General features: G+C 34.2%; 15 protein-coding genes across 17 annotated transcripts; 7 read left to right on the forward strand and 8 right to left on the reverse strand.

The window, feature by feature from the left end:
- The first annotated feature begins 2,917 nt into the window (after positions 1-2,917).
- Positions 2,918-3,518, forward strand: LOC132796703 (salivary glue protein Sgs-3-like). The gene is made up of 2 exons (XM_060807960.1): positions 2,918-2,992; positions 3,049-3,518. The coding sequence occupies exons 1-2, from the start codon at positions 2,965-2,967 to the stop codon at positions 3,387-3,389; spliced, it is 369 nt and encodes a 122-aa protein (XP_060663943.1). The 5' UTR covers positions 2,918-2,964; the 3' UTR covers positions 3,390-3,518.
- Positions 3,519-5,946: 2,428 nt separating this feature from the next.
- LOC132796487 (salivary glue protein Sgs-3-like) lies at positions 5,947-6,694 on the forward strand. 2 transcript variants are annotated; one of them, XM_060807670.1, is made up of 3 exons: positions 5,947-6,031; positions 6,112-6,320; positions 6,369-6,694. In XM_060807670.1, the coding sequence occupies exons 1-3, from the start codon at positions 6,004-6,006 to the stop codon at positions 6,606-6,608; spliced, it is 477 nt and encodes a 158-aa protein (XP_060663653.1). In that variant the 5' UTR covers positions 5,947-6,003; the 3' UTR covers positions 6,609-6,694. The 2 variants fall into 2 exon arrangements, with proteins under 2 accessions (XP_060663653.1, XP_060663652.1); XM_060807669.1 differs by having other exon boundaries at positions 6,112-6,693.
- A 9,350-nt stretch (positions 6,695-16,044) lies between these two features.
- LOC132796636 (salivary glue protein Sgs-3-like) lies at positions 16,045-16,775 on the forward strand. Its single transcript, XM_060807879.1, has 2 exons — positions 16,045-16,130; positions 16,200-16,775. Exons 1-2 carry the CDS (start codon positions 16,103-16,105, stop codon positions 16,697-16,699), a joined length of 528 nt encoding a protein of 175 aa, XP_060663862.1. The 5' UTR covers positions 16,045-16,102; the 3' UTR covers positions 16,700-16,775.
- Positions 16,776-17,714: 939 nt separating this feature from the next.
- LOC132795653 (uncharacterized protein DDB_G0271670-like) lies at positions 17,715-51,575 on the reverse strand. The gene is made up of 3 exons (XM_060806510.1): positions 51,498-51,575; positions 18,474-19,984; positions 17,715-17,805 (listed from the first exon to the last, which is right to left on the reverse strand). Exons 1-3 carry the CDS (start codon positions 51,573-51,575, stop codon positions 17,715-17,717), a joined length of 1,680 nt encoding a protein of 559 aa, XP_060662493.1.
- A 265-nt stretch (positions 51,576-51,840) lies between these two features.
- Positions 51,841-55,326, forward strand: LOC132795758 (poly(ADP-ribose) glycohydrolase). The gene is made up of 3 exons (XM_060806637.1): positions 51,841-52,143; positions 52,215-52,893; positions 52,953-55,326. The coding sequence occupies exons 1-3, from the start codon at positions 51,900-51,902 to the stop codon at positions 54,352-54,354; spliced, it is 2,325 nt and encodes a 774-aa protein (XP_060662620.1). The 5' UTR covers positions 51,841-51,899; the 3' UTR covers positions 54,355-55,326.
- Positions 55,327-56,837: 1,511 nt separating this feature from the next.
- LOC132796369 (probable insulin-like peptide 7) lies at positions 56,838-60,283 on the reverse strand. The gene is made up of 3 exons (XM_060807523.1): positions 59,989-60,283; positions 57,274-57,440; positions 56,838-57,204 (listed from the first exon to the last, which is right to left on the reverse strand). Exons 1-3 carry the CDS (start codon positions 60,141-60,143, stop codon positions 57,038-57,040), a joined length of 489 nt encoding a protein of 162 aa, XP_060663506.1. The 5' UTR covers positions 60,144-60,283; the 3' UTR covers positions 56,838-57,037.
- A 2,022-nt stretch (positions 60,284-62,305) lies between these two features.
- Positions 62,306-63,597, reverse strand: LOC132795881 (uncharacterized). Its single transcript, XM_060806822.1, has 3 exons — positions 63,447-63,597; positions 63,053-63,379; positions 62,306-62,992 (listed from the first exon to the last, which is right to left on the reverse strand). Exons 1-3 carry the CDS (start codon positions 63,459-63,461, stop codon positions 62,681-62,683), a joined length of 654 nt encoding a protein of 217 aa, XP_060662805.1. The 5' UTR covers positions 63,462-63,597; the 3' UTR covers positions 62,306-62,680.
- Positions 63,598-66,521: 2,924 nt separating this feature from the next.
- Positions 66,522-225,245, reverse strand: LOC132796528 (allatostatin-A receptor). Of its 2 annotated transcripts, XM_060807728.1 has the most exons (12): positions 224,802-225,245; positions 181,586-181,716; positions 152,025-152,062; positions 111,890-112,578; positions 91,734-91,923; positions 90,157-90,252; positions 88,289-88,439; positions 75,356-75,474; positions 72,826-72,901; positions 69,823-69,978; positions 69,662-69,767; positions 66,522-69,607 (listed from the first exon to the last, which is right to left on the reverse strand). In XM_060807728.1, the coding sequence occupies exons 4-11, from the start codon at positions 112,284-112,286 to the stop codon at positions 69,666-69,668; spliced, it is 1,287 nt and encodes a 428-aa protein (XP_060663711.1). In that variant the 5' UTR covers positions 112,287-112,578; positions 152,025-152,062; positions 181,586-181,716; positions 224,802-225,245; the 3' UTR covers positions 66,522-69,607; positions 69,662-69,665. The 2 variants fall into 2 exon arrangements, with proteins under 2 accessions (XP_060663711.1, XP_060663712.1); XM_060807729.1 differs by lacking the exons at positions 181,586-181,716; positions 224,802-225,245 and adding an exon at positions 165,698-165,735.
- Positions 101,602-103,189, forward strand: LOC132795335 (uncharacterized). The gene is made up of 2 exons (XM_060805997.1): positions 101,602-102,816; positions 102,872-103,189. The coding sequence occupies exons 1-2, from the start codon at positions 101,671-101,673 to the stop codon at positions 103,187-103,189; spliced, it is 1,464 nt and encodes a 487-aa protein (XP_060661980.1). The 5' UTR covers positions 101,602-101,670.
- LOC132796417 (salivary glue protein Sgs-3-like) lies at positions 117,750-118,652 on the reverse strand. The gene is made up of 2 exons (XM_060807581.1): positions 118,589-118,652; positions 117,750-118,527 (listed from the first exon to the last, which is right to left on the reverse strand). Exons 1-2 carry the CDS (start codon positions 118,614-118,616, stop codon positions 117,806-117,808), a joined length of 750 nt encoding a protein of 249 aa, XP_060663564.1. The 5' UTR covers positions 118,617-118,652; the 3' UTR covers positions 117,750-117,805.
- Positions 121,713-122,638, reverse strand: LOC132796599 (salivary glue protein Sgs-3-like). The gene is made up of 2 exons (XM_060807831.1): positions 122,575-122,638; positions 121,713-122,513 (listed from the first exon to the last, which is right to left on the reverse strand). Exons 1-2 carry the CDS (start codon positions 122,600-122,602, stop codon positions 121,828-121,830), a joined length of 714 nt encoding a protein of 237 aa, XP_060663814.1. The 5' UTR covers positions 122,603-122,638; the 3' UTR covers positions 121,713-121,827.
- On the reverse strand, positions 125,643-126,580 carry LOC132796556 (salivary glue protein Sgs-3-like). Its single transcript, XM_060807762.1, has 2 exons — positions 126,517-126,580; positions 125,643-126,455 (listed from the first exon to the last, which is right to left on the reverse strand). The coding sequence occupies exons 1-2, from the start codon at positions 126,542-126,544 to the stop codon at positions 125,758-125,760; spliced, it is 726 nt and encodes a 241-aa protein (XP_060663745.1). The 5' UTR covers positions 126,545-126,580; the 3' UTR covers positions 125,643-125,757.
- Positions 181,887-182,894, forward strand: LOC132796513 (farnesol dehydrogenase-like). The gene is made up of 2 exons (XM_060807706.1): positions 181,887-182,518; positions 182,579-182,894. The coding sequence occupies exons 1-2, from the start codon at positions 181,946-181,948 to the stop codon at positions 182,759-182,761; spliced, it is 756 nt and encodes a 251-aa protein (XP_060663689.1). The 5' UTR covers positions 181,887-181,945; the 3' UTR covers positions 182,762-182,894.
- A 3,470-nt stretch (positions 225,246-228,715) lies between the features above and the next one.
- Positions 228,716-243,799, forward strand: LOC132795185 (DENN domain-containing protein Crag). Its single transcript, XM_060805744.1, is given in 17 exon segments — positions 228,716-229,140; positions 230,208-230,537; positions 230,599-230,870; positions 230,872-230,955; positions 230,957-231,147; positions 232,113-232,263; positions 232,342-232,613; positions 232,676-232,889; positions 232,954-233,109; positions 233,176-233,340; positions 235,025-236,580; positions 237,470-237,790; positions 238,095-238,175; positions 239,931-240,408; positions 241,086-241,583; positions 241,647-241,831; positions 242,950-243,799. Coding segments are annotated over 16 exon segments (5,244 nt in total). The 5' UTR covers positions 228,716-229,140; positions 230,208-230,236; the 3' UTR covers positions 243,269-243,799.
- Positions 243,800-245,300: 1,501 nt separating this feature from the next.
- On the reverse strand, positions 245,301-250,869 carry LOC132795837 (chromatin assembly factor 1 subunit A). The gene is made up of 3 exons (XM_060806745.1): positions 248,913-250,869; positions 246,874-247,043; positions 245,301-246,815 (listed from the first exon to the last, which is right to left on the reverse strand). The coding sequence occupies exons 1-3, from the start codon at positions 250,750-250,752 to the stop codon at positions 245,616-245,618; spliced, it is 3,210 nt and encodes a 1,069-aa protein (XP_060662728.1). The 5' UTR covers positions 250,753-250,869; the 3' UTR covers positions 245,301-245,615.
- Positions 250,870-284,853: the final 33,984 nt, after the last annotated feature.

Consider the following 284,853-nt stretch of genomic DNA (forward strand, 5'->3'; position numbering starts at 1 on the left):
TTTTAGTTACATTAGTTAAAAATATAAAATTTAATTTGTAAAACTAATAACTAGGCTGTGAGTCATTATGATAAACATATTTATTTAAACGAATAGCTCAAAACTTGTGCAAATGCAAGTAATTTAATTGGATCTTTTTGAAATGTGCGCTCACAGCAGCTGCATTTATGGATACTTAAAATTTAAAGTTGAATAAATACGAACCCGATTATCCAAATATTGATTAATAAATATTGACACAAAGAATAAATTTTTCGGCAGTCCGATGATTTAATACCCTTTATAACCTATCGAAAACAAAAGAAAATAAATGGAAACTTGTTACTCTATATAAATACTCTCGGTGATCATTACTAGCTTGTAAGTTTATGAAAATCTTACAAAGAGATACTGCAAACAAAATTACAGGTCGATAGTTTGAAGACTGAAACTCAAAGGTTGCATGAAAACATAAAGAAGAATGGACGGAGAAACATCGCATAATCGATTAGCCTTTAATAATTCTTGCATTGCCCTAGTTTAAATTATTTTTAAAACTTATTTGCACAATTGTTGGATATGTAAATATTATAACAGATAGAGTACTGGGAGGATTACTATAAATTGGCAAAATTAAGCCCCAAAATGCATCAGATTCTTTCCTCCCTTTGAGAAGTACTGTGATCCATCATGAAATTCACCATTGCCTGTCTTATTGGTAATACGATTGTTCTCTTCGCTTGGAAAACTGTAAGAATCTCACATTGAATACATCGAATAATCTATTTTCAGCGAGCTTCTTGCTCATCAACTGCATCGGCGTCTCTGAGGGAGGTTGTGGTTGCACTAAATCAACAACCACTCGTTGTACGAAGGCACCCACCAAATGCCCCACTCGCCCACCAACTCGCCCACCCACTCAGCCACCAACTCGCCCACCCACTCAGCCACCAACTCGCCCACCCACTCAGCCACCAACTCGCCCACCCACTCAGCCACCAACTCGCCCACCCACTCAGCCACCAACTCGCCCACCCACTCAGCCACCAACTCGCCCACCCACTCAGCCACCAACTCAGCCACCAACTCAGCCACCAACTCAGCCACCAACTCGCCCACCCACTCCCACGCCAACCAAGCCATGGAATCGTTGCCAGCCATGTGGTCCCGGAGGTAGAGCCTGCCCTGGTTGCCCAGGGCAAGGACCACTCTGCAAGGACCTCTTGGCTCAGTTGGAAGCCATTGAGAAGAAGATCAGAGTTTGCGTCTGTGGCGAGAGCCGTTGGTTGGTCTAAGATCGACAAGAAGATACCGCACCGCACCGCACTTGATTGTTGACCATGAACTTCTATTTGAATTTACTGATAGAAATGAGTTATTTGTTATCTAATTAAAAACTATATATTATTGTTTTGCAGAGAAATTAAGCATATTTTGTTTCTATCTAGAGGGGGGAACCTTTCAACAATGAGTTTTTTATTCCATTGACCAAAAGCTTTTACCTGATTCCGGATTTTGAAATTATATCTAGCAAAATTTTAAAATTTATAAGTGGGAAATCTGCAAGTGTTTTACTGATCGTTAAGCAATTAAAAAAAAACTTTTTAGTGTGAAAGCGACTTTATCCCTGAAGTTACATACATATATACTGAAAGTCGACTAAAATTATACGAAAAATAAAATTTTCCATGCATTTACAGTATATAGGGTATAAAATATAGTATATGTGGTCACACTGTCTAATGTTATACCAAAATTTTTGCTTGAATAACTTTGAGGTTTCTTATCCGTTTTGGTATTATTAAGACAATAGATATAATATTATCCAAAAATATATACAAAATAAAATACCACAAAAATACTGAAATATACCAAGGGCAATATTTAATATATCATTAAAGTGCTACAGTAGAGGTCAAAATATATCAGATTATCAACCAAAGCAGCTCAGACCTTACAGACAGTAGGCGTAATTTGCCATACAAAAGTTGTTCTTATATAAATTCTATAATTTTCATCTGATCACAATAAAATTCTCAGGATACTATACTATCATTGTTTATACAAAAATGTACAAATATACAAAAATATGTTGCTGAAAAAGAATGTTAATTCTATCTCTTATAGTCTCTGAGACAAAGTCTAGAATTTCGTCTATGCGTATTCCTAAATCGCTGTCTAGGTTTAAGGAGAAGAACAGTATAAACTTTCAAATTAAGATTCGTATTTTACGGAAAATATTACTAAAGTTGTCTTATGGTATTTGAATTTCAAAATATATTGTTTTCTATACTCCAACAAGAAAAAAAAACTAGATTTTGTAGAATGTTATACTCATATTTGGAAAGTAACCTAGAAAGAGAAAATAAATCTACTTTTTTTTTCTTAAATGTTTTTTTTTCTTTCTTTATTTTATTTCTTTTCGTTATTCGATAAATTTAATCAGATTTGTCCTATCTTACAAAGTCCCTTCTAGCGTCAATCTCACACAAGTGACACCCAATTTTTTTTGCAATTCGTACATTTTTTAAGTGTTGTAAAGCACGTAATGTTTAAGTGCTCAGTGTTGCGTACAATAACTTAGTTCAAGTGTTGTGTAGTGTAAAACGATTAACAGATAATGAATGAAGCAATTCTACGTTATTCTATTTTGGTTATGAATGTTTTCAACATTACGAATTGACAAAAAAAATGGTTTGGTATTTTAAATCGGCATATGTTGTACAATTATAAGCATAAGTATAATGCTCCCGTCCGTATTCGAAATTATTTTTGCCTGCTTGTATGCAATCAAAAATACGCATCAAAACAAATGTTTCATTTCTCAAAGAAAGTTGGAAACATATTTAAAATGTATTTGCGCAATTGTGCAAATCAAGTATTCCAATTTTATTATGGCACGTGGTCACTGAGCAGTCCTATATAACGGCCAAATGAAGACATCGAAATCATCAGTTCGGTATCCAGATATCCAGCAAAAACATCATGAAACTAACCATTGCCTGTCTTATTGGTAAGTATTGGAATAACTCACAAATTGAATTTGCAATACAACTTCTCTACTTTCAGCGAGCTTCCTGCTCTTCAACTGTGTCGATCTCTCGGTAGGAACCGAAGACTGTGGCTGCGAGACAAGCACTCGAGAACCTCTTACGACTCGGATGACAACAACCTGCGAACCAACAACACCTGAGACAACCACACCTGAGCCAACCAGGCCACCAAGGCCGACCAGACCATGGAGACCAACCAGACCATGGAGGCCATGTCCTCCATGTGGTCCAGCTGGCCCGCGTTGTCCTGGCTGCCCCGAGCAGGGAGACCTATGCAGGGAGCTCTTGGCTAAAATTAAAGCCCTTAGGGACAACATCAGGGCCTGCGTTTGTGGACAGAGTCGCTGGCTGTTGTAAGCCATAAACAAAGCAGAAAACATTTCTCACTTTTTTTCCATTAATGAGTAGAGTATATGAATTTGTTAACTAAATTCTTGTCACATTAATAATTACTAATAAATACAAAATTTCATACTTTTAACAATAGTTCAATGATGTTTTTTTTTTTAATGTAAGCAAGCTATCAAAGCTTCACCCCAATGTTAAGGAATACAAATGCCAAATGAAATATATGGATTAAGTGAGACCTTACTTATTTTAGAGTTTGTTCCAATTGAAACTCTTCATCTCTATGCCTGAGTAAAAAATAACAACTAAGAAAGCTACAGTCGACTGTGAGATACCCGATACCCATTTTGAACAAAAGAAATATATTTCCCGGTATTTTTCTCAAAATATACCGATTAAACTGCAAAAATACTAAAAATATACCGAATGTGTTATTTGGTATATCGATATAGTACCGCATTCAAAATATACCATAGACGGCACAATATACCAGCCAAAGCAACTAAGACGCCTAGTAAGTAGGCGTTTTTGCCCATACAAAAGTATTTCTTTAATAACTTCGACAATTTCTATCTGATCGCAACCAAACCAACCAATCATAACTACTATAGTAATTATTGTATATGTCAAAATTCGCAACTTTAGCTTTAAAGTTACGCTTGTTATTCGATTTTTTTGATTTGCGGGGGCGGAAGTGGGCGTGGCAAACATTTGAAATAAACTTGATCTGCGTGCAAACATAACAAATGCTGTCGAAAAAAAATTATAGCTCTATCTCTTATAGTCTCTGAGTTCCAGTGTTTCATACGGACGGACGGACAGACGGACATGGCTAGATCGTCTCGGCTGTTGACGCTGATCAAGAATATATATACTTTATAGAGTCGGAGATGCCTCCTTCTATCTGTTACATACATTTCCTGTCGGCACAAAGTTATACTACCCTTCTACCCTATGGGTAGCGGGTATAAAGATAGTGACTTTGACTGAGAATTTGTATACCCGCTTTTTGGTATATACAATAATTACTACAGTAGTTATTATTCCTCAAAATTTGGTTGCGATCAGGTAAAAATTGTTGAAGTTATTAAAGAAATACTTTCGTATGGGCAAAAACGCCTACGTACTAGGGGTCTTAGTTGCATTGGCTGACAATCTGGTATATTGTTCCGTCTATGGTATATTTTGAATGCGGTACTATATCGATATACCACATATACCATTTGGTATATTTTTTTTTATAGTATTTTTGGTATATTTTGAGAAATATACCGCAAAATATATTGCTTTCATTCAAAATGGGTAGCGGGTATCTCACAGTCGAGTACACTCGACTGTAGCTTTCTTACTTGTTTTTATAAGTGTCTGCTCTAAGCAAATCGAAGATTATATTGATTCTTGACCGGCAGTAGCAGGAGAGACAATATAGTAATATTTTAACACTCAGAACTCTGTGACTTTGAGCAATGGAACTAACATTATTTTCCAATAAGAAAAAAAACTACAGTCGAGTGTGCTCGACTGGGGGATACTCGCTACCCATTTTGAATAAAATTTAAAGTATTTATTTTAAAATGTACCGAATTAATACACTTAAAAAATACTAACATTAAACGGTTTTTTTATATATACAGTACTGTATTTAAACCAATAGTAAGTAGGCACTTTTGCCCATATAAAACAATTTATTTCATAAACTAACAGGAAAATCAATCATGTTTTCCATTTTGACAACATGGTAAAATAATTGGAAAACAAGTAAAAAAGCTTCAATCGGATGTTCTAAACCAAATTAAAGTACTGCAAGAATAGTAAAATACATAGAGGCTATATTTACAGTACTACTTGTAAAATATACCAAACGGAAATCTCAAGATATTTGAATTGTGATTGGAAGAAATAATTTAATAAGCCAAAAATGAAGTGCATAAGATAATCAATGGTAAAGCGAGTTTAAAATAAAACTACATTTACCAAATATATAAAATAAACGGCAATAATAATATAATTATCCATTTATTTAAATATATTACCTGAAGAGATATCTTTTTTTTTATAAAATAAGTTTCTGACATATTTATTGATATAACAAATAGTTAAAAAATGGTTCAAAATATATGTGGTTCGAATATATGATATAGTATATTTTAATACCAAGCCATATATATTCGGTATATTATTTACATATTTTAGTAATCAAGTCTCCCTCATACAATATAAGTTAGATAAGTTGGAGTGCAAAACACTCATTTGTATCTTTGGGACTTAAAAAAATATCGAGTCAGAAAATCCTAAATGGCTTTTCATAGTAAACCATAGCATACTTCGTAGCATATTCAAAATATGACATAAATAAATGATCGGTTAAATGCACCGCAACATCATATTTATTTACACTAGAAAAAGCTTTCTTGAAAACAATGCACAATGCACGTCTAGAAATAAAAGACTACATGTATAAAATGCAGTATTGGTTTATTTAAACAATTGATTAGCACAATTGTTCGATTTATAAATATTTATAATGCTATTTGTACGATAGCCATATTACTATAAATTGGCCAAGCTGAGCCCTAGAAAGTATCAGATTCTTCCTTTGTTTCGAATTGCATTGTGATCCATCATGAAAATTGCCATTGCCTGTCTTATTGGTAAGACTTATACGACTGTTCTTCATCTTTTTGGATGAAGAACCTGGTATTAATCTGGAAAATAAATCTTTTTCTTTCAGCGAGCTTCTTGCTCTTGAGTTTCGTCGACTTCTCAGAGGGAACATCTCCGGAGGAGGACTGTGGTTGTACAAAGTCAACCACCAGAGCCCCACCAACCACATGCAGGACAACCAGACCCCCACCAACCACTTGCAGGACAACCAGACCTCCGACAACCAGACCCCCTCCAACCACTCGTAGAACTACCCGCAGAACCACCCGCAGAACTACTCGCAGGACGACTCGCAGGACCACTCGCAGAACTACTCGCAGGACGACTCGCAGGACGACTCGCAGGACCACTCGCAGGACCACAACTCGTAGACCAAGACCAACAACCCGCAGACCAAGACCAACCAGACCATGGAGGCCATGTGAGCCATGTGGTCCTGCTGGCAAGGCCTGTCCTGGTTGTCCTGAGCAAGGAGAACTCTGCAAGGATCTCTTGGCTCAACTGCAAGCCATTGAGAACAAGATCAGAGTTTGCGTCTGTGGCCAGAGCCGCTGGTTGGTATAAGATGAACATGGAAGCAGTATTTTCACCTATAGCTTTTTTACTAATGTATATTGATTGATCCATTTAAATGTTTTTTTTTTCTAATTGAAATAAATCAGAATATTATTGCATAAAAATTAATACTGTTTTGACTATTAAGGAATTGTACAGCTTTATTTCTCATTCCTGATATATCAGATTTACTTGTTTTCTATATAGTTTTTAGAGTTTATTACCATAGTTTTATTTATATTCCTTTTCACTTTCATTCCTCATCAATATATTTTGCAAAATCAGTCGATTTTTTTAAATTCTTCCCTTTATATTGTGCTCTGTTAATCAAACATAATTTGTTGAATACTCATGAAATTACGAATTACACTAGCACTTGCAAATTGTTGGGCTTCTCTATTTATCTTAATGGTAACAAGATGTTTTTACATAACGAAACTATTAAAGAAACAGCGTGTTTTTACATTTCACGCTTCTATTTCAAAATGGCTTGAATGTCGTTGAAATTTTCGAAGATTGCACTTTGAAATACTGAGCAGACGTGGTTTTATTGTTGTGTACAACATTGTTAATACATTGTTTGATGAAACTTAAGTTAAATTTCAAATAAAAACAAGTAAGAAAACTACCCGCTACCCATTTTGAATAAAAGCAATATATTTTGTGGTATTATTCTCAAAATATACCAAATATACTGCAAAAATGCTAAAAAAAAAATATACCAAATGGTATATGTGGTATATCGATATACCATAGACGGCACAATATACCAGATTGTCAGCCAAAGCAATAAGAACCCCCAGTAAGTAGGCGTTTTTGCCTATACAAAAGTATTTCTTTAATAACTTCGACAATTTTTATCTGATTGCAACCAAATTTTCAGGAATCATAACTACTATAGTTATTACTGTATATACCAAATTCGTAACTCTAGCTTTACGCTTGTTATTCAATTTTTTTTTTGCAAACATAACAAATGCTGTCGAAAAAAATGATGGCTATATCTCTTATAGTCTCTGAGATCTAGGTGTTCATACAGACAGACGGACATGGCTAGATCGTCTCGGCTGTTGACGCTGATCAAGAATATATATTTTAGAGATGCCAGAGATGCCTCCTTCTAGCTGTTACATACATTTCCTGTCGGCACAAAGTTATAATACCCTTCTACCCTATGGGTAGCGGGTATAATTAAATTATGTTTCTAAATGAACAATTTACCCAAAAACCAATTTGCTTCGATACGCAGAAGCCTAACAAATGCATATAAGTTTTTATACCCGCTACCCATAGGGTAGAAGGGTATTATAACTTTGTGCCGACAGGAAATGTATGTAACAGGTAGAAGGAGGCATCTCCGACCCTATAAAGTATATATATTCTTGATCAGCGTCAACAGCCGAGACGATATAGCCATGTCCGTCTGTCCGTCCGTCCGTATGAACACCTAGATCTCAGAGACTATAAGAGATAGAGCTATAATTTTTTTCGACAGCATTTGTTATGTTTGCAAGCAGATCAAGTTTATTTCAAATTTTTGCCACGCCCACTTGCGCCCCCGCAAATCAAAAAAATCGAATAACAAGTGTAATTTTTAAGCTAGAGTTACGAATTTATACAATAATTACTGTAGTAGTTATGATTCCTGAAAATTTGGTTGCGATCAGATAAAAATTGTGGAAGGTTTTAAAGAAATACTTTTGTATGGGCAAAAACGCCTACTTACTAGGGGTCTGAGCGGCTTTGGTCGACAATCTGGTACATTATGCCGTCTATGGTATATTTTGAATGGTGTACTATATCGATATACCATTTGATATATTTTTAGTATTTTTTAGTATTTTCGGTATATTTTGAAAATGATACCGCAATATTTTGCCTTTATTAAAAATGGGTAGCGGGTATCTCACAGTCGAGCACACTCGACTGTAACTTTCTTACTTGTTCATATATGAATTTCTTCATCGATTTTCAAGCTGACTCGAATCGAAAGTTAATAAATCACAAATACATAAAAAAATATAATATAAAAACGTTAATTTCAATGGAATTATTTTGAAATTGAAAATATATATATATGTAATATAGTGACACTTTGAGCTCTAATTAGGACATAATAGAATTAATTTTAAAGGGAAATCAGCAAATAAAGATAGTATAGTCTTCCCATCAATATAATTTCTTGTGTAACGTTTCCTGTATATTCAATATATTTGTTACAAGTTCCTATACTTTAATATATCAGTTTAGGTACATAGTCAGTTGTAGTATCCAAACATAATAATATTATACAAACTGCACTCGCGTGGCAGAACTCTATTCTCGTCATCATCTTTGCTAATTTTAACATGAGCAGGAACAATTGAAAACCTGGCTAAACAATCGATAATAATAAAACATAAGTTTCACTTATTTATATAATTTATTTGTGCAATTGTTCGACTCTAAAAATATGTTAGCACGTGCCTCAGCCGAATATTAAAGCGAGTCCTATTTAAACCCTAACTGCAACTGTATAAAGCATCAGTTCCAATCATCAGTTCTTATCATGAAACTAGCCATTGCCTGTGTTATTGGTAATACATCCAATCCTAAAGCAACCAAAAAAACTTATTAACCTGACCACCCAATTCTCCTTATTTTCAGCGAGCTTCTTGCTCTTGAGCTTCGTCGACTTCTCCGAGGGAACTTCACCGAAGGAAGACTGTGGTTGCACAAAGTCAACCACCAGAGCCCCAACCACATGCAGGACAACCAGACCCCCTCCAACCACTTGCAGGACAACCAGACCCCCTCCAACCACATGCAAGACTACTCCCAGGACCACTCATAAGACAACACACAAGACAACTCGCAGGACAACACGCAGGACAACTCGCAGGACAACACGCAGGACAACTCGCAGAACCACTCGCAGAACCACCCGCAGGACTACACGTAGGACTACAACTCGTAGACCAAGGACAACTCGCAAGCCAAGACCAACCAAGCCATGGAAGCCATGCCGTCCATGTGGTCCTGGTGGCAAGGCCTGCCCTGGCTGCCCAGAGCAAGGAGAACTCTGCAAGGAGCTCTTGGCCCAACTGGAGAAACTTGAGAAGAGGATCAGGGCCTGCGTCTGTGGTCAAAGTGCCTGGCTGTTGTAAAGTGAAAAAGTCAGCTACGACTTTGAATGATGAATCTGGACCCCTATTTGACTGAGTTGATTTAATTATTATTGTATTTTAAATTCACTAAAAAAATAAATATTTATTGTATTGCATAATCTGAAACTTGTAAAATTTTTTTAGATAATTTAAATTTACATATAGTACATAACATTTATGGAAGTTAGACTCCAATCTTCTATTAGATTAAGTCTTCAGATTTAGTAATAAGATTTTAACTGCCACCGAATTATACTGCATGAGCTGAGAATCTAATATTAAAATTGAAGCCTAATTTAATTGTATATTTTTACATTGTATATGAAGGAATAATAGTTCCATATTGAATCTTATAAATACTGATCTAGTATTGACTACATATGTAAATACATAGTCTTTTAAATGTGGATCCGATAATGAACTCGACAAGTAAGAAAGCTACAGTTGAGTGTGCTCGACTGTGAGATACCTGCTACCCATTGTGAATAAAAGCAAAACAGTGCAGTATTAATTTTGAAAAATACCAAATTAATATACTGCAAAAAAATTTAAATTATACCAAATGCTATATTTGGTATATTGATATAGTACTGCATTTCAAAGAGTGCGTTTTTCGCACAATTAATGAATAGAGTAAATGACTAATAAGGAAAACCGAAACCGAAATATTGTTTAATCTGATGATATGTGGGATCATGGTATGCTAATAAATATTCAATCGAAATTAAAAAATCTGCTTTGGAAAATTATAACAATTTCAACTTTTATAGACTCGAATTTATATTTACTAAATACACGTGAAGATTGCCCTAAAAAATTTATGAAAATACCGAGATTCAGTTAAAACAGAATTTCGCATAAAAATATTTGAGTAAATAAATATTTCACCAGCTTATTCCAGTATTAATATATGTTATTAAGACATTTCTCATTTTAGCATTCAATACTTGCTGTAAGAGTTTACAGAGAAAGATCAATTTATTTGAACAAGCTATTTGCACAATTGTTCTATTTATAAAAATTTATAATGCTCCTTCTAAAACTCTTACTATAAATTGGCCAAGCTGAGCCCTAGAAAGCATCAGATTCTTCCTTTGCTTCGAATTGCATTGTGATCCATCATGAAAATTGCTATTGCCTGTCTTATTGGTAAGACTTTTACGACAGTTATTTAAGCAAAAACATCTTTTTGTGGATGAAGGACCTGGTCTAATCTGGTAAATAAATAATTTTCTTTCAGCGAGCTTCTTGCTTTTGAGCTTCGTCGACTTCTCCGAGGGAACTTCACCGGAGGAAGACTGTGGTTGCACAAAGTCAACCACCAGAGCCCCACCAACCACTTGCAGGACAACCAGACCCCCTCCAACCACATGCAAGACTACTCCCAGGACCACTCATAGGACAACACACAAGACAACTCGCAGGACCACCCGCAGAACTACTCGCAGGACGACTCGCAGGACCACTCGCAGGACCACTCGCAGGACGACTCGCAGGACCACTCGCAGGACCACAACTCGTAGACCAAGACCAACCAGACCATGGAGGCCATGTGAGCCATGTGGTCCTGCTGGCAAGGCCTGTCCTGGTTGTCCTGAGCAAGGAGAACTCTGCAAGGACCTCTTGGCTCAACTGCAAGCCATTGAGAACAAGATCAGAGTTTGCGTCTGTGGCCAGAGCCGTTGGTTGGTCTAAACTGAAAAAGGAATCAGTTTTGGTGTCCCAATATTTTGACTAATTGATTAGCTTGATATTAATTTAAAACTTTTTTTTATTGAAATAAATCTGAATCTTATAGCAATTAAATTTTCTTTTTTGTGTCGAAACTTATAACGAATTTAGGTCTCTGGGTTTATTTCTCCGAATTTTTAATAATGTTCTATTATTTCTGCTTGGAGAAGTAATATTAAACTTGCCCATTTTTTAAATATTAAGGCAATTTCATTGTTTTTCTGAAACTCCCAGCATGTTAGATCAGCAGCTACAGCCCCAGTGTGAAAAGAGCTTAATATGCATTGACAAATTAAGCTATTAGTAATCATCTGATAATTCGTTCTTGTAATAGTCGTTCTCAAAAATGTGCATGTACCTATACGTGATATATTGTAAGGAAACGTTTCGCTAAACTTCCGACATACTTAATTGCGAAGACTCTCTTGGCAAAGTCTCTTATAGAGAATCGCCCAAAAATCGCGGAAGAATTTCGCAAGCATTACGGGACTCGTATGACAATCGCGGAAAGCAAGTAACGCGACAATTGAGGGACAATCGCAGAATGATCGCGGGATAATCGTCCGACAATCGTGGTAGGCAAGAATCAGGGGCAATTGAGAGTCAATCGCGGTAGGCAAGAATATCGGGACAATCACGGAATTATCGCTAGATAATCCCCCGACAATCGCGGTAGGCAGGAATCGCGGGACAATCGCGCAAGAGTTGCGTATCGCCTTCTGCGATGCAAAACCTAGTGATCCTTTCATTTGTTCGTCACGTTTACTTCCAAACCAATTATATTCAAAATTAATTAAATGAAATATGGTTACTGAGCACAAATAGCAATATTTTAGCAGTATACAAATTTATAATAAAAGTATAAGTTCAGCATAACTGAATATTATACAAACTGCACTCGCGTGTCAAAACTCTATTCTCGTCATCATCTTTGCTAATTTTAACATGAGCAGGAACAATTGAAAACCTGGCTAAACAATCGATAATAATAAAACATAAGTTTCACTTATTTATATAATTTATTTGTGCAATTGTTCGACTCTAAAAATATGTTAGCACGTGCCTCAGCCGAATATTAAAGCGAGTCCTATTTAAACCCTAACTGCAACTGTATAAAGCATCAGTTCCAATCATCAGTTCTTATCATGAAACTAGCCATTGCCTGTGTTATTGGTAATACATCCAATCCTAAAGCAACCAAAAAACTTATTAACCTGACCACCCAATTCTCCTTATTTTCAGCGAGCTTGCTTGCTCTTGAGCTTCGTCGACTTCTCCGAGGGAACTTCACCGAAGGAAGACTGTGGTTGCACAAAGTCAACCACCAGAGCCCCAACCACATGCAGGACAACCAGACCCCCTCCAACCACTTGCAGGACAACCAGACCCCCTCCAACCACATGCAAGACTACTCCCAGGACCACTCATAAGACAACACACAAGACAACTCGCAGGACAACACGCAGAACAACTCGCAGGACAACACGCAGGACAACTCGCAGAACCACTCGCAGAACCACCCGCAGGACTACACGTAGGACTACAACTCGTAGACCAAGGACAACTCGCAAGCCAAGACCAACCAAGCCATGGAAGCCATGCCGTCCATGTGGTCCTGGTGGCAAGGCCTGCCCTGGCTGCCCAGAGCAAGGAGAACTCTGCAAGGAGCTCTTGGCCCAACTGGAGAAACTTGAGAAGAGGATCAGGGCCTGCGTCTGTGGTCAAAGTGCCTGGCTGTTGTAAAGTGAAAAAGTCAGCTAAGACTTTGAATGATGAATCTGGACCCCTATTTGACTGAGTTGATTTAATTATTATTGTATTTTAAATTCACTAAAAAATAAATATTTATTGTATTGCATAATCTGAAACTTGTAAAATTTTTTTAGATAATTTAAATTTACATATAGTACATAACATTTATGGAAGTTAGACTCCAATCTTCTATTAGATTAAGTCTTCAGATTTAGTAATAAGATTTTAACTGCCACCGAATTATACTGCATGAGCTGAGAATCTAATATTAAAATTGAAGCCTAATTTAATTGTATATTTTTACATTGTATATGAAGGAATAATAGTTCCATATTGAATCTTATAAATACTGATCTAGTATTGACTACATATGTAAATACATAGTCTTTTAAATGTGGATCCGATAATGAACTTGACAAGTAAGAAAGCTACAGTTGAGTGTACTCGACTTGCTACCCATTGTGAATAAAAGCAAAACAGTGCAGTATTAATTTTGAAATATACCAAATTAATATACTGCAAAAAATTTAAATTATACCAAATGCTATATTTGGTATATTGATATAGTACTGCATTTCAAAGAGTGCGTTTTTCGCACAATTAATGAATAGAGTAAATGACTAATAAGGAAAACCGAAACCGAAATATTGTTTAATCTGATTATATGTGGGATCATGCTATGCTAATAAATATTCAATCGAAATTAAAAAATCTGCTTTGGAAAATTATAACAATTTCAACTTTTATAGACTCGAATTAAATGTCCACTTGTAGGTATGTACATATATATTTATATTTACTAAATACACGTGAAGATTGCCCTAAAAAATTTATGGAAATACCGAGATTCAGTTAAAACAGAATTTCGCATAAAAATATTTGAGTAAATAAATATTTCACCAGCTTAATCCAGTATTAATATATGTTATTAAGACATTTATCATTTTATCATTCAATACTTGCTGTAAGAGTTTACAAAGAAAGATCAATTTATTTGAACAAGCTATTTGCACAATTGTTCTATTTATAAAAATTTATAATGCTCCTTCTAAAACTCTTACTATAAATTGGCCAAGCTGAGCCCTAGAAAGCATCAGATTCTTCCTTTGCTTTGAATTGCATTGTGATCCATCATGAAAATTGCTATTGCCTGTCTTATTGGTAAGACTTTTACGACAGTTATTTAAGCAAAAACATCTTTTTGTGGATGAAGGACCTGGTCTAATCTGGTAAATAAATAATTTTCTTTCAGCGAGCTTCTTGCTTTTGAGCTTCGTCGACTTCTCCGAGGGAACTTCACCGGAGGAAGACTGTGGTTGCACAAAGTCAACCACCAGAGCCCCACCAACCACTTGCAGGACAACCAGACCCCCTCCAACCACATGCAAGACTACTCCCAGGACCACTCATAGGACAACACACAAGACAACTCGCAGGACCACCCGCAGAACTACTCGCAGGACGACTCGCAGGACGACTCGCAGGACCACTCGCAGGACCACAACTCGTAGACCAAGACCAACAACCCGCAGACCAAGACCAACCAGACCATGGAGGCCATGTGAGCCATGTGGTCCTGCTGGCAAGGCCTGTCCTGGTTGTCCTGAGCAAGGAGAACTCTGCAAGGATCTCTTGGCTCAACTGCAAGCCATTGAGAACAAGATTAGAGTTTGCGTCTGTGGCCAGAGCCGTTGGTTGGTCTAAACTGAAAAAGGAATCAGTTTTGGTGTCACAATATTTTGACTAATTGATTAGCTTGATATTGATTTGAAACTTTTTTTTATTGAAATAAATCGGAATATTATAGCAATTAAATTTTCTTTTTTGTGTCGAAAATTATAATGAATTTAGGTCTCTGGGTTTATTTCTCCGAATTTTTAATAATGTTCTATTATTTCTGCTTGGAGAAGTAATATTAAATTTGCCAATTTTTTAAATATTAAGGCAATTTCATTGTTTTTCTGAAACTCCCAGCATGTTAGATCAGCAGCTACAGCCCTAGTGTGAAAAGAGCTTAATATGCATTGACAAATTAAGCTATTAGTAATCATCTGATAATTCGTTCTTGTAATAGTCGTTCTCAAAAATGTGCATGTGTCTATACGTGTTATATTGTAAGGGGACGTAAAGACTTGGTAAAGTCTTGGAAGTCTCTTATGGAGAATCGCCCAAAAATCGCGGAAGAATTTCGCAAGCATTACGGGACTCGTATGACAATCGCGGTAAGTAAGTAACGCAGGACAATCATTCGACAATTGAGGAACAATCGCAGAATGATCGCGGGATAATCGTCCGACAATCGCGGTAGGCAAGAATCAGGGGCAATTGGGAGTCAATCGCGGTAGGCAAGAATATCGGGACAATCACGGAATGATCGCTAGATAATCCCCCGACAATCGCGGTAGGCAGGAATCGCGGAAGGATGGCGCAAAAGTTGCGTATCGCCTTCCGCGATGCAAAACCTAGTGATCCTTTCATTTGTTCGTCACGTTTACTTCCAAACCAATTATATTCAAAATTAATTAAATGAAATATGGTTACTGAGCACAAATAGCAATATTTTAGCAGTATACAAATTTATAATAAAAGTATAAGTTCAGCATAACTGAATATTATACAAACTGCACTCGCGTGTCAAAACTCTATTCTCGTCATCATCTTTGCTAATTTTAACATGAGCAGGAACAATTGAAAACCTGGCTAAACAATCGATAATAATAAAACATAAGTTTCACTTATTTATATAATTTATTTGTGCAATTGTTCGACTCTAAAAATATGTTAGCACGTGCCTCAGCCGAATATTAAAGCGAGTCCTATTTAAACCCTAACTGCAACTGTAGAAAGCATCAGTTCCAATCATCAGTTCTTATCATGAAACTAGCCATTGCCTGTGTTATTGGTAATACATCCAATCCTAAAGCAACCAAATGACTTATTAACCTGAGCACCCAATTCTCCTTATTTTCAGCGAGCTTCTTGCTCTTGAGCTTCGTCGACTTCTCCGAGGGAACTTCACCGAAGGAAGACTGTGGTTGCACAAAGTCAACCACCAGAGCCCCAACCACATGCAGGACAACCAGACCCCCTCCAACCACTTGCAGGACAACCAGACCCCCTCCAACCACATGCAAGACTACTCCCAGGACCACTCATAAGACAACACACAAGACAACTCGCAGGACAACACGCAGGACAACTCGCAGGACAACACGCAGGACAACTCGCAGAACCACTCGCAGAACCACTCGCAGAACCACCCGCAGGACTACAACTCGTAGACCAAGGACAACTCGCAAGCCAAGACCAACCAAGCCATGGAAGCCATGCCGTCCATGTGGTCCTGGTGGCAAGGCCTGCCCTGGCTGCCCAGAGCAAGGAGAACTCTGCAAGGAGCTCTTGGCCCAGCTAGAGAAACTTGAGAAGAGGATCAGGGCCTGCGTCTGTGGTCAAAGTGCCTGGCTGTTGTAAAACAAAAGAATTGCTTTCGACTGATGAATCTTCTTGATCTTATGATAAACTTACTGATTAATTAAAATTTTTTTTGCTAAGATAAATAAAAATAATATATTTGCATATAAATTTTTAAGCTGTGTTATATTTTTTAGCAGCCAGTAAAGAGTTTATTTTTATAATTACATTTTAAGAGGTTGAGTTTCACATTTATGCCAACTCAAAATTGAAAAATGGTTAGGAAAAAAACAATTTCCATTACTTTCAAAAATAGAAAAATTAAATTTGGAATAAAATATTAAAAAATATGTGCTCTCATTTATATACATATATATTCCAATTTAATAGTCCTGAGACTAACAATTGTTTTAAATTTTATATGTTTTAATTTATATGCTGTGTTTATTGTGGATCTCTTTAAACAGCTGTCATATTTTGATTGCTCGGAATATATTCTTCAGGTGAAATATGACTACAACAAATATAGATACATTGCCTTGCTACAGTAAACTCAAATCCAATATGAGATGAACAGAGTATCGCAGGTTTAGTTTTATTATAAACACTTTCAATTCGTAAATTCACTTACATTTTGGATATGTTCATTCTTTGGTGATCATGTAACGAAAGCGTGTTAAGTGAACTTTGTGTCAGTTTTTACGACGCGTGCGTTAAACAAATAGCCTTGAACTTTTTGAAATGGAAATTTTTTATAATATATTTTTAAAGAAGTTATATGGGTGTGTTTGTTCAATTGCTTGTATCTGTAATGAAGAGCCCTATATAATGGGAGCGTAGATTCGGCCAAAGCATCAGTTTCTACCTATACGTCATAAAGGGATTCAGCAGAGAGCCCTCCCGGACCTATCGTCATGAAACTGACGATCGTCTTTCTTATTGGTATGTTCGCTACTTCATCACATTTCATATAAAATACTAACCTTTTATCAATTACATCAAGTGAGCATTGTGCTCGTAAGCATTGTCGATCACAGTGCAGCAAAGGAACGCCGAAGGCACAAGGGGCACCCAGCTAGGGGCAATCAAGGATCGTGTCCCTGCGAAACGAAGAAACCACCTCACAGGGAACCGTGTAAAACGAGAAAACCACACCATAAAGAACCCTGTAAGACAAAAAGACCACATACAAAGAAACCCCGTAAAACAAAAAAACCACATCACAAGCAACCCTGTGGTTGTGGTTGCGAAACCACGCGAAAGGCGACGAGAAGACCAACACGTAGAAGGACAACGCATAAACCACCTCGTAGAACTACTCGAAGGCCACCTTGTGAAACAACACGTAAACCACCGTGCGACACCACTCGAAGGCCACCTTGGGACACTACTCGAAGGCCACCTTGTGAAACAACACGTAAACCACCGTGCGACACCACTCGAAGGCCACCTTGGGACACTACTCGAAGGCCACCTTGTGAAACAACGCATAAACCACCCTGTGAAACCACTCGAAGGCCACCTTGTGAAACAACACGTAAACCTCCGTGCGACACCACTCGAAGGCCACCTTGGGACACTACACGAAGGCCACCTTGTGAAACAACGCAAAAACCACCCTGTGAAACCACTCGAAGGCCACCCTGTGAAACCACTCGAAGGCCACCTTGTGAAACAACACGTAAACCTCCGTGCGACACCACTCGAAGGCCACCTTGGGACACTACACGAAGGCCACCTTGTGAAACAACGCATAAACCACCCTGTGAAACCACTCGAAAGCCACCTTGGGACACTACTCGAAGGCCACCTTGTGAAACAACGCAAAAACCACCCTGTGAAACCACTCGAAGGCCACCTTGTGAAACAACACGTAAACCTCCGTGCGACACCACTCGAAGGCCACCTTGGGAAACTACTCGAAGGCCACCTTGTGAAACAACGCATAAACCTCCGTGCGATACCACTAGAAGGCCACCTTGGGAAACTACGACGAAGTGTAGCACCACTCGACAAACTACTCGAAGAACTACGAGAAGGACGACTCACAGAACCACTAGAAGGACTACACACAGAACTTCTCGAAGAACCACTCGACGAACCACTAGGCGAACCACTCGAAGAACTACTCGAAGAACCACTGGCAGAACCACACGAAGAACTACTCGAAGAACAACGGGAAGAACTACTAGAAGGACTACTCGTAGAACCACTGGAAGAACCACTCGAAGAACTACTCGAAGAACCACTAGAAGGACTACTCGTAGAACCACTCGAAGAACTACTCGAAGAACCACTAGAAGAACTACTCGTAGAACCACTGGAAGAACCACTCGAAGGACAACGCAACCTTGTGAAACAACTCACAGAACCACTAGAAGTACTACTCGTAGAACCACTGGAAGAACCACTCGAAGGACAACGCAACCTTGTGAAACAACTCACAGAACCACTAGAAGTACTACTCGTAGAACCACTGGAAGAACCACTCAAAGGACAACGCAACCTTGTGAAACAACTCACAGAACCACTAGAAGCACTACCCGTAGAACCACTGGAAGAACCACTCAAAGGACAACGCAACCTTGTGAAACAACTCACAGAACCACTCGAAGTACTACACGTGAGACTACTCGAAGAACCACTAGAAGCACTACTCGTAGAACCACTCGAAGAACTACTCGAAGAACCACTAGAAGAACTACTCGTAGAACCACTGGAAGAACCACTCAAAGGACAACGCAACCTTGTGAAACAACTCACAGAACCACTAGAAGTACTACACGTGAGACTACTCGAAGAACCACTAGAAGCACTACTCGTAGAACCACTCGAAGAACTACTCGAAGAACCACTAGAAGAACTACTCGTAGAACCACTGGAAGAACCACTCAAAGGACAACGCAACCTTGTGAAACAACTCACAGAACCACTAGAAGTACTACACGTGAGACTACTCGAAGAACCACTAGAAGGACTACTCGTAGAACCACACGTCGAACCACTCGAAGAACTACACGTCGAACCACTTGGAGGACAACACGTAGAACCACTCGTCGAACCACTCGAAGAACTACACGTCGAACCACTCGAAGGACAACTCGCAGGACAACACCTCGAACCACGCGTCGAACCACTCGACGAACTACACGTCGAACCACTTGGAGGACAACACGCAGAACCACTCGTCGAACCACACCACGAACCACTCCTAGAACGACCTGTAGCCCAACAAGAACGACTCCATGGCCCACTTGGCGACCATGTGCGCCATGTGGACCTGGTGGTCAGCGTTGCTCCGGATGTCCTTTGCAACCGGAACTGTGCAAGGACCTCATAGCCAAGCTGAAATCAATCGAGAAATCGATTAGGGTCTGTGTCTGTGGTGAGCGTTCTTGGCAACTATAGAGCTTCATATGTATATGACCCTTGAATTTATTTCGTTTCTGATTTTGCCTAATTTGAAATATTGCTTTATCCACATACAATTCCAAATGAAAAATGCAATTATTAAAATTTCAAAATTCCATAATTCTATAATAATACGAAATTCAAATATTAAAAGATTCCAAAACTCCATAAATGTTAAAAAAAAAAACCATACAAATTTTTAATACGAAATCTTAATATTTGACAGCTAAATGATATAGTTATACGATCCAGTTAATATTTGGTTTCCATAGTAAAAAATGGAATCTGCTCGAAATTTTAGCAAGATCGATTTTAAATTAATAGAACAGTTTGCTGGTGAATAAGCGAATAGACAGAGGGACGGATTTGGTATTTTTTTTATACATATATACTATATGCTTCTTTGAGATGCCATCACAAATCACTGACTAAGTGGATACCCTGTATTTGCTAAGAGCGGCAATCCTTTATGGCTGACAGAAACACGTGGTGCACAGACTATTAATCACGTCTGCTTTGAGCCTTTTATGCGAGTTGCAGTGTGGAAATGAAGCCATAGCTGGGCAAGAGTTATTTTTATTCAACTTGTATTTTCTTTTGTGTTTCTTTTTTGGCAGTGGCAATTGCCAATGGCAAAAGTTCAAAGTGCAGCCTGAGGCGGAAACGAAAGCGCAGTGGGGGCAAGTGCAAGCTTTCGTTTTGCGGCCGGCGAAGTTTGAAAAAAGGAAGCCAACGAGCCTGAGAACGAAAAGTCCAGAAGCAATTGGAAGCACGCATGTGTGTGTGTGTGTGTTTGTGTGCTCTAATTGGAGTTTATTACGTCGCAGGCAGCAAGCAGTCATAGCAAGCAGCAGAGGAGACGGCGGTTTGTTGTTGTTATGTTTTGACTGTGCCAAAGACGAGCAGAGATGGAGAAGAAGCAAATAGAAAGAGAGTGAAAACCGGGTGAGTATGGCACATGGTGCGATAACAACAACAAAATGCTACCAAAGAGAGTGAGCTGTGTAGAAGGGGAGCTAACAGGATGACGAAAGACGATGTGAAGCAGCAGTTAGGAAAATGCGTCGCAAAAACACAGCGCAGGTGCAAAGAGTGCAAGTCATGACGACGGCCGGCAGGACGAGACAGCAACAGAGAGAGAGAGAGAGAGAGAGAGCGAGAGAGCAGCAACACAGAGAGAGCGCATCGAAAGAGAGCGTAAAGCACATCAATATAGTTGCAGAGCACAGTGCATGTCAAACTGCGCTGCGCTGCTGTCGAGGATGTGTGAGTGGAAAAAACCGGAAGACAAAAGTAGTGGTAAGGCCAAGAAACTGAGCCACAAAACAGAGAAGCGACAACCAACAACAATGTGCAAGTTGTGCGTAATACAAAGAGTGAGCCAACGAGAGCGAGAGAGGAAGAGAGAGAGAGGAAGAGAGAGAGAGAGAGAGAGAGAGCTAACAAGAGAGCGTCAAAGCCACGTCGTAAGATGTGAATGAAAACAGTGAAACGTCAACGCCGGCGCTGACTGTGCAACAATTTGTTGCCGCAAAAACAAGCTTGCAGAGCTAGACAGAGCGAGAGAGAGAGAGAGAGAGTTGAAGCAGCAGCAGAGCAACAACTGTTAAATTGTGCAATGAAGGCAGCAAGCAAATTGTCAACGTAACGTCCAGCAGCATGACGCAAGCTTCGTGCCACAAATGCAACAACAACAAGAAAAGCAACAACAACAAGGAGAGCGCTGTCATCGCCCACGCGACACCAGCTGCCTTAATTAACTGTGCTGTATCCGGGGAATTGCAGTCAAATAGAGCAAAGCAAGCTAGCTACCGAACTTGCAACACACGACCTCGCACTCCCTCAACTCGCACCTGCCTCAACTGCAGCCCAATTGCCATGCGGTGGCATGTGGCATCATTAGAAGCAGTAGAGCGCAATTTGTTGCTTGCATTAGAGCCATCGATAGGCCAAAAGCTTCAACTTCCACATCCACTTCCACCTGCACCTGAGTGTGGCAGCAACGATTGATGTGGCATATTCATAATGCTCGCTGCAGCCTGTGGCAAGTCGCTTTTGGGAATACTTGCCTCACTTAATTGAGTTTGCGAGTTGGCTGAGGACACTTTGTCGAATTAGATATATTCGTTTTTTAATTGCAGCAACTTTTTATCGCATCTCATTTAATTGGGCATTATTTTTTCCATCAAACTTATTGCGTTTTAATGCCATCGATCGGCAAAGGAAATTATTTAAAACTTTGTGGGCTTTTTTTGTATTCAATTCTAAATTCAACACTAGAAAGTCGCCAGCTTTTCCTTATTTTCTGGATAACCTAATGTAATTAGTATTATTATTAATATTGCCTTATAATGTTGCCTATTATTATCAGCATTATCATTAGCATTTGTATTAATTTAATTTGCATGTGTCCTTTACAGAAAATATCATTGACAATAATAATTCTTTGTGCTGATTAGCTTTAACATTGAAATTGCAATGAAATTGATTTAGTTTAAGCATTATGATTGTCATTAGCTTCAGCATTATTACTAATATAATTAATTTTTTGTATTAATTGATAAATGCAACACTAGAAAACACTTTATTACATTTGCTTGATATTTTCAGTATTAGAATTATCATTAGTATTATTATTATCATCAGTATTAACATTATCATTAGTATTGTTATTAATGGTGCATTGCAAGTGACTTGTAAGCATTTGAGCATTATTATTATCATTAACATTATTATTATTTGCTTGAAATTTTCAGTGTTAGCATTATCATTGGTATTATTATTATCATTAGTATTAGCATTATCATTAGTATTATTATTAATGGTGCATTGCATGTCATTTGTAAGCATTTGAGTATTATTATTATTATTAATATTACTATTATTGACCACATAAATATCACATTATCTTTAGAATAATTTTAATATTAATTTACATGTATTCACTTAGGCAATGTTATCATAAACTGATAATTATTCAATTTTGCATTATCATTAGTTTTTAAAATATATTTCCTTGCATTTGCTTTCACATTAACTTTGACACTTTCATTTTGGCACTTAGATTAGATTAATGAAAGAAATAAGAATTAATATTGACAGTCATTAAACATATATCGTTCACATTGCAACTGAAATAATCTATACAACATTTACATATAAGTATTCTAATAATTGAATGAATATCGGACTTTAATAATAGCAAGTTCGTGGTTCGGGTTTGTAAAATACAACTTGCATTATAGTTATATCATCGAGGCAAAAATAAAGCAAACGATTATCGAACGGTTCAAAGTAGCAAGAGTTCAGTGCAAAATAAAGATTAATTGTGTGGAATCAATGCAATTAGCGTAGCGTATTTAAATGCTTTGCAGTTAACTGAGATGATGCAATGCTGAAGAGAGAGAGAGAGAGAGAGAGAGAGAGAGAGAGAGAGAGACGATTAGCTGTTTCAGCTGCTCTCAGCTGATTGAAGGATAATGTGATTGATTACTACAATATATGAAGTAACTTATTGGAATAGTGTAGAAATCCAGTTGACAGCTGCCGAATACTTCATTCAGGGTGTCATAACTAAGTATTTTTGCGTGTACTTTCCACTCTCTCCAGTCTTTTGCTTTGAGCTGTTAAAGTTTTTAATTAAAATTCCATGGAATTCCAGCAGATTAAGCACTTGACGTAACTTTGCACTTGTTAGATGTTGTTGTTGCTGTTGCAATTTACACTGCATTTGTCAGGTTTTGTTGTGCAGAGCCCAGCTCTGTTACTCATACGCCACGTTGGCACGCATTTCGTTGCAGTCTGGCATTGAAGCACTACTCCTCTCCTTCTCTCCTTCCCTTCACCTTTCGCTCTTTCTTTATTGCTATTGTTGGCTCAACGTGACAGGTGAACACAACAAAATGACTTGAAATGTCAGGCAGGCAGCTAAAAGGGTTCGACCTTAGCTTCAACTCGTTGTTTCGAGGCGCAGGAGTGCGAGAAAAACTTCAACATGTAAGCATGTAAGCACATTCCCCTCTAGCACACTTCTTCCTCCCTCTCTCTACTCTCTACTCTCTCCTCACTTATTCTTGAGCTGATTATGTGAATGGTTCTTAAACTGCAGCTGGGCTAAGTTCATTTTGCTTTACAAATCTCTCATAAAAATTGCATTTTCATATGCATTACTAAATATTTATACTTTTCAGATTTATGTTTTGCTATTCTATGATTGTTCAGTCTCCATATTTATCTGTTTCGAATTATCATAATTGAGGAAAATACTTTCAATCAATATTTAATAGTTGTCAATCAATTAAGTTATTGTTATCAAAAAATAGAATATAAATGAATTTATGATCTGAGCTGACTGTTTTGGCCTTTGGTTAAAATATATTCAACATATATTTCAAAACTGAAAGTAAGGAGTAATTTTTCTAATGCAAACAAAAAAATATCATACATATAGTATAATATATTTTTGGAGTAATAATAATTAAACTGAAACACATAGTATAATATGTTTTTGGAGTAATAATTAAACTTCCACCATATAAAAGTTTTGAGTTACAAAATTGAAACTCATAAAAACAGAAAAAGTCGTCTAGTTTCTTAAATCAAGAACATTCGTCTTAAAAATTGTGTTCTTAAAATAAGATCACTTTCAGAAGAAATTCTTACAAATAAGAAAAAAAATGACTGAAAAATGCCAATTTCCCAAAATAAGATCAATGATAAAAATTTTGTAAATGATCAACAACTGAATAACTAAATGCGCTAATCAAATAATAAATAAGTATGTAGTACAAAAAAATAAACAATAAAATATTATACAATATTTTTTGATGTTATATGATGTTATTTTTGATGTTATTTCTAGTCTTAACACTAAACGATTTTTTCTTCTTATTAACAACAACTTGAGTCTTATATTAAATGTTCTTGACATCAAGTTAAGTTTGCTAACATTCAGATTTTTATGTTGTTGATGCAAAGTCTTCATTTTAGAACTTTTTTTTCTGTATAGAGTACAAACCAATTTAAAATTTTCTACCAAACAGCATAATAAAACCAAAACAATATCAGAATTAGAATTAGAATTCATGACATTTCAATGTTTAAACTGCAAAACTACAAACTATAATAGAACTACAAAATTCTTGACATTACAATGTTTAAACTAAGAAACTATAAGCTATAATAAAGGCATCGTAAATATGAGTTTTGAGTTTAAAAAAAATTGAAACTTGGAAAAGCGGAAAATATATCTACTTATTATTTGTATCGCAAATTAGAAAACTGCAAAATAAAATCTTCCTTTTTAAAGTCTAATTATAAAAATACATTCATTGAAATTCAAAGTACATTCAAAATATATAAAATATTTTCGAATTATTCCTTTAAAATTCTTGACTTGTTGTAACAACATTAAAATATATGGTATGTTATATTACTACAATATGAATAAGCTTCAGTTCATGGCTTCCTAATCTAATGAATACTACAATATATAAGTCGGTATTATAATGCAACTTTGCATGTGATACATAAATCAATTGTGCTACTGAATGTTGTGGCAACAGTTGCTGTTGTTGTTGATGTTGTTGTTGCTGTTGCGTTTCCCTTGCGCATATTGCATTGAACTTGAGAGGTCAACGCCTCAGCCTCCTCGCATATTGTGCTGTTCTCCCTTCCCCTCTTCCCCCCTTTCCCAGCCTTTTGCCAGCACATCATCGCCACACACATCACACATCATAATCATACTTGGAAGTCGGAGGTAATCGGTAATCATATGGCTTGGCACGCTCATGCATTTATATGTATATATACCACATATCAGGCTATATATAGCGAGAGGAGAGAGAGTAAGAGAGATGGAGAAGGAGATATGCTATATGCAGGCCTGCAAAGCATAGACAAAGTGACGAAATGACTAATTGACTGACTGACTGATTGACCGACAGACCAACAACAACAACAACATCTCTGATTGCCATTGAGTCTGCACTTTGATTATGCTCCCTGATGCCTTATTGTTGCAGTCGCTGTCGTTGTCGCTGGGAGTTATGCGGGGCGTAAAGAGCGTGATATGCATGCAGATAGAGCCAAAGAGGGAGATGGAAAGAGAGAGAGAGAGAGTGAGAGCGAGCGAGTGAGGAAACATTTCCATTGTTGCGTTTTCCATTTTCGACTGCATTTTGCATTTGCTCTCTGTATCTCTCTCTCTTCTCTATATGCATTTGTATATATCGACATGTGTGTGTGTGTGTGTTTGGGCATGTTTGCTGCACACACTCACACACACTTGCATTCGCATTCACAGACTTATTCATCGCTTTATATGTACATACAACAAGTAGTCGGACTTTTGTGCCTCTTTTTCATGCATAATTCTCTGGCTGCCTTGCGTTTTGTTTCGCTTTTCGCATTTCCCTCGGACCATGCCCTACTCCACCCCCACCCCCACTCCCCTTTCCTCCACCCTCTAGCTAGGCAACACTTAACATTGAAAACGAACGTTGACATAAATGCAATCAGCACGCGCCATACACTGAGCATAGAGGGGAACTTCTCCTCCTCCTCCCCCTCCTCCTCCGTTATAGTGTGGGAGGAGAACGATTTCAACTTGACAGCCAAGCAATTAGATAGTAGGGAGGAGGAGGAGAAGGGTGGGCAATAAATGCAATTTCATAAAACATTAACGATGAAACGAGTAGTTGAAATAATGCTTCAAATGCTTCAATTGCGATTTCATTTGCTAAATTACTCGCAGCGAAAATCAACTCGATAACTGTCCATCACTTGCAGTCATCAAAATCATCAGTTTTGTAGAGCAACATTTTATTTGAAAAGTTTATTTTTCATACACAGCTGCGAATTTGAATATAACACGACTTTGAAGTGCGTAAATTTTCGAAAAAAACAAAACACATCGAGTTTTTGAGAAGATATGATGGTGTAAAATAATGCAATCCAATATAATAAGGAATTATAATAACATTCTTAAATATGTGATTATTAAAAATAACAAAAAAAAAATATAGTTACCATAATAAAATAATACCCAAATAAACTGTTTTTATTATTATACTTAAAATATACCAAAGTGATATACCGAAAAATTACGGAAATACACCAAAAGTCTATATTTGGTATATTAATATACTAAAACATTTACAATATGCCATAGAGTACAAAATATGGCCAACAACTTCATACGAAAAATAATGAATAAGAAATTACAATTGCATATTAAACATTAAATTATTCAAAAATAATTAAGATAATTATATTATAATATATTACGATTATATAAAAACTTATACATATTTGGTATATCAGTATACTAGTATACTATTTTAAATATACTATTACATTATATTAAGATTATAATAATTCTTAAAATTGAATCATACCAAAAAATTTAATATATCGGAAAATATTAAAATACATATATCAAAACCCTATATTTGGTATATCAATATACTATTACCGTTAAAATATACCAACCAATCCAAAAATATGGCAAACATACCAAAAACTTATACTTATTTGGTATATCAGTATACTAGTATACTATTTTAAATATACTATTACATTATATTAAGATTATAATAATACTTAAAATTTAATCATACCAAAAAATGTAATATATCGGAAAATATTAAAATACATATATCAAAACCCTATATTTGGTATATCAATATACTATTACCGTTAAAATATAACAACGAATCCATAGATATGGCAAACATACCAAAAACTTATACTTATTTGGTATATCAGTATAATAGTATACTATTTTAAGTATACTATAAAGTACAAATTATGTCAAAACCAAAAGTCTATATTTGATATATCAATATACTATTACCGTTAAAATATACCAAAGAGTAGAAAATATATCATATAACTTAATATGCAAATTAATATGTTTTTTAGGCAACTACAATATTACATTTTAAATTATAAAAGAAAAAAAAATTATGATACTTATATTATGCCTTAATGGTTGATTTCTTGATTCCAATATGTAAGTAATTTACTATTGAAATATGTAAAGTATTCTATAATGAAATTTTTGTAATGCATAAGATTTCAGGAGCTTTCGATTAATTGAAATGATCGCTAGAAATTTGTCTATTGATCTAGATTTGAATTTCAAATTATGAATTTCTATAAAGTATCGAAATCGCCTGCACTATTAAGATACATTGCATTGACATTCCGAGAAGTTAGTTCTTGATTTCTGCATTCTTCGGAGAGCAGAAGAAGACTCGCCTTTGTGGCTTATGCCGCATAAAGATGCGCACAATGGAGGCAAACACTTGAGACACTTCTTAATTAGAGGCTGGTAAATTTCCTTCACTTGTTCCCATTCAACTCGGGTAGCATCATCATCAAGAGGATCTCAGTAGCTCTCTCGTTCTATGGTTATCTCTCTCCTTCTGGCTTTTAGCCCCTCTATAGCTATCTCTCTCGCTGGGTGTTGACTATACATAAATTCAAATTAACGCAATGCACGGCCAGCGGCAAATGTAATGGCCCATTTGTGTCCCGGATTGTCCCGAGCTCAGGTCTCCGAAAGGATTTGCCATCAAACGCAGGCAAACTTGATGAGACAGCGAGTGAGTGTGTGTGTGTGGAGTAGAGACAACTAAGTAGCCAATTAGAGGCATGCAGCAGACTTCGAATCAACTAATTAGCGAAACATTAGCGACAGATGCGCATGCTGAGGATGTGGATGTGGATGTGGATGACGATGCACTGCGGACACACAGGTGAGTGAGCCAGCAAAAGCACTTCCAATTCCACTTCCAATTCCAATTCAAGTCATCACAATCAACTCTGTTTAATGCAACTTCACGAATTGTCATTAGCTCTTCGCTGTAGTTTCTTTGAAAATTCCCAAAAACTAACTAAAATTATCAGCTTTAAAGTTTATATAATCTAGTTGTTGGTTACTGATGAACGAAATGTAACAGAATACCAGAAGAATGACTTGAGTTTAATAATGAATTTGAATGGATTACGATAACATTCAATTGGCAAAAAGGAAAGAAAAAAATACTATAATAATTTATAAAATATATTCAAAATTGTTTCTTGAATGCTTTCTAGGAAAAGCTATAAAGCTACAGTCAAATGTACTCAGCATAAAGGTAGCTAAGTCGTTGAAATATTATACCGAAAATATACTAAAATATACTTAAGAATATATTTGATATATTGACAATATTTCATTGAGTAGACGGCTTTAAAATACGGCGAAATCTACCTAAAACTATATTTGGTATATTGACTTTTGGGTAGATGCAAAATATGACAAAGAGTGCTCAGTATTAAAATATACTGAAATATACTTGAAAGTCTATTTGATTGAAATATACTACATTTGTTTATCGAAAAATATACTGAAATATTCCTGAAAGTATATTTGGTATATTGGCCACGTTTCATTTTTTCAGTATTAAAACATACTAAAATATACTTCAATGTATATTTGGTATATTGGTTTTTGAGTACGCTTAAAATATAAACTGTGCAATATTAAAATATACTAAACTATAGTTGAAAGTCTATTTGGTATATTGATTTTTGAGTACGTTCAATATTTGGTTGAAATATACTACATTAGTTTATCGAAAAATATACTGAAATATTCCTGACCATGTTTCATTATTCAGCATTAAAGCATACTAAAATATACTTCAATGTATATTTGGTATATTGACTTTTGAATACGCACAAAATATAGACTGCAAAGTATTAAAATATATTGAAATATACTATAAACTATATTCTTAAACATACTTGAAAGTATAATATTTGGTATATTGAAACTTGCGTACGTTCAAAATATTGTGTAAAGTGTACACGATAAAATTTATTGAAATAAATTAAGAAGGATTTATTTCGAATAAGGTTTCTCACAGCTATTGAAGAGTTTTAATTGCAACTGATTATCAATTTTGAACTGTTCATTCAAATATCATAATATACTATATTTCAAATTGAGTTGTACAACAGTGAAAATACTTTCTCTCAACTATTATTTGCAGCTCTAGAAGCTGAAAGCTACAAATAAAAACAGCTGTCATACTGGCAAGTTGAGTTCTATGCTAGGTTTGAAGTCTCTATAGCGAATGTGTGGAAAATACTCTCTGGGGATACACGACACGTAGTCCAATTCAATTCACACACATGCTGTGAGTGCAACAGAAGCAGAATGAGAGAGAGGGAGACATACAAAGAGAGAGAGAGAGAGCGAGAGAGAGAACACTCGAGTGGGCAGCCCATAAACGAACTGAATTCATAGAAGCAACACATTTTCGCTTTGGTGTTTTTTTTGTTGTGTTGTGTTGTTTTTTGCCACAGGGCTTGGGGTATGTTGTACATGTGTGTGTGTGTGCGTGCGTGTAAGAGTGTGCGTGTGTGCGCCACTGTTTGCATGCATAAATCAATCAAGCAGAGTGTTTGCGCATATAAAAAGCGAGCGAAAGTATAGCAAGATCAGCCATAGGGGTAGGCATAACAACAACAACAACAACAACATCGACACGAAATACACAACATAATAAGTACATATGTATAGTGATGTACATACATACTTGTAGTCTGCATCAAATACTCACACCTTGACACTCTACTAAAATACTGCTCGACCTGTGAAATACCAAAGGACAAGGTCAAGGCAAAGCTTAAAAGTCTCCTGACTTCATTTAGTACTATTACTATATAGTAATTTATATATGTATAGTATAGTATATATTATTTCAATTATGTATATACATAAATCTGGTTAAAGAAATATTTATCTACATAAATAAAGTCATAGTTTCTAGCATTATAAATCTTCGTTGCCTGATTCGATATATGCATATCTATAGAGTTTAAAACATGGAATGTGAAATACGCATCCGATGTAAATCGTGTATTTTATTGGCCATATATCGAAAGTATTGTTTTTTTATTAAATTCGAACACTTAACGTTTGGTAATATAAGATTAAAGTCAGTTCCTTCTCACTTGAAATTAAAAATTGCAATATTTTAAAAAATTCATTTCAACATAAATTCACAAAAAAATAATTCGACAAGAAAAAAAAAAAAATCGCTTAACATAACATCTCAATGTAATTAATTTTATTACTTTATGAAAAAATGATATTTTGGAATATTTATTACACGAACAATTAGTTGTATGTTCTACAATTATATAAAATTTGCACTATTTTAAATTTCGCAGGTGTATATACAATATATTATCGTATTCAAAGAAATGCATTTACGAAAATATCATACTATAAAGGAAAAATGTAGAAATATATCGAATTTGATAACGTAATCTTTATTATAATATTACACGTTAGTATTATATATAAGAATAAAGACCTTTTTGCTTGTACTTTGATATATTTAAATATAAACAAATAAATGCTTTTAATCAAAAATCAAATGTAAATAATATTAAAGTTTTCTAATGATAACATTTCGATATGATTTTTTTTTAATTTCCTTAAAAATCTGTAAAGAAAAAAAGTTGCTCAATATGTTGTTTTTCTTTTGTTTTCTTAATAATCCAAAAAGTAAAAGTCTCTTATTTTGTTGTTTTTTCTATTTTCTTAATAATCTATAAATATGTTTTGTTCTATATATTCAGTAAAAGTCTCTATTTATGTTGTTTAGTTTATGTTTCTTTAGATTCTTTAATAATTTATTAACAAAAAAGTTACTCAATGTTATTTTTCATTAGATTCCTTAATAACCTTTCAAGTAAAGAGACTATTTTATTATTTTGTATAATAAAATCTGAAAAATTGTTCGAAAAAATAATATAACTTTTAAGCGACATAGAAAATCTGCCAAGATCAAAAGCAATTCCCATATAAATAATAAATCTTAGACAACATGATTTACAGTCGTTAAAAGAATGGTTTTGTTTATGTGTCTATAAAAAAAATCAAATCACATTTTATTGATTTGAATAGTAAAACAACGCACGCCGCTCCTTTTGCTATTTTCGGTTTAGAATGTCTATTAATAAGTGTTAAATATGAAGACTATTCGTGACCCTTAAAGTGTAACAAAGTCGCAACTAAATCAAGTCTGAATGTAATTTCTATATCATTACAATTTCAATAATATTAAGTGATTGTGAATATCAAGTATAAGCCATGTATACCCCATCAAAGCATCAGACTGTCTAAAGGGCATGAAAGCGTTCAAGTGTTAAATGCATCGCCCACTTTGGGCCCGACACCGACAACAACAACAACAACAGCAACAACAGCTTGAACAACTACAACAACAACAAAAACAAGGAGAACGACAACGATAGCAAACAAAATGCTGTCGAGTTTTGATGACGCTGTTAAACAAGAGAGAGACAGATACAAACAACAAAAAAAAAAACAATGCTTCGGATTTAATCGACTTGCAACGAAATTTAAATACACTGCACTTCTAATCTTTAAGAGCATTCCGAAGAAAAATCGAATATATTCGAAGTGCAATTTGAAACGAAAATTAAATAAAAAAAAGGTTAAATTCTCTTTGTTATTGGTTCGATTGAAGAAATTTATGGGCACAATTAAATTAAGCACTTTGATAACAACAAGCAATTTGTCATAAATTTTAGCACTTAAAAAAACTCTTTGAATTCTTAATATCATTTACAATTTTCTTTATTTATATATTCATTTCTTTAATTTGATTCATTATAATTTATTTAATTTGATTGGTTTTCTTTTCTAATGCCTTTGGTTTTGATAGATACAATAATTTATGTATTACCAATTGCCACCAAATATACTTGATTGCAACATAGCTTTTATGAATCAGGCTCTCAATAAATGGCCAACTGATGAAATTGCTGTGACTCAGTTTCATTTTTAGCATGTAATGTGCGTCTTTTAGATTATTTAAACGTGCTTTATTAATGCGAAATATGTAGATCAAAAATTGAGTGTTCTAACTTTAACAATTCGATTCTTAAAATTTGTAGTAAAATTATCATTTAAAGTGAATTCAAATGAAACTTACCTATAATTTCAGTGGGTATAAAATATTATTATTATTCTGAAAATAAACCACAAAAAACTCACATTAATAATAAATATATCAAAGATTGAAGATAGATTTTATTATAGAATAATGGATATTAAACAAAAATATTATTGTCATAATAAAAATAAAGATTCTGAAAATAATGATTAGTTAAGAATATATCAAAAATGAAATATAGATTTTATAATAGAATATTGAATATTAAACAAAAATATTATTATTATGATTACATTCCCAAAAAAACATATTTTACATTAGTAATAAATATTTTAAGTGTAGATTAGTAATTGCACGTTATATAGATAAGAGATTTAATACTAATACTAATACTAATACTAATACTAATACTAATACTAATACAAATACAAATACAAATACAAATACAAATACAAATACAAATACAAATACTAATACTAATACTAATACTAATACTAATACTAATACTAATACTAATACTAATACTAATACTAATACTAATACTAATACTAATACTAATACTAATACTAATACTAATACTAATACTAATACTAATACTAATACTAATACTAATACTAATACTAATACTAATACTAATACTAATACTAATACTAATACTAATACTAATACTAATACTAATACTAATACTAATACTAATACTAATACTAATACTAATACTAATACTAATACTAATACTAATACTAATACTAATACTAATACTAATACTAATACTAATACTAATACTAATACTAATACTAATACTAATACTAATACTAATACTAATACTAATACTAATACTAATACTAATACTAATACTAATACTAATACTAATACTAATACTAATACTAATACTAATACTAATACTAATACTAATACTAATACTAATACTAATACTAATACTAATACTAATACTAATACTAATAATCATAAATATTGAATATTGCATTTGTTTAAATGATTATATAAGGAGAAATTTCGAAAACTTCTAAAGACCTTAAGATTTGATCTAAATTAAAAAAACATAGTTGTATTTTTAATTGATTTGTGGTAAAGAAATCAATTGAAACATAAAACTGATAAATATATATTTTGTGCTAATCTTATCGCTGCCACTTGAAAAAGTAAAAACCGGCAACTAAAGAGAGAGAGAAAGAGAGAGGTAGAGTTACTCTCAGGTAGTAGGGGGAATTCTGAATGTGGCATGACTCATGACACAGTTAAAGTGCTCGCTGGCAGGCAAAGTGTGTGTGTGCGTGTGTGTGTGTTAACATTATTATCAATGCGATGGTGTCGCCTATACGGCTGCCTGTCGAACTCGCACACACACACACCTACACATATGTGAGCTGTTTGTGTGTGTGTGTGTATCTGTAATCAAAGTATGGCACTCTAATTAGCAGGCAGAAAACACTGAAACATTGCACAAAGACTGAGGCCGGAGACAAGAAGAAGCGAGCAGGAGGAGAAGGAGGAGAAGCCTCCTCCGACTGCAACGGAGACGAAGACTTTTTCACTTTCGGTGGATTTGTGTGTGGGTGGCAACCCTGTAAAGTGCCAAATGCCATTCAACGTGCATTCGTTGGGCATATCAGCTACAAGCTCAAGCTGAACTCAATCTATTGCTAACTTTATATAGCTACTTTATATATTCTTTATTTATTTATATACTTTATTTCTTTATATACTTCATATATTTTATTTATGTATAACTTTAATTTATTCATATAACTTAAATATTTTCACTTTCACTTTCTCTTTCTTTATAAACTTGATGCATATTTAATATTTATTTTATATTTCATTCAATTTCTTACAGTTGATTCAAAATTAATTCTAAAATGAATTATGTATAATATGTAACTTTAATATTGACATAAAATTTCATTTTAACTTTAACTTTATTGAACTACATTATTTCTATGTTCAATTCAATACTTATACAGAGATATATAAAGTACAATTTGTATAATCTGTGAAGTTTATATGTTGATAAACAAGTGACAAAATAAGGATTATAATCGTTAATATAACGATAAGTTAATTCTTTTGTATTAGAAAAAAATTTTATATGTAAATATTACAAATAAAATTAAAAGAAAATAATAACTAGAAATTCTATAAAACTAGTGATATTATTAAAAAGTTTCAACTTGCTGCACAAAGGAGAATATAAATAATAAAAATTAAAATAATAAAATAAAATAATTATAATAAAATAATAATAAAATAAAAATAATATATAATAATAAATAATAATAAAATAAATAAATAATAATAAATATAAATATAAAAATACTTATATAAAAATAAAAAAATATTATATAATTTTAAATTTATAATACGGAATTCTATGAAATTTGGTTCACTGCTGTGGGCAATAAAATAAGCAAAAAGTTTTACTAGAATTTAATATAAAAAACTAAAATAGTACTATTAAGTTAAAGATATAATAAAAATACTTATATAAAAATAAAAAAAATATTATATAATTTTATATTTATAATACGGAATTCTATGAAATTTGGTTCTCTGCTGTGGACAATAAAATAAGCAATCGAGGGCGTTATTAATAAGTTTAGTTTAGTTTAAAAACTACTCAAAAAAAAATAAATGAATATAATTCGAATTATTTTTATAGTGTATCCGCTGTTCGTTATAATTGATTTTTGTTTCACTTTCAGTGCATTTGCAATTCGTGTTTGTCTTTCATAATTGCAGTCTTGTATCTTATTTACTTTTTGGTACTATGCAACACTTACACACACACACACACACACATAGAGGAGCACACTCATGTTGTATGTGTGTGTGTGTGTTTATCTGAGTCTGGTCGCAACGTTCTTTTTGCTTCTCTTTCCCTTTGCTTTGCTGTATTCAAGTAACAACAAAAAAAGGAAGACAAGAAAAAAAAATGCCAACACTTATCAGTCTCTAGAGACAGCGCGAGAAAGAGACGGAGATATGCGCCAGAGCGGGTGGAGAATTATAATCAGCAATGCAGCTGCTGCTTTTGCTTTTGCTTTTTCTGCTGCACTGATAAGACAAGGCAACTCTCGGGCAGCACTTTGCAAAGTGCAAATGAAACTGGAAGCGAGACCGAGAAAGAGAGTGAGAGAGAGAGAGAGAGAGAGAGAGAGAGCAAGACTTGAGGGATTGCAACATGACAAAGCTTCATTTTGCTGCCAGTTTCACGGCCAGTTGTTGTTGTTGCTCTGTTGCAATCAGTTTGCTCTGCATATTGCTGGACAAACAACAAACAACTCGGCCCGAGTGGCAAAGTGGCAAGCAGCAAGTGGCAAGTGGCAAGCCGGCAAAACTAATTGGAATTTGGCACGTTCTACCAGTTTGACAATGGATCTTCTTCCTCTCTCTCTCTATCTCTCTCTCTATCACTCTGCATAGTTTCCTCATCGTTTTAAATTATGTAACAAACAGTTTCCCAATAGCAAATTTGTTATCACAATGTTTGCAGAATGTTTCACAGCATTTAATATTCGAAATTTCATTGTAAAAGCCTTTGTTTGTCCGTCTTTATTTACTTCTCAATCGAATAGAGATTATCAAAGTAATTATTATCTTTTAGAAGCTATGCAGTTCTTGTTTGCTTGGCAATTAGTTAGAACAACTTTTCATCTGCCAAATTAATAACATAATAAATTCAAAGCGTATCATCAAAGTCAAGTTGTGAATGAATTTCATATGAGAGAATTTCATAACAATCGAAATATCATTTATAAGAATTTCAGGAAAATAACCTTTTGTAATGTATTTTAGAGTCTAAAATTCTATTGCTCATCATTATAGTTATATAGTTATGAATGATTTCTGAGAACTTCATAACAAACGAAATATCATTTATAAGAATTTCAGGAATAAACTCCCTAAATTAATAAAATAACCAATGCCAATGTTGAATTTTGGTTGTTCAACATTATTGTAAAGTTATAATGAAAATTTTTGAAGAATTTCATAGCCATCGAAATGATATTTATAAGAATTTCTTTTCGAACGTTTTGTAATGTATTTTAGAGCCTTGAATTTTATTGCTCATCATTATAGTTAAGTTGAGAATGAATTCTGAGAACTTCATAACAAACGAAATATCATTTATAAGAATTTTAGAAGAACCAACTAAGTTAATAAAATAAGAAGCTTTAAAATGGTTGCACATCAATTTAGTTAAGTTTTGAATCATTTCAATAATAATAAAATTTCAGAACTAACGAAAATGAATTTAAAAGAATTTCAGTGTAAATATCTTCGCACATTTTCATGCTAATAATAAAAAAAAATAGTGCAATTGAATTTTGTTGCTTATATTTTAGTTAAGTTAGAAATTATTTCTGTGAATTTCATTATAATCGAAATGCAATTTATAAGAATTTCGGAAAAAATCTACCAAAATTAATAACATAAGAAATGTTGAGCCAATTTTAAAGGTATTTCATTCCCATTAAAACGTAGTAAATAAATAATGAAATTGTGTCTTTAATCTTCTAATAATGAGTATCAGGTATATCAAAGTCGAGTATACTCACTTGGGTATTTATTTGTTATCATTGAGCTTATCTGCAGCTACACCAAATCAAAATGTATTTGAATATATACATTTTGGCATATTTACTGATTCCACTATTCAGATATTTTACGATAAATATTTAAAATTGTATTGTATATTCATTTTAAAATTGGAATATTTTATAATAATTATATATTAATTATGTTTTTATGTAATCAGAAATGAATTAAAATTTAGTCTCGATTACAACTAAAAGCTAGTCTTAATAATCTTTGAATTTTATTTTTATGACACATTAAATGAAATGTTTATATCTTTATGTTATATTTGCATATATAAATTTTAGCCTACTTATTCATTCTACAATTGTAATAATTTATGATATACATACATACATATATGTTATATTTGTATATACCATTTAAAGATACTTTATGATATATACGTTATATTTTTATGTAATACGATATACATTAAAATTAAGCTAAAATTAAAACTCAAAGTGAGTCTTTATAATCTTGAAATTTAATATACATATGTATATCTTTATGACTCTTTAAATTAATCTATTAATATAAACTATATGATAAATATGTTATATTTGTATGTAATATGAAATATGTATATTAAAAATTAATCAAGATTAAAAATAAAAGTGAGCTTTAATAATCCTAAAATTTAGTTTATATTATATATCTTCATGACTCTTTAAATGAATCTATTCATTTTGAACTGTATGATAAATATGATATTTTTGTATAATATATACTTTTTGTCCCATTTATTCATTATAGAAGCGAGATACTTTATAAAAAATATGTTGAATTTTTAGATCTATATGTTTTTTGTCCACTTATTTATATGTGCAATTAAGATACTTTATGTTTAATTTGTTATATTTTAATGTTATACGATATATATTAAAATTCAGCCAATATCACAACTGAAAGCGGGTCTTAATAATCTTAACATTAAGTATACATATATCTATAAATTTGTACATACTTTATAATACATATGTTATATTTGATATATAACTTGTTACTCATTCATCATTCTACAATTGAAATACTTGATAAATATTATATATTTTTATGTAATTTGAAATACATTAAAGTTTAGTTAAGATTACAACTTAAAGTGAGACTTAATAATCCTTAAATTAAGTATATATATTTTTTTTTATGACGCTTTCAATGAATCTATTCATTGTGAACTTGTGCATATTAGACATCTATATACATTCAAATACAAAAATTGTAATACACAAGTGCATAGTATTTTCTTTTTTTAGTTTATTATCAGTTGTGTGTTGGCCAAGTGGACAGGAAATGGATTTTGTAGTAAATGCAGTTTTGTTCGCATTGTTTCTTTGTGTGTTTTTCTCTTTTTTTTCGGGACAATGAGAGGGAACTTAGATACGATCGCAAAATACATTATAGCACAATCAGAGACAAGTCAGACATACATATACATATATGCAGATATATTTATGTGACACATTTTATGTGCCGAGAATCAATTTCCGTCAATTTTGAAAATGAGGCAACGATGCAGGCGAAAGAATGTGAAGAGAGAGAGAGAGAGAGAGAGAGACGTGAAGCAAGCAAATGGGGCAAAATGGACAATAATTGCACTCTACAGTGGAACAGTTAATCGTATCAGAGACAGACATTCAGGCAGCAAATACACACACACATACACATTAAATGTGTGTGTGTAGTTGTGCACAATGCCATTGGCAATGATCGAGCGGAAAACTGCAAAGCAAAATTAATTAACTCAAGCGCAGCAACAATAACGAATTCTTCTTATAACACTTATGCGCATACATACATACATACATCACACACACACACACACACACATCACTTATGTATATCTATATGCCTTGCTCGCTCGCACATTCAACAATTAAACGCAACTCATCTCTCAAGAAGAAGATTGTGCAAGCAATTTCAAATTGAATTTGCAACTGATAACAACTGATAGCAGATTTATCGTTCGATCGTTTATCGATAACAATTGCAATATGCAAGTTTATTTCAAACATTTTAAATTTTCAAACTTCAACTTTATTTGCTGAGAGAGTATTGAACAGTCATCGAAACCTTCATTCGTTTGTTCGCTTTACCGCCAACTCTCGTGGCTGAAATGCGTGCCGCCATCTAACGCAATATTGCGTATACGTCACGTTGCAACGTGGTGTGTTTTTCGAATAGTCACTTTTTTGTATAATGGCAACTGTTACATGCATTCTAGAAATACGTTTTCAGTTAGAATGCACAAAGCATATATTAAAAAAAAACAACAAATATCATGAGAATAATAAAACAATGGGAAATACTTTCTCGACTGATTTAATAACATTTCTAACAAGCACAATCAAAACAATCTTTGTGTAATCCTTTCGCGTTTTCAGGCTGCAAACAAAGCAGCGAGCGAAAAGATGGGAAAAGCGACAAAAAGAGAGGGAGAGTGCGAGAGAGCGGCACACACACAGACACGTGTGCACAGAGCAATAACAAACAAGCAAAGTCAACGCAAAACAAAGGAAAACAAAGCAAAAGCATCAAAACGAAAAGCAAATTCAAAAGAACGGGGCAAAACACAAATGCGAATGCAAAATTCGCTCTCTCTCTCTCTCTCTCTCTTTGAAACACGCGCTCTCGCTGCTCTCACACACACGCACACACATATACGGAGTATCTATGTGTGTGTTAATTGCAATGCGTCAGCTTTGCTTTGATTATTATGACCACGAGACAGCGACTATCAACAACAACAAGAGCAACGGGAGAAGAGTCTCAAAACAATTCTAGGCTTTTCCACACAAAAAAAATAACTATTGGACTTTTGGGAATATTTGGTAGGTGTGTTAATTTGAGAAAAGCTCTGTTGCGCCAGTTGTTGTTGTTTGCCACAAGACAGAAAAAAAACAACAACAACGTACACGAATTGTACACGTAGCGTGTAAATCGTTGCTCTCTCTCTTCCTCTCGCTCTTTCGGTCACAATTACTCTCGCATATGTACAAGTGAGAGGCGCTCGCTTTAACACAAACAAATGCAGTCATGTGAATGCATTTATGACCTACAATAATAAAGAGGCGAGCAAGGCGTGCAAGCGAGACGGCCATAGACAAGGCGAGACACCCACACACACACACACACACGCATGCATACGTAGATAAATTTTAAAAACAAAGAGAGAGAGCACACACACACACTTTTCGTATGCTCGCGAGCAACGCCTTATTTTTATGTTGTGTGCTGTGCTTCTTTTGAAAATCACGCGACTCTAATTGTACGGGTTCAAACTTGTTTACAACGCACACGCACACACACACACACACACGGACAGTGGGGGAGTATGTATGTATGCAGATGTCTGTACATTGTGAGTATTAATGTTGATGTTGACTGTGCTTAAATGCAAGTGGTAAACGTAAGCGGGAGTCGCGAGTCTCTTATTGCTCTCTTTTGGACTGCCAAAACAAAAAAAGATAAAAAGCTGCGACCCAGAGCAGAGCAGAACAGCATCTCGACTGCTGAAATAATCGATTACGATTGCGGAGACAGTAATGATTGCAATTGCATGAGTGCAATCGAAATTTTGTTGTGTCGAAAGAAAATGAATAAAAACAATAAAATAGGCATACAAAAATATTTTTTTGATTTTATTTTATTTGCAATATATTCAATATTGTTAGATTATAGGAAGCCGAAAGATATTTCAGTTCCGCATTAGAAATTGCTATACAATGTAATCAAAGAGTTGATGGACTGTTCACAATATAATTTCAAATTCAACTTGCTGACGAAATCATCAATCGGTAAACAAAGTTTGCATGATACTTTGCCCCAATGGGTGCTGCTGCTTACTTTCATTGGTAGTGGTATGTACATATGTAAAACTTGTTTTTGTCTACGCACGTTCTCTTTTGTTATTGCTCTTGCTCTCCCCAGCACTCGCTCACTCGTTTGTTCTCTCTCGCTCTTTCTCTCTCACAGTCAGTGTCTCCCCCTAGGCAGAGTGTGTGACAGTCACAACAAAGCTCACGTGTCAGTTTCTCAGCAATTGGAAAACTACCAGCCGGTTTTTTCTGACTAGTAGTTTGCTCTCTCTCTCTCTCTCTCTCTCGATGGCTCCGTCTGTCTCTGCATGTGTGTGTGTGTGTGTGTGTGCGTGCGGCTGACGTGTTTACGAGTTTTTGGTTTTAGCTTTGCGCTTTGTGCTTTTGTTTTTGCGCGACGCGCACGTTGCTTTGTTATTGTTGTCGCTGATGTCAGACACACAGACAAACACACACGCACACACACATATACAATGACACTATCATCGCCATGTGCGCTGTACACACTTCTACATATAGGCGTATGAGTGTATTTATGTATGTATGTACATATGCATATACGATGATGGAATACTAGGCAAATGGGCAAAAATGTGCAATGTGTGAAATGAAATGAAATTGAAAAAGTGAGCGATAAAAAGCGTTCGCCAAATTGTATAATAAACATACATACAAAAACAAACAACAAAATAAATGACCATCAACAACTGCAAGCAACAAATTGTAGTACTTTATATACCGTTATTTTTGTTTTTCACCATTTACTAAAATTAGCTACTTGCCACGCCCAGCGCTGCCCAAACGCCCAATTATACAGTTAACGATAATTCGGTCAACAAAATTGCCTTCTTCTTCTTCTTCTACTTAAGTTGACTTCTTTTGTCGCTGTGACGCAAATGCAAAAATGCAACAAAAAACAACTTACAACGTCATGTGTATACGACTACCATATACCCTGTACTGATATAATTTTCATTCCATTACAAACTCAATTCTTTTGAAAAAAAAACAATTTAGAAATTTTTGAGGTATGTGTACTCGACTAACACATACCCTGTACCAATCTTAAATATTTGAATTGTAAATTATGTTTTTTTTCTTACTAGTCTTTATTGTCATAATGTTATGTTAGTCAGCCAGTCGAATACACCCTAAACATCACTGAAGTGCAGGGTATAGAAAAGCCAACAGCTGAAAATGATTATAATGCTCGTGTATTGTGTGTGTTTGGTTCTTGTCAGAAATTGCGAATACTAAATACTAAATATAAATAAAATTGTCATTAAAATGTTAATATGAAAATGTCGCGTTGTCGCATTTTGTTTTTTCGACGGTAATTTTCGGTGCTTCGTGCCCTGCATTTTCATTTTCGCATGAAATATGCGAAAATTATGAAAATGTTGACATTGAAAATACACATTTTGACATTTATAAATGCTTAAATTCGTTTGTTTTTTCTTTCATCTACTATTTAACAGATGGGCAACAAAATTGTTTTCACTTTCGCATCTAACTCAACTTGTGTTGTCTTTATTAATTAAACATTTCATTGAAGAAAAGCTATTAAGTTTTATCTCATAAATCTTGAACGTTTTTCAAACAACTAGTTGATGATATTTCACAAGTATTATTCAAGTACCAACTAAACTTTTGGTGTCATTAAAGTGCAAATTTCTTTACCTGAGATGAGAAGAGACTTGCCAATTTAGCTTCAATAAAAGTTTTGCATGTATTTATCATAATATTCACATGAAGTGACTAATACATTTGAACAACTCATTTCCGACCACATAATTAACACACACACACACAGCTATGATTTGACCAAATAAATATATAATAGATTTATAAAATTATTCTTAGTGATTCAAAACATTTTCCAGTTTTAACAGTTTTCAAGCCATTTACAGCTATGCGTAATGTGATGTGATGATGTAATCCGACATCGCCCAAGGTCAACATTTGGATGCAACACACATTTAACACCCCCTTTTTTTATTCACTTAACACATAAAGTGCATTTATCAGTTCAGTAAACCGCTGCGAATCGAGCGATTTAATAAACCTCATAAAAACCAACCAATAAAAAATGTATTCTCATAAAGAAATATAAAATGCTTAGCTCATAAAATACAATTGAAAAGATTTTAGACGAGTAGATTTCTATAAAGATATTTATAATATTTTTTATATATAATTTAAATTGTTGTCGGCAATCTCAAAGTTTGATGAAATAAAGTGAATTTCTTAAAAAAAAATAAAATAAAAAATAAAACACTTAGTTAAAAAAATACATTTAAAAAGATTTAAAAAAGCAAATTTCTTTAAAAATATATACATATTTTTCATGTGTAATTTACCTTTTTTTTTAAATTGTTGCCGGCAAGCTCAATGATTAATTAAATTAAAGTTCATTTATCAGTTTAGTGAAACGCTGCGAATCCAGCGATTTAATAAACCTCATAAAAAAGAAATATAAAATGCTTAGCTCATAAAATACATTTGAAAAGATTTAAGAAGAGCAGATTTTTATAAAGATATATATTTTACATATATAATTTAAATTGTCGGCAATCTCAAAGTTTGATGAAATAAAGTGTATTTCTTAAAAAAAAAAAATAAAATAGAAAAAAAAAATTAAAAATAAAAATAAAACACTTAGCTCAAAAAATACATTTTAAAAGATTTAAGAAGAGCACAATTCTTAAAAAAAATATATATATTTTTTTTTAAATTGTTGCCGGCAAGCTCAAAGATTAATTAAATTAAAGTTGATTTATCAGTTTAGTGAACCGAATCGAGCGATTTAATAAACCCCATAAAAACCTCAATTAGAAAAAAAAATATATTTTCATAAAGAAATATTAAATGCTTGGATAAAAGAATACATTTAAAAACAAAAAAAATCTATAAAAATATTTATTTTTAAAATTTAATGTTTGGTTTAAGCAATGAAAAATAGTTTTTTTTTTATCTGAAAGTTTTTTAAATATATTTTTTGTATAGTTATAAAAATTTATTCTGGTTTTTTAAACCAAACATTATATATTAAAAATAAATATATTTATAGAAATTTGTTCTTCCAAATTTTTTTTTGGAAATATAATTTGTCAAATGTTTTTTCTATAAATTCAAAATACAATGTTTTCCCTGACAATCTCAAGCGAAAACCTTTTGTATGAGTTTTGCAATTAAAACGATTTTTGTAGCCTTTTCATTTTGTTGTCACGCCCCTTGTTTTTGCCCCTCAGTTGCACCTGCTTTACATTTACTTTTCGCTTTTCGCTTATCGCTTTTTGACATGATTCGAGTTTCGAGGCATTGATAACTATTTGTTGCGGTTTCCCTTTTGGATTGCATTTGTCGTTTTGCCTTTGAATTTCATCACATGCCTGAGACTGCGACGTCGACGTCGACCCTGACAGAGAGCAGCGAAGAAAAGGGAGCGAAAGAAAAAGAGTGAACCAGCGAGAGAGAGAGGGAGAGAGAGAGAGAGAGAGAGAGAGAGAGAGGATTAGTCAGTTACAGTTACAGCAACAGTCACAGACTAAATGGCATTTGTTTGTTGTTTGTGTCTTGCGTGTTGTTGATAAGCTCAACACTAACGATAAAGATGACTAATATTAAGCATACGAAGGCCGCTGACAGACACTGGCGCCCAACGACCGAAACCCGGCGCCCGGCCAAAATATAAAGACAGCGAGAGAGAGAGAGAGAGAGAAATAAACATCCACTTGCAAAATTGCATTGAGCCGATTGCAACGGCAACAGCAACAGCTTTTAAAGGTCGTACAATGACTTTATGCAGCACCAACAACAACAGCAACAACAACAACAACATTACAAGGCAACACCTGAAATGTTCGCTCACTGTTTATGCGCTTAAAAGTCGCTCTCTGCACATTAAAGAGAACTTCATCGACTGCGCTCTGTTCTGCTTTGCACTGCACAAAATTTAGCAGTTGCATTTGAGTCACGTTTTATACACGCAACACTTATTGTGAAATATTTATTATTATAATATGTGATAAGCAATTACAAATAAACAATACAAAGACTATTTTGTTATGCAACGATAATCACAAAGAACAAAAACCAAAAAAATTTAATTTGAGATTCAAAAAAAAGTTAAACTATCTCATTTTTTAAACCAATTTTTTTATGTCATTAATAGCGTTATAATTTCAATGTATAAATTATATTTTTCGCAGCTGTCAAGATTAATCATTTAAGCTCTGATTTCGAAAGCCGTAATCGACTGAACTTTGCACTGCACAAAATTTAGCAGTTGGTCTTCAACTCTTTTGAAGGGGTAACAATTATTATGCAAAACAATTATTATTATGATGAGCAAAACCTAAAATCAGCTCTTAAATATGAGTTTCAGTTTCAAATAAAATATAATCGTTCAACATTTTTTTTTTAAATCATAAATATGATATGACGTTTTAAATATATAAATATAAATAATATATAAACAATAATTTCTCAATTGTCAACGTAAATCATTAAAGCTCTAGTTTCAAAAGCTTTAAGCTGATTTTATTCCTATAACACAAGAAATTGTAGAAGTAAGAAAGTTTTCTAACTTGGTTTGTTAAATTTACTTTTACGAAATTAATATAATGCAAAATATTAAAAAAATAGCGTACCAACCGCTATATTTGGTATATTTGATATTGCACAACGTTGAAAATATTCCATGGACTGTAAAATATACCAACCAAGACTAAGTAACTAAACAACTGAGATCCGCAGTGAATAGACGTCCCCTAACAAAAGTATTTCTACAATTTTTATCTGATATTAGGAATCTCAAATACTATAGTTATTATTGTACGTGCCAAAAATCGCCGCTCTAGATTTCAAATTATGGTTACGAATTAAAAATGTCTGTAGCTTTATCAAAATCATTTTATTGTTAGACGCTAACTGCACTTTTGTATAAAATATGGAATATCGTTTTTATGATAGCAAAACAAGTGATGTTAATAATTTAAAAACTTCATAAATTTTTCTTAAATTTATGAAATAAACATGCAAAAGTAAATAATTATTAAATTCCATTCTGCAGTTGTTCTGTGATAAACTTAAAATCAGTAAATAGCTCAAGAAAATATTTAAGTCGCACTTACCCCAAAGATTCGTAGCGAAGATTTTCCAAAGATAATCCTTTAGTTGTTCATTTATCTAATTGAAATTGGTTTGCACTGGTTTTAACCGGTTTTCACACTGAAGATTGCGAAATTTCATTAAATTTTTGTTATTACGATCGTATTATATCACGCGATAATAAAATGTACAGTTAATTTTTGTGAGTGAGTGACGTGGCGCCATCTGTTGTCCATTTTGATGTGATTATTGATCACTTTCGCTTTAAGCTGTCACGCCCCAAACACACAAAAAAAAAAGTTAAACGCCCTCACAACGTTAATGACAACAGCAACAATTCGCAATGAACAACAACAACAACAACAATAATATGGTTTTTAGTATTTATTTAATTTGCTGGCTGTTTTTTTTTAATGTTGTTGTATTTTTAGATTGCCCCGCATGTATTTTGTTAATTGTTTTTACAAATTTATTGGGGTTAAGGCCTTCTTAACTTGTCGATCGATGGTTGTTGTTTTTGCATATTTATTTTTATTTACTCAAAGCGCCGATATTATTCATATACATATGTACACACACACACACACACGCACACGCACACATTTTATTTTTATTTATTTGGCGCTTTATTTTGAAAACGTGCGAATTGCGAAGCGATTTCTCTTTTTTCCAATTTTTTTTTTTTTTTGTTCCAACATTTTTGTTTTCGTTTGCAATTTTTTTCAGTATTTTTTTGTATTATGTATTGTGATTGTTAGTGTTGTTGTCACTTTCGCACCAAGTGACATTTTCGCGGGGGCGTTCAACAATTTTTCGCATAAGAGACGAAAGTAAAATGATTTTCGATAAGCCGACGATTCAATACTTTTACAGATCATGCTGATTGATTAACATAATATCTATCATTATGCCGCAAATCAAAAAAAGTAAGAAAGCTACAGTCGAGATAAGAGCAAATGCAGTATTAAATTCAAAAATATACCAAAATAATATACCGCAAAAAATACTAAACATATACCAAATGTTATTTTAATGTATATTAATAATTAATCAATACCGAAACAATATAACAAAAAAATACTAAACATATACCAAATTTTCTTTTAATTTATATTAATATACCACTACATTAAAATAAACGATAGAGTACAAAATATACTAAATATACTAGTAAATACGCTTTTTTTTAGCATTCAAAAGTATGTCTTTAATAACTTTTACTATAAACTATTTTAAATCATAAACATTAAGCATGATTAATGATTATATAATCGCAAGATTCATCCTTGAGCTATCGATAACAGATCTTGAAATATGAATTACAAAAATGTTCGAAAATGTTTTATACCCTCCGGAAGCGTAATGCAATTTTCTGTACGGATTTGTTCAGCCTAAGTGAGGACTAATTAAGTATCTGAACGTTTTCATAAAATCAAAAATAATTAAATATGATTTTCACAAAACACTTGACATATGCTTTTAAGCACATATTATGCATATACCAAGTTCTACAAAAGTTCTACAAGTGCAATCTAGGTGCAAAGTATTAGAGGAAATATAATAAGAACTGAGCAATATCTATTGATAAAGCTGTTTCAACACAATCTATCAGCAAAACCGTGGGAAATTTTGCAGCTCTAGACAAAAACAAAGTTTCAAATAATAATAATAATAATCAATCTAAAGAAACTTAGATTAATAAATGAAAAAATACATAATTTTAAAAGTGTTGTTTTGAAATAAAATTTTATTTGCCTCTAAGATTGTTCGTTATCAATGCAATATGCAATCGAATGGATTCGATAAGAAATTATGATAAAGCTTCAAGATATTAATGTGGAATAAGTTTTTCTTTTTGCTTTTAGCAGACATTTGTCTGTGAGTATTCATAAATTAGATATGCCAATGTATGTATGTATGTACTATATGTACTATATATAAAGAGATGTCATCGACGATTTGTGATTTTGTTTTTCGGGTAGCAAACAAAATAGAAGAACGACAAAAATGCTTTTTGCTCGCGTCTTTAACGCGGTTTGTTGACTTGTCATCGCCGACGCTGCCTCTGCTGCAGTCGACGTCAACGTCGCAGTCATCTTTAGCTTTAGCTATAGCATTTTCAAGGTCACGCGAGCATGCGAAATTTTTGAGGAAAGAGAAGGCGCAAACAAAACGCGCTCATAGATATCAGCCTACAATATGCATACAACAATGTGTGCAAGTGCATGTGTGAGTGTGTGCACTCGTCTTCATACATATGTGTGTGTGTGTGGGAATAGAAGTTAAGTAACAACAACAATTGGAATTAAAGCACAGTTGGGTTGAGCGACCCGCCTAGCAACACGTGGTCAGCCACGCCTCTGGCAAATCGCTCAATGCCCCCTTTTATGCCTTCACACACACACACACACAGAGACACGCACACCCAGTGCTATTTATAGACGCAGCAAATACGCATGTGTGCTTGTGTGTGTGTGTTCACTGCATTGCATTGCTTCATGCTCCACGCCCACACGACGGCGACACGACGGGACACGAAGCTACGTTTTGCTCACCGAATTCGGATTCGGATTCGATGTCGACAAAGTGCAAATTGCAAACAATGCAAATGGCAAAAACAATTTTCGCAAACTTCGTTAATGCAATCATCCCTTCCCAACCCAACGTTTCTTTGTTGTTTTTTGTTGTCGTTTTCTTTTGAGTCTCAATTTGTGTTATTCTTTTATTTGCTGTTTGTTATTGCAAATTGGCAACGTGCGCCAAGTCGCATTTCATTTATCGTTTCGTTTTTGCATGCACACACACACACACACACACGCAGACTCAGACAATTGAAAGTCAAAAGCAAAAACAAAAGCAAAGACACAACACAACGGGAAAAGAAAGAAGACAGCAAATCAAAATCAGTTTGTCAAACAAATGCAAAGATCGGAAACTTCTGGTTTTTGTTTGTTTGTCAAGCAAAACCAGGAAAGTGAGAAAGAGAGAGAGAGAGAAATCAATTTAAATGATAATATTCTAATTAATTAAAAAAGCTTAATATCAAGCTGTATCAATAAATTGCAATTAATTATTAGACGAATAAATTTTAGTTGCTACAAATTCAAGAAGAATTTTGCAATATACAATCTAAAATTCGAAAAGAATTATTACAATAAATAATTTTAATGCATTAAATTGCAATATGAAAGTGCGTTAAATGAATTTAATTTGTTTTGCAAATTTCTCTATGTTTTGTCTTGATCATGTGATCGCTTTGTTGGAGAATTTCAGCTAAAATCAACAACAATAATAATTCTAGTGCACAAATGAAATATGTAAGAAGCAGCAACGAAATTGTATTTAAAGCTAGTCAAACAAAACAAAAACAAAAACAAAACCAAAAAAAAATGATGCTTGCTGCAGCGGATGGCGTGACGTTGGCGTCGCTGCTTGCAGCACAGCTGCGTTTTGTAGTTCATACTTGAGGTGACCTTGAAAAAGTTTAGTAACATTTCGCATTCTATATATACACACACGTAGTATGTGCATACATATGTACATACATACATATATATTTTGTGGCGCAGCGCAGCGACGTCGCTTTCATTGTCTGTGTGTCTCCTTATGCTGCTGCTGTGCTTTGCTTAATGCATTGTTGTTGTTCTTATTGTTGCTGTTGTTGTTGCTTTCACTCTGTTGTCGTTTGTTTTTGGCACCTGATTGGACGCCTCTGCCGCTGTCGCCGCTGCGGTCGCAGTCTCAGTTACTGCCTGCGTACCTGTTTGCAGCAGCGCAGCTGACGCAAATTCACACTCACATGCTCACATACACATACACACAGGCTATCTCACTGAGAGCGGCGCTACGCGTATGTATATTTCTAGGTTATGGTCAAGGCGACTGCGACGTAGATTTGAAGGCTACACACACATACACACATTCGCTTCACACGTAAACATAAGTGTACGCCTGTGTGTGTGTTTGTTCTCAGCAAAAACCCAATTTTTAAGTGTTTGTGAGGCTCGAAAAAGTTCAGTGATAAATTTTGCTGCTTTCTTTTGGTGTTTTCATTTGTTTACGTCGCCGACGACAGCGACGGCAACGCGACGCTCCGCACGAAGTCAACAACGCGAAAGAGTTTCACATAAAAAAACAAACAAAAAATTAATAGAAACTGCGCAGCTTGCCTAATGCGGCTGATTAGACAGCGATAAAGGTGTGTTGAACTCTGCAAAAATATACTTAACACATGCACACACACGCCTACATATGCACATACATATGCACATACATATGTACATACATATGCTCGTATGCTCAAGCACACACACACATTCATAAAGAGGGGAGCAGCTAAAAATCAAAACATTCGGAATAAAATCGACACTATTTTAATTAAATAAAGGTTGCGCTAAGAGAGCGGCGTTGTCCACTCTCTCAATTTAGTATAGCACACTACGTCAGTGACTTTACCTACATATGTATGTATGTATGTATGAATTTACACAATTATTTTTCGTTGACTGCAGCACACGAAATTTACCGATATTTGCATTTATTTAACTTGCGTTTAACACTGATTGCACTAGTGTGTACTTTGTCACCGGAAACTCGCGGCGATTTTCTAAACACTCAATACTTAATATTTTGCACAAATATATTATTTGACAATTTAATGCGAGTTTTCACAAAGCTAACTTGCAAACTAAAGCGCGCGTAGTTTTGAATCAACGTGAAGTTGGCTGCGCTCACGTGAAGTTTGTCACAAACGCTCATCGTGATATATCGATAGACGTGTGCTTACCAAACAAACTGAAATGAAGTTGAAAAACAAAAAACCATATAAAATACTGATTTCCATGATTGTTAGAAAATTTATTGTTTATTGATCGCTTTATTGATTGTAAAGAATATTGTGGCTGAGCAATTTCCGTTTGCCAACACTTTGTTTACATTGGTCAGGGCATCGCAACGTAAAATATCGTACAGGGTGAAGAGGGCGCGCAATTTGAAATAGTCATGAAGTTGCATTATTCTAGTATTAAATGTAAACAAGTTTACCAGTTTCTATATAGATTTAAATATATGTAATTTCTTATGTATTGACAGTTGCAATAGTTGTCAATATCTGCCAATAAGTTTACGCATTTTCCAGCTCGGCTATCTTCGTGCGCTGTTTGTCAACGTAATTTATTTGTAGTGCTTCACCTAAGGTACACATTTTTATACATATTTATTTATTATAAATTATTACAATTTTTTTTTAAATCCTTGCATGAATTTTAAGTTTTTTTCATAAAATTAGAAAACAAAATCGATGTCAGGCCAAGAAAACCAATCGATATTTGCAGTTCGATGTATCGCTTGAGTGTTATCGATGTTGTGCCGGCTCTATTGCAATCTGCTAAAATAATTTGTGCGCTTCAAATACCGCACAAGCTAAGCAGGTGCAACCGCAACAACAACAAAAACAACAAAGAAATGGACAGTGAAAGTGGCGGCAGCATGGATATCGATGGGACAACAAGCGGCACGTACAACAACACTGCAACCGCAACAACAGCAGCAACAACAACAACAACAGCACACCGGACACATGGTGAGTGAGAGAGTCGGCAAATGTGGAAGAAGTGCATTAAAAAGCTTTTTGTTGTTTATGTGTGTGAATAGATGGCAATAATAGTGATTGTGAGTCGGATGAAGAGTGGCATTGGCGCTGCCAGCCCATCGAAGCGGTGCAACGTGGCCTGCAGCCCTACGAATTGGATCATGTGCCACCCGTTTCGCCCAGTGCGGGGCACAAAGTGTTGCATCGGCATCCGATACGCGAGTCGCCAACGAAGCCGCCACGCCCCTTTCGTGGGACACACAAATGGGATGCGAAGCATGTGCGTCTGCCGTGTGCGCCCGAAAGTAAATATCCCGTGGAAACGGACGACGGCAGCTCCGACATCGAGTCACGTTGGGCGATGATTGGACGTGCCTTGTTGCGTCCGATAAACAACAGCAAACAGTTGCAGGCGGCGATACTCTCGTACAACAGCACCTACAAAGGCCAATGGGGCTTTGGGGCGTTGCACAAGCTCTTCGACGACGAGCTGGACGAGAGCGAGACGCGTGTCTTCTTCGAGGATCTGTTGCCGCGCATCATACGCCTGGCATTGCGACTGCCGGAGCTGTTGCAGGCCTCGATTCCGCTGCTGAAGCAACAACACAGCTGTGCATTGACGCTGACGCAGGAGCAGATCTCGTGCCTGCTGGCCAATGCCATGCTATGCACATTTCCACGTCGCAACACGCTCAAACGCAAATCCGAGTACAGCACATTTCCCGACATCAACTTCAACAGGTTTGCTCTGGTTTTAATGTGTATCAAATTGTAACTGAATTTCAATTCTCACTCTGCAGACTTTATCAGTCGAGTGGCGCCTCGGTGCTGGAGAAGCTCAAGTGCATCTTTCACTACTTTCGACGCGTGAGTCCAACGGAACGCGATGCCAGCAATGTGCCGCCCGGCTGTGTTACCTTCGTGCGTCTCTGCGGCAAGCCCGAGCAGCAAGTGCAATGGCATCAGAGCAGCGCCAGCTTGGCGAGCATTCCGCTGCACGTGAACGCGGGAGGAACCATTGAGGATCAGGGCATTGGCCTGCTGCAGGTGGACTTTGCGAACATGTATCTGGGTGGCGGTGTGCTCGGTCAGGGCTGTGTCCAGGAGGAGATACGGTTTGTCATCTGCCCGGAGTTGTTGGTCTCCAAACTCTTCACCGAATGCTTGCTGCCCAACGAGGCGCTGTTGATGGTGGGCTGTGAACGCTATAGCAACTACACGGGCTATGCCGGCAGCTTTGTGTGGGAGGGCAACCATGAGGATCGGACTCCATACGATAGCTCGCGACGTCGTCGGACTGCAATTGTGGCCATCGATGCTCTGAGTTTTGGCAAAACTTCAAAGGCGCAACAATATCGCGAGGATCTAATGTTGCGTGAACTGAACAAAGCTTCCATTGGCTTCAAGTATCTGCTGAGTGGAACGACGACGACGCCGCCGCCTGGTGTTGCCACCGGCAATTGGGGCTGCGGTGCCTTTGGCGGTGATCCGCATCTCAAGGCCTTGATACAGCTGATGGTTTGTGCGCATCACAATCGACCCTTGGCTTACTTCACTTTCGGCAATTGCCAACTTCGCGATGATCTGCAACAGTTGTGGCAACTCTTTCGCACTCAGAACACAAGCGTGCAACAGTTGTGGTCGGTGTTGCGACGGTTTAAAAAGGAGTCTGGCAGTCGGACGTTGCAGCAATTTGTACGCGACGAGTTGCAGCGATTGCAGCCGCAACTTAACGATGATGACGATGAACTGGAGCAGGCGATGTTGCAATGTGAAGCGGCTGCTGCGGCTGCGGCTGCGGCTGATGAACAGCATTCAAAGGCAAAGACAACAACAGAAGTGACAGCACTAAAGAGTCCCGATTTATTTGCAGATGATTCGTCTGACAATGACATTGAGCTGGACGATGGAGAACAGCTTGACAAAGACGAAGCAGAGCAGGAGCAAGCGAATGCCATGATGTCCGCCGCCAGTCTCGAGAGCAACACAAATGCAGCTGCAATTGCTGCGGCGATTACGGCTGCTGCCAGCACCAGGCAATTGACACTGCTCGAGATGCTCGATCGACACTACGATCAAGGTCAAGGGCAGCCCAATGGTGGCTCAAAGCGACAGCATCAATCATCGATTAGCTCGGACAAGTGCCTGAAAACGCGCAAGGATTGCAACGATGGCGATGCCAGCAGCAGTAACTTTCGATAAGAGACGAGGCATTTATCATATTTTTGTGATTGCATGCCGCTAAGCGAGTTGCTCTTAACTGAAAGCGTGTCGATTTCAACAATGACGATACCAGCAGCAGTAATTTTCGATCAAAAGATGACAACATTATATTATTTTGTTTAAGCGCGAATTGTATGCCGCTAAGCGAGTTGCTGTTAAGTGAAATCGTGTCGTTGCAAACTTCATTTATCAAAAAATGCAACGATGGCAATGCCAGGAGCAGTAACTTTCGATAAGAGACGAGGCATTTATTATATTTTTGATTATATGCCGCTAAGTGAGTTGCTGTTAAGTCAAATTGTGGATGCACATCTCGATTACCAAGGATTGCAACGATCAGTAGCAGTAATTGTCGATAAAAAAACGTGACATAATATTATTATGTTTAAGTGCGAATTGTATGCCGCTAAACGAGTTGCTGTTAAGTGAAATCTCGATTACCAAGGATTGCATTGATCAGTAGCAGTAATTGTCGAGAAAAAAACGTGACATAATATTATTATGTTTAAGCGCGAATTGTATGCCGCTAAGCGAGTTGCTGTTAAGTGAAAGCGATGCACAACTTAGTTCCCAAATCTGTTAGATGTGTTGCCATCTCTTTCGCTTCTGTGTTACATTTAATATTTATAAAAACAAATTGTATTCTAATTAGTTTTGCTAGCAATTGTGAATTTAAATCGTAGATTTAAACAAATTGTTATTCAGTAATAAGCTCAACTCAGCTCTTTACTTTACTTTTTTTTTTTTGCTATGAGATTACAGCATTTGTTAAATCACTTGCGACATTCAATATTTAGTCAACCACAACCAACAACAACAACTTAGCCTAAATATATCCAAAATATTTTAAATTATGTTTAGCAAATAAATTGACATCATTTTGTTGATTATTCATAACTAAAAGAGTTACAAACAAAAATCATAGATATACATACATATATAACATATAAATACTACTAGATATAAAAACAAATATGTAATTTTTAACAAACTATTGGCAAGAGTATAGAATATTATTTAGTTTAAATTAGTTTAAAAACAATTATAAATAAAATATTAAATGTAATAGTGACCATAGTGATAATAGTTAATGGATGTCCTTGCGATCCAGGATATATACCAAGCTTATTTATTTTTGAAAAAAAGAAAATTATGATTTCATAGGCTTATCTTGACAAAAGGATCTGACAAGGACATATCACAGTTACTAGTACTATCTATTTGCATTCAATGATTTTTAGTATCCTTCCACAAATCTAGATTAAAAAATTACAAGTGTTGATGCCGATCAACTGAAGAGGGCCTTGGGATCCTGGCAATACAATTCCTTTGAAAATCTAGCAGGATATGGCCGCGATAGAGCTTAATTTCGAAAAAGGACCTTTCAGCTCACCCTCAAAGTATGCTATAAAAAATTGTTTTTTTTTGTGGATGCCAAGTTCAAATTTGAATATATTTATTTTGCCATTTCTCTGTCAAATCCTTAAAAATATCGAAAGGACATATCTTTTTGTGGTCAGAGTAACTAGTACTATCGATTCGCATTCAAGGATTTTTAATATCCTTCCAAAAATGGCACCGAACAATTTTTCAAGGGAAAGGTATAAAAAAATGCCGAAAATATGCAAAATTTTCAAAGTTCCGCTGTATCTCGGCCATTTGAATGACGATTAGGATTTCCTTTGGCACAAATATAACTCCAATATATACAACTCGATTGACAGTTTTGAAAGGACGAAAATCCTTACAGGACTCGAGATATAAGGACTTTGTTGTATACAGAAAATTGCGTATATCTCGGCCATATCCTGTCTGATCCTTGCAGGACATGTGTCAAACGAACTTATCTTGCACGAGCTATCATCGTGCCAAAGGACATTCAAATCGTCCTTGAGGTTCTTGAGTTATCCTGCAACTCATGATTTTTGCATGATTTTCTTGGTGCGGAGAGCAAAAAATTTCAAGTTTTGGATTCTAAGATGACACCATGTTTTTTGATATCAATCGATAGATTTCGTTGCAACGAATCGAATGCAACATGTCCCGCCAAAATGCGTAAGGATATGACTGAATAAGGATAATTTTTCGAATTTACCATAAAACAAGCAATGTGCAGAAAATAATATTTTTTGTAGCATACTTTCAGGCTGCTCCAATTTAAAGCGTGGATATCGCCATTGAGCGAGTTGTAAATTATCGTAGCATACTTTCGGGATGTGGTTATTAAAATCGAGATGTCGCCACCGAGTAAGTCATCATTCGAACTACAGAACATAGATGGCGCTATAAAATATTTGTTTGTTCAAGTGTTTTCAAAGATGGAAATAATAGAATTTACGCAGGTTAATGATAATTCGAAATTGTGTATTAAACTCAACGATTCACTTGATAATTCCGTAAGTAAATAACTTTCAAAGTTAAATAAATAGTCAGTTATTTTGTGGCATAAAACTTTATTCAGCTACACACGTGATGCAACAAACAAACACACACACAAAAATAATTCATATGTATATATAAAAAAAAAAAAATTTTGATAGTTTGTGTGCTATATTTAGGCATTATTATTATTATTATAAGTTATAACAACAACAGGATTAGGAGAACTGGAACTGGAAAGGAATTGAAACTGCAAATTTTGGTGGAAATGGGGAGAATTAGCTCAATAATGATTGCGACGCTTGTTGGATGGACAATATTCAGCGTATTCCTCCCAGGTGCAGCCAGTTCGAGTGCAGCACTCGTTGGTAATCGATGGAGTATCCGAGCGTCTGCTACGCAACAGCATGTTGGCATAGTTCACATGCAGCCAGGTCGAGGCAGCAGCAGCTGATTAGAAAAAATAAATAATTGAGATGCAAACTTTACTCTTTTCTATATACATTTTTGATCACTTACGATTGTAGCTGCCCTTCACGACTAACTCATTGCCACTTCGCTTGCGATTGCGTCGTGTCAGCCTGTAGATGTCCTTCTCACAGGCCCAAAACAGTTGACGAACCAATTTGTCGCGGCATCGCGAATGTGTTTCCCGATGCCAGACATCCTCCCAGTCCGATTGTGACCTGAATGGGTGTGTGAGTGTGTGTGTGTGTGTGTGTTCGCATTTCGAATTGCATTTAATTAGTATCTCTGCTTATGCATTTAATTGCGCGCTGCGCACTTGACAAATATTTGAGCACGAAATGATATTGAAATAAACGAATAATTATGCCACCACATTCGACTTTTTATACCCGCTACACATAGGAGTAGAAGGGTATTATAACTACGTGACTCCGTGAAATGTATGTATGTATGTATGTATATGTATGCATGTACATATATGTTTGATCAGCATCAACAGCCGAGACTGTCTGTCTGTTCAATTGTCTGTCTGTCTGTCTGTCCGTCTGTCCGTATGAACACCTAGATCTCAGAGACTATAAAAGAAAGAGCTATAAATTTTTTTGACATCACTTGTTATATTTGTAGGCAGATCAAGTTTGTTTCTAATTTTTGTCACGCCTACTTACGTTCCCACATATTGACAAAACTCGAATAAGTGTAATTTTAAAGCTAGCTAAAAATTTTGTTGCGATCAGATGAAAATTTTCGAAAAAATAAAATAACAAAAATACAAAAATTAAGACCAATTCTTTTAACAACTAAACTAAATTGGATTGAGGACGTAAGCTGAGCGAGTCACCGTTCCTTAAAAATGTAATTAAAATATAATAATATATAAAATAAATATAAAATAAGAAACAACTTTAACTTAACTGATTTGGATTGAGTACAAAAAGTGGAGCTCGTTACCGTTCGCGAAAGAAACACAAAAAAAAAATAAATATATAAAAAAAATTTAAATATATTTGAAAAAAACTGTAATAAATAAAACAACTTTAAATAAATAAATTAAATAAAATAAAAAAATAAGAAGGAATGAAAGCTGAGCTCCTCACATAAAAATAATAAAATTATGAAAATAAATAAGTTAAGTAAAATAAAAAATTAAAAAAACATTAATATCTGAATTGACTTTGATTAGGATTGAAAACTCACCGAGTCACCGTTTGCGAAAGTGAAGTAGAATTAAATATATAAAATAAAACAAATATATGCATAAGAACCAAATTTCATATAATAATTAAGTATAATATAATTTTATAAATAAAACAACTAAAAGAAAAAATAAGAAATAATCTTTAACTAAACTGATTTGGATTGAGAACGCAAGCTGAGCTGCTCACCGTTCGCAAAAGAGAAGTTGAATGATTAAAATCATACCATATCATATCAAATAATAATAATAAAATAAAAAATAAGAAAAAACTTTAATAAATAGAATAGCTAAAAAAAAAATAAAATAAAATAAAGAGTGAAGCTGCTCACCGTTCGCTAAAGAGAAGAAGAATGACTAAAATATATCAAATATATAAAATAATAATAAGAAAATAAAAATATAAGAAAAAACTTTAATAAATACAATTTCAATACATAGAATAACTTAAAATAAATACATAACATAAAAAAAGTCTTTAACAACTAAAATGGATTAGATTGAGAATTCAAGTTGTGCTCCTCACCGCAAAAGAGACGTTGAATGACTAAAATCATATGTATATCTTATCAAATAATGATAATAAAATAAAAAATAAGAAAAAACATTAATAAACAAAATACTAATAAATAGAAGAGCTAAAAAAAATAAATAAAATACATAAAATAAAATGAAGCCTTAACAACTAAACTGGATTGAGAACAAAAGTTCACGAAAGAAAAGTTGAATGAATAATATATATAAAAACAAAATTCAAAATATATATAAACAAAATTCAAAAATAAAAAAAATTGAAAAGACTTGAATAATGAAAACAGCTTAAAATAAAAAAATCAAGTAAAATAAAAAAATAGGAAAAATCTTGGACAACTGAACTGAATTAGATTCCTCACCATTCGTAAAAGAGAAGTTGAATGACTAAAATATATCAAATATATAAAATAAGAATAATAAAATAAACAAAATAAGAAAAAACTTTAATAAATAAAATACTAATAAATAGAATAACTGGAAAAATATAAAATTCCTAAAATAAAATAAACCTTTAACAACTAAACTGGATTGAGAACAAAAGTGACTAAAATATATCAAATATATAAAATAAGAATAATAAAATAACAAATAAGAAAAAACGTTTATAAATAAAAAAAAACTAATAAATAGAATAACTGGAAAAATATAAATATAATAAAGCTTTAACAACTAAACTGGACTAGGAACAAAAGTGAAGCTGCTCACCGTTCGCGAAAGAGAAGAAGAATGACTAAAATATATCAAATATATAAAATAATAATAGAAAAATAAAAATATAAGAAAAAACTCCAATAAATACAATTTCAATAAATGGAATAACTAAAAATAAATACCTGAAATAAGAAAAATCTTGGACAACTGAACTGAATTAGATTCCTCACCGTTCGCAAAAGAGAAGTTGAATGACTAAAATCATATATCATATCAAAGAATAATAATAAAATAAAAAATAAGAATATACTTTAATAAATAAAATACTAATACATAGAAGAGCTAAAAAAAATAAATAAAATAAACTAAAAAGTGAAGCTGCTCACCGTTCGCGAAAGAGAAGTTCGAGTCCCTCCTCGGTGTGCTGGAGTGCATTCGGAGTATGGATGAGCTGGAGGGCGAGCAGGAGAACAGCTCCACGCAGCGTCCAATTGCGTGGTCCGACTCCAGTTCCAGCTCCAGCTGCTCCAGTTAGGCTCATGGCTGTGGCTGTGGCTGTGGCTCTGAGTCCCGCTTCGGCTCTAGCTTTAGATCTGCCTGTGGCTCTGTGCTGAGAGCTAGAGAAGACTTGGACTTGGACACGATTTGAACGGTTCGATGGTCAACGGGCAACTGAACGCTTTGCAGGCTGCGCTCGCCGGTTTTGAAATATAACCGAGACGGCCAACTGGCGGGCATCTCTCTCTCTCTCTATCTCTCTCTCTTTCTCTCTATATGCATAATTAAATGAAATGCTCGCCACTCGCTTTATTTGAACTAATGAGGTGAACAGCAAAGAAGTGGGTGGGAAGGGGAAGAGAAGAGCATATCGCCCACTCACATATACTCACATAGACTCGTATGGAACGCACTCACTTTTGGCCAGCTAATGAAGAGCAACGGCAACAATTGTCCTCTTGTCGTCCTGACGCTTATTGCCTTGTTTATTTGTGGTCGCCGGCACAAGCAAATTGGGCACTGCATCGAATCCTTCGATGCTCCTGCTGCTGTTGCTGCTGCTTGTCCACTCTCTACTCAACTCAGGACTCACCTGTTGTTGTTGATAAACAAACAACATAAAATTAAGCATGTTACGATTATTTTCTGTTTGCATCGTAAAATTGCCCAGTTCTCAGTATCATCCACATCCACATCCACATCCACATCTATATCTATATCCACGCCTTTCACCCACGCGATCTAGGACCCATGTCCACTTGTGGTCCTTGCGTTGTCAACTTAACAAATTCGCATAAATTTCACAGTTACAGTGCAACGAAACTACTAGATATTGCCACGAAATTCATGCTCATTGCCTCGTTAAGATAAAGATTAAGAGAAGGAGCTAAAAAGTAAAGAGTACAAAATACGACAATATTAAAGTTTTTTTAACCTTTATATTTATTTTCTATTATTTATTTTATTTTTATTATTTATATGTATTATGTATGTTTCTTTATTTTATAGATAAAACTCCAAACTATAAACACATCGTCGACTTGTTTAAACATATTTTAAATAAACTTAAATTATCAACAGATCGCAAACTTCTTTGAAACTTCTGTTTTTATAATTTCCAAAATGGTTAATTTCATTTTAAAATGTTAAATGCAGAATACCAGAATTATTTAATTTGGAAATTTAACTTTATCGACAGATCGATTAAGTATTAAGCGTCACTCTAAAAATAAAAGTTTTTAAAGTTCTCTCTTGCTCTCGCTCATATAACATATGCATAGTTAAATAAAAGACAATTCATGAAATTATTATAAAAATAATAGAGGAGTTTGTGTTGTAGGCTCTAAAAAATCGCTTAGCTTTCTTACAGTTTTAAATTATTTTATAGAAATAATACTTAAAACATAAACACATTGCAAACTTCTTTTAAACTTATTTTATGTAAATAATTTGTTACAATATTAAATCAAAGCAAATTGAAAAATTTCCTTTATTTTTAAGCCTATATACGAATTACGAAAATAAGATTAAACTTACAACTTTTCAACTTAATTATATAATATTGTAATTTAATATAGTAAGATTTCTTATTTAGCATAGGGCGAAAACCTATAAAAATAATAAAAAATGAAAACATTATTATTTTCTATATAGAACTTATATTGTAGATCAAAACAATGAGTGTAATATAGATTCAAATTAAATTGTTATTAATTTTAATTCAATATTTAATTTATTCGCAACTTTACTTCAATATTTTAGTTACTATTTTATATATTATTAAATTATTATTATTCACTATTTTATTCAATATTTTATATATTCTTTTACTCACTATTTGATTAACTATTTTATTTACTATTTTGTTGACTATTTAATTTACTTATTTATTTGATATTTTATTCATTATTTTGGTTACTATTTAATTATTATTTTATTCACTATTTTATTCACTATTTTATTTACTCTTTTATTCACATTTTATTGACTATTTATTTATTATTTTATTCACTGTTTTATTCACTATTTTATTTACTCTTTTATTCACATTTTATTCACTATTTTATTTACTATTTATTTATTATTTTATTCACTATTTTATTTACTATTTTATATATTCTTTTATTCACTATTTGATTAACTATTTTATTCACCACTTTGTTCACTATTTAATTTACTAATTTATTTATTTACTATTTATTTATTATTTTATTCACTATTTTATTCACTATTTTATTTACTATTTTCTCTTACATTTCAGAGTTTTATTTGAAATTTACAAATGCGTGGGAGTATAGAAAAAGTTAACCACTAGATGGAACTCTATGCGAGTATAAAGTATAAAATAAAAGGGGGAAATTTTGACGAAACAGTAAAGTGAAAGTCTCCTAGAATATAAGGCTAAAGACAAAGCTAACTATGCAAAGGGCAACCAAATAAATTAGAACTTTAATGAATTGCTTTTTGGTGCGCAACCAAGTCTGCAGATGAGATCGAAGCTTCTTGGGTTTCGTCATAGCGATATTCACAAATTGCCAGCTAGAATTTTGAACATTATCAACTTCGCTGAGAGAGAATTTATCAGAGTTCTCTATTGCAGGCGTGAAATGGATTCCTTTTTTGATTGCTTTGGAGTCTGGCATTGAAAGTGAAGAGATTCATGGATCCTCCAAAGATCTGTTCGAATGCAACGAGATCAATTTCAATGCGATTTCCACGTCGAGGTGGCGGACGCACAATCGCACACTGTGGCAAAGGCAATTTGAATTTGCTGGCAATGAATAAATGCTGAATACGTTCATTTAAATTTGCAGTCTGCAGTTGCCCGATTTTTAACCAAATCGGATTAAACTTTCGAAAATCTTTGACAGCATTCGTGGAGTCAGAGCAACGCTATTTAGAAATAAGAATCAATTATTTCTGATTGATTTTAATCTCTTTTTCAATACTCACCAGAGTTGAGTTGGTATCTGAGTATTCGCTTCGCATATCACCGATCGCAGTTGTCTCCTTGATCGTGCTGCTTTCGCTAAGCATCGTCAGACTTGACTTCGATCTGTGGATAGTTGGTTTTTGCCAAAGGTTCATCATCGGATCTTTCTTCTCCATTTGATTGAGCAACAATGCTCCGCCTTGGTACATTTCTTGATTTTGATCCTCGCGATCTTCACAAAAATATTCAGCACATCGTTCATTGATATATGGCTTTAGCTTCTGCAGAATTGCAATAACCGAACTCTTGCAACACAATTTATAGTTGTTCACATGGCTCTTTGGATGCTAATCAAGAAATTCACAATTGTTTTTTTAAAATGTTCTTCTTCATTTCTCATTTCTCACAACTTACGCGAATTTGAGCCATTGTTAAATCACTAATACTTCCTTAAGAATTGTACAAAAAGTAAACTAAATTGTAAAAAGTTTCAAAACTTTTCGGTCTATCTACTATTTATTTAAAGTCTCGTGTTCTAACTGTATAAAGGGAGAAAGTCTTGAATAGTTTCAAAAAGTTTGCCACGATATCAAATGGAAGTAATGACATTATAGCCACAGCACTCTACTATGATATCAATAACAACAAATTACATATATAAAAAAAATTAAAATATATAAGCAAAATGTTGAATTTTTTGAATGTTGTTCAAGTTTCTTTACATAATTTGATCAAGTAAAAAAATATGCATACAAAAATGATTATTGAAAATTAAAAATTGAAAAATAAAAAAATTGTTTAATTTATTTTCATCACGTGAAAAAATAATTCAATTGAATTATGACTTTAATTTAAATAAATAAATTAACTGTATAAGAGTGCAAATAGAAAAAAAAAAAAAACAAAATAAATCATAATAATACAAAAAGTGAAAATTTAACAATTTGAAAAATGTTCAACATCGTTAGCAAGTTTAAAATTAAGTAAGTTATATAATTTTAATTATGACTAAAATCTAAATAAGTGATTGTATATAACACAGTTGAGTGAATAAAATCTGTATAATAGAATTTCGTAAAATAATTTGAGCAAGTTAAAAAAAATATACATAAAACAAGTAAGAAAGTTATAGGCGAGTGTGCTCGACTGTGCGATACTCGCTAACATCTTTGAATAAAAGCAAAACTGTGCCTAATTAATGTTAAAATATACCAAAGGATATATTTGGTACTTTAGTACTTCATTAAAAATATACCACAGAGTGCAAAATATACCAGATTGTCAGACAAAGCTGCTAAGAAGGCGTTTTTTTTCTCCGTACAAAACTATCTGTCTTAAATAACTTCTTCCAAATCATAAATACTGTAGTTATTATCATCTTTAGGTTTCAACTACACAATTTTAATTCCAACTCAATTGTACATAAATAATTAAAATATATTTCACAACTATTGTAAATAAATTTCCATATTTTTGCTCATATACTCATCGACATTGCACCACTGTGCACAGTGATGTGGTCAATTCGGGTCGCTAGCGCAAAACGCAATTTCTAAGCTAAATAATAACACTGTTTACACACGTTGCCAATTTACGTAGAGCTAAATCTGCGCAGGTCGATTGTCAGGTGGATTGTGGTGGCCACTTTCAACTAGCAACTGGCAACCAGACTGCTCAGCATCGAATGCTCCTCAGTGCAGCTCTGGACTCCATTCAAGATACTCGCTGAAGCAACCAACAACTTTCTTTTCTTTCTTTTTTTATAATGAAACTCAGGTTTTGAGTTGATGCAAGTGAAAGTGTATGTTGAAAGATCTCACTATGTTTATACGAATTATTTGTGATATATTTAAAGAGTTAAGAAGTTGAAAATAATTGCAGTGTGGTAAGCATGAAAGGTGACTCATAAAACTATTTGAAATATTAGTTGAGTGGGAAACAAACGGAAATAGAATTAGGGAGGCAGGAAAGAAAATCGCGAAATACTTAGCACTGTTTATAAAAATTGAAAATAGATTTTAATAAACGAGAAGAAAAGCCTAGATATGGTATATACAAATAATATAAAAAAAATTAAATGAAAAGAAATAAAATGAAACAAAATAAAATAAAATGAAACGAAATTAAATGAGATGAAATTAAATAAAATGAAATGAAATGGAATAAATGGAATGAAATGAAATGAAATGAAATGAAATGAAATGATATGAAATGAAATGATATGAAATGAAATGAAATGAAAATAAAATGAAATGGAATAAATGGAATGGAATGAAATGAAATGAAATGAAATGAAATGAAATGAAATGAAATGAAATGAAATGAAATGAAATGAAATAAAATGATATGAAATGAAATGAAATGAAATGAAATGAAATGAAATGAAATAAAATAAAATGAAATGAAAATAAAATGAAATGAAATGAAATGAAAATAAAATGGAATAAATGGAATAGAATGGAATGGAATGAAATAATATGAAATGAAATGAAATGAAATAAAAAAGGAAATCAAATACAATAAAATAAAATCTAATAAAATGAAATAAAAAGACAAGAAATTTAAGAAAAATAAATAAAATGAAAGGAAATGGAATGCAATGCAATGGAATGAAACAAAATGAATTAATATGAAACAAAATGAAATAAAATGAAATGAAATAAAAAGAAATGAAATAAAAAGAAATGAAATGAAATGAAATGAAATGAAATAAAATGTATTAAATTGAAAAGAAATTAAATGAATTAAAATAAAATGAAATGCAATGAAATTAAATAAATGAAATGAAAGAAAAAAAAGTTAATTAAATAAAACGAAATAAAAGAAAATAAAAAGAAATAAATTAATTAAATAATTGTGTCATGATTAAGGTTTCTATATTAGTTTATTATTTTTATTAGTGATGAAATAAACAGATATTTGCTGAACTAGAGATTTATACGCAAATATATACTAACTTACTGTTGGACCACTTTCTAGTTACTTTTGCATAGCAAGCTAATAAATCATAAATAACTCTTTTACTAAGTCAAACTCTATCAATCTGAATCAGAATAGTGACAACAATTTAACTCTAGCAGCAAATCAATCAATCAACTTCAGCAGTTGACAGTCAGATCATTCAGTTCAGTTCAATTAGTTATAACACAATTTTGTACATTTAGTATAAGTTTTATTAACACAATAATCAAATTTATTGTACAAACATTCATATTCAAATACAATAATTCAGTTTGGTTTTTATGTTTTCCATTTTGTTTTTTTTTGCCACTTTGTTTTCTTACCGAATGCACATTAAAAATTGCATGACAAATAGTATTTGTATTGTTGTTTTCATTTTCATTTTTCTCTTGGTTTTTTTTTTATATTTCGCAATGTTGCGCGACTGGTGAATACCCTATAAATACACATTTCCATGTACATAAGTAAATACTAAGTAGTTAGTACATACAGCTAAATGACTTTCACTGACTTCACACACACAAGAAAAAAAAAAAAAAAAAACAAAAAACGTATTTAAAATTTTTACAATATGTTTTGTTTTGGTTTTGTCTTAGCTCTACAATATTTCAATTTGTATTTGTTTATTGTTGGTTTGCAAATCGTTTAATTCAAATATTGTTCAATTCCACAACTGTGCTAGGAATGCAGTAGGTTACAAGTTACAAATTACATTTACAATTACACACACACAATAAATCCACAAGTTGTTCCAACATTTGTTTCATCTATTTTCCAATTTTTGTAGTATTCGTCTCCTAATCTCTCTCTCTCTCTTTCTCTGTCGCTCGCTCTGTACTCTTCTACCATATATTGTTACCATTTTTTGTTTAATAGTTATCTTAAGCTATATATTTTAATTCGGCAATGCCGAAGCAACAAAAAAATAAACCAAAAATTAAATAATAGTAATAATAATAATAAAAAGAAAATATGTAAATACTTATGCAATAGTCAAATATAAATATTTCATTTACTTAACTTAGCTTTCGTTATAATTGATAATAATTTCATTATGACTAATACATATATTTAATGGTCTTGTTATCAATGAAATGCCAATAATAATTGTTCAATTTAATATTACACTAAATTCCGAGTTCATTTCATTTAATCTTGTCAACGAAACAATTCAAGATAACATTGAAAAGGAAACTATCAAATTTTCGTAAAATCGATATTTTCTATAACTACGTTTAAACGATGAAATTCGTCAAAAAGTTGCCTATTTTTAATTAACCAATTTGGAATGAAAAGGAAAGGTTTTCACACTTTTATAACGTAATTCAATTTGAGAACATAAATTGGTAATAAAAAAAAGAATATTTAAATGTATCTATAACTAGAAATTAATAAGTATTTTCTAATACTATTTTCGTTTAATATTCATCATCTTAAAAATACACTTTTAACTAGTTTGTAATTTAATCATTAATATTTAATTTAGTTTTCTTTGCAGCATTGTTTTTGTATCTGACGACGGTTCTGCGATAGGAAAGAATCCGAAAAAAGCGATTTAAGGATTCTTTTTTTATTTTTGTTTTTTGTCTCTGTATAAATCACATTACGTATTTTACCTCAAATATTTGAATGTTAGAATATGTGTGCCATGCATGTGTTTGTCTAGTGTATTGTATAAGTATTGATATCTATACTCACACTCACACACACATGCACACACACAATGTTAGCCTATAAACCTACAAGAATTTTCGTTAATTAACATTTGTTCGCTTAATCCAATTTTAATGGCATTTCAATTAATTTTTAATGCTGTCACACAGAGTTAAAGGGATTCTGTTGATTCAATTTGATTATTATAAATTTCGCATTTCGCATTTCGCATTTTGTTTTCTTTTGCTTTGTTTGCATAGTAATTAGCATAAAAGTCTGCTTGGTAGCCCTTTATGCAATTGTAATTGTAATTGGAACAACGCGCTTTTATTACATTAATTTATGCACACTCGCATTCTCTATTCCTTGGTATTATTTTTGTGGATATAGTATATAGTATATATTATATATGTATGCATATAGTTGTATATTGTGTTTGTGTGGGGGCAATTTCTTAATACGGCTTAATTTATTAAATTACTTAAATAGAGTTGTAGTTTTTATTTTTTAAATATATTTTTGTAACATATTCATGTTTGTCTTAATTGTTGCGCTTCAGCGTGCCAGCAAAAGGATTTGGTACGGTGTTTCATTAATCAGATCAGATCTCGTGAATACATTTAACAAACGTATTTTCAATAAACGTTTTCTTCAATATGTACAGCAATGAATTGAGTTGATCAACTTATAAAGTAATGTGTAACAAACTAAATTATCGATGCGAAAACGAAGCTTCAAATACTGTCGATATCGATAATAATAGTAACATGAATAATTGGAAAAGAAATATTTTAGCCACTTGTCATATTGATCTATCAGCATTATATTCTTTTCATCTTTCTATATCATATTTATTTAAAAACCGTTTTCTTCAATATGTACAACAATGAAATGAAATATCTTTAGTATATGCGATCAAACTATAAAGTGAGTAACGTTTAACGAACTAAATTATAGATGCGAAACCGAAGCGTTAAATACTTTTGATATCTATAACGATAGTGAAATGTATAAAAGATTATTCTAACTTTTCCAATAAAGCTTCAAATACTATCCATATAGATATCGATATCGATAGTAAAATGAGTAAAGAAACACTGGCTTACATCTTCATAACAGCTTGAAATAGTATCGATATCGATAGTAAAATGAGTAACGACACAGTTGCTTAAAAGTAATTTTTCCATGTTCACATCTTTCTAACATTTCCACCGAAGCTTGAAATACTATCGATAGAATGAGTAAAGAAAAACTTTCTTAAAAATAACCTTAACATTTTCACATCTTTTAACTTTCCCACCGATGCTTGAAATACTATCGATAACGATAGTAAATCGAATAATTGGAAAAGAAACGTTTTCTTAAAAGTAACTTGTACATGTTTACATCTTCATAACAGCTTGAAATAGTATCGATATCGATAGTAAAATGAGTAACGAAACACTTGCTTAAAAGTAACTTTTCCATTTCTATTGAAGCTTGGAATACTATCGATAGAATGAGTTAAGAAAAACTTTCTTAAAAATAACCTTAACACATCCTTTAACTTTCCCACCGATGCTTGAAATACTATCGATAACGATAGTAAATCGAATAATTGGAAAAGAAACGCTTTCTTAAAAGTAACTTTGACAACTTTACATCTTTCTAACTTTCCCATATATATATTATATTTATATGTAATCAAAATTATACTCAACGCTTAAACAACTAATTATGCAACACTCAGGACAAACTCAGAGTATGCACGTGTTAATGCGTTAATGTGTATTAGTTATAAGTACTAAAAATATGTTATGCAAAGTATATTTCATATATATCTGCATTAGGTAACTGCATTAGTTGTTGTTGTTGTTAAAAACTGTCTCTCTAAATGACCTTTTGTTGCTGTTGTTGTTGTTGTTGTTTGTATTGTGGTCGCACACCCAAACATCCAATTAATATTCCAGAATTTGCCAGCACTGCAGAGACAGAGTTAGAGTACAACTTTGCGTATACGTAATGTTAGTATTTACCAGCTTAGAGCATTTCTGGATTGGATGTGCCGTTGCCAGTGGTGCGAGTTGTTTTCGTTATCTGCTGGTTGTTCATTATCGGAGGCGGACTGCCACACCAAACCACCTATAGAAGAATATCGGATGAGTATAAAAGATAGATTTGTGATTTAGTTGATTACCTTGCGGAACGCCTTGCGAAAGTTGTCGGAGAGAAAGGCGTAGAGTATCGGATTGATGCAGGAGTTTGTGTAGGCCACAACATGCGAGATGATTTGTATGATGACCGTTAGATGTGTGCCACCGTACATGTTGAGAGCCTTCAGCACCAGTATGACCTGCGAAAAGTGTGCCACAATATGTTGCAAGAAGCATTTCATTAGTGCACCAAGAAGGAAGCCATCGTTGCAAATTACATTTGTGATTTGCAAAGCGCATTGATTTTGTGCAAACACTTTCCAATGCAATGCAAATGAAAGGAAGCTGCTCCTTCTGCTGGTTGCATCTTCTTGCTTGGCTTATTAAACATTCGAGTAAATAAATTGCAGCATTTGCTAAGCACAAATGTCAATTTGTTGCCTAATGACAGTCAGCAGAAAACTACATTCATATTGACTGCAATAGACCCTTTGCTTTAAAGTCTTTTAATGTTTATTATTTATTCTGTCTATAATAGATTTCTTACTTTCAAATTTTGCACTGCTTAAATAACAGTAACGGATAAAAATAACCTTTTTTGCCATTAGAAAAAATCAACAACTTCAAGTAAGTAAAACTACATTCATATTGACTGCAATAGACCCTTTGCTTTAAAGTCTTTTAATGTTTATTATTTTTTCTGTCTATTATAGATTTCTTACTTTCAAATTCTGTATTGCTAAACAAAATTTTAACTTGCACACACACAAAATAACAGTAACGAAAAGAAACCTTTATTGCCATAAAAAACAATCAAGTAAATAAAACTACATTTACATATATTGACTGCAATAGACCCTTTTTGTTTATTATTTATTTAGATTCCTTACTATGAAATTTTGTATAAATTATTTTTAAGACTTTATAACAAAATTTCAACTTGCAGACATAAAATAAAAGTAAATTAAAGCGCACTTAGCTTGAAATGTTATTTAAAGAGCGATTCAAAATTAACTAAAATAAACTTTCTAGCAAAGCATGTAAATTAAAAACAAAACGTCAAATCAAAATAATTAGAAATAGAATACGTACGTTTGTACTCATAAGTTATATCAAAATATTAGCTCTCAAAAAATAAATTTTTTATGTATTTATTTAGTTTCTAAGGAAGAATTGGATCGGATATTATAAATTTGGTATTAGATATCCAAAAACTAACACGAAACTAAGACTACTACTACTTAAAATACAAAAATGTATTCTTTATTGTATTCAGAGTTGTCAATTTTCGCTTCCGACCAACTTAATAAACCACTTTTAATATTACTCTTCAGTGAAAGGTCTTGAAACACATTCTCAACAAGTTCAAGTTTGAGTTGCATTTCGTTTTCAAGTACGAGTATTTACATACTTCTTGTCATTTGTTCATATTTGCAACAGCTGCAGCTGCAGCTTCAGCTTTATTTAAAGACTTGAGCATCAAAATGCTAATCAAAAGTTGCCTGGCAAATTAATCACAATATAAGGAAGCAAGCAAAGGTAAAAGTATCTCTTTCTCATTAAACTAATCAACTGTTCACACTCTATTTTGATTTGTTTCACATTTGTAATTTGTAAGTGAAAGATTTGCAATAAAATACGCAAATGCAATTTCAATCGACGCATCGCCTGCGGGTTTAATTAGCGACAACATTGCGCAAACATTGTGCCAATTGCAATTCATTTGGTATTTCGAACCCTTTCAAATTGTGTTTCCATTTCTTCGACACGCCAAACAAATTGTAATGATATATATTTTTTTAGTGAAATTGCATGCAATTATGTTGCAATTTAATTTCACATTCGTTTTGGGATTTTTTATTATTTTGTGCGCTTTTAGGTTAGATTAGTTTAAATCTGCTGCTGTGTGGGCTTTGCCCACACATGTAATGTAGTAAAAGTAACTTAGAACAAATAAAAATATTAGGAAAGCTTCTAAATACACAAGTAAGTATACTACAATGTGAGATACTCGCTATTAATTTGCAATTAAAGCAAAACAGTGCGGTATTTTTTGTACCAAATTAATATACTGAATAAGTGCTAAAAATACTTAAAATTTCGAAATATTTGGTATGTCGATCAAATATTGCATTCAAAATATGTTGGCAGCCAAGTCAAACTTTATATACTGCAAAAATACAAAAATACTGAATGTTATGTTTGGTATATCGTTATACTATTACATTTAAAATATATTTTAAACCAAACGAAACCTTATATATGCTAAAAAAATACTCAAAATCTAAAAAAAAAACAAAATACATATTTGGTATATAAATATACTATTTCATTCACAATATATTTTCAACCAAACCAAACCTACATACTGAAGAAATACTCAAGATACAAAACATACTGAAAGACATATTTGGTATATCGATATAATATTTTCAACCAAACCAAATAAAAATATACTATAAAATATATTTGGTATATCGATATACTAATTTCAAAACAAATCGAATACACTGCAAAAATATTAGAAATGTAAAAAATACTAAAATATATATTTGGTATATAGATATGCTGCTACATTCAAAATATATTGTGAACCAAATCTTTTTTGGCATATAAAATTATTACAAAAAAAACCTTCGACAATTTTTATCTAATCGCAACTTAAATTATGAATCCTAAAGACTGTAGAGACGATTGTCTGTCTGTTAACTGCGTTAAATTAAATCACAGTTATGTAAAGTTTTATATATTTGTTCTACATTTTATTCTCAAACTTAAGTTCCTGTAATAGCCATATTAGCGTTAAATATTATTGGAAAATAATTTAATGCGCCACATTTGCAAATTTTAATGGAACAGAGCAACCGAAATGATGCTTCCAAAAATCCGCAAATTTAATAATTCGACTTTAAATGCATTTGCTTAAATGTATTTTGCACATGTCAAACCAAAGGTAGCGTAAGTTTTAGTTTAATTATCTTTGCATCGAATCAACTTTTGGCATAAAGAGAACTTTTTATGTGTGTGTAGAGTATGAAAATACTTACATGTATCGGCAGCCAGCAGATGGCAAAAGCCAGCACAACAACAACCACCATTCGTGTAACACGTCGCTTTCCCTTGCTGCAAACAGACAGACAGAAAAAAAGATGAGAGTAGAAAATGGCTTAAAATAATATCTATGTATGCTGTGTATCTAAAAAAAAAAAACAAAAACAAAAAAGAGAAGCGCGTAAAATGTTATCAAATGCAACTGCAGTTGAGTTTACATACGCGCCAGTCTGATTTATGAACTGATGCAATAGAAACTCGTCGACTTTTTCAACAATTGCCAATGGCAAATGCATAAGCGCATCACACGCGTATGCGGCGTATGCGCAATTTGCATATATGCACATGAGTCTGTGCTTGCGTTAGTTGAACTTCACACATGGATATATGTAGTATATATGTATATGTGACATTGCAGACTCAAACTCATTGTCGGCACAAGTCATACGAAAAATATGGAATTGGATTTCTGATTTGGCCACACACACATCACACAACACACAACACACAGCATACATCACGCATACGCCGCATGGGACGCGGCGCTTTAAAGTTGAAAGACGCAATTTGTAATGTGTAATGCGAGTCAAAATGTTTGTTTACACAACGCCCATTACTTTTCTTTGTGTTCGGCTTTTATGCCTTTCTGCTCATTTGTTTTCACCTCATTTCTGATTGTCATTCCTCTTTCCCCTTTCCCCTTTCTCCTTCATTTTAAGCATTCAAGCGTTCAATTTTATCAACTTCCTATCGTTGCCTTTTTATATGCACATTTCTTGTTTTTTCTTTTTGCTTTTGATTTGTTTGTTTAGGCAACGCTGTGGCAAATATTATATTTTTAGCACCTGATTGCTGCGTAATTGAAGCCGCTACAAAAGCCATTTAAAAATCAATATATTTCTGTCACTCAATAAGTAAGTACTTTTTGTAAATATATATCAAACTAATAGTTGGCAAATATAAATAATAAATGAGTTATTTAGTTAACTTTAATTGCAATTTTTGTAGAAAGATAAAGGTTAATTTATTCTTTTTAAATTATATTATGCTGATTGTTTTAATTTGAAATTAATTGCAACTGTGGAGATGAGGTTTAAAGAATGAAATACCATAGTTTTTAAATGGAAATTAGATTGAATTAAATTTTTAATTTTACTGCAACTTTAATGGATTCTTATTGGTTCAAATTGATAACTTGCAAATATAAAATAAAAATGTATTATTAATTTCACTTCAATTTAAATAAATAAATAAGTTTTACTTCTTTTATTCTTTATTGTTTTTTACATTACAATATTTTGAAGAGTTTCAAACTCAGAGCTGGACTAAATTGCAATCATGTGATGGATAAATTCAGACTTTGTCGATGATTTGTTATCTATCTAGTATATATCGTTTATTCCTACGCAAATACAAAATATTTATAACTGGACTTATTTCAATCAACTAATAATTAAGTCAACGATTAATTAATACAAATAAAATGTAGAATCACTTCTATCAGTTATTAATAGCTCAACGGTACTTGAAGTTAAATTGAATTCAATTTTTATCATCTTCAGAATAAGTTGAGATCTTGACGATGAAGAAATTGTTCATTGCATTGCAAATATAAAATAGTTCTGGCCCAGTTCAGTTATATTGGCAAAGAAATTAACAACTTCTCATTAATGAAATAAAAATAATCTAAGAAATAAGTTCAGATATTGTTGGCAGTTTGTTCACATTGAATTAAAAAATGTTAAGATGTTTTCTCAGCTACTTAAACTCTCTAAAAATATGTAAATTTCCTTTAAAAATATAAATTCATAATAACAAACAAATAATAATTTGAGTCATAATCAAAATGAACTAATAATGAAAATCAAAATAATTAACATAACCATGAAAATGATTTCTACTGTCCATTTATTATTTCTTTGCTTGCATTGTCGCTTCTGACAAAATTTTGAACAAATAATAAAAAGTGTTTGTTGATTTATAAATATGTTTTTTTTTTCTTTTTTCGTTGTTTACTCAATCGGCATTTGTTTGAACATCTTGAACGTACATATATGAATGTTTTCGTCGAGTTATTTATTATTTTTGTGTGTGTGATGAAATCGGACTAGAGCTTAAAGCCATTCCCGCAGCTTGAATTCATTGACCTGCAATGAGGCAGCACAAACGCAGCAACAAGAATGAAAACAAACAAACGCGACTCGAAGCGAAGCAAAAGAGTGAGGAGCACTTAAAAATTTATGAGCTGCGGCCACAAAAGTTCTCGACTCGGTGGAATGCCTAAGCGTAATAAAGGCGCATTCATCATGCCGCATGGGGCAGGTGCATGGTCTCATGTGTGTGTGTGTGTGTGTGTGTGTGTGTGCTTCAAGTAAACAATCGAACAAACAAGCAAAGTGCCCACAGGCTCTGTTTCCACTTTCAAACCCAAAATGTTAACCACTTTACTTTGTTTTTTGGCTGGTTTTCTGCTAACACGCGGCGTATGCGTAATATTTGTGGTCTTTTGTCTTTTTTTGGACTCACCGCGATTCAGCCGAAGGTTTACATCCGGGCGCACTCTTCCACAATCGCACCAACATGCCCATATATAGAAAGCAAATCAGCGTCAACGGCGCGACGTACGATGACAAGAAGAATGATACCTGAAAAGAAGCAGAGGAAAATACGGAGATGAGTGTGGATAATCGTAGTGTAATCTGGTATACAAGTTGAATTTCAGCAGAAGAACATTTTAAGGCAAGCTAGTATTCTTCTGGTTATTGGTTTTTTAATTTAATTTCATTAAAATTTGTACCCTAAAATGTTTTATTAATGCGTTGAATTATAAGATGAAGACTACTTAACCCAGTTTTTATTCTACCCGCTACCTATAGAGTAGACGGGTATTATAACTTTGTGCTATGCAGAAGGACAACTCTCCGATCCTATAAAGTATATACATACTTGATCAGGGTCAACAGCCGAGAGAATATAGCTAAGTCCGTCTATCCATTTGTTCATCCGTCTGTATGAGCACCTGGATCTTATATATGTAAATATACCACAAAAATACTAAGATATACCACAGGCTATATTTGGTATATTTTGAATATAGTACTATATAAATATGCCAATTATAGTCTTTGGTATATTTTTAATACTTTTGTAGTATATTGATTTGTTATATTTTAAGAAAAAGCCATCGGTATATTTTAATATTTTTGCTGTATATGAATTTGGTATTTTTAGGAACAAGTCTTCGGTATATTTTAGTATATTTTTAATTTGGTATATTTGTTGATTAAGACTTTGATTATTGATTCCTTCCTAACAAAATATCTCAATTCAAAATTTCAATGAAATCTCGTGCTCTAAAATATTTCAAAAATTTGTTGAATAATAAGCTAAATACTATTTTAAATTCATTAATTTTCTTATAAACTAGCCACTAATGCTTCATTGATTTTTTATTAATTGCAATTCAAAAGTTTAATAAAAACTTGTGCTCTAAAATGTTTTATAAATATGTTGAATAATAAGCTAAAGACCTGCCTTAACATCAACATCAACCTCAACTTCCTCTCTGACTCCATTTTGCTTCATGCACTTCAATGCCCAAATAACAGTCAAGATATTATAGGCACTATTGCTTTATTGATTTCTTATTAATTGCAATTCAGGAATTCAATAAAAACTTGTGCTCGAAAATGCGTCACAAATATGCATAAAACTGTTGCAGAAAATGTACATAATTTGTCAGTCTTTAGTTGGCTAGCAAAATGTATCACAAAATGAAAACTTTAAAAGTTGTTGTGAATGTTTGCCATTGATTTTCCATTTCGTTCGTTGTCTTAGGTCAAAGATAGAAAGACTGGTGTTTTTCCATTCAGTTATTTGCCAGTTGCCAGTTGCCATTTGGCAGTTTGGCAATTTGCAATTTGCCTTTTGTTTTTATGCGAGTGTTGTGCCGAAAACAAAATAAACACTCATCCAAAATGCTCATCGTGAAATGCTTCGCAACGTGGAATCACTTGCAAATAGCTTAATAAAATAAATTTAAAAAGATAATGTGAAGGATAACTAACTGGCGACAGTTGGACACCACAGCGCTTTGCTGGCCATCCTCAAGCTGGTGGCCTCCTCATCCTCCTCTTCCCCCTCCTCACACCTCTCCCTTATTATATTTGTTGGCCTCGCTGGAGAAGTTGCCAAGCCATCTGCTGCCATGTCAGCGGCTTTTGTTTTTGCATTGGAAATTGCCAAAAGCACTGACCCGTAACGCCGACCAGATACCACCAGATATCAGAGAGAAGAGAGACCAAAGACCAGAGACCAGAGACCCTGCTGTGAATTGACTGCGACAAGAGAGAACTACTTGTTTTTTCCTTCCTTCGCCTCCCCCGCCTCAAGCAGCTGACGTGTGTTTTTGTTGTGTGACATTCCATTCCAATCTGAATATGGCTTAAAAACGACCAAATGACTGTGAATATTCTGCAGCTACTTCAGCTGTTGCCATAAACATTACACTAATCTTGGGCGAGCCAAAAACCCAAGTTTGACACTCGCTCTAAATCATTTACAATCGTTGGACTTAGCAGTGTCTTGAACTCGAATTAAATTCGAGGCTGCCTTAAGTATTTTTTTCCAGAATTAAAATTGATGCTGTGCAAATTGAAAAAAATTGATAAAAGTTTAAAAAATGTTTGTTTTCCAGAGAAGTCAAAGCTTATTTACTATATTTACTTGTATATACATATCAAATATAAAGAAATTCAAACAACTTTTTAAAACAACCTTGATAATAAAGCACCTTAATAATAAAGCTTTAAGCTTTACAACTTTTTGAAGAAGTGAAGTTGATTATCAAATATTGTTGACCTGATTTTAAAAACAATATTAATGATTTAATTATGACAAATATAAGGAATTTATGATTTGAATTATGAATCTTGAATTTATGAATTTTAAAATTGCCGTAATCAAGTGTTTTCATAAGTTCAATAGTTAAAGAATTTTGGCACCGTTGAAAGCTCTACATAAAAAAAAGGAAGTTGTTAAATTCAGGAGTAAAAGTAAGTTTGAATATTATCGAACTGGCAACATTAATTTAAAGTGCTCGGTAAACACTTTTATGAATGTTATGCTATTATGTTAACATCCGCATTCCGTTTTGTAATCTTGATTATAGGGCTTAAATTAACAAAATCAATCTAAACTCACTTTAATGTTGAAATCAATCGAATCAATTCGAATTTTTGTTAAGTAAATTAATTATTAAGTTCTACCCAATTTGGTTATTTTGTATGTAATTATTGAACTAATCAGAGTGCAGCAGAATATATAATTAATGTAAGTCAATAAAAGATTAAAAAAGCCAAAGTTAAACAGCATTTTTGTAGCTTAAAGAAAGTATCTAATGATATCATTATAATGAATATTAAGATGTCAACATCTTCTATTTTTTTTGGAATTTTGATATTTTGTTGTCGCTTAGCATTTTCGAAATTCGGTTAAGAAAATGGGGATTTATCTAAATATTCGTGTTGAATTTATTGTGCGATGAATTTATTCTGAATTTTAAATTATTTAAGCATCACAAATCACTTTAAATTTGCAAAAGTGAAAAGTAAATAGAATATGTATTTCAATTAGCTTTTGTCAACTGTTTAGAATGATTTCAATGTTCCTATAGCAATCAGCTTTTTATGCACTCATAGCAAGCAGCTTTTTGCTTAAGTGCAAACTGCGATTAGCATGTTGCCGTTAAAGAAAGTACCAAGTGATATAATTATGATGAATATTAAGACGTTCACATCTTGAATTTATGAATTTTTTAAACTTTGCAGCTACTTGAATGCTGGTTTTGGTTAATTATTTAAATATCTTGTATATGTGAGTTTTGCAGTACTTAAATATTTTGTGATACTTGCGTTAAAAAAATGCGGTATTCATTTCGAAACGGTATCAATATATGGATAATTGATACCGTTTCGAATATATGGATAATTGATATCGTTTCGAATTGAATGCATTGAATTTATTTCGGATTTTTACAGTCACCAACATCACGTAAAATTTAAAGCCTGTCAGCTCTTACCATTTAAGCTGTGCGTTGATAGTTGATCCAGTGAAAGTCAAAGAATTCGATATATAGCGATATATTGAAGCTATACCCTTTAATAGCTGGCTTCGACTCTGAATTATGTGGCACGCACATTTCGATAAGTCAGGCATAAAACTCATTTGAGCCGCGTTAAGTTTCAAGTGGCTTTGAGGCTGGCTGGCATAAAGCTGCCAGCGAAGTGTAAATGATTAAGAGTCAAGTTAGCCAGGGGAAAGGCGTCGTCGGTTTTTTTTTTTCATTTTGTGTGGAAAAACAATAAAACACACTCAATGGCAAAAAAAGAGTGAGTGAAAAAAATAACTACAAACTGAGACTGAATATGGAATATGGAATGCTGAGGTCGGAGAAGTCGTGTAAAACGCAATGAGATGCTTAAGTAAAAACAAAAAAAAAAGAGAAAAACAAGGTGGGCAAATGTAATGAAACGGAAAACGGAAAATGAGATGAAACGTTCGACGGAGGCTAAAGGAAATCGCGCATGGCACAATTGTTAATAATAATCGTGAACTGGCAGAGAACAACAACAAGAGAGAGAGGAGAAAAAAAGAGATGATGCGCATTCATTCATATGGCAAAATGGCCGAGAGCAACGGAATCGAAATCACTTTGGCTGGATTACGCGCCATGGCCAATGAACATGTCGGGTGTTATCGGCACGCCTCGACGTTGTCCTCGACAATAATCCGCAGTGACATTTGAGCCGGGGTAAGGAGAGATATATAGAGAGAGAGAGAGAGAGAGAGAGAGCGAGGCAGCAGTCAGTCAGTCAGTTTGTGAATATATGAATGAAACTGTTGCCAATCTCGATTTATTTTTCATTTGTATTTCCTGCATTTTTTTTTTTTGCCTGCTGTATTAATTATTGTGTAAATTGCAAAGGCAAGTTGTTTTTGGTATCAACAACAACAACGACGATGATGATGATGATGATGAGCTTTATGCTGTTGATGATGACCAAGTTAACGGTAACGAGCAAATGACACAAAAATTTACGACACATTCGAGAATACAATGGATTACGCGTGTCGCTTACATTTTTACCCTGACAGGTTGCATGCCACACACACACACACACACACAAACACACACACACACACACTCGCAACATCTTCTCACTCCCCCATAATAAAAAGCATATCTGGCATGACATGAAAAAAACTGTGATACGTTGATAGTCGGCAGCAACTCCACATGTGCTTATTATTATTATGAATCTTTCTTGTGGTTTTTTTTTTATATTCATTAAAAATGATATGAACAGTTTTTGGATTCTTTCTTCTTCCTCCTCATCTTTACTGAGCAGATGTTGCCCTCTCTCGTTGTGCTGGATTACATTGTCGAAACTATCGATTATATGGATATTGAATAGCGCTCGGTAACGCTGTCAAAGCTATAGATAAATATTAAACTGGGCTTATGGTCTGTACCATAAGGTAAAATATAAGAAAAATCTCATAAAAAAGTATTGCGCAAATATTTGGAGAGTATTTCAAAATATATAAGATATACACATAAACACAATTCAGCATTATGTCATTATCAACTAGAATAAAATAGTCAATGAGCATTTGTCAGCTACTTAGTATGATTCTTATGCTCGCATAGCAAGCAGCTTTTGATTTGGGTATCAAATGTTAGGAATGCTTCTTATGCATTCAAAGCAAGCAGCTTTCTGTGTAGATGTGAACTGCAATTAGCATTATGCCAATGTATTCATAGCATGCAGCTTTCTGTTTGGGTGCGAACGTTTCATTAAAATAACTAAAGTTTTTTAGTGAATCAAATCATTCAATGAGTTTTCATCAGCTGCTGCGTATATGTAGCAAGCAGCTTTCGATTTGACAGTCAACTGTTTGGAATGCTTTTTATGCATTCCTAGCAAGCAGATTTTTAGAAATTTCCGATGCTTTCATAGTAAGCAACTTTCTGTTTGGCTGTCAAATGTTTAGAATCATTTTTATGCACTCATAGCAAGCAGCTTTCACTTTGTGTGCTAACTGTGATTAGCATGTTGCCGATGCTTTCATAGCAATCAGCTTTTGATTTCGGTATCAAATGTTTGGTTTGCTTCTTATGCACTCAAAACAGTTTTCTGTTTAGATGTGAACTGCAATTAGCATTTTGCCAATGCACTCATAGCATGCAGCTTTCTGTTTGGGTGCGAACGTTTCACTAAAATAACTAAAGTTTTTTTTATCATTAATTGTGAAAAGTAAATAAAATGTTTCAATTATTTTTTGTCAGCTACTGCGTATATGTATGTAGGAAGCAGCTTTTGGTTTGATAGTCAACTATTTGGAATGCTTCTTATGCACTCATAGCAAACATCTTTATGTTATTTCTTTGGGTGCGAGCGGATTAGAAATTTCCGATGCTTTCATAGCAAGCAGCTTTCAGTTTGTGTGCTAACTGCGATTAGCATATAGCCGATGCTCTTATAGCAAACAGCTTTCGGTTTGGCTGTCAACTGTTAAGAATCATTCTTATGCTCTCATAGCAAGCAGCTTTCTCTTTGTGAGCTAACTGCGATTAGCATGATGTCATTGTTCTCATAGCAAGCAGCTTTCGGTTTGGCTGTCAACTGTTAGGAATCATTCTTATGCTCTCATAGCAAGCAGCTTTCTCTTTGTGAGCTAACTGCGATTAGCATGATGTCATTGTTCTCATAGCAACCAGCTTTCGGCTTGGCTGTCAACTGTTTAGAATCATTCTTATAGTATGATCTCATAGCAGGCAGCTTTCTGTTTGTGTGCTAACTGTGATTAGCATGTAGCTGATGCTCTCATAGCAAGCAGCTTTCTGTTTGAACGTTTCACAAAACTAAATAAAGTTATTAATCATCAGCTGAGAAAAGTAAATGAAATGTGGTAAAAATATGCTTTAATTCTTAAATTTGCTTCATTTTGAAACTTGCCATTGTTCGTGGCAGCAAAATGAGATTAAACAAAACTTGTTTCGTGCCCGGAAATAAATAGGAGTGTGTGCGTTTGTGTGTTGTGTGTTGTGTTGTGTTGCAGCTAATAAAAGTGTGCGAGGAGTCACAGCCATCGCGAACACACACAAGTTGATTAATTTGGCTGAGTGACAGCAGGCGCGACAGTTGCCCTGTTGCTATATGAACAAATCCCAGGCGCAATTTGAGCACGCCAAATATTAACGAGTCGGTCCCCGAGCATTCACCGTCCCGTCCCGTCCCTTTCCCTCTTCTCATCTAGCACCCCTCCGGCATCCGGAGAAGAAAACTCATAGTCCTACTCACCACTCATATATCATATGGCACACACTTGAGTTTATGGCTTTTTATTGAGCGGCTCATAAAGTTTAAAGGCGCGCGCGTTGAAAAAGTTTTCGCCAACAAGTTTTGTCGCCTACTGTCAAGTTTTATTTATGACACGCCCTCCACCATTTACCCCTCCCTCTTCTGCCACAGCTTCCACTTACAATCTGAGAGACAAAAGCATTGCCCATTCCATTTTCACAGTGTACTAAAATTTCATTGCTTCCATTCATTGTATCTGCAGTAACTTTTTTTTTTCTCAAAATGCTGAAAATCGTCCAGCGAAACGTTTCAAACTTAATAGATAGTTAAAGCTCTGGCGAATGGCCTACATCCATTTGTTTCTGTTCAGGATCATCAATTTTGAAAAGCAATCACAATTTAACAGAACAAAAAAAAAAAATAAAGAGAGAGAAAGAAAAGAAATCTGTGCTAATCAGTTGGCATGAAAATAAATTTCACTTTCTAAACAATAAATTGTGTTTTGTTTTTGTTATCGAAGCGTCTGAATGAAAATTGTCAAATTATGCAGTTCTTTTCCGCCGTTTAGTTTTCTGAGAACTTATTTTATGGCAACGTTCAAACTTTTCTTCAAATTGCATTAGGCTATGAATAAATTGTGTGCTGCTTAAAGCTTAGGAAAAACAAAAGCGAAAAGGTTGCTGCTAGTTTTGTAAAAGTTGAAATTGTTTTCTCATACAATAACAAAGCAGTTTTATACGCAGATATATTATTACTTTATTTATTTATGCAATCTTAATTACGCTCTTAAAGCGTATCAAAATACCGCAAACTTTCTGCTCGTATTTATTTTTCAATGAACAGTCGAATGAGCTTGGAATTTGACCTTAAGTGCATATTTATTTTACGTATTTTATTTGCAATAGTTTGTTTATTCAAATGGAAAATTAAACAAGTAATTCAAGCAGCATATGTTAATCAATTTAAGCAACTGCGAGTTTTCCCTCTTTGAAACAATTTTTGAAGGTCTCATTCAAGGGTTTCGACAACAAGAAGAAGCTTTAAGAATAAGTGAACTTTAATGCGAGAGAGAAACTAAAACTTGTGATTCTGAAAGCGACTTGAAGAGCAAGCTTTTGTTTTTGGTGCCGTGTCGTTTATTTTATTATTTATTTACGATGACAACAACAGTTTTGTTGCCCTTCAAGTTCACTGTTTTTGCCGTCTATTTTAGTTGTTTTTCTATGTGTGCGAGAGGCGTCAAAAGTTTGATCCATTTTTATGTGCGGCCGAACAATAAAATGAAGCGCCAAATTTACCAGCGAAATGCTCGATTGTTTGTCAACAGACAACACACCAGCACAGACAACAGACAAGAGACAACAGACAGCGCGACAAGAGACGGATGGAGGGACGGAAAAGACAGCCAACGACAACCACAATGAAAATGAAAACGAAAACGAATGCGAACCGAAAAACAGACAACAACAACAGCAACAGCAATTGTTGTATATTGGAACATGACAATGACATTTGGCTGCCCAAACCGAATAAGCGACGAAACCAAATAAAAGATTCAACTATAGCACAGTTTTTGTGGCTCCATCATGTGGAGTTGCATTAAATACCCTGCAACAGAGCATGAAAGGTATTTTGAAATACTCAATCCAAAATGTTTAAACAATAAACAGGTGTTAAAAAAAAAAACTGCTATTCTAAATCAATGAAAAAGCTACAAACTGTGTTTACTAGGCGTATGCGTAATACGAGGTAACTCTCTACGGTCTTTAAATTAAAGTTTTTCATTGCAATCAAAACTGTTTTAGAATATGTACAGCAATAAATGTGATATAAAATCATGTTCTTTTTAAATTAATTTAATAAACTGCAAGTTGTAGTTACTAGGCGTATGCGTAATATAAAAGAACTCTTCATAAATTTAATAAGTTTTTTGGTACAATCAAAGCAATTTTAGAACACGGCTTAATAAAGCAATAAATTATAGAAAACACATTTAAATTATTGAAAAAAACTGCTGCAGTTACTAGGCGTATGCGTAATATATAAATATGTACTATATTAAGGAAGACTTTCCTAACATAGAAAATGTTATTCGCACAACGACAGAGAGAAACAATAACTTTCCTTTCCAAATAATTTCAACAGAAAATTTCAAGTTGTAGTTACTAGGCGTATGCGTAATATAAAAACAGAAGAATTTATAATAAAGATAAAAGGATTTTCTTTACAATCAAAACAAGAGTTGTCGATCAATAAGAGAGAGAGTCAGAGAAACAACAACTTTAATTTAAAAATAATTGAAATAGAAGTTGTGGTGACTAGGCGTATGCGTAATATAAAAATTGGATATTAAAGAACCTTGAAAACTTAAGTAATCCAAGTATAGGATATGTTAGACGCACAATGAGTGAGAGAATCAATAACTTTCCTTTCTAAACACTAGGCGTATGTGTAATATGCAAATGCTTGGTAATTATTAATAAAGATGATTTTCGTTCGAATCAGAACTGGAGTAATTCAATTGTAGGATATGTGGTAGTCGAGCAATGTGTGAGTATGCGTTACCAGCTGCGATTTATGTACAAATACATCACATACATATGTCTGTCTGTATGTTTATCGATCCAGTTTCAGTCGTGTGCCCTTGGTCCAAGTCTAACCATGGAATGAAGCTGTGTAAAATGCTTGTTCGGTATGAGAAGCATTAGAAGCGAGCGCCACAAGTGCAAATTAGCACACAGTGCAAAAGAGAGAGAGAGAGAGAGAGTGAGAGGAACAAACATGGAAGAAGACAGACACAAAAACATGCAGTCAGTGGGTCATCTCCATTGTTATTGTTATTGGGATAGAAAACGCTCATTCATTGGGCCACAAGTGCGGGTTCCTGTGTAACATCCTTCCGCCGTGGAATTGCTCTGTCACGCCACAACGCGTCGTTGTCCTGCCACACACACACACACATACCTTTATGTACACATACACACATACACAAACACACACACACACACACACACACACATGTGTGTCAGTATATAAACCTAACTGTCGCCTGCTCGAAGCAAAGGTGATAAGAGCTCTTCATGCTGCCTGACTGCACCCATCTCTCTCTCTCTCTCTCTATCTCTTTTTCTTTCTCTATCTCTCTTTGCTTTGAAAGGGGACTTTTCAAACAACCAGGAACCAGAAACATGCTGATCTGGGGAGTGAGCTAATACTGTAAACTACTCAGTTTAATAAAAAACAAGAAGTCTAATATCTGTTAAAAATTTAGATGCAATGCAGCACAAAAAGCAGTTTCACTTCAGCACAGAACTAGAATTGAAAAGGAAGTTAGCTAAAGTAAGGAGAGTATATATTTTCAAATACAAATTTACAAAAACTATTGAAACAAATGCTAACGATATGCAAAACCCGAAGGATGAAAAAGTATTATATAAAAAAAGTAATTGGAATAATGAAAATAAACTATAATAATCTACAAAGTAAATAAACCATATGAATGAATAAACGTTGAAAATAGAAATATTAAACAAATATATATTAATAATATATATGTTATATGTATATAAAATGAAAGGCCTTTGCAGTCAGTGCCTTGAAAATAAGTAAGAGTTAATTTAAATTGACTCGAACTATTATAAATAAAATGTAAGTACTGAAAATAACTAAAAAAGAAATACATAAATTAACCAAACATACTAAAATTCAAATATAAAATTCATTTTTAAGTTTTTTAATTATGTTATGAATACTAAAATTAATTATATTATAAAGCACATTAGCCGCTGAGACGTTTGACTCATATAAATCGATAAAATAATAAAAAAAGGAAAAAAATAGTAAAATAAAATACAACGTTCATGCAATTTAAATAATTTACTTATCGATAACAAAAAATTGTAAATAAAATATGAAAATAGAAAATAAAAATGTTGTCATCAAAATGATTTTATATTTTCAAAAAGACACATAAAAATAAAAGAGGAGTTTGTGTTTTAATGCTTCAGAAAATCGCCAAGACTTTTTGCAGCAACAGAAAGAATTTACCAAAAATACATAAACGTAAACTAAACACTATAAATAGAAAGAATAAAATTATTCCCAAAAACAATAAGCGAATAAAATGTAAAACAATAAAAATAATTAAAAAAAAAAAAAATACAAATAACACATCAAAACAAATTTGAATAATTTATAATAGAATTGAAATAATTTTCGTATTTTTCTGTAAATCTTATCAAACATACATTTGGTCTGTAAGTTTGATAAGTTTTATAGAAAAATACGAAAATTGTTTGCTAAGATTTTCAGCAACATAAATAAAGAGTAAATGTATGGAATTTACTTAATATTCATATTAGAGAACAACTTGAGCTAGTTCTGCGCAATTGGAGTACAATCAAAGTTCTGCAGATGAGTTCACATGGTTATGCAATGCAGAGATGTGGAGAGTACAAAGAAGAGCACAAAATCTAATATACGAGTGAAAAAATAAAGCAGCAGCAGCAGCAACGCTTAACTGTTTCATCGCAATGCGATGCGATGCGATGCATTGCGATGGCTTTGGCAGAGGTCTGAGTAATACACACAACACATTGTTGTTGGCATGCGTTGAACTGGAATGCAAGTTAATTGCAAAATATGCACAACAATTTAGTTCTCCTCCTAGGGGAGGGGGAGGGGGAGAAGGGGCAACCAGCATTATTATCTCGTACACGGAATTGTCTGACTTCGTCTCTGACTCGCTGATTTCAAGGGGGAAGCCAAAGTGGATGATGATGTCTGTCTGTCTGTTGGTCTTTCTGTCCAAAGCGAACTGCAAGTCTGTTGCTAATACTACCGCATATTTGGTGTGCACAGTGAGCTCTACAAGTATATGCACACCTAACTTCCTCTCTCTCTATCTCTGTTTTTCTTTGCTATTTGCTCTTAACAAAGCAACAACAGCAATAAGGAAATGTTATGTGGGTGTGTGTGTGTGCTGCTTGCACAGTGACTTCAATTTGACATTGCATAAATCACGCAAAATAAACTGATTCCATTCGACTTGCCAAATGCATTGGAGAAAGTTTTCACCACTGTGCGCCTGAGGCACAAGAATAAACTATTTTACAAAAGCAGAAAGAACTGGACAAGTTTACTTTCATTATTCTTTTCTGATTAGTTGTTCTATTTCGTTTTTTCGGATTAAAGAATAATCATTTTAAAATAAACCTAAAGTAGATCTTAAGTTATCAAAGCAAGAATGTCAAATAACTAATTAAATATGATGGCAAACGAATGTTAAACGCAATCAAATAATGAACAATGTAGGGAACAAATTTAAACAATCTAGTTTATTGATTAGAAATAAACAAAAGAACTTATTTATTTAAAGAACAAACCAAATATTAGTGAAAATGAATTATGAAGGAAATAGAGCATATAACATTGTTGGGAATAAAACCGATTGACCGAACTAGTTGATTGAATTCACTGAATTTAGTGATCTTTACTTATGAAAGCGCAGTTCAAGATTTTAATCACTTTTGTGACACTGTGCAGTTTGGCTACATGGCAACTTTGGCTTGTCTCCAATCCTAGTGCAACGCTGTCAGCGTTATCCTTGTTGTGTTCATCACACGCGGTGTCGTCTGTCGTCTGTTGTCTGTTGTCTGTTGCTGTCTCCTCAGTTTGTTAAGTAGCAAATATATTGCAAGTTGCCTTCAGCGTTGCAAAATATGAGTTTACGCCCAACAATAAGCGACACTCAGATGGAATACAAGTAAAGTATATACAGAATATATATTTATATGTATGTGTGTGTGTTTGTGTGTGCATATTGTCGGTACATGTGTCGCCTTTTCGAGTAGACGTCACTTAAGCCACCATTTCGCAATTTCACACAATTTACATGGAAGTCTCGCTGTGTCTGTGTGAGAGTGTGAGTGTCGCGCTCCAGTGACAAATTTGGCGACGAGGCATGAATAATGTACGCACATTAATCAGACAATGTGAATGACAGTATATGTATATATGTGTGTGTGTGTGTAGTATACATGTTTATGCATGCAGATTAGAGGCCACAAAACGCGCAATCAATTGCTTGACTTACCTGAAAGCCAACCAGACTCCAGATCTCCTCCTCGGATGAGAAAACACAAGCGGTGCCAGCGCGTCCATGATACTGATAGATTCGCACCGAATGCGACAGTGCCACAGGTATCGCTGTTGTCACAATTGTTATCCACGCGAACATGATGGCCCTGCGAATACGAATGAGAAAGTGGATGAGAAAATGAATGGGAGAGTGAAAGCACATGCAAATGCTGCACAATCAACAATACTAATCAAGTTGTCAACGCGTCGTATACTGATTATTGTTGCAGGAACATACACATAATATGTATAACAACTAATATTATGCCTATTACATTCATATGTCATTGGTAGATACGCAACTCTACTATAGTATCAATAGTTCCCTACAAGCCTTTTTGAAGTAAGTCTCTCTTAACTTTACAAACTTTGGAATACATCAATAATACTATAAATTATACAAATTAGTTTAAATATGATCGATCTGGCAAAATTATTCAATGAACAATACTAATCAAGTCGTCAACGCGTCGTATACTAATTATTTTTGAAAGAACACACAGATAATATGTGTAACAACTAATATTATGCCTTTTACATTTATGTATGTCATTTTTAAATACGCAACTCTACGATAGTATAAATAGTTCCCTACAGGACTTTTTGAAGTAAGTCTCTCTTAACTGAATGCAACTACTATATATATTGTTGTATTACCTTAATAAAACTGTGAATTAAACAAATAAGTTTAAATATTATCGATCTGACAATATTATTCAATTAACAGTGTTATTCAAGTCGTCAACGCGTCGTTGAATTAATGAACATTGCTCTGTAAGTACTCTCATATTTTTTAAGTAATTATATTAGATTTCTTTTTGCATTTGTTGATCTTGAATAAGGGAAAACCAAATATGCAAATGAACAACTCGAAATGATTAGCTTTCTTAGGTAGACTTCTATTTCGAGAGGTATAAATTAATGAAGTGGTTTTATTTAGTACTTAAATAGATATAATATACCATTTATTCGCATTTTAGATGTTTCATATTGCTGCAGCAACAAGAACTGAAAATATTTGATCAGCTAAAAACTTAAAAATGACACAACTCTTTAAAAATCTCCACAAACAAAATTTACTTAAAAGAGGCTAATAATAAAATGTTTTTATTTCTTCACTTTAAATAGTTTTACAAGCGAAATTTTCGCCAGAGAAACTAAAAAGTGAAAGATAAAAATACAGAATTCAAATAGAAATAAAACCTCTTGTTTTTGAGAAAAAAAATGTGGTAAATTTGCGGAAAGATTATTTGTTAACTGGACTTTAAGCAAACTCGAAAAAACTAATGTTGAAACTGGGATGTGTGTAATCGGAGGCAAAATTGGTTGAGCTTAAGTAAGAATAAGAGTAAGAGCATAAGAGTTAAGTTCAATATTTGTCTTGCTCTGGGTACAAAGTAAATTTTCATCTCAATTTCTATTTGCGTAGGTTAAAGTGGCATCTGCAGATACATTTACCGTTTTCCCATTTCACAATTTTCACAATTTCGAGCCTGCACTTAACCTGAGGCAATCGGAGAAGCACACATACATTCACACACACACACATACACGTAGAGAACGAGCTAAGTTTGATGAGTGTGTGGCACTTTAAATGATGCCCAAGTGCACATGTGTAACAATGGGTGTTGGTTAAGCCAAGTCAAAACAGGCCAGTGCAGGCTCTAGCTTTGGCTCAGGCTCAGGCTCATGCTCAAACCAGGCCAATGGCGTTTGGGCCAGGACGTAACTAATTGACGTAATTACAAGTACATGGTACAAGTGTATGCGAGTATGTGTGTGTATGAGAGAAGTGAACAGTTGTGCAACAACATCGTTACTTACAGCGTGGCATTGCGCTCGGTGCGAAGGGACATGCTTGTTACGGGATGCACAACGGCCAGGAAACGATCGAAGGACATCAGTACGAGGGTGTAGACACTGCAAGCAAGCAAGCAAATAGTAGTAAGTAAGTAAGTAAGGATATTGCATTGAATACACTGAAAATCACAGAATAATTTCGAAAATCCAGAACATTCGTCTTAAACATTTTCTTCTTCACATAAGAACACTTTGAGAAGAAGCTCTTAAAATTGCGTTCATTCGCCGAATTCTTAAAATAAGACCAAATCATGTAAGAAAGCTATAGTGAAGTGTGCTCGACTGTGCCCGCTACACATTTTGAATAAACGCAATATTTTTTGCGGTATTATTCTCAAAATATACCAAATATACTGCAAAAATACTGAAAATATACCAAATGGTATATCGATATAGTACCGCATTCAAAATATACCATAGACGGCACAATATACCAGATTGTCAGCCACAGCAACTAAGACCCCTAGTAAGTAGGCGTTTTTACCCATACAAAAGTATTTCTTTAATAACTTCGACAATTTGTATCTGATCGCAACCAAATTTTCAGAAATCATAACTATTATAGTTATTACTGTATATGCCAGAATTCGTAACTCTAGCTTTAAAATTACGCTTGTTATTCGGTTTTTTTTTATTTTCGGGGGCGGAAGTGGGCGTGGCAAAAATTTGAAACAAACTTGATTTGCGTGCAAACATAACAAATGCTGTTGAAAAAAATTATAGTTCTATCTCTTATAGTCTCTGAGATGTAGGTATTCTTACGGACGGACGGACAGATGGACATGGCTAGATCGTCTCGGCTGTTGACGCTGATCAAGAATATATATACTTTATAGGGTCGGAGATGACTTCTTCTACCTGTTACATACATTTCCTGTCGGCACAAGGTTATAATACCCTTCTACTCATGGGTAGCGGGTATAAATATACCACATTAATATGTTACAAAATACTAAAAAGCAACTGTTGACGTTGATAAAAGACTCCTTCTGTCTGTTACATAAAAAAACCATTCTACTCTATGAGTAGCGAATATAAATACTGGATTTGGATTAGAAAATTCTGCAATACATTGAAATTCCTATAAAGATTTTATCTTGCTTTCAGTGTTTTCGTTAAAAGCTAAGTTAGTTGAGCTGTCGTGAAGCATTCTTCATTGTAGTCTAAGTCCTGGGTTCAAATACTGCGCAAATCGATAATAATAATTCTTAAGAAGAGTGATTAACATACAACTGAATAACTTTATTCGAAATCAAAGAAAATAAATTATAATGTAAAATTTTGTTGATCTTATAATACGATTTTTGGTATTAAAACTAAAAGATTTATTTCTCTTATTAATAAGAATTTGGTCTTATATCCAATATTCTTCAAGTCAAAAAGTGTTTTCTAACTTTAAGATTTTCATGTTCTTGACACACCAAAATCTTGATTTTATAACATTTTTTGTTCGAGTGTAGTAGTAACACAGTATGACACATACATATATAAGGTAAATAGTTCTCTGTCTCTCAACTCTCTACTATCTACTATCTACTCACCTGCAGTGGCATGTAACCACAATCATGTACTGCACAAATTTGCACCACAAATTGCCAAATGGCCACTCGGGCAGCACATAGTCGGTGGCCGTGAATGGGACGCAGAAGATGACGAACAATATGTCCGAGACGGCCAGATTTATAATCAATAGATTTGTGGTCGAGCGCATTTGTTTGTTAACGACCACCACTAATCGACGACAGTTCCGCAAATTGGAAGCCACACATTAGCCACACATTCAACATCAGCAGCAGCAGAGCGAGAAAGAAAGAAACAATAAGAGAAAGAGAAAGGGAAAGAGTTAGTTGGCATCGAGTGGAAGTACATTAATATGAAACGCAGTTCCGCAGTTGAAGACAATTGTAATTCGAGTCTTAACTTGCAAGTTGCATTTCAATTCGTTAGGTAATAATATTATTCAATTTCGTATTATGATTTATGGACGTGTTAACACATAAGGAACACATTAACGGTTGTATATTTATAATCGAATATGGAGATAGACATAAACTAAGGTTAAGTGAGAGCTTTGATAAAGCGAGAAAGCAGATTGCGATCTTTCCTTCTGCTTTTGCATTCGCTCTCACTCTGACATCTTTCGATCGATATGAAAAAACATGCAGTGGTTCATAGTTCGATTTCCCATCAGCTTAAGAGCGTACTAAACAGTTGATTTGTATATCAAACTAATCGTTTAACTGTCAATCAATCTAAATATTAATTCATCTATCCATTATATCTAGCTGTCGAAATAGTAATCTATTTGACCATGTTAAAGCATGAACACGAAGAACTCTTTTAATTTTATAGAATATTAAATACTCTTAAATATAAGATCACAAAATGCATCTCAAGCACACTGCGTAGTAAATAACCCACAAATATAATACAAGATAAATGTTAAAGTTAAACATTTTCAGTTATCAAAGATGCCAAGAGAGGGTCAAGTGTTCATTTGCTGAGAAACATTGAATACCAAAAATCGAAAGGACTTTTAGGAAGGTGAATGAGAGATAAGCAACCTAGGATTTTTTGAAATGAATGTCAGTTGTCTAATTCTAATTTTCTAATCTATTTATCAATTATTTTTTGCATCCATCTGTAAAAGAATAAAATCATGAAAAGCATTTATCAGTCTATGTATCACTCTATCTTTAAATCTATATCATTCTATACTACAATCAATAGTTCTATCATCCTGTCTTTTCATATTTCTATCAACATAATTGCAGCTTAATGGCCTCAAATGCTCTGTGCGCTGAATTTTAATTGTAAGCTACAAATAAAAAACAATAAAAAGTATACAAATATATATCAAGATTTCAAATTGAATTCTAGGTTAAAAACAGTGATAAATAATATATAAATAAATATCGTAGACAGTGATCTGTGTAGTCATTGCTTCTCTACCCTAAAGTCAAGTCAGTAATTTTATATTATTACTTAACTATATATAAATACAAAATATATATAGATATCTATCAAGAATTAGAATTGATTTTAAACTGAAAACCATAATTAAGAAGCAAATTAATTCGATATGAAGAATTTGAATCAAATTGTTAGCTAAAAACAAAACTAAATAAGAGAAAAAAACATATCTATCAACGCATATATTTTCAAATATCTATTAATTTTTTAAGATTCTCTTTAAGATATTACTGCCCATATTAATCCAGTAGCATTTATCTATCTTAAATTAACACAGTACATATCTTTGAGTTAATCATGAACTCAGTTATAAAATGTATTATAACTTTTTAGTGACATAATTATTGTTGGCACACAAATTGTCGAAATTTAACTAATTTATATAGAAACTACTATTTATTGTATTCATTATGAATATTTGCTTGAGCATTTTACTTTCTCCCTTACTTATATAATATTTATAATCACATCATTATCCTTTGCTATTGTGCTTGGCATACAACTGGACTTAAGCTCTTTACTTTGGTATATGATATTTGCCTATTGTGTTGCAGCTCTTTTGGCTTCTGGCCAATTGCGATTAATCGCTTATTATGCATTGAAATGTATTCAACAATTGGCAGCTTAGTTGCTCTTGCTCTTCACTTGCAATGCAATGCCGTTAATTACTTATTCTCTAGGAATTTAATGCTCGCACAATTTGTGAGCTATTCTAATATGTTTGCAGTTGTTGAACAGTATTTCGGTTGATGTATAAAAATAATTGTTAAACTTTTAAATCAAATCTTGACCATCTTTAATATTTGTTCTATATGAAATGTTGTTTAACATTTGAAATAAAAGTCAAGGCAACTTTTCTTGTTGATGTTGTGAATGCAATTGTGACCTGTCTCTGATCTTTCTCTCTCTCTCTCTGTCGCTGGCGAATTTTCTAAGAATATATTGCGCAATGTCCTTGCTGCGACGCTCAAAAGTTTTTCCTGCCAATTACGCGCACAAAGGCGATCCCTCCGCGTCCCTCCGCCCCATCGCTCCCTTACTACTTAGAGAGAATAAGATGAAGCTGTATTCAGCATTGTTTCCAATTGGGGGTTTTTTTTATTCGCTTTTCGTTTGCTTTGAACGTCACAGAGAGAGAGAGAGAGGGAGAGACGAGAGAGGGGGAGAGGGAGAGACGAGAGAGAGAGGGGGAGAGGGAGAGATGAGAGCCACTTGCAATTAGCCCCAAAACAATTTATGTTGTTCTTATGCCACAAAAGCGGACGATGATGTTGATGACGGTGTTGCAAAAGTTCTTGTGGCACATGTGGCACATGATGCGAATGCTTTCATAGATTGATGTGGCACACGGCCAACAAAAAAAGCAACAACAACAACAGCAACAACAACAACAAAAAGAAAACTGCCATCCACAGAAGGATTTTGGGTCACTAAAAGTGCAATTTTGTAAACAATTTTCGAGCGGGAGGGAGGAGGCCGAAACAGGAAATGTCGCGGCAAAGCTGCTTCCATACCCTGTAAATTGCAAGTGCAGTCAAGTGGGTAGCATAAACTGCTTGCTGCGGGTGGCGAAACTACTTGAAGTCGATTGGCATAAAACTTTTCATTCGTTCAACGTTTATTGTTGTTGTCGAGTTTGAGTTTTACTTTGCTTTTGCTGTTGCCGCAAATCAATTTCCTTTCAAATATATTTAGCACAGGATGTGCGGGGAGGAGTGGCGGAGATGGCGGCAAATAAAAATGGCAGCCAGAGCAGCAGCAGAAAAGTATGCTATGTTAAATGTTCGAGAGCAAGTCACAAATATCAACAATAAATACAAGTTGACTTTGGCTTCTCGTTTTTGTGTGTTGGCCAAGTGGTCACATATGGGCTTAACTTTTCCTCTTACTTATTGTATTCTAACACACACACACACACACAGAGAGACACAGACACGTACTCGTACCCTTACGTATACTTAATATGAGTGCTCGCCACTTTGCAGGTGTCGCTCTTACGTACAACGTTGGCAAAAACCCTTTTGGGGCGCATTCCTCTTGCCCCCAGCTGTGACCCTCAATGACTAGTCATATGCGTAATGATCCTTAAGTTGAATGCGAGTTATGCAAGGCTTTAATATTTAAATTCTATTATTATTTAGTAGGCATTCTACTTTTGAAATGACCAAAAGTTTGCACCAACTTTTCGTTCAAACTCGAGTCAAGACAGTACTTGACTTGTATCTCTTGCAAAAACAAAAAAACAACTTTGATTACCTTCCACTTTAATTAAGTCCGAATATTTTATAATCTGCTTAGAATGTCACTCTTGAAAACAGAAACATATTTCAATCATTTTGTGTTTAAACAAAGCAGATTAAAAGCTCCTCACTGAATTATAATCCAAGTGTTCAACTACAATACTTTTCATCTATATTTCATACAAAATAATCAAATGAATTTGCAGCCTTTCAGAACTGAAATATAGTAATCTAATTACTTTTATACATTGTTTCTTCTTTAAATATTTCGTTTATAAAAATTGAATGCCTCAAAACATTTATTTCAAGTTGCTCAATATAACAAAATAATATAAATTAAAAACAGCTCTCTAAAACTCAACAAAAATTTATGTTTATATAGAAAAAGTAAACAACCCAAAAAAAACATAAAAAGCAGCTTCTTAAAACTCAACATAAATATACATATGTATAAATATATAACGTAACAAAAATGACACAAAAATCAGCTTCTTAAAGTTTCTTAAAGTACATAAAAACAAGTAAGAAAGTTACAGTCGAGTGTGCTCGACTGTGAGATACCCGCTACCCATTTTTAATAAGGGCCAAATATTGCGGTATTATTTTCAAGATATACCAAAAATACTAAAAAAAATATACTAAAAATATACCAAATGATATGTTTGGTATATCGATACAGGACACCATTCAAAATATACCATAGACGGCACAATATACCAGATTGTCAGCCAAAGCAACTAAGAGCCCTAGTAAGTAGGCGTTTTTGCCCATACAGAAGTATTTCTTTAATAACTTCCACAATTTTTATCTGATCGCAACCAAATCATGAATCATAACTACAATAGTAATTATTGTATATACCAAAATTCGCAACTCTAGCTTTAAAATTGCGCTTGTTTTTCGATTTTTTGATTTGCGGGGGCGGAAGTGGGCGTGGCAAAAATTTGAAACAAACTTGATCTGCGTGCAAACATAACAAATGCTGTCGAAAAAAAATTATAGCTCTATCTCTTATAGTCTCTGAGATCTAGGTGTTCATACGGACGGACGGACAGACACACAGACACACAGACGGACAGACGGACAGACGGACATGGCTAGATCGTCTCGGCTGTTGACGCTGATCAAGAATATATATACTTTATAGCGTCGGAGATGCCTCCTTCTACCTGTTACATACATTTCCTGTCGGCACAAAGTTATAACACCCTTCTACCCTATGGGTAGCGGGTAAAAAAATAAAAATGAATAAAAGCTTCGCAATCCCTAAACATAAGAAAATTAGAAATAAAAATAAATGAAAGACTATTAAATAAATAAAATGTCAAATGATGTATATTTGTTTAAGAATGAATATAAAGTCACAACAGTGTACCAAGTTAGCGTTAGACTAAATAAATATATACTAAATCCTTGAGTTTAGTTTACATATTTTGAGAAGTAAAAAAGTTTTTCATACTAAATGTTTATTTCTATCTGATCGCTCCTATGGCAGCTAAATGATATGGTATAGAAGCACAATATGCCCAATTTTTTTATTACACATTTAAAATATTCTAGAATTTTGGTGTAAATTTCATTGCAATATATCAAATAGAAGCACTTATGGAAATAAACGTCGAACTTCACCTAAGTCGTTGCGTCCATTCAAAATGTTTAACCCCTGAGTGTTCATTAACTTTAAGACTCGAACTAAACAATTTAATAGTTGCTCTCACAATGTTCTTATACCTCAATTATGCAGCAAGTAATCACTTAGTAAGCAAGTCAATTATCAGATCGATCGATCAGAGAGTCATTTAACTAACATATACAATTCACTTTGTCTGTCCACGACTGAACAGTCAACAATTGAAAATAACTTGAACACAAGCAAATCAATACATTGACTAGACTGTGTTGCCGGAATTGAAAACTGAGTAAAGACCGAACAAAGATTAATGACAGCAAAAGTTGAATGCAAGAAACTAAAGCAAAACAAAAAAAAAAAAAATAGAGAGAGAAAATGTGTAGAATTTATAATCTTTGTGAAGCTGTAGAGAAATGAGAATGTCATCGCTTGTTGTTTTGAGTCATTTGCAAGCATTTTCAATTAATATGTATATTCGACGAGACAACACAACAGGCAAGCACACACCAGTACACACACACATACACACACACACATACCAATACATTCTTTAGCATTCACCCAGACATTTACCGATAACAAGCAAACCATTAAGGCTGGCATTTTGTGGGCAGGCGATAGCAAAAAAAAAGCAAAGTTAAAAAAAATGTAGAAAAAAGGGTCAGGTTAAAAGTCTCTAGGAGAGAGAGAGAGAGAGAATGCTGCTGGACCATTAACTGCCGCTGAGCTGAAGGAAAAGTTTTATGTTGCTTGTTTTACAAAATAATAAAGTGTAGCATAATTTATGGCCAACAACAAAAAAAAATACACAAAAAAAAAGAATATATGTATATAAGTATAAATATATTTATAATAAAAATAGAATAGAAAGCGAAAAAAGCGAAGCTGGAAAAAGTTCTTGAAGCGCAAAAACGCTGTTATTTAATGCCAAGTTCGAAAACCCAAAGAGAGGAAGCAGACTGCGAGCAAATAAACAAATAATCAGGCGCCCCTCAAGCGTGCATATGTGTGCGTGTGCGTGTGTGTGTGTGTTTACAGCTAGCCATATAAATTTTCGCTTTAATGTTGCTTTAATGCCTCACATTATGTGAAGACGATTAAAGTGCTGATCAACTTGATCAACTGAATTACGAGTATGGCGACTTCAGTTGCTTAAGCGAGAGAATGAAGAAATATTTATAGAGTGCCATATACTAAATAAATTTAAATACTAAACACAGCTAAAATACCATAAATACTATAATATTGCAATTGATACATCTAAAGTCAAGTCCACAATTATTTATCGCCATCAAAGCTTAAAAGACACTTTAATATTGCAATCTACATTTCTAATTTCTAAAGTCCGACTCAACACAATTAAATCTGACACATAAAGTCGGTGTTTGGAATGACGCATTTTAATGGGGCATGCATTAATTTCAATTAAAATTTAACTATGAACTTGTGACAGGCACAACTTATGGCTGCTGCTGTTAGAAGCTGCCTCTGGCATTGCTTTACGAGGCAATTGAAGTGTTTCTCCATGTCTTTTAAATGCATAAATAATTGCGCTTAAAGCGAGACAGAGACGAAGATTTCGCAAGAGATACAAAACACAAGCATTTGTGTGTGTGTGTGTGTGTGTGAGAGATAATCGCAAGGACCTTTTGTTTGCTGGGTAAACAATGGCTGTGTTGCAGGGCTAGAATGATGGCCAAAAGCAGGACAATTAATTTAAATTTTCCTAAATTTTCTGCATGTGTGTGCTACGCTAAATATGTCCAAGTGTATGCATGTGTGTGTGTGTCCATGTCACATGGATATCCGGTCGCAAATAATCGTGTCGTGTATGCAAACAACAACCCCAAACCCCAAACCCAACCCCAAACGAAAGATGAAACACAATTTTGTTCGCTCCTCTCTCGTCCCTCGACTAATAGATAGATTGTTATTGTAGTCGTTATTTTTGTTGTTGCTCTTGACGTTCTTCTTCGTTGTTGACTGCTGAGCAAATTCGTTGAATTTGTCTGGTCAGTTGTGTTCAGTTTGCCGGCGGTCACATCATTTGTCGCACAAAACACAACCTAAGCAAATAAACATGGAAAAGGAAACTCTCGACATTCGACACAACAACAACAGCAACAACAACAACAACAACATGCTTAACATGGCCCCCCAAAATGCAATCTACATCGAAATAGGAAAAATCATCGACTATCGAGTATCGAGTTTCACTTTCTAATGAACTGAAATCGAAATGAAATTGAAAAATTGAACAAGGCGGAACAAATTCAAAGTTGCCTTAATTACGTTTGTTATATTAAATATTACAATAATATTTCAAATTTATTAAAATTAATAAATGAAATGGGTTATCTAAATATTGTAATAATATTTAAAATTTTAAATTGATTAAAATTAATAGAATATTTAAAATTGTGCTAGCCTAACTCAATTAAAGTTTAGCAACCATAAAAAAACGTAATAAATGGCATTTTCTATGCTGTTGTGTAATTTATGCTTTTGTGGATTAGAATTAGCAATAAAAGAAAAAAAAAACAGAGCGCATAAATTTGTCACAACTTCAAATAATACGCATTGTGTGTGCTTGCTGCTGATGACTCCATCCGCATTGTTATACCAACCAACTGTCAATCAATCAATCACTCTCCGCACTGCCAGGAATTTACGAACAAATGTTTAAACCAAATCTCAGCAGCAGCAGCAGCAGTGAAACTCAATAGCAAGTAGAGAAGAAGAAGGACGACAACAACTATAGCTATGGAGTAAAGAAGCTTAAAATACTTTTACACTCAGCCGCAAAGTATGCTACAGTTTTTTTTTTTTGCGTTCCATTTTGTTTGAAACAACTTCTTTAGCTGTCGCCGCTGTGTGTGTTGCATTGTAAAATTCAAAGCTGGATTATTGATGGATCTGCATTAAACGTTGAGTCCCAAAAAATATGTAAAATGTATATACAAACAAAAAAAGGAGGAGGAAAAAGATAGCTGTAGGCGTGACAGGGGCATGTGCACAAGAATTTCTACGTCAAGGCCAAAATACCTAGCGACAATAGAGAGAGAGAGAGAGAGAGAGAGTGGTGGAAACAATGGCGAATTGGTTGCCATATGGCCATCTAGGGCGCATATGTTCACAACCGACACGACGACACTCATGGGCAGTGGGCGTGGCAGGTAGTATGAGTGTATATTTTGCATATGTATGTATTTAGCACGTAAGACGAACAAAACGAAAAAAAAGAGAAAAAAAACGAAAACGCATAAAGAGTTACACACTGTAATGCAAGGTGATGTTCTGTCGAACGTTTTCGCACACAATTCCCAATTGTAATTAACTAGGATTTATGCTATAACTATAGTGTAGGTATAAATTAAAATCGAAGTGTGTTTTATGACAATCAAATTCACGCATAAAATATGAGACATTGTTTTACATTGAATTGCACAAATAAAAAGTGATGCAAAATGATGTTCTACCAAACGATTTCGCCCACAATTCCAAATAAATAAACTAGGCTTTATGACACAACTTAAAAGTGTAAGTAGAATATAAAATCAATATATGATTTATTAAAATCAAAGAAATTGTTTTGCTTCGAATTGCGCAAATAAAATGTGTGAATTCCTTGTTGTAAGCATTTTGAGGAATGCATTTCGACGATGACGACGACGGGACATGCGAGTACAATAAAAAAATTCACTGTCTGGTTATCGTATTGTAAAATGTTGTAAGTGCGTTCTCAAATCTCTTCGCTTCTTTTGTGATTTTCACTTGCTTTGTGTGTGTGTTGTGTGTGTGTGTTTCTGTCACTGAGTAGCAGCAGACATTGCATTGAAAAGAAAAACAATAAAATTGTACATGGCCCATAAAAAAGCATAAATATGACGAATCTGCCGAGCGAAAGCGAATGAATACAACGAGACGACGAGTGGAATGATGAAAGTAGAAGCTACTCACTCACACGCATTGCCATTGTGTGTGCATATATGTATGTATGTACATATGTGTGGGTAAAAGTATTACCAGCTGCCCAATTGGGCATTGTTTGGCACACGTGTGCGCTTATTGTTTTTTGTTTTGTTGCCCGCCTGCTCATTGCTGGTTATAAATTTTATCACTATCAAACGCAAAGCAGTAAAATAAATTTCAGCCCCGCCTTCAGCGCCACCTTGCGGATTTGTGTAAATAGCGTAGAGCGCCACCTATCGGCTACGACGACACTGCCATATGCTTCATAAATGTTTTTCATGCGATTTGCTTTCTTCTTCTTCATCGTGTCCGCTCTTGAGTTACCTTGTGTGTCTTTGTGTGTGTGTTTGCTTGTTGTATGAATTGCAGCTACGTGCAATTGACAGCGCAAGCTGTGGCCTCTCAAGTTGGTGGAGGTGGAAGTGAATGTAAAAGTGAAAGTGAAAGTGAAAGTACGCTGAATTGAGGTCTGAACTCAACAATATTGAGTAGTGTCGCTCAATGTTTTGAAGCTGTTTGCTTACAAATAAAATATTCATATATGCTCCAATCATTACTCTAAATGAAAATGTACTCAAATAGACATAGAATCCTTGAAACTCTTGTCAAAGTCTGGCATTTATATATATTTTTTATCAAACAAATTTTGTATTTACCTAAAAAATGCATCAATTGATAACATACCGCGAAGATGAGGCTTACTTTAAAGTAAAATATGTGACCACGATATGGATGTCCGTTGTAACAAAACCGAGCGATGCAAAAGAATATTTGGTGGTAGTCTTGCAGAAAGCAATGCACATCAATATTGATATTATATATTCATTTCCAATACAATATTTCTACGTGGAAATCGACTGGGAACAGAATTTGACACTCATCGATTGTGAATGTGTAGAAAATTTTGAAACTGATTTCGATTTGCAGAAATTTACGCAATTAAAGTTTGAGAATCAAACATTCGTCGAAGTAGATATTGTGAGTGTACTTGAAATATTTATTGACTCCAATCCAGACATTAGTTTGTTATCATATTTGGAAGCATATTTGAGAGCAATTTATGACAATAATTTGGCCATAGAACAATATTTGGCTAATTTTCATGCCTATCGCATTGACACCGAATCGGACATTGAATTGGCGAAATATCTCTTAAATCTTTTCAACTATATGAACATTGATGACGACTATGAATTTATGCTGAAGTGCGATCAAGAGCTGGAGAGCATCGAAGAATATGTGGAATCGCTTTCGGAGCCGGAGATTCAGTCAATTTTGGAAAGCATTTCAAGTGAAGAATTGATTTTGAGTTCAAGATCTGATTTGGAAGATGAATTTGAACGCGATTTGGAGCCAAAATGTTTACGAACGGAATTGTTGCAATACGTGCTGAGGCATGCGGAGAATTATTTTCAAATGTATTTGAAGAAAATTGTGGAAGCATTCTCAGAGGAGTTTGTGGAGCAATATATACGTGAATATTTAGATAAACGTATGTTGAAATATTTGGAGGCAAGTTTAGACATCAATCTGAATGCATATTTGAATCTGACATTCAATAAAGATTGGGAAACATATTTGTCAACATCGCTGCTAACCGATTTTGATACATATGTCAACACTTATATGAAAGCAGATATTGAATTATATCTCAACATTCATTTAAGCGATGACTTGAGTGAACATTTGCAGGTATATATCGACACCTTTCTGAAACTACGCTTAATGCCAGCTTTAACTGTTGATAAGGTTGATGTAGAAACAACTTCTGAATCAAGTTCACAATTGTCAAACTCGGACAACAATCAGGTAAATATAAAAGATCAATTAAATGATTCACTAAACAACTATTAAAATTACACAGCTTGAAGTGTTTTCGTTGTTTGAACTGCAGTTGATGGCAATTCAACCACAATTCGCATATGTTTCGTTTTGTCCTTTGGTCGGTATGCGTTTCGAAACCGATTTATCTGCTCTGCTCACAATAGTAGATTGGGTTCAGCTACAGCGATATTTAAGCCACAACGATTCAACCTACAATCCAATTGTTTTTCTGCGCACTCTGCACAAGCATTATGAGATGATGTATTTCACGTTGAGCAAAATTAACGCTAGCATCTTGCTTTGGTTCATTTTATTATTTGTATTCATTCTAATTTTAATTGCAATTCTTTCTCAATAAGAATATGTGGAATAATAATATTTTGAATTATTTTATTGTAAATGTTTTCATTGTTGGAAAAAAGCGATCTGATAGAGAACATTTCTTCTTTGCTTGGGAAAAAATAGAAACTTGTAACATATGAAAATATTTTTAACCAGTAGAAGAAAGTTGAACATATTTCTATGCTAAGCATAAAAACACTTTGCTATAGAAATTCAATTTCTTTCCTGATTAATGAATTAATGAATATAAAGAATATAAATAAAAAAAATAGTGGTTTAAATTCAAACACCATAAAAACAAGTAAGAAAGCTACAGTCGAGTGTGCTTGACTGTGAGATACCAGCTATTCATTTTCAAACTACATTTGAAAAATATACCAAATTAAAATACCGATAAAATACTAAAATATACTGGAAAAAGTGAAGACTATAGTATTTTTATAAAATATACCAATCTAATATACCATACTAATATACCCGCGAACCATTTTCAAACCACATTGGAAAAATATATCAAATTTAAATACTGATAAAACACTAAAATATACTGGAAAAAGTGAAGACTATAGTATTTTCATAAAATATACCAATCTAATATACCATACTAATATACCCGCTAACCATTTTCAAACCACATTTGAAAAATATACCAAATTAAAATACCGATAAAATTCTAAAATATACTAGAAAAAGTTAAGACTGTAGTATTTTCATAAAATATACCAAACTAATATACCATAAAAATACTAAAATTATACCAAATTCTATATTCGGTATATTGATATAGTACAACGTTCAACCATAGAGTGCATTTAAACTTGTATAATTTTTTCAAAATTTGTTTCATATTTAACATAATATCCATTTTTATGTTCAGTAAATTATAAATTTTAAATGTTGTAAGCGAATGCACAGAATAAAGCCATAACAACTGCTGATCGATAAATATCAGTAATCACTATACAAAATTTGATCAAATTTCCTGAGGAATGCAAATAGTAATGATCAACTATCATGTTCATTGATCAGAATTATCTGCTGAATGTGCGCAATGCTTTGACCCCAAAAAGTAGGCAACGTTTTTTTTTTTTTTGCTTCGTATCTAAGGTGCGCACAAAGACAATAACAACGACAAGGAGCAACTCAATGATACTTAGTTAAATGTGCGATGTCTGCCAAGCAATAGCAACAACAACAACAACAACAATAAAAGCAACAACAGCAAAAGGTATTTATGGCTGTTTTTTAGCTTGCGCCACATCCAAAAAGATGCTTTGCTACTGCACCTGAAGGCGTTTGCAAGGCAACACTTGAAAGTGTCTCTGTGTGTGTGTGTGTGTGTGTGTGTGAGTGTGTATGTGAATGTGCGTGCGTGTATCTGGGTGTGTGTGCGATTGCTGCTCTATCGTGCACGAGGTAAGAAAATCTCAACAGCAAAGTCATTTTGCATGCAATTTTAGTAACCTTGACTCAAGTCGCCGCCTTTGCATCCGCATCACTGAAAAGCTGCTGCACGTGTGTGGGTGCGCGTGTGTGTGTGTGTGTGTGTGTGTGTGTGTACATAGGTGTTACATGGCCCTACTACGCTGCTACAGTTTGCTTTCAATAAAAACAGCAGCAAAAGTTGCAGTGGCTAAAAATAAATGCCATCCCAGCCAACACAATTCAAACAAGGTGCAAAAAAGCAAACGCTGCACAGCGTTGCATGCAACAAGATTTGCCATCACATCGTGGCAACACACACTCATAACCTGCTGTTAACAAAAGCAAAACACTGTCAACAATACAAAGTTGTGACAAAGTTGGATGAGCTAAAACTATATGCACTAAATAATTCAACTCTATGAAAGGATTTCTCAAATAAGAGTAAAAGATAAAATGCTAAAGTTAATTTCAAATAAATAAGTTTCTTATATTGACTGCTAAACAATGCTAATTAAATACTTAGCTATTCAAAATATATAAGAAATAAAAGAAATTGAGCATAGAATTTTGCAAAGCTAATTTAGTTGCTCTTAAGTATTTACTGACTTAAAGTTTCTTTAAGTTTCTTGCCAATTAAATGTTAATTGCAACATTTGTTGCAGTTTTCCATTCTATTATATTTATTTTAGCAGCTTCTAAATTTATGCAGCTGCTCTTCAATTGTCACTTAATTCAGTTGCGTGTGAATTACGCTTGGCTTTGAGACTGCATTTGATTGGCTTTGCGGTTGAGATGAGCGCTTAAAGTGGCAGCAACTCAGCTTGACTAACTTTTTTGGCACAACTTTTTGGCATGCAAAATATATAAACTTTTGGGTTTTGTCTCCGTTGTCTTTGCAAGTTCACAGCGTTTGGCAGTTCAGAGCTCGGAAAAGTTGGCGAAAAACTGAAAGCAAGCTATCAACAACAGCGTTCTCTAGTTCGACTTCAACGTTGAGTTCATCAAAAACGCAATACGCAATACGCAACTGAGTTTTGTTTGCCCTTAAAATTGTCGCCTCAATAACAACAATTCAAAGGTGAAGGGGGAAAGTGTCTGTGTGGGTGTGTGTTTTTCCTAGTATTTAGTTGAGACTTAGTTGCAAGAATTGCAACAAAGTGTGTCAAAAGTTATTTTGCTTTCAGCGATATCTTTTCCCTAATAGTCGAAAGTTGCTTTGTGTCTGTCGTCTCTTGATGTTTGTTCACAGCAAACTTTTGTTTGGCAGCCGTGTTGGCACTTTTGATAAATGATTTGTAAATGAACGTGTGAGTTTTATTGCAAAATTATGATAGGAAATTAGAATCGCTTCAACAACGATGCTATCTACGGCACTTTTACCTAAGCGAAAGAGATTTTTTGCTTGAGTGCAAAAGCACATTTATAGCTTATGGAAACATAATTTGTCATCCGCTGCCATCGAAAGCAAGCAGCTGCATCAGTTTTAGCTTCTGTTCCATCTTCAGCTCTTTTCTGCTCTGCATTTTATGGCAAATTTACACAGTTTAATGCGTTGTTAACGCCAAGCCAACTACACATAAATGATTACGAGTCGGTGTCCTTTCAAGTCAAGTCCATAGATCATACTTAAGAGGTGTTCATGGCTTTATGTGCTTCAACTGAAACTTTGTCGTTAACTTTGCTTCACATACAAACGTTAGATTGGAATGTTTTTAATCAAACGAGTTCCGAGATTTTTAATTTGTTTTTGCTTTTCTTGATTTCCTCAGCACGTGCTAATCGCATTAGCTTGACATGAGTTGCAGAAAATATTAATGAAAGAAAATTATGTTAAGAAATAGCTGGAAGTTAAATACTAAAGTTAATCAATATATGTTATAATATTCTCTGCGTTTCTCGATTGAATTTTGAAACATTTTTGATGCAAAGTATTTATGTAATTTATCTCAAGAAGCAGCTTAGTAAAATACTAAATCTAAACTCAAATATTTTCTCTATTTCTCGATTGAATTTTGAATCAATTTTGATACAATTTGTTGTCTAATAAAATACAAAAATTAGCACTAAAATAAAGACACAAAGTTGTCCACTCTTAAGCGAGCTCAACTCTCGTTTGCTGTTATTAATTAAATGTAATAAAAGTGAAGAGCACAAACATTTCGAGAGTGCTGAAGTTATAATACCTTAATTTATGTATGCAACATTCGACATGGATATTTTGCAGCAGCTGTCGAATTACAAAACTATAAGCCCGCATAAATATTGTTCAACTGCAAACAAAGTGACAGGCGATTTTCAAAAAAAAAAAAGGAAGAACAAAATAAAATACAATCAACCACAATATAAACACATGACCGAATTTAGAATACTCTTGTGGAATTTTTCATTCTAGTTTTGGGATACCTTAGTTTCGTTTAGTTGACAATAAGTTGATTAGGATAACATTCGAGCAAACATTGAACCCACATAATTCTGACATCTGTCAGCATCAATTTGGGTAAAAAACAAAACAAAAAACAAGAACAGGGATTGTTTGGCATAAACAATTTGTTCATTTGATGGTTACAAAATGATTTTGTGGCTTAATTGTAATTTATGCTTTAGTTTTTTTTTTTTGAGAACGGGAGATGTCTCAAACAAAATCTGCATTGACTCATTGCCACTTCAATTCGCATCGGCCTATGTCACACGAAATATATCCCAAACAGACACACACACATATACACACACACAGTTAGGGAAAAAAAGGACGAAGGATGCCGCAAAGCGACCCGAAAAAAAACCCAGAGACATGTCACAAATGATGTTGGCCAAAACCGGAAAACCGTATTAAGGGAGAAGGTCTCAACACTCTGGGGCTTGTAGCAAATTTGTAAATTTGTAGCTGCCACATGGAAAATCGCATTATAAACTAGCCAGCTACACGAACGAGTTTTGTCCGCGTGATGAACTTGTTTCCTTAACTGCTAAATTTTTAAATGGCCAAATTTTGTAGTTTCTAAACTTCTAAATTTATACAATTTTTATTTCTTTTTAAAAAAAACGTAAATTTCCAAATTTTTACCATTTTAAAATTTTCTGCTTCCAAACTTTAGGAATTACAAATTTTTAAATTTCGAAACTTTGAATTTTAACATTTCAAAGTTTCTACATTTCAACTGCTACTAAATTTGTGAATTACTGAATTCCCAAATTCTATAAAATTGTAAATTTATAAATTTTAAAATGTCTAAAGTTTTAAGTTTTTTAATTTTAAAACTTATGTATTGGTAAATTTTTTAATTTTGAAGTTTCTAAATTTGTAAATTTCTAAACTTTTAGATATTTAAATTTGTACATTTTCAATCTCATGAATTTCAAATTTTTCAAATTTCTAAATTTCACAATTTTAAACTTTTTAAGCTACAAAAATTGTATATTACTAAATTCCTACATTTTTAAATTTCGGAATAAATAAGTTTATAAACTTACTAACTTTGAAATAACAATAAAAAAAAAGAAATAAATAAATATATATACATATATGTATATTAAAAGTAATATTAAATTTTGCTTAAGACTTTGCTGACCCTTGTCCGAAAATCGCATTTTATGCCAAGTCAGTTAGTAACGACAACTCGATATACACAGTATATTTATCGCCCTGTAATTGGCCACTCAAGCGTGATGCTGAACGTGGTCAGTGCTTTATGTTTTCAGTTTTCAGTTTTCGGTTTTCGGTTTACGGTTTTGCAGCAGCTCGCAAGTTGTTCGCTTGTGGCCCGCTTTGCCTGTTGCCACTTTTATCTGTTGGCCAATACAGGCGTAATCCTTTTTCGTGGCTGGCAATTTGATTTGCCTAGGATCATGCTTGGCATGCAACTGAGTTGCTTTCGTTTTTTTTCTTTCTTGTTGCTCTTTTCTTTGTAAACATTTATTGCTTTTACCCTGTAGATCAGATTTCGTTCTTTGGGTGTTTATGCGATAATAGCAACTTGTTGTTTTTCTTTCTATGCAGAGATGATGAAATTAAAGAAAGTTAAGTGATTAATGGAACTAAATAAAGCTTATTTTAAAAAAGTTATATGTTATATATAATATCATGTATATATCTTATTTTATTATGTGAAAGAAAGAAAATTTTTGAGTTTATATTATATGTTTTGTTATTTGTACTTATTTAACATCTTATTTACTCAAATGAAAAATGTTCTGATTAAAGCTTTTAGTTAATTTAGAATGAACTGATTTTAGCTTTTTTTCAATTCAAAGTTCATGAACTTAAAACGAAGTGATTAAAGCTCTTATTAAATTAAGAATGAACTTATTGAAAATCTTAGTAAAGTAAGATGGAACTGATTCACCGAACTGATTAAACCGCTTATTAAATTAATAATTAACTTATTCAAGAAGTTCTAAAGTAAAGTTAGACTGAATTTAAATAAATCATATCTATTTTTTTTCTATTTTTTCTATTTTTGACTGATGCATCAATCTTTTAGTTAGAAGTATATAGAGATAAGGCTGATTATTTTTAATTTTTGATATTGAAATAATATTTATTAAGAATAAATTTCAAACTACGCTTTGAGTTTGCTTTGCCAAGTAGACAATGTAACTTAAGGACCACCCAGTTTGCTTTATTCCATATATTTGTTTCATATGCGGTCTCTCACAGTCGAGCACGCTCATTCAAAACCGCAAATGAACTTAAAAGCGCAGCTTTCGACCGATGTAATACAATTTGGAGCTGAGAACGCGACCCATCATCTAATTTATGCCTTCTGCCCCAATGGACTTGAAAACCGAGTTGCGTTTGGTTTGTTGATTGTGCGAGGGGACGAGAGAAGACAGGGAGAGAAGCAAGAGAGAGAGAAAGAGAGAGAGAGCAAGAGAGAGAGAGAGGAAGACATCGTATTTTGTTTTGGTTACCTCAACAACATCATTTTAATGGGAATTACGAGCAAATGAGCAAATGGGGAACTATTTGAAAACTTGTTGTTCGACGCATGCCACAAAAAATGCCACCACAGAAATTTCCGTGAAATGTGCAATATGCATTTTCACTTAATGCCATTGTCTGTGAGTTGTGTGAGTTTCGCTGATACTCTGATTGGAATTTCACGCATGTCTATAAGCCACACAAATGATGTTATCGCAATGCACGCGATACGCATTTATGGCATGCGACATTTAAATGGCATGCGACATAAATTGCGTGTGCTCGCTGCAAATTGTTTATAAAGCAAATAATTGGAAAGTGCTTTTAATGCATTGATTGCTTCATACATAATTAGTAGAATTTTTATGTACATATACATACATACATATATATTAACATTATCAATAATGATAATAATGATGATATTGGCAAATAGAATTTGAACTAAGAAACGTAATTTTTTAAATTTTATTTTCTTAAGATGGCAATTGGTAAATGCGTGCATGATATAGTAGTTTATCTTTTTGGTATATTAAACATACAAACATATTTATATTATATTACATTTGAGTAGTATAAAAATAAAGGAATAAGTTCGAAATGTTCTATGTATGGTATTTAAATATACTATACTAATATTTGAATGTCATGAAAATATAGCCATAAGATGGGCTTATGGCTATTTGCTATCTGCTTTTTGATTTAATCCATAATGAATTAGATGGCAACAGTTTAGTGAGCGTTAGATATTCGCTTCTTCTTTTGGTATATAAAGCATACCGACAATATGTTGAGCTGACTAATACATGGTATTTAAATATACCATAATATTTGAGTGTCATTTCAATATAGCGAGGGGTCTGAAATGTATTAGTGGTATTTAAATATACCATATGATCAAGAGTGGTATTTAAATATACCATATATAGCATTAAATATAATATATACTAATAACTTGAATGACAATAATTTAGTATGAGCACCAGATATTAAGCCTACTGAAAATATGTCGAAATGTGCTATGAGTGGTATTTAAATATACTATAATATTTGAGTATTATAAAAATATAGCAATAAGTAATTTATAACGAATTAGATGGCAACAGTTTAGTGAGCATTAGATATTCGCTTCTTCTTTTGGTATATAAAACATACCGACAAAATGTCGAGCATGGTATTTAAATATACAATAATATTTTAATGTCATTACAATATAGCAAAGGGTCCGAAATGTATTAGTGGTATCTAAATATACCATATGATCAAGAGTGGTATTTAAATATACTATATGACGAAGCGTGGTATTTAAATATACCATAACATTTAAATATCACGAAAATATATACTAATTCATAATAACTTGAATGAATTTAGTATAAACACCGGATATTAAACATACTAAAAAAAATATGCGGAAATGTGTTATGAGTGGTATTTAAATATACCATTAATATTGAGTGTTATTTAAATATAGCAAAAAGTCTGTTACTATCTTTCAAATTAACTTTAAAAAAGTTTAAAATCAAACAATTTTATTCACATTTCAATCACTATGTAAGCTGTTTAGTTGATTTAAATCTGATTCAATAATACAAATTATTATTATTTTGTATACAATGCTCCTTACATTGTTTTATTTATCACCGAGTTAACTTTCTTTTTTTTTACTTTCTTCTCTTAAGCCATTTTCTAATAAAATGTTCATTACAATTAAAATCGATAGTGGTTATAAAAATTGATGCTAATAGAAAATCGTACATAATATTTTGAGCCATCAACTAGTTTGTTTATTGAAAACCTGTGTTGGCTTGCGTTCAGCCGTTAAATGACGTTCAGCCAAGACGACGTTAATAATGCGACTTTAACGGCAAAAATGCGGCTGAGCGTAATGTTGCAACAATTTTGTGACTTTGACGCTACGCGACGTAAAGCGAAACACGTACAAAATGCGTATACGACCTGCAAGCCAAGAGGGAGAGGGAAAAAGTGAGCGCAATGCACACTTGGATATAAAAAATCAATTAGTCCAGTTTGGCATTTTATGGCATTGTTGTTGTTGCTGTTGCTGTCGTGCGTCGCGAAGAGAGCGTTTATGGGCGGAATATTAAATCCAGTTAATGCACGGCTTGCGAGCAACAAAATCTATATATATATATTTTTTTTTGCAATTATTACGCATAATTTGAGCAAAAAGCCAAAGGAGAGAAAAGCAAAGGTCCCTTCGCTAATGTAAACGGGCTTTGCTTTTATGTGTGTTCGTGTGTGTGTTTTTTGTGGTAATAAAAAGGGGAGGCAAGAGGACGAGTAAACTGCAATTACATAAACAAAAGAGAGGCAGAGTCAGAGTCAGAGTCAGAGTCAGAGACTTACCCAGTATGACGAGGACATTGCCCAGGAGTCCGGCAAAGCCAATAATGCCAAAAAAGACGGGCACAATGGTGGACACAACGCGCTCCAGCGGCCAATTGTCTCCATCTCGTTCCAGATCCGGTTCGAGGAGATCGTCTGGCAACATTGAACCATTTAGCTGCTCCAATGTCGATGAGGATGAAGCAGAACCTCCACTGTTGCTATTGTTCAAAATTCTGTTGTTGCTATTGCAATCAGTTGGATTTTGCCAATCGGCACATTCGACGGCCGATGCGGATGCCAAAGCCAATGCCACATTCCCAGTTGTTGGCCAGCAGCAGCTAATTAGCACTGTTAGCAGCATCAGGGCCATGGTCAGGCGTGGTGGGCGTTCGTGTTCGTAGTGCTGTGCGCCCATTGCCACGCCCAGTTTTTAATAGCACTCGCCACTCGCCAAGTGCTCAACAATTATCTCTTTTGTCGGCTGCTTTTGTTCTTGATCGGTATTTATTATGCGCTCGCGTGTGTGAGAGTGTGTATGTGTGTGTGTGTGTGGTTGAGTGTGTGTCTGTGTCTGTGTGAGTGTCTGTGTGTGTGCAGCTGCCGAATTGATTTTACATTTTCAGCACACGCCCACAGCCACGCCCCACCATCGGTTAGGTGAGCAGCATTATTATTATTGGAGTATCAGAAGCAGAAGTGTGTGATGCCTGCAAAAATTACAAATTACATGCAACAAATTATTAATATTTTAAATATGTCCACAGCGATATGTAAAGTTCTGTATATTTTATTTGTGTACGGGAGAAATAAATGTGAAGATAATCATTATGCAAATAAAGCTCTATTTCAACTTAGTGTTGGCATAAATACATTTTAGCTAAATGTACAATGGGCAGCAGATTGAAAAATAGCTGAAGAGATACAACGTTGAAATTTGTAATTTGTAATTGCAAATTTGTTAGTCCTTCAATAAGTATTGATAGTACGATTTAGTTCGATTTAAGTCCTTGTGAAGTTAGCCTTCTTTAAGTTCAGCGCACAAAGCAAGATGCAACTGAATGCAACTACTTGATATAGCTTTAATCTATCAATAAAAAGTCTGATTTAAACAAATAACATCATAAAGTACCTGAAATAAGTGTCTTTTATTACTACAAAGACATTGTATATTATTTATTTTGTATTTCAAAATTAACTGCCATGAAAAGTTTATTCAATTCAAGTAAATTTCGATCAATTTTTATTGGCTGCGAAATTTAATTTAAATGTCTTTCAATGCCTTATTCTTAAAATGATATCATTTGTTTACTATTCTAATGTTATGAGTATATTAATAAATATATATAGCCAACAAAATGAACTTAAAACAAATGCCTCTAATAACCAATTTAAATCGAAATTATAACAACTGAAATATAATGTCTTCTATTGCCTAATGTATACCCATATTATATAAATTGCAGCAGCAACATAATAATGCATATTTTGTTTTATAGTTCAATATTAGTGTATGCACTTAAAACTAATTAAAAGACTTTGTATGCAAATTAGATATAAATTTGAATAAATATTTGTATACTTTACACCACAGTGCCATTACGATTTTCTACACGATTTATTTGATTTTGCACTTTCACAGTAAACGCTTTCATGATGCAGACTTTGCAAAAAAGAACAATGAACGTGGCGAAACTTCATTACATTTGCATATTTTAACAAAGAGCATTCAGTGCAGATTGCGTATACGCAGTGTGCTACGCCATTAATTAGTCATGACAGACCACTCACATTCAACCATGTCGATTACAATTTCTATCATTTTTTTGTAGTTGTTTTCTTCGCATTTTGTGTTTTGTTTTTTGCTGCCTCTTTGGATTTTTGTAATTCCATTACCAATTGAGTGAGCACATATCACATGCATGCATGAGTGTGTGTGTGTGTGTGTGTGTTTGTGTGTGTGTGTGTGCTGACAGTTGGCTTAAGCTGTCAATTAACATATTATTAAGCGAGTCTCATAAGCTGCGAGAAATGACACCAGTCAGCGAGACGAGACAGAGACAGACAGAGAGACAGAAAAGAGACAGACGAGAGACAGTGACAGACAGCGCCAATGACAAACGACGACAGCGTCCACACATAATTGAGAATATCTCAATTCGCCGCCTCAATTCTTTGCGACATCTCATTGCCTCATTTGACACTCCGACAAACAATTTCGTCAAGTTTTCTACAAGCTTATTCCTTATTTGGGAAAGATAATCATTGAAAGGACTAAAGATTTTGTTCCTTTTTTCTTAAGTATTAATTTAAATATCAGAAATAATAATACCAAACTTACTAAAGATATTATTCTTATAAATATCATTATTAAAAATAAAAGTCCATAAAGTTTTGCATTCATAAAAATATAAATAATAACACTCAACTCGATAAATATGTTTTTCTTATTTTTTTGGTATTTATATAAATTCAATAAACAATAAAAAATAATATTTAAGAAGAAAGATATCATTATTATTTTATTCGTGTTCATATAAGAATATTTAATAATAAAAGCCAACGAAATCAACTAAAAATCGACTTCAAAATGTCGCTAAAAATATATATATAAGTCAAATGAATAATAACTAATTGAATAGAAATACATACTAATAAAAATAATATATTGCTGTTAAGAATGTATTGCGATTAGATTATTCTTATTGCTTTTTTTCGTATTTATATAAATATAATAATTAATACTAAACTCAAAAAAGATCTTATTTTCATTTCTTTCGATTTTATATTATATATTTATATGCAATTTACAATAATGTCCAACAAAATAATTAAAAATGAAGAAAAATTAATTAAATACAAATGAAATGAAATAATAATAGTATTAATAAAATATAAAAAAGATTAAAAATAAATATGATATAAATCAAATTAAAATGATTAATAATTAACTGCATAAATATGCATTAAAATAATAAAATTACCATATGTATGCAAAAAATCAATGAAAATTATTGATATTAAAGTTTCAAATAATCAATAATTTGTTGGCAACTAATCAATAATTTATTAGTGCTATAAAACAAAATAAAATGCTTCGCAATCATGCACTTTAAGGAGCCTTTGTTTTGCGTATGTTAAATGAAGTAAAACACGTCTGCGACTTTTTGGAGAATTTCTTGCGATTTGCGCATCGAAATCAGTCTCAGCTTTCTCAAGCACTCACTTCAATTTGTACTCCCAAAAACCAAAAGGAAAAAAATAGAAAAAATAGAAAGCAAAAAAGAAGCGAAAGAAAAACAAGCAGAGGGCAACATTAAATTGGCATTTGTAGCACAACAAATTCGGCTTGATTTTCAGTCGTCTCTATGCATAGGTTTTGCTTTCCCCTCCCTGCCACTCAGCTCTCTCGCTCTAACATACATAAATTATGCAGATGATAGTATTTTTATTTGTCTATCTGTTAGACTGTCTGTTGTGTTGGAGAGCGTTTCATTCATCCTCCTCCTCGAACCATTTGCCATTATATATGGCATAAATTGCGTATACAAATGGCAGGGCGAATTATTTTTATGGCATTTTAATTAAATTACGCTCAAGTAATTACTTATTGAGTGACTTCTTTAAATTTATGTACTACGCGTCGTATAATGTGCAATTAAGTGCCCAATGATAATAATTTGATTGGCTTTCCAAAGATATTCTTCGCTTGCATTTTGTGACTCATCATAAAGAGCGGCTTTTGTTGGTCAATCGTCAATTGTAAAAAGCCAGAGCTGATAATAATTGCTTTATAATTATTTACAGCACTAGAAAATGTATTTTGATGGCAGCCAAGAGCGAATCGATTGTTGAGCGTTTAAAGCTATTTTGATTTATGGCTTCTTTGGCCGAATGCTTTTTGTGTGGCCAAAAACTGTTTATGGATTGGCAGGCAAGCAAGTAAGAACCATAAAAAAAACAAGTAAGAATGCTACCATCGAGTGTGCTCGACTGTGAGATACTCGCTAATCATTTTCAATAAAATATATCAAATTAATATACCGTAAAAATAAAAAAAAAAACTAATCAAAGACTATATTTGGTATTTCCTTATAGTACATTTTCAATAAAACCGTTTTCTAAAAAAATATACCAAAATATTATACCGAAAAAATACTGATATGGTCCGAATCAACTGTGAGATACCCACTAAACATAAAGACATATTCTAAAAACATATCAAATTAATATATCGAAAAATAAAATATACTAAAGGCTGTATTTGGTATATTATAAAGTACAAAATATACCAGATTGCCAGCCAAAGCAACTTAGACCCGATTGCAGTAGTGGTTTTTTGCTATACAAAATTAACCTTATGTAACCATTCTCAATAAGGTTATATTCTAAAAATATACCAAAATGATACCAAACTAATACCGAAATATACCAAAGGATATATTTGGTATATCTATATAGTACATTCTCAATAAGGCCATATTCTAAAAAATATACCAAACGAATATACCGAAAAATATCAAATTATACCGAAGGCTATATTTGGTATATTAATAAAGTGCATTGTAAATAAAGTCATATTCTTAAATATATACTAAATTAATAAGGCTATGGCTATAATTGGTATAGCGACAAAGTACAACACCTAATATATGCCACAAACCACAAAATATATATGTATTATATATAAAGTTATAATACCCCTCTTATCTATGGGTAATGGGTATAAAAAGAGCTGTAGAGACAAGGACATGCCAAGCTTATTTTGAGGACGGCAAAGCGGCCATGAAATTGAATTGCCGTTTAAATTGTTGCCCAAGGAAAGAACGTATTAGGTTAGGCCATCAATCAAACTACGAAAGGCAGCAGCAACAGTTGGTTAAAAAAAAATTCTGGAAAATCTCAGCGAATGAATGAAAACTGAGTGGGAGTTAGTTAACACTTAGATTACGTATACGCAGCGCATGTCAGGCTATATTAACACCTGCCAAGAAGAGCTGTAATAACAATATTCGCAATTTAGTTGCAACCGCAAACTAGCTTACGGCAGCTTTAAGAGATGCTGCCAGCCAATCAGAGAGAGTGAGAGAGAGAGAGAGAGAGAAAGAGAGACGGATGCCGCGCCCACCAGCGGATGATGTACTGATTATTTTAATTATTTCAATTAGTGCGGCTTGCCACTGAGTCGACAGCCTCGCCTTGCCTCGACTCGACTGATGGTTGATGCCGCTCATGTGGCTTTTATGAGCTTCAGCGTTCAATCTAATTGCGTTTTTATGGGCGCACCATAAAATCAGACGTCAGGTGGCTGCAGAGAAGCTGGCAATAAACAGCAACAGCAACACACACAACAGCAACTGCCACAACAGTTACAATACACAACGTAACACACACTCACACACACATCTGCTGTTCATTAATTATTAATAATTAATTAACTGAAACACACGGAGGCAAAGTGATTTTAAAGCCTTTGTTGCGAAACCTCGCCTCAAAGTGTGCGTTAAATGGTTTTGGCTTATTTGCGTCTGATTTTTGATTTGTTTTCTCATGGTTAATGATTTTTCACCACAGTTAACAGCAGGTTACATACATACATATGTATATGTTATGTAAATGAATCCTGCCAACAATCAGACACCTTCACAGATTGATATCTAGATTGCGCTTCTGTAATTTCATTAAAATTGTCGGAAATATCTGCCTAGATAATCAAATATTGAATTAAAGAAACAGATAATTAATGTGGTGAGATATTCTTAAATGAAACTATATCAAATGCAACAGATTTGCGAAATATTTTATTACTAAATAGTAAAACTACATTTTTTGGTATGCAAAATACATAAATTTTATTGAAGTAAATCAAAACTCTTAAGGGATTAGTCAACAAAGAAATAGTCGGGAGATTGATCCGTATTCATGATAAGTCACGCTTTACAAGAGGTTTCGGTTCTGACCGCAGACGCAAGCTCTGATCAGCTTCTCAAGGGCTGATATTTTAGCCAATAGATCCTTGCACAGTGGTCCTTGCTCTGGGCAACCGGGGCAGGCCTTACCACCGGGACCGCATTGACGGCATGGCTTGCCAGGCTTTCCAGGTCTGCGAGATGGCTTTCCAGGTCTGCGAGATGGCTTGCGGGATGGCTTGCGGGATGGCTTACGTGATGGCTTACGTGATGGCTTGCGGGATGGCTTACGTGATGGCTTACGTGATGGCTTACGGGATGGCTTGCGTGAAGGTTTACGTGAAGGCTTACGAGTCGGCCTGCGTGATGGTCTACATGTTGTCTTGCTCGGTCTCTTAGACGTAGTTCTCTGAGTTGTCCTGCGCGTGGTTGTTGCTGGGGCCTTGGTTGTCCTGCGAGTGGTTGTCTTTACCTTGCGAGTAGTTGTCGTTGTCCTGCGAGTGGTTGTAGGACATTTAGTTGTCGTTGTCCTGCGAGTGGTTGTAGGACATTTAGTTGTCGTTGTCCTGCGAGTGGTTGTGGGACATTTAGTTGTCCTGCAAGTGGTTGTTGTTTTGCATGGGGTTGTTGTGGGACATTTGGTTGTTGTGCACTTAGTGGTTGTCGGACATTTAGTTGTGGTTGGATCTGGGCAACCACAGCTGCTCGTTCCCTGGGTGAAGTCGACGACACTGATGAGCAAGATGCTCGCTAAATGGATAAGATTAGTTGATCACATTTCTTCTTCTCGAAGGATAGATGAGTATATTACCAATGAGACAGGCGAGAGTAATTCTCATGATGGATCACTACACTTTTCGAATGAAATGTGGAATCTGATATTTTTGAAGTCTGAAGATTCGCGTTATATAGTAAACGATCATATTTACATAGCACCCAATTGCACAAATAAGTTTTAAAAATAAATTATGCTACTTCACTTTTGCCTTCAATATTTATTTAACCGATTATTAATAGGTAGTCTGGGAAAATATTTATGTTTAAAAAAAAAACAAAAATATTTATAAAAACAAGTAAGAAAGCTACAGTCGAGTGTACTCGACTGTGAGATACCCGCTACCCATTTTGAATAAAATAAATATAATTTGCGGTATTTTCTCAAAATATACCGAATATACTGCAAAAATACTAAAAATATACCAAATGGTATATTTGGTATATCGACATAGTACCGCATTCAAAATATACCATAGACGGCACAATATACCAGATTGTCAGCCAAAGCAACTAAGACCCCTAGTAAGTAGGCGTTTTTGCCCATACAAAAATATTTCTTTTATAACTTCGACAATTTTTATCTGATCGCAACCAAATTTTCAGAAATCATAACTACTATAGTAGTTATTATATATACCAAAATTCGGAACTCTAGCTTTAAAATTACGCTTGTTATTCGATTTTTTTGTTTTGCGGGGGCGGAAGTGGGCGTGGCAAAAATTTGAAACAAACTTGATCTGCGTGCAAACATAACAAATGTTGTCGAAAAAAAATTATAGCTCTATCTCTTATAGTCTCTGAGATCTAGGTGTTCATACGGACGGACGGACAGACACACAGACGGACAGACGGACAGACGGACATGGCTATATCGTCTCGGCTGTTGACGCTGATCAAGAATATATATACTTTATAGGGTCGGAGATGCCTCCTTCTACCTGTTACATACATTTCCTGCCGGCACAAAGTTATAATACCCTTCTACCCTATGGGTAGCGGGTATAATAAAAATCGTGGTACTATAAGTGGCTGACTGGCAACGTAGCTTCTCGTTGTATATTATATCTATCTTAAAGTAGAGTCCAAAGTTCGTTTCAACAGCCTTGGAAACATTGCATTTTTTATGCGCGCCTCCGATAGGGTAGAAGAGTATTATAACAATGTACTTTTATGTACTGTTTGGTATATTTTGAATGTAGTACTATATCTATATACCGAATATATCATTCAATTTTTTGTTAGTATTTTTCGGTATATTTTTTGATACGGTATGGTATATTTTGAATATATTACTATATCAGCATACCAAATAATTTTGCCGGTTGTGTGACAGTTTGTACTCTATAGTATATTTTAAATGTAGTATTATATCAATCTTTTGGAAAAGATTGGTTTTACTGAAAATGAGTAGCGTGTAAATCATAGTCGAGCACACTCGACTGTAGCTTTCTTATTTTTTTTTATTTAGTAAAGAATATTTTGTATAACCAAATGGTATGCATATATTTCCAGACCGGACTTTCTGTCTTTTTGTCCGTCCGTTCATATGAACACACAGAACTCAGAGACTATAAGTGATAGGGCATCCAAAATTGTTTTAGAATTCAGCTTCGATCTATTTATATAAAGTATAATATTTCAGTTACAATAACTATATTTCTAACTCTAATCCAAATGACCCTTTAAAATCATACAAGATCAATAAAAAAAAACTTGGAAATTAATCAGCAATATTATGAGGAAATATTTTGACCGTTCACACAGAATATGAAGCATATAACTCACAGCCTAGCATACACAACTAGACCTTTATTATGTGTTATTACGAGGGTGGGCTGATAAATAGTCGGCATAACAAAGAAAAAATTTTTTTTAAAAATTCGTAAATATTTTATTCGATTAGTGTTTTCTATTAGCTGATTACTGTGAAAGTTTCATGCGGTTTTATCAACACTGGTAATTTTGGCGGGACTTTTAGCGCATTCACTTTTGCATTGTCGTCAACATGAATAAAATCGAATATCGTGCTGTCATAAGATTTTTGTTTTTAAAAGAGAAATCCAACGACGATATTAAAAATGAGTTAGACAAAGTTTATAAGGATTCAGCTCCATCGTTTTCAACAATAAAATATTGGACTGCTGAATTTAAACGCGGGCGGACAAGCATTTTTGACGATGATCGCCCGGGTCGTCCTAGAGAGGTGACAACACCAGAAATTGTGGATAAAGTCCATGGAATGATATTGGATGATCGCCGAATCAAGCTGCGAGAGATTGCAAATGCTCTAAACATTTCTCGGGAACGCGTTGGAAACATTTTACACGAATTTTTACACATGAGAAAGCTTTCGTCAAGATGGGTGCCGCGATTGCTCACAATGGAAAATAAGCGTAACCCATGTCGCCATGTCGAAATTGTGTGAATTGCACTACGAAAATCTCCCTCATCCCCCCTATTCTCCAGATTTAGCACCCTGTGACTATTATATATTTCCAAACTTAAAAAAATGGCTTGGGGGTAAGAAATTTCATTCAAATGAACAGGTAATCTGTGAAAAACGCCTATTTTGAGGACCTGGACAAATCCTATTTTATGGAAGGTATTGGGAAACTGGAGGATCGGTGATCCAAGTGCATACGTCCAAAAAGAGATTATGTTGAGAAATAAAAAAGCAAAATTAAAAAAAAAAAACGTTTTTTCTTTGTAATGCCGACTATTTATCAGCCCACCCTCGTAACTACATATAATACCTAATGATTATATGCTATATAGTATTATGGTCGAATAATACTATTGTTATTCAGTATATTTAGTTTATAAAACTCTAAAAATAAAGGCAATATTATAAATAAAGTATATCGAATTAATATATTGAAAAATATTAAATATATCAAAAGTATATGTGATATTACGGCATTTTGCTGCAATAAAAATATACCATAGAGAACAAAAGCATTGAAGGCCCGACAGTCACAGCCTTTTTTAGCCATATAACATTATTTCTTAAAAACATCTAAGATTTGTATCTAGCCGTAACCAAACTTTCCCCTGTAAAAACAAAATATATTTAAAACAATTATTGCCACATCGATTTTTCACTGAAGATTCAACTTTACGGCATAGGATCACGAATTAAGATATTAAAAACTCATTAATTGGTATGCAGAATACTTAAATTTTATTGAATAAAAACAAAACGCTTAAGGATTAGTCAACAAGTCGAGAGAGGTCTCCATATTCATGATGTGGATTTTATGGATAGGTCACGCCTTACAAGAGGTTTCGGTTCTGACCGCAGACGCAGGCTCTGATCAGCTTCTCAAGGGCTGATATTTTAGCCAAGAGATCCTTGCACAGTGGTCCTTGCTCTGGGCAACCAGGGCAGGCCTTACCACCGGGACCGCATTGACGACATGGCTTGCCAGGCTTTCCAGGTCTGCGAGATGGCTTTCCAGGCTTGCAGGATGGCTTACGAGATGGCTTACGAGATGGCTTACGAGATGGCTTGCGGGATGGCTTGCGTGATGGCTTACGTGATGGCTTACGAGATGGCTTGCGGGATGGCTTGCGGGAAGGTTTACGTGAAGGCTTACGAGTCGGCCTGCGTGATGGTCTACATGTTGTCTTGCTCGGTCTCTTAGACGTAGTTCTCTGAGTTGTCCTGCGCGTGGTTGTTGCTGGGGCCTTGGTTGTCCTGCGAGTGGTTGTCTTTACCTTGCGAGTAGTTGTCGTTGTCCTGCGAGTGGTTGTGGGACATTTAGTTGTCGTTGTCCTGCGAGTGGTTGTGGGACATTTAGTTGTCCTGCAAGTGGTTGTTGTTTTGCATGGGGTTGTTGTGGGACATTTGGTTGTTGTGCACTTAGTGGTTGTCGGACATTTAGTTGTGGTTGGATCTGGGCAACCACAGCTGCTCGTTCCCTGGGTGAAGTCGACGACACTGATGAGCAAGATGCTCGCTAAATGGATAAGATTAGTTGATCACATTTCTTCTTCTCGAAGGATAGATGAGTATATTACCAATGAGACAGGCGAGAGTAATTCTCATGATGGATCACTACACTTTTCGAATGAAATGTGGAATCTGATATTTTTGAAGTCTGAAGATTCGCGTTATATAGTAAACGATCATATTTACATAGCACCCAATTGCACAAATAAGTTTTAAAAATAAATTATGCTACTTCACTTTTGACTTCAATATTTATATAACCGATTATTAATAGGTAGTCTGAGAAAATATTGATGTTTCAAAAATAACACAAAAATATTTATAAAAATAAAAATCGTGGTACTATAATTGGCTGACTGGAAACGTAGTTTCTCGTTGTATATTATATATGTCTCAAACTAAAGTCTAAAATTAGTTTCAACAGCCTTGTTAATATGCATTTTTCATACACGCCTCCGATAGGGTAGAAGAGTCCCTGCAGAACTGGAGGTGTCGATTGGCTTACCTCGCCGATTACTACATGGGTACTTACTAAAGTGACCCTATAGTAAACGATCGTCGAACCACCTAGTTAAAAAATGTATGCGCATTAAAGCATAAGTACAAAATAACGGGAAGCATCGCTTTTGTTTTTGTTAGTTTGTGGAAAGAGCATACACAAGATTAAAGACAAAACTTCGATTACGATTTATATCGCTGTTTGTTTACGCGACTTTGTTTTATTTTGTGCTACTCTTTGGCTCTTTGCTGGCTGATGAAATTGTGCAAGCATTTGAGTAGAGAAGTGCAAAGCGGATCAATCGATCAATTATTAGGTGAGTTACGTAAAAAATAATATTATATATGTATATATTATATGTTTAATGTGTAAAATATTAAATAATCAGATAATAAAAGTACGACAAGCAGTTAGCATAATGTATAGTTCTACAGTGGAAAACGACAATGTGCCTAAAGAAGAGGAAGTGGAAATTATGACAGAAAATTTACGTAATGGAAATAATGACAGGGGATTGCGACCCTAAAAAAAGAAGACAATTTCTTTGGTGTTATGATCGGTGAGTATTTTACAAGATAATTATTTAATAATCATTATCCACTTCAATCTATTAAAACTTGTTTAATCATTTTTATTTCTAGATTCAATAACGGCAGTCGGCGGTATTGGCCCAGCTGAGGACCAATTGAGAAAGGCCTGCAGCTCAAAAAAAAAGAGATATTTTAAAAACTCGAGCTGCCTAAAAGTAATGAAAGAACAACCCCCTTTAGAATAAAGAAAAATTTAAATTAAATAAACATTGTAATTGCAATTGTACATGTTTTTTAATTTATAATGGTAGGCCTCTCCATGGGGTCCAATGTAAGTACTTACTTCACCGACCCTTCAATGGGGTCCGATGCACTTATTTTACCAACCCTTCAATGGGGTCCGATGTAAACACTTATTTTACCGGCCGTTCCATGGGGTCTAATGTAAGTACTTTCCTTAAAGACCTTAATATGTTGCACTATTTCACTAGTTCGTGGGTAATGGAGGCGGTGGCGATTGACACTATTTGCGGACATTTCATACAAAAACGGAAATTAAAAAACGCATTGCTATACGCCACATTGTAAGTAGTGGTGGTCTGCTGGTAAGTGCTTATTTCACCAGCAACGAACTAGCGCTCAGAACTGCAGGGGTATTATAACAATGTGTATTTTATGTACTTTTTGGTATATTTTGAATGTAGTACTATATCCATATACCAAACATATCCTTCGACACATTTTTATTTTTTTTTATAAGGTATGATATTATATGAATATATTACTATATAAATATACCAAATATAATATATCCCTCGGTATATTTTTGCTTGTTGTGTGACATAGTTTGTATGGTGTATTTTGTATAACCAAATGGTATGCACATATTTCCAGACCGGTATAAAGACTTTCTGTCTCTTTGTCCGTCCGTTCATATGAACACACAGAACTCAGAGACTATAAGCGATAGGGCAACCAAAATTGTTTTAGAATTCAGCTCCGATCTATTTTGTCCCTCTAACAGAAAACGAATATAAAGTATAATATTTCAGCTACAATTACGATATTTCCACCTCTGATCCTTAAAAATTCCTACAAAATCATTCAAAAAATTTCGAAATTATGCAATAAACATAATATTATGAGGTAATATATAACATAGAATATGAAGCATATATCTCACAGCCTAGCATACTCAACTAGACAAAAGCATTAAAGGCCCGACAGTCACAGCCTTTTTTAGACATATAACATTATTTCTTAAACACATCTAAGATTTGTATCTAGCCGTAACCATACTTTCCCTTGTAAAAACAAAATATATTTAAAACAATGATTGCCACATCGATCTTTCACTGAAGATTCAATTTTACGGCATAGGATCACGAATTAAGATATTAACAAGTAAGAATGTTACAGTCGAGTGTGCTCGACTGTGAGATACCCGCTACCCATTTTTAATAAGGGCAAAATATTGCGGTATTATTTTCAAAATATACCGAAAATACTTAAAAATACTAAAAATATACCAAATGGTATGTTTGGTATATCGATACAGCACACCATTCAAAATATACCATAGACGGCACAATGTGCCAGATTGTCGGCCAAAGCAACTCAGACCCCTAGTAAGTAGGCGTTTTTGCCCATACAAAAGTATTTCTTTAATAACTTCCACAATTTTTATCTGATCGCAACCAAATTTTCAGGAATCATAACTACTATAATAATTGTAGTATATTCCAAAATTCGCAACTCTAGCTTTGAATTTACGCTTGTTATTTGATTTTTTTTGATTTGCGGGGGCGGAATTGGGCGTGGCAAAAATTTGAAACAAACTTGATCTGCGTGCAAGCATAACAAATGCTGTCGAAAAAAAATTATAGCTCTATCTCTTATAGTCTCTGAGATCTAGGTGTTCAGACGGACAGACACACAGACGGACAGACGGACATGGCTATATCGTCTCGGCTGTTGACGCTGATTAAGAATATATATACTTTATAGGGTCGGAGATGTTTCGTTCTACCTGTTACATACATTTCCTGCCGGCACAAAGTTATAATACCCTTCTACCCTATGGGTAGCGAGTATAAAAATTCATTAATTGGTATGCAAAATACTTAAATTTTATTGAATAAAAACAAAACGCTTAAGGATTAGTCAACAAGTCGAGAGAGGTCTCCATATTCATGATGTGGATTTTATGGATAGGTCACGCCTTACAAGAGGTTTCGGTTCTGACCGCAGACGCAGGCTCTGATCAGCTTCTCAAGGGCTGATATTTTAGCCAAGAGATCCTTGCACAGTGGTCCTTGCTCTGGGCAACCAGGGCAGGCCTTACCACCGGGACCGCATTGACGACATGGCTTGCCAGGCTTTCCAGGTCTGCGAGATGGCTTTCCAGGTTTGCGGGATGGCTTACGAGATGGCTTGCGGGATGGCTTGCGTGATGGCTTACGTGATGGCTTGCGGGATGGCTTGCGTGATGGCTTGCGGGATGGCTTACGAGATGGCTTGCGGGATGGCTTGCGGGAAGGTTTACGTGAAGGCTTACGAGTCGGCCTGCGTGATGGTCTACATGTTGTCTTGCTCGGTCTCTTAGACGTAGTTCTCTGAGTTGTCCTGCGCGTGGTTGTTGCTGGGGCCTTGGTTGTCCTGCGAGTGGTTGTCTTTACCTTGCGAGTAGTTGTCGTTGTCCTGCGAGTGGTTGTGGGACATTTAGTTGTCGTTGTCCTGCGAGTGGTTGTGGGACATTTAGTTGTCCTGCAAGTGGTTGTTGTTTTGCATGGGGTTGTTGTGGGACATTTGGTTGTTGTGCACTTAGTGGTTGTCGGACATTTAGTTGTGGTTGGATCTGGGCAACCACAGCTGCTCGTTCCCTGGGTGAAGTCGACGACACTGATGAGCAAGATGCTCGCTAAATGGATAAGATTAGTTGATCACATTTCTTCTTCTCGAAGGATAGATGAGTATATTACCAATGAGACAGGCGAGAGTAATTCTCATGATGGATCACTACACTTTTCGAATGAAATGTGGAATCTGATACTTTTGAGGCCTAAAGATTCGCGTTATATAGTAAATGATCATATTTACATAGCACCCAATTGCACAAATAAGTTTTAAAAATAAATTATGCTACTTCACTTTTGACTTCAATATTTATTTAACTGATTATTAATAGGTAGTCTGGGAATATATTTAAAGAACATAATAATAATAATTATTATGTGAACCCGAACTGAATGATCGAGATATATATTATTGATATATTGGTTTCATTAAATTTGTTTGCTTGTGAAAAGAACAACCTTATGTCCACAGCACGAGACTCAACCCAAAACAAAATTGTGAAATAAAGAATTTACGCGCATGGTGAAAGGGGGAGAGGGGTGACAGAGGGGTGTGGCGCAAACATCAATGTCAATTACAGGTTGTGCAAACAGACAAAGCCAAAGCTAAGCAAATAAGCCATAGTGAGTCGACTAAAAATAATGTTTCAGTGCTTTTTATAAACCGAGAGCAACTGAGTTCATTTACCGTGCGCCACAGACATGAAGTATGGATAAATATATTTATGGAGAGTGGGAGAAGAATTGATGAGCAATTAGAATGGATTAAATCTAAATATGAAAGTCAGTGTTTAAACAAAGTGCAAACAATGGCTTAAAGTTGACTTTGCAGACTTGACCGAAGCAAAAGAACAACGACGATACAAAAAGTGTTAAATGAAAAGCAATTAGTTTAGCTTAAAGCTTTGGAGTGACAGTTATTTTATTTACTCAATAGATTTATTCCAGCTTAAAGCTTTCATTCACTTGGTAAATCAATTTGTCACTTGTTGTTCTTGTCTTGTCGTGGTTCAAGCGAGGTAGCTCGTATGTATATTTTTGTCGAACGAACTTAAAGATACCCAGTAGAAAAACAAAATATTAAAAATATATAAATTAAATTAAAATTGAGTAGCAAATGCCATGCAATACTTTGTCTTTAAATTGGCAACTGCACAACTTTGAGTTAGCTAAACACACCTTTAAGATAGATTGTGGGCACACGCTTAATGGGATTTCGATACACAACAAGCTTAGAGCTCAACACTCAACACAACAAATCGCTGTCAGCGCAGATGGAAAGTTGCTAGGCAGCCAGGCAAAATCGCGAAACCACCAGCTACTAGTAAGCCAACCAAAAGGCCAAACCACCAAAACCAAAAAAAAACCAACAAGTCTGAAGGCTACAGTCGAGTGTACTCGACTGTGAGATACCTGCTACCTATTTGGAATAAAAGCAGAACAGCGCGGTATTACTCTTAAAATATACAACAAAACCACTAAAGATATACCAAACCGTATATTTGGTATATTGATATATTACTATAGGGTGCAAAATATACCAGATTGTCAGCCAAAGCAACTAAAACTCGTAGTAAGAAAGCGTTTTTGCCTATACAAAAGTATTTCTTTAATAAATTATACAGTTTTATCAGATGCCCAAATTTTCCGTATTCATAAAAACTACAGTTATTATTGTTTGTACCAAAATTCAGGACTCTAGCTAAAAAATTACGCTTGTTATTCGATTTTTTTTAATTTGCTGGGCGAAAGTGGGCGTGGCAAAAATTTGAAACAAACTTGATCTGCGTGAAAACATAACAAATGCTGTCTAAAAAAAATTATAGCTCTATCTCTTATAGTCTTTGAGATCTAGGTGTTCATACGGACGGACGGACGGACGGACAGACGGACAGACGGATGACGGACAGACGGATGACGGCTATATCGTCTCGTCTGTTGACACTGATCAATAATATATATACTTTATAGGGTCGGAGATGCCTCCTTCTGCTTGCTGCATAAATTTCAAGGAGACACACAGCTATAATACCCTACCTACCTTATAGGTAGCGGGTATAAAAACAAAACACAAAGAGGAACCCACCATCTACAGTCGAGAGTCAGACAGTCTCAGTTGAAGTCGAAGTCGCAGTCAGAGAGCGAGAGCGAGGGGAAGGAAGACGCAGCTGGGCTGCCAAAGCAGATTAAGTTTTTTAATTAATTCTTCCTGAAGCGCACTGAAACCGAACCGATGTTAAGGCTGAGGTTAATGCTGAGACAGAAGCACTCTCTATCTCTCTCTCATTCTCTCTCCCTGCTTGGAAGAGCTACTTTCATTGACTTGGCAACGACGACTCTCGAGGATGAAGTGGCGCCCGTTAAAGTCAATTTGTTTCATAAATCCGCGTTGACACATATTTGATTAAAGTTGGCCGAGGCCCAAAACCAAAACCAAAAACAAAAGAAAAGAAAAAAACCACCCGGGCCAATGAACAACAACGCCGCCGTCGTGTGGAGAGAAGCTTTAAACTCGACAACGGGAAATTAATACAAATTTACTTTTAATTACAGTTTTCCAAAAGTTCGCCACAGCACACTGTTTGCAGTGGTTTTTCTCAAACGAAAAAAAATATATATAATCCAAAATGCAAAGAAATAGAGAAATTTAAATACGCTTAGCAGTTGAAAAAAAGAAATACTTAAAGAGAAATTTTTATATGATTATTATATTTTAAAGAAAATATATATCTTTTTATATGAGAAATATTATAAAAATAAACGTACTTAACCATTAATTTACCTATTTCAAAATCTATCTACGTTGTCATTTTGTATAGCTAAAAAGTTTAATTAAACTGTCAATCAACCTTAAAAAAATCTGGATTAAGAAAATTAAAAAGAAAGTATACAATTGCGTTTATTTCTTCTTTTTTTTAATAAAATAAAAAATATTTTCCAACATTTTTTTTTCTTAAATCAAAACAAAAAACAAGAAAAGAAGCACACTCGACTGTGAGATATCCGTTATCCATTTTGAATAAAAGCAAAACAGTGCGCTATTAATCTTAAAATATACTGAATTATATTTTAAGATTAATAGCGCACTATTTTAATCTTAAAATATACTGAATTATATACGGCAAAAATACTAAAATATACCAAAGCCCATATTTGATATATCGAAGATGCCTCCTTCTGAGTGTTACTCATTTAATATAATGAATTCATATTTAGTATTGTTTCTAAGTTTCTTCTTGCATGCAATGCAAATGTCAAATGCAAATATCATTATATTATAATAAGAACAATCGAAAGACATTTAAAAATTGCAATTCTACTCCAATTAATGTAATCTATGTGGTATGTGTATATTTAGCTTATACAAAAAAGAACACGGCGCAAAATAACAGGAATTCAATAATTTTGCAAAAAAAAAGTAGAGAAAAAACTTTGAGGTTCGACGGAAATGTGGGTCGCTGTTTTTTTTTTCATTGTAGGTTTTCGCTTCAACTATTTGTTGACCAATGGCAAAATGTTTAAAGTATTCTTATTGATTTTTGCGGGAAGAGGAAGGCTACCAGCAGTATTGCTAACGATCGTAGTTGAAACTTGAACCCTGAAGTTGAAATCGTCTTTTCAATGGATTTTTGGGTCAAAAAAGCAGTTTTTATTTGTATTTCGTATACAAAGAGCACTTTACACAAGTAATTTCCTAATTGGTTCACACAATCGCACACACACACACACTCTTCCACACACACTCTAACACACACACCAACACATATGCTACGCAGTAAATGCGTTGAGCAGTCATAACGAGTCGCATGTGAGCACTGTGGGCGATAATCTAATAAAAGTGCACGAAAATTGCGAGGCACTTTTGCTAATTGTTACGATACGTGTTAAGTGGCATACAGGCTCTTAACTTCTCAACACAGCGCTTAACTTTTGATGGAGCTCAGAGTTACGCTTCATGGTTACGCTTCACTTCACTTCTCTTCTCTTTTCTCAGAAATAAGTTGCAATCTTTAATGCTGGCTAATTGACGAGTTTAGTTGCTTAAGCATAAATACGAAGCAGATTTAAGAAGCAATAATAATTTATGTTTGCAGTGTATTTGGCATTCGGTTTCACACTCTTTGCTTGCAAACTTGTTGCTTCCCAAAAAAAAAAGGAGAAACGTTTTATGAAATGCTTCCTGCAAGTTGTTTTTAATTAGAAAGCTTTCGAGTTGTGTGTGCTTTGAGGTCAAGTTGTGAATCGTTTGAGTGCCTTTTTAATACCGAAACAAAATTTGATAAAGCCAACAACAAGTTGTTTATTGTTAGTCAAATGAGCACTCGATTGGATTGTTGACTTTCACACACACACACACACACACACACACACACATACACTGAAATATTTCCTCCATGTGTGCATATTTAATCCAAGTGTGTGTGTGGCAAAAGTATTTTGAATACATTCATCATGAAACGGAATATTAAATGTGCCACAAAGAGACACAAATTGAATTGCAAATTTCGTTAATTAAATGCACTTAATAAACGATTTAAGCAAGAATCGTTTTAATTTCATTTGCAACTTTTCATAAAGTTGTTATTATTGTCTAGATAGTTAAACAATGATAAACAATTCTTTAGACAGATTTCAAAAGTCTGCCAAGCAAACTTTTATATATTGTTGGCAATTTGTTTAATCATTTCATATTTCAAATACTTATTTATATTCGTGGTTGTCTTATAAAATAAGCAACTCCTAAATCAGATCATAAAGATTTCTTGAGACTTTATCTTTACTATTTGAGGATTAAAAGGACACAAACTAAAATGCTGTGTGCACTAATGAAATATTCTTTTAATCGTTTCAGCAAGAAATGTTTCATTGAATAGATTGATTTTATAAGTAGAAACCTAAATAATACTTTATTGAATTGATAATTTAATTACTAAAAGATTTTTGGAGTTTTCTATGTAAACTTTGAGACAAATTAAAATGCATTTTCACTTTAAATTTAAATAGAATTGCTAATTACTTTATTTAAATTTAGTTTCCTTTTTTTTATTTTAATTTTCATAATTCAGATCTACGTTCCTTACATTAAATCGCGTTAATTTATTTAAAACGATTCTTTTTTAGAAATATTAAATGTATTAAATAAACACAGTCACAAATTTTGTTTAGCTTTATGAAATATCATAAATGCTGATTAAACTTGTATTGTTATAACTTCTAAAAAGAATCTTAAAATATTATAAAGGCAACTTGAAATAGTTTTTTTGTCATTATGAACTCTAATTTAGTCCATTTTATTTAGTTTGTTCGCTTTAAATTTATATTATTTGGTAATTGATAATCAATTTATTAAAATTTAGTTTCCTCTTTTTTGTGCACTTTAATTCTTTTTAATAACTGCTGCTAATTTATTAAAATTTACTTCCCTTTTTGTTGTTGTCATGGTTTTTAGTTAGCCCACAATAAAAACCAAAAAAATGCCTTAGTCAGATTTCGAAGGAATCTTAAAGTTTTCAGTAATGTTGGAGGGTCGAAATTATTGAAATGTCATGGGACCCACGGTAGTCGGGAATTATCTTTACGATGATGATGATGATGATGATACACAAGCTAAGCACTTGATGTTGTCAAACTATTTGTTGCCCTTTGTGGCAGGGAGACAGCATCAGTTCGGTTGCACCACCAAAAAGTCAGTTAGAAAGTTTTAAGCCACGTTGGTGGTTGCTGGTTGCTGGCTGGCTTTCTGGCTGCTGGTTGCCGGCGCCTACTCAACTCTGAAATCAAAGTTGGACTACGTGAGCGGCAAGTTTTCGTCTTTTTTTTTGTTTTTGTTTTTTGCTGTGTAAGGCAAGGGAATATTGCGACCAGTTTGCGTGTGTGTTCAGTCGTGCGTGTGTGTGTGAGTGTGTTGGTTGTAGGGGAACAGCTGATAACACGATTTGTGCTTGGCCAGCTTCTTATCACTCAACTGTGACCACTTATTTGAGCCGTATGCTTTTTGATGACCTTCGGCTATCGATTAGTCGTCGTCAGCTCTTTACGCAGTCTTTTTCTCTCTTTCCCTAAAGTAAACACTCGACACACAAAGTGCATTTCAATATGCAGTGAGTAACGCTGCATTAATATTGATCAATTGCAATACCCTGCAAATAAAAAGCAACTACATTTTAGACTCAAACTTTCATTCAAACTATTTTTTTTAGTCACTTGTTTTCCTAGCTTTCTCTACGTCTTTAAATTTCTTGATTTATTCAAATTCTAGCTAGCTTATCATACCTGCTTTGAACAACTGATGGGTATGACAATAAACTCTTTTCATGCAATACCGTAGAAATCAGTTACTCAACTTTAGTATCAACTTTTCGCTTAAACTATTTTTCAGTCACTTGTTTTCTCAGCCTTACGTCTTTTCATATCTTGATTTATTCAAAAGTTCGGACTAGCCTGGCATACCCTCTCTTAGCGTTTGCTGGGTATAACAATAAACTCTTTTTATGCACTTTTGCTGTTGGCAGTCGAAAAACTCGTTCCCTCACAATCTGCTTCTCCTGCTCCTTGTGGCCTTCAGTCCCTTCCTCATCCATAACCCACTTTGAGTGGCCTGTCAATCTGTCTGGAGCCAAAGAATCGAGAGCATTCCATGACATAGCATAGCACAGCGAACTGTCTCTAACACATGCAGCTTATATTTGGCTTGCATTTTAATTTAGCTCTCATTTCGTCGTGTGTGTCGGCCAAACACAATGAAATAGCATCTCGACGGTCAAACTCGCCAACGCCAATCGAAATATGTGACCAAATCCGAAACGTGCATAGGATTTCGATTATAAAATGCCATCACAATAAAGAATGAAAGAGACAGACAGAGAGAGAGAGAGAGAGAGAGCAATATACATGGGCAGGTGTAACATAAGTTAGCAAATGGAAAAAACCCAACCGACAAACGGCAAACGGAAAATTGGAAATTAACTGCGAACAAAAGCGAGATGCAGTGCACATCATTTTTCGAACAATTATCTTCTATTGTGAACAGCTGCAATGCTGAAAAATCTGCTCTTTTTGTTATTGGGTTGACTTTGACTTGCTCGTAATTGGAAACGAAATTGAAGAGGATTTTACTGTGATACTCGTCGTCGTCGTCGTCGTCGTCGTCATCGTATTCGTATCGAATACTAATCAAATTATGGCCAACATTTATTTTGCCAACAAACATTTCTTTTGTTGTCCATGTGCAAAATAATAGTTTCTAATCGCATTCAAAACTGCAGGGAAATTATTAGCTTCGAATTGCATGGCCAAATAATTGATTTATAGGCTCAATAATCATATTGCATGAGATGCTATTGCGTGTGGCCAAAAGTTAAACAATGACAGCTTTAAATTTTAAACACAAGAATATCTTTAAATACAAAATTGATTATTATTATTTTAGTAAACTTAGTCTGAAAATAGTTGTCTACTCGATATTGAAATCAAGAAGCAAACGTAAATTAGAGTGACGATTTTTAGTACAACTAATGTCTCTATAGTGCCTGATTTTGGTTGCGATCCGGTAAAATATTAAAAAGTTATTTTTGAAATACGCCTAGTTACTATGGGTTTTAGTTGCTTTGGTTGACAATCTGGCATGTATTGCATTCTCTGGTATATTTTGTATGTAGTACGAAATTAATATACCACATATATCCTTCGGTATATTTTAGTATTTCTTTTGCATTTTATTTGGAAAACAACGGTTTCGGCTTTGCTTGACAATCTAGCATATTGATATACCAAATATAACACTCGGTATATTTGTAGTATTTTTGCAGTAGATTTTTTGGTATACGAGGGTGGGCTGATAAATAGTCGGCCTAACAAAGAAAAAAATTTTGAAAAATTCGTAAGTATTTTTTTCGATTAGTGTTTTCTATCAGCCGATTACTGTGAAAGTTTCATGCGGTTTTATCAACACTGGTAATTTTGACGGGACTTTTAGCGCATTCACTTTTGCATTGTCGTCAACATGAATAAAATCGAATATCGTGCTGTCATAAGATTTTTGTTTTTAAAAGAGAAATCCAACGACGATATTAAAAATGAGTTAGACAAAGTTTATAAGGATTCAGCTCCATCGTTTTCAACAATAAAATATTGGACTGCTGAATTTAAACGCGGGCGGACAAGCATTTTTGACGATGATCGCCCGGGTCGTCCTAGAGAGGTGACAACACCAGAAATTGTGGATAAAGTCCATGGAATGATATTGGATGATCGCCGAATCAAGCTGCGAGAGATTGCAAATGCTCTAAACATTTCTCGGGAACGCGTTGGAAACATTTTACACGAATTTTTACACATGAGAAATCTTTCGTCAAGATGGGTGCCGCGATTGCTCACAATGGAAAACAAGTAAGAAAGCTACAGTCGAATGTACTCGACTGTGAGATACCCGCTACCCATTTTGAATAAAAGCAATATATTTTGCGGTATTATTCTCAAAATATACCGAATATACTGCAAAAAATACTAAAAATATACCAAATTGTATATGTGGTATATCGATATAGTACCGCATTCAAAATATACCATAGACGGCACAATATACCAGATTGTCGGCCAAAGCAACTCAGACCCCTAGTAAGCGTTTTTGCCCATACAAAAGTATTACTTTAATAACTTCCACAATTTTTGTCTGATCGCAACCAAATCAGGGATCATAACTACTATAGTTATTACTGTATATACTAAAATTCGTAACTCTAGCTTTAAAATTACGCTTGTTATTCGATTTTTTTGATTTGCAGGGGCGGAAGTGGGCGTGGCAAAAATTTAAAACAAACTTGATCTGCGTGCAAACATAACAAATGCTGTCGAAAAAAAATTATAGCTCTATCTCTTATAGTCTCTGAGATCTAGGTGTTCATACGGACAGACGGACAGACGGACAGACGGACAGACGGACGGACGGACAGACGGACATGGCTATATCGTCTCGGCTGTTGACGCTGATCAAGAATATATATACTTTATAGGGTCGGAGATGCCTCCTTCTACCTGTTACATACATTTCCTGCCGGCACAAAGTTATAATACCCTTCTACCCTATGGGTAGCGGGTATAATAAGCGCAACCGCTTGCACATTGCGAAGGATAGTTTGGCATTGCTTAACGCAAACAAACACGAATTTTTTCGTCGTTTTGTGACTGTTGACGAAACCTGGATTCATCACCATACACCAGAGAGTAAGGAACAGTCAAAGCAATGGATTTCAACTGGAGAAACAGCACCGAAAAAGGCAAAGATCGGTTTGTCGGCCAACAAGGTGATGGCAACGGTTTTCTGGGATGCCCGAGGTGTAATTCATGTGGATTATCTGGAAAAAAGGCAGAACAATTACGGGAGAATACTATTCCAATCTCTTGGGACGATTTGATTCGGAGCTGAAGAAAAATAGCCGCACATGGCGAAGAAAAAAGTTTTGTTTCACCAGGACAATGCTCCCGCTCACAAGAGCGTTTTCGCCATGTCGAAATTGTGTGAATTGCACTACGAAATTCTACCCCATCCACCCTATTCTCCAGATTTAGCACCCTGTGACTATTATTTATTTCCAAACTTAAAAAAATGGCTTGGGGGTAAGAAATTTCATTCAAATGAATAGGTAATCTGTGAAAAAACGCCTATTTTGAGGACCTGGACAAATCCTATTTTATGGAAGGTATTGGGAAACTGGAGGATCGGTGGTCCAAGTGCATACGTCTAAAAAGAGATTATGTTGAGAAATAAAAAAGCAAAATTAAAAAAAAAAAACGTATTTTCTTTGTAAGGCCGAATATTTATCAGCCCACCCTCGTATTTTAATAATATTAATAATAATATTGAAAATGAGTAGCGGGTGTATTTTTAGTATTTTTCAGTATATTAAATTGGTATATTTGAAGAATGAGCAGCGGATAACTTACAGTCGAGCACAATCGACTGTATATTAACAATTTATCTTGCGTTCATAATTAATGTTACTTTAAATGAAGAACACTTTATTTTACAGATAGCAAATATTTACAAAAAAGTTTGTTGCTGAATTGATAGATTTATAAAGAAAAAAAATTATAAAGAAATGGTCAAGAGGTGATTATAAAAATATGTGCTCTGATTTATTTTTATATTTTATTTGATTAACCATGAAAAGATTCATTTCTCAAGTTCACATTTTCTAACATTCATCTTTTTTTTTACTGCAAGTAGTTAGTTAAACTTTTAATGAACTCTGTAGTGATTCAGTAATAAGATGCTTCATCTTTTAATTACGGTTGTAAATTCAAACATTTAAAGTTGCTTTGGTAAAATGCTCTTAAAAAGAACTCAACTTCATTGCCTGTTACGATGCATTTTATTAGTTGACGCCCGAAACTGTGAAATTATAAGTTTGTTATAGCCACTAAAAAAGTGAACCAACAATTTGCATGCAACTACAACAAAATTATTGCTATTACAACTCTCAGCTAAGTTCTTCTTTTGATGCTACACTCAAATACTAGCTTAAGTGCAAAAAACATTTGCTTGCTGTCGCCAATTGTCTGCAGTTTTTTTCTATTTTGTACTTCTTCGACTTCTTCTAGTCTATTCATTTATTGTCCTTGTCGACTAATTGGTAGTAATCCGTTCTTGCCTGGTTCTCGTTAATTGGAATTGCAGCTGCACTTCAATGACAAATGAAATGAAATATTTTTGAATAGAGACTCTTTTTTTTTTGGTGATTTGTTAGACATTTTCGACAGGATGAACTCTGCGCATTTGGGTTTGTCAATTTTCCCAAAAATTTAAGCTAAAACTTTGTGTGTTAGCAAAACTTAAATGACAGGCTATTAAAAGGCATCGCTTCGTACCGAACTGAAGTGGTTTTGGGATGGGTTTGTGATGAGCTTGGCATGATGATGGCAAGATTTTGCTCTCTGTGAAAAAGTTTTGGCCATAAAAACTCGGTTTACGTATCTTTTGTTGGCCCTGGCAACCCGACCTGATAACTGAGAACTATTTTAATGTCCTTTGACTGGCTGCCTGTCGGTCTCTCTCTCTCTCTCTCTCTCTCTCTCACTCATTTTCTCCCTATCTTCCACATACAAAAAGTATTACAATTACATGATTTTTTTTCGTCAGCCATCAATTGTCATAAAGAAATCTCTTTAGCGCTCTCGTGTGATTGAAATGCAATTGCAATTGGCATATTTAATTGCTTGACGGCATTGTAAATCGCATTTTCCTTGTTCTCAATTTCAAGGCAAATTATAATTTGATCAACAAAACTGTGCAACACATTGGAGCAGCAGTTCATGTTAGCTTTGCGTGCTATAAGTCTATGAAAAATGTGCCATAAAAATGTGCACAAGTTTACGAGGCAAGAGTCTAGCCAAAGAACTTGGATGTATGCCAGTGTTTGTGTATATGAAACAAATTTTAATTATCGCAGCGTAGAACGCTGAATTTACATTTTGAAAAAACTTTATGGCTGTATTAATTTTGCACATCGTTTTGAACTTGAATTTTATATTAAGCTCTTTAAGTTGCAATCTAGACAAAAACTTGTGAGTTTATGAGAATTAAAACATTAAAAATTATTCAAAATAACTTTTAGTCTTAAAAGAAGAAAGTAAATTTGTTTAGCAAAACATTATTTAATCCAAATTTTTCTATACGGCTCTCTTTGTATTTCGTTTTAATCATAATAAAAAATAGAATATATATACATATGTTCTAACTAACTTACTAACACCTATTTCTGATCTCTATTTCTCTTTTTAATATAATACAACACTAAAATTATAAAAAATCACTTCTATTATTTAATTACTTATTTATTTAGGCAAAAAAGAATTTGTAGATTTGAGTTCTTAAAAATATAATCATATTGAGAAACATATAAAGAGAAATATATATCTTTTAGCAAACAAACATTTATTCCCTATATTTTTAATATAACACAAATTTAAATTGATTTAAATAATAAAAATATATCTTTGTAGACAATTATTGATTAGTTGTGATCTTTTTAGATGCCTTAATTTCCTTTCAATATTCACTGACTCTGCTAATTGAGCATTGGAAATGAAGCTAAAAAGCGTAAAATTCTGCTGAGCGTATCAAATGCAGTCAATTTAAATGCGTTAGTTGCCAGTTAATTAAGCTAACGAAGTCTGCAAAAGCATTCAAAACTTTGATGCGCATATAAGTGAAGTGTCAAAAGTTATCTTTTCAATTTGATATATTTTTGTGCAAAGGAATTTTTTCGTGTTGACATCCAGTTGAGCTTTAATGGTCAATCAATTGTTGCAGCAACTATGTTTTTTTCTCCTTCTTTTTTTTTTTGTGGGTCACAACTACAAGGTGCGTTCCAAAGTAAACAGGACTTTTAACAAAAAGACAGAACAAATAGGTTTCTCGGCAAAATCAATTTATATTATTCAAAATAGTTTCCTTCTGCTTTAATACAGCTTTTTGCACGGTCCAAAAGCATGTCGAACGAGTGTTTTAGCTCGTTGCCCGGTATGGCCTCCAGTATGCCGGTGCAAGCCGTTTGAATGGCCTCGACGTCTGCATAACGCCTTCCTTTCATCGGCAAATGCATTATTCCGAAAAGGTAGAAGTCGCACGGTGCCATATCAGGTGAATACGGGGAGTGGTTGATGGTTAAAATGTGATTTTTGGTCAAATAGTCGGTCCTTCGAATGTTGAATTCAGAACAATTTTTGGACGTCAGTCAATTTGTGCGGAACAAACCGTGCACACACCTTTGAAAGCCCAAATGTTCGGTCAAAATGCGATAAATCGATGTTTCGGAGATGTTTCCATAAATTTCAATGATGATTTCGGCTGATTTTTTATGAATTCACGCACAGTTTCGATGGAATTTTCGGTTATCGCGGATTTTGGTTGGCCCACATGTTCATCGTCATTTATGTCCTCACGATCACTTTGAAAACGTTGAAACCACTCGTCCACTCTGCTACGGGATAGGCAACCATCGCCATTAACTTGTTTCGTCAATTGAAACGTTTCGGTAAAAGTTTTAAAACAAAATTTAATGTTGGCTCTTTGTTCGAAGCTCATTTTCGCACCGATGACAAAAACATACTGACACTTAAAACGCAATAACTTCACTTCCAATAGATGAAATGTCATGAAATTTTTACTGGAAGTCGATAAAGGATAGCAGATTCTAACGCACTAGTTGATATATAGATGGCGCCACTAGATGGCGCTAGATTCAAAAAGTCCTGTTTACTTTGGAACGCACCATGTAACTGAAAATTGTCGCTCAAATGCTTGCAAACATGAAAAGTTTTGAAAATAACATAAAAAAGTGGAAGTTGTTTGTGTCCTTTCAAGCGTTTAGCGTTTAACTCTGTGTGCACCTTGATGGTGCAGCAATGGCGAAGCAAAAGGAAAATAAAAGGAAAAAGAAAAAATGTGCTGCAGAGCACATACTATAAATATATTGGAAAAGTTTTGTACGCCACTTATGCGTTTTGTTACAAATCAAATGGCAGCTAAACGAGCAGCGGCATGTTCAACTAGCCAGCACACACAGAGAGAGAGAGAGAGAGAGAGAGAGAGAGAGAGAGAGAGAGAGAGAGAGAGGACAAGGGAGAAGCGAGATATACTATATGTAGTATATGGTATATAGTATATACTGATGGATGGCTGGAATGTGCAGCTGTAGCAACAAAGTGCCTTTGCCTGCAGACAGCCGAGAGCCATGTTGAAATACTTAACAAGTTGCTGCCACAACGGGCTGCAACAAGCTGGCACTTGCGATTGTGGCGCCACGCATTGTGGTCGCAATGATGACAATATAACTGACAAAGTTGTTCAGTTCAAATGCTGCGCAAAAGTGCAGCAGCTCAAAATTTAATGCCGGCAGAAGTTGTCAGATTAACATTACGTATACGACACCGTGACAATAATAATGATGATGACGATGATGATGACGACATAAAAAGAGTTGTTTGACCTGCTCGCTTGTTCTGGTCTTTTGTGCAGCTGGATGTGTGTGTGTGTATGTGTGTGTGTGTCTAATGCCTCATCAACTCGTGGCTACTTGAGTTTATATCTCTCGGAAAATTGCCAGCTGAACACAGAGCAGTTATGAAAATTACACCAAACTTTCTTTTCCACTCGCAAAGTTACCCCTCAGCTCAGCTCAACTCAACTCAACTTTCATTTGCGTTTTGAGGCGGGGATTAAGCCGTTTTCAATGCGCAGTTACGACCTCGACAAGGTGCGTGCAGTCAAACTTCTCACTGGCAACTTGAAAGGGATTGCAAAAAATTATGAGTTTGAGAGCAAAAAAAAAAAAAGGAGGAAAAGTTCTCAGATCCGATTATTTTAATCTAAATTTGCAACTTTTTTTCTAAACAAAAAGAAGAAAATATGTTAAACGGATGAGAGCGTAAGTAGTATTAAGATTAAGATTATTTCCTTTAGTTGTATTTATAACAAATAAGCGGGCGTTAAATATATATTATTTGTTTATTATACTCTGAATGGCAAATCAGGGCTTAAGTACTTTTGCAGACAATTTGGTATTATTAGTACTCTATAGTATATTTTGAATGTAGTACTATATCAATATACCAAAAATAGGTATTGGTATATTTTACTATTTTTGTGGTAAATTAGTAAGGTATATTTTAAGAATAAGACTTTGGTATATTTTGCTTTTTTGTGATATTAGAATTTCGTATATTTTAAAAATAAGCCTTTGGTATATTTTAGTGCTTTTCGGTATACTAATTTTGGTATATTTTAAGAATATTACTCCACTTTAAAATGGTTTCTTTAAATGTATTCCATAAATTATTGATAAATGTATTGAGCTTGCTAAGCATACTTTAAAGTTGAAATCTACATGAATTTAAATAAATACTCTTTTCATCGTATAATTTACATTTTTCGCTATTAAATGCAATCATCCATTAATTAATTAATATTATCTAGCCTCTGACTGTATTATTAACATTGTTGCCTCGTCTTTTTTTCACTTTTCGTTTGAGCATTAATTACATTTTTTATTTGTTTGCTGTTTAATTTATGAAGCATGTGGCAAAAAAAAAAACAGAATTGTAATCAATTCGCATTCAATGGACATTGATATTTAATAGCTATTCATAATGAACTGATGCATTAAGCAGAGTTTTGCTTTGATTTAATTGTGTTATTAACTAAATCCAACAAAACTTGTGTATTACTCTCTGATTCTCATAAATCTGCGAGCAGATTCTGGCAGGCAAGTGAAAATGTTTTTCTCTGCTGCTTCTCACCAAAACTTCTTGTCACATTTGACAACTTTGAGGCAAGTTTTGCGCAAACTTTTTGATCTTGTTGCTAATTTAAGTTTAAATATGCGAGTGCCGGAAAAACTATTTGCCAAGTAACTTCCGCATCAATTTGTTCTCTGTCTTTGTGGTCGCAGCAATGTTCTCGCTCCTTCACTTCTTGTTGTTGTTCGCTTGTTTCAATTTTTGCCGCTCCTTGTGTGGCCTTGTCTAGGCGCGGCACTGAAAAATTACAAGCAACGCCAACTGAATCAGCAGGAGACGTCACCCGCCACACACACACACACACACAAACACACACAGAGGTGTGTGTACACCTTTCAGGTGTTTCCGCCCATGTCCTCTGGCCAGAACGACGCCAACTTTTGGGCTTGCTCTCCAGCTCTCCAACTCTCCAACTCTGGAGCGCTCTGTGGCGCTCAACTTGTCAACGCACATAAATTTTCCAGCACACGAACTCACGCACACACACAAGTTGCTAGCACTCACACACACCTCTACACACACACACACACACACACCTTCATACATACAGAGATCAACTGCAAAAACAGAAGTCAAAGCAGGACAAGGGAAGAGTCCTTTTCTTAGCAACTGGCAACAATACGCAATACGTATTCTGTGCGCTTTTTTTTTGCTCTTCTTCTCTTTTTTCGTCATCTGTCTTTCGGCTGCTGAATGTGTGTGCACAGTGGGACACAGCTGATGGCAATGGAAACTTGCACTTAGCAAAGTTAAAACTCGTTTAAAAAGTAGCTAATTTAAAATACTATGCGGTATATTTATCAAAAATGTTGTTCATGTTTCATATATTAAACAAATATTTTAAATTATTTAAAAAACAGTGCCAAAGAAAATACAAAAACGAACCTCATTGTCTTGGATGTTCATATGGACGCATTATCAATATCTATCGATAGATCGATACACTTCTTTTTCAAGTTAGTTTTTATACCCGCTACCCATAGGGTAGAAGGGTATTATAACTTTGTGCCGGCAGGAAATGTATGTAACAGGTAGAAGGAGGCATCTCCGACCCTATAAAGTATATATATTCTTGATCAGCGTCAACAGCCGAGACGATATAGCCATGTCCGTCTGTCCGTCTGTCCGTCTGTCCGTCCGTCCGTCCGTCCGTATGAACACCTAGATCTCAGAGACTATAAGAGATAGAGCTATAATTTTTTTTCGACAGCATTTGTTATGTTTGCACGCAGATCAAGTTTGTTTCAAATTTTTGCCACGCCCACTTCCGCCCCCGCAAATCAAAAAAAATTGAATAACAAGTGTAATTTTAAAGCTAGAGCTACAAATTTTGGTACATACAATAATTACTGTAGTAGTTATGATTCCTGAAAATTTGGTTGCGATCAAATAAAAATTGTGGAAGTTATTAAAGAAATACTTTTGTATGGGCAAAAACGCCTACTTACTAGGGGTCTGAGTTGCTTTGGCCGACAATCTGGTACATTGTGCCGTCTATGGTATATTTTGAATGGTGAACTATATCGATATACCAAATATACCATTTGGTATATTTTTAGTATTTTTTAAGTATTTTCGGTATATTTTGAAAATGATACCGCAATATTTTGCCTTTAATAAAAATGGGTAGCGGGTATCTCACAGTCGAGCACACTCGACTGTAACTTTCTTACTTGTTCTTATTACATCAATAAAATTCTAAATTAAACAAATTACATCAGTGTAAGTTGGACTAATTTTAGTCTGTTTAGAATTGAAGTTAAATTTTGTCTTCTAAGTTTTAACAACTATTTAATCAATATGAACTTTATTTGCTATACTAATAGTTTTACCGATAACATTATACAGGAATGTGTAAGGAATTGAAAGAAATTTGTAAATCGAGAGATATAATTTTTGATGATCTGCTTTTGTACTTCAACCATTTCTCTGTCCATTCATTCTATTAAAAAGCAAATCAATGATGTCCTCTTATCGGATTATTTCCACAAAAAAGGATTATTTTTAACCACTGTGCGTGGACCGCGTACTGTGCTCTGTGTGCCCTCTCTGTGTATTTATTTTCAATTTCAATTTTACAGTGACGCCCTGGCAACGATTCTGAACTGAGACAAGGCACGGTCAGCTAGCCAAGCTAAAGCCAAGGGACCTCATGGGCAGCCATATATATATATACATAGATATAGTAATGAATAACGGCACAATTTCACACTTCTTTTCATTGAAAAATTACTGAGGCGTCGCGCTTTGCAGTTGCCCATTTTCAGTTTTTGCAGTTTTCAAATTCTCAGTGTTTTATTTTTTTTGTTTTGCGACCAAACTGAAAGCGTTTTAATAAGCGTTCAAATTGCAAGAGTCAGAGTGAGAGCAATATTGCTTGGCAGATGGAGGTGGAGGAGGAGGAGAGAGACAGCAATACAGAGAAAGGGATGCGGGGGAAAATGTTGTGCGGTTAGTGGCTGGAAATCTGGACATGGCCCCGTTTATAAATCAATTGGATTTGTGCGCTACGTCCTTTGATACCCTACACCACAAGTGTAAGTAAGTAGAGTGAGGTATTTTAGTTTGCGGACAGAAAATATATTAAAGTTAATAGATATTTACCCTTTATTAAAATATAATTATCTAATAGATATTTTAAAGTGTCAATGTTTAATAGGAAAAACTACTAGATGTCATTTTGGGTCTTAAATAGAATAACTTAGTGATTAAAATAATGTAGAAAACATGCTGACATGAAGACTAAAATCATGAATGAATATTATATGAAATCCCGGAGCAGAAAAAACATTATTGTCTTAATTTTAAAATGCAAATTTAAAATTGAGATCTTGTTTTAAGACTTTTTAACCCAAAATTCGATTAATCTTTTAAGAATCGATAAGATCTTAAACTAAGATTTACGATCTACTTATCTGTTCAGATTAAAACATTCCTGAAGCAAGTTTTTAATGTTCAAATACAATTTTGTTAATCGTAGGTTCTTAGCCCCAAATTTGCAAACTACTATTCAATATATTCTTTATTTCTGTCTGTATATAATTCGATTCTCCAAAGCTTGAAATCTGTTTAGAATGCTGGGTATCTAATAGTCACACATTCTTTTAATCGTATGCTCTTGTGTTATTTTTGTTATTTTTTATTTCTTTTATACATTTTCGGAGGGTCTGAATGGTCATGTGTGTGTGGTGTGTGGTGTGTGCTGTGTAGTCCTTGTTGTCCTGGAGATTTCATGTTATCATTATGGCACTGCAATGAGGCGTGTCACGGCCGCACAGCGATAACAACAGACGCACGAGGGGCACATGAAAACAACGATCCATTTGTGCCATCAATAAAAATAACAAACTGAACAGTTAGCAAAATGATGAGAGCGAGCGAGGCTGAAGGACGACATGCACTACACACACAGTTGGATAGTTACATAATCCTGGACAAGGATTATTTTCTTTGGTTTATCGGGCGAAATTTTGTTTTATTCTATCCCAATTCCCAATTCTTTTTTTAGTCTTCGAGTGAAGCGCTTTTAATGAGGTAAATGTTAAATAAACTAGAGGTCTGGACAATCTTAGAAAATTGTTTATCATCATGATAAACAATTACATAATAAGATTTCAATTATAAACAATTTGCTTCAGCATGATGAATTACAGAATAAGATTTAAATTAAGAGGAATTTGATTTCTCATTTGATTTCTAAAGCAACTGTATTGAATATACTTAAAATTTCAAAGCAAACTTTTCATTTATTATTCCCCTAAGCATTAGCTAATTAACAATAATTTATTGAACGCATTGAATATTACATATTAAAATGATTAGTCTATTCTTTGCTCTCAAATTGATTCATTGAAAAAGTAAATTTTGTATTAAATATAAATGTTGTACTTTTGCACAATGGAAATGAAAGTTTTGCATAGCCTAAACGATCGACGTGGGAGGGGCAAAAGTGTTTTGTTTGAATTTCGTTTCTTGCAAATGAATAAAAAATATATCAGGGCAGCAATTTCGTTTTTTGCCAATTACCTTAACAGCTGCCCAAATACGAGAATTGTAAATTATAAATGAGCAAAAAGAAAAAAAAAATCATAATAACGAATTACAAAATACATAAACATAATACACAACAACAACAACAATGAGAAAAAAATCAGAAAAGAAATGAAATGAAACTGAAAGGAATTGAAAAGAAACCTGCAAAGCGGCCAGAAGAAACAGAAAAAAAAATTGAATGCCAAATACGCGACCTTTGGCCAGCAAATAAGAACGCAAATAATTTCCGTTTTGAAAGCGACACACAGAGTCGATGGAGTGGTTTCCACTTTACTCCTCCCAGATCACAGACAGTCGAGAAGGGAAGTGAAGAGAAGGAAAAGGAAGGAGAGAAGCGAGGGGCTGCGTTTCCGTTTTCCGTTTCCTGTGCAAATATGCGACATAGACGACACATAGACCAAAGAGTTGCAACACTGTCGCTGAGTTGCCAAAGCTGCGTAGGTCGTGCCCCAAGTCGACATGATTTGAGCTGGGTCGCAACCCGACCCTCGACCTGTTCCATCTCCATCTCCATCTCCTCTGCTCCACCTCTTGCTCTCTTCGTTTTTATCTGTGTCTCTGGTGAGTGTTTGTGTGCCAACGCGGCTTATTGGTCAGACATTTGTGCTGATAAATAGACGGGCAACTACTTGTGCTTAGGACCCTCCCCATCCCCCGTCCCTACAGGACTATGTCAGGACACTCGCTCGCCTGCTCTTTGCTCATCTCTCTGTCTGTCGGTCCGTCTGTCTGTTTTGTGCAAATATTCAAAGGCGGAAAATCTCTTTTAGAATTTCATGTCTATGACATCCGTTGGTAACGCAACGCAAATTGTTCCGGAAAATACTTTAAATCGTCAAGAGATCGATAGTGATAGCAAAACAGTGTTGTAAGGATCGATAACATTTCCTTAAACCGCAATAATTACAGGGTAAATATATTACTAAATGAAATATCATATTTTTTGTGATTGAACTCTTTGCAAATTTTGTCAAAGAATGCTTAGAATTCGCTACATATTGATAACGATAGTAAAAAGTGTTGTTTACGTACAATGATCGATAACTTTCGCTTCAAGAGCAGCAATTAAAATGAAAAACGCAAATAACTTTCATAATAAATAATAGATGATTGCCTTAATTGCTGTCTTTATAAATTATGCCGGTAAATGCTTAGAATTCTCTACATATCGATAACGATAGTAAAAAGTGTTGTTTGCTTATAATAATCGATAACTTTTGCTTCGGAAGTAGTAATTAAAATGACAAGAAATGCTTCTAACAAATGATTGAATTGCATAAGCAAAATATATATAATTTTATTGTTCGAACAAATCAGATTATTCTGGAAAACGTTTAGAATTGTCTACAGATCGATAACGATAGTAAACAGGTTTATTTACATTCAATAATCGATAACTCACGCTTGAAAAGCAGTAATTAAAATTAGCATAAATTGTTAAAAAGTTTTATGTAGTGGATGATTGCATTAATTGCCTTCAACTTTCATAAAGAAAATGTGATATTTTATTGCTCAAACTTCCAAGAGTAACAATTTTGTTTTCTCATAAAATTATGAAATTTGTATACGCTTTATTCTTGACAAGGTTTTCAGCAAGACATAAATATTATCTAATTTATTGTACCATTTACTCTATACTTTTTAGTTAAAAGAACACTTTGAAATTGTAGCCAAGTAGTGTGAACTAGAAAGATCAAAAATATTACTCCAATGAAAATTCTTTCTCACTTTAAAATCGTATGCTAATTGAAATAAGATTGCTGGCAGGGTATACAATAAGTTGGTTCAACTCAGCTGAACTTGCAGCTTGTTTAGTTGTTCTTTTTTTATGCCTTTGTTTGTTTGTTTCATGTTGCAGCTTTTGCTTTTTTTATGGCATCGTAAACAGCACATAATACTAAAGAGCTTTGTTTGGAGAGAGGCCAGAGAGAGGGGAGAGAGAGACGTGGCACAAAGCCGAGCGCGTCTGGCCGAAAATTTGTTGCTTACTTCCCTAGTCCAAAGTCCAAAATGTGGGCGTGTAGTCGTCGTACAAGGACCAACAACAACAACAACAACACAAAGAGAAAGCAGTTGAGAAAACTTTGGGAAATGGAACGTGGCTCTTTCTCGTACTCTATCGCTCTCACTTTGTGCGTGGGCGCATTGCCTTTTGCCTCGTGTGAATAATAAAATAGTTTCGAGTATCCATTTGCATATTTAAAATGCAAGGAGCTACGAGTGGAAAGTGGAAGAGGAAGCGAGGCGTGGCAGGGCAAGGCAAGGCGAGGCGAGTGAGTTTTAAGATGCCACTAAATATTTGCTCGAGCACTAAACGCTGCCGTCTTCACGTTTTCACATGTTTCACGCCCTTCCTCTTGAGAACCCAACTCTTTGCTCCTTCGACCGTGTCCACAGTTTGCGTATGTCCTTCTATTTGCAACACACACTCCGCTTTCCTCTTTTCCTCTGTTCTCCCCCTGCTTTTCTACACCTGTCCCATGGTCGCGTGCAAAGCATTTTGATTTAATTTTTTATGCACTCTCATTAAATAATAGCACGTCAGTCACAAGCACGTTGGACACAAGCAAACACACACACATACAGAGCTTTCCCCTAGTCAAAAAAAAAAAAATGAAGAAAGTTGCAACAGCTGCTGCTGCCCCATGACATCCCCAGCTCGCAACTTGCAACGTGTCTATCTTAGTTGCTTTTGGGGCCATTTTCCCTTTGGAACTTGGGCTGCCCTTGTTGATTTAGGTTAACAGCAACTCAGCTGAAATTATTTCATCAGAAATCCAGGGAGAACAACTCACGCTTTGGTTTTGGGGAATTTTCAAGCACACACACACACAAACAACGAAGAGTCGACGTAAACTGCCACAAATTGTGCTTTTAATTAAGCATACATGAAATTGTCGAAAACCGTGTAATTTTTGTGGGGAGAAATTCAAAAACATTAAATTTCACATTATAGATGAACAAATTTTATGACATAGTAGACAGCTTTTGTCAGCAGAAATAGATTCATTTTAGGGAACTTCTGTTATATATTTTGAAATTTTGCGACACTTTGAAAATAAGTTGCTCAAAAACATAAATTAACTTCACATTTCACCAAAAGAACTATGAGTCATTATCCAAGTGAACTATATCAATCAGCTTGAAATGCAGTAACATAGCAGCCAGCTTTGACAGTAGTAATCAACATAAAAACGTAGTTACAAAGCAGTTAGCTATGGCAGTAATAATCGTCTTAAAGTGATAGTTACATAGCAGTCAGCTTAGGACATAAGAAATAATTTTACTATTTCAAACTTTTTTATTCACTAGTATAAGTTTAAAAATTGCTTCACTTTCAAAATAAAATGCAATAAAAACTAATTTCACATTTCACTAAAAGATCTACGAGCCATTAGAAAATTACAATATTAATCAGCCTGAAATGCAGTAACATAGCAGCCAGCTTTGACAGTAGTAAACAACATAAAAAGGTAGTTACATAACAGTTAGCTATGGCAGTAATAATCGTCTTAAAGTGATAGTTACATAGCAGTCAGCTTAGGACAGTGCATAGCATAAGATATAATTTCACTATCTTATTTCTATTTTCACGAGTAAAAGTTGTAAAAATATTAAATATATTAAAAAAAAAAAAGCGACACTTTGAAAATACTCCTATCATAGCAGCTGACTTTTCACACAAACTTTGCCTTTCAGCAAATGCGCTGCGAGCAATTATGTTTCGACCAATTTGTGATGACTGAAACTTAGATAGGAAAACTTTAATTTATGCTCATATAACTGTGAAAATCAGTATTTCGTTGTGTGTTGGTTGGATTGTGCTGTTGTTATTTATGCTGATGCCGCTGGCAATCGAAAGTTGGCAAATTTACCAAGTCTAAATGAAAATGCTGCTCGAGATAATTGAAAATGGCGAAGTAAATGCGTGTTTGGATTTGTTTTCTATACACACACTCAACAAGAAGACAACAAATGCAAATTACATGAGTATTAAAAATAAATTACGAGACACACTGAGCACAACTTTCTCAGGGATTAACAGAAAGAAAGAGAGAGAGAGAGAGAGGAAGAAGCTTAGCCATTCAGTTGACAACAACGAACAAGGAAACTAAAATAGTTCGAAAGTATTTAGAACGCATTGTGTACTTATTGGGAAACTTTATTTTACCTCAGACATTTTGAGGCAAACACCGAGACAGATTTGCTGTTTGTGGGGATTAAGGACCATAAATAATCGAAGAGAGCACAAATTGTGCCAAGCACAATAATATCGAAAGTATTAAAGAGCTTAAATCGCAATTTGATGGCAGGATTTATCGAAGCGAACAGTTCGTTATCCTTTTACATTTAAACAAATTTCAATATACCATAATACTACAAAAATACTACAATACTGTAGAAGTTAAGGCGATAAATCCGATGCAAAACTATCTACGATTAATTGAAAATAAATTCGAGTTTAATTTTCAAGCTTTGAAAACAGCAAACTTCCAATGGCAAGCAATAAATTCGAGAGTTTATTGAAGTAATCGGGCGGAGAACAACATTGAAATGGGTATAAAATGCTAGTTGGACATGAATATGGCATTTTTGGCAAACTGATTAAAAGAGATTTTATGCGGCATTTGCTGAACTTTCTTGGCCTTGGGAAGGCGAACAAATTTGAGATTGGTTTTTCGGTTCGTTTGGGTCATTGTCATCGAGCGCATGATTAAATAAAAGTATCCGCTTTCTGTAGAGGAAAAACCATTGTCATTTATTATGATTACGTGCACATGATGCCTGACAGTTGATGCCTTTTTGGGCAACGGGGCGTATGCTTGCTGCTGTTACCTTTTGTGCTGCTGTTGGGGTCGCAGGTGTCAATGGTCGAACAGATTTTGCGCAGCGTTCAAACGATTCGAACTTAAAGTTTTTATGATGCCAATACAGCAGTCGCTTTATTAGCCCTCCCCCCCTACCATCCACTTTGAATTGAGTTGAGATGTTAGGTAGGCGCTGCATTAATTTAATCGGCATATCATTTCATGTTTAAAGTTTTGTTTTACGCTTTGCAAACGAGACTCGCTTGTGGCCATAAAATGCCATTGGCTTGCTCTCTGTGTGTGTGTGTGTGTGTATGTGTGTGTGTGCCCAGCAGCAGGTAAACATGGCCATGGCACACACACACACAACATCATCATCGTCATCGTCAAGCTAAGCCATCCAAGCGGAGACAGCCAATCGCATAGCTCCGAGTCGCCTGTCACCGCCAACGGCTTTGTTCTCAATGCTCTGTCAATCAGAGGAGTAGTGAAGCAACCGCTGGCTGCAACTTGGATAGAGCTGCCCTGTTTGCCTTGGTTACTTGCTTGGCTAACTGCCCGAGTTCTCTTCAGCTTGGCTCGCGTTAAATGAGCTGAAGTGGCAATGAAAATTGCAATATGCCGCTGGCAACGACTGCCAACGACTGCTGCTTGAGGTCGAGCAAATGTGGGAGGCGTTGATATGCCGCCAGGCTTGAAGTGACAGTTCCACGCACACACACACACACACACACACAACCTCATACACATACACAGGTGTGTGTGTGTCAGTGTGCATTGCACTTTGATTGACATTTTGCGTGGAACCTGTCCTAACAACAATCGCTCAATTGCGTCCCACTCAAAGAGACGCCAACTTGAATGATAATGCACGCGAAAATAATCCTACTACTTAGTGTACTATATATCATTTATGATACAAGTATTTGACAGTTAACTTAGCATATTTGAAACTGTTCAAATTTAAACCTTTTTCTTCAGTCAAGTTAGTCGCTCATCATTTATGTCTCTAATGATTTCCTACAGATTGTTCTACATACCTTCTTTTTCATACAGGGCATAACTCTGGAGGATTCGTAGAGACAGAGAGCAAAGTTGACTCATCATACTTGAATGTGTTGTACTTTAAAGTCTTTTCAACCAAGTTTGCCAAGTTTCTCTAATTTACAAACTTTTATTTTGGTTTATTTATGAAATTTATATAATTTCCCAATTAAATTCATATTTTTCACAAAATTCTACTGCAGTAAATAAATTATAGAACTTTCCAACCAATTTTATTACATTTTTATTCTATTAAAAACATACAAAAACAAATAAGGAAAATACTACTATATTGTAACTTATCAATTTGTTGCTTATGATTACAAATTTTAAGAGTACCAAAAAAAAATGACAGCAAATAATATGAATGCAATTTTGCTATTGCACTTTTTATGTATGTTAGTTGAATTGAAAATTTGTTATTGTACTTACTTGAACCTTTAAAGTTTGGAAAATACAACAAACAAAGTCTGCAAAGAAATCATGAAAAATGTAATTGATTAGTTATATTGTTGTCAACGAAAGTTAAAGTCACTCGAATTGTGTGTAATCGCTTAGAAATAAACTTAACTAAAGCTCATTACAACGTTGCAACGTTACGAACAACAGCGTCGAAGTAAGATTGAAGCTGTAATAGTTTTATAACAGTTATTGATGGCTGCGAAAGTTGAAATGCTGCAATACAATGATTAATGAATGAACGGAACAAAAACAACGCATCCAAACTCGTAATGTTTAGATATATTTCCCCATTCACTATTTAGATTGGAAATGCGAGCTTGGGATATTAATATTTTGAGGTGAACCTGAATGGTCAGTATGTGTGTGTGTGTGTGTGTTTGTGTGTGTAATGTAAATCGGAAAATTACAAATGCCACTGTGGCTGCCAATGCGCATTGAACGGTTGAAAATCATAACAAATATCGCGCATACGCCGCATACGACAGCGGGACTTTTTTTTTTGTTTTTTTTATTGCCCTCGTTACGACAAATGAGCAACATCAGCCATAATTAAGCGTAAATATTTTGTTTGTTTTTGTTACGGGGTCGCATCGCACCGTTAATATGTATTCCATCTCCCTCTCTCTCTGTCTCACTCTACTCTCTCTCTCTCTTTTTGGCTCTCGCCCGCGGTGAATTTTATATTATTTTTATGATTTTCGGCATTCCGCATGAAAATGCGCATTGCCTTTTTAATACTCTCCGAAATGGGCACATAAATTGTATCATTAAATTTGCAATGCAAGCAAATTGTAGCCGAGAAATTAGTATAAATTAAGTATTGAAATGATGAGTATTAAAATGTAAAGCCTTGCAAATTAAAATGCTCATGTCAAGGATAAAGAAAATATCATTGCAAAACTATATGGAAATACATAAAAATTTATTCCACAATAATGAAATAACGAAATGCACATATTTATTTTACTTCAAGTTGTAATTTCCATTAACAAAAAGGTTAATCTATAAGGTATTATAATAATACACCCATAATATTATTTAATATATTCCTTCGGCTATAATAATGTATAGATAATATTATTTAAAATGTTCCTTCATTTATCAACAATCAAGAAAAATATTTAAACTCAAAAATGTACTAAGCCAGTTTGTTAAATAATAATTTTCTTTAACCGATTTAGATTCAGTTTGTAATAAATTTAAAAAGAGTTATTGCACTAGCTAAAGCTTGGTTATCTATAGGGTATAATAATATCTTCCTTCATCTATAAAAATGAGTAGTGAATATTATTTAAATTGTTCCTTCATTTACTTATAAGCAATCAAGAATTTATTAGAAGTAACTAAACTCAAAAAATGAACTAAAAAAGCCTGTTAAATAATAATTTTCTATAAACGATTTAAATTCATTTTAAAATAAATTTCCAGCAGCTAAAACATGGTCCCTAATAAATCTTCTCGTTGCAGTCAGAGTATTGCAAACTGTCATTCATTTCATTATTTTTTTGTTCGTTGCTGCTGTTGTTGTTTTCTGTTCTTTTTTTGTTTTGTGTGTTGTTCTCTCTTACTTTTATTGTTATCGCTTGATGTTTATGATTTGTATTACACAAAGCACATGGCTCATGTTTGTTCTGCTGTTGTTTTTTTTTTTTTACTGGTTGTTGTTGTCGCTTATGTTTATCGACAGTTATGACTGTCATTTTGGCGCTGTTCTTGTTGTTGTTGTTGTTAGTAATGCGAAATGTTTGCGAGGATGCGCTTGGGAAAATCTTTTTGTCGGATTTGAGCCACACACTGAGAGAGCACTTTTCGATGATGCGTAAAGAAGCCGCAATACTCGTAATACATTTTTCACATTTGAGCTGCTGGTTTGCTGGTAACATTCATATTATTCTTGCACCAAAAATAACAAACTCAATTGTGAATTGCAAATGCTTCAGGTATCTCCTTACGATGCGAGTGTCTGCTTAACTTCTTAGAAGCAGCTAGCTAACTGAATTCCAAGAAAGTAAAGCATACTCACTCACATTTGTTTATATTTTTCTTGATCCTAACTGTTTGAAAGTCGAACTCAGCAAAGTTTTATGTATGTACATGTATATTTTTCTTTGGTATTCTTAGTTTTGATATCAACATTGCAGCGGCTATAGAATGTGTGCCATATTTTATATTATTACTTTAAAAAACTCTCAAGTTTTGCGCTTTGAAGGAGTCGAAATTTAAAATGCACACCAAGCAAAATATTGCAATAGAATTTGATGAACAAGTTGTAGTTTATTTATTACAAATTATATATTTTATTAGAAACGAAAATATTGATAGAAAAAAATAGCAATAAAATATATATTTAAATTATATATTTCATATAATAAAACACAAAAAAATACCATAATAAATATATAATAAGTAAACATTATTTTGCTGCGAAAAAATATACTATACAAACACTATTGTAAATATACTATAACACTATTGAAAGTATTCTATAATACTATAATAAATATACTATAAGGAAACATATTTTTTTCTCTTCTTTATTTTCAATCTGCCTATTTGGACAATAAGTAAATTGCCTAATTAATTAATATTAAATTTACAGAAAAAGCATTCATCAGTTGAATGACAATTGTGGACAAATACAAAGTGAGATGGTTGGACAAAAAACAATTTTTATAAATATGGTATTATATAACAGCAGAAATGAATTCACAGAATTTATTCAATCTATTTTCTTTTTTAGTTGCAATAGAAAAATTCGTATAGCTCAATAAATACTTTTACCAATTTTATAGATTGCAATATCGATGTTTCTAGTGCAGTTTAATTTCAAGTTCAAGTTCGCTTGTTTAATTAACAATAAAGCGTTTTCTTGTCCCCTTTTATTTTTGAGTTGCGGTCACATACAACGCATAAGCGACTGTCAATTGTACTTAATGGCAAGCTACGTATTTGTTTGTGGTTTGTTAGCCAACCACACTGTCAAACACACACACACACACACACACACTGAGACATGTACACACATTATATAGGATTACATCATGGCTTTATTTGGATGTCATAGTTGCCATGAAAGTGAGTGTTAAGGCCACAGTTACCGCACCTGAAGCTGAAGAGCGCGAATTCATTGTGGATGCAGTAGAACAAAGTACGTATACGCCATGTGTGCGAGTGTACGGGTGTGTGTGTGTGTGTCTATGGCAACATTTGTGCAGCTCATTAAGAAGTTGCAAGTGCAACCGCAAAACGTCATTTGTGTGATGCAAACGAACGCGTTTTTGCGGCGTTAGCGGCAACAAACTTTAATTAGTCAACAGCGCGAACAGTGAACGGAAGCTTCAAATCGAGGAGGGGTTAGAAGTGGAGTTTGGAGGAGGAGCATAAAGGGGGCAGGCAAACACTCAAAGTACAAGTATTTATGCGTCTGGCATAATGGGCACAAAAAAAAATAGTTACGCCTAATGGAGAAAACTCTCTTTGTGTGCGTGTGCGTGTTTGCCATGAGTGGCCTAAAATAGCGAGCGAGTGTAGGTGGAGTGTAGGAGACACAGGAGACACAGCAGAGGGCCTTGGTCATTGTCTTGTTACGAGGAGCAGAGCATTGCAATGAAATGGCGAATCTGTGGCAGCTGTGAAATATGAGCACACGTACGTCGCAGGACAATAAAACGCTGCGAGTCTCTGGATAAGAGCTGTGTGCTCCCACATAACTATGGCCACAACGCATGTGTGTGTGTGTGTGTGTGCGTGTGTGGACATTCGTGAGGCGACACCCACACACACAAATAAAAATACACTCATTCGCATTGTGGAGATAGTCTTTTGTGGCATATGCATATTCAGAGTTAGCCTGACAGCAAGAAACTTTTCGCCTGATGCAGCGCGATGAACGACTTTATTGGAATTGCAGCTTTTGTTCACAACATGAAATGAAAGTTTCCCCACTACTCCCTCCCCACCTCACGAATTTCTCATGCTGCGTGTTTTTGTGTCACAGCGGGGAATAGGTGCAACAACAACAACAACAACAATCACAGAAGATTTGCAGTCCGAAAATTGCGATGATACATTCAATTTATTTAACAAAATCTTTACGCTTTCAAAGCAGCGCCAAATGCATCAATTGAAATTGCTTGCAACATGCAACATGCAACATGCCACACATACAAGTTGCATAAACAAGCAACACACTCAGATTGCGATTGCCAAAGACAGTGACTTATTTTGAAAGCTGCACTATGAATAGAATATCACTCGAAATACACTCAAATAATGTCTTATATAAAAAAATATATCTTGTTTAAAATTTTCTTGTTTGATAAAATATCACTCAAAATGCAAATAAAAAACAACTTCCTATATTAAAAAAAGTATATTGCTTATACTTTTCATTTAAAAGCAAGTTTACTTACTTCGATAAAACATTACTTAAAACACACGCAAATAATTTGCTTATAGTATAGTTTTTTTTCCTCTATCTTCAAAATAGTTTTGTTCCTTGATAGAATATCATGCGAATTACAAAAAGAAGTATTTCTTTTATTAGCCAAAAATTGTTTCAATTTTTCATTATAAAAAATATCTTAAAATGCACACAAATAATGTGCTTATATTAAAAATAAAAACATTGCTTAAACTTTTCAAGATTTCTTCTTGCTTTAAGATCAACAACTTTTGTGGCTGAAACAGCAAATTTTCATTACAGCGCACAATTTTTGTGAGGAATTCTTTTTTTTTTTTTCGTTGGCAATGTTGGCAAAGAATTCGAGAAAACATAAGTACACATTTGAAAATAAACACAAGTAAGTAAATGTGAGTCGTGAATTCATGTGAAATATATGAAATTCTTGCACAAGAATCTCACAGTTATGCTGAAAAGCCAGAAAGTTTGGGTCAGCATCTTGTTTACTCTGCCACAACAAACGCATTTTTTTCACATTTTCTTTAAGACGAAACTCTCGTATAAATTATGCAAACCAAAAGATGAATGCATTCATAATATAAATACATAAGTATATCAAGTAATACAAATTAGTATAAATTAAATAAATGTGTAAGTGCAGCAGCATAAATAAAATATGCTAAAATTGGTGAAATTATTTATTTTCGTATTTCCTTTTCATTATTTTCAGGAATAATAATTAAAATAAACATTTAGTGGTAGTAGTAATAATATTATTTTCTATCAGCAAAGTATTTACATTTTTATTAAAGTATTATATTTAATCTATTTTCTTTTATTTGTATTTTATTTAAAAAAAAACCATTGCCAAACATTTGACTGAATGTGTAAAATTTGGATGTTCGATTGGTTGATCAAACGGACCGAGATATTTGTGTGGGCGGATAAGCTAAGTGGGCGTGGTTAGGCAGGCAATTAGATTTGCGTGTTTCTTCTGAACTGCTACTCAACTGTTGCGCCGCATCTCAACATATAGCGATCGATCGATCATGTGTAAAAATGACATGCCAAAAATTTTAAAATATGTGTGCCAAATGCATGTGTATCTGCTTATCTAGGCGGCGGACCGAGATATTAGTGAAGGCGGTTCCGCTTAGTGGGCGTGGTTGGGCAGAATACCTTCAGCGAGATTATCCAGTGAAGGCTTAAGGTACTGTTAGTCAACTATTGCCAAACAGTTGTGACTTTTACTGAACAGTTTAACAAAAATACATAAAAGCAAAACAAGCTGCTGGTTATTGATTTAAATATGCGACTGAAAAAAATTAATGCCAAAAATTTGTCTATATCTCTACCATATTCAGTGTGTGGGTCTGAATAGGCGGCGGACCGAGATATTAGTGAAGGCATATGTGATAAGTGGGCGTGGTAAGGCAGACGAGTTTCACAAAGATTGCTTAGAGTACCTTTGATCAACTGTTACTCAACAGTTGTTCCTATTGCTTAACAGTTTTGAAGATAGTTGTTTGGTGAACGATCGAGTATGAAAAAAATGGCATGCCAAAAATTTTAGTTTATGTGCACTAAGCCCATTGATGAGGTCTCGACTAAGCGGCGGACCGAGATATTAGTGAAGGCGGTTCCGCTTAGTGGGCGTGGTTGGGCAGAATACCTTCAGCGAGATTATCCAGTGAAGGCTTAAGGTACTGTTAGTCAACTATTGCCAAACAGTTGTGATTCTTACTAAACAGTTGAACAAAAATACATAAAAGCAAAACAAGCTGCTGGTCATTGATTTAAATATGCGACTGAAAAACGTCGATGCCAAAAATTTGCCTATATCTCTACCATATTCAGTGTGTCTGCTTGACAACACGGCGGACCGAGTTATTAGTGAAGGCGGATGTGATAAGTGGGCGTGGTCAAGCGGTAGCGATTGATAAAGATCGCCTAGCTTGCTTCAGACACTTTTGATGAGCCTTTGATCAACTGTTGCTAAACAGTTGAGCCCAAATACAAGTGTAAGCTATTGGTAGATGATTCAAGAATGTACAAAGCAGAAATCTGTGCTGATCAGCGCCCAAAAAAATGTTGATATGTATTTAAATTTGTATTAGAAAAGTGCGTGCAATAAATTGTCGTAAAAATAGAAATACATTAATCAAAAACTATGTACGAAATGATGAACTTAAAGAAATTCGAAAAATATATATAAATAAAAAATGCCTAAATGTGTACTATGAGATTATTTTAAATGAAAATAAATCAAATTTGTTTAAGAATTAATTACTGAATAAAATAAAATAAGTTTAAAAAGAAAATAAATCAAATTTGTTTAAGAATTAAATATTGAATAAAATAAAATACGTTTTAAAACTAATTTCATTTATATGCATTTATGGTAATTTAGTATTGAATTTACAAAAATGCAAACAACATATTAAACACAATTTATATACCAAAGCTTCATATCAATATTATTCTGTAGGGATTTGAGCGTCATCTCTTGCTTTGTGGCCCACTGTGCAGTGAATTAATTTGAAACATTTTGATTGGCAAGAACTGATGCCGTATGCTGTACGCTGATTAGCTTGCCAGTTGGATTGGCGATGCTCATTTCATGTATTAGAGTGCCCATCTCATGCACACACACACAAGCACACACACACACGCACACATATGAGCAAAAGTCTACCTGTTTGACGCAACAAAATTTCATTGCATACTTGCAGGCGCAGAGCGAACTGCGATCCAACAAAGTTCCCAAGGGGCAGGCCAACACTTTCATTATCTTTTATGCGCGCACATTTCCATCAGACATGTGTGTGAGTGTGTGTTGAGTGTGTGTGTGTGAGTGTTGAGTACATTCGAAAGTGAAGAAGCAAATTTATTTGAATAACCAAATGATAGCACAACCAGCAGCCGTCAGCAAAATGGCCAAAAATTATAACAGTAAGAGGATGAAGGTTGACTTCTCCACACACACACACACTCCCACATACATACACGCCGCTTTTGCCTGCTTGCCACATCCACACACTGTCCAAGGGCCACTTGAGTCAAGTGGCGAGTGGTGCGATTGGATGAGAATAAATGAGCTGCTCTGCTCGTGGAATGCTCTGATGGTGACAGTCTCTGATGATAGTGCGAAAATCCGTTTGATGTCACTCCCCCCGCAGCAGCACTAAATGAGCAATCGCTGAGCGAGAGAGAGGGAGAGAGAAAGAGAGTCGTATTCGTAGAATCCTACAATGCTTAAATCCAATCGATGAAAGCCAAAGCCAATGGCTTCGTCAATTGAATATAATTTAACTGGCGGATTAACACAGCTGTTCTCGTCGCCCCTCCTCCTCTTGCTCCTCTTTGAAGGAAAGGCTTCAATTTTAGCGCAAATGAAATGTAAATGGCCATGACAGAAGACAATCTCTTTCAGCAAACTGCATGTGAGTGTGTGGGTGCGAATGTGTGTGTGTGTGTTTATGCGACCCATAATCATAAAACACAAATCCCGTTGAGGCAAAGAAAGCTAAAGAAAACAAAGCTAATTTGGCAGCAGTGCGTTTTCTAAAGCACGTACAAACAGTTTAGACGAAGCAGACAATTCTAAAGATATCCTATAAGTAATTATATTTCTTTATAAGGTAAAGACAGTTTAGCGAGCAATATGCTCAACTATTTGGTACTTATAAAAATAGTGATAATTAGAATACTTTTTGGAATAATACCAAATGAAAACAAGTAAGAAAGCTAAAGTCAGACAGACAGACAGACGGACATATAGTATGTAGATCGTAGATATAGTCTCAGTAGTTGAAGCTGATCATGAATATCAAAATAATAATTTATTATAATAATTACAATATAATATCGAAATTTGTAGAAAAAAATAGTATTTACTTTCTTTGCTCTAAAATCTTACAGAAATTTTTTATTGCATTCTCTACACTATTCATTTATTTCAATTTATGAAAATTATTTATTAGATATAATTGTTTAATGGCTTATCAACTTTTAATTTTAATAATTTTAATATTTGACAATTATTCTTTTTAATCTTTTATAATTATTTAATATTCAAATGAAATCAAAATCTATGTCGTAATGATACATTTTGGGCTAATCTACACTTTATACAATTAAAGTTGGCAATCTTTATAAGTCTTAAAAGCTATGCATTAGTTGGTATAAAAATAGTGGACGACAAGAAAAGCCACACACAAGTTGTGATCCTTGAGGGCGACAATAATTACAAAGGCTGCCGCAAGAAAAGAAAGCAATTGTTCTCACACTGATATTTTGGCCATGATAAGACGCTGGCTCAAAGCAATGCCAAATTGCCTGAAATGGCTAAAAAAGAAAAAAAAGACAGAAAGAAAAACTAATGGCGAGCAGACAATTTGCAATGTCAATTTAATAGCCAGCTTAAATGTGGATTTCGAGTATTTGAGTCGTTGGGAAAAATGGCAATGCATTTGAAAATTGAAATAGTCAATCGATCTTAGACGAAAGATAAAGAAATTTTTTTGGTACAGATGCAGAAAAATCTTTGAATGAACATATGTTTAAATATTGTGAGCGAGTGCGAGTGATTGATGATAACCGTGCAAGAAGTGACCAACGAAGAGAGAGAGAGAGAGCATGGAATGATACAACAAGCAAGAGAGAGAGAGAGAGAGAGTTGGGAATTATCATCGCACGTGTTCAATGGGAGTTGTCATCAATCAAATGCAAGTAAGTAAGTAGCTAATCAATTGATGTTGCTCAGCCAAAAGTCTGTCGGTGGCCTTTCAATCACTTTCACGAGACGAACGAACGAAGTTGCCACTGTTACAGTTCACAACTGAAACTGTCTATCAAAAAGTGTGCAAACATTTTCGCATCGTGACGAGTTGAATCGAGTTGAGTTGCGTTGAGTTGAGTCTACATCCATTACAACAATTGGATGCCACTCGCCAAAATGTGTGGCAAATGTGAGAGAGCAACTAATGTGCCTCATTCCAGTAATCATAATATTTGTGTGGCAAAAGCAATTCAATGATAACCAACACAAGCAATAACAACAATACCAAACAAAACATAATCAGCCAACACACACACACACACACACACACAACTGTCACTGGATCTTATTCCCATTCTAGCCAAATGTCGCCAATGGAAATGGTTTATGTTTCAGCTTTAGACAGAACCTGGGGTGACAATTTCCTCTCTCTCTTTCTCTCTGTCTCCCTCTGGCAGAGCGATTAAATTAAATATGCTGACGCGTACAAATTTTGTGGACCGCACAACAATTTTCCACTTCTCCCTCTCTCCCTCTCTGTCTCCGCCAACAGATACAATTACAACTACAGTTGAAGCTGCAGATACACAAGCCAAGATACGAATACATGGATACAAATTGAGACTGGCCATCAGCTTGTCCATTGTATCTATTTGTTTGGGGTCCGCTTTAAGTTGACTGCACATAAATCTTGCCCCTGAAACCGAAACACACACACAAACACACACACACACACACACAGCAGCCAGAAAGGACGAAACATTTCCCTCTTTCTGTGTACTGAACAAGTATTGAGAAGCATGGAAATTAAAAAAAGATCCAATAAATTAAATGCATAAATTAGAGAATTTTGAAAATGATTAGTACTTCAAATATTATCTGTTTAATTCTTAAATTTTAATTTTAAACTTTGGTAATATTTAAAATATTATCTATTAACTTTCATAATAATTTGTGTTTACTACTCATTAAGCAAAGCTAAATATACTAAATTAACATACTAAAAATTTAAAAATATAATGGGGTATATTTGGTATATCGATATACTATAACATTCAAAATATACCAACGTTCTAATGCCCTTCTAGCGGGTTTAAAAACGATTTCACTACAATCCACTTTGCAATATGCCACTTTAAATTACTTCTCAACTTCCAATTTTTAAATTCATTATCTGTTTACTTTTTAAACTCATATTCAAACTGTATTTAAATTTCAAATTTATCTTTTAATTTTAAAAATTCATTCCTAAATATAAACTAAAAATTTGGTGACATTTAAATGATTTCCTGCTCACTTTTCTGAATCACTTCTCTTATGTTTAAAATATTATTCATTCACTTTTCAGATTCAAATACAAACTGTATAAAAATTTAAAATATTTTCTTTTTTTAAAAATTGCACATACATTTCAACAATAGAAATAAAAACAGATAAACATATATATCAAATCAATTTAATTGTGAGCATTAGTGAAAGTCCATAAAGCGAACAAGAAGTAAATGACTTGAAATTCGTTTCAAGTTTATCGAGTATTTACTGTGTATTTTTACGATATTTACAGACAACAAGCGAACTTGTAAAGAGAGGTCGACTACACTCTTAATTTGCCCTTCCATAAAATGGTAAATGAAAGGAATTCGGATACTTAGCTCACGTTAAGGACTCGCCGTGCTAAGATACAAATTAAAAGGAATTAAAATTGTGTAAAGTTGTGAAAATCTCAAGTGTGATGGTGAGGATGAAGAATTGACACTGAATGTGTTGCAAGTAAGTTCCTTCGACTTCGTTTTCGTCTTCTTCTTCTACTTTGTGTAGCCAGCCAGTGGCTAACTAAGATTAACGAGCAGCGACTTCGACGTCGTCGGGTTAATGCCAATAAATGCGCGTTGCCCTTGCTCATTTTAATCTGATGATTTATAAACTTCATTTCTTACATGGCACGAAAACAAAAGCAAAGGTATCATCTAAAGGTTAAAATACCCTGTCGATTCATAACCCAAAAGGGTATGGTTGAAGTATAATTTAAGAAAATGACTGCCAACTTTAATTCATGAATGAATAAAACAAAAATTCAAATAATAATAGTTTCAGTGAAGAGAATTTATATTTTTGTTTAAGCTTTATAATTTTAAGTATTTGTGATAGCACACAAATTGATATTTTCTAAGCTTTATAAATCTTATTTCTTATAAAGCAACACAATAAAAGCAAAGCAAAGTATGATAAAATTAGAATTTTAGTAGATAGTTTTCTAAGCAGTAAATAGAATTTATCGCTAGTTTAGTTTTTCTAATATCGCACAAATATTAATGTGCTTTTGTTTCCACTTTTTTCATTACGCTAGCAGCGAAAAGATAAAAATCATAGAAATATAAACTAATGATAGTTCATTTTTAGCATGCAACTAGAAAGCCACTAAGTTGGTAAATAATATTTATGCTTTGTAATAAGCGTAATAAAATGGTTGCACCTACTTTGCTTCATATTAAACTGCATTAAAATCCACACAACTTTATAATAAAAATGCAATAAAATACTGTTTTTATTATGGTATGAAAAACTACGGGCATTTTAAGAATGTCGTTGATGTTTCATTTTACTAATTTGATGAATCACGAAGCGATTGAAACCGTAAAAAAATTGTGATTTAAACTTAAAAGAAGCAACTATAAATAACGAATATTTGTATGAAAATCTCTAACTTAGAATTGACCTAAGATGCCATCTGTTCAATTATTTAATTGATTGCATATTGGTTAAAATTTAAGTTAAAAATTTGCCAAGCCAATTCGTTAATTTGTAGATTTTACTCATCACTAATATATTATGATATATTGTGTATTCTTAAAAATACAATGTATGTAAACTGATAACTCCAAAGTTGCAACATTTGTTTTTTCCCGTTTCTACATTTTTGTCATGTCCGATGTCCACTTTGTTTTATTTAGTTTATATCGCACTGTAAATCCTCAGGTCTTGAATTTTATTGAGCGCATTCAACAGTCACATTGTCGTTCTCGCAGACATTCGCATTCGCCTTGGCGTTCTCATTCACGTTCACGTTCGCGTTCGCATTCATGTCTTGCAACAACGGAATGCAGCCACTTTCTTGACTTTCAACAGAAGTCGCGAATACTTCAGCGGAAAAGCAGCAGAAAGCATTTAACTGTAATGACGACCATCACAGCACATCAGTGCATCTGTGCATCCCTTTCCCTGTCTGTCTGTCTGTCCGTCTATCTGCTTTTTTCGCTTTCGCCAACTGCATCCACAGTTGGAATATACATTTTAAAATACTCTCCCCACTTTTAAGTTTAATATGATATGAAATAAAGCAAAAATAAATAAAAACAAGTAAGAAAGCAAAATATTGCAGTATTATTCTTAAAATGTATCAAATAAATGTACTGAAGAATATACTAAAAAATACCGAAGTCTACATTTAGTATATCGATTTGCTATTACAATCAAAATATACCAGTAATATTGCAGTATTATTCTTAAAATGTACCAAATAAATGTACTGAAGAATATACTAAATAATACCGAAGTCTACATTTAATATATCGATCTGCTATTACAATAAAAATATACCTAAATAATTTACTCGAAAAATTCAAAAAAAAATATACCGAAGGCTGTATTTAGTATATCGATCTACTATAACATTCAAAACATATCATTCACTACAAAATATACCAAAGCTATAATACCTTTCTACTCTACGGGTAGCAGGTATAAAAAAAGTTCACTATGATCCACTTCGGTATATTCTAATTTAAATGCCACAATGTAAGCTTCACTCATGTGTGATCTACAAGCAAGCAGTGCGGTATTATTTTTCAAATATACCAAATTAATATACTAAAAATACTAATATATGTTGTAGACTATATTTGGAATATCGATTTAATATTACATTCAAAATATACCAAATTAATATACTGGAAATCCTAAAATATACCGAAGTCTATATTTGGTATATCTTTACAATATTACATTCAAAATATACCATGGAAGTACAAGATATATTAAAACCATAATACCCTTCTATCCTGTGGGTATAAAAATAAATTTACTATGATCCACTTTGAAATATGCTATTTTAAATAAAAAGATTTTACATTGCTGCAGCTGTCAAATTAGAGAATGACATAGAGAGTGCATCGCAAAAGGCAGATAAATTAATGGTAGCTATTTCTGGACAGTCTTTTAAATGAATTTCTTTAACAAAAATAGTTGCATATCATATTTATAATATTTATAATAAAAATAGTTGCATATCATACTTCATACAGACTTCCTCTCTCTCTCTCTTTCTCTGTCTCTCTCTTCACTCTATTCACATTTATATCTTGCACATTTTTGCATGTGGAATCATATTAATTTAAACTTTATAGCTACGTGACTCTGCACTTTGTGTCTTACATCAGAGTGGAATATCTTAAAGTCACATACTTGTGTATAATATTTTTTATTTTGACTGAGCGAAATAAAAGTAGAAAGTCCATGGCTCAGTGAAACATTTGTGTGTATATATTTTCTTTCGTATTTTTTATCATGCTTCCCACTCGTATTCACAGTCATTCGCTTATTCGTATTCGCAATTGTTAATGCAACTTGTTGTGGCTGGCGTCAATTGAGCGTAACAAGATTTGGCGGCAACTTTGGCAACTTGGCACTGAGATTTACGTATTATGAATGAGAAATGCCACTGAACCGAACTGAACTGAGCTAAAGAGCTGCCCCGAATCTTTTTTGCCATCCAGCTGTTCGTTGCTCGTTCAACTGATTACAAAAGTCAAAGCAAATAAGAGACTGCAAATAGCAGAGAGGCAAACAGCAAATAGGAAATAAGTAGTAAGTAAGACAGTAATCAGGAATGATAAAGTAAATATACTCAAAGAAGCTGTAAGACAAGGTTGCAAAGTCCAAAACAAATACTACACAGCACACAGTTCGCACCTTTTGTTCGCTTTCAACTGTTTGCTCGAAAAACTCGTTCGTTTAAATAATCAATACGCGTCTGTGTGAACCCTTTTAAGTAGTATAGCATACGGCATTATTGTTTTCACCCACTGCTGTTTTCCATTTCGTTGGCCATCAAAATCTCTGATTTGCCCCAAAACAAACTATTGCCCCACTTTGCTGAACGGTTGCAAAACCAACTGCAAAATTCCAAACAGAGCCCAAAACAAAACTTTGCCGGACGCGTACTTTTGCACACTTTACTACCAGATTTTATATGCCCCTCTACCGCTTTTTTTTCGAGCTCAGCGCACAACCAGCAACTCTCGAGCTCATTTCAAACTATTTTTATGCAGTGCTGCCTGAATTTCGATTTTAAAACTATACCCTATCACTAGAGAGTTCCTTCTATATTCAATTAAGTCTATAAAAAATAGATATCGTATTTTAAATTGTGATTTTACAGACAAATTGGAAATAAAATGTTAAAAAAGATAAAGATACATAATGAACAAAAGATTTGCATTTGAAATGGACACAACAATGTTTATTCAGTGCAACTGAACAACTTAAGAAGAATCTTGATTTAGGTTTTCACAGTCACATGGCAAATTAAATAGAACAAATGAAGTTCAAAATTGAAAATATATAGTGAAAAAATACACTCAACAATTAGAGTTTAAGAAAACTATTCTAGAAAATATTCATGAAATACAAAATAATTCGTTTAATGATCTCAGCTCAAGCAAAAAATAAATATCTTGAATTTAGTTTTCACAGTCACATGACACATAAAATATAACAAAGAGATGAAAAAAGCTTAATTAAAGAAATGCACACAACAATTTTTATTGGAATTTGACAAATGTTTATTTAATTTAAATTATTAAATATTTGCTTTAGCTATCTTAACACATTTTTTGCAAAAGCAAAGTAGATGAAAAATACTTTGAATCCGAAATCGAAATTTTTAATTGACTCAAAATTTTGCAAAATACTTTTACGGAGAGTATCTACAGAGTGTGAAATAAATCTCACTAATAAATAGTTGACGCCGCACTCTTACGTATTGGAGGAAAAAAACAACAAAAAAGAAGAAAAATAAGAGAACAACCATAGAGAAGATATTCGGCATTTTCCAATTTGTGCATGCATGAACTTGATGCTTTCACAAATTTGCATTTTTGCTGTGCATATGAAAGGTTTATGAACAGAGCAACTGAAACTGAAATTGAAACTGAAATTTGAATCGAAAGCATTCATTTGCTGACTGTCTTACTGTGCCGTGGAAATCATTTGGCCGTTAAACAATATTACAATGGGCTGGGCTTTTGCAAATCGAGCTATTAATTGGGCATATAAATCAGAATGCCACGCGGCGTATGCGCAATGTGCATGCGATAGCAGAAGGCAGAGGAGGAGTTGATGGATGAACTATGGACTGGGCGGAAAAAGTCATTTGAAGCTAATCCATAACAAATTGACGGGAAAAAAAGAAAATGGGGGGAGGTGAAAGCAAAAGCAACAGCAACAGTAAAAGTGAAAGCGAATTGCGCACAAATATTAATAACAACACACACACATTTGGCTTTTGGCTTGGCTTGGCTTGACTTGGCTGTTGGCTTTTTGTTTTTCGCTGATGCCAGCTAATGAGTCCAAGTGCCGAGTCCTGCTGTGCTTTTTGGGTTACAACTCCGCGCTGTGACTTCTCGAAGGGTTTTCTCAGTGCGTTGTGTGTTGTGTGTTGTGCAGAGATCGTTGCCATTTTGGTCGCAGCGTGCGCGCCATAATTCATTTCCACATAATTTGACTTGCACACGCGCCAAGAGTGAGTGAGAGACGGAGCGAGCAAGATGCGAAGCCATGTCGAGGCAACACAATAAGCAAAAGTAAAAGGAACGTGCACGCAAAGTGTTGAATGAAAACAACTAAGAAAGCTACAGTCGAGTGTGCCCGACTGTGAGATACCTGCCATCCATTTTGAATAAATGCCAAACCAAATACAGTATTATTCTTAAAATATAGCAAATTAGTATAGCGAAAAAAAATACTAAAATATTATACCGAAGGCTGTTTTTAATATATTGAGTTTTAATGAAATCACATTTAAAAAAATATACCAAACCAATATACCGAAAATATACTAACATATATCTACGACTGATTTTAGTATATTGTTATAGAACTAGTTTCAATAAAATCGCATTCTAAAAATACATCGAATTAATATACCTCAAAAAATACTAAAATATACCGACGACTGTTTTTAGTATATCGACATTGAACTAGTTTTAATGAAATTATTTTTTTAAATATACCGAATTAATTTATCTAAAAATACTGAAATATGCCAAAGCCTTTCTTTAGTATATCGATATAGAACTAGTTTTAATGACACTACTTATTCAAAATAACATATACCAAATTTATATGCCGAAAATATGAGAATATAACAAAGGTTGTTTTTAGTAAATCAAATTAGTTACCAATTTTAATGAAATTACTTTTTAAGAATATACCAAAAATTACTAAAATATGCCAAGGACTGTTTTTAGTATATCGATATAGAACTAGTTTTAATGAAACTACTTATTCAAAATATACCAAATTTATATGCCGAAAATATGAGAATATACTAAAGGTTGTTTTTAGTAAATCGAAATAATTACGAATTTTAATGAAATAACTTTTTAAGAATATACCAAAAATTACTAAAATATGCCAAGGACTGTTTTAGTATATCGATATAGAACTAGTTTTAATGAAACTACTTATTCAAAATATACTAAATTTATATGCCGAAAATATGAGAATATACTAAAGGTTGTTTTAAGTAAATCAAAGTTGTTACCAATTTTAATGAAATTACTTTTTAAAAATATACCGAAAAAATACTGAAATGTGCCAAGGGCTGTTTTTAGTATATTAGTATTCAAATATACAGACAGACGGATATGACAATATGATATATACATATTGACTTAATGGGACGGAGATGGCCCCTTCTGCCTGTTACATTCATTTCCTGAGGGCACAAAGTTATAATACCCTTTTATTCGTTGGGTAGTGGGTATAATGAGAGGCTGAAGCGGAGGCCGGAAGATGTAGACACCTGACTAGCTAGCGAGCAAGAGCCTTGATGACAGCAAGCAAGCAAGTAAGCAAGGAAGCAGGTAAGCTAAAGCAAGCGCTCAGGTTGGCACTTCTCACACAGACAGCTGTCACTTAAATTCACTTCGCTTGACAACTGAGCAAAGGGGTGCCAAAAGCAACTGGGTGTGTGCGTGTGTGTGTGAATACAAGTGTGCGAGTGCACAAGTGAGTGTTCGAGTGAGTGTCGCATGTAAAAAGCCGACAACCTTTGCTCCCGTTTTTAAAAGCTTTTTTTCTCATTCAATGAATGTCATAGGCGATACACTTCCTGTTACTTTTTTTCACTTTCTTTCTCTTTTTGTTTGTATTTATTGAACCCATAAAAATCACAATAAATTCGATTCGTATAATGCCAAACAACATTTGTGTATACATCTCGTTTCTGCTTCTGCCTTCAACATCTATCAGCTGCAGACGTAGATGTGGCTAATAAAATCGCCTGCAGTTTACATAATAAGTTGACGTTCTCTAAATTGACGCCAACACGCAAATGTCAAAATAGCAACAAGACAAGCAAATATAACAATTTACAATCTTGTTGACATTGCACTGAGACCAACAACAGAGTGAAGACAGCAACAAAAAAAACACAAACAAGAAAGCTAAAAAAATTCTTTCTTTGTTTAAGAATGCGGCGACTGCAATATACTCTGTGTAATTTTCATACAAATTTAATTTTTACTTAAGAATATTAACTTTCGTCTTAATCATTAATTTTATTATTATTTGTCTTTATTTAAGTATTACTTTATTTATTTTTTATTTATTTCTTAATTTTTTATATTTTTATTGCGTTATTCCCTTTGTTAATTTATTATTTCTGGAATTCATTGATTTAGTTGCCTATTCTTATTTGCATTTATTTCTAAATACTTATTCATTTATTTATATATTTACTTTACTTCACTTATAATTGAAATTTAAAAAGCCATTGGCAATAAAGTGAAAGTGATTGTAAATTATTTAAACATCTGTTTTTTTTGCTAATCAGAAGCTTTTTATATTTATTAAATCAAATCGAAAATGTCATATTTCTGTAAAAATGTAAAAATATGTTCTGTTTGTAAAGAGTTAAACATTACTAGGAAAGCTTTAAGCTATTTCAAGGTAAAAACAATTCGATTTCTTATTATATCTATGATTGTAAATATAATATTTCGAAATGCATTCGGAATTCCACTTGTAAAGAATATTGGACAAGTTTGAACTAAATATAAAATAAGCTTTAAAAAATTCAAATCGATGAAATGTGCTTTCGAAGCTGTCATCATACAACATTACAATTTGTTTGTTATTTAAAATAGGGCTGCTCAAATTTTATTTATTTCTTATTTAAAGTTATCGAGTTTTAACTATTACTATTTCGCTGCCACTTCTACAGGGTATTAATCGAAGAAACTGAATAATTTGCTGTGTAGTGTGGCATCAAAGCAAGCCACAGAAAAATCAAAAGGCAAACTGTAATCAAGCAAATTTTGAACAACATTGGCAAATTGAAAGCAACAGAGAGAAAGAGAGAGGGAAGTGAAGTATGTTCGTACAGTGCTTACAAATATTTAGCTACCGGTCTATGCTCACTACCTTGTGTATGCTCTGCTATAAACAATCGTCGTCCCCTTAGACACTATTCTGACTCTGACTCTGGCTCTGACTCTGACTTTGACTCAAGAGTGGCGTTTTGTGGTTCCAACAATCAACAAGGTGTTTCGCATTCTATGTGTGTGTGTATGTATGTGTGGGTGTTTTAGTCTCTGTGTTTGTGTGTGTTGAATGTGGGTCTCGTATATTTAATGGCTGTTTGGTTCTGTGTCATCCGAGTAACTTTTACCCTGCCTATCCCTCTCGCTCTTCTGTTATGCACATCCACACACACACGCACACACAAACTCATCTTCATTCAAGTTGTTTCGTTTTCTACACACATGGCGTAAGTAACAAGCAACTCATGTGTGTGTGTGTGTGTGTGTGTGTGTGTCGTATCTCGTTTCACGGCGCACGAAGCATGAAAAAACTCATGCCATTCTCTGTCTCTCTAAAATGTTAGAACCCAAAAATTATTTAGTTGTCAACAGTTTCCAGGCACAATTTTCTGTTTTTTTTTTTCGTTCGTGTTGTTGTTAACTTCTTCTGCATGTGTGTGCGGTGAAAAGGTGTGGTAAATTAAAGTGTCTTGCAAATATTTGTTAACAAAAAAAACAAAAAGCGAAAATTGCGCATTTTATCAATGACGCACACGATGCCAACCAGTCAACAGAGACAACATCAGCTCTCCAGCTGTTTTGGTTTTGCTTTTGCTTTTGCTTTTGCTTTTGGCAGCCCATCAACACGTATCTCAATCAAAGACTTTGACACTCAATAATCTGCCCCACTTCGTTCCCTTCCCCTCCCATCCCATCCTCTCTCCCTTCACACATGCGGATGGATTTGTGGCATCCTCACAGATAAAAAAAAAAAAACTCACCTATCCGAAACTTTCTTGGTCCAGCACGCATTGCTTTTTTTCTACTGATTTTTATTGGATTAAAAATAAATGGAACTGAAAGTTTTAAATTTTATTCAACAACGATAACGAAATTGCTTTTCAACTAGCATCCATAGATATGCCACAATATTGCCTACCTTCTGTTTGCTTTAAGCTTGCTCTTGACACGTCAATAAAAACAATAAATAATGTGAAAAGTGTAAATTACAAATGGATTATTGCGAAATTGATTTCGATTAATTTAGACTTCTTCGTTTTTCATATATTAATTTAGAGAGAATTATTCCAGAGTGTAGCTAGAATTTCGAATTTTGGTACAGACTATCGTTTTTATGATTTCAGAAAATTTGGATTTGTCGATCGGTAAAAAATTGTAAAAGTTATATGTAACATATAAGAAATACTTTTTTATGGACAAAAACGTCTACTTACTACGGATCATAGTTGCTTTAGCTGACAATCTGGTATATTTTGCTAACTATGTAATAGTACTAGAACACTATAACAAATATTGTCTTTTGTATATTTTTAATATTTGTTCGGTATATTATTTGGTATATTTTAAAGTAAATAGCGGAATATTTATATGGTAGATTTTGCACTTTTCGGTATATTTATATAACATTATAACATTATATCAAATATTGTCATTGGTATATTTTTAGTATTTTGTGGTATATTAATTCGGTATATTTTAAAAAATAATACTACAATGTTAATATGATATATTTTGCACTCTGTGGTATTTTTTTAAAGTAACACTGTAACAATATACCAAATATAGCTTTTAGTATATGTTTAACATTGTTGTGGTATGTTTTTGGAATATTTGAAGCATAATAATGCACTGTTTTGATTTTATTCAAATTAAATAGCGGGTATCTCACAGTCGAGCACACTCGAGTACTTTCTAACTTGTTAATAATCAATATAACCAATATTCTTAAAAAAATTCTCAACCACTTCCACATATTGAATTTATAAATTTATATGCACTTCAATTCATTGTTTTATATTTAATTCTGTTTCTATGGCAATTGTAAGCTAAACTTTTTAATCTTTAATGTAAATATTCTTAATATCAAATTTTTATCAGTAGTTTTATTATTCTATTATCAATTTTGTTGTCTATCATATTTCCTAGTAACAATTTTTAGTAATTCTAGAAAAATTGTCATCAACTGCGTTACTCGACTAAAACAAAATTTATAAATTTCCTCTTATTCTGTCTTATATAATTTTCAATTTCAATGAAGTGCTAGTTCTTAATTTATTCATATTTGGTTTAATATTTTAAATTCCTGTTTGTTTTGCCTGGTCAAAGAAAGGTTAAAAGTAGATGAAGTTGAGTCTTGTGGCTGTTGAAATTATATAAGCGACTGGGGTTGTTAGTTGTTAGAACAGATGGCCAAAGCGAAAGGCAAAGACTGTTGCAGCTATAGCTACAGCTATTGCTGCTAAGCGGTTGGTCAGTGGCTAACACGGCGGATACGCAATGACACAGCAGCTTAAGCGTCAGTCATTGTTACATAACAACAACAGCGAATTTCCTTTGCGAGTGAGTGTGAGTGTTGGTGTGTGTGTGTGTGTGTGTGTGTGTGTATGTGTGTGTTTGCGCGTGGGCGAGAGTGTTTGTAAGTAAGTGTGTTAAAAGCTTTATGTGGATTATGTTTTTATGGTGCCTGCCGCAACAATAGAGTAATTTGCCCTCAGTAAACTGCGAACTCTATATGTATGTGTGTGTAAGTGGACACACACTTACACACACACACACACACAAAGATAGTATGTGCCATTTATTCGAGTAGAACTAGTTCCACTCGCGTCTTTTGGACTGAGATTTAATTCATTTTTTCACATTTTTTTTCGGTCTTTTTTTTTTGTCTGCAATTCCCTTGTGACCACAATGCAAACATTTTGTTGCCACTTTTTCAAGCCTTATTTATACACAATACCTCTCCAACAATCCCTTTCTTTTTTTTTATTTGGGAGCCGAACATCTGTTTCTAGTACGTGAACAATTTATGACTACATTTTGAGCACATGCTGATGTTCATTGCTATGCCATGGCATATAAACATTAGATTAAATCGCATTTTGCATTATAACCACAATTTAATAGTGCTCAAAGTGTCGACAACAATTCTCACAGAACTATCACAATTGTGGCTTAAAGGTAAAGCAAACTACGCGGCAAATGGTTAATCGCAATTTATTGTATGAAACATTTAAGAAAATTCATTTGAAATTCCATTTGTAAAGCGTATTCAACTCATTCGATTCATTTATAAGCTTAAAGCAAGCATTAGAAAATTTAAATATATGAATTGAACTTTAGAAATAATATTAAATGATTTTTATGTTCTACTTGCAAATAATATTAAATTAATTCAATACTCAAATTATATAAAAAAAAGACAGAATTTAAATCTACGAAATGTGCTTTAAAAATATTTTACATAAACAAAAAAACATTATAAATGAAATAAGTTCAGAACAAACGGTAACAATAATAAATTGTAACCTTTTAAAATCGTAAAATCAAATATACAGAAAAACTAAGAAAATTGTTTAATTGGTAACTTAAAAACACTTTTATAAACTGACTAAAATTTAAGATAAAAATGCCATTTTTAATCTTAGCACGTAATTATAAGCATTTAAATTGCCTATATAAAAAATAAATAAAAAAATAAACGTCTTTATTAAATATGTTGAAACATTCTCGTCTTAACTTCGTTAAGCGAATTAGGTGCGCAGCACAACTGAAATTGTTCAACTAATATTGTTAAGAGATTTCAACGTTTTTTAATGACCGCTCAGCGGCAATATGATTGTCCTAACTGCCCTTAAGAGCTCCTCAAGCTCGGCATCAAGCTTGTTTCACTGTATTTTGGAATGACATTCAGTTTTGGATTCGGTTCGTGACTTTCATTTACATCCAGCTGAAATTATTTGTTTTGTTTCTCGCCAATTTCGCCTATTTGCTGATGTTTGGCACATTTTCTTTTGTTTTCGATTCACTTTTGTTCGCTGGTCTCTTTTTTTTTCGTTTTTTTTTTTGAATATACTTAAGTTATCATTGCGCTTATTTCGGCCTGTTAAATGATGCTCTTTTTTCTTTTTTTTTTTGTTGTGTGTGTTTTGTTTCTTTTTGGGTTTCTCGCTAGCCTTTTATTTGGCACAGGCAATGCCAATGGGGCTGCCGTTGCTGCTGCTTCGTACAATGGCTCCCATTCTTCTTTTCTTTTTTTTTTTGCTGGATGCCGTGGGCGCCTTTGTTGTGCCACTTTTCTAATTTGGGTTTTTCGTGGGTGGGTGGGAGGAGGAGGAGGGCATTAACTTTTACTGGAAACCGGCAAAACCTCAATTATCAACTTACAACAGACAAAACAGACAAAAAGGCGCTTAATTAAGTGAAGCGTCGAACGTGCGCCGCCATTTTGTTCATCTTTCCGCTTCCTCGCCGCTCTCTCGCATCTTGAAGGCAACCCTTCTGCCTGCTGGCTTCTGTCTTCGATCAACGCACAGCTGCCCCCAGTTAGTGGTCTCGGCGTAATCTAAGACGGAAGTTTTTCGCTTAGTCAGCAAACTGCGTGTGGCAAGTCTAATACGTTGCGCATACGCCATGTATTCGCCAGCAACAAAACTCATTGTTGTTATTATTGTTCTTGTTATAGTTTGCGCAAACACGCATTTACGAGCACACACACACACACCCACACACACAAGCATATATACATATATATTCATAAGGTTCATTCAGCAGCTGCTGCTGGGCGTGAAGGATTTTCATCAAGTGTGAATATTACTCAACTTCACTTTACTGCCAAATTTGTTTGCCTAATTTGATAATTGCAATAACACATGCGCAGTTAATCAGTTTGGGATTAATTATAAATGAAGCAAGTCATTAAAATAATATAGCAGTAATCGTATTCAACTAAATGTTTCTATTCCAAATTAGTTCTAACAAACCTTAATCTCGATTATATGTACATTAAAAATATACAATAGAGTGGAAAATATACCTGATTGTCAGACAAAGCCACTAAGAGTTTTTTTTACCTAACAAAAGTATTTCTGAAGTTAGTTCCACGATTTTTATTCTTTTCAGAAAACAGAAGTTTTTGTATATACCAAAATCAGCTTGCGATCATTTGTAAATAAAACAAGTCACTAAAAATATATCAAAATATTTAGACGACAATCATCTCAAATTTTGCTATAACAAAACTCTAACTTAAACAAACTTTTCAACAAGAATTTATATTTATTATTTTATTAAATTCAAAAGCCTTTCAATGTGCTTAAAATTCTCGATTAAAAATTATAACTTTAAATAAAAACGTTTCTAATCAGTATCAGGTTTGATCTTGATTTTCTTTGCGAAGCAGAACTTCGAACTTCATCTAGTAATTGATAGTGTGTCAAATTGATAAATTAAATACAAAAACAGAAATTTTATTATATCGCTTCTCAGTCATAAATCGTATGACATTAAAAACCACTTTCGAATACTTTATTATTAAAGCAATCTTAAATCATCGCAGAGAAGAGACATTTTCGCAAATAAATAATAATGGAAATGTGAAAAAGTGTTGCGATTTTATAGTTGTGTATTTTGTCGAGTCAATTGATGCACTCAAAGTGTGTTACCCCAACGTATTGCATATTGCTCGAAACATTTTCCACTTGTTGTAGCTGGGGCATAGAAAACTTTTTGCTGTGTCAATATGAACAGTAAATGGGCGCGAAGCATGAAAAATCTGCTTTCTCCTTTCATATTTATTTAGTTGTGCATAACCAAGGGCAACCAAAAGAAAAGAAAAAGAAAAAAGTAGAGAAGAGAAATAAATAAAAATGCAAAAAAAAAGTGTCTCACTTTCGCCCACAGGGTGTTGACACAGAGACTCGAAAGAACTGGCATTGTATTGTTATTAGTTTAACGTTTGTTCTCTCTCTCACTCTCCACTCTCCTCTCTCTTTCTGTAGAATTTTGTGGAAATATGAATTTTAATACACACACGTAACGTACAAGCTGTAAAGACAACTTCACTTGGCGCATTTATGCTGGGCAGTGATCTGACTTAAGTGCCTTCAAGTGGATTAAAAACATGGCAACTACACACATAAATACACACATACACCCACCACACACCCACACACACACACACACAACAGTGTTGTGTACACACACTCACAGAGATAGACGTGGGGAAAACTAAATGGAAATGATTCTCACTGCTTGTTTACCACATTCGAGTTTTCAATGCCCAAGCTCTCTGGCTCTGGCTCTTGACTGTGCGTGGGTTGGTTTTTCCCTCTTCCTCTGCACCTTTGTTCTTGTTCTTGTTCTTGCCATTGTTACGGTTATTGTTACCGTTATTTTACTCACTGTAAATCATACTTGAATTTCCTGCACCAGCAAAACTCTCTTATAATATAATGTTTTGTTATTACGCCCAATTGTTGGGGAGCCAAAGGTAAAAGCGATTTATTCAAATATTTGACTATACTATATAGTATTCTACAGTATTCACTATACTATACAGTATATACTCTCATCTACTTCTTGCAGTATTAAATTTCAACATTTCTGGGTTCACCTTCAGCTTTTATATAACTTTAAAAACTTTTAAATAAGAAAACTATCTTCCTTTCGTCAGCAAGTTTTATAGACATTGTAGCAAAGTTAAGATTGGAATTATAACCACGATAGGTAATTCAAATATTTTACAGCTTATATATTTTGAACAAATTCTCAATTATTATGTAAAACACCTCTGGAATATTAAATTTGTTGGATTCTTCATTTTAGTTTTAGTATTATTTACGATTTCATTTCTAAGTGTTCTTCAATTTAATCGCTTGGTTCTATTATAAGTTTCAAATATAAAAAAAAAATCTTACTCATGTTGGCAAATGTTATATGCGTTATTGAAAACGTTAAACCGACTAATAAAAATATTCTACAGATTGCATTTTTGAGTTTTTAATGCATTTAATAAATGTTTAATCAATTCAATAAAAAAAAACATTTCTAGATCATTTATATTATTTACAATCTTCCTTTCACATTTGGTATTTAGGTTTTTATTTATGTGTTATTCTATTTATATATTGTATTTTATAATATGTATTTATTTGTATATTACTAAATGTATTTAGTTTTGATGGCATATTTAGTATTTAAAATTTAGTATTCAATATTTTACTTAACAGTTCTTCCCTTCAAATTTTTTTCTTTTATAATTTCAAATATTTTAGATGTTATTTTTATATTAATGTATTTAAATAAATGGAATAAAAACGCTTGCTTTCATTATGATTTCAAAAATATCAGATTTAATTTTGATATTTTATATTTATATACTCAAAATGTTAATCAAAAATAGTTAATAATAAATGCATGAATAATTTACTTTAACAAATCATTAATGCAATTAGGTACTAAGAACTTATGAAATCAAATTTCAAAAGAAAGGATAAAATGAAGAAAATTAATAACGCTTATAAAAAATTAAACAAAATTGATTCAACAAGTGGATTAAACTGCGACGTTGATTTATAGCAAATAATTGGCGAAAATCAATTGAAATGAACTGTGAACACACAATTTGTAGCCGGATTTGATTGAGTGCACAAAAGAAGGTAACTAAATGGAAGAAAATAATATTACAACAATTGCTATTTGGCAGCAGAATGATGCCACATTAAGTGGCAAAAGTTGTTGTCGCGAGATCTAGAAACGAAACTCTTGAGGCGAGTGCAATTATTATTGAAATGCCCATTTTCATTTAGAAAGCGGAGTAAAGAAAAAGCCTTGCTTTAATTCTGAGCCCAACCACAAGGCAAATTGGCCACACGCCAAACGTTAACCAAGTGTGATTAGATTTTGCTTTTAAGCGTTTTGAAAGCAAAACGAGACGGAGAAGGGGAAGAAGAACAAGAAGAAGAAGAAGAAGCACAACTACAAGAAAAGTATCGAGAGTAGCGAGGCTTGGCAACCGCGCTTAGTCATGGAATCCAATCAGGTTGCTGTTGACAAATGGCTTATGGCACGTGCCTATGCCACACAGCCACACCTACAACTTTTCCGCCCACGCCCACCCCTCCGCCTCCGCACAGTGCGTAAAAACAATAGGTGAGAAAGGACGCTGACAAAAAAGCATTTGCCACTTAAGCGAAAGTTTCAAATACAATTTTAACAAAGAACAAACGACAGACAGTCAGACAGACAGCATACAGAAAAGTTTCCTTAGGCCAAATGCAAAAAGTAAACTGAGCCCAGCAACAAAAAGTAGGTGCTTGGGCTGACACGTAAACAAATGAAAAATGTGCAAAATGATAATAATAAAAATGAAGAAATATGAAAGCGCTGCTATACGAATGCTTATCTCAAGGCTATTTCACTAAAAGATACCCTCGAGGAGTCCCACGAAATACGATCTATCAAAGAGCGTAAAGTTGAGTTAATACATTTCTTTTGCTGTACTTTTGCATTTTATCTGCAAAAGTACCAAACATAAATCAAGCATTTTTCTTTTGATGGATTTCCACATATCAGTCTAAACTTTGTCTTTAATCATTTGAGTTAAGAAATTGCTTTAGAGTATTTCTTAGTCGTTCTTCTACATGTTTTCTACTGCATCTTAAGACAGCAAACCCAAATCTCCTGACCAACGTTTTCACGCGTAGTTTGCCAGCAACAACAACAACAATAAACAATGAACAATGTAATTTTTCAGAACAAGGCGCGATAGCTAAATAAATAAGCAAAGTGTCAGAGTGGGCCACGCCCACAGCTAGAAAGCTGAATTAAAAACTTTTAAATACATACAGCAAGAGTGACCCCAACATTCCCAGAAAAAAAAATGAAGTTAAAACAAAGCAAAAGCAAAAAAAACGTCGCGACAACGTCTAGTCAAATTGCAAGTGATTTGGCCAAGTCCCAAGCAGCGGGTGGCTAAGCAAATTGTGGGGATCAGAAAGTGCTACATTAGAGAGAGAAAGAGAGTGTTAGAGAGAGAGGGGGAACGCGAAAAGTTGGCAACTCTCTGGCACATCACATCACGCGCCATCACCGAGGCCATTGACATGGCAACACCCAAAGAATTCACAAAACTGCAAAATAAATTCTCGAAAATCGAAACAATGCGATGCAAAAGGAACAAAGGCCAAAGCAGACATTAAATTATAGCAAATTTTTAAATAAAAATAAATAATTTAAGTACTCATTGAACATAATCTTCATATATTTCAACAGAAACTGTATTCGACAACTTTGAATTTTGCACATTTACTTGACAAACTTATTGTAAAATGAATTATTAAATTCGAAAAGTATTTGTTCTTCCATTTTATATGTTTTTCAGCTATCGTTTGCTGAAGTGGAAAAGTGACTTAAATTGTGTTAAAATACTTAAAAATGGTTATTGTAAAATGAAATGCCAAAAAAAAACAAGCAAGAAAACTCCAGACTCTGAAATAGCACAATGGGAGATATTCTGCATTAAAGCAAAACAGTGTGGTATTAACTTTTAAATATACCAAATATATATATATATATATATATTACATTAAAAATATACTATAGTGTAAAATATATCAGATTGTCAGCCTAAGCATCTAAGAAGATCTATGTTAACTTCTGCAAATTTTATCTGCTTGCAATCAAATAGTCAAAAATCATAAAAACTTTCGAAAAAAAACTATATATCTATTTGTTAAAGTCTCTGACATCTAGGTATTCATATGGACTGACGAACAGACAGACAGAATCTGTGTAATCTCTCCAGCAAACGATACAGCTCAAATTGCACTTAAAATAGAGTTCTTCTATGTCGATAACAAATTAAATTTTAATTAATCATTAACGTTTAATTAATCATTATAGCTAATGAAGTAAACATTGACATAGATAGATTTAAATACGAGAAAAGCGAGGGCGATAACCTTATCAATTATCAATCTAAAAAGCATTACTTTCGATCTTTATTATCGCTGTTTTTTTATTTCTACGTTACTTTAATTGATAAGCAACGCGTACCCAACGAATTTCAAAATTTCACCAAACTTTGCCAAATGAAAATTCTATGATGTTCCACAAACCAATTTTTCCAGAACTCATTGTTATTTCCATTCAAATTGTGAAATTCTCTACAACTTTATCTACAACTTGAATAAGGGCTCACACACGAGAATTTGTGTGCTTGATACGACAGCGAAATTAATCAATCAAATAATTTACGTGCAATTTGATAACAATTAAAGTTTGCACTACAAATTTTATATTATTTTTCTTACATTGTTTTTTATATCGCTGAGCTTATCTAAAGTAGAAAAGACCAAATTGAACTGCACTCTATTATATACAATTTGTTTAAATATTAAACCTTGTTAATATCACTTTAGATATCAAAAACCAAAAAAAGATTACAGTTCAGTTAATGATGTTTGTTTTATCTTCAAAGTACTATGTAAAAGTTGTAAACTATCTTTGCATTTAAATTAAAAAAATTGTGAAAGTTCGGGTTGAAATTATACCACTATGAAAAGGCAGCAGAAATTTTAAATCTCAGCGAATACAAATAAATGTTTCATGATTTTTATATAAGCGAATTATTTTAAATTTATTTATTTTTTTTTCAGCAGAAGACTTTAAGACTTTCTGTTTTAATTGGGTTCTTTTTAAATTTGCTGAATTCAAAATAATGCAGTATAAAAATGTATTTACTTACTTGTAGGACAGATATATTTGTAATTCAATTTAGGCTGAAACTTTTTTTTATAGTACTTTTAACCGATAGATTAATTTCAACACTTCAAACACTGAACGCGAGAACGCAGCGTAAAAGTCGTGTATGGCAGCCTAAAACAAAAATAGAGATACAAAGAATTAGAAAATCAGAAAGTGTTAACAGTTTTATCAGCGACAGCGATAAGTTGTGTTTTGATGAACAAGCAATTCTCGACTCGACTCGACTCGACAGTATAAAAGCAGCGCAACATTGGAGTAAAGTATTCATTTGTGCTTGAGCATTCATTTGTGCTTTCAATAACTGAATTCTAGCTACCAAATATTTACTGATCTGTCAATAATGGAACGTTGGTTGAATCGCATTGCTGTGGTAACGGGCGCCAGTTCTGGCATTGGTGCCGCATGTTGCAAGGACCTAGTGTCCAAGGGCATGATCGTTGTGGGCTTGGCCCGACGCGAGGATCGTTTAAAGGAGTTCAAGGAGGAGCTGCCAGCTGAGCAGGCCTCTCGCTTTCATTACTACAAATGCGATGTGAGCGATGAGGAGCAAGTGAAGGCGACATTTGTCACCATTGAGAAAGAGCTCGGCGGTGTCGATGTGTTGGTCAACAATGCGGGCATTGGGCGACACACATCGATCACCCAGGAGGGCAACAGCGCCGATCTTCGTGCCGTGATCGATACGAATTTGTTTGGCACTGTTTGGTGCATACGCGAAGTGTTCCTCTCGCTGCAGCGCCGACATATTGATGACGGACATGTGCTCATCATCAACAGCATTGCCGGACATCGTATACCCATTATGCGTGGCTATAATATCAACATGTATGCGTCTAGTAAATATGGTTTAACAGCTCTGACCGAGGTGCTGCGTCAAGAGTTTCACGTGAAGGGCACCAAGACAAAGATTACAGTGAGTTGATCAAAGCATCACAATTGAAATTGAAATTGTAATTTCTTCTTTGCCTTGCAGAGCATTAGTCCTGGCGCCACAAACACCGAAATGATTGACCCCAAAATTGTGGCCGCTTTGAAAACTGAGTTTCCTATGCTCCGCGCCGAGGATGTGGCCGATGCAGTCAGTTATTGCATTTCCACACCGCCAAATGTGCAAATTCATGAGCTCATGATCCAACCAGTGGGACAAATGCTCTAAGCTCGAAGCAACTTTTAGGGAATCGTTCTAGGAAAAAGTGATTCATTCTAGTCAAGTTCAGAAATCATTTTAATTTCGATTTATATTTATTTCTTGTCACAAAGCTTGTTAACATTTGTTTTTTTTTGTAATACATCACACACCATTTTCAATAAAACCATATTTTAAAAATATACAATATTAATATATCGAAAAATACTAAAATATACCGAAGGCAATATTTGGAATATTGATATTGTACTAGTTTCAATGAAACCGTGTTCTAAAAAATATCAAATTAATACACCGGAAAAATGCCGAAGGCCATGTTTTACAAAAATACCATAAAAATACTAAGATATACCAAAGGTTATAATTGATATATCGATAAAGTAACAGTTTCAATGAAATAGTGTTCTAAAAAATATCAAATTAATACAGTGGAAAAATACCGAAGGCCATGTTTTACAAAAATACCATAAAAATACTAAGATATACCAAAGGTTATGTTTGATATATCGATAAAGTAACAGTTTCAACGAAATCGTATTCGAAAAATATACCAAATTAATATACCGAAGGCTATATTTGGTATATCAATATATAATTAGTTTCAATGAAATCAAAATCCAAAAATGTGCCGAAATAATATACCGAAAAAAATACAGAAAGGCTATATTTGGTACATCGACATAGAACTATATTCAAAATATACCATAAAGTACAAAATATACCAGAAAAACTTTCAACTTTGAGAATCTTCAGTTAACAACTTAATTTTTAAGCAGACTTTTACTCTTCACGAAATTTAATTCAAGCAAGTAGTTGGTAATTTTGCGCCTCGAAGGCACCTTGTAAATGTCAGCAACACTTTCGACACTTGCGCTCAACGCATCAAGTGACAAATAGTCTAGAATTTTGTAGTCAATGGCCCCAAACAAGCAGCATTAAGTAACTAGTCAAAAGGATTTCCAGGAATGTTCACGCTGCGTGTTCTGTGGCTTATCCGAAAGAGTCACGCATAAAATCCGGCAACAACAAAAAAACAACACCACTAACAAACTAAGGTGGCTAGAAAATTGAAGGAACCACGCCCAAGAAAAACCTCAATGAAGAGGCCTCTTCTATCCTGTCTCTCTTGTTGTTGTTGTCTTCACAACTTTCAACTTGTCGCCGTTGCCGTTGCCGTTGTGGGATGCCTTTTGTGTAATGGCTGGTAATTATCCCTAATTAGTTGTAAAATATTGAAGTGAAAGTGCTTTGGTTTTGGCGCTCGACTTAAGCCAATGTCGAAGCCAAATGGCAACAAGAATAAGTTTACACTGAGGCCATTAGCCAAAAGTTTTTGTGGCACCCGAAAATGATGCCCATCATTCGCACCCCTCTCCCTCTCGACTCTTCTCATCTTTGTAATAATGATGGAGCATCATAATGACACTTCATAATGACAATCAAGCAGGCGGCAGAGAGCTCTGTGTGCAAAAGTTAATTACAACTTCAGCAATGCTGCCATGATGAATTGCCTGCCAACACACTGGACAGCACTTGGATGTTTTCCTCTTCCTCTTCCCCTTCCCCTTCTACTTCCCCTGTCCACTAAACTTATTCGACCGCAAAAAACACGGCAAAAATTAATTACCTCTAAACACATTACGCATACGCCACCGAGCACGGAAGTACTTTGAGTGAACACAACAAAAAGCTAAACACACTCACATCGATCGTAAAACTCACGTGTTTTATTTCCTGTCCCCTCCGCCCCCTTCCTCGACTAGTTTTTATCCCCCTCAGCAACGTCAATAAAAACATATTAGCAAGCAATAAAACATATCATGTTTTGACCTCTGTTAATTACTCTGTTTGTAGTTTTAGTTGCAACAACTCTACTCTACTATTTGCAAATCAAAAGCGTTTCAATTTATTAATTTATTGCCCCGAAAATTGATGTAGCGTTTTAGCATTGCAAATTTTTCTTTCGGCCATAAATTGAATTAACGACCAATTCCAAACAGTTCTCACACACACAACACACGCAAACATCGACACGCTTTTCCTGCTGCCTAGCTGCATTAACTGTGTGGAAAGTGAAGAGTGAAAAGTGGAAAGTGGGGGAAGACAGGATTCGTTGTGAAGGTGGAAAGCGTGCAACAGCAAGCGAATGAGTAAGCGAAGAGCAGAGGAGAGCCAAGTAAATGCGTAGTGCTGCTGCTGCTGCTTAACAGACATGCAAAATGCCAAGCCAAATGAGTCGCTTACGAAAGCGACAAAACAAAAAATGTAAACGACGTACTAAAGTCGCGAGTCGAGTGTGCTGGACTAGAAGTTATCCTGGCTGAAGTCGAACGATGTAAAAAGAACATTTGATATTGAGGAAGCAATTCAGTCATGTAAAATAAAACAGACCTAAAAATGCGACTTTGAAATATTTCAGAAAAATAATGTTTAAAAATAATTTCTTCAATCAACAAAGTAAAATATAACATAATAATATATATATCCTAATTTTTCGATTCATATTTCATCATATGTGTATTTTCACTTAAGTCACCGAAATGCATTAATAAAATGGTACAAAAATCCGATGCTTGATATAAAGTTAAACATATTACGAATTTATGTTTAAGTCTTATTTCTTCACAACATAATTCCTTTAGTTAATAAATTTAAAAAAAAATTTATAATATTATACCCATTATACATAAATTTAGTTAAGCATTCAATTTCCATTTAATATTTATTAATTTAATTTCTTTTTTATTTTCTTTTATTTGACTTGATTTTATTTTGTTCCTTTGTAATCATATCGAATATTTGTAGCTATGTTTGCCTAATTTTATACATCTAAGCTAAATAGTTTTCTCATTCCCGATACTCCCCCTTAGACGCACTTCACAATCACAGGGTAAATGTAGGAGGGGAAGAGAAAAAAATTGTTGCCTGATGTTAAGCGCTCATTTTGCGAGTCACGCGCTGAGTGCTTTGGCCAAAGTGTGTGTGTGTGTGTGTGTGTGTGTGTGTGTGTGTGTGTGTGTGTGTGTGTGTGTGTGTACCCTGTGCATGTGTTTGTGTGTTAGGCTACTGTGGTAAACTTGTGCAACAGAACTTTTAATGCAATGCAACAGCAGCTGTTGCAGCAGCAGAAGCAGCAGCAGCGGCAAGAGGGCAACCTCACAGGCTGCCAGACAGCAGACGACGACACTTTTGTCGGCTGTCGCCATCGCTTTCATTGTTGTTGTAAAGTAAAGTAACTGCACCTGTTGTTATTGCTTTTGTTGTTGTTTTTTTTAGCATTTTCTTTTACACGACAGCAACTAATTAAAATAATATGCAAGCAACATCAACTAAAGCGCAGATTTATGAGTGCATCAAACCACAAACTAAAGATTGTCAGACTAAAATTGTTGACACTAATCGAAACAATAAAAGCTAAAAGTGTTTGCTCACATCGACATTAAGCAACAGAAAAGCATATTTCAGTAATACTAAATTGGAAAAATTGGAAAGTTCAGCAAACGAGTGAGAATAATTTTTGCAACTCTTGGTTGCAGCTTAAATTTTGAGTTCCTCTTAAAAAGTATAATAAAGTAATTATACAATAACCATATAACATAATCAGAGTACAGACTCTTTAAAAATTTCGTGAGACTCTCATTATATGAAAGGCTTTTCAATTCAATTATATTTGTTAGTTGGCCATGAACATATGATATTTCATATTTAATTATTACCAACTCACAACTCTAATGATTTCGTTTCAGATAATACAAATTATATTATGAGTACCTCAGGGCACTCTTGGGTATTAGAGATATAACGATAATACTATCAGAGATATTCGCAGTTACAGCAATTAAACTCAATTGAAAAGGATTATGAAAGTATTATTAAGTTTCTTTTAGGTTTTTGCGGTTCCACCTTAAAAGTCATTATTATTACTTGCTTTGGCTGGCAATCTGGTATATTTTGTGCTCTATGGAATATTTAGTAAATAGGTCGACTATATAAATATACTGAATAAAGCCGTTGGTATATAATATATTAGTAATTTATTATTATTTTGGCATATTTTAATAAGTAATATTCTTTATTATTATTATTCTGTTTTCTTTTATTCAAATATAATCGAATAAGTATTTTTTCGTAACATTGACAGCATTTCAGTTAAACAACATTTAATGACACTTCTTTTTAAAGACTTCAGTTATACCCACTGTGGATTGAAGCCAAGTACAACGCCAACTCCGAACGCAGCTTGTTTTGTTTTTTGTTCAGCCGACAATTGGCTGCACTTGGCTGTGAACGCGAAGCGTGTTTGCATATTTTCATAAATTTGTGTTAAGTGCGCTCGCGATTGCGTCTTGAAGCGCATAAGTAGCTGGCAAGAGAAAGCGGAAAGAGAAGAGAGGAGAAAGTAGCTTTGGGTCAACTCTATGCCCAAATGCTCAAATGACTCTCGAGGAGTCTTGCGAAATACAATCATAAATTTTGTGGACCACTCGCTGCTGTTGGAAGCGTGTTGCGTGCGCTTTGGTCAGCGACTCGACTGTGGCATGTGGCATGTGGCACGCGGCAAGGAAGCAACGGAAAGTTGTGTAGTCGACTTGTTGGCGCACCACAAAATGCATATCAAATAAATGCAAATGACGACGACGCCAACGACGACGATTCCTGCACCTTCCATTTGCCTGCTGCAGACAAATTAAAATAAATTTGCATTTTTATTTCGTACGTTTTATTTTATATTTTCTCTCTATTTGTATACCCGCTACCCATACGGTAGAAGGGTATTATAACTTTGTGCCTGCAGGAGGTATCTTTTAGTATTTTTTTTTTATATTCATTTGGTATATTTTTAGAACGTAGTTTCATTAAAACTATTGGAATATAAATATAATAAAAAACAGTCTTCGCTATACTATTTTAGTATTTTTGTGGTATATTAATTTTGTATATTTTCAGTAAGTAGTTTCATTAAAACTAATACTACACCGATATACTAAAAACAATATATTTTAGTATTTTTTGGTATATGAATACGGTATAATAATAATACTGCTCTTGATATCTTAAATTTTGTAGTAAATCAATATACCATATATGGATTTTGGTATATTTTAGTACTTTTTGGTATATGAATTTAGTATATTTTAAAATTAATACCGCACTGTTTTCCTCTTATTTATAACGGGTAGCGGGTATCTCACAGTCGAGCACTCTCGGTTCACAGTCGACCTTTCTAACTTGTTTTTTTTTATTTGTTTTGTGTTGCTACCAATTGCCACAAAATCTTCAACTTGCTGTGGCTGCCACGGTGGCAACGTTGCTGCTTCCGCTGTGACTGTGGCTTTTGGTTAACAAATTATGCAAAAGCTCGCTTAATTGGCTGCCCATTGTTGTTGTTGTTGTTTGTTGCTGTTAACATGATTCAGTTTCGCATTGTTTTTATATACTTAAATACCCTATATTCTCTATAAAAAGGCTGAATTATGCAGAGATTTTCAAACGTTTGCTGACAAGCAAAATATATACAACACATTTTATTGTAGGGTATCCAGTAGTGCAGCAGACTCTCAGTGTTTCGTTATTTTTTGGGTTCTTTTTCAGGTCTTGCCACAATCTGGTAAAGTTTTTCCTTGCAGCTTCCTCTTTTTGCCCCATTTCTATTTAACTTGCAAGCGTATGTTGTTTGTTGCCCCACGTGACCCCAAAGCCATTGCCAAACACACACACACTCACACACAGATGCCCCTTGGTCCCACAGCGCCCCTATCCCACCGCCCCGCCTCTGTGTTCCCCCCTTTGGTTGGCACTTTGCGTGTAAATTGAAAAATTAACTTGGCATTAGATTGCTTAAAAAATAAACAAACAACAACACAAACAAGAGAAATACATGTAAACTTGTTACTAAGTTTGCCAAAGGCAAACAACAAAAAGAAGCGACGACGACACACAAGAACATCGATAAACTAGCTTTATTACATTTAGTTTGCACACTAAATATTGTAATTTATGCAACTTGCATTTTAGCATTACTTTCAGTGGTAGCATTAGAATAAAAATAAAAATGATTAAATTTGATTTGATGTTTAAAAAAACTCTTTCAGTATTCCAAAATTTAACGAATTACGAATTTAATTAGAAACTAAATATGCAAATCCAATATTTAGACACAATGTGCAAAAAATAATTATCTAAGAGCCTCATAATTGTTAGACACAGCACGCTACTTATTAATTATACATTGTTGGCATCATGTTGCGCATGTAAATTATTCAGAAATATCTATAATTGCAATAAGCTATCATATTTCCAATACAGTTACATAAATATTTCAGCTTAGTTTATTCAGCTTGATTTCGGTTTTTAATGTTTTAAAACTTTTTCTGTAATTGACTGTTTTTTATTCTACTTTATTCTCGATGTGTTACAAAGTTTCCAACTTTAGTTGAGCTCAATTTATACTGTTAACTTTAATGAATATAAGTTGACATCTTGCTAATGTAATAAATATTATGTTTCTACATATTTCACATAAAGATAAATTTAATACAAAATAATTTGATATAGCTAACATAGTACATATTAATTTCTACCTATTCCCAAAGCTGGTAAGCTTCATGGAAATAATTTAATATCCAGTCATAAAAATATTATAAATTCAATAAAAATATTTGATAGATATCTTACACACCGAATAAATAAATATTATTTCTTTACACATTTTTGACTCTGATGAATTTGAAATATAGCTTATGTTAAATATATGACCTACATTCTTTTCAGATGCAGATAAGCAACATAATTTAATATCTTACTAAAATAATACATGTTGTTTTTCCACATTTTTGAAGTACAGAAATTAAAAAATAAATAATTTAATATCCAGCTAACATAAATTTAATAAATTATAAATTTAATAAATATTTGATATCTTGTTAACCTAGTACAATAATGTTAGTTTTCTACACATTTCATAATACAGATACATTTAACAAAAAATAATTTAATAAATATTACTTTTCTGCACATTTCAAATACAGATTTATGACAACAAATTTGATAAATATTATAAATCTAGCATTTTCAAATACAGATAACTTTAATAAAAAAAAAAAATTTGATATTTAGCTAACGCAATAAATATTATTTTTCTTTATATTTCCAATGCTATATGTAGTTCGCCTATCGCCTCAATTAATCAGATGTGAATTCAAGCAATGCTGAAGAGTGTGTGTGTGTGTGTGGCAAAATCATCATAACTCTTTCAGTTTGACATGCCCAAGCCTAAACTACTATTAATCAAAACCCACATCGAGCTTAGTTTGAACATATGTACACACACATTTGACAGCAGCTCGATGAAGTCCGTGGCAAAGCATAGAATATAGAATATATTTAGTTGAATTTGTGTGTGAAAGTAAAATCAAAGTTAAAGTAGCGCACGGCGCACGCAGTTTTACGCCTACAAGTCTGTCGACGTGATGAATTGCCTAGAAACACGCGATATTCTAGTATCTTTTGGGGCAAATAGAAGAAGATGAAGATGAAAATGAATGAGCGCAACAAATTTTTATTGCCTCAAGTCATAAAAGAAGAAATCGCTGAGACAATTCTAAAATGCAAATATTAAGATGTGAAAGATGCAGAGCAGCTGATAGGACCAAAAGGATCCTAAAGTTGAAATGTATTTGTATAGTCGATAAGTCGACTATAAAAGTCAACCTCAAGCCGCTTACGAATCGTGTCCGAGAGATACCTTATTTTATGTCAAGTTCTGGCTGGCATTCAAAACGAATCTCATTTATGGCTGAGTGGACAGTTTGGTCTATTTTTTTAGGCGTTGGAGTGGGTGAAAGAACTTAACAAATGTTTGTGGAAAGCCTTCAATAAATGTGGAATGTGAATGTGAAAAGCTCTTTATGCTGACTCTGTATTAATTTCATGTTTATTTCTCCTCCACCACCCAAAACTCATTTGATTTGCATTTTCATATTTTACATTTTACATTTCACATTTAATTTTTAAACAGCCAAAATCTTGGCAACACAAATTTAATAAAAAAAAAAGAGACGAGAAGAAGATGGATACACGGCGTCATACGTGACGTATGTGTAATATATATTTGTGGCAGCAGGCGAAGGCGATGCTTCAGAGCTTGTCGCAACTGCCGTTGCCCGGCCAACGCTCAAATGGCAAATTCAATTAAGACTTTACCTTGCGCCACACACACACACACTCACACACACACACAGACGCGAAAATTGCCGCGCCACGGGCCGCGGGCAACACACGGCGTATGAGCAATGTACACTCGCTCGTAAAAGCCAACACAAGCCCTAGGCAAAGACCCTTTGAGACAGACACCCAAAAAAGCAAAAAGCAAAAATAAAATTGCGTATGTATATACGGAAGCGTTTTGATGCCTGTTGTATGCGGTGTGTATAGCATAGAATTATATAGAAAATTAAAAATCACATTAACTGCCAACGGCAAGGGCAAAACATTTCACTTACAACAGCTGCGAGGGTTATTCAAAAACAATTCACAAATTGTTCAACAACAAAAGCGTTAATTGTTGGCAATGATATTTATAAACATTAAAGAAAAATAACATTTTTGTTAAGCTGTTCTACAGATGCAAAGTTAAAAATAACAGCAAATAAATAATTATTAATTAATTATTAAATTTATGATAAGTTTGTCAAATGAAGAATACATTTAATAAATATTCTTCTCGTTTGGTAAATATGCCATTTTATAACTATTATTTGAACTTGACAAATTATAATCCTGGTAATAAATTTGTTAACTGACGAATTATTTATATGAATATTTTCCCATCTTAGGAAACAACGATCAACAAACAATTACAGTAATAAATTTCATAAGAAAAGAATAAATTTTAGAGATATTTTTTCAAATTCATTAAGCAAAAATCATAGCAAAAATTTGTTTACTGTAGAGTTAATTGTTCCAATATTGTTTCGATTAGCGCGCAATCAAATCGCGAAGAAAACAGCAGGAGTTAACACAATGATAATACAAATTCATTTTATAAAAATTTATACTACAAAAACTCGTTAAATAATATAAATGATGTAAATTAAAGCAATGCTCAACATTGTGTGCTTATACATAAAAATTTGGTCATAAAAACAGACTTTAGTAAAATAAAACCTTATAAGCTTGAACAAATAATATACAAATTTAATCATAAAATTCAGACTTAGAAGCCTTATATAATATAATAACAAAATTTAGTTAAATAAAAGACTTTAAAGGTTGGAAAATAGTATAGTAGTATATAGAAAATTAGTAAAAAAAAAGACTTAAAACCTAGATCAATATATAATCTAGAATTTTAGTAAAAAAATAAAGTCTTAAAAGCTAGACAAATAAAATATAGAAATTTCATAAATAAAAAGATCTGAGCTTGATCAATATTATACCGAAAAAAAGACTTAAAAGCTTAATCAATACAATACAAAATTTGGTCAAAAAAGACTTAAAACCTTTCTCAATAAAATGTTGAATTGCAAAGCGCTTAAAGCAAAAAACGTTTAAAGAAAGTAAGGTCTTAAACATCCCTCATTTATGATGATTTGCAGGCCTACAAAAGCAGGACTTTGTCAGCTGCAACGTTCTCACTTGTGTGTTGCTACTCGTCAGTCGGCAGCAGTTTGCTATTTGCCACTTGCCACTTGCTACTTGCTACATGGTATTTGTAGCAAAGCACGACCACAGCGTCAACAACATGAAAACATGTTGCCAGAGCATCGCTCAGCATCGTTGTTCCCATCGTCGTCGTCGGCTTTTGGCTTTCATCGACGCGACGCGTCGTCGTCTTCTTGTGCACTTAATTTAATGACCAAAGTTCGCCGCACAGGGCGTTGGCATGGCAGTCAGTCCAGAAGATGATGATGTCTTCACTTTTCACTCGCTTTCCACGTTTTTCCCCTACTGTGTTTGTGTGTGTGTGTGTGTGTTTGGCTTTGTGCATAAACATCGCCGTGTTTATTTACATTTGAGCAAATTGTTATTTAATTAAATTTTAATACGCTTCATTAAAACTTCTGTTGGCCGGCTCCCGTTCCGACTCTGTTTGGCCTCTGTGGCCAGGTCGAGGCTGCTCCGGATTTAGCCATTTTATTATGCAATGATAATCAGAAATCAATTTATTGTGTATACAAAAGCTGGATGCTCGCTGTTCGCTGTTCGCTGCTGGTCAGAAATGTCAGGCAAATAAAAATGAAATGCGGCTGCTGGGCGAGTGAGCGAGCGAGTCAATAAAATTCAATTTGGTGGCTCATCAGTGTTGGATGGGCCAAAAGTGAAGTGGGCGCTAATGTGGCGCATAGACTTCAGGACAATGCCTAGTTTCCTCTCCTGCTTCGAGCTCGGCTTCTGCGTTTGTGCGTTTAAGTAAATACAAGCACATTAGTCGCAGCAAAATAACAACAAACTCTGGACTCTGGACTCTGGACTGTGTCGACTGCAAAGGCATGTCTCGGTTTTCTTTTTGCTTTCTTCGGCGCCCCAGTAAAAGCTACTTAGGCAAACACGAAGAAATTCAAAGAGCAGCGCGCAAAATGAACTGCCAAAACACACACGAACACACGCAGGGGGAAAAAGCCGCTTTGGTCGCATAAGAAAACACTAAATCAGACAGACACTAAGACAGACAGAAAGAACGAGAGAGACAGAGACACAGAGAGAGAGAGAGAGAACGGTCTACAGAGCGTCGTGTAGTCAATAAGCAAACGTTTAGATTAATTCCTTGAATGCTTTCGCAAATTCTCAACACTTTTAGAAATCTGTTTCGGTATTTTTTCCTTTTTTTTATATCCTACACCACGCAAATAAAATTAGAAATAGTAGAGTGTTATAGACTGTCAGCTAAGCTAAGAAATTTATTACAACATATCTGCGTATATAAACCAAAATTGCAATTAAATAAAAACTATATTAAAATATTGTTTACTCTTGGTCCCTGTAAGAAACTAAATTCTATTCTATATAACGTACATATATGAACCAAAATTTCAATGAAAAAAAACTATATTAAAATATTTTTTATTGAAAATGCTTCAAAAATAATCAATTTCAACTTAATTTTGTAAGAAGTTGAATTAAATTTCTGCTCATTGATAAACTTAAAACCTCTTTTTCATATTTCCAGCATACAGTTTAGTCGATCAATTACTTTTTAAAGCGCATTCATTTTCATTCTTTTTAGTCTCTATTTTGCCTTTTTTAGTATCGCTTTTGACACTGTCAAATTATGTTGATAATTTGCAAAGCGGTTTAAGCGTCTCAAGTCGCACCAGAGCCAAGGATAAGCTGTTGCCAAAAGGCCAGATTCGGTCCTCAATATCAACATTACAACAAATGACCAGCCGAGGATTACAAGCACCAAAAATAGCTTCCCTTTCATATCTATGTAACCCAAACATTCTTTTCATGTTCGGGCTGTCTTTTATTTTTAATAATCTTCTGTATTTAGTCAGCCTTTTTTTTTTGTATGTATATAAAAATGTAATCTACATTTATAAGTTTTTGTTGTTTTATGTCTCGGAAAGTATTGTTATTGAAACGCAAAATCTTAAATGTGTTTGCTACTCATCTACTTACACTTAAAGAATATTTTCTTTTTTTTTTTGTTTTAAAACTGTTTTTCCCTTTAAATATTAATTTCGTCTTTTTTCAAATTAAGAATATTTTTTGATTCATTTCATTTTAATATTTTATTTAGTTTTTTTTATGTATTTTCATGCTAAAATCAGCATATCGTATTTATTTTATTTTAATATTTCTTTATATATTTTGTATTCTTGATTATTATATTTCTATATATTTATTTTATTTATTTTAAATATGGTTTTCATGCTGATTGATAAAATATTAAATTTATTTTATTTATTTTTAATTTCATACTTTTTTACGTAAATATATTTTTTTACAGTTTTATGTTAATTTAATGTTGTTCTTTTATTTATTGTTTCGCTTAAATTTTAAATTTATATTCTAAGGCTTTTTTTTTTTATAAATTTTTAATTTTTCCTGTTATTCTTTCTTACATTTATTTTATTTATTTTATATGTTATTTCTTTTTTCTTTCTTTTTCATGCTGATTTATCATATATTAATTTTATTTTTTTTATATATTATATTTTATATTTACTTTAACATTTTTGTACAATTCTAATCTTTTCTTTTATTTATTGTTGCGCTTAAACTTGACTTTTTATTTTAAGGCTTTTTACGTCTTTTTCAATAAGAAAACATCGTCATCGTATTGATCAAGAATAATCTTGACATTGACTTAATACGTCTCGACAAGCGATATCTGATATTGCTCAGACGAACGAAAATTAGTTTAAAATAATTTCAACATAATTTGTGGAGAAGCCTTTATTACAAAGAGAAGACATTAATTGAGTTTATTTCATATCTTAATGGCCAGCGGGGATATATGAAGCGAGGCCATTGGCCCTGCTTCTAGAGAGTCAAGCAAATTAATGTAATGGAAACTACGCGACAGAGAACAAAACAGAGAGAGAAAGAGAGAGAGAGCTAAAGAAAGAGAGAGAGAGACGCAACATGAGAAGTTCAATCACACACAGTTTCTGACATTGAAACTGAGCAAGTTGACTCTTGACTGGCTCTTGACACGCTCAAGCGTAAGCTCAAAGTCAAGCTGAAAGTGTTGATGCCAAAAATGCGAGACAGTTAAATAACTAGAACCAACACTCGACACTCGTAACACAACAAGTGGCCAAAGCAGACAATAGACGAAATGAAAAATTGCGCAATTGCTGAAGCTATTAAACTCGAATTTATTTTATACGTTATGTGTGTACATATTATATCTAGCATTTGCATTGTTTATTTGCCAAGCATAAATTCTTGTTGTTGTTATTTGCGCTGAACAAATGAATAAATTGCGTATGAAATGAAATTATGACTGAACTGACAACTGAACTGAACTCAAATCTAATAAAAATCATCGCACAAATAAGCAAAAGTCACAAAAATCACAATAGGAATAACAAAAGTCATATCGCTTCCTGTTCAACTATATTATACCCTGATATATAATCTATCATCATCTTTCGCAGCATCTTGGATGTATTATTCCATTTTATTTAATGCTATCAAATCGAATCGTTCGTCTAGTCGCTTGCGTTGGCAATTAGCATTCAGGCACTGACCCGATATCGAATGTTTCTGGTTATTTGTAAGCCAAGGCAACAGTATAAATAAATCAAGTATACTATACGTCACATCACACATACGCAACGTTGTCCACTGAAATGTGTAATAAAATATGCTCTGAGCGATGTTAGTCTGTCTGTCTCTCTGTCCGTCTGTCTGTTTGCCTTTTCTGCCAGCCTGATTAAAGGTTAATAAATATTTCATTGAATTTGCCATTTCACAATTCGTTTAATGCACAGCAATAACAACATCGAACGGATGCGTTCGGCATTCCTGATATCTTTTAATGCCCTTTTAATACCCTGCGACAGACATCCCTCGACGACATTCTCGTTCTCTCTCTCTCTCTCTCTCTCTCTGTGTCTCCGCTTCCATGGGCTAAGCTCCTCTTAAACGCTTGTTAATGTGCTTTAGGCCATATTAAAGCTAGCCAGCCAAGCTACAAGCCAGACAGCCATCAATCCATCAACTGCACTTTGCCTGCCTGCCTTGTGCCGTGTTGCATGGCTTTGGATTTTTCTTTGACTCCACCTCAGTGATGGCGTTTGTCATTCACGCTGTCCACACAGAGCCCAAAAAGAAAACCTTTTTGCAAAATAGCTTTTTTAAGCCGCAGCACTTCTCGGATTTCCCTTTGAGCAGCTCAAGCTGGCATTTTAATTGCTCGACACTCTGGCAAAACTAACTATTCTCTCATTAATTGTGGCTAAACACATACTTATGAAGCGAACAATTTGAGCAATTATGCTAATGCTAATGCAAATTTCAAATCCTAATTGTATAATAACATAACAAATAATTGTGTAGCTAATCTGCAGCGAACTTCAAATGACAGTCGAAGTGAGTTGAACTTTAAGACTTTAACATACTTCGTATACTCTTAAATACAAATAAATAAAAATATTCCAAATATATGACCATATATGGTATACAGTTTACATACCAAATAAAGCAGTCAGCATAATTTCATGGTTTCGGTATATTAATTTGGTATATTTTTGAACATATATTTTAGAAAACAAAATATACCAAATTGATATACCAAAAGTATTGAAACAGACCGAGGATGGTATTTGGTATATATTTTACATACTAAATATGGGCATCGGTATATTTTTAGTATTTTGGTATATTCTTTTAGTATATTTTTGAAAAATAATACTAATTTTGATATGTAAATATATACCAAATATAGTCTACACTATATTTTATATACATATTTGATATGTAAAATATATACCAAATATAGTTTTCGGTATATTTTAGTTAAATTTATGAAAAACAATGCAATGAAATACAAGACATTTTTTATGGGGTAAAAAATGAAATTCCGTTGACAGCGAAATACGATATTTTAATATAATTTGAAGCTAAAAAAGGAGAATTGCATTATATATAAAAAAATACCTCAAATACATTTCAACTCTTTTGTTGTATTATAATTTTAACAATATTTAGACGTTTAATGACAGTAAAATAAAATGTTATTATACAAAAATGTATGTCTGACATACTTTTCTACTCTTCAAAAATAATTCTTAATAATATTTAGAAATTCAATATAAAAAGTGATTTATATTATACTCTTGTAGAGTATTTCTAGTGCTGCCCTCAAAAAGCAAAGACATTCTCTATTCAGAGCATATTTTCTAGCTCTTGGCAATTAAAATGTGAAAACATAACCGTTGCTCTTGCTGTTGGGGTGTCGATAGATGTGCCTTGCCTTGCACCTGTCAAAATGCTAAGCATGACAGGCAAAGCGAACTTGAACCCTTTGCCCGCAAGTGCGTGGGATGACGCAAGGAGATTCTCCTACAAAAAAAGGAGCAGGGGAAGGCTTAAAGTTATTGTACGAGCATATTAATAAACATAATCCGGAAATCATATACGACGACATGAAGCTGCTGCTGTTGAGGGCTGACTGCGATGATGCCCCAGTCATGACGATGATGATGGAGAATGGAGAATGGAGCATGGCGAATAGAGAATGAAAAGTGGGTTTCGTTTTTTTTTTCCTTATTTTGATGGGTGGGTGGAAGGCAAAAGTTTGCCTACGAATATTTTTCATACTTTGTGAATATTAAATTCATTCAAAGATTTGAAACTTTTCCTTTTTTTTTGTGGAGCTTGCCTGCTGCTCATTTTGTAGTCCAATGCAAATAACAAAAGGTGCCCTCTCCTTCCCTCTATTCGCCTGGTATAAAGTAAATGTGGGGCCAAATGTCTGTAAATGAGTAATAACTGCGGCTGGCAAAAGGGAGAGTTTGAGTCTGAGCTTCAGTTCTATGGAAGAAAGCGTCATGAAATTTGTTTAGGTTCATTCGCCTTTTCTCTCTCTCTCTCTGTCTCTCTCTCTCTCTCTCTCTCTCTCTCTGGGGCTGTTTTCTTTTTACCGAAAGACAAAACAAAACAAACCAACAGGAAAAGAAGCAAAAAAAAAGAAAATATTTGAAAAATATCCATAAATGTTGCAGCTGTTTGTTTTAATGTGTAAATACTGCTGCCTCTCTATTTCATATCCAAGTACTACGCAGCATTCTGCTCAAGGTGTTCGAGTAGATCTCACAGCTTTTAATTGATAACACAAACAATTGCCAATTTGCAGTTGAATCAGCAAGGCAAGCAGCAACCCCAAAATATTGATTAAATTATAAATAGCAAATGAGCGAAACATTTATGAATTCCATTGGGTTTTAAATAGACAAACATTCACACATTTTTTGGGCCTTAAACCCGATTTAGATTTCCTTCATTGCAATTCCCAAAAATGTAGATGACTGAAAATAACACTTAGACCTTGGATTAGGTTCGAATTAAGGTTTCAAGCTTTATTTTAATATAATATTTAAAGCTCTCAGACTTTAAGTGCACTTAAATCGATTTGGATTTTGTGTGTGAAAGTGACACTGAAAAGTACGCAGTAATGTGTTAAATAGTTACTGCAAATGGTTTCAAATTTAATGCATTACATGCGTATTAAATATATATTGAATTCATTTAAAACATTTACCTCGATCGAGGGAGCAATTGATACGAAGCTGCTGCAAAGAGCGTGAAATGCATTAACTTAATGAAATTTAAATCCCATCAGAGTGCTTTATTGCATAAAATTAACTTGCCAACTATGTTTGCATGTATCTTAAACACTGTTATTTACTGTCTGCAAGTCTTTACTGCTTTTAAATTACAGCTCTAGTTGAATTCATTTTGAGAGTTATTAAGACTTTGCTCAAACAGTTCTAATATGAAATTCCTTTTCATCAAATTCAATAAAGTATGACAATAAATTAATCAAACAATAGTTAAATATTTATATAACTCTTTAAAAATATTTTTATTTTTTGTTTAAAGTGCTTTCAGTAAAGATCTTCAATTTAATTATAGCAAATTGTATTTTTATGCTTTCGATACAATGTTATACTAATTTTCTTACATTTCTTACAGATGATTTAAATTCATTCTCCAAACAGTTTCACAACACATTAAACTATAATAATGTGCGATATTAATACTGTATTTTCTTATTTTGTATATTAGACTGTCAGAGAAGTAAATTTTATTTATTTTGTTTGCTCTGCTTATTGATTTGACGAAGAAACTGAAATTCGATTGTATATAATACTAAGATGATTTAAATAATAAAACAGTAAAATATACAATAATATATAAAAATACTAGATATATAAAAAAAAAATATTCTATAAATTAAAAATATACTAGATAAGTATAAAATAAATAAAAAACAAAATAAATAACAGAAAAACAAAAAAATATCCGATACTAGAATAAATTTGATTGATTGATAAAGCATAAAACAATAATGTATAATAAAGTAAATATAAAAATGGAAAAAGGCAAAATATACCACAAATATAAAAATATACTAGAAATATCACAAATATACACTAAGTAAATTTGATTGATTTTGCTTGTTCTACTAATTGATTCAAGTCTGAAAACAGATTCCTTTGTGCACTTCTTACATATCGTAAGAATGATTTAAATAATAAATGATTTAATAAAAGTAAATAATAAGACAATAAAGTAAATACAAAAGATGTCTGACACTAGATAAATTTGATTGATTTCGTTTACTTTGCTAATTGATTAAAGTCCTGCCATTAATGAACAACAATTTGTTGTGTTGTATACAATGATATTTTACGCTCATTATGTTGAATTTCATTCACATTGTATATCAAAAGAAAAGCAAATTACATTCATATTCGCACCCTTACGAAATAAATCCAATATGAGTACTAGGTACATATGTTTTTTCCTCTTTCTGTGTGTGTGAGGAGATATTTACACTCGCATTTGAAGACAATACGCTGATTTATGCATAGCATTTAACATAGACATTTGAGGGACTGACTCTGACTGCTGGAGGCCACCTGGTTGAGATGCCAGGCACAGGATGTCTCTATTGCTGTCGACATTGATGTTTGGTGTGTTTTGTGTTTTGTGTGTTTTTTTTTTTGTTTTGTTTCGCTTTTGGCCTTTTGTTGCCTATTTTGTGACTGCTTCACGCATCGGTTCGCTTCACGCTGTGGCGCTCGTTCCACGTGCCACACGGAGCCACATGCAAACTTTCTCAGCGAATGTCAGCGACTGGCACCCCCAACAACAACAACAACGAAAAAAAGAAACACTTTGAAAGCAATAAAATGAGCAATTTTTACGATTAATGGTAAAATAAAGTATCGCTTTTTTCCCCATTTTTTCGCTTTGTTTGACGCTTTCTTTTGGCTCGTCTCAGTTTCGATTTCGACTTGCTTCAATTCATTTTTTTTTCGTCTTTTTTTTTGGAGAGCCATGTGAGTTGCCATGTTGCTGTCGCTGTTTTCTTACTTGTGTTTTTCTGGCTTTGAATGGCAATTTGATAGCCACGTGGCTCACATGCACAGTTATTTGTGGCCAACCATGAGAGAGAAAAGCGCAGCGACCTGAGCGACTAACAAATCAGCCTCAGAGCCTCATCCGTTCGTCGCTCACGGCTGCAGTTGCTCATAAAAACGCCAAATAAAATTGGGAATTAATCAACTGAACGACGCCACGACGCAAAGCTGAAGGATTTACGTGTCTCCTTCGACTCCTTCTTTCCCTCCTTTGACTGACCTTCTGGTTATGGTTTTGGTTTTGGTTTTGGTTTTGGGTACCCCAAAAACTTATTGTTGTCATCGGTTGGTCGACCTCGCATGCTTTCTAATTTTATGGCCAGCTGCTGTGGCTTTGATTAAATTGACCCTCTACCCGAATGCTGTAAACTTCTAATACCGTCAACAGCAATAATAACACTACAACTTTCAAAGCATCGTCTTCGTCTTCGTCTTCGACTTCGTCTTCGTCTTACTTAGTCAGCATTTTAATGAGTAACGAAAAGCAATTGAAACGATTCTTGCGGTTTTTATGAGTCATGAATTATGCTTGTGGATATATGCTCGATATGTAAATATAACATATACACACACACACATCGCACACATACTCATGAATAGCAGTAACAATACTGTGTATATGGGAATTAAATTGAGCTTATTACGACGATGTTGGGAGCATCTAATTCGATTGATGATGCCGCATGTGTATTTTAATTGGATTGAACACAAGCGACCTCAGTGTCTGCTTTTCTAGTACACAAGATGGGACAAGCAGCACTTTATGCATATATTTATGATTCGCAAAACAATCAAAAATCATAATATATATTTGCACAAGTTCGAATATTTTGACAATCAACTGTAGAAGTGATTGCTTCTCTGCAAAGAACTTAACAAATTTGTATAAATTTAATTCTTAATTTTTATGATTTAGTATTTAGTATATTTTTTAGTATTTAGTATTTCAGTATTCAGTATATTTTTTAGTATTCAGTATCTAGTATTTAGTATTTAGTATTTAGTATTTAGTATTTAGTATTTAGTATTTAGTATTTAGTATTTAGTATTTAGTATTTAGTATTTAGTATTTAGTATTTAGTATTTAGTATTTAGTATTTAGTATTTAGTATTTAGTATTTAGTATTTAGTATTTAGTATTTAGTATTTAGTATTTAGTATTTAGTATTTAGTATTTAGTATTTAGTATTTAGTATTTAGTATTTAGTATTTAGTATTTAGTATTTAGTATTTAGTATTTAGTATTTAGTATTTAGTATTTAGTATTTAGTATTTAGTATTTAGTATTTAGTATTTAGTATTTAGTATTTAGTATTTAGTATTTAGTATTTAGTATTTAGTATTTAGTATTTAGTATTTAGTATTTAGTATTTAGTATTTAGTATTTAGTATTTAGTATTTAGTATTTAGTATTTAGTATTTAGTATTTAGTATTTAGTATTTAGTATTTAGTATTTAGTATTTAGTATTTAGTATTTAGTATTTAGTATTTAGTATTTAGTATTTAGTATTTAGTATTTAGTATTTAGTATTTAGTATTTAGTATTTAGTATTTAGTATTTAGTATTTAGTATTTAGTATTTAGTATTTAGTATTTAGTATTTAGTATTTAGTATTTAGTATTTAGTATTTAGTATTTAGTATTTAGTATTTAGTATTTAGTATTTAGTATTTAGTATTTAGTATTTAGTATTTAGTATTTAGTATTTAGTATTTAGTATTTAGTATTTAGTATTTAGTATTTAGTATTTAGTATTTAGTATTTAGTATTTAGTATTTAGTATTTAGTATTTAGTATTTAGTATTTAGTATTTAGTATTTAGTATTTAGTATTTAGTATTTAGTATTTAGTATTTAGTATTTAGTATTTAGTATTTAGTATTTAGTATTTAGTATTTAGTTTTTAGTATTTAGTATATTTTTTAGTATTCAGTATTTAGTATTTAGCATTTAGTATTTAGTATATTTTTTAGTATTTAGTATTCAGTATATTTTTTAGTATTCAGTATTTAGTATATTTTCAGTATATTATTTTCAATTGTCTTCATATCAAGTTTATTCCACTATTGCACTAATTTCTTTGACTTCAAATCGATGCTACATCACAATACACAACTACCCATTACGATTTGGCACAATTCTATATATTTGATATTTAATTGAATCTCGTATATATTATTGACCTGTTCATGTTTCTCTCTATGTGTTTGTGTGTTGGGTCAAGCGTGTATCAAGAGGCGAGTGCCACGCATCGTCAATAACAATGAAGATTGTTGAGCTGACATCGATGGCGGAGGTTTGTCGTATGTAATACAATAGTAGAGAGAAACTCTTGCCTGTAGGCGTCAGCATAATGTATCTTATTTGGAAGGGTGGCAAAGGGGGGAGCTGAACACCCAAACATCGAGTAGCGAACACCGACGACGCCAACGCCGACGCACGGTAAGATTAATATCAAAGGCCGAGAGCTCAGCTCAGTTCACGTCAAGCAACGCCTGGAGGAGAAGATGCCCACGCAACGTTCGAGTTGTTGTCTTGTTTCCCAGAGACAGAGAGACGAGTGAAGAGAGAAAGGGAGAGAGAGAGAGAGAGAGAGAGAGAGAGTGGAGCCTGCTGTCGACTGCAGTATGTACTCGTATTTTGTAATTTATGATGGCAAACGTTGAGTGTTTTATGTGTACATCACATCATACTTATGCATGGGGAAGCCCATCGAGATACTCTTCCAACTCTGGCTCGACTGACAGCAGCAGCAAGAGAGAACTCTGCGACAACACGTGCCTGCGAAAAGCCTCGAGAACTTCAATAAAAATTCATAAATTATTGTTTATGCGTATTGAATTAAGCGACACTCACACACACACACACTCACACATACGAATACACGCCCCAAAAATTACACATGCCAGGACATAATACACACTCACATTCATTTGTTTTTGTTAGCTGTGATTTCAAATTTATGCAAAAAATGTTTCAAGTCGCACACAGCAAGCAAAAACAAAAAAACGAACTTTTGCTGTCAATAAAATTGAAATTTTCTAGCCACGCCCACACCGCCCACAAGAATGCCAACCAAGAGGCATTAAACAATGAGGCTGGCAGTCGTCGACGATATTTGTTATTTATTGAGATTTGTTTACATTACTGTTACTGGAATGCCACGCCCCTCCCTTCCCCTCCCTCCCTCCTCCGCGCTGCACGCCTTTGGGTTACTTTACATATTTCTCGCACTTGCCTTTTTGCCAGCCATTTTAATATGTGCGATGCCTATGTCAGCCAGCAGCCATTTGTGGGCGTGGCAAACATGTCAAGCAGCGAACAGCGAACAGCGCACAACGCAAAAGAAGGAAACTCGATACTCGGCTACTCGATACTCGACACTCGACAAACACACAAACAAAAAGTTCTATTTCTCTTCCGCACACCAAGAAATTTTCAAGTCATCGCCGAACTTGCCGCCAGCTACAATTAATCGACAACAGGACAAAGTGACAAGTGGCAAGTGGCAAGCGGCAACGTGGCACAGTGGCAAAGTGGCAAAGTGGCATGAGCAAGGTCGCGACTCGCGGCTGGGCATTTATTCAATTAGAATCAAATGTATTATTATAAATGCATTAACCAAATTAACTTTAATCGCCATTTGTCCACTGTTTAGAAAGGTCTGCTGATTAATCGTTTAATACTTACTTACTTATATATTGATATATAGTAAGACATGTACTTCAAAATGAAATTATATAATAAATAAAACAAAAAATGAATAAAAATAAATTCGAATTTGCATTGATTAAAGGTATTTAAAGGATATACTTTGTTCAATTGTTTTCAATGGTTTTCAAAGGTTCTTGCTAACACATAAAAAAGTGTATAAGATATTTCTTACTAGTGCCCTAGAAATAAGTTGGTGTTAATTTTAATTATATTTAACTATTATAAATATATAATGTTGTTAAACTTCGTTTTGTATTATTCTAATAAAGTGCTTTATGAACAATTCTTTGTTTAATAATTATTTGATTGCTTTCATAAGAGCTTATAAATAATTATTATTACAAAATGATTTTTAAAATTGTAGCTATCAAGTTTAGTTATTGCTTTTCTTTAGCAGATTTACAAGTTTTCTAAGTTCTACAAATAATTATTCGTTTTTGCTTTAATCGATATAGAATAGTTGTCTACTTTAAATTAAACCTAATATATACAGCTCGGAATTAGCATTATATTTAGGGTTAATATTGTTGTTAGGAACTTTTTTTGTTTTAAGATCAAATATTTAAATTCTTTCATTTGTTGTTCTTTTTAGGATTTCGTTTCTGACATTATCTTAAAACAGAAAAATAATTCCAAAATCATTCTTTACTCCAATTAAAGTGCTAATCACCCATAAAATTCATCTTTACTCAATAAAAACCAACAGAAATAATAATGTATAAATTTAATTAATTTTATTAATACCGAACATTTTTCTGATTTAATTATTTAAAGTTTAAATCTAATCTTGAAGCTACTTAAATGATTTAAGCAGTTTAATTAATAATAACAAAGAAAAAACACATTTCGCATTCAATGTGCCATATTTTTTTCTTCTGTCATTTTCAATCATTTTCTTTATCACAATAGCAAGTGTGTGAGTGTCTCTGTGTGTGTGTGAGTGTTTTTTTAGTAACTTTGCAACATTTGTGTGCCATAAAAAACTTTGAGATATAGCATTGCGCTTTAAAGAACTTGGATAAGCTGCAAAATACGGAAGTTCTATTTCATTTGAGTTATCAGATGGGTCGTACGTACGTACCACGCTGCGTATGAGTTACATACGTGCGTTGTGTCTATGCTGTTTTGTTTTCCGAGTGTGTGGCACAAACACGTCAAGCACTACACACATGCAACATCAACAGCAGACAGTAAAACACACTCACACACACACACACACACACTATGAACGCAGGTGTATCACTTAATTTAGGTCGTTTTTTGTTTGGTTACTTTTTGAGCTATGCCACACATATATTTTATATCTATGTACGTTATACGTTATGTCCTCTGTCTACCTGAATTGGAAATATATATTCTGTATACATGTATGCGTTGCCTGGCTGTTGCTTGCCTTTCGAGTGGGAGTGGCAAATATTTAAAGTTCATAAGCCGCAGAAATCCCTTGCAAAATTAATTAAAAATGCGACAAAAAGCGAAATCCAGCCAAGGGCGCATTTTGAAATGTTATTGTTGTTGTTGTTGTCGTTGTTTGTTGGCAGCCGCTGCTCTGATTGACTTGATGAGAGACAACAAGAGGACGAGATTGTTAGCTAATGCCTAAGCGCCAGCTTATGCGACGCATTAATTAACTTAATTCACAACACAAAAAATATACAACAGCAACAAATTTGGGACAAACGACAAAAAAAAAGCTGAAGAGAAATACATAAATAATGAAATATAATAAATATGCGCATCAAATTCAGTTAAGCGGGGACATTTTGACGTGGAACGGGGCGTGTCCAAAAATCCACCGAAAAACCAGTAAGAAAGCTATAGTCGAGTGTGCTCAACTGTGAAATACCCGCTTCCCATTTTAAATAAAATCAAAACAGTGCGGTATTATTCTTAAAATATACCAATATACTGCGAAAATTATAAAAATATACCAATAACTAGTAATTAGTATATTTAGATAACATTCAAAAAATACCAGAGAAAGTTACAGTTGAGTGTGATCGACTGTGAGATAACTTCTACCCATTTTTAGTGAAAGTTAACCAATGAGGTGTTCATTTCAAAATATACCAAATTAATATACCAAAGGTAAAATTTGGTATATTGATATAGTACTACATTCCAAATATACCATAGAACACAAAATATACCAGATTGTCAAACAAAGCAATTTAGATCCTTTATAAGTACGCGTCTTTTCCACACAAAAGTATTTCTTAAATAACTTCTAAATACAATTTGGATCTGATTGCAACTAAATTTGTCGATATTCGGGGGTAGAAGTGGGCGTCGCAAAAATTTAAAACAAACTTGATCTGCGTGCAAACATGACAAGTGCTGTCGAAAAAGAATTACATCTCTATCTCTTATAGTCTCTGAGATCTAGGTGTTTATATGGACGGACAGACTGACGGACAGATTCTAATCACGAATATTTATACTGTATGGGGTCGGAGATACCTTCTTCCACCCTATGGGTAGCGGGTATAAAAAGCCTGCCACAAATGAGCGTAGCAAAATGAAGACATTAACCCAAACAAAACCTACATGACGTATACTTAACATAGAGTGAGTTGGGGTTGATAGGCAGCCATTTCCCTAGGCAATGTAATGGCATTCCCATTAGACACACAGACAGCTAATGACACAGACCCTTTTTGAGTATCTGCATATTTATGTATTATGCATGTCGCAAAAATTTATGGAAATCAGTCCACAAAACTGTTGCAAAATTTTTCTCGCTGCGTTGGAAGAAAAGTTGAAATCCCGTTTGCAAAAAAAAAATGAGAAATAATAAATACACAACTCGAATTGAAAAACAATTTGCCAAAAAGTTTGAAGCCACTTTTGGAAAGTAGTTAAGTACTTATTTAAGAACTATTTTACGATGCAAATTAAAAATTAAGCGTGATTAAAACTTACAACCGAAATTAAAATTATATTCAACCCCAAAAATAATTGAAGCAGAGTAAAGATTACATAATCATTGGACAGCAGGTAGAAATCTAGGAGAGCCAACAGGTTGGAAGAAGAAACGAAACTAAGCGAGAAAAACGCAAAGCGAAAGCAAATCAAAATAAAGTTGTCATGAATTTAAGATGGCTTTTTGACCTTGTCCCTGTCATATCCTGGGGGCGTTTAAGGCTCCAAATATTTGAGAGCCAAGCGCCGGAACCAAGAGCTGCTGCGTTTCTCGTTTTATATATATGTATATATATTTTTTATTTTTTTTTTCTTTGCGTTTTTCGTTTTGGGTTGGAGAAGTTTCCGGCTTATAATAGTCGCTAAACTGCTGCGAGTAGCAACAGCAGCAGAGAAACCCGAAAGATTAGGGAAATCTGCATGCATAATGGGATACTTAAACGCACACACCATTTTCATACTTTTTTCGTTTCGTTTCGTTTCGTTTCGTTTTTTACACACACACATAAATGCGAGGGACATATATGTAAAGATAAAGAGAGGAAGAGAGAGAGAGATGTGTGTGTGTGTGTAATTTTTTGTTGGTTGCTGCCTGACTGGCGCCCATTGGCAGACGCATAATTTATTGCTTCGTTTAATTTTTGACAAGCTGGAAGGATGAAGGGTTGGTTGCCCCCGAACCATTTCCCAAGCCCAACCGTGTGAGCTCTGGCCGCATGCAACAGTGCGTATGCTTGATATGCTGCGCTGCCAAGCGTTAAACTTTCCACAGATCCCAGTTCAGTTGTCGCCTTGTGGCAGCGGCCAACACAAAATTTATATAAAATTTGTGAATGGCAAGCGGTCATATCGATAGCGACAGTCAGAAAGAGAGAGAGCGAGAGAGAGAGAGAGAGAGAGAGAGAGGAACTGTAAACAGTTTAAACTTTTCGCTTTTTATCCCAGTTTGCTAAAGTGGCATACAAAAAAAAAACAACGCAGACAAGTTAAATTATTGTTGCAACACCCCCCCAAAAAAATGAAAGTTGTTTCTTTCTTTTTTTGGGAAGGGTTTTTCCCTCTTTAAAAAGAGAGAGAGCTTTGGCCAGAGCTTGATTCAATTTCAAAATGTTCACACACAAAAAAATATCTTACTTAGCAGCAAATGAACTGTGGCATAAATGCTGCCAGCTCACGTATTTGAGTTGCCACCGTCAAGTGTAGTAGTATCTGCAAATGTATCTGTATCTGTGTATCTGTGTATCTGTGTATCTGTGTATCCGTATCCGTACTCGTATCTGTCTTTTGTCTGTCGCTGTCTAGGCGCGTGTTTATCTCTTATTTAGGCCCAACGTTAGCTCATCCAAATGCATAAAATACATCAAGACTCGAGTAAGCACACACAGCCAAAGCTTCCCCTTTGCAAATACTACATAGGTCGAATGTTTGGTATGAGGCAAGCAGAGCGTAGCCCTGAGCACAGAGAGTGCGCCGCATGCCACATTCAATGGGTTGTCAGGCGCAATTTCGTTACAAAAAAAAAATTCCTCAATCTAAGCACAATATTAAATACCTGGTAGCAAAAATCTATACCAACAATGAATATCATTTACTATATAAATAGATTATTAAAATTACATTAAATTTTCACATAATGATTTAAAGTCTTAATATCGATTAGTTCGATTAAAATATGTGTGTTTAATTTATATCATAACAATATTGGTTTAATTTTAAATGTTGTTCTAAAAACTGAATTTGAAGCTTTACTTTTTATTATATTTAATATGAGAATCTACTAGAAGATATTAAGTACATAAATAAAGTTTATGTTTAAATAAACTGTGAATTTTTTTAAGCCTATTCAAAGTTGATCGTTAAATACCTAATAGAATAACTAATTAATAATTAATAACTAATAAAATATTTTAGATGGTTATGAAAAATTATCTGTAATTTTAAATTAATACAAAATAAAAGCACAAATAAATATATACATTTATAATTACAAAAATAAATACATGCAGAAATGCTGAAATTCAAAAGCACGTCATCTATTAAATGATATCACAAATTACACAAGGGAATTCGAAAACTATTACAAATATCGATGGCTTCAAATGGTCAATTGGCAAAACAAATAACGAAGGCGGTTAAAATGTTGTACGTGGTTATTTGCAAAATATATTGTTCTGTATTCAAACTTACAAAACGGAATGACGATGTTAACAAACTAGCTTAGCATACATGAGAGTGCTTAATTAATTAATCTTGCCAGATCGGTAATATTTAAACTTCAATTATGTCAACATAATATAATAAGAGTATTATATAATAAATAATTAGAATTAAACTCAAGAGTGTCGCTTAAATACGTTAAATATTTATACCTTTAAGAGATCACAGCTCTAAATGTTATGAATACAAAAATGAGCACATGTAAATAAATGCATCATTGAAGAATTCAATTCTAGAGTGTCTCATAAATATAAGTAGTAAATTTTGTTCAGCATTGACAACTGATCGATAACTTTGAGTGGTCGGAACAATGAATTAAATGTATTATGAAAGAGGCGCCAAATAAATATAATTTGATATACACATTTTGAAAAATAGAAAAGTGTAACTAACGAATTAAATTCAAGTGTGTTTCTTAACTATTTATTCTATAAATTTCGTTCAACATTGACAACATTGATCGATAACTTGAAAAGGTCATCGTAATGTGTTATCGCTTGTCCATCAATTCCATTGCTTCGGCCATTGATTGGCCGCACAACTTGTTGGCTGATCAATGCCATTGTGCGACGACTCAGGCATTTGTCACAAATTGGCAGGCAACACTTCCATCAGGGGACTGACTTTGCGACTAGACGGAGCAGGAGACTGAGACTCGAGACTCGAGACTGATACTGAGAATGTGTGCGAGGCTCTGAGAATGTTTTATGATGCCTAAAGTCAGCAGCAGATTGAGCCAAGGGGGCGCATACTTAATACACACACACACACACACACACATTCGCATTGATATCATTCAAACGGGATTCAACATTGACACGTATAATACATTAGCATCGGTTATTGTCTTAGCGGAAGCCGACGCGACCGTATTGAAGGCTATTTTTCGAGGGCGTGGCAGTTGACTCGTGATAAGAGCTGCCGCCTCATTTATCGGTTATCATTTGCCGTCGTCGTTTCTTGCTCTGCTCTGCTCTGCTCTGCTCTGCCAAAGTCAAACATTTAGCCAGCACGTTTAGCGCCTCAGCGCGTTTACAGCAGCAGCAACAGCAGAATCACCTTCTTGCCACACACACACACATACAGCTTCTTGCCTCAAGTCTGATTTGTTTGCTGTGCTTACGTTTGCTTCCAAGCCAGTCCTGTGCTGTGCCTATATGCGCCACAGTTTGTGTGCTCTGTTCACATGTCAACAAACAACGCAGTCTCTGAAGCAACGACAATGTCACAAACAAACCTTCTACATATTTGCCTCAACCCATGCTTCCATAATCTGAAACCCATTCTTTGAAGATACTACTTTTAGGTTCATAATGCCAACAGCATAATTATATATCTCAATTTACAAACAATAAAAAATACCTAATCAAAGTTGAAAGTGTTGAATGTAGAATAACATCGTTAGCGTCTATAATGTAACAACATATTTCTTTGTTTTATATTTACCAACCCTACCAACCTTAAAAAAAACTTTATCGAAATATCAATTGAATATTAAGCGAACCTGAAAAAATTTTTTAATAACTATCCGATCAGAACCAAATTCTCAGGAATCGTAAATACTATAGTTATTTTGGTTTGTACCAAAATTTGCAACTCTAGCTTCAAAATTACGCATCTTATTCGACATTTATCGATTCGAGGGGCCGCAAGTGGGCGTGGCAAAAATGTGAAACAAATTTGATATGCGTGCAAACATAACAAGTGCTATGGAAAAAAATTTCAACTCTATCTCTTACAGCCTCTGAAATCTAGGTGTTCATACAGACGGACGGACAGACAGACAAACGGAGATGGCTATATCATCTTGTCTATTGACGCTCTTGACGCCCTCCTTCTTCTTGTTACATACATTTCCTGCAGACACAAAGTTATTATACCCTTCTACACTATGGGTAACAGGTATAATAATTATTATACAGTTAGCTAAACAATATGCATGTTTATTTAATTTGAATTGAAATAGCTGAAAGCTTAACTTTGTTTATGAACTGAAATAGTTGTCAGTAAGGAAAGCTTTAATCGCAGCATTTTAACGTAGTGTGCTTCACACACTTTATCAACATGTCAATTAAATTGCTCAACACCATATGAACAAAAGTTGAAGCAGCGTAGAAAATTGAATTGCAAAGAAATGCCGAAAGGAGAATAACCAATGAATGAATGAAAAGTGTTTGGAGCCAAGAGCAACACATTAGCATCTCAATGGGAAAGAAAGTTTGAGTGTATAGCTCAAAACTATCTATCAGCTAATAGAACACGCCAAAAAAAACGATGATTGAAATATAGTAAACATTGAAGCAGACTTAAAGGTAAAAAGAAAAAAAAATTGAAGGCTATAGCCTTCTTTGGTTATAAGTTAATTTGCAATCTATGCTTCAATAATAAAAATAATAACAAAATAAATAGGGGAATTCTCAAGGTGCATTCTTTGTTGGCAAATCAGAAGGAATTTAGAGAAATTCACTTGCTTAATTGCTGGCAATATTTCAGTCATTAATAAGAAAGAAAAGTATAAATTAATATGCAACAAATACTGTAAAAGAATTGTATTTTCTGCTCATATGAATTCACATTCCAATTCATCAACTAAATTAATGAAATAATTCCAACTATTTGGATTAAACATTTTATTCGACCAAATTCCATAAGAGATCTAAAGACCTTCGTTACTTTATAGTTAAAATTACAACATGTTTTTAAACGCATTAATCAAACATCCGTAAATTCGATGGTTCAACATTTAAATCTTTGCTTGCAGGTGCCAAATGAATTGCGTAAATTCGTATTTGTTATTTGCAGATGTTTCGTTGCTGTTGCTGTCGTTGTTGCAACTGCTGCTTTCAATTGTTGCCACTGTTTGTTGCAACACACATACACACATCAAAAAAAAAAAAAAACGCCTCAATTAATTTAACATGGCTGCGGGAAAATTGGACGACGACGACGACGACGCTGAGGACGCTTCAGTTACAATAGCGTAAAAAGCAAATATTTAATTTGTGTAAATGACCGCATCCGTTGCCGCTCGAATTTATCGCAATATACTATATGTTTACCGTAACGCTTTCAGCGGACGCCCCAGGTGGGCGGGAGTTTCTGCCACGCCCACCCATTGCGCCCGAAAATGAACACATGAAATGAGCGACTGACATGACACCGCAGGAGCCAGAGACAGAGGCAGAGAGGAGAGAGGAGAGCCACAGAGCCATGAATGAGCACGCAAAACAAGAAAAATAACACAAAGAAAAGAGCAACAAATGTGAGGTGAACAAATAGATACCCTACATATTTTGCTTTAACATATATCACGATTTAATTGTAATTAAAAATATAAAATGTCTCTAAATTTCTATTATATAAAAGCTGAAAGCTCTCTATGGAATATTATTCCAAGTTACGTATAATGATAAATTAAATATTAAATCATATAGTATCATATAAATTCATTTACACTTTGAAAGTATGTACTTCATTATATGCTAAAATGAAGTGCTAAGCTTTCAAATAGTAATATAAAATACAATAATAACAAGAGTAGAAAGAAGAAAATAATATTAATAAATAACTTCGTTAGAATTAAATGAAACAGATCTAAAATTCTTATACTCGTATTTTGATATTAATATTATTAAATTTGTAAATTTATAAAATCGTCCATACTTTTGTGTTAATCACATTTATTAAAATATAAGTTAAAAATATTTGAAATAAATTGTATAAACTCCAAATTACATTAACATAAATGTATGTTTTCACCATAGTATAAGAAAAGATAGTGTAGTAAAAGATATATGAAATAAATTGTATAAATTCTAAATACCATTTTTATATATATTATTAGCCCAGTGTCATAAATCTTATATATATATAAATCTTATAATACAAAATTTGATTAAAAAATATAATAATAAAAATAGAATAACAAATATAAATAATATAAATTTAAAGTAAAATATCGAAAGAGTTGATTGAATTAATCATCATATCAATATTTCTCATACACCAAATTCATCCGACTTCGCGAGCTAAACTACCCTTGTGCTCACTCTGCGGTTGACAGGGTATACAAAAGGAATAGCTGTAACGACCACTCACATGCTACATTAAATCCATTGCGCCCGGTCAACTTCTGACCGACTTCCAACCGTGTCCTGACCTCGGCCTTACCTTTGGGGGCTACGTTTTGTCATTTCTACTAATGATTTCATTAATAAAATCAAATTAGCAACCCTCCTCCGCTCTTCCTGCCGCATGTATTTCTCTCTCTGTATGTGTGTGTGTGTGTGAGTGTGTATAGAACTACTTAACATTTAAGTAAAAGTTATGTTCAAACCAAGAGCCAGTATAGGAAGAGGAAGGAAACAACATGCAACACTATTATCGCACGCGAATGTGTTCCCATAAGCGCAAACTTCTTGGATTCGCCGTGAAATGATCGTAAAATAACAATTTAAAAAAATTAAGGAAACAGAATGGAAGAAAAACTATGAAACATTGTTGTTTGCTAAAACTTTGCGACAAATTGCGACATTCGATTAGCATGCAAAAGATTTAAAGTTAGCGAAAGAGTTGGCGAAATTGCGGCGAATTGTAAAAAGCGATTTGCACTAAAGAGAAACTTTGTGACAAGTTTGTGTGTGTGTGTGTGGGTGTGGCCACACCCTTTTGTAAGCTGTCTCCACTCCGCAGGCACCGCATGCATTGTTGAGTTCATAATTTAATGCCAGGATCACGCCTCTCCACTCTTCCCTCTCCACTCTTTCATCTTGCTGCTGCTGCTGCTTAACCCGCTGACATATTTTCGCATTTCTTTTGTTGAATTTTTTATGCTGCCGCCGTTGCTTAAGCAACATGCTCCTTTGTGACATTTGACTCCCCACACACACTCACACACACGCACACTAATACAGAGTACAATTGACTACTGTAACATGCACATTGCATACTTTTGGGGGCGTAAATGTTTTATTGCTTTGGGGGCGTATCCGACTTTACAATTCGGCCAAAAGTTGTAAAACTTCTCCATCACCGCCCCACAAACACACTAACACACACACACACACACACACGCACACTCAAACACACACATAGATCCACTCGAACATAGAGTGAATCATAAATTTTAATAAGCAAGCGAGAGCGGGTCGCACGTTGATGTTTAACTTGAATTAGGCTTAATTGTGTGAGATGCGAGCTTCTGCACAAATCCTATGCTCTACTTTGTTGTTGTCCTTCTCTCCTCTTCTGTCCTGTATCCGCATCATCTATGACAATTGTGTTTCATTGCACATTTTGCCGAGCAACCTGTTTAATTCAGTTATAACACTAAGCACACAAGTTTGCCGAAATTGTGGGAGTAAATAATACAAATTGAGTTAAGTTTATTACAAGTAAACTATGAAAAATATGAGTATGTAAAAAATAATATAATTCTTGCAACTTTAAATACATTTTTAAAATACAAATTGAGTGGAGTTTATTACAGGAAAATATAACTCTCAAAATAGCAATAAAAAATACTAAGTTAATGCATTAGAATAATCTCATTCATTTTTTAAGACTTTGTGCATAAATCACTTAAGAGCCGCTTCACTTTAAGTCATGTGCACTTAACGGCCACACTGCATTTGTCTACAAAATATTTACTATTATATCTAATTTAATGGACAAAAAAACAAAATAAAAATCATAGAGATTACTGAGAATAATTCTATAGCTGTAACTTTATTTCGTTGCACTTAACAACCTAAGCTTTTAACACTGCCAAGCGAGTTAGCAAAAAACTATGCAACTGCTTTCTCAGCCTTAGTTATACAAAATTTATCAACTACTTGCTGGACAAGTAATTTATTCATAGACTAATAGTCATTTCTAATATAAGTAGAATATTCACTTAACGGCCACACTTACTTGCCTAAAAAATAATGACTTGGCGGCTAACGTGTGTATTGAACAATACTCAGACACGAAACAATTATGCCAAATAAACAAAAACATCAGAGAGTCATTTGATTACTTCAATCTTAACATCATTGCATTTAACAGCCAAATTTGTTGACACCTGCTGTGGCCACTAAGGGAGTCATAAACAAAACCAACTGCAACTGCTTTCGAAGCTTTCAGTTGTACAAAATACAGCAACTCTTGTAATTCAATTTGCAGAAAAGTAAAACCTATTTTCACTACACTTCACTTAACGGCCACTCTATAATGACTTTGCTGTCTATGTTTCAAATAATACTCGCACAATAAATGCATAAAAACCAGAGATAATAACAGAGAAAAATGCGGTTGCTTTAAGTTAACATCGTTGCATTTAACGGCATAATTTGTTAACACCTTTGGTGGCCACTAAGCGAGTTACAGATATGAAACTGCTTTCATCACAGATAAAACTTCGGATACTTAACTTCGTTGCATTTAACAGCCTATTTTGTTAAAACCTGTTGCGTCGGTTAAGCGAGTTAATGAAATATAGATCTAAAATGAAATAGCTTGCACAACTAGTAATTAAAATTGCAGACTAATTTGAACTCTTTGGGAAGCACAAAAACTGATTTAATATGCACAGCATGCGTAGTTCGCTTTCAGCCCAAAATGTGATCTATGTATGGACAGAAGCAGTAATGTGGTGGCAATAGAAGAATGAACAAACACAGCTGATAAATTTGCAATTAAATTAGTGTCGCATAGAAGATAATTCGCGTCGCACAGCTGAGCTGAGTTGAGCTGAATTGAGCCAAGTTGAGCTGACCTATGCCATGTCAATATCTCTATCTCGCTCTACTGCTGCGTGGGTGTGCGAGTGTGTGTGTGTGTGTGTGTGTGTGTGTGTGGGCGTGCTCATTTGACTGCCGTCGAGTTCCCGGAAAGGAAATGAATGTGCGCAATTTCGTGTGGCCAAAATGCAGAGCCAACTATTTGGCGGACAAAGTGCCTCTGCCTCTGACGTTGTCCCTGTCGCTGTCGCTGTCTCTTTTCCTGCCCCTCTCTTTCTCTGTCAACTTTCCCTCTCTCTCTCTGTCGCTAGTACTTCTTGGCTTTGGCCTTAGTCAAAAAGCAACAAGCTGTGAGCCATCCTTGCTTGTTATCAACGTTCCTTCTGTTCGCTGCAAAGACAAATACGAAGCATGCCTGAGCGGACTTATGACTGTCCTTCAACATGGCAGGCAATGAAATTTTGTGTGACTCTGATGCTCATAACTTTGCTTGGCTTTTACTTCTCTGCTTCTTGTCTTCTATGTGTGTGTAACAGTTTTCAATTTTTGCGCTTTCCTAAGGCAAAAAACGCGTGTGTTGCGTTGGTTGAAAACTTTTCACTTGCCACAAAAAAACTTTTCAATTCAATTAGCTAGTTTCGCTGAAGATTCTTCTCCTATTTTTTTTTTTGTCTTTTCTTGTTGCTTCGCCTAAAAGCAGGCAACAGATAATTAGCTGGCAATATGCGCGTGTGTGAGTAAGGGGAAAGAATGAGGGAGATTAAAAGCGAAAAGCAGTTTAATTTCTTCATAAATTATTTACAAATGCCGCGCGACAAAAAGAACAACCGCACATCTTGGTGTAATGGAAACGGCAGCAACAACTCCTCGGGGCAAATTTTGACTCGATTAGCATGCAGCGCAACTCCCCCCACCTACCACCCCTCCCTCTCTTCCTCCCACTCTCTACCTGCGCCTCGCCCACACTTCAGTTTTCCTGACTCCTCTGCATGGGAACTTCAAAGTGACTTTCTCGCGTTCTCGCTCTTTTAGTGTATGTGAGTGTCTTTGTGTATGTCTGTGTGTGTGTGTGTGTGTGTGTGTGTTTCTCTGTATGTGTGTTTATCTGTCTCAGTGTGTGAATGTTTTCCTTCGGCTTCTGAGAAATGAAAGTTTGCTTTCATCTCGATAACACTGATGAGCAACAACGCCAAGTAGCACCAAGAAACAACAACAACAACACCAACAACAACAACAACACCAACAACAACAACGACAACAAACTGAACAATTTTAAGTCAATTAACTAATTGTGAGCAGCGCAGTTGAGAGAGCATTTAGCAGACTGCCAGACGACATTTCATATTTAATTTGCACACAACAGCAAGAATAAAAATAAAGGAGTTGAGACAACAGCAGCACAAATGGACAAAGGATAATTGTGTGGCTGACTTTTCGTGTTCCCAACAACCAAATCGCCCGCAATTCGCGCGATCTCATAAGCACACAATTTGATCACATTGTGTTAACATCTTGGTATATTTAAATACAAACAATTGCTAAACAAATTATAAATATTGCTGCAATTTAAGATATTTATGATGGTAGAATATTTATTTGTAAAAAAAGATAAAGGTTAATGAACATTTGTGCAGAAATATAAAGAATTGTGATGCAAGTTCGAAAAAAAAACTTAGATGTGAATATTATTCGATGTTTTCAAAAATAGAACATCGATGGATCGCTTAAAATCGATAGCTAAAAACATCGGAAAGCATCGCTAATAAAATCAATGCACGATACATCGGTAAATAAAGAATGCTTCATTTTATTAAAATATGTAAACATTTGAATCAGCAAATTCCCTTATAAATCCTTTTTGTTAATTGCTTTTTTGAAAATACAAATACTTCAAATTATAGCAACTAAAGAACATTATGAAATTAATAAAAATGTAGACATCAATATGAACATCGCTATAAAAAAATCAATACACGATACATCATTTAATTTTGTAATAAATTTAAAAAATAAATGCTTCATTCCATTAAAATATGTAAACATTTTTATCATAAAACTCCCATAGAATTATTTTTTTTATGTTCTTTTGATAATACAAAAACTTAAGTTTATCACAATTAAGCAACATTGTGAAATTAGGAGATCAATATTTAGTTAAACATCGATGCATCGCTTCAAAACGATATTAATAAAAACATCGGAAAATATTGCAATAAGAAATATCGATGTTTTTAGCTTCGCTAATAAAGATAACTTAGTTATACGAATTTTTCACTATGATGCATTACGCATAATGGTTAATGCAATAAGGAATTGTATTCGTTATTACAATCAAAATAATAATAATATAATGTTTATTTTATAATTAAATTACTTTAATCAAAAAGAAATACTTGTGGAAAAAAAGAAAAATGTACAAAAATATTACAAAACATACACAATTATATTTAACTCCAAAGTTAAGAATGAAATTCAATTTGGAGTTTTCGTTTTTGGGTAAAACACTTTGTGGGTAAACAATTTACATGTCATTTGTTCATTTGTTTACAGGCACATTTTTGTCTTTACGCTTAAATAATGTCAATCAATTAAATTTACACACACACACACAGGAAGCAACAGTAATGGCAACATGGGAGAACAAGAGAGAGTAACCAGCATTTTATAAATTTTTCATGATATGCATAAGCGACTGTATGCTCATCTGTGTGCGTCTCTCTGTGTGTATGTGTATGTGTGTGTGTGTGTGTGTGTACTGAAGCAAGCTCATAAAATGTGTAGCCCTGTTACCTTGTACTTTCTTTTTTGTTTACTGTCTATACTCCGCAACCAAAAGAAAACAGCCGTAGTCCAGCCGTAGTAGTTAACTTATTAAAGAAATATATTACTGATCAGTAGCATACAATTTTCCATTACAAAGTTCAACTGATGAATCACAACAACAATTCTAACCAACTACTTACAAATAATTCGCACAGCGTAGCTCAAAGTCGAGCTCACTCATCTGCATCTTGAATTTGCATATGCGCCGCAAAATATGCTACAGTTTTTTGGTTGTCTCAACTGTCTGTCAAGCGACACAAAACACAATATTTAAACCGAAAACAGTCAAGTATAGTTAAGTCTTCTCACATACAAAGCATTTAAAAAACTTTAAAACTATTTGAAAAATATTATTTATTTTCAATCTTTTTTAAATAAAATTTGCTTAGTTTACTGATATCACGAATTCTTTCATATTTGCATAAAAACTGTTTCAAAATATTATTTATGTTTAGTTGAATAAAATGTATAATGTTAGCTCAAATAAATTTGAAATTGCTTTCAGAAATTATAATTTTTTATATGAATTTCTTTAATCATTTCTCAAACTCTTTGAAAAGACTATTTACTATATCTTCAGTCCGTTCAATTAAAACATATTTTGTTTACTGCTATTAGAAATTATATAATTTTTGCCGAAGAACTTTTGTGAAATTTATGTTTAGTTGAATAACAATTTATAATATTTGCAGCCATGCGACTTTTTTACGATAGTTTTAATTTTAAATGTTGCCACATTTTTCAATAAAATTTGTCTTGTGCTTGTTCATATATAATTACAATTACAAGCATTATGAATTACTTAAATTTACCTTTTCATTTTGATTTCTTAAATATTTTCTCATAACTTTTTGAACATTTTATTTATGTCTAGTCTATTTAAATTTACATTTTATACAAAAATACAGCTGTGAAATAGCAGTGAAACAGCTACAAAACTATTTCAATGATCAATCATAATGCATCCTTTTTTTATTATTATCCATCTTTAAATATTGAGTTACCCAAAAAGAAAAAATTGTAGGCACTGCTATTTTAAACTGTGCACAGTTATTATATTCAAATATTTTCGATATTGCATTTTAAGAGGTGCCCTTGAAATGTTATTAATAAACAAAAAAAGTTATTTGAACATGAGAATGAATTAATCATAACATTTAAACGTAAATTTTGACCAAATATAAGTGAGTTTATTAATCAAAGATCGTTTAAGTGATAACAAGAAAATATAAACAATGCTGAATATCAAACTAAAGTCTTTAGCCTGTCTAGTGTCTATTAAATTGCAATTAAAATATATATTGTAAGAGTATGAAATTAATGCACTTGGCTTCAAAAATGTAGAACAAACTTGAAATTGAAAGAAAACATTATGCGAAAAGCAAAAAAAAAGTAATGCAACATTCCGTTAAGATCAAAATGCCAGCCGTAATTGATAGAATATTCAAAGAGCTGCCAAGTAAACGCTAGACGAGAGGCTAATGTCATTGCAAATCTGCCACTGCAGAAAGGGGGAGAAAGAGAGAGAGGGGAGAGAGAGGGAGAGAGAGGGAGAGAGAGGCAGCAAAGTATCTGGAAACTCACGACAGATACATATCGCAGATATAAATTTGTTTTAACTGGCGCCACAAAGTATGCAACAGCAAAAGCAAGAGCAGAAGCAGCTTCTTTGCTGGCTTTTCTAAAATCAAGGCAAGGCAAGCCAAGGGCTTAGAGCTCTGGCCACAGAGAGTGGACATGGCTATGGATATGTTCATGGATATGACCATGGATATTGCTGAGACGTGAACGTACTTATCTGACTTATCTCTATATATGTATGTATATGCCGGCTGCACTTGCCAACTTGACAATAAGCAAAACATTCTAAAAAAAAAAAAAAAAGGAAAAAGAGAACTTTGGGGTTGGACATTCATGTGGAATGTGGCAAGTAGTGTTTGCCACGCCCACCACCTGTGCTCATGCCACAGCTTTGTCATTGACTCTGGCGTTGTGGCATTTTTACGGGCTCCGTTCCCATTTTGAGAGTGATGCAAGACACAGGAAAAGTCAACGTTTTGCGTAGCTTTTTCATAAGCATACCCTGCAATCTACACACTTGGGGTATATGCACTGCTAACTTAGTAACAATAACTATACATATTCAAAGTTTTGAAGAACAAGAAATACATATCAAAGTTAGCCACAAATTTGTAGTAAACTTTTACCATTTACAGGGTAGCATCAAGTCGCGTCAGTTTTGGTGGTGTGGTAGTTTCAACATTCTAACTTGTTCATATTTAATGCCTTATCTTGGTCCATTTGCCTGAGCATAGCTTGTTGGGTCGAGTCTGTTGGAGTGTGGGCTTTTCCTCGCCTGCAGCGTTAAATTCTTGTTAAAATATTATGAAAAGTTTATAAATTTTCTTTCACTTTCTGTAGCCAACTGGCAACTGGCAACTGGCAACTTGGCTAAAGTTTAAGGCTGCTGCTGAGATGCTGCGGCCAGTCAAAGATTCTCCAGCATTCGCTCGTTACTCCGCCCCCTTCCTCTTCCCTCTTCCCCATCTTCTAAGTCATTTCCCATGCCGCCGCCTTTGGCGCCATTTAACCCATTCAATTTTGACATTTGTCTCATTAATTCAATGCGCAATTCGCATATCTCGCATTTGTTTCACTTCACTTCACTTTACTCACTCTCTCATTTAATCACTTAATGCGAATGTTGTTCGCGTTACATTAACAGCCATCTCGCACCTAATTAGCCCAATTAAATGTACATAAAAAAAAAAAAAAACATGTTGCAAACATGAAATGCAAATTGAAATTAAATGCATCTCTTATCCTCATGACACTTCACAAAGCAAGTGCAAGAAGAAAATTCTTCTTTAACCAAAATTTGAATTGAATTTCTCACGAAAGCGTTTACAATTCAAATTTCAACAAAGCGATTCAAATGGACTTCGGCTTAATGATCCCCAAAAAAAGAAAACTAATTAATTACAGACCAGTTTATCTATTACCAATTGGGACACAATGCGACTTAGATGGGACTATAATTAGCTTAAGCTTCGTTGATTCAAAGGAATTGCTCAAGTGCTGAATTCCTATTCATATTAATTAATTATTATTTTGAAGTGTATTGAGCGAACATTAGCCTAATCCAATCAACTTTTGTCTTCAAATGGAATATCGTTTCAAATGATTAGCAAAAAATGTCCAAATAAAGAAAAAACGAAAAAGAAAAATAAAATAGGGAATCCAATTAAAATTTGTATCTAACCAAATTATATTTACAATTTAAAATTTTACATTATAAATATAATAATCATTATGGAATTTCGAATCTTGCATTTAAATCAAATTATTATATTTATAAACTTGAGCGAAAATTAGCTTAATAAAATCAACTTTTGTCTTCAGACATCATCTTAAATGCTTAGCACAAATTGTCAAAAAAACAAGATATGAAAATTAGGCTATCCATTTCAAAGTTGAAATAAAAATATATTAATGATTTAACATTTAGGACTTCGCATCATAAATATGATATTCATAATATTCAAATTTAAAGTTCTGCATCTTCGGCATTTAAATTATATTTATATTTATCATTTTGAGCGAAATTCAGCTTTATCCAACCAATTTTTGTCTTCAGATGAAATATCGTTCCAAATGATTAGCAAAAAATGTCAAAAAAAAAAGAAAAAACGAAAAAGGAAAAAAAGATTTAAAATTTCGCTTTATAAATATAATAATCATTATGGAGTTTTAAATTTAGCATTTGAATAAAATTATATTTTAAAAAAATCAAAATTAAGACTTAGATTTAAAATTTAAAATTTAGAATTTATTTAATATTTAATATTTAAAATTTTTAATTTTTTTTTTTTTTTAATTTAGAAATGAGCATCATAAATATAGGAGTATTTATACTTTTTAGTTTACTTTTGTTTAATATTAAATCAAATTATATTTACGTCTTAAAGTTTAGAATTTATCATCAAATATATACTTATAATTTTCGAATTTCACCATTTTAGCTATTCAAAGAACTTTTACCTTCAGATGAAATATATTTTGAAATACTTAGCAAAAATTGGAAAAAAAAAGAAAAGAACGAAATGAAAATTCAGTTTATAATTTCTAATTTGAAATTATTATAAATTATATTTATAATTTTGAAATGTATATACATAATTATATTTATAAATTTATAATTAATTAATTATTAATTATTTGCGATTTAAAATTTTGAATTCAGCATTAGAAATATGATATTTATAATTTTAAAATGGAAAGTTCTGCATCGTCTGTAAATTTATATTTCTAATTTTTGAATTTCAAATTCATCATCTTAGCCATTTCCATTAAAATATGTTTTTAATTTGGAAACCTAAAATGTGGCAACTTAGTCAATTGAATAACTTTAACTTAACCATTTAATCATTCCATAAAACAGAAAGTCACAAACTTAGTTGTCCAATAAAATTTGTGATTTATGCACAATCTTTCGATGATTATTTTCGAATATTTTCAATTGACTTTTCGCAACAACGAATTGAATAATTTGCATCAAAGCACAGAGAATATTTATAGAATATCAAATTGTTTGAGCGATAATTGAATGGCAAACAATTTGAGCAATTAATAAAACTTTGTCACTTCAATTGGCACACAAAATCCTCAAGATTTTCGACAGGTTTTGACCAGTCCCAAAAGTACTTGAGTTCCCTTCTATTTGCGAATGCGAAAATCTCCCTAAAAGTGGAAGGAGAAAGATGTTTCATCTTTTTTGTTTAATGCGTTTCAATTTCTCTAGCTTAACAACGTGAAGGTAAATTTTGTGAACAGGCCGGCTCTTTGGCATCATATTGTCTGTCCCCAGGTTACCAAAAAAACCAGAGTATGAGTGTGAATCAGCATTTGTACTATTTGTAACTGGGACTTGACTAGACACGGATGCGGACTGTGGACTGAGGACTGAGGACTGTGGACACACAGTTCTCGGCTCATCAATCAACTGGAAACTTAGAACTTGGAACTTGGAACATCTGCCTCTAAATTTGATGACCGGCGACAATATGCTAATGAGCTTTATGCCGTCTGTGAATTTAAATGCCGTTCGTTGCTTCTGCTTTTGCTTTTCAAGCATCCAAGCAACGAACCAACGAACCAACCAACCAAGCAACCATCCATCTAGTGAGAGAAAGTGAGAGAGGTCAGGGACTCCTCAGCCAAATGACGGCCGTCTAATTAAATCACATTTTCTTCAAAATACAATAAAAGAAAAACGAAAATACAAAAAAAAACACACACAAAATCTTTTTTGGCGTCAAGCTTTCGAAATGGAAAAATTTGTTCAATTTTCAGCTGATTGAGCAACCACAAAATTTCAAATTCAACGCCAATTGAACTGAAGACAAGTACTCTCTATATATAGTATAAATATATATACATATATTTTTTTTTTTTTGGCAAGTTGAAGGTAATAGAATTACCGTTTTACACAAGCCCAACACTCTCCTCCGCCTCATAATTCAATTTCCAGCAATTATGCGGTGCACTCACCTGTTTTTCGTATTTTTCTTTTTTTACACCAAAAGATCAAAAATCAGATGTTATTTCTGCCAGATGTGATGGAGAGACAGTTGAGACTCTGGATGAATTTTTCGCACTTATGTTTTAGATATTTTTTGTTTCACTTGCTCAAATTTAATTCATTGAATTATAAGTATTAAATCTTTTATCTTTATGGCATTTTACACTTGTGTTTTGTTTGGATTTTTTTTCTCTTTGTTTATCGCACAGAACAAAAAACCAAAAAAATATATTTCAATTATTATTACAAATTTACGAGTATTTTGTTTTTTTTTTTATTTTGCTAATAGACACACTTTTTTGGAAAACACATTTTTCGAAACGATTTGTGTTCAATATATTTTTGAAATTGAGTGATTTTTTTTCTTTTGCTCGGATGCTGTGCCGGCCACACAACCGTCGGTCAGGACATTCGCATGCGAACTGCGCGCTTTCAATTCAAATCACAAGCCAAGTGGCCAAGTTGACGACACACACACGCACACACACACACACACATACACACAAAAAAACTAAACAAAACATCAACCGAACTCGAAGACCCGAACACACCGAACACTCGACGAACAACGGTAAACGAATGCGAAGCGAAGCGAAGTGACGAATGAGTCATTTTTGTTTGTTTGAGTGCTTTTGCTGCGTACGCCCACTCGAAAGTATCCTGAGTGCGTTTTGCTAGCTGGCGTATTGAATTCCACTAAAAATAGATGAAAACCTACATTCATAATCCGGCTAGCAAGTAAATCCAGTTAAAGTCAACATAAAATCGAAACATGAAATTAGATAATATATTTGACTCTTCATTGATTCAGTGTACTACTTATTATTTATCTATTTTAATTCAAAATTAAGAAGGGTACTTTGTTTTTCAGTAGTTTAGTGGCTAATATTTAAGAAATTACTAATAATAATAAACTTAATCGAGCTTAGTGCGGTTTCAAGTGTATTAAGTATGTATTTTTATATGTATATTTCTTCCTCCTTAGAATTGTTATGTTATATTTTCCACAGTGTGGCTCCTCTTTAATATGTAAAGTACTTTGAGAAAACCCAAAGGACAATTAAAAATAAATTAGCTTTTACCATTTTAGCATTACACGTATTTTTAGCAAGCATTTAAAAATAAAGTCACCTAAAACAAGTAAGAAAGCTACAGTCGAGTGTACTCGACTGTGAGATACCATTTTGAATAAAAGCAATATATTTTGCGGTATTCTTCTCAAAATATACAAAATATACTGCAAAAATACAAAAAATATACCAAATGGTATATGTGGTATATCGATATAACACCGCATTCAAAATATACCATATACGGCACAATATACCAGATTGTCAGCCAAAGCAACTAAGACCCCTAGTAAGTAGGCGTTTTTGCCCATACAAAAGTATTTCTTTAATAACTTCGACAATTTCTATCCGATCGCAACTAAATGTAGGAAATATAACTACTATAGTTATTACTGTATTTATTATGTTATGTTATGTATGTTATTATTGTATGCTTTAAAATTACGCTTGTTATTCGATTTTTTTGATTTGCAGGGGCGGAAGGGGGCGTGGCAAAAATTTGAAACAAACTCTGCGTGCAAACATAACAAATGCTGTCGAAAAAAAATTATAGCTCTATCTCTTATAGTCTCTGAGATCCAGTGTTTCATACGGACGGACAGACGGACAGACGGACAGACACACAGACGGGCATGGCTAGATCGTCTCGGCTGTTGACGCCGATCAAGAATATATATACTTTATAGGGTCGGAGATGCCTCCTTCTACCTGTTACATACATTTCCTGCCGGCACAAAGTTATAATACCCTTCTACCCTATGGGTAGCGGGTATAAAAAGGAATACACAAATACACATTTGATTTGCATTTCAATTTGTAAACTCGATGAAATGGTAAATTATATTCAAGTATGTAACATACGTACATTTACATACATATACATGTGTAGGTAGCTACAATTCATTTTACAACAAAATATAATTTAAAATTGAATTCTATCTTATAATTATAATCTCTATTTTATTATCTTTCAATATGGCTAATATATTCAATGCCTTATTAAAATATATAAAAAATATGAGAGATTATAACATCAAATTAAATACTAAAGTTGTAAAACGAATTACTTTATTATTATTATAGTCGTATAATAATATAATAAATATGAAATAATTATATAATTATTATTGTCTTAGAAGCCTGAATAGGACTCTATATAAGGCCCAATTAAAAGAAAGAACTATATTCTGAACTATTCTATTTCAGAATAATCGACATCTGACAATCAGTTAACTTAAAAATATCTTTTTTTTTTAATTTTGTCTAAATTTCCAGAAGAAACTCAACACTATTGCCTTTTCTTCAATCTAAATTAATTCAATTTACCACCCTGAATTTCTTTGCTTTGTTTTGCGACATTTGCAGTAAGTATGCAAATCATTAACATATTGCAGAAATTTCTGGAGATGAGCAGTTGATTAAGATGCAATTAAGTGACAATGACACAAGCGATAATTCGATTATCACATGTTTAAATGAAAAGGCAATCGAAGCCAAAGAAGCCGAATCCATTAAAGCACAACCAACACACACACACAACAACAACGTAGAACGGACGAATGCAACAGGCGCGCATGCAAATCTCAATGGAATGGACTCAAATGAGCACGACAGAATATTTGTAAACAAAAAACGAGTCAAACGAGCGCGAGTCAGAGGCTTAAAAGCACTCACGTTGAGTGAAGTGCGCAATAAGTGATTTGAAAAGCACTCAAGTTGAGTGGAACATATGGAGTAAGCCATGAATGGACGAATGAATGAAATCAGGCAATGCGGCTCAATGGACAACAAGAACGGTTACCCACTGTGACGCTGTAAATTAGGAATAATAGACAACGCTTGGCTTTAAGCCATAAAAAGCATAATTGGGTCTAATGCATGTGACGCCATTGTTCCGACTAGACGCGCTCTGCTGCACATTTAATTCAATTACTAAGCATTAATTGGGTCGCCACTGGCTGGACGATGTACTTACACTTTCTATTAGCATTTTATCGTTGCACTTGCACTAAAACAAACATTAATTAAAAACTAATAAAAAAAACCACTTGATAAATTACACAAACGCATATTTTTAACACTTTTTTTTTCGTTTTTATAACCGTTTCCCGCGTTAGTGATAGCAATATCGATGCCTAGTTGCTTTCTCTGTGATATCGATATATTCAGCTACACTTATCGCACAATTGTTGAAACAGCTGATTCATGCGTTGAACTGTCAAACACAGCTGTTAAGCTACCGTTGTCGCACAGCTCACTGCCAAGCGGCTAAACTCATTTAATTGCATTGTTGAGTAATTTAAAAAACAATAAACAAATCAACATCAGGCCAAATTCCGTAAGCATTTGGCTAAAAAATTATTCATTGCACTTTGCACTTTTTCAAAACAATGCTATCGATATTTTCTATGCGCTATTTTGCTTGGACTACAAAATGTTGGAATTTTAAAAATGTTATTTAAGTAATTTGTTAAATTTGTATATAATTTTGTCAACTGCATTGCATAAGTTGAGTATTGTATATAGCAAGCGATACAATTTATGTTTATAATCGATAATACGTAAAGACTGCTTTATTTTAATCGATGTGCATAATGCGATATATGAACAACTAGAGCTGTCAATAATTAAAATGCCATGTAATAAAACGGTCACGACGTAACTATATTGAACAAAAGACGCGCGATAGTTAAAGAAGGCTAGAACGACACAAAGTGCAAAGTGGGCGAATGTCGCCGCCTACATATCGATATGTATGTATGAGAATTGTTCGTGTCTCGTCTTCTCGACTTTGCATGAACATTTATATGAATTTGTTATATATGTGTGCCTGCGAGTGTGTGTTGTGTGTGCGTGTGTGTGTGTTTGTGCAACGCTGTGTGTTGAAATTAACGTAGTGAGAAGAGAAGTTGCAAAAACGACGACGAAAATTCGAACAAAAAAAAAAAATACAACAGAGGACAGCAGCATCTTAAGCAGATAACAACGAAATTGTAAGCATTGCTGCGCCACTTGTTCAGCCCTCCCCGAGCTCTTCGTCTCTACGTCATAACAACTGATTTTTGGAATTGCTCTAAACAACAACGCCATCATCACATAGCCAAAAGCTAAAAGCCTCTGGCATTGAGCGACGACGACGACAGCAGCGGCGGAAGCGGCGTTGAATCATCATGCGGAACTTGTTATACCCGCTACCCATAGGGTAGAAGGGTATTATAACTTTGTGCCGGCAGGAAATGTATGTAACAGGTAGAAGGAGGCATCTCCGACCCTATAAAGTATATATATTCTTGATCAGCGTCAACAGCCGAGACGATATAGCCATGTCCGTCTGTCCGTCTGTCCGTCTGTGTGTCTGTCCGTCTGTCCGTCTGTCCGTCTGTCCGTATGAACACCTAGATCTCAGAGACTATAAGAGATAGAGCTATAATTTTTTTTCGACAGCATTTGTTATGTTTGCACGCAGATCAAGTTTGTTTCAAATTTTTGCCACGCCCACTTCCGCCCCCGCAAATCAAAAAAATCGAATAACAAGCGTAAATTCAAAGCTAGAGCTGCGAATTTTGGTATATACTATAATTACTGTAGTAGTTATGATTCCTGAAAATTTGGTTGCGATCAGATAAAAATTGTGGAAGTTATTAAAGAAATACTTTTGTATGGGCAAAAACGCCTACTTACTAGGGGTCTGAGTTGCTTTGGCTGACAATCTGGTGTTTTGTGCCGTCTATGGTATATTTTGAATGCGGTGCTATATCGGTATCCCACATATACCATTTGGTATATTTTTAGTATTTTTGTAGTATATTTGGTATATTTTGAGAATAATACCGCAAAATATATTGCTTTTATTCAAAATGGGTAGCGGGTATCTCACAGTCGAGTACACTCGACTGTAGCTTTCTTACTTGTTTTTGTTTTACTTTTGTGGTCGCAGCATAATATAAAACAACAACAACAGCAACAACAACAATAGCAGCAACAGCAACGACAACGACAGCAACAAAGTCCAAAGCGAGACTCCAGCAAACAGCAAAAAAAGTCGTTTCAGTTTTATTTTTACTTATGTGCATTTGTAATCAGCTTTAACGATACCAGCGACTGCGACGCGTCGGCAATGTAAACAAAGTTTTTTTTTTTTTTTTTTTGCTCCCGACATGGGCTTTCTTTATTCTCCCTCCCAAAAAAAAGTGCTGTTCACCAATATCAAACGAAGACTATCTAACTTCTTACATATTTTTAATTTTTTTTTTTTCATATTTTTTGTCACTATCTTATCACTTAACTTAACATTTCTGTTTGCAGCTTGACACGCAACACAAACACACCCGAGAATGGAGGAGAAGCGCATTGCCGACTACTTTGTGGTAGCCGGAATGCCAGAGCAGCCCCAGCTGCTCCAGGAGAACATATTCAATGATTCGGGACGATTGCGGGCCGCCAACACAATTGAGCCCATCACCGACATTGGCGTCTTCTTTCCACTGCTCGGCGAACAGCTGCCCGATGGCTACGAGCTGCTGGAGCACACGCCCACCGGCCTGCCAGCGAATTTAAATCACGGCTCGGTGCGCACCACCGAATGCTATATATACTTTCGACGCGGCAAAGATCGGCCACCGCTAGTAGACATAGGTAGGATCAAATATCTAGCTCACTTTCTATACTTAATAATCTTCGTTAATCTCTGCTTAAGGTGTGCTCTATGATGGCCACGAACGCATCATGTCCGATGCGGAAATTGTCGCTGAAACGCCAGGCGGACGTGTTGCCAACGTCAACAATTCATCGGCCAAGACATTTCTCACCTATCGACGCGCCCGTCCCGAAATGCCATGCAACGAGCTGGTGGTCACCGAACTGTGTGTGATTGTTCAGAGCAAAGGAGAGCGACCGCCGCATGCGTTTTGCCTGATCTACAAGACGCTGAACAAGGGCCTTGTGGGCAGCGATGTGTATTTGTGCTACAAAAAAGTCCATGTATCGGCCCAAGCATATTAGCTATAAACCGGAAATATTGTTACGCTATCCCACCGTCGATCATACGGATTTCCCCCCTTCAGCTGTGCCCCAGTGTGCCGCTCTTCTGTCTGCCCATGGGCGCTAGCTTGGAGGCGTGGCCACATGTCAATGGCACCGAGAAACGCAAACCGATCAGTCCGGTCTTTAGCACATTTGTCCTAACCGTCAGCGATGGCACCTACAAGGTCTATGGATCGGCGCTCACCTTCTACGAGGATTACGAGTAAGTTATTCGATAGTTCTTAAGTGATTTGATAGCGTTGACAGCCTAAGCTAGCAATCTATCAATCTACAAACTGGCAAATGTTTAGTTAAATTTAAAGCATAGTGATAGTGATAAAATATGGGATGTATTTATCAAATTCATTTTGTTACAATTGCCAAAGCTTTCAACAATTTTAGTTGCTATTTAAAACGTTGCAAGGAATGTTGAGATTTCGTTGCATTTATGCATCATTCGAACTCCAAGCTAAAGAACTCGATTCCTGGTACCAGAAAGTAGATTCATAGCGATATCTTCAACATGTTGCGATCTATTACAAAGATTTATCAAATGTATTCTCCTCTAATTCAGTAAAATTTTTGAGTTACGCAAATCAACTTTATGTACAACCAATTCAAAGCCTTTAATATGTTCATATTGTTTTGAAATTTCTGTGTTTTAACTAACTTAAAGATATGAGATAAAAACTTATTGAATTTTAACTTAATGCTCACTCGATTCCTAAACATTTTTGTACCAAACTAAACAACTTTAAGCTGTAAACAATTCGTTTCAGATTGATACTTTTAACAACACTTGAAATGATCTCAATTATGGTGCGATTTATGTTGATCATAGATGTGATCTAATTTAAAGAAAAAAAATTATGAATCAACTTTATTTTGCATTATGTTAATCATAGATGTGATCTAATTTAAAGAAAAGAATTTTTTTTTTTTTTGTGTTTATTATGGTATCTATCTATGTTAATCATAGATTCGATAGAAATTGTGCTTAAATAATTAGCTTTAAATCGATTTAAGTAAAATGTTTTAAAACACTTTTAAAAAATCTTCATTTTGCTGATGATCTTTGTTCGTTTTGTCGTCGCTCATGCATCGTTTGGCTTTGTGGCAATTCAATTGTGTAAATCAAGCATTACAATTCGTTGAATATTTACAATTTGTTAACCTTTGACTTTGCAGTGAATCGCAATTGTCGTCAGAGCAGCGCGAGTTGCTAGGCTGGAACGAGGAGTTTGCGTCACAGCATTCGCTGCACATGATCAAAGCGATCTGTCTGCTGTCGCATCATCCATTCGGCGACACCTTCGATAAGTGGCTCAAATACTTGCACGTAAGTCTCATTCAATTGCCAGTTGTATGCTAAATGACTTTTGAATATTTACTTTATACTTCACTTCACTTTATTTAGCGCATGGTTCTGTATGGTATCAATATACCGATACCCGTGGAACGTTACATTATCCAGCTGCTGGACGAGGTGCCATTCCCAGCGCCGAGCATACATCTGCAGTTGTCCAGCGAATCGAACGATCGCATTCTGCTAACACAGCCCGAGGATTCGCCATTGCCACGCAGTGGAGCCGGTTTCTATATGCTATTGCAAAATCTCGGTACCGATAATTGTCTGCACGTATTGCTGCTGGCGCTCACCGAACAGAAGATACTCATTCATTCGCTCAGGTTCGAGTTTATTAAACTTTTCTTTGTTCAACTTAGAGAACTCTACTCTTTTTATTTTGCAGACCTGCTACGTTGACTGCCGTGGCTGAGGCAATTGTCTCGCTGCTGTTTCCCTTCAAGTGGCAGTGTCCCTATATACCGCTCTGTCCGCTGGGCTTGGCCGAGGTGTTGCATGCCCCAGTGCCGTATTTAATTGGCGTCGATTCGCGATTTTTCGATCTGTATGAACCGCCCACAGATGTCACCTGCATTGATCTGGATACCAATAACATAAGCGTAAGATGAGATACATTTGTGTTTGGCAATTCATTAATGTTCTTATACTACTTCTTTGTTGTAGCTTTGCGATTCGCAGCGCCACTTGACACCCAAATTGCTGCCGAAACGTGCCGCTCGACTGTTGCGTCAAACGCTCACCGAACTGGAGAATGCCAAACCGATTAGCTACGATTCGACCAATAGCTTGGATCGAGACATACGCAAACGCAAGCGGGAGGTAAGAGATGAACAACCATTTTAAATTCTGTAAATCGTTAATCAATTGCATTTTGTTGCCTTGCAGCTGGTGCTGGAGCAGCGCATTCAGGAGGCTTTTCTGCTCTTCATGGCGTCCATATTACGTGGTTATCGCGACTATCTGGTGCCCATATCAAAGGCACCCTCAGTGGGGGCCACAGATCCAAGTGCTCTATTCCAGCTGAAGGCTTTTCTGCGCTCACGCGATAAGGTAAATAGTCAATGACAGAATTTCCGAAGAAATGCACGCGAAGACAACAAAACAAATATCAATCTATTTTTATGAAGCGCCGTGGCGCTCGTTCAATTGAAAAAGATAACAGAATGTGTACATTGAATCGTTTAATCTTAATATATATAGTACATTATTATACTATATGGCTTGTTTATGATTTTCCTTTTCGCACATGTTTCGTTCAACTGAACTGAAATGTTTCTCCAATTTTAATTAAAATAGATTCGTTGCCATTTCCGTTCATTGATTTTAATTGTTGTTTACTGTGTGCAATCAATTAAGATCAAGTAAACCGCTGAGCACACAAGCATGACTGACTCGCAGATACCCTGTGGGTCGATTTATTATGAACTCATCTCACATTAATTCTTCAGTAAATATTTCTTTAATAAACTTACAAATTTACATTTCTTTTGGTAATATCTAAAGATTTTCTCAAGAATCATTTATCTAATGAACAAGCCTTCTTCCCAATATAACTGATATAATCATCAGTTAAGTACTTCCGTTACCCTTTCGCAGCTGTTCAATATTATTATTGCTAATCAAACATATTTTATTTTTATGATCGAACGATAACGCTTCTCACATCATCATAAAATGGCCATTTCTCGTGAGCTAAAAGTATCGTGTGTGTGAATCATTTCTTAATGATCTCGTCAATTCTAAAAGTAACCAAAGATGATTCGCAGCAGCAATGATCACAATTCGATGTGTATTAGAAAATTATAATAAGAATAATTATTGGGTTTCATAACTTAGCTAAAACTTTGCGACACACTTTTCTAAGAAAACCTTTCAACATATAATGAGGGTAACACCTCTATAATTATTTCTGTTTTCTTCACATACAAATCGAATCACTTCGATTTGTAATAGAAATAGCCATGACATCATTTTTTAATATTTCTTAGACCACAATGAGGTGTTTTCTTTTTGATATTATAAGAAATATTTGAATGAAATTGTTTATAAATTTTTGGTTTTATTTATTTTTTTTTTAATTTGTCAAATTCAACGCAAAGTCAATTTACAGAATACTTCTATAACATTCAAAATGTACTATAGAGTAACCGATTGTCTACTAAAGCAACTAAAATTGAAATAGTATAACTAAAATATACTAACTTAATTTCTCAAATATACTGAGTCATATTTCTGTTATTTTAATATACTAATCCATTCAAAATATACCATAGAATATCAAATTAATATATACACGCAAAAACTCAAATATACCGAAGACTATTTCTGGTATAACAATATACTATAACATTACAAAATATACCAAAGACTACAAAATATACTAAAATGAAAATTGTCGCTTAAATCATTTTAAAATGGATGAGTTTTAATGAAATCAATTCAGACAAATAATTTTTTAAAACAAAAGTATTTACAACAAATATTGTTGATTCATATAAGGTAATCGAATTTTTAAAAGTTAAATGTTTTATTATTAAATAGACTACATTATGATTACACATGCAAACAATCACTTAAATTCAAAGATATTTCTTTGCCTTCCCTTCAAATTCTTTGTTAATTTTTGGTGTTAATTTATTTAAAATTAAACTCTTATATTAGTAATTTTTTAATTCAACTCTTTTACTGCTTAAATGTAATATAATAATATATAATCGTAACATTTCATTTACAGTCGCATCAGAAATTCTTTGAGCTACTGATGAAAACGCAGATGTTCATAAGATTCATTGAGGAGCGCAGCTTCGTCTCCGACGGCGATCACGGGTTGAGTTTCTTCGACGAGTGCGCCGAGAAGGTTGGCGGCTACGATGAGACGCCCGCCCAGCTGCACCTCGTGGACTGGGACACGGGCCAGAACAGCGAACGCACCAAATACATCTTTCCCCCCGACAGCGTCACCTCAATGGCCAGCACACCTGGCGGCGGTGGCGGTGGCGGTGGCGGTGGCGGAAGCGGTGGCTCAGCTGTGGTCTCGTCCAGCTACAATTATCGCAACTTTACGCTGCAACCGGAGCTGTTGCAGAGCAATAGGAAGACGGCGCTCTCGCAGTTCCTGCAGCTGCAGTTGAACGCATCGCTGTCGCCGGGTTCGCCGATTGCGCGTCGCACCAAGCACGAGGTGAAGCTGTCCCAGAAGATGGCCAGTCGGTGTCAACAGCATCCGGAGGCGTGGTCCAAGTATCTGCTGGCCACGTGCTACTCGCTGTACTTTCTGATACTGCCCTCGATGGTGCTGGATACGCGGCATGCGGGCAAGGAGCACGACATCCTGCGGGCAGCCTACGATGTGCTGGTGCGTGCCAGCAAATTGAAGATCACCTGCGATGAGTTCTGCTATCGCATCATGATGCAGCTCTGTGGCATACACAATTTGCCCGTGCTGGCGGTGCGTTTGCACTATTTGATGAAGCGTTCGGGTGTGCAACCGAATGCGCTGACTTATGGCTTCTACAATCGCTGTGTTCTCGAGTCGCAGTGGCCCAGCGACAGCACAACGCTCAGCCAGATTCGCTGGAATCGCATCAAGAATGTCGTGATGGGTGCAGCGCACTTTCGACGCGCTGGCAAGCGAAGGGCCAGCAACAAGGTGTGCAAATCGCTGAGTGCATCGCATGATCACAATCTCAGCACCTTGGAAATGGTCGATGGACAATCGCGCAGTAGTCTCGCCAGCTCGGGAGAAGGCGCTGGAGGAGGCGGCGGTGGCGGAGGTTTACTCGATTTTGCCGCCTTCGATCGGCTGCGCAACAAACTGGGCAGCATTGTCCGTCAAACGGTGACGGGTTCGGCCAGCGATGCGCTGCCCACCGAGGATGTGGTGAACAGCGCTGGTTTGCTGATCAGCGGCGAGTCGACGACGAACAACAGCAGCGCCAATGGGAGTGCAACGCATACGTCGCCACACACGCCCACCTTTGGCGATGGCCAGCTGTTGGCTAAGCCACGCAAGCAGATCATGAGCATTGGCGATGGCGACGATGAGGATGAGGACGATGACGAGGATGAGCATGTCCATGTCGATGGCAATGGAGTGCAGAGTGCGCAGACATCGGCGCCAGTTACGCCGCAGAAGGTGAAGCATGATCTGCAGTTTGCTGGCGGTGATTATGATCTGGATGTGGATGGGGATGAGGATGAGGACGAGGATGACGAGGAGCGGGAAGGCGACGAGCTTGACGAGCATGTGGCGGCACAGCGAGCCAGACAACGTGTCCAGAGTCCCACCAAGTGAGTAAAAACTATCCAAAACCAAAAAACAAAATAGCTGTACATTAGGTGCTAGCATCAGACAAATTTAGGGCTAAAATTTGAAATCTTTATTTAGTACTTTCAAGAATCAATTTAAGGCGAATTTTTGAAACAAACATTTCCTTTTTCTAACAATCGATTTGAAGTGCAATTTTCAAGCTGTCTTTAAATAAGCATTGAGTCTTTCTTAAAAAAACATATTTTACAGCAAAAGCTTTTGAACTAGTATCTCAATATTTCAAGAAGCGATTGAAATTAAATTTTTTGATTTTTTTAAAACCCGATTTTAAAAAACTTTTAAGAAAATATCGATTTTTCAGAAATATTTTAATGCAGTTTTTGTACATATTTTTTAAGCATCTTTTTAAATTTAAACTTTTTAATCTAGATTTTAACGATTCCAATGTCCAATTTAAATAAGTATTTTGTTTTAAAAAAGCATCCCTAATAACGAAATTTTTTAAGAATCGCTTAAATTTAACATTTTAAATTTAACCACACTTAGTATTCATTAACATTAATATGATAAGTATATTATATAATATATGATTAGTTGGTTTTAAACGCATAATTCGACTTTTCAATATAATCCAACTGTTCAGATTTTTATTTAAAAACTTCCAACCAGAATTAACAAATTTGAATTGCTTGTCCATTTTATAAATTTCTGTACATTTTTCGTACAGAATTTGGTTTCAATTATTGTTTTCAATTCGTATCAATTTTATTTTAAATTTGGAAATTCCACTTGTCTTACATTTTAAATAAAATTAAATTTAATTCTATGTAAATTGATCTTTAGTCAAATTTTAACATATGACTTGAATTTGATTCTAATTTGTTATTATTTGTGATTTCTCCCCTGCAGAATTTCGCCAAGAACGCCTGTGACCCAAAATGATCCACTTGGCGCCCTCAACGAGGAGGAGTCGACGCCCACGCAGCAGCAGCAGCCGGAGTCGCAGTCAGCAGAGATGGCAACCGGAGCCGCAGCTGCGACAGCGGCTCAGCTCAATAGCAACATGTACAGCGATAAGCCGATATTGTTCAGGGGTCAACGCAGTGCCACGTTCGATGAATCGACACAGATCGGAAAGAGTATGCACAGGTCGGAGACGATGCCAGTGGCCAGCAGTGGAGTGACGCACAGTTTGGCCAACATTGGTTCATCGCTGAAGTTTACGTTCGGGTAACTAACAAAAAAAAAAAAATGAAATGAAGCAACTCGAAAACAAACAAATTAAATGAAAGAAAGAAAGATGGCGACATCTTTGATGTTGTATCATATGATCCACACATACGCAATCCACATGCATTCCACACACACACACACAAATCAGCTGCAAATTTCTCGCATTTTCCATTTTCCATTTTTTTGATTTGTATCATTATTTTGTTTTGCTTATTATTTGATTTCTTATCTTACATATCGAAACTCTCTCTCAAATCGCTCCAATTCGTTTCTGTGCAACGACTTTTTTGTATTATCGTAGACGTTATTCACCCGCACGATTGTCCCTTAAGAAAGACTTGAAATTGCCCGCCAATATTATAGAAAATATATCGAGCATAAGGTGAGTACGCCCTCGAAATGTTCTTCGATTTTTAAACACTCTCTTACCTCACACACACAACACACACACACTAAGCAAATGCTGCGCAATATGTGCCTCATTTACAATCCACATAGATTCCACATTGGTTCTAAAGCATTTTCAATTACAAATTATGGTAATAAAGTAAAAATTTACTAACTGACTTAAATAATATTTAAAATTTCACACTTATGGCGTGGCATTTGCTTTTCTACCCTTGACACACAATTGAATCTACATGCGTTCCACATGAGTTCCACAATTGGACTCAATTGCTTACAGCATTGTATAGGTTATCGGTTATTGATTTTCTTCGTCCTCGTCGTTGACTTCGTCTATACTATATATTGAAATCGGCATCAAATCGTTGTTCTTGTTGTTGTTGGTGGCGGGCAATTCAAGGTTTGACATAAGCCACTTACACCCACACACACACACTCACATACTTATACACATTGATCGTACATAAAAGTTAAAAAACAAAAATGAAGTTAAGAAATATAAACTGTTTTTAACATTAACAAGCAACTTGATTGTTTATGGTGTGTTTTTAAAGCATCTAACATTAAAAAATAAAAATATAGAAATTATAATAACAGCATCCAAAAGTACATAATTTTTCAAAAATATGCCACAAAGAAAACTTTTTAGTCGACACTATAAAATAAAATACAAAAACAAAAAAATTTCTCTTTTCAAAAATTTTACACAAAAAATTTTTCTTTTTCCAAAATTATGCTATCAAAAGTACATAGCAACTAATTTAACACTTTAAAAAGTGTTAACCTACTTTTCATACTTTTATTATGATTGCAATGCCCGAAATGTATCATAAAAAAATATGTATTTAATGAATAACTTAAAAAGTATTTCAAAAGAATTGTTATGACAATTGGAATTGCTGAAATATTCGTGCCAAAAAAAAAAAATTTTTTTTTCAAAAATATTTCATCAAATCCATAATTAATAGTATTACTTCTTCAAGAAAACTAATACTCATTATAATAATAAAAGATCTTAAAAAAAAAAACTAAATCAAAAAGTATTCAAATAAATCAACAATTAATTTTATATTGCAATAAAAGAAATAAAAATAAATATTTATTGGGATCCCTAAAAAACTTTGCAAACAAAACAATAACTTTTGCAAAAATTTTCCATTAATTCCACAATAACTTCACCGCTTTAAAAAGTATTCTTACTTATAGAAAATAAACAACTTTTCATACTGTTATAATAATTAGGGATCCTGAAATTATTAAATTAAAAACTAGTACTCTTTATAAAAAATATTCCATTAAATCCCTAATAAATTTATAACTGTGAAAAATAATCTTTCTCAAGCCAAATAAATATAACAATTGGAGTCATTCAACACATTCAAGTATACTTTCTTATAAAGAAAATAACATAATATCATATACGATCAAACTATACACAACAGCACTTACTTTTATTCTCTGTCTCTCGCTCACACTCACACTCTCACATTCTGTGTTTGTCTCTGTCACTGAAGCTCAGCACTTGTATTAATCAGCACAGCAGCTAACGAGCGAATAGCATCCACATAACATCCACACAAGATCGTTAGCTGTTAATCTTGATGTTGTTAACGTTCACTCTCCCTAACTTTGTATATACCTCTTATATAGAATATTGTGTGTTTTTTTCTTTGAATCAATTTACAACAACTTTTCTAACCAATCGCAAAAATTGTTTCCCATTTCCTAACAGCCCCAGCCTGACTGGCAAAAAGTCCAACGAACTGATCCAGGGCAGTCTGAGCAGCATCAAATATGCGGCCAATTCGCTAACGCGTAAATTCGATGAGATCAAGGGCGCGATATCAGCGAACTCGACGCCGGTGAAGACGAACAACGGAGGCCACCAGCAGCATCAGCAGCATCACCATCATCATCATCACCACCACCATCACCTGCAACACCATCATCATCATCAGCAGCAACAGGATTCGTATGGCGGCGGTGGAGGAGGCGGCGCTGGCGAGGAGCATGACGCACCTGGCGGGTACGCCGATGAGGGTAAACTGCGACGCGTCTCAAGCGATTTGGATCCATGGGGCAAGCTGAGTGAGTCACGCAAGTCCAGCTACAACAATCTGGTGCCGCTGGGCGAGAACAGTTCCAGTGCGGCGCTGCATATGCACGCATTTCCTGCGCTGCCCGACAATCTCTACAGCCCCTTGACTGAGGTAAGTGAAGTCCATCAAACACCGATAATTGCAAAAAGAATTATGCAGTTATCCGTAATGTGGAAATCAATATAACAATATGTATGAAACACATTTTTGTACAACAAAAATCAATTGTGCAACATATTTTATTGATGCGGATAACAGCAGTTCATTTAACAGCCTTTTTTCGTTTAACTGCAGTTTTTATATAATTAAAAAAAACAAGTAAATTATCATAATTATCATAAATTATCATACGTATCATTATCAAACCCATGACAGCAATTCATTTAACTGCAAATTTGCTTTAATGCAACAAAAACAATGCAACAAACCGAAATGTGCACTTATTTGCAATGCATTTAAACATACTTTGATCACAGACAAGTAAATGATTATCAATGTAACTGCAGATTTGCATTAATACCACTAAAAAAACTAAAAACTTAAAAATGATGCAGCAAACCGAAATGTGCACTTATTTGCAATGTATTTAAACATGATTTGATCTTTTTTATGCAATTAAATGATTGAAATTAAATGATTTTTTGTAAAAACAAGTTCTTAATTTGTTTAAATTGAGTTTGCAATAATTGTTGCCCGCATCAACTATCTATTTGTTTATTTATGGTTAATCACAAGTTTAGTTTAATCACATTCCATTACTAATCCCAGTTATATTGTGCTTCTTTTAGGCCTCGGCTGATCCCGATTGCGATGTGCTGATACAGCTGACAACCTGTTCGCAGTGCCACAATTGCTCGGTGCTCGTCTACGATGAGGAGATCATGAGCGGTTGGTCGGCGGAGGATTCCAATTTGAATACCACGTGCCATGCGTGCAACAAGCTGACTGTTCCCTCCCTCACCGTTCAGATCACACGTCTCTCCGCCTCCTCCACGACGACGGACAGTGAAACAGATGCTGTTGACGGCGCTGTCCGACTCGATGGCGGAGGAGGAGGAGGAGGCGAAGGTGGTGTGGCCCATGACAAGTCGTGCCTTAAGTTGCCGTATCTAAATCCGTTGGTGCTGCGTAAGGAGCTGGAGAATATACTCACACAGGAGGGCGACATGGCGCTGATTAAGCCCAATTTCGTGGAGGAGCATCCCATCATCTATTGGAACCTCTTGTGGCTCATGGAGCGCATTGAGAGCAAAACCCATCTGCCTGAACTCTGTCTGCCAGCAGCTGTAAGTGCTAAAGTCAAGTGTCAAGTTACAACGATTAATTCATTTCCATTTAATTGGCTACAGAGTGACGAGGAGCAACTGGATCCACTGACCAAGGTGAAGACGGTGCACATACAGTGCCTGTGGGACAATCTTAATCTGCACAGCGAAACCAGCGGTCCGCCCATGTATATTCTTTACCGCGAGACGCAGCCAACGAGCCCATTAATCAAGGCTCTGCTCACCGATCAGGCACAGCTCAGCAAGAAGTAAGCACGCTTATGATAAGAACTTTATAGTTCGCATAGACCCTTTATTTTGTTAACATACAAGAGTCTATTAAGTTTGAAAAGTGTTAGAAATGAGCTCAATAGTGTTAAACAAAATATAATGTGTGTAGGAACATCAACACAATCTCTTTGAGAACTAAAAAGTCTCAAATATTTGTGAACATCAGGAATGCCTCATAGACTCTGTACTTAGTTAACATAAAGGGTCTATTAAATTTAGGAATAGTTAAACTATATTCAAGAGTACTCAATAGTCCTTGTACTTTTAAATTGTATACTTAAAGTTTAGGGCCAATATCTTGGAATACTCAAAAGACTGTAGACTTTGTTAACTAACGTCAAGCATGTCAAATAGACTCAACACAACAATAGTTCTTGCACTATGTTAAGGTATTGTAGCGTCTGTTAAGTCTGGACGCATTAAAACAACATGGAACAACATCGATTGTGATTCAGCTTAAGAACTCAGTTAGATAGATCTTTATAATTTCAAAATTTTGTGATTCTATGGAAGATATCAGATTGATAAATTTGACTTTATAAATGTGACATTATAAGATTCAGTTTAAGAAATATATTTAAACGTCTTTCTGTCTGCTTGCATGAATGTGTAAAACATATATATTCGATATGTTTTATACCCAGAATCCAATTTAAAACGCAGCTAAATATGTATTTAACTGTACAGCAATTTAATTTGTAGTCTGTTGTAAAGATGTTGCATAAATAATTACAGTGTTTAGCATAAACTTGAAGACTGTAAATACAACTTAGAGAGCACAAGGGCAACACGCTTGAATACACAAGCTTAATGTGTGTTTAAGCTTTAGATGGTGTACTCTATAATTATTTTCAGTTTACCACTGCATCGTTAGAGATTTTATAGAAGCAATACTTGAACTAGCTAAGTCGGTACAATATTGTTGATTTGAGGCTGTCTTTGTAATTTAAAGAGAATATTGTAAATATATATTCTCATTTAATTACTATTTATAACCGCTACCCATAGGAAAGAAGAGTATTATATATGTATATATTAGTTTAAGTATTGTTTGTCTACATTCTAATTCAATTACGATTTTCCTCACTTGTTGCAGCGTCATTCAGCAAATCCTTTCGGCCATACGCTGCAATGATCTGGCCACGCCACTGAAGCGTCTGGCCAACGAGCGCCACAAGCTGAAGAACAATGGCGTGGAACGTTCGCATTCCTTCTACAGGGACATACTCTTTCTGGCACTCACCGCCATCGGACGGGCCAATGTCGATCTGGCGACATTCCATCGCGAGTATGCGGCCGTCTTTGATAAGCTGACGGAGCGCGAATGCAACATGTATTATCGCAATCAGGATTTGCCGCCATCGGCATCGACGATCTTCTGTCGGGCGTATTTCAAGCCGTTGTTGTTGCCCTGACGCGTGGCGATAATTAACGATGGAGGCGCTGAGGATGCGGACGACGAAGCAGATGCGGATGATGATGACGACGACGACGTCGAAGATGATGACGTCGATGATGAGCAACCCTAAAAGACAACAAGAAGAAGGCGACCAAAATGAGAAATATATGTGTATGAAAGAATATAAGAAAAAGACAACAAAACGCTTAACACAACCCACATCAATTGACAACAAAAACAACAACAACAACAACAAAAAAGAAAAGAAAAACCTAAAAAAACCATTTTGACTTGTAAATGACTTGAACTTAAAATTTAAGTACTTAATATTTGTGTGTTTTATCCCATTTTGTATTGGCAATGATTTTGTTGCTTGGCACTCTCTCTCTCTCTATCTCTGTATCTTTTTAACTGTCTATATCTATGCATCTATATCTAACTCGCTCGCACAATGCAGAGTCCATCTCTTTCACACAACACATTAAATGACTGGTTTCTAAGACAATACACAACTCCTTTCGCAAAAAAAAAGGAAACGCAACGCAGACACGACAATTTAGTTTTTTTTTTTTTTTTAATGGATTCTTCGTCCTTCGAACTTGACCCTCGTCATATTTGCCTTATTATATATAATATAACGGTACACAATATGTATGTCTGTAATTAGTTTTGTATATGAATGCATGGTTCTATATGTATGTATGATGATGATGTATGCTGCATCGCATCTAATTTGATCAATCAATCAATCAATTAATATTTCTAAAATATTAATTCAACTGCAGCGTGTTGAGAAATCGAAATTCGTCTCGAAATGGGGGTAGACTGGGATCGGGTGGGGTCTAGGCTTATACATAACATAGATATATATATATATATATATATATCTGGGGTGGAAAGGGACAACAACAACAGACAGCAACAACAACAAAAACAACGATTACAATAGAACATTTTGAAAATATCAATCAGATAACAAAGAAAAACGTAAATATTATTAGAGATACATTCACTTCGCGTTTATAAAACATTTACATAAACATAAAGTCCTCCTCACTATCACACACACACACACACACACACACACAACTGCAACATCATCGATAGCAAATGAAAATTTATTAAAAAGAAACATAAATCTAAAACAATTCATTTACCTTTTCAGCAAACTTTTTTTTGTCGGGCATATTAAGTAAATGTATATTTAATATATTTAAATTAATTTAAAATAAATTGCAAAAATTATAATAAAAAAAACTTTACAAATAATCAAAAATTTGTTGAATTCTTTTATTACTTCATGTTGATAGAAATCCTTAAGAATTTCATGAGAACATGTTTTTAATGGCCACCGTAATGATTACATGATCCATTAACATTCAAAATTTTGAAATATCTTTCCGAAAAGAAAAATCAAAATTTTTTCAAGGGGGGAGCATAGAAAAATTTGCAAAAATGTCAAAACATGGCCGTATCTCGGCCGTTCGAAGGACGATCGGAATGTCCTTTGGCACAAGGATAACTTTTATAAATACAAATTGCTTGGCATCATAAAAAGGACGAATGTCCTTAAAGGACTCTAGATAAAATAACTTTTTTGTTTACATAAAATAGCGTATATTTCGGTCATGTCCTGGCTGATCCTTGCGAGTCCTGTGTCAAACGAAGCACATCGGTGAGCACTATTATCCTGCCAAATTTCATGCCAATCGTCCTTGTAGTTCTCGAGTTATCCTGGATTTTAAAATTTTCGCAAAATTTCTTTAACCAAAGTGTCGAAAAATTGAAAGAATTTATTTCTCAGATCACGCCAATTTTTGGATGCCAATCGATAGAGAGGATCCTTGCGATCCTTGCACTACATCGATAGTCCAGATAGCATCATATTTTTTGGATGTCTTGATGCTTTATAACTGTGTTTCGATATAGTAATGACCATGAAATAGAAACATTAAATAAATTCGTTTTGCATATATGATTATAAATAATAAACAAAATTAACTGTGTTTCGATATAGTAATGACCATGAAATAGAAACATTAAATAAATTCGTTTTGCATATATGATTATAAATAATAAACAAAATTTATTTGTTGTTATGGAAATACATACAGAATTATCGAGTTTGAAAAAAAAAATGCATATACTACTCGTAGATTAGTGCCAAGAGCTGACGGACGACAATTTCGGACAATCCATGTACGTTATTTTCGGGGATTGTCGCTCATCGCTGACGAATTACAAAATTGATGTGGAACGTACACGGCTAGTACAGTGAACACTACGGCTACGCGAACTTACAGACTACGTAATTAAAGAGTGCGACAAATATATGTATATGAATAAAAGTAAGATAAGCTGCCTCAATCGGAAAGCAGCACAACATCATCGTTTGACTCGACGGACGGCGCTGGCTTTGATGGCTTCGCTGTCTTGGATTCTGAGCCGTTTTGCTTGCGCAGATATTGACTGATGAGCGCATTCTTTGTGGGCGTATGAAACTGCTGATCACGACCCACAGACATCAGCAGCGTGGCGCGTTTCTTGTTGCTCCCCGAGGCTGCTGTCGTTGCAGTTGCACCTGCTGCTGTTGCAGTTGTTGCTGTCGATGGCGATGTGGTTACTGTTGGCTTTGCGGTTGTCGGTGTGCTTGGCAACGATTCGCCACGTTTCGTTTGCTGCTTGCTGAGATCCGTTTGCTGCTCATCACCAGCTGCTGCTGCCGCTGGCTCCTGCAGCGATGTGTCCGCCTTGCCCACCTTCGGTGTCAGCTTGTAGCTCCATTGATTCATTATCGGGAGATCGGACAGTTCGTATTTCTGCAATATCTCTTCGCTGACCACCCAGCTCAAACGTTTGCGCGGTTTTTTTGATTTCTTTGCCGACTCCCCGTTGGGATCCACCACCACGGATTTCCAGGCGGCCAACTCATCGAATTTCTCGCGCAACAACGTCTTTGGCGGCAACGTCATCGACTCTTGTGTGATCTGCGTCTTCAAATACTCCAGATACTCGGCGATGAGGAAGACCTTGCTATTGCTATTGCCATGTATGAGACGCACCAACTGCTGCAGCAATCGATCGTCCATCTGAAGCACCTGCTTCGGTACCTTCGCTGCTTCGAGTGGCTCCTCTTCGCCCGCCACCTCGGGCGGAGGTTCCAGTGTCAACGGCTCCAGCTGCCAGCAGCCGTACATATCGATTGTCTGTGCAAAGACGGCTGGGAAGAGTTCCGATTTGTTGCCATTCTCGTCGAGCCAAACGGGTCCCAGCAATCGGGGTTTGATCTTTTTAGTCTGTTTCTTCATCTCCTGTGCGAACTCCTGCTGCAGCACCTGGAGCTTCGCCTTTTGGGCTTCGCGTGTGTTGCCATCCTCGAGTTCGTCGTCGTTTTGCAGCTCCTCGTCGCTGAGATGGCCATGGGGCACAAACCATTCGTTGTATTCCTCCTCTGATTCTTCCTCCGACTCGCGTTCCTTTTCATCTTCGCTTGCGCTGAGCGATTCACCCGGCTCCTCCTCCTCCCACTCGCAATCGGAGTCCACTTCATAATCAAAGTATGCCTGCAAAGTATACACAATTATAATCATCTCTCTCTCTCTCTCTGTTTGCTTCTCTTACCTTATCCTGCCCCAGAGGACGACGCGCGTTGATCACTTGACTCCGCTTGCGCCAAGTGCCGTAGAAGGGCGGACGACGGTTATCCGCAAAGTGCAAGTACTTAGCACGCACCCAGGGCACCTGCTTGGCCCGTTCCTGGACAATCGGTGTGCCCGCATTGGCCAGTTCATCTGTGGATTAAAATTCGCATTAATTTGGCTCATTAGAAAACGCTTTGCATACAGATTTCGATACCTTTCACTTGGCTTAATAGTTAGCTATTATATTATGTTGGGTCGTGGGTACCCATAGGGTAGAAAGATGTTATAGCTTTTAATAAGAAATGAAGAAACTATTTAAAAATGCTTTTGGCTCATTACAAAATGCATTGCATAGAGATTTCGATGATTTTCACTTGACTCAATAGTTAGCTATTATATTATGTTATAACTTTAAATAAGAAATGTAGAAACTATTTAAGAATACTTTTGCATGACAAAAAACGCTTACTGCAATCGGGACTTAATTCCTAGTATAATATCGATATTCCAAATATTGCCTTCGGTATATTATAGCAGTTAGTAACCAAGTAAACCTCACTTAACGGCGTTTTTCTATGTCTTCTATGTTTTCTATGTCTTGTTGTAATACCCACTACCCATAGGGTAAAAGGATGTTATAACTTTGAATAAGAAATGTAGAAACTATTTAAAAATGCTTTTGTATGACAAAAAAACGCTTACTGCAATCGGGACTTAATTCCTAGTATAATATCGATATTCCAAATATTGCCTTCGGTATATTATAGCAGTTAGTAACCAAGTAAACCTCACTTAACGGCTTTTTTCTTATCTTCTATACTTAAGCCCCATTTTTGTGTAATAATCTTTAAGCATGGAGCCTGAAGACCTTGTTCCCTTTGGCACATTTCATTGAAATAAAGAATTGCATTCATCACAAAAAAAAAATAATAAAAATAAGTGAAAATGCAAATAAAAGTGACTCTTAAATAGAATAGAAGGAATAACAGTCATTCCTTTTGAACAATGTAATAATACACAAAAATTATGATTAATTTTCAAAATTTATAATTTTCGTTGCAGAAAACTTATAAAAATCACATTGGATTGAAGGTACAATAGAATTATCATAATTTCCACTGCATTTAAATGCACTTTAAAGATAAGTTGAAATAAATAGTTTTGATTTTAAATTGAACTTTACAGTTAACAGCACTTTTTGTATTAGGGATGCTTGTGCACTTATCTGCAAATAACTTTAATTGCACAATGCAGATAACTGCAACTTTTTGTGGTGTAAAATATAGTTGACTATTAACGATTTAATGCTGCATTTTACTGCCACCGTTAAAGCAAATTTAAATACTGATTTTAGTGTTTCATTGAATCATTGAAACCTATAAAATCATTTTTGATTGTTGAATTTTTATAGCTTCAACTGCAGTTAAATGTACTTTGAAGATAAATTGAAATAAAAAATTGATCTGGAAATAGTTTTCATTCAACATTTAAATTTTCAATTAAGAACACATTTTGTGAGATGCTTGTGCACTTATATGCATCTAACTTTAATTGCACATTGCAGATAGCTGCAACTTTTAGAGGTGTAAAATATAGTTGACTATTAACGATTAATGCTGCATTTTACTGCCACCGTTAAAGCAAATTTAAATACTGATTTTACTGCTTCAAAATTAATCATTGAAACCTATAAAATCATTTTTGATTGTTGAATTTTTATAGCTGCAACTGCACTTAAATGCACTTTGAAGATAAATTGAAATAAAAAATTGATCTGGAAATAGTTTTCATTTAAAATTTTAAATTTTCAATTAAGAACACATTTTGTGAGATGCTTGTGGACTTATCTGCATTTTACTTTAATGGCGCATTTTACTTTAATGGCGCATTTTACTTTAATTGCACATTGCAGATAGCTGCAACTTTCAGAGGTGTAAAATATAGTTGGTTATAACAGACTAAATGCTGTAATTTCAGCAAGTTGCAAGTGAATTCTTAGCATATATGTAAAGTACTCACCAACTATCTGGACATCGTCCTCGTCCTCGTCGTCCTTGGAGCGTCGCTGAAGTCGCACATCGCGTTTGCTGCACAGCGGTTTGTGTCTGCCCTGGGTCAGTTCAGCAACGTAGAGTTGGGCACGCGTGGGACGCTTCACGCGACCCATGCTCTCATTCAGATCCTCCATGTCCTCATCCTCGTCCTCGTCGTACTCATCTTCATCGCGAAAGAGACGATCCAGCTGACGACGCGAATCCTTGGCGATCGAGGCGCGTATGACGGGCGCCAGAATCATGTCATCCTTGATCTGAAACGGACGAAAGGCGAGCGTCTGACTCTGGCCATTGGCGTGTCCATTGCTGTCGCAGCTATTCTGATCGTGATCCATTGGATGGCCGCCACCAATGCTGCCGGTGGATTGACGCGGCGGCTGCTTGGGCACAAAGAACTTGGTGAACGAGGCGGCGGCGCGTTTCTTCTTCAGTTCGGCTTCCTCCTTCTCTAGCTCCTTGCGACGTCGTTCTTCGTCCTTTTTGCGCTGCACCTCCTCCTTGGCCTCGTTCCGTTTGCGCTTCTCCTCATCCTTCTTATCCACCTCCGCCTGACGTTTGCGTTCCTTCTCTTCGCGCTCCTGCCGACGCACCTGCTCCTTGTCTTCGCGTTCCTTGCGTCGCTGCTCCTCCTTTTGTTCGCGTTCCGCTTTGCGCTGCTGTTCGCGTTGCTCCTTCTCCTGCTGCTTCTGGTTGCGCTCCTCCTGCAGCTTGCGTTCCTTCTCCTCGCGCGCCTTGCGTCGCTGCTCCTGCAGCTTCAGCTGCTTGGCCGTCAATGGTTGCGACGACGTCGATGTCGATGACTTCTCGGCGGGCACAGCAACGTTTTTATCATCGCTCGTCTTCTGCTCAGTGTCCGGCTCCGGCTCCGGTTCCACATCTGTGCTGGACAACTCAGTAACGCCGACAACTTCAGCCGGTTCTTTAGGTTCCTTATCTGCTTCCTTGGCTGCCTTGGGCTCGCTGTCGCTCTCGGCCAGCGTTTCATCCGTGTCCACATCCATTTTGGACTCGACCAACACTTTGGCGCGCTTTTGCGGATTCAGTTGCTCGGCTATGGCTTCGATATCGTCGCTGCTATCGCTGCGTTCCACTTCCAGCACAGGTGGCGCCACTTGCGCTTGCGTCTCCTCCTGCTTCGCCGTTGCCGTCTCCGTCTTCTTCAGCGACTTGCGTCGCTTGGCGCGTTTGTTGTGCAATGGCAACTTGATTTGCACCGGCGGCGTCGTTGGCGCCGTCTCCTGCTTGGCCTTTGCCTTGACTTTGGGCTGCTGCTTCACTTCCGCCTTCGCCTTTGTCTTCACCTTTACCTCCGGCACCTCTTCCTCTTCGTCAGCGTCGTCATCATCGTCGATCAGCTCAATGCAATCGCCATCCTCAGCACTGTCCTGTGTCTTGGCCTTTTTACTGATCGTCGTCGTCGTCGTCGTCGTCAGCTGATTCTCTTTGCTGTTGGACAAGGCCTCCGCCTCATCCTCATCCTCCTCACCGGCCGCAGCTGTAGATGCATCTTTGGCCACGCCGTAGGACAATTTGCGCTTGCGCGGCTCTCGCTCCACAACAACAGCATCCTCGATTAGATCAACGCTGCTTGCGGCAGTTGTTGACGATGATGTTGCTGCAGTTGCTCCACTTGATGCTGCTGCCGCCACGGGGGTGATAAGTTTAAAGGGCAGGCGAGTTTGGACAAATTTTTTGCCGCTGCTGCCGCTGTGATCTTTATCTTTGTTGTTGTTGTTGTTATTGCTGCCATTTGGATTCTTAGCACGTCCAGAATTTGGCGTTTTAATCACAATGCCGGCAGGCATCTTAACACGTTACGTTGAAATTTTCTCACTTGTTTATTTATGTAAATTGTACAGCGTTGTTTTTCCCACTTTTCGTTGATCTTTTCCACACACACGCACAACAATATCTGTAAAAAGCGCGCCAACAGCAAACAATACACAGATGTTTTTGCAGTGTTGCATTTTGTGCCCAATCAATCGATAAGCGTGCAGTACGCCATCGATAGTTTTGTTATGTGTTTTGTTTTCGCATGGTTGGCAACGCAAAGCTGATATTGCGCTGCGTTGTGCGGTCGTTGCATAGATGGCGCCAGCTGTCATATTCACCAAAATGTACTGCACTTGTATTTAAATATGCAACTAACAATATTAATATTTGGTTTTAGTTTTAATAATTTATTTAATTAATCTTAAACACACATTTGCAAAATTATTTACAATTATTTCATTATGGATTTTATATTGTTGCTACTACAACTAACAACATTTTAAGGTGTCCTTTTCAATCATCTCCTCTAACTCACTTGCGACAACAACAAACAATTGTTTGTGTCTTAAGACACATCGCCCCCAACCCCCTGTTATATTATTGGCCACACTGGTTGATATGGCAACTGAGCTGCAGTTGCCTTCAGCCCGTAGAGGGCGCTGCTGATTTTCATTCATTTAATTACAATTTGTTGCGATAAGCAATCATAGCCGAGGGAGGCAAACGCTAACCTCAAATTTGTAGTTGGAAATTGCAACCGATGCACAAGTGTATGCTGCCTCCTTCCCCAACCCCCTGGTTGCTCGTAACCCATTTAACTTTCGCCCAAATCTTAAATCTAATATTGACATGTGTAACAAGCAAAAGCAGCGCAGTTTCTGCTGCTGCGGTTTACCACGAAGTAAAGGGGGTGGACGACACACCCCCTCGCCCTAGTCCTCACCCTCACCCACTCCACTCCGTAATCGATGATAGTCTGTGGCCTTTGCTTGGCATGTGGCATATTATACGCATTTTGTATGTCGACTCCTTTAATAATAATGATGATGATAATAATAATAATAATTTTTGCGTTGCGTTCCGCTGGGATTTCGTTGCCCGAGCTGCGCTGCAGCAGCGCAGTTCGCGTAAAATGAAAATTCGTTCATGCATGTGAACGCGGAGGGGGGTGGAGACGGAGGGTGGTGGGTTGAGGGTCAGGATGTGAATGAGGAGGTAATAGAAAATCTATTAGCGCGTACAAAAACATGAAAATTCTCAGGAGAGCGGGTTTTTGCTATTTGGGCACACACACACAGCCACAGACACTAACCATTCATTTATTTATTCATTCATCCTTTTGATGACACGCAAACCAAAGCAAATTGAGGGCGCGCTAAAGAGTGAGCTAGAGAGAGACAGAGAGTGAAATTAGAAACCTGTTGGCGTGAAGCGTGCACGACATGACTGACAGACAGACTGACAAGCACGCGCCAGCTTGCGTGAGCGATAAGTTGCGTGCGGGCGCCTATCGATAGTTTCGATTGCGATCGATGTGCTTCGATCCGCTGCGAATGGACATTGAGCGAATGCGATGAGCAGCCGCCATTTTGTTTTTACTAAGATGAAGAAAAATAAATGCATTGCAAAATACACCAAAAATATAATTATAAATAATTGGGATGTTAATCAACTACATTAAAATGTTAATTTTAATTGCAAACAATATTTGAGTAAATTTGTTAATTTGGAAAATTAAATCAATATGCTTAAACATTTTGACATTAATTTTGTTGCCACACTGTAAATGACCAAGTCGCTGTTCACAGTTAAGACTTTCCACTCCCCAATCTCCCTCTCTCTCTCTCTCTCTCTCTCTAACTCACCCCCTCTAGCACGGTTGTCGCCCTTGTCATATTGTTGTTGCCTTTGGAATCGCAGTGAGTATTGTATTTAAGTAATTGGAGGGTAAAATGTGTTTCCAATTTGTTGTACCAATGTGTGTTAGCAACATTTTGCCGCCCAACCTCTGCCCCACCCCATTCTACTTAGTGGGCGGGCGAGCTTACTTACTGCCATAGAACAAGAAGAAGAAGAAGCAGCAGCAGCAGCAACAACAACAAGAACAACAAGAAGAAGAGAGAAACAACAGCGAGAAGCAGCAACAAGATTGAAAAAAGTATTGAATTACATTTATACAACATTTGGTTGAATAGCTTTTGCCTCCCGCCACGCCAGCCCCTCCAACCCCCTCACCCGCTGTTTGCCATGCGCTGCGGTTTGTGTTTCCTTTTGTTCGAGCGTCGAGTGGTCTTCGCTTGGGTGGCTCTATGGGCTGGACCTGCCCTGTGTCTATATCTAACATATCTGTCAGTCAGTCAGTCAGTTTGTCTTCTTGAACATTTTGTGGCTTCCATGGTGCGCCTCTAGATGCGTCAGCAGCAACACCGGCGCTGAAAGCCATTGGAATTCCCGCAGGAATTCGCTATGAAAATTCATTAGTCGCTCTTTAGTTTTCACACACACATACACATATTTCTATAGAGCCACGCATGCATTCAACGCTGTGTATGTGTGTGTGTGGACTCGCTTTATTATGCCGTTTGAGATGAAGACGGATACGCATTAAAATTGTAACAGACCGAGAATGTGAAATTGGGAATCCAGAATGGTTAAGAGATTCGGGTTTGGGTTTGGGAAATCAGTTCAAAGGGAGGAAGTGTCTCTCCTAACTTGGCCAGGTATACAAACCGAAAAATTGAAAGAAAAAAAGCCAGACAGACAGGTTGACACACTTGCCGGGAGGAGACGACGACGACGACGACGACGCAACCGGCAAACGTCCTTAACACAATGCCGCATTGTCTGACGTTGTTTTCTCTCTTCTTTTTTGTCAGTTGTATTCCGGATATTTCGTAGAAAACGCATTTCCCACACTTTTCTCTGCCCCGGAGGCACCGCCAGCCCACGTTACAGATCGCCGTCAAAAAACCTGTCCAACTGTCGATATGTCGATCTGTCGATCTGTCGATCGTCTACATCATAAATAGCTGTCAAATTCAATTCCGTTTGCTCTTTTGCCTCATTTGCTGGCTCATTCTGTAAGCTTCATTGCAACAAATTAGCTTGATTCACATTTTGACATTGCCTTTGATGCGATGATGTGGCAGTTTCTCCCCATTCACCACACCTCCCCCTACCCCTCCCTCCCTCTCTCACTCCCTCCACCGATCCCTCGAGTTGGCAGCAAAACAGCTTCCGATCTTCTGGTTTGTCGAGTTCACCGAGTCATGCTTATAAATTGCCAGCGATGAAAGTTGTTTGTCACATCGCATCGAGTGCCCCCTCTCCCACCTCCCACCTTCCCCTCTCAAACTCCCCCCTTTTGACTATGCGTCTCTTACCACTGTCACTGTCTTTGACCCCTTCTGCTCCTACCCCTTGAGTTTCCTAAGGTAACATATCAAAAATACATATAACGCAGTCTTTAAGATCGTAAAAAAATAATATTTTATTTTAATTTTTCCCAATAACGAAGTCTTCTAGATAATATAATATAGCATATCTTATAAGCGGTTTTTGGGTATACTTTTTTCCTCCAAAAATTCTATATTATGTTCCATCTATTTGTTATCTTTTCCAATAAAGAAGTCTTCCCTTAGATTATATAATGTAACATGTATTTTTTCCCCAAATTTTCCCTCTATTTGTATATTTATTCTTACTTCTTTTTTTTAAACTGTTTAAGATGAAATGCCTTATTTTATTGGCATTTCTTTATATTGATTTCTTTTTATTAAATAAGTTTACTTGTCAAATTTTCCTTCACATTAATCTAAAAAAAAAAGTGTTTCAATATTTATTATAACTATTTATTTTGATAGTTTATTGAACGGTGAATAACTTTAGTTTCTTAATTGCTGATAAAGTCTGTATTAGAAACGGAATTTTTAATTTCAAGTCATGTTTCAAAGAAATTTGCATTTCTTAAAAATTACTTTAAAATATCAAAATAGTTTTTATTTCTTATATGTGCTTCTATTTTACTAAGTAAAAGTAATTGAACAAAAACATTTTTAGGTTTCTTTGTTTATATCTGTAGAAGATCTTTAATAAAATTTGTTGCAATTGATCCAAAACAGATCAGAGTACTATATATTACTATATAGCATAGAAAATATTGAACAACACTTAAATGAAGTTAATATCAATGCTGTTGAATGTGTAGAAATCGATTTTTTGTTAATGCTGCAGATCGCTATTAAAAGTGAGGTTATGTTTTTCATTTTATTCTATGCAAGTGAGGTTATGTTCTACATTCTACAGTTAATTACTTTTGCACAAAAGGAAGTCTATTTGAAAACAATTAATTAGTTGCGAATTTGTTGCACATCCTTTTCGGTGCTGAACTCGTTTCATCCTTGTCATTTTCGTCCTGGTCGGCAACTATCAAAACAACAAAATTGTGTGCTCTAAATACGCACAAAGAGAAGAAAACGAACGAAAACGAAGTGAGATGCGTAACAAAATTTGTTTTGATTTCGATTTGAAATTTGTTTTACCAAAATACATTGAAAATTGCCGAAGCAATTGGAACTGCATGAAATTAATATACAATAGAGAAGGAGAGAGAGAGAGAGAGGGAGGAAGAGAGAGGGAGACGAGGGATGGAAAAAAAGGCCACAGGAAGTCAAAGTGTCAGACGGAAAAAGCGAAGGGCAGTGTCAATGCCGATCAAGAGAACGAGGCGGAAACGCGGCTAATTTGCTGTCTCCCCTCCTCTTCCCATTCCCATTCCCCTTCCCCTTCCCATTGAGCTACTGTTCCAATGAGTATTTCCCATCCTGTTTGTAGTCCCTACACAATTCTTCCTTTTTAGGGCTTTGGCCTTTTCTTCCTACATACATACATATATTCATTCCAGGGGCTCTGTGCAAAATTATTAATTTACGAGCTGTCAACAGTTATTGTTTGACGGCCTCGTGTTTACATCGACACACAGCCGGAGATATATATTGTATATATATGTGTATGTGTGTGTGTGTGTGTGTATTTTCTTTAATACCTTTGACAAATTTTCGATTCCTCTCTCGCTCTCTGTTTCTGTCTCTGTCTCCGCCTTTGACCCTGGCCGAAGGCGACGGTGACCGAGCATCATCAAGCAATTATTCTCGATTAGCCAATATCATGATGTCGACGGTTTTCTCTCTATCTCTAACAATTCACTGTACTTCTCTCTCTCTCTCTCTCGCTCTCTCTTGTTCTACGCAATTAACACGATGACTTGGTCAAAAAGCAAAAAAAGTCAAATAATTTTTGTTGTGGTTCGGGACGCGACTTAAATCAACGGCATCGTGATCGTTGTGATCGTTGTCGCTGATCATTAGCGCGCTAATTAAATCAAGTGTCGAAAGTTTTTCGAACCGCGTCATTGTTTGGACAATGGCTGAGCAATTAGCTTGGGCCAATGCCCAGCCATCATCATCATCATCATCATCATCCCATTGGGTTCACACTCGTCAAAAATCCACACAACCGATCGCAACTGATCACAACCGATCATCGAGTTTATGTTAGAAAGAAATACTTGATTTTAATACAACGTAGTTCATAGAATTCAACTTGATTGAACAATTTTGAATGCTTTTTGATATAATATATTATATAACCTGAATTTAAGTAATATTATATATATTGTTGTTTATATTTCAAGCGGTTTAAATGCTCAACTACTGAAAATGTAAAGCTCAAAAAGTAAGCTTTAAAAAAATTAATCTGAAATGCTATTTTTTTTGTTTCTTATATATATTATCAAATACTTTTATATCTTAATATATAAAATATTAAGATTATTGCAAAAAAACAAAAAAAAACAACGAATGAAGCAAAAGAACTTTCTTAGCTTAGCAAAATCAAAAGTTACTTGATTGAAAATTGTATTGTATGTATATTAGAAATAATTAGGAATCACTTTACAGAAAAACAACGAGCTAAAATCAAGAATAAAATCTTGATTATATGATATCAAAATTGATGCAAGATTTGTTCTTAAATCAAGATTAAAATTGTACAAAAAATCTTTGTTGAAATTGAAGATTATAATCATTTTGTAATAATGAAATTATCTAAAAACTAAACCAAGAAGTCATAATATAAAATTAAGATCAAACGTTATCTATATAGATAAAAAAGAATATAATAATTGATGCAACAAAAACAATTGAAGAAACGATCTATATTAGTAGTAATATATTATTATGATTAGAAGTCAAGTATAATTTTATACTATATAGAACATTACATAACTTAATATGACATAACATATTGTTTCTAAAGAAGGAATGAGAATAATTCGTATTCCAATGATAATTAACTTAGCCTTAAAACCTTCCAATAACATTACTTCAGTATTGACAAAGTAGAAATTAAATCACTATGAGTGTATTGCAAAAATATATAAGCCAAAAAACGACATGAAAAAATAAGAAGTTAAAAAAAAAATCATATTATAAATATTCATTTATCATAATATCAATATTAATCTAAATGTACTTATAATATTTAAATATTTGTACAAATCACAGAATGTGTCAGACTTCTTTATTCTTACTTTCGATAGAGTTTTTAATCATATTACCAAAGGAATGATTGTATATCATTGAAATTTTTAAAAAAATTAACCAAAAACCAGTTCGCTTTTAAAATTGTTGTCCTTTAATATTATATATTTATTTGACATTTAACAATTTATAAGCCAAAAATAAAAAAAAGGAATGTGCAAAAATTTATAGTTGCAAATAAATGAATATGAAAAACGAAGTCAATTATTTTCTTAGTTATAACTTTTGCAAAATTTACAAAAATAATTTGATGAAAACATGAAACGCTTAAACCGAAGATAATAATAAGCAATTGATGGAAACAAATTTCTTAATAATGAAAAGTGGATATGTTCTTCAAAAATAAAATATTTATATCATAAATAAATTGATGTAAAAAGTAGGCAATTTTTAAAAAACAAATGGATGATAATGAAAAATGAAAGTGTTCTTTACAAATAAAATGCTTAAACGACACACTAATGTAAAAAATATACAATTGCCGGCAACAAACTTGTTAATAATAAAAAGCGGATAATTGTTTCAAGTATAACATACTTAAATCACAGTCAAATTAAAATAAAAAAAAAACAATTGCTAGAAACACATTTAGTGAGAAGAAAAAGTAAATATTTTCTTCAAAACTAAAATGTGTTAGTCCCAAATAAGTTGAAGTAATAAATAGGCAAATTATTAAAAACAAATTGATGATAATGAAATATAATGAAATTTTAAAATCGCAAATAAATTGAATTACAAAACAAGCAATTGCAAGAAACAAATTTAAAGATAATAAAAAGTGGATATTCACTTCAAAACACTTAAATCACAAATAAGTTGGAGTAAAAAATAAGCAATTACAAGAAAAAAATTTGAGGATAAAAACAATGGATATTCACTTCAAAAATTAAACACTTAAATCTCAAATAAGTTGAAGTAAAAAACAAGCAATTGTAAGAAACAAATTTAAAGATAATAAAAAGTAGATATTCACTTCAAAAATTAAACACTTTCATCGCAAATAAGTTGAAGTAAAAAATAAGCAATTGTAAGAAACAAATTTGAAGATACAAAAAAGTTGATATTCACTTAAAAAATAAAATTTTAAAATCACAAATAAGTTGAAGTAAAAAAAAAGCAATTGCAAGAAACAAATTGGAGGATAATAAAAAGTGAATATTCACTTCAAAAATTAAACACTTAAATCGCAAATAAGTTGAAGTAAAAAATAAGCAATTGATGAAAACAAATTGAAAGACAATAAAAAGTGGATCGTTGCTAAAATAGAGAGAAATGAATAAGTAGGCGGTGGATTATGGAGGGACTGTCCTTTGAGTAATGCCAACTTTGGCTGATCCAAATAGAGATCAAGCGATGTGGCATGCAGCATGCGGCATGTGGCATGTGGAGGACCGCGTCTTAATCTGTGCTAAGTAAGCTACTCGCGATGTGTTAAGGCAGCGATGATCGCTTAGCTTAGCGCTTATCGTATTAAGCCCCTTTGGGCTAATCCCACCGAAAGCCGAAAGCCGAAGTGATCTCTGAGCTGCGCATGCTTCGACCTGTGTCTCTCTGTTTGTGTGTCTGATAAAGCCAGCGAACTAGCTATGACTACGACAAGTAGGATGGCGATGAGGATGACAACGATGATGATGAAGATGCTGTTGATGACGATGATGATGATGATGATGATGGCCCCTTAAGCTGCTGGGCAAACTCTGAAAAGAGCAAATGCCAAAGACAAATATACGTTGAGATAGCTGCTGCTGTTGTTGTTGTTGTTGTTGTTATTGCTTTGATTGTTGCTTGTTGTTGTTGCTGTGGCTGATGCTGTTGAGAATGCTGTGAAGGATGCTGTGGAGGATGCTGTGGAGGATGCACACAGGTGCCACTTGCTCCTTGGGGACACGGCACCAAAAGGGGTCGTCAATTGTTTGGCATTGTTTTTTGAGTGTGTGTTTGTGTGTATGTATATGTGTGGGTGTGTGTGTGTGTCTGTGTGCCAGTGTGTGTGTGTGTGTGTGAGTGCGACTTGACTGCGACTCGCAGCGACTTTTGTTGGCCACTCGACGCGACGCAATTGTCCTTGTTTTTTTCTCTCTGCACTCCCTCTTCCCCTTCCCCTTCTCCTGCCCCCACCCCTTCCCCATCCTTCCTCTTCCCACTCTTCGCTCGCTTTTTTTGCCCAGAGCTCAGAGGAGAGCCCTCAACAGCTCCTCGAGTGCGTCTCTAAATCTAAATGAGCAATTCATGTTGTTGGCAACCCTACTTGAGAGCATGCTTCTTCTTGCCACTCGGCCTGCTCTCGTTTCTCTTACACACACACACACACACGCATACACTTGCATCCTTGTGACTGGGCGTGTTTTGGTCGCCTTTTGTAGTCGTCTGCTTTGTGATTATGCGATGCTTATTATTATTATTTTTATTATTATCATATACATATTTTTAGTGTACTCGTATTTTTTAATAACACAACTGACTTGACTTTTGTTTTGTTGTTGCACTCGCCATTCAACCACCTCACAACACACACACACACACCCACACACACATGCGTACAAAAAAGCAGTCATTATTGTGAACACTTCAAACCAAAGAGCCAACCCATCCACCCACCCACCTCCCTCTTCCCTCCCTCCATTCCCCACACCTCTGGCTGGTGGCACGCCCATTTCCGTAATGCCGCCCATCTTCATGGATTCACCGTGGAATCGATGGGCAAACTTTTTGACATATCTGATAATCAATTAAAAAGTACTAATATCATTATTTATTTTATTTATTATATATTCTTGATTTATTATTTTCTATTTCATTATTTTTTTGATGTATTATATATTTTTTTATTCCATGTTAAAAAAAATTGAGAAATCTAATTACTTTCATAAATTAGCAGTTTATATAATTATTGTATTGCAATCAAATTTGCTTAAATTTATAATTTTACCTTAAATTGTGGAGTTATTAAATCTCATACTTATTATAGAATTCATTTATATTGTAGTATTTACTTTGATGTTATTTTTCCTAAATTGGTTAAAAAATTAATTAATGCTAAGGTATTTATTTTTATTTTATAAAGTATTTCCAAAGTTTGTTCCAGAATTAATTCAATTAAAGGGATTTACATTTATATTATATTTCCAACATTTGTTCAAAACTCAATTCATTTTATGGTATTTATTTTTATATAATATTTCCAAAATTATTATTAAGTCACACTACCGAATTTAAATTGACCTCTTTTTTCGCTCATTTTTTAGAGTTTTTTCCTTTTTTTTATAATTACTATAATATTAATTCATCATTATGGTATTTAAAATATTCCATTGTGGCCTTACTACATCAACAACTTGGTATAATATGGTATTAAAATATTTTTTTTTTTGTATTATTTGATTATTTTTAAGTTTTTGGTTTTCATCTTATTTTTTATTATTTAATTATTTTTAAGTTGTTGTTTTTCATTTTTTTTTTATTATTATTTGGTTATTTTTAAGTTGTTGTTTTTCATCCTATTTGTAATTCTTATAAGTTGATTATTTTAAAATTGTCCTTTTTCATCCAATTTTTATTATTTAATTATTTTCAAGTTGTTGTTTTTCGTCTTATTTTTTATTATTTGATTATTTTTAAGTTTTTGATTTTTATCTTTTTTTTTTTATTTGTTTTTTTTTTAAGTTGTTGTTTTTCATCTTATTTTGTATTATTTGATTATTTTTAAGTTTTTGGTTTTCATCTTATTTTTTTTTTTTGTTTGATTTTTTTTTAAGTTGTTGTTTTTCGTTTTCTTTTTTGATTATTTTAAAATTTTTCTTTTTCATCCAATTTTTATTATTTGATTATTTTTAAGTTGTTATTTTTCATCTTTTTTTTATTTCTTATTATTTGATTATTTTAAATTTTTTTCTCTTTCATCCTATTTTTATTATTTGATTATTTTAAGTATATCTTACATTTTAAATAATAATGAAATACTTATTTCGCCTTCTGATTTGACTTACATCACTTTACAGCTTTTGTGTAAATTGCAACCATTGTGCGATCTGTGCCTGGAATGTCCTTACACACACACTCGCACACACACACACACACACACACACACGTACGTACACGGAGACAAATCTGGTGCGGTTTTTACACTCAAAATATTCAATTACGCTACGGGTGGTCGCCGTTTACGGCTCTCTGTGGTCTGAGTACGGCTCTTGGTGCCTGTTTATTGCCTGCCAGTCAGACCCGTAAAACGCCCTCTCCAACACACACACACACACACACACACACATACAGAGAGAGAGTCTCTTGTACCGCTCGCTGACTCTGTTGACACTTGAGCTCAGGCGGTGGTATTTAATATGCGGCTCAACATTCTTTTCATTTCGTTGCGTTTCATTCTCTTTCATTTTTTTTTTCATTTCATTTTATTCTTTTCGATGCAACAACAAACAAAATATCAAAAATATACAAATAAAAAAATCGACAAAAAAAAAAGGCTGCGAAAATGAAAATCGCCCGACGACACGACAACGTCAAGTGTCAAAGTCAAAAGAGGCGGACGTTAGAGAACGTGAAGGAGAAGGAGAAGGAGAGATTGAGACAGAGACTGAGACTGAGAGTTCTCGGGTTCGTACTTTGAGTCGGCTTTTGATGATGTGATTTGGTGCCCAGCCAAAAAGAGGGGGAAGCAGAGAGGAGGAACGAGGGAGGAGGGGTCTCAGATCAGTGGCGAAGCCCGAGCTGAAGAGTGATAAGGCAAAGTGCGCGGCAAACTTCCTGCTGATTGCTTAATTGACAAAGAGCATATGCGATGCATGAATGAATAAACGAGTATCAAACACACACACACACACACATACGTCTGTCATTGTTGGTGGCCATAAGCTGGTAGCTATTGAAGCTGTTGCTGTTGCTGCTGCTGCTGCTGAAAATGCATTAAGAGAGGAGTCAAATTTACCTTTGCTGTGGCTGCTGCAGCGCCAAAGATTAAAATCTAAAAACTGTCAATTAGAGCACACACATTTTTCCTCATCAAAACTCAAGTTGGAGGTTGGAGTCCGAGGCAGGCAGCAAACAGCAGGCAAAACTTAAGCTGCGTCCATCAATGTGACGCTGACGGCAATGGCGTCCCACGTTGCACGTTGCCACATTGCCACATTGCCACATCGCCATTGCTGCCGTCTTGTTGTTGTTTTGGACTGTCTCTGGACCACACTAAGTCGCTGGACGTTCGTCGTCAGGCATTTGGAATTCATTGACATATTTCTTTTATTTTTCACATTTTTTTCTCTCGTATTTTTTTCTTGATTATTATTATTTTCTATACCCGCTGACCCATTGGGTAGAAGGGTATTATAAGCTTGTGCCTTCAGGAAATGAGTGTTGTAGAAAAAAAGTCGTGGGTTTGGTTCACAATATGGTATATTTTGTATGTGGTAGTATAGTAAAGTACTATATACTTGGTATAACTTGGTATATTTTAAGAAGAAAACCGCACATGGTGGAAGAAGGGCATTAAAACTTTTTCTAATAAGTAAAAGAAGACATCCCCAATCCATAAAGCATATACGTTCTTGATCACTATCAAAAGGCGTGGCTTTACAATCTGCTATATTTTATACTATATGGTATATTTTGAGTGTAGTAGTTTGTAAATATACCAAATATAGCCTTTGGCAAATAATAGTCTTTTACGGTATAATAATTTGAATTTTTTTATAAGAAATATACCGTACTTTGTTGACAGATTTCTATGTTATATTTTAAGTATTATAGGATATTAGTATACCTAAAATAACTCTCGGTATATTTCAATATCTTACTTCTTATATTATTTTGCAATATTTTAAGAATAATTCCGGACTGTGTTGAAAATCTGGTGTATTTTACTTTGGTATAGTACTGCTCTGTGTCGAAAATCTGGTATATTTAAAATGTATTAGTTTACCAATATACCAAATACAACTATTGGTATATTTTAGTATTTTACTGGTATAATTTTTGTATATATATTATGAATAATACCACACCACACTTTTATTGCCACTGTAATTGTATACCAATATACCAAATACAACTTTTAGTATATTTTCGTATTTTTCAAATAATTCCAAACCATTTTGCTTTCATTGTCACTGTAATTGTATACCAATATACCAAATACAACTTTTAGTATATTTTCGTATTTTTCAAATAATACCAAACTATTTTGCTTTTATTGTCCCTGTAATAGTATACCAATATACCAAATGCAACTATTGGTATATTTTAGTATTTTATCGGTATATTCTTAAATATATATTTCTTTGCGAGTATTGACACTGCAATAGTATATTAATATACCAAATAAAACTATTAGTCTTTTCCGGTATATTTTAAAATATGTTTTACAAATAATATTAAACTATTTTGCTTTTATTGCCACTGTAATAGTACACCAATATACCAAATACAACTACTAGTATTTTTCCGGTATGTTTTAAAATACTATATGTTTTAGAAATAATACCAAACTATTTTGCTTTTACTGCAAATGTGTAGCAGGTATCTTAAAGTCGTGCTCACTCGTGTGTAGCTTTGTTACTTGCTTGTTTTTAATTCACTTCCAGTTGAGTGTTGTATTACATTGCAGCCAACCCCGAGACATACATCAAAAATATACCATATACAAGTAAATACACATTTATTTAGTTCGATCTGCAGAACCCCCCAAGCAAGCAATTGAACGAAGGCAACCATCGAACCAACCAACCAACCAACGTCAACGTCAACATCTTTGTCTTCTTCTTCTTCTTCTTCTGCTGCTGCTTCTTCGTCTTCTTCTTCTTCTTCTTCTTGTTCATCGGTGTGTCTTGTGTCTGGGAGGGCAGACAATGAGAGGAAGAGCTTAAAAATAATACCTTGGCCGCTTATGTTGGCGTTTTTCTTGGCCGTAGTTACACCAACATTATTACAAGGCAGCCCCCCTACCCCTCTACCTCTGCCACTGCCTCTCCCCTCCCTCTCTCTCTCGCACTCTACCCACTTCAGCAGGCATCCATGTCCATGTCAACCAAAACAGCCAACAAACCAAGCAACCAACCAACCAAACGGCAAACCAACCAACCAACCATATATGCCAAAGTATCTGAGCTGAGTATCTGTAGCTATAGCGCAATATTTGTATCTGTATCTGCAGTTGTTGCTGTTGCTGTTGCCCCGTTGTCACCAGATACCCGTGGCCCAGACACGTTGCATGCCAAGTGTTAAAGCTGCAAGTGCTTCACTTAGTCTCTCCTTCACCTCACTTTACTTTAGTTTTATTTGTATTCTTATTTTCAATTTGTATTTTTCATTTTGTTCTACTTTACTCTTCCTCTTGCAACTGGATCTCGCCCCAAAAGATGCCTCCAGGTGGCTTCGAAGTTCGACTCGGAGCTGAGCTCGTGGCAAGTTGAGTCCAGGCTAATTGGACGCTTAGTTCGATGGGGCAAAAAACAAATGCTAACAAAATGGTGGCACACCGCATAATAAGAGACAACTTGGCCCCATCATTGAACTCAACAGCCAACAGCATTTTAATCATTAATTAACAAATTAATCTTTGCTGTAAAATATAAAAATTCCAGGCATTCCATAATCATAAAAGTATTTATTTAATAATTTTCATAATTTTTATCTGATCGCAATCAAATTTTCAGGAATCACAACTACTAAAGTTATTATTGTATATACCAAAATTCGCAGCTCTAGCTTTAAAATAACGCTTGCTATTCGATTTTTTTGATTTGCGGGGGCGGAAGGGGGCGTGGTAAAAATTTGAAATAAACTTGAACTGCGTGCAAACATAACAAATGCTGTCGAATAAAAATTATAGCTCTATCTCTTATAGTCTCTGAGATCTAGGTGTTCATGCGGACAGACGGACAGACACACAGACGGACAGACGGACATGGCTATATCGTCTCGGCTGTTGACGCTGATCAAGAATATATATACTATATAGGTTCGGAGATGGCTCCTTCTACCTGTTACATACATTTCCTGCCGGCACATACATTTTCCTGCCGGTATAAAAACCTATTATATGGAAAATCTGCATTGAGCTCATCAACTTCATTCGTATTAATGCATTTTATTTTTTATTTGCATCATTAATTAACAAATAAATCTTCGCTGTAAAATAGAAAAATTCCAGGCATTCCATAATCAGAAATATACTTCAAATGAAGAACTTCACAATTTTCAGGTAAATTAAATAGTATTATCTTATAATATAAGATTATTCTTATGAGTTTATTTAATATAAAAATATCTCTTATGTCGAAAATTTGCATTGAGCTCATCAACTTCATTTGTATTACAATTTTTTTTTTTTTTAAAGGTTTCAAAAAACTAAGATAAACACTAACGTATTTTCAAAGCACTAAATGCAAAGGCCTTCGGCTGTCATAAATGTTATTTTAGCAGCTTAATTCAAATATAAAAAATATAAATTGACAGCAGAAATTTGTTATTTTATTCAAATTTAATATTGAATATTCTATTAAATATTCTATTAAATATGTTTATATTTAACATGTTGCTACAGTAAAGTTATATTTCATTTTTATTAAAAATAAAAGTTGTATTTTTATGCTATGCATTTTTTAGTTTACTATATAGACTAGTAAATAAATAAGATAAATAAATACAATATAAATATTAAGAATTATGTTTTATAATTTATAACAAAAAATAATAGTTCTAGCCTAGTCAATAAATCCTTATGATTTCTTTTTAAATTCACTAATTTCATTAAGTATTACTAAATACACAAGTACTCCCTTCTTTTAGTTATTATATTATTTTGTGTAATAATTAACATGTAAATAAATCAATAAATACAAAATACAATTCAAGTGTAGCATCTTAACCTCATTCAAATTAATTCCATACTTAACTTTCTGTATGGTAATCTCTAAAGTATTATAAAGTGTGCCTTTTTTCGAGTGATCTACAAATTAGCAAGGCTTCTGTGTGCCTAACAAGTGCTGTTCGTGTTAATAGTTCGATCATTAACGATCAAATTACCCTTTTTTTTTGTATCCAGCTCTCAATCCTAATGGATAATGGATGAGAACAATGGAGCAAAGAGCTACTTGATTAGCCAACTCAGCCTCTTTTTTTGTTGTTGTTCTTTTGCTCTCGATCAATTTTCAAACTCTCTGACAATCAACACCTCGATCACAAAGTTTTTGCTGGCGGGATCAACCGATTGCCTTTGCCTTTGCCTTTGCCTGTCTGCTGATAGTTCCAATTTCTTTTGACGCTCAGTTCTCAGTTCTTGATCTGGGCACTGAGGACTGAGACTGAGGACTGTCAATCAAACGATCGGCTTTCAGAAATGCACTCAACTCATCTGCCCAACTCTCGCCCTTTGCCCATTGTTTAGATGTTTTGTGTGTGCGTGTGTTTTGCTGCCTGATGGCGACACGATCGAGAGACTGTTTAATAGGTGTCCGAGAGTACGATTTCGAGCCCAAAGCCTGCCCATTGTTTTGGGCCCAAAAAAGGCCGCAAGGCTTTGCCATTGACATTTCTCACTTGGGCGCGATAAGAGATCTTAGATCTTGGCACTCGAATACGATCGAATACGAATACGAATACGAATACGAATACGAAACGCGTCATACTCGTAAAAAGGCCAACAAAATGGGGCAAAACATATCAATTAGGCAATATCTGGTAATTCAATATGCCGATACGTTTTCCATCTCTCTCCCTCTTTCTCTTGCTTTTCCTTTGACAAAATGGCGCTGGACTCGGTTAAGCAAATCGATAAACGCTGTTGATTTACAGATGTATACATTTAGTCCAATACTTACTCAATTTGTGCGCAACTTTATATAGAAAAATTTTTACATCATCATAGATTCATAACTACATTAATTTCACATTTTTCGCCATAGAATTACACACATAATGTTGTATCTTTCAGCTCTTATTTTGAGTCGCAAAGAATTTGTTGATTGATTTTGTTAAATTTTTCTGTTTATTTTTTTTTTTAATCTACAAAAACGGTTAGCTGTCTCGTTTGTAATTTCTCGTTAACATTAAGCTTTATGTTATTTTGTTATTCATCGATTATTAATTATACAAATATTTTGTTAAATTTTTAAGCACTTTTATGGAATATAGAAATGTGCTTAAGTCTAGATAACTTAGCTCCTCACTTATATTATTACGTTGTTACGCTTACTACTCAAATTTAATTCGATATATTTATCGATAACTACAGTTTAGTTACTATCGACTCGCAATTGCATACATATTTAGTAAACTAGCTAGGTTTTGAAAAAAAAATGGTGTAATTCTAACAATTTAGGGTAAAGAAAAATATATCGATTAGTGGTTATCGATAAATCATATTTAACCGATAACTCATAATCGATCAAATATATGTTCAGCATATAACACGTACATAATAGAAATATATCGATAACTCATAATCGATAAATTATATTTCTATCGATAGTATTTATATGAAACTATTCAATCTCTCAGCGTAGTTAACGAATCTGCTAAAAACACATGTTTTTTTGTTGAATTGTTTATCCCTTTTGCTTATCTAGCTGTTTAACTTATTAAGCGGCTGCGTTTGCTGCTCTAATTGAATTCGATAGATTTATCGATAAGTGCTGTTGATGGCGTCAATTAGACACACTCACCCAGATCTTCAAAGCAACAAATTGCTGCGCCCCTTTTTGAAAAATGTTGACATATGCCTAGCTCTAGATAATAACTTCCCCCTCTTAACCCAGAACTTCCCACATCTCACTTACCCCCACCCCCCTCCCCACACAACACGGAGTTAATTCAGTTGTGATTTCTTTTTTGTGATTTTTTAATGCGAGCACCTAGCAACCGAAATGCAAATCCAAGTTTTCTTGAACCACTTAAATTAGTTACCCCAGATCTAATCAGGCGGCAAACCCAGGTTGCCCAGGGTTGCCTCGCTGACAGGGTTGCCGCAGCGCCTAATTGAGCATATGCCAATTAGCATAACATACACAGTGGAAGTTAAAGTGTGTAAACGGGGGGCTGGCTACTGGTCATTACACACACACACACACACACACACACACACACACACACACACACACACACACACACACACACACACACACACACACACACACACGTTATCAGCAATGTCATTATCGAGAATGCACGAAAAATGCTCATTTGCCTTTGACGGTTAACGGTTGTTTGGTTGTTTGGTTGGTTGGTTGGTTGCCTTGCTGGTTGTTGGTTACTCACTGGATTTTAAACAACCCCCGCGGGCGGGCTGATCTCTCTCTCCCCCTCTCCCCCTCTCTCTCTGGCAATCTGTGTGTGTGTGTCTCAACTCGTCATCGCCTGATTATAACTGCGTCAGAGACGACTGAGTGAATGCTTGGCTACCAGGCTTGGTTTCCATTCGATACACACACACACACTTGCACTTCTCTCTCTCTCTCTCTCTCTCTCTTTATATTTTTATACAATATTCCTTCTGTGTTTTTCCAGCGTGGTTGCTTCGCCTCAGGCTTGCTGTCCTCTGTTTCTCTGCTACTTCTCTGCTTCTCTGTGCTTCTGCATTTAATTAATTTAAAAGCGTGTGGATAATACCCTGGCATTTGCAATGAAAAGTCAAATGAATTGAAAACTCAAAATGTTAATACTCAAAAGCAAACATAATAATAACAGCAGCAGCAACCAGCAACCAGCAACAGCAACCAGCAGCAGCAACAACTACTTATAATGACAGGTAGCCATCGAGGACAGCGCCTCGCCCTGTTGTTGTTTTAATCAGCATTTAAACAAAAATTAAATCAACAACAACGACGAAGCAAGCACTAAATATTATAATAATAAACAACAACAGTTTAGCAGCAGATTATGAACAAAACAACAACAACAAATCGCATCATATTTTTGTTGACTTTATTCTGATCTTTGTCAAACTGACAACACATTTATTTTTCACTTGCTTACAACGATTTTACGGATATACAAATTTATACACATGTTCTTCTCATAACACATCGCACACACAACACTCGTAATAATAATAATAATGTTAGTTGTAAGTAGCTTAGACTTAGATCAAGACCTTACTTCAATCCACCTAACTCGAACCTGTTTTTTTGTTTTTTTTGTTTTTTTCGGTTGACATTTTCACGCAATCATTTATTTATTTTGAATTTTTGTTTTGCAATTGCACAAATCAAGTTCAGTTTATTCAAATTCTTTGCTATTTATATTTCTATATTATAATGGATTTATTTTTTCAGTAAGTTTGCGAACACTTTGTAGAAGAAAAAAAATATTGTTTTAATTATAGAAATTACTTTAGAATGAAATTATAATATATTGAAATATTAAATTTGTCATTCTTAACAATTTGTTAATGTTTCTTTTTATAATTTTGAATTCTCAGGGTTTTCATTTTAAATATTGAGTAGTGAAAACTTTTTGTAGATGAAAATTGTTTTTAAATTAAATGATAATAGTTTGAAATATTTAACATGTCATTATACAAAAAAGTTTCTTGATCTCTTACTTTTTTGAGTTTTAAAATTTTTCATTTTGAATATTGAATATTGAAAGAAACAAATTTGGTTAATTTAAGTTAAAATATATAACATTGAAATACAATATATGGAAATATTCATATCCATGCCATTCTTAATAATTTATTAATGTTTCTTTTTCTTTACTTTCAGTTTTAAGGTTTTTCATATTAAATATTGAGTAGTGAAAACTTTTTGTAGAATATAAAATATTGTTTAGGGTATAAGAATTATTTTAAAATTAAATTCAAATATTTAATTAGCTATTCTTAATAATTTGTTTTTTATTCTTTTGAGTTTTTAGGTTTTTCATTTTCAATATTGAGTAATAAAAACTTGGAATTACTTTAAAGTTAAATGATAAAGTATTAAAATATTTTGCTTATTTTTTTTTAATAGTTTTGTTGCTGTTTCTTTTTATTACCTTGAACAACTTTATTATTATTTATTGATTTTTAGGATATCGGAATTGTCCTTAAAATATTTCAAATAAAATTTAAAATGTATTTTACTTGTTATTTAGTTAGTATTTATTTAGACTGCAAATATTTATTTATTTTTAATAAAGTATAATATTATTTTCAGCAAACTTAAAGTAAAAGTGCTTAAGAAATTTATACTGAAATTTTAAAAAATACAAAATACATACAAAATTGAATAATTTAAGACAAGTTGCAAGTTTTCAAGGATTTCAATTTTACATTTTACTACTGTCAGAAATGATCTGCTTTAAATATTTATTTATTCATCATAGTAATTCAAAATAACTTTAAGTCAAATGAAGTAAACATGTTAACACAATTAAACTGACATTTTAAACTATATTTTATGCATATAAAATGCAATAATTTTAATAGCAGTTATACTTTTCTGTCTCTTCACCCAAATTAATATATTTTACCATTCTCAGAAATAATTTTCTTAATCTAAATTACAAATTGCGAGAGTTAATTTGAGGTTTCAAATAAATTACTGTTGAGCTAATGTGAATTCACTTGTTCTACATATTATCCGTAATTTGAAATTGAAATATAGAAATTGTTCTTCATAGCTAATCTCTTGAGATTAAAGTAACTTGTTTACATTGTGTGTGTGTGTTTGTTGGCATCTAGATTAATGCGGTCGAGTTGCAGTGCACTTGAAATCATTAAAGCGAGCTTGGGATGGAAGAGAAGAGTGAAGAGAACTGTAATTAAAGAATTTGATTGTTTATGCTATCGATTTCACAACTTTTGATTCACAAAACTGAATAGCTTAAATGCAACTCACAAGCAAACAGAAACAGAAAACAAAACTAAAATCAAAACAAAGCAAATGTTTCGAGTTTGCAATGTTCGCAATGATGTGTGGCCAAAAAGGTTGTCCTGGTTACAGCTCAAACACACTCACATTCACACACACACTCGTATTCACATTCACATTCACACTCATGCTATATGCAGATGCAGATGCTGTTACAGATGCCACTGCAGATGCAGATACAAATATAGAGAGAGAGAGAGTTTGAGATACAAATAATACAGCTAGAGATATATAAATGTGTGTGTGTGTGTGTGTGTGTGTGTGCAGATGAGTGTGACGCGTGCTCTGATAAATGGATTGGTAGTCAGAGAAAGATAGATTGTTAGTTAGATACGATAGATAAGTACATAGATGAATAGCTAGATTGGTGGTTAGATATATGTGGAGAGATGCATAAATGAATAGATGGATGGTTAGAGAGAGAGAGAAGTAGATAGATATATCCATGATAAGTGACTAGCTTGTTAATTAAAAAAGATATGTAGAGAGATATCTATCTATCTATATATCTATCTATATATATTTAGATAGAGAGATAGTAGATATATATTGATATAGTTGTATTTGTAAAAATGTAAAAATATAGATGAATTAGTAGTTAGATACACTGTTAATTGCATAGATATATAGATAGATAGTTAGGTAGATATGTATGTATATAGATAGATAGTAGATATATATTTACATAGTTGTATTTGTAGGTGGACAGTTCAACAGAGGAATAGCTAGATTGGTGCTTAAATAAATGGAAAGATGAATAAATTAATAGATAGAGAAGAGAAATATATATCAAAGATAAATGAATAGTTTTTTAATGAAATAAATATGTAACTAGATAGATGGATAAATACTAGATAGTTAAAAGATAAATTCATTATAGACAAAAGTATTAATACATTAGTAATTATGTTAGATAGACTGTTAGGTGGACAGATAGATGTAGATTGATTGGTAATTATATAAATTTTGCAGTTGAATAGTTATATAGGCAGTTACATTAGTAGTTTAATAGGTAGATAGTTGAACACAAGATAATTAGTTATATAGATAGATGAATAAATATATAAATATATTGATGGATAACAAAATATATAGATAAATGCATCGAACACAAATAATTAGACAGATTGGAAATTAAAGGATATAAATAGACACATAAATATGTAGTTTTCAGATGAGTGGATGTAATCGAAGTAGATAGATATGTTGGTAGTTAGATAGATATGTAGCTAGCCAGATAAATAGATAATAATAGACGAATAGATGAAAATAGATTTATAGATTGGTATGAAATAGATAGATAGTTGGTTAAATTATTTATCTATCTAGTAAGTTAGATCTAGGAATTTAGATAGATATACATAAAATATTGAATATAGATATATAAATAAAAGGATATAGATAGACACATAAATGAATGGATAGAATGCAAGTAGATGGATAGATTGGTAGCTGGATAGATATGTAGAAAGATATATAAGTAGCAATCAAGATAAATGTATAATAGTAGACGATGGAAGTAGATTTATAGATTGATAATGAAGTATATAATAGATAAGCTAGATAATCTAACTGATTGTCTATATAGATAATGTAAATATGTAGATGAAAATAGATATATAGATTGCTAATGACTTTGATAGATAGTTGTATAGATAATCTAACTAGATAGATAGTTAGTTAAATAATCTGACTAGATTGATAGTTAGCTAGATATATAGTTAGTTCGATTGTCTAGCTAGCTATCTACATATATATTTAGATTATCTAGCCAACTATTTATCAAAGTTGTTACCAATCTGTATCGATATATTGCTAAGGAAATAAATAGATAGTTAGCTAGCTAAATAGATAATAGTAGGAATAGATAATAGTAGAAACTATATATTTATTTCCTTAGCAATATATGCATCTATTTTCATCAATTCTATTATTATCTATTTATCTTCTTTAGTTAGCTATATATAAATAGGTAGAGTATACATATGAACCTACATAGATAAAATGCATATAGTACATACATATATGATAGATCGATAGTTAGATAGCTATACAGTTAGATAGCTGTTATGGAGACGTTGCGCTTGCTATCGATGCTTGTTAGTTAGTTAGTTAGTTCGTTATCTCAGCGCTGGCTGTGCGTTTTGCAACCCAAGCAACCCCCTAGATGTCCCCTCTCGATGCCCTCGATACCCGCGATACCCTCGCTACCCTATATCCTTTCAACCCCTACCTGCTGGATAACAACCCCCGAACCGAACTGAGCCACAGACGAGCGAAACTCTGAAATGTGCACAGTTCAGTTTTATGTATAATATTTTTTGGGGAGCTGCCTTTGCTTATGTATGAGTGTTTGAGTTTTTCGGTGCGAGGGGAAGTGGGGTTCGGGAGGGGAGCACGAGTTGATGTTGGGTTCGAGTCTCGGGTTTTATGAGGGACGGAGGGGGGCGGGGGTGGTTCGGGTTAGGTGGCTGTTTGGGGCTTGATTGGCGTTGCCTCTGCTATGCTGGGAAAAGAAAAATTGCCAGCAAATGAAGAAAACCGAAAAAAGACAAAAACAAAAAAAAAAAAAATAAGAACAGCAGCAGCACATAAAAAATAAAATAAAGAAGCGAAATAACACAAAAAAAAGAAGCAAAAATGATGATAAAGAAGAAGACGAAGAAGAAAAAAGAAAAGTTTACACATGCCAAAGAAAAATTCTTGGAAATAAGCAAACAGCGAGCGAAAGAGCGAAAGAGAGAGAGAGAAAAAAACAGGCAAGCGAAAAAAGAAAAATAAAAGAAAAGTCGCCTTGGCTGCTCTAGAAGCTTGTGTTGTTGCCCACCACCCACAGCAACAGCAACAACAACAGCAACAACAAGAACGAAAAGTGCTGAAGAAAATTGTGACTTTGAAGTGCGAGGCGAAACGTTGAAGGTGGCCCCTGCTTCGTGGGTGTGGGGGGTGTGAGGGGGAGCGAGAGGTACATGGCACAAGCACAAACGAAACGAAACGTTAATATAAGCACAGCTATGTATGTGTGTGTGTGTGTGTGTGTTTGTATTGAGCAGCAGCGCAGCACAACGACGTCGTCTGTATGCTTGTCTCGCTCGCACGCGCGCTCAGCAGAGCGCAACAACAACTGCAATGGCGACAATTTAACGACTGCGACGTCGCGACGTCGATGTCGCTGCTCGCTGCTCGCGTCGCTTGGTCTGGCAACGCCCCAAATTGAGTGTGCGAGCGAGATGTCAAAGTTGCGTTGCTTTCGACAGCAGTGCGAAAGAGTAACAAATAACATATTTGGATAGCGCGCATGTGGAACGCATATGGAAGCTATGCGTGTGTGTGTGTGTTCGATGTGGATGTGAATGTGAGTGTGGAAACTGGGAACAGTTTCCAACGCATTGCATTGTTGTTGCTTTTGCTTTTGGTTTTGCTTTAGCTGCTGCCCGTTGTTGCTGTTGTTTAATTTATTTTTCTGTCGGCTTGTCAGCTCATTTTCTTTGTTGTGCGTATGTTAAAAACTCAAATTTATGCAATGGAAGCGGCAATGACGGTGACAGCTACAGCGACAGCGGCAGATTCCAACAACAACAACAACAACAGCAACAAAAACAAAACAAAATAAAATACAAAATAAACGAAAAGAAAAAATCAGCATAAAGAGCAGCAAAAAACTGCATTATTTATCGCATTTATCGACGAGTCATTTAAATATGTATTTAAAAACAATAATGCGCGACTGTCAGCTGTTGCTGTTGTTGTTGTTGTTGTTGTTGTTGTAAAAATATCAGGGCAGTTCACCTCCCCTCCCCACCCATCCCCTCCCATTGCTTACCTCCCAAAAATAACAAAAAAAAAAAACGTCGCCATCGCATCGAATAAATATTTCAACTTAAATCTCACGCTTTATATGCAAACTTATCTCGCATGTAGATATAATATTTTATTATTTACGCGAATTTCGTTAACGATTCGCCTTTGTCGTGGCCATTTTTCAATACAAGTAGCACATTCCAACAAAATTTAATGCTACATTTTGTGGTCCCAACTCACACGCACACACACACACGCACACACATCGATTTTATGGGCATTTTTCAAAACGCTTTTTTATACTAATTAATCAAATTAAGCTGAGCCTTTTGTTAGGCGACTTTGCAGACTGGAATCACCCCAAAAAGACAACAACAACAACAACAACAACAAAATAATAAGAAAAATATCAAATCAATTGATGAGAGGCTTTTGTTCGTGTTTCTCTTTTTTGTTTTCTTCTTCCGTTTCTTTAACGTTTTTGTAGCCAGATCTTCATTTGAAACCAATAACTAACTTATATCACAGCTCTATCATCATAATGTTATTTTCAACTTTGTCAAACTGTATTATTATTTTTGTTTTCTTTAAGTCTTACTAATAGATGAGATACAGTTAGAGTGTTGGGGTTTTAACGATAACCAAACTTCGTTATAAGCCAGGCATTTTGTATGAATATCTTCAAGGATAATAATAATTAAGCATATAATAATATAATACACATGTTTTATAAAATTGAAACTGTAAGATTCAATCAATACAAACATTATTGATTATTTTATTTATTTTGCTTTACTTTAGATGATACAAAAATTGTAGAAAATTTCAATTCTCTCTTTTATGTTCTTAAGAAGATTCTTTAACTATAAATTTTTAGGATACAACATTGAATAATTTTACTTGAATTTAATTTTCCTATTCTAGTCGGCATTTTAAAGGATTTTAGATATAAGGAATTACTTTAAAAATATTATGTAAAATTCTAACACAATCTCTAGCTAATTATGAAATTCTTGTTTAAGTTCTTTACACGCTGAAGCTTTTAAAACTTTGACCTCAGCGCTTGCTCCTTGACATTGGCGCCAATTGGATCTTAGCAAATTTATCAGGCTGAATGACAAGACGCAGAAACAAAAACTATCTTAACGATTACAAATAATTCTCAAATTATGAATTTTCAACAACGAAATACACCGAACAATGGCAAACAAAGGCAAAACTGACAATTAATCAATTAGAAACAAAACGTGCACAAAATTTCACCATCCAAAAGTCGAAGTTGACAAGTGGATTTCTTCTTCTTACGATTCTGCTATTTAGCATAATGCGTGAAAGAGATAGCGATACTTGGTAACGGCTTGAACGTTAAACAAACATCAAAGTGGCTGCTAAAGGAGCTGTTTGGAGGGTAGAGGAAGGGAAGCGGGGGTTGCGGGGGAAGCTATGTGCTAGAAATCATAATAAACACACACGCCGCACATTATCAGCAAAGTGCAGCGGCGGTGTCCATTAGCAAGAAGCCAAAAATTAAGTTGGTAAATAAAATGCGAAAAGCGGCAGCACAGCGTGAATGATGAAAACTGAACGTGAAGCGTTCACAGAGCGGGTGGGAAGAAGCCAGCCCGATGAACGGGGCAGGAGGATGCGGCAGCCGCATCGCACGTGTCATCAGTCAAAAGCGGTAAGCGGTGAGCGGTGAGCGGTGAGAGGCAACCAGCAGCAAGAGCAACAACAGCATCAGCATCAGCAAGAGCAACTGCAACAGGCTGAGCAAGTGGAAGAAATAGACGATATTGGAATACCCTTTAAAGATAATAGTAATAGTAATAGTAATAGTAATAGTAATAGTAATAGTAATAGTAATAGTAATAGTAATAGTAATAGTAATAGTAATAGTAATAGTAATAGTAATAGTAATAGTAATAGTAATAGTAATAGTAATAATAATAATAGTAATAGTAATAGTAATAGTAATAGTAATAGTAATAGTAATAGTAATAGTAATAGTAATAGTAATAGTAATAGTAATAGTAATAGTAATAGTAATAGTAATAGTAATAGTAATAGTAATAGTAATAGTAATAGTAATAGTAATAGTAATAGTAATAGTAATAGTAATAGTAATAGTAATAGTAATAGTAATAGTAATAGTAATAGTAATAGTAATAGTAATAGTAATAGTAATAGTAATAGTAATAGTAATAGTAATAGTAATAGTAATAGTAATAGTAATAGTAATAGTAATAGTAATAGTAATAGTAATAGTAATAGTAATAGTAATAATAATAATAATAATAGTAATAATAGTAATAGTAATAGTAATAGTAATAGTAATAGTAATAATAAATAGTAATAGTAATAGTAATAGTAATAGTAATAGTAATAGTAATAGTAATAGTAATAATAATAGTAATAGTAATAGTAATAGTAATAATAATAGTAATAGTAATAGTAATAGTAATAGTAATAGTAATAGTAATAGTAATAGTAATAGTAATAGTAATAGTAATAGTAATAATAATAATAATAATAGTAATAGTAATAGTAATAGTAATAGTAATAGTAATAGTAATAGTAATAATAATAATAATAGTAATAGTAATAGTAATAGTAATAATAATAATAATAATAATAGTAATAGTAATAGTAATAGTAATAGTAATAGTAATAATAATAATAATAATAATAGTAATAGTAATAGTAATAGTAATAGTAATAATAATAATAGTAATAATAAATAATAATAGTAATAGTAATAGTAATAGTAATAGTAATAGTAATAATAGTAATAGTAATAATAATAGTAATAGTAATAGTAATAGTAATAGTAATAGTAATAGTAATAGTAATAGTAATAGTAATAGTAATAGTAATAGTAATAATAATAATAATAATAGTAATAGTAATAGTAATAGTAATAGTAATAGTAATAATAATAATAATAATAATAATAGTAATAATAATAGTAATAGTAATAATAATAGTAATAAATAATAGTAATAGTAATAGTAATAGTAATAATAGTAATAGTAATAGTAATAGTAATAGTAATAGTAATAGTAATAGTAATAGTAATAGTAATAGTAATAGTAATAGTAATAGTAATAGTAATAGTAATAGTAATAGTAATAGTAATAGTAATAGTAATAATAATAGTAATAGTAATAGTAATAATAATAGTAATAGTAATAGTAATAGTAATAGTAATAATAATAAATAATAATAATAGTAATAGTAATAGTAATAGTAATAGTAATAGTAATAGTAATAGTAATAGTAATAGTAATAGTAATAGTAATAATAATAATAGTAATAGTAATAGTAATAGTAATAGTAATAGTAATAGTAATAGTAATAGTAATAGTAATAGTAATAGTAATAGTAATAGTAATAGTAATAATAATAGTAATAGTAATAGTAATAGTAATAGTAATAGTAATAGTAATAGTAATAGTAATAGTAATAGTAATAGTAATAGTAATAGTAATAATAATAGTAATAGTAATAGTAATAGTAATAGTAATAGTAATAGTAATAGTAATAATAATAATAGTAATAGTAATAGTAATAGTAATAGTAATAATAATAATAGTAATAGTAATAGTAATAGTAATAGTAATAGTAATAGTAATAGTAATAGTAATAGTAATAGTAATAGTAATAGTAATAGTAATAGTAATAGTAATAGTAATAGTAATAGTAATAGTAATAATAATAATAATAATAGTAATAGTAATAGTAATAGTAATAGTAATAGTAATAGTAATAGTAATAGTAATAGTAATAGTAATAGTAATAGTAATAGTAATAGTAATAGTAATAGTAATAGTAATAGTAATAGTAATAGTAATAGTAATAGTAATAGTAATAGTAATAGTAATAGTAATAGTAATAGTAATAGTAATAGTAATAGTAATAGTAATAGTAATAGTAATAAAATAGTAATAGTAATAGTAATAGTAATAGTAATAGTAATAGTAATAGTAATAGTAATAGTAATAGTAATAGTAATAGTAATAGTAATAGTAATAGTAATAGTAATAGTAATAGTAATAGTAATAGTAATAGTAATAGTAATAGTAATAGTAATAGTAATAGTAATAGTAATAGTAATAGTAATAGTAATAGTAATAGTAATAGTAATAGTAATAGTAATAGTAATAGTAATAGTAATAGTAATAGTAATAGTAATAGTAATAGTAATAGTAATAGTAATAGTAATAGTAATAGTAATAGTAATAGTAATAGTAATAGTAATAGTAATAGTAATAGTAATAGTAATAGTAATAGTAATAGTAATAGTAATAGTAATAGTAATAGTAATAGTAATAGTAATAGTAATAGTAATAGTAATAGTAATAGTAATAGTAATAGTAATAGTAATAGTAATAGTAATAGTAATAGTAATAGTAATAGTAATAGTAATAGTAATAGTAATAGTAATAGTAATAGTAATAGTAATAGTAATAGTAATAGTAATAGTAATAGTAATAGTAATAGTAATAGTAATAGTAATAGTAATAGTAATAGTAATAGTAATAGTAATAGTAATAGTAATAGTAATAGTAATAGTAATAGTAATAGTAATAGTAATAGTAATAGTAATAGTAATAGTAATAGTAATAGTAATAGTAATAGTAATAGTAATAGTAATAGTAATAGTAATAGTAATAGTATTTCTTAGATACTGACTTTAGGACAACTTCCTTAGTTAGAGTATATTCTAGCTGATGTGCATTTTGGATCCTCATTAAATTTGCTCAAACAAATTTCTATTTTATTTGCTGTTCTCCCCCCAATGTGGCCGAAGTGATCTAATCAGCGATTGCCTGGCTTATACCCTAACAAATATTTTGCCTGACAAAAACGGAGTTCCGTATGCCGTCGTATCTGATATCTAATACTCTAGGAACGACGACGCCCACAGCACATCGCAGACGAAATCAAAATAATGAGCTGGGGGCGGCAATTGTGTATGGTTTATGGTTCTTTGATAGCTTCCGTCTACTTGGCTGTTTTTTTGGGGTTATACGACGAGTTGTTAATGTTGTTGTTGTTGGTGTTGTTGTTGTTGGTGTGGCATAGCAGAGAAGTCGTCGCACCCGCTGTTGCAGATTAAAAACAATTTCAGCCGAGTCGAGCATCTCAATTTGCAGGCTTCCTATTCCTATTCCTATTCCTATTCCTATTCCTATTGCTGTTGCTGTTGCTTGAGCCGGGGCCCAGTTTGAAGCAGCAAACAGCAAGCGGCAAGCAGCAAGCAGCAGCAGTTCCCCACAGGCCGCAAAATGCACTCTACAACGAAGCCTCATAAATACCGAATTAGTTGGTAATTCTATAAGCAACACGCGTCCATTGATGGATTGGCTGCCAGTTGCTCGTTGCTTGCCCCTTTTTGCGGGGAAGCAACACACACACAGACACACACACGCTTGACGTGGGCGCGTGCTAGATAATAAAAAGGCACGAGCGGCAAATTGTATCTGAGAGATACACGTTAATAGATTCGCATTCCCGTTTCCCGTTTCCCAATTGCCGCGTGTCGTGTCGTGTCTCTCAGCGGCGACAATTAGCCGCAAATGGCAAATGAATTTTCATTTTTCATTATCATAATTAATAGAAAGATGAAAGCTCTCTCATACACACGCACACACACACGCATACACGAGCATAAGACGCAAGGAATTTTGTTGTGCGTCAAGATAATGAGCTGGCCGGTAACTGAGATTAAACTGCCCACAGCGGCCAGGTTCATTAAAATGAGTAGAAGCAGCACAACAAATAAAATAAACCCACAAAACGTAAAAAAAGACAACAACTAAGGAAACTTCCAGTGTTGACCTGACTGTAGGAGACCTGTTCACAACCGTTTTATCTTATACTTTTGATTAGAATTCTTATTAATTTTAAAAATTTTAAAACAATTATGAATTTTCAGTAGAAATTATCGATATTATGCTTAGAATATATGTACATTAGCACAATTCATAAATTGGCTCTCTTAACTTAATTCCTCTCTTTAACTCTTTACCACTTGCTTTGCATACAAAAAAAACAACAACAACAAAGCATGCAGACTGTCAAACATCTGCATGTAAATGAATGCCTGTGAGTTAGACACGATCAGCGAGCTTTTGCTACGACAGTCAAGTACAGCGTTCTCGCTTGCACAAACTTTGCTTCGAACCTCATTATGGGACATTGCACTCATAATTGTCCCATTTGGAACATTTCTACACTATTTGCCCAAACTGGAAACACTTGCATACGTACATATGTACAAGTATGTTTGCAAAAGTACCTTGCAGAATTGTCCACAATACACGCACTTACTTATTGCTTGCTTACACCGTGAGTGGCGCTCTCTTAACGGTTGATTCGATCGCAGCGTAAAGGAGAGTCAAAAAATCCTTTTTTAAATGGGAAAGGGGCTACAAATGTCCCAACGGTGGCGTGGGCAATTTTTGCGCCTCAGTATTGCGCGTAAATTGGCGAAGACAGCAGCACTCCTTTTCGTATTGTGATTAATCTACAAAATTGTATGTATTTAAAAAAGCATCAATTGTTTTTATTACACGTGTTATATTCTGTGTTCGATCGGGTAGTTTGATTTCGGTGCAGTTATTCGATTACTCGCGTTCTAGCTAATGTTAAAGTGCGTTTTCATTTATTTATTTTTTTTTTTTGTGAAAATGTGAAGCGTCTTTTCGTCCCGCATTCGCTTCTGGTGCCTGCAGTAAGTTCATATGTAAGTGTGTCGGTGTAAGTGCGTTGAGTTCTAATTGAAATATAAGAGTCTGTCTTATAAAGTGGCGTGCGTGTGCTTTTTTTTGGTGATTATAAGTGTCAATAGTGAAAATAGCATCAATCTTAGAAAATTTGTGCATGTGTGTGTTTTTTTGTGCCTAAAAGTGTGAAATCATTAGTATGCAATTTAATTATTACATCTTCATTTCAAATGAATTGTGTGCTATATGTAAGAGTCAGTCTTTAAATCGCGTGTGCTTTTTTTTTCGGTGATTATAAGTGTGTACAGTGAAAAAAGAATATGTCTAATAAATTTGTGCATGTGTGTATTTTTTTCTCATTTTTTTTTTTTTTGGTGCTTAGAAGTGTGAAAGCATTAGTATGCAATTTAATTATTATGTCTTCATTTCAAATGTATATAAATATGTTTGCAGCAAGTGAAGGTGAGTAATTACAAATGCATAAACTTACATAAATATGTATGTGCTTTATTTAGTGTTACGAAGTGTGCTCACGTCATTACACGAATGCATGCTCGGCTTGGCTCGGCTCGGTTTAGCATCATAGGATTGTCATTCGGCATAGGGCGATTTCCTTTTCTTTCTCTCTTGCTTTGTTATTGACTCTTTGAGCACTTTAAGCATGCGCTCTAATTTAGTTTGACGTGTTCACTTATTTCTCTTAAGTAGAAAGTGTATTTACGCTTAAACCAAAGCTTAAGCAATAACTTAAATAATCTCTGCATTTTTTGCATTGCCAACTGTTAACAGAAACTCGCATTCTCTTAAAATATCTTCTGAATTCCTTAACACGCTGATTTTCAATATATTTGATGAGGTCGTCTGCCTTCGATATCGATTTTGATAAACTTAATAGACCTTCTTCACCTTTGCAAAAGTGAATGGGTCTTAAAAGATGCGCTGCGAGGCGTGGCAACTGCGACTTTTGGCTTCCACTGTGTTGGGCACTGTTTATGAGCTGAATTAATGGTTTATGATGATGATGGCCGCCGGACTCGCTGACGCGCCTCGCTCTGCCGCACAAATATCCACATTTATGCATACATACATACATACATATTTATTCAGCAGTCTGTCCTCAAGGAGTCGCACGTCGCATGATCTCCGAACTGGCCACCGCAAGGGAGAAGCCGACTGCGATCCGCAGACAAAAGAGAGCCCAAAAAAGGCAAAAGCGACGCGTGCCCACGAATAGCTATGAGACAGATACTGATACAACTGTGTATACACATACATACACAAACATATGCAGATATGCGTAAGCAGACTGTATATTTATGGACGTCATTTGTTGACCTGCTCTGATTATTAGGTTGAAGCAAAAAGACTCCTAAAAACCTCAGAGAGTCAATCGCATAAAGTTTGTCTGAACCTGGCAAAATTTCAATGTGGCGTATAAAACTGACTGAAACTGAGTTTAAAACATTTAAGGCAAATTCCTTGAGATATTATGGTTAGAGTACAGAAAGATTTCTATTATATATTTGTTAAAGTCTCTTCAATGAAATTCATTTTACTTTTAATATACGTTTTTATAATTATTTGTTTAAAGGGTTTTCTTTAAAGTACGTAAACTTACAAAACTATATCAAAAACTATATCAATATGCATTACATTTTATATGAATAGAGTATAGATTTGAACTAAGCAGAATCAACTTCTATTTGCAGATCTTTATTTGAAGTCTTGTCTGAATATAAATTTATGGGGTAGCAAGAATGAAATGAAGATATACTATCAGAAAACTGAATTATAGGAAGATTTCTCCAACATCTCATATTAACCACGCTTCTTAAATTAATATTTTTATTGATAGATCTTCCAAATCTTTAATAAAAATGCAAGACTGAAATACTGAATTACGAAATTTCGAAAAGTTAAAAAAATAAGTCTGATTTTGCTCAAATCTTGAAAAAAATTCAAATTTATGTTAGAATTTTTAAAATTATTTACTGGAAGGTAAAATAGTAAAATACTTGAAGGAGAAACCTCTGAAATCATCTGTCGAAGTCGCTAAAAATCGAGAACTTAATATTAATGTTAAATCATTTTCGAATTTCTAATACTTCAATATAAAGTATTCAAATTCCTGGAAAGAAAACTGTAAAATAATCTTTGAATGTCGCTGAAAGTCGAAAACTTCATATTGATACGAAATAAAAGAGTTTTGAATTTTTGTTTTTATATATATATTATTCATCTGATCATATTTTTGTGAACTTTTTACAATTATTTTAGTTTTATAATTAAAAAAAAAGAATTAACCAGTTTGCTTAAACATTAGCATATTTTTCTTCATGTACTATATATATGTACGTATATATATAGATGTCTATATATACATATATATGTATATAGATGCATACATGTATATGTGCACATTGGCATCGATGCATGGTGAATGCAGACATATACACATATGGTATATATATATATACTATATATCGCTCATATATGCTGCATATGAGTATATACACACATATGTATATAGTATATATCATGTTTTTATATCCGATTAAAAGTTATCAACTAATTTTTGCTTGTTGCTTTCCTCATATTCTTCTCTTTCTTCTTCTTTCGTTTCTTGTTCTTTCTTTCGATTCTTTATCTTCTGTTGTTTTGGGTTACTTAAAATATATGCCAAAAAAATGCACTTATATTTAGTTAGTTGCTAAATGTTTTTTCCTTTTTCTTTTCTTTTCTTTTGTTTCTATGTATAGCGTAATATCGTTCATGTGTATGTGTGTGTGTGAGTGTGTTGTGTGTACGTGTGTGAGTGTTTTTCAAACAAAATGGATACGCTTAAATTACAATTAAATTGAACTTAAAACTAAACAAAAAAATTAAATTAGAAAAAAAAATGTTGTATTTGCTAATCATATGTGTACTATATAGATACATATATGTGTATATGTATGTGTGTGTGTGTGTGTGTGTCGAGTGTTGTAATATTAGAAACAGTTGTGTTTTGTTTTGTTTTTTTTTCTTTATATAATAATATTTATAAACTTTTTATTAGCATAAGTTATGATGAACATACATATACACACACACACACATATATATAATAAATATATATATATATCTATACATACATATATATATATAAT

This window comes from Drosophila nasuta, chromosome X, assembly GCF_023558535.2.
Source record: "Drosophila nasuta strain 15112-1781.00 chromosome X, ASM2355853v1, whole genome shotgun sequence".
Lineage (NCBI taxonomy): Eukaryota > Metazoa > Arthropoda > Insecta > Diptera > Drosophilidae > Drosophila > Drosophila nasuta.

Excerpts from the sequence above, each read along its gene's own strand:
- LOC132795758 (XM_060806637.1), top strand. The coding sequence starts at position 51,900 with ATGTATCGCTTGAGTGTTATCGATGTTGTGCCGGCTCTATTGCAATCT. Across the intron at positions 52,144-52,214 it reads AACAGCACACCGGACACATG|ATGGCAATAATAGTGATTGT; the intron begins GTGAGTGAGAGA and ends GTGTGTGAATAG. Across the intron at positions 52,894-52,952 it reads CCCGACATCAACTTCAACAG|ACTTTATCAGTCGAGTGGCG; the intron begins GTTTGCTCTGGT and ends CTCACTCTGCAG.
- LOC132795653 (XM_060806510.1), bottom strand. The coding sequence starts at position 51,575 with ATGCAACTTCATGACTATTTCAAATTGCGCGCCCTCTTCACCCTGTAC. Across the intron at positions 19,985-51,497 it reads GTTGCGATGCCCTGACCAAT|CTTGGCTATGAGGTCCTTGC; the intron begins GTAAACAAAGTG and ends GATTGATTTCAG. Across the intron at positions 17,806-18,473 it reads CCTTCGAGTGGTTTCACAGG|GGTTCTTTATGGTGTGGTTT; the intron begins GTGGTTTTTGCG and ends TTTGTCTTACAG.
- LOC132796513 (XM_060807706.1), top strand. The coding sequence starts at position 181,946 with ATGGAACGTTGGTTGAATCGCATTGCTGTGGTAACGGGCGCCAGTTCT. Across the intron at positions 182,519-182,578 it reads GCACCAAGACAAAGATTACA|AGCATTAGTCCTGGCGCCAC; the intron begins GTGAGTTGATCA and ends TTTGCCTTGCAG.
- LOC132796703 (XM_060807960.1), top strand. The coding sequence starts at position 2,965 with ATGAAACTAACCATTGCCTGTCTTATTG. Across the intron at positions 2,993-3,048 it reads AACCATTGCCTGTCTTATTG|CGAGCTTCCTGCTCTTCAAC; the intron begins GTAAGTATTGGA and ends CTCTACTTTCAG.
- LOC132796417 (XM_060807581.1), bottom strand. The coding sequence starts at position 118,616 with ATGAGAATTACTCTCGCCTGTCTCATTG. Across the intron at positions 118,528-118,588 it reads TACTCTCGCCTGTCTCATTG|CGAGCATCTTGCTCATCAGT; the intron begins GTAATATACTCA and ends TTATCCATTTAG.
- LOC132796369 (XM_060807523.1), bottom strand. The coding sequence starts at position 60,143 with ATGAGCCTAACTGGAGCAGCTGGAGCTGGAACTGGAGTCGGACCACGC. Across the intron at positions 57,441-59,988 it reads GAACTTCTCTTTCGCGAACG|GTCACAATCGGACTGGGAGG; the intron begins GTGAGCAGCTTC and ends ACACCCATTCAG. Across the intron at positions 57,205-57,273 it reads CGTGAAGGGCAGCTACAATC|CTGCTGCTGCCTCGACCTGG; the intron begins GTAAGTGATCAA and ends TTTTCTAATCAG.
- LOC132796636 (XM_060807879.1), top strand. The coding sequence starts at position 16,103 with ATGAAACTAGCCATTGCCTGTGTTATTG. Across the intron at positions 16,131-16,199 it reads AGCCATTGCCTGTGTTATTG|CGAGCTTCTTGCTCTTGAGC; the intron begins GTAATACATCCA and ends CCTTATTTTCAG.
- LOC132796487 (XM_060807669.1), top strand. The coding sequence starts at position 6,004 with ATGAAAATTGCCATTGCCTGTCTTATTG. Across the intron at positions 6,032-6,111 it reads TGCCATTGCCTGTCTTATTG|CGAGCTTCTTGCTCTTGAGT; the intron begins GTAAGACTTATA and ends TTTTTCTTTCAG.
- LOC132796528 (XM_060807728.1), bottom strand. The coding sequence starts at position 112,286 with ATGGGCGCACAGCACTACGAACACGAACGCCCACCACGCCTGACCATG. Across the intron at positions 75,475-88,288 it reads GGAGTCTGGTTGGCTTTCAG|GTATCATTCTTCTTGTCATC; the intron begins GTAAGTCAAGCA and ends GCTTCTTTTCAG. Across the intron at positions 72,902-75,355 it reads AAACCTTCGGCTGAATCGCG|CAAGGGAAAGCGACGTGTTA; the intron begins GTGAGTCCAAAA and ends GTCTGTTTGCAG.
- LOC132795335 (XM_060805997.1), top strand. The coding sequence starts at position 101,671 with ATGCATCAATTGATAACATACCGCGAAGATGAGGCTTACTTTAAAGTA. Across the intron at positions 102,817-102,871 it reads CAAACTCGGACAACAATCAG|CTTGAAGTGTTTTCGTTGTT; the intron begins GTAAATATAAAA and ends AAAATTACACAG.
- LOC132796599 (XM_060807831.1), bottom strand. The coding sequence starts at position 122,602 with ATGAGAATTACTCTCGCCTGTCTCATTG. Across the intron at positions 122,514-122,574 it reads TACTCTCGCCTGTCTCATTG|CGAGCATCTTGCTCATCAGT; the intron begins GTAATATACTCA and ends TTATCCATTTAG.
- LOC132795837 (XM_060806745.1), bottom strand. The coding sequence starts at position 250,752 with ATGCCTGCCGGCATTGTGATTAAAACGCCAAATTCTGGACGTGCTAAG. Across the intron at positions 247,044-248,912 it reads GGACGATGTCCAGATAGTTG|ATGAACTGGCCAATGCGGGC; the intron begins GTGAGTACTTTA and ends TTTAATCCACAG. Across the intron at positions 246,816-246,873 it reads GTCCTCTGGGGCAGGATAAG|GCATACTTTGATTATGAAGT; the intron begins GTAAGAGAAGCA and ends TATACTTTGCAG.
- LOC132796556 (XM_060807762.1), bottom strand. The coding sequence starts at position 126,544 with ATGAGAATTACTCTCGCCTGTCTCATTG. Across the intron at positions 126,456-126,516 it reads TACTCTCGCCTGTCTCATTG|CGAGCATCTTGCTCATCAGT; the intron begins GTAATATACTCA and ends TTATCCATTTAG.
- LOC132795881 (XM_060806822.1), bottom strand. Across the intron at positions 62,993-63,052 it reads CAGATACCAACTCAACTCTG|CGTTGCTCTGACTCCACGAA; the intron begins GTGAGTATTGAA and ends ATTTCTAAATAG.